This window comes from Polypterus senegalus, chromosome 4, assembly GCF_016835505.1.
Source record: "Polypterus senegalus isolate Bchr_013 chromosome 4, ASM1683550v1, whole genome shotgun sequence".
In the NCBI taxonomy this organism is placed as follows: domain Eukaryota; kingdom Metazoa; phylum Chordata; class Cladistia; order Polypteriformes; family Polypteridae; genus Polypterus; species Polypterus senegalus.
Window position 1 is genome coordinate 65,853,010 of NC_053157.1, and position 288,358 is coordinate 66,141,367.

A 288,358-nucleotide genomic window follows, 5' to 3' on the forward strand; every position below is an offset into this window, starting at 1 on the left:
AAATATGGCATATGCCTTAATTGCTTAGCATTCCTGTTTTGTGTAAAGTTAACACTAAGTTTAATTCTCAAAAAAGTTCATATTAAGTTTACATCTACTTGTGCTAATACATGACTTTTTATTTTCCATAAGAACACAATCCCTCCCCACAAGAAATGTCCACTCACACATAAGAACAATGCAGCTGCACTGTAAAGGCGAAAGATGGCACCGCATGTCCTTCAAAGAAAAAGCAGTGCTTGCAAAGCTTGCCAAGGTATCGTGCAAAGTCCTGTTTTTGATTATGTTTTCTGATGGTCTTTATATGAAAAAATGTACATGTTACTTATATAAAAGCCAGATCAAATGTTATTTACATATTTACCTTGATTTATTTATTTATCTTCCTACAACGTAAAGTCACAAGTTTACTACAGAGCTTCCTGTGTTTGATCGACACAGACATACTCACAAAGTACATGTGTAATGCCACAAAAAGTGCATGCTTACACTTCAGTACGCGTGCAATGGTATGAGAATGCACGTACACTTTTGCTGTTGCTGTACTTTGTATATAAAAGCCAGATGAAATGTTATTTACCCACATATAATAATACTAGCCATTAATATTCTCTGTAGATATAGTCTTTTTAAAGTCTTGACCTCAAATCAAATAGTCCAGAAATAGTCTGCCTTCTTACTGATTACCAGTGAAAATTATGTGGAATGTATAACTGACTAGTGTGTTTCCACAGTGACCCACACCTTTCCTCAAGGTACTGAAGATCCAATCAGTTCTGTTTTGTCACAATATACAGTGGTGTGAAAAACTATTTGCCCCCTTCCTGATTTCTTATTCTTTTGCATGTTTGTCACACAAAATGTTTCTGATTATCAAACACATTTAACCATTAGTCAAATATCAAGTGATTTCTTGATTAAAACAGGTGTGGCAGTAATCAGGCCTGGGGGTGGCTACGGAAATTGAACTCAGGTGTGATACACCACAGTTAGGTTATATTTAACAAGGGGGCAATTACTTTTTCACACAGGGCCATGTAGGTTTGGATTTTTTTCTCCCTAAATAATAAAAACCATCATTTAAAAACTGCATTTTGTGTTTACTTGTGTTATATTTGACTAATGGTTAAATGTGTTTGATGATCAGAAACATTTTGTGTGACAAACATGCAAAAGAATAAGAAATCAGGAAGGGGGCAAATAGTTTTTCACACCACTGTATGCACATTTGCTACAGCCTATTTATAGAAATATTTTACTTGCAAGCAAAACAGTATAGAAGTGTGTAATAAATAAAACCTGAAGGATCATAAGAAAACATGCTGTAGTCTGTGGCCGGCCAGTCATCCCGGCCAATACCCTCAGGGCGCCAGGTGGAGCCCTCCCTGCAACAACAACAACAACAACATTTATTTATATAGCACATTTTCATACAAACAGTAGCTCAAAGTGCTTTACATAATAAAGAATAGAAAAATAAAAGACACAATAAAAAAAACAAAAATAAATCAACATTAATTAACATCGAATAAGAGTAAGGTCCAATGGCCAGGGGGGACAGAAAAAACAAAAAAAAACTCCAGACGGCTGGAGAAAAAAATAAAATCTGTAGAGATTCCAGACCATAAGACCGCCCAGTCCCCTCTGGGCATTCTACCTAACATAAATGAAACAGTCCTCTTTGGATTTAGGGTTCTTACGGAAGGGCTTGATGATGATGGTCATGTAGACTTCTGCCTTTAAATCCATCCATCATTGTTGGAGCATCATGAAGCTTTGAGTAGGTGGAGGTGGCGCAGGCCACCACCACAAAGAAAACGGAAAAGAAACAGAAAAGAGAGTAGGGGTCAGTACGGATTTTAGAGCCACCATGAGTAATTATTATGAGGAAATTGAAAATACAGAGTATCAGGATTAAGTTAAATTAAGTTAGATTGAAGTTATAAAAAGGCCATGTTAAAGTAATGTGTTTTCAGCAGTGTTTTAAAGTGCTCCATTGTATTAGCCTGGCGAATTCCTATTGGCAGGCTATTCCAGATTTTAGGTGCATAGCAGCAGAAGGCCGCCTCACCACTTCTTTTAAGTTTAGCTTTTGGAATTATAAGGAGACACTCATTTGAGGATCTGAGGTTACGATTTGGAATATAAGGTGTCAGACATTCCGATATATAAAATGGGGCGAGATTATTTAAGGCTTTATAAACCATAAGCAGAATTTTAAAGTCAATCCTGAATGACACAGGTAACCAGTGTAGTGACATCAAAACTCGAGTAATGTGTTCAGATTTTCTTTTCCTAGTTAGGATTCTAGCAGCTGCATTCTGCACTAGTTGCAAACGATTTATGTCTTTCTTGGGTAGTCCTGAGAGGAGTGCGTTACAGTAATCTAGTCGACTGAAAACAAATGTGTGAACTAATTTCTCAGCATCTTTCAGTGATATAAGAGGTCTAACTTTAGCTATGTTTCTTAAGTGAAAAAATGCTGTCCTAGTGATCGGATTAATATGCAATTTAAAATTCAGATTACAGTCAACAATTACCCCTAAACTTTTTACCTCCGTCTTGACTTTTAATCCTAATGTATCCAGTTTATTTCTAATAGCCTCATTGTATCCATTATTGCTAATCACTAAGATTTCAGTTTTCTCTTTATTTAACTTGAGAAAGTTACTATTCATCCATTCTGAGATACCAGTCAGACATTGTGTTAGTGAATCAAGAGAGTCGGAGTCATCAGGTGCTATTGATAAGTACAGCTGTGTGTCATCAGCATAGCTGTGGTGGCTCACGTTGTAACCTGAGATAATCTGACCCAACGGAAGCATGTAGATTGAGAAGAGCAGCGGACCCAGGATAGAGCCTTGTGGAACACCATATCGGATATCATGTGTCTTCGAGTTGTAATTACCACAACTAACAAAATATTTTCTCCCTGTCAGGTAGGATTCAAACCCTTTAAGACACTTCCAGAGAGGCCCACCCATTGACTAAGGCAATTTCTAAGAATATTATGATCAATGGTGTCAAATGCAGCATTCAGATCTAAGAGAATGAGAACAGATAAATGGCCTCTGTCTGCGTTCACTTGCAAATCATTTACTACTTTAACAAGTGCAGTTTCTGTGCTGTGATTTGTTCTAAAACCCGACTGAAATTTATCAAGAATAGCATGTTTATTGAGATGGTCATTTAACTGCATAATGGCTGCCTTCTCCAGAACTTTACCTAAGAAAGGCAGGTTAGAGATGGGTCTAAAATTTTCAAGAGCCGAGTGGTCAAGATTATGTTTCTTAAGAAGGGGTTTAACTACAGCAGTCTTAAGACAGTCTGGGAAGACCCCCGTATCTAGTGACGAATTTACTATGTCCAGAACATTATCAATTGGCACGCCTGATACTTCTTTGAAAAACCTTGTTGGTATTGGGTCAAGGACGCAGGTGGAGGATTTTAATTGAGATATTATTTTTTGTAAATCAGGTAAATCTATCCTAGTGAGTTTATTTTGTTTATAACAGGATGCTGGGGTTTAGGAGGATCCTTAGTGTTGGAGGGATATATTATGTTATTTCTAATATTTTCTGCAGCATGGAGGTGCCCCGAATACCAGCAGGGTATTATGGACAATGGAGTTTTCATCCACAGCCCTGCTGGATACCACAGGGGCCACTAGAAGGAGCTGCAGGGAGGAGAAATGAGTATTTTTCCTACAACCCGGAAGTGCGCCCTAGTCACACGGACAAAGGGAATGACGTGCTTCCGGGTTGAAGAAGAGGAGTTTTCATCTGACCTGGAAGTGCTACGAAGTCACATGGACTGCGGGTTCAGAAGCACTTCCAAGTCACGGACTATAAAAGAACTATGGGAGATCCCAGACGTGGAGCTGAGCTGGGTGGAAGGGTGGCAACGCGTCTGGGAAGTGGAGAAATTGTTATTGTGAATTATTGTTATTATATGAGTATTGTGGAGAGGAGAGTGCATTGTGCACTGTATTTCTGTAATAAAGTCAACTTTTGGACTTTTATCTGGTGTCTGGCGTCTGATCTGAGGGTTCAAGGGGACAACAGCGCCCCCTATCTGTCACAGTGTTTAAACCTAGATAAATTAATTCCAAATGAAAACTTAAAATAAATGAAAACACTCATTGAATGTATGGGTCACAAAGTCTCCCGAATATAAGGTTCACTGGTTGGGCCCAAAGGTTATGGAGATCCTTATAAAAATTAAACAGACTAAGTCTCAGAAGCTGAACCCCAAGGTGGTGGCAAGGATTTTAAACCCTTCCTTCTCAAGTCATGTTTTCTAATTTATTTTTTCATGATGGTAGGTTTTGGCTGACATTGGTTGGATAAATTAGAATGTCAAACAGAAATAATGTTCATGAATATGTTATTGTTTTTAGCTCTACAGAGTCCATCAGGTAGGCCTCACTGGCAGGTGCAGAGCTGAATGTTTGTAATTTGTGTGTATCGGCATCTGTATTTTGTCCATCAGCAAAATGCAGCACTGCACCATTTATCTGTCTATAAAAATTTTAGTCTATGTTTGAACAAACTAGTAACTTGGACTTTTTTGATTATTTCTAATGAATAAAGGCAGCCAAAAGATGATCATGTTATTTCCCAATTCACGATATTGTGGAGTTTTACCATAGTAGTGTTTAATTATTGAATGCAAAGCATGTATAACCTATTGCGGTTTTTCCCAGTTGCCAGCTGTTCATGTAAAGCATATCAATCCCAACTTAAATTATTGTTTCAATTAAATAGTGTCTGATGCCTACTTAGATAGCATAGTGAAGTTATTAGATTGTATTGGATGTATTGTTGATACAAGTAAACATTTGAATTTGCTTGAATAATGCACTATTATTCAATGTGTTTGAACTGTAGGTTGGATCTAGCTAGCAGTATGGGACTTGTCATTTTTCCCTGGTTTCCAGTGTAATACCAAAGTAATGAAAATGTATGATTATAACATAACATGCTCGAACCTGTTTAGTCTAGTTCAGTTCCATGAGGACTGAAACCTATTCAGCAGCTTCAGGAGAAAGACAAGACAGGCCGCCACCATATCACAGGGGCCAATAATATACACACCAACTAACTGTAAATTGGCACACACAGGACTAATAAACAATTTCCAGTTATCTTAACGCATACATCTTTTGAAATTTGGAGAAAAAGCAAAGTATCCAGAGAATATGAAAGCTTCACACAAACAGCAAATAGGTGTAAGTCTTAAGTAATAATGCTGGAACCACTGACAACTTCCCAACCGTATGAATGTATCAATCATAAATTACAAAAAATACAAGTTAGGTAAGTTTAATTTAAACCAATTTACATGGTTTAGCTTCAAAGTCTACAATACCTTTTTCTAGAGTACATTTGATTAATGCTTCTGAGTTGATAGTCTCTGGCAGTCTGAGACACAGACGTTAAATAAGGGCATTTAGAAAATGGATTGGTGATTAAAAGCATTTTTTCAGCAGCATGACAAATTTTAGAATGATAAAACTTTGTAGACAAAATTGCTGAAGTTGAATCTTTATTTAAGATTTTTTTAATTAATATTAAAGCATTTTTGAAGGTTTATTCTTGGGAAACCTTAGAGTTCTATATGGAGTTTAAATGTAGCACTTATTGAACTTTCATGTCTCAAAGAATGTAATTATTGGAATTATTTTGTATATACTTTATTTATAGTATATCCTGTATATTGTATTGTATTTTATGGAAGAAAATAGTTCACAGTATTTATTTTTGTGTTCATATTTTTAAAACTCATATCTTGCTTTTTTGTTCTGTTTGTTTGTTTGGTTCCACTATGCTCTTGTTATATAAAATGGAAGTGACAGTGACTAATGTAGAAAGGAAGTGAAAATAAGGAATTAGTAATGAATATTAAGCTGATTTATTGTGTAATAATATAATAACATACAATATAATTGTGTAATGGTATAATGAATAATGTAATAATGTATAGTATGGAAAAAAAGCATAGTGGATGCTCATGACGGAACGGAGAGAAGCTGGTGTATATGTTGTGCCCCTTTCTATTTTCATATAAAGGAATAAACAGGTTACTGTTCATGATCCTGGATGTCCATTGCTCTCCATTCCAATGAATTTCGATCACTGCAAAATGAAGTCGGCTACACCTGCACTCTGTGAAGAGCACCACACAAGTGGTGAATGGAATTGAATCTCCCTGATAATATTGGCCTCATTGTTTTCATTATCCAACTTAAAGTTGAAAGCACATTTTATTAACTGTAAAAGTCAGTTTGAATGTTTATTAAAAAGTGTTTTATCTTTTTTTCTCTTCTTGGTGTCTAGTAGTTCCACTTTATGTTATTGCCATTTTAATCAAGTTATCCTGCTTGATCCTAGAATAGAACCTTGGAGTGGATGTGTTGTCACAAATGATGGTCAGTAATTCCACCAGTGTTGCCAACATTTATCGGTACTGTAATGCATCATGGAGATTCGTTGGTTGAGCTGGATGGTAAAATGACCTAGTGAAGTTCAGATCTGACAGAATTCTAATTTCCTCTTCTTTGTTATTTGGATGCTTTAAACCAGTGTAAATAAATAATCGAAAGGAATCACTGCAGATAAGTTAAATATTTCTGTTTTTATAGAACATGATGGTTTCTGTGTTCAGTAAACTGTGTTTTGGCCGCATACTATTTTGGGTAGTAATAGTACTGTCACATATACAGATTACAGTGAAACTCTTGCTTGCTTGGTATCCAACATATAAAACATGGATACTCTCTGACACATTCATAAATAGTGACAAGTGATCCCTGTGTAGATTGTTTTTCCATGAGTTTGGTGAAATCACGGAAATGTTTGAGACCTTTGTCAAACTCCACAAAATGCAATGAAGTCAAAGAGGAAGGAGGAGCTGAGTTAGTGGTTTATAATGGTGTATTGGCATTTTAATTGTTCCTGAGGGCAAGTGAAGCATCTGCCAACTGTGCTGGACTGATTATTGTGACCAAAAATGTGACCTAAGCTGTGAGAAAGCAGTGCTAGCTGCTGCACCACTGTGCCTCAAAGAACAAAAGATGCAGATGGAACAATAACCCTAAACAAAATAAAACAAATGGCTCCAATCTTGGGACACACATTAGCCATATGATAAAGTCTCATTCCATTGTTTGAAGATACAATGCTGAGAGCAGCTTGAAAGTCTTTTTTGTTTACAATTTCTGTGCATATGCTTTGCACTTTTTCCTTAATAAAGAAGAAGATAGAAACACCTTATAAACAGTACTAAATCTTTTATTATTATTATCATTTCACAGGGTCTCATGTTTTCTTTCATATGGAGAGGGAGTGGAAGGTTCCTTTAAGGATTCTTTTGGATCATAGTTCCAGTACATGAGTTCAAGCATGTGCAGAAGGAACTCTGAGTCCAGCTCAGGGCGGCGAAGGAGCAGTACAGAAGAAAGCTGGAACAGAAGTTGCAAAATAACAGCATGAAGGAAGTGTGGGATGGGATGAAGATCATCACTGGCTGCAGCTTGAAGCGGGGTACCACCATCGAGAGCGACGTGGAGAGAGCGAACCAAATGAACAACTTCTTTAACAGGTTTGACCACCCTAACCCAATCTCACCTCGGAGTACTGCACCTTCCACCCATCCTTGTGCTGATACCAGCACAGGGGAGACATCCCAACCCACAATTACAGCAGCCCAGGTGAGCAGAGAGCTGAGGAGACTTCGTGCCAGCAACGCAGTGGGTCCAGATGGAGTATCGCCACGACTGCTGAAGGCCTGTGCGCTGGAGCTGGGGGAAAGTCCTGAGGCTTTGGAAAACATCTTGCACCACCCCAGTCCCAAAGGTATCACGTCCTAGTGAGCTGAATGACTTCTGGCCTGTCGCTCTGATGTCACATGTGATGAAGACCATGGAGTGGCTGCTGCTTCACCATCTGAGGTCACAGGTCCACCACGCCCTCAACCCTCTGCAGTTCGCTTACCAGAAGAAGGTGGGAGCGGAGGATGCCATCATTTATATGCTACACCGATCCCTGTCCCAATTGGACAGAGGCAGTGGTGCTGAAAGAATTATGTTTTTGGACTTCTCTAGTGCCTTCAACACCATCCAACCTCTGCTCCTTAGGGACAAGCAGACAGAGATGGGAGAAGATTCATACCTGGTGGCATGGTTCATGGACTATCTTACAAACAGACCTCAGTATGTGCATCTTGGGAACTGCAGGTGTGACATTGTATTATTATAGTGGTTTTGTTTGGTTTTAATTTTTAGATTTTCTGATGTTTTAAGTTGTTTATAATTGTGTTTTGTATTTATTTATCTGTTTGTTCGGTGTCCTTGAGTTCTCTGAAAGGCGCCTTGTATAAATAAAATGTATTATTATTATTATTATTATTGTGGTGAGCAACACAGGAGTGCCGCAGGGGACTGTACTTTCTCTGGTCCTGTTCAGCCTATATACATCGGACTTCCGATACAACTTGGAGTCCTGCCACGTGCAAATGTTCGCTGACGACACTGCTATTGTGGGCTGCATCAGGAGTGGGCAGGAGGAGGAGTATAGGAACCTAATCAAGGACTTTGTTAAATGGTGTGACTCAAACCATTTACACCTGAACACCAGCAAAACCAAGGAGCTGGTGGTAGATTTTAGGAGACCCAGGCCCCTCCTGGACCCCCTGATTATCAGAGGTGACTGTCTGCAGAGGGTACAGACCTATAAATACATGGGAGTGCAGCTGGATGATAAATTGGACCGGACTGCCAATACTGATGCTCTGTGCAAGAGAGGACAGAGCCGACTATACTTCCTTAGAAGGCTGGTGTCTTTCAAAATCTGCAATAAGATGCTGCAGATGTTCTATCAGACGGTTATGGCGAGTGCCCTTTTCTACGTGGTGGTGTGCTTAGGATGCAGCATAAAGAAGAAGAACGCCTCACGCCTCGAAAAAACTGGTGAGGAAGGCAGGCTGTATTGTAGGCATGGAGCTGGACAGTTTGACATCCGTGCCAGAGTGACGGGCGCTGAGCAGGCTCCTGTCAATCATGGAGAATCCACTGTATCCACTGAACAGTATCATCTCCAGACAGAGGAGCAGCTTCAGCGACAGATTGCTGTCACTGTCCTGCTCCACTGACAGATTGAGGAGATCATTCCTCCCCCACACTATGTGACTTTTCAATTCCACCCGGGGGGGTAAACGTTAACATTATACAAAGTTATTGTCTGTTTTTCCTGCATTTTTATAAATCTTCAATTTAATATTGTTTTTTATCAGTATGCTGCTGCTGGAGTATGTGAATTTCCCCTTGGGATTAATAAAGTATCTATCTATCTAATTATGGTCAGCTAATGTAACCATCAAAAGAATTCTTTTTTCAACTCATGCAGAGTGGAAGGCTGGGTTGTGACATTGCTCATGCCCAAAGCAGCTCAAAAACAATCTTACAGTTCCAATATGAGAAACTTCTGCACATGACTGACAGCCGTGTGATGTTGTGCTGGCCTTGCAAAGCATTATGGGATTTTGGGGAAAAAATGTTAGTCAAAGCTGGCCGCATGGTGAATTTACAGAAAAATATTCAGCGAACAAGGTCACCAGTGAATACAGCATAATCACAGTGAAAAACAGTTTGGTTATCTTTGCCGATTAACAATATTGATGAACAAAAATATATTATAACTCATAACATTGTTGTAAACATACTGTATTTGCAACGGTTTATGTCATGTGGGGCTTTAAATGCTACTTTCTTTATAATTACACCAGCAAGTGTGGAGGTCAGTCTTGGTACTGCTTTCACCTAGTGGGTGTACTCCTTAAAGCATAACAACAGAAGTTAGAACATTAATTATACATTATACACTGCATACTTACATGAAAATTATGACTAGATGTATAGCTTTAGGATAGCTTTAGGATAAGGATTGTTCCTGTCTTATACCCAATGCTTGTTGGAATAGGCTTCAGCTTCCCCACAAACCTTGCTCTCGATTTGTGGGTATAGCAAATGGATGGATAGGTAGCTCTTTGTCTGTTTTATCACTCTATTAACTTCAGCACATTTATTAATAAAGTGTAATAGTGTTCCCATATAAAATACAATAGTTTTGAAGTTGTGCTTAAACAAAGAAAAATTCCTAGTTGGCTTAGTACACTCAAACTGAATAGCTTTAATATTCAAACATTTTTTCCTCAGACTTCATGCCATTCTGACATCTGCTTCACAGTTATACTGCATATCCTGCTTTCTTCTGATTTCTAAGTAACTCTTCCAGGAACCATTGTGTGACTGTGGGCTCAAAACTGTTCATTACTGATCTTCAACTCCTCTCTGATACTCATGGTCAGCCCACCTTTGAGAGGGAGGTTGTTTGTAAAAATAAATAGAACGAAGACAAGAATTAAATAAAATACGGTATGCTGGAGGTATAACTAAAGGGGAAGCAATGAAAATATCCAAGCATGTGGCAGGCATCTGTCAGCTCACAGTCTAAACCATTTACACTGTACGTGTGTTTTAAAAAATGAACTACAGCTGAGCATACATAAATGGCATGGAGCTTGCATTTATTACAAATATGACAATGATATGTTTGTACAACTACTGTGTCCCATCAGCTGCTGATAAAATATCGTGGAGTTTAAAGTCGTTGAAGGAGGTTGCTTATTCTACAGTAGACCCTGTTGTGACGGGTGATCTTCAGAAATCCTTAGAGAGATCTAGGGGAGCTATGTTGATAGGTTTTTGTTTTGCCCCATATAGTGGCACTGTTGAACAATTTCAGGTACTGGGCTGGAGTTGTATCCAAATGACCGGGGGATGGGAGGATTAAGACACAGACAATAATGTCTCTTAAAATAAAAAAATTTGTTTTATTTCAGTGGTGGCAATAATTATTTACTGCAGTGTCTTGCAAATACAGCAACATTTATTTATATAGCACATTTTCATACAAATGATGTAGCTCAAAGTGCTTTACAGGATAAAGAAAGAGAAAAAAGACAAATATATATTAAAAATAAAATTAGGCAATATTAATTAACATAGGATAAAAGTAAGGTTTGATGGGCAGCAAGGACAGAAAAAACAAAAAAATCCAGACGGCTAGAGAAAAAAATAAAATAAAATCTGCAGGGGTTCCGAGGCCACAAGACCGCCCAGCTCCCTCTAGGCATTCTACCTAACATAAATGACCTCAATCAGTACTCATGGTATTCAGGATTTACATGGAAGAACTTGACTTCTGGCCTACATACACAGTTCAATGCGAGAACATTAAAAAAAAAAACTAGAAAAAAGTGCAGGTGCTAATACAATAATTACAATGACTCCAAAGCAAGAAGTCGTAAGAAATTCCAAGAAAATAGACAAAAAGCCTTTTCCTCCTCCTTCTTCAAAATACAGTTTACGAGAGAGAGAGAGAAAAATAATTAAAAACAAAAAGTGAAAAGTTATGTATAAAGACAACCACAAATTACTTCTACTCAAAAATATATACAAATCGAAAATAAACTGCCCTCTCTAATACTGTATATACAAGCTTAAGCACTCTGATCCACCAACTCAGAAGACAAGCTCTCTCTTTCTCACTCTCTAGCCCAAAGTCTAGTCAAAATAAGACCCCTATTGTTCTGGATTTTTATACAGCTAGTCCTCTTGTCTAGCCAATTATTACTCAAGTCTTCTGGGATACTTTGATGGTAAACAAAATTGAGTCACATATCCTACATTCTCCTCTGATCAGCTGCAGATTCGCCTATTTCAAACCTCCACCTTTCCATGTACACCGTGGTTTTAGTGATGCACTTTGCCATCAGGGCTGCTTCAACTTAGAAGATTGTGCCTGAATGTAATATAGTGGCATCAGACACATTTTCTTTGGCATAGTGCCAGTTTGTGCCTGGAGAAGCCCTCTGAGTTGTATACCTCCAAATCAGTTGTGCAACTCATAAGGAGACATCAAAAACCGGTGTGACTTTCCCCATCCACGCATTCTCCCTGCCTGGAGTGCTAAAAGAACAGGTAAACAACTTTTATCTCAGCTGTAACTGTTTATCTGAATGTGATATGCCATAAATAGCTGTACAAAAAACTGTTTTTAAATTGCCTGAGGACTTACCAAGGCAGATTGGTCTAAGAGGAAGAACCAAACAAAGAACAATTAAGTTATTTCCATATAAATCAAACAGAACTTCACCCAGAACGAACAGACACACTCCTGGAGCCAGGCCTGGGAGGGATATTTAGTGGTAAATCTAATAGTGGAGTGAATTAGCTCTAAAGAAAATAAGTAATTCTTGTCTTCTTTTGAAAATACTTATCTTACAATATTAAACATTACTAATATATCCAATTTTTAAAATTATTTATGTCAAATACAAAGTCAGTTTGTTATTACTTAAAAAAAAGGAATATATCTATTAATTTGTTTAATAGTTTACCATTTAGTCCCTGTAATTTGCAGAACCAGAGCTGTGTTCATATACTTGATATTAAGTTAGGATGGCGTATTGTTGCCAGTCGAAAGAAAATGATAATGATGATTATATGTTGGTATAGCAATATTATCCATCCATCCATCCATTTTCCAACCCACTGAATCCATACACAAGGTCATGGGGGTCTGCTGGAGCCAATCCCAGCCAACACAGGGCACAAGGCAAGAACCAATCCTGGGCAGGGTGCCAACCCACCGCAGGACACACACAAACACACCCACACACCAAGCACACACTAGGGCCAGTTTAGAATCGCCAATCCACCTAACCTGCATGTCTCCTAACTGCGAGGCAGCAGCACTACCACTGCGCCACCGTGCCATCTTAGAGATATTATATCTGTTGAAAATAAATACAAAAGCACAATTTGTTAAATCAGAAACATAATTCTGTTAAAGAAATGTTTAAGTTATTTCTTTAAAAGGTTAAAATATTTTTATATTTTTCTCTAAATAGTCCAGGCATTAGAAATCCATGTGACATTTTAGATAATATAGATTGATATATGAGAGTGTATTATCCACCTTCATTTAATACATTGTGGACAAATCACAATATAAAATATTTACACATAACGTCATTAAATTAAGAATATAAAATATGTCCTACAACTAAATATTTCTGTTAAGGGGATTTCAGACATTACATAACATAAAATGTTACATGACCCCTCAATGGGGTTATTTTATTGTATCCCACATATACAGTATCGCATTCCATGTAATCTATACCTACTTGTATTCTGTAATTTTTAAAAGCAGGAAAGGTCTGCTCAGTATCTTTTATCATATCCCTTAATAATTCATCTCATAACTCAGATATAATGGAAAACTGCATTTAGGTGACGGCATTTTAGATTAATTTGACTATATCGAGAAAGGAAAAAATATCTCGTTAAAGTGAACTTTGCCAGTTTTCCTAACCTACTGTATGCTTTCTTTTATATTTTCATATTGCAATTTTTTGCAAAAAAAAGTTCAAATATAGAAAGAGGCTCTAGGGGGAAAAGGCCAGGGATTAGGTAAAAGAAAATGTATCATTAAGGGCTGATACTTAAATATAGTGCACAAGGGAGAATGGATTAACACTTGTTCTCACAGTGTGCTTTAGACATTAAGGATATAAAAGATAAACTTGTTTTTTTATCTCAAGTTGAGGTTATTTCTTCACAATCCTGGTATATAATGATTTGCCACATAAAGTTGTGATCAAAAGTGAAGCATTTATCTTTTATAAATTTAAAAGATACCTAATCTCTTCTTACATTTTCAAATGGGTGTGATGAGTCTGGGTTCCAAACATGAAGACATAAAGATTAAAATTGCTGAATTTGTCAATTTTTTAGCATTATCAAATACTGATTTGCATCTTAAGATTGCACATGTATTTCAAAACAGCGTATGTATGTCATTTTAGAAAGGGGAAAAGCAAGATAAAATTATTTTTATAGTATTCAGCCATTTTAAAAGGTGCCAGGCTTTGTGCTTTACCTTTGCTGATCATTTTTCTTTGCAGCCAGGGGCACCAATAGGGGGAATGCAGAGTATGCATTGCACAGGGGTCGCAAGAATGTCCTAATAAATGGGAACTGTATATCAATCCTAGAAAAATTTGCTATGGTAAAAAGTAGTTGAAAGGTGTGTTCAAGTCTTTCTGATGCTACAGGCCCAAAAGGCTACATTCAGACAAAAGATAAAAGTGATTCGATTCCAATTTTTGGCTCATATCTAATTTTTGTGATTGACTATTAAAATTTACTTTGCAAGTGATCCAAATCTGATATTATTTTGTATCACTGTCTACCCTGAATCTGCAAAGCTAATAAAAAAATAATTAATCAGACAGAAGCAACCTAATAGACACCAAAAAATACCAGCTAAATGTTGATTGCTGACATGTTGACTTCAGATTGTTTACAGGGCAGGACATCTGTGATGTTGTCAGCTCGTAAATACCAAAAGATACTTTGAGTGGAATCATCTTTGTGAAATCTGTATCTAGACAGTGAAAGACTTGCGAAAGGAGCCATTACATAATGTGTACAAATTTAATGAAAAATAGCAGATTGATAATATCAGAATGTTGAGGGGTGGCATTCGATTACAGAAACTTCTGACTATAAGACTCGTTTAGAAATAAAAAAAACATACTTGAGGCATTACAGAAAGCACATAGCAAACAGGCTATACTGGTAGAGGTTTTTTTACATTTCTCCAAAATGAGTGAAAAGTGAATTTGCGCTTTAAAAGCCATCTACAGAGAAAAGCCAAGCAAAATGACACCTTTTATTGGCTAACTAAAAAGATTACAATATGCAAGCTTTCGAGGCAACTCAGGCCCCTTCTTCAGGCAGTTAGCCAATAAAAGGTGTCATTTTGCTTGGCTTTTTTCTACATTCGTAATGGCTAACACGGTACAACAACCTAGTACTAAAGCCATCTACACAAATTTAAGCATGGAGGACTGTCTATGCTTATTGTGATGGCAGCAGTAAAATTATAATATTATTATTCAACCCCATAAATCATAAAGATATAAATTGTCTCTTAACAAAACTGACTGTACTAATTTAATTATAAAATTCAACAAAATCAAAATATAATCAGTATCTTTAAACATTCACTCTGGAATCCTGGTTACATATCCTCTTCACAATATGCAAAGAATTCAATATCAGCAACCAATCAGTGCACAGCCTCATAGTTGTTTTTTCTAGCAAGTGACTATGGATAAATTTTTTTGGCGTGCCAGTAGCAAAGAGCGTAATCGTTCAAGTCATAAATGGTAATGCACAATGGAGTACAATTTTTTTGGAGTTTTAATGTATGTTTTATTGTAAATGCATTTAAAAGATGCTTATGCTTTGAATTAAATCAATGTTTAGCAATGGATTGAAGGCCTAGTGTTGCAGTCATACTGCTATATTGATCATTTAAGGTTATGTTGTCACATCTGTGTGATAATAATTATTGTTGTTGTTATTGTAGGATTATTGTCTATGTTGTAGACTATATTTTTGCTACAAGTCAAGGCAGAATATAACTGTTGCAGAAACAGAACCACAGAGACAAGATTAGGGTAATATGTGGCCTGATGCTACATAAATTTGCACTCGGTGTAAATGTCAAAACTGTACATACAACGGCTGATGTAAGAAGACAAGTAAAATGCATCCTTACCTCATAAAATAGTACCAAGAATCTATACTAATAAAAGGCAAAGCCCTCACTGACTCACTGACTCACTCATCACTAATTCTCCAACTTCCCGTGTAGGTAGAAGGCTGAAATTTGGCAGGCTCATTCCTTACAGGTTACTTACAAAAGTTAAGCAGGTTTCATTTCGAAATTCTACGTGTAACAGTCATAACTGAATCCTATTTACATACATATATACGTCCATAGTCTGCAGCTCGGTTGCCGTGTGAGGCGGCATTGCGTCCCCCATCCCCACGCCTCCCACGTAGTTGGCTGCCTGCCTATATTGCGTCCCCCATCATCCCCATGCCTCCCACGTAATTGGCTGCCTGCCCATATAAGGCCGTCCGTCGCTCCGGTCTCTTCATTCCCTTCCTTGCTTCGCCATGGTATTCATGTCTCCCTGCTGATAACTGCAGCCTTTTTATTTAATTCACGGCTTCTTCGCAGTTTTATCGTTCGTTTATTACGATTATAGTTATTGTGTAGGTATTTTAGACTTAGTTTACTGTTCAGGTACCCATTTCCTTTACCGTTCCAACCATACTCCCATTAACATGTCTATCGAGGTGATCACCATCGATCAAAGAACTGTCACTTACCGAGTAGTTTCAATGCCACCTGCCTTTTCCATTCTCTGTGTTACATATTGCACGGCCATATCAGGCTCACTCTTGATATCCAGTGGAACATTGTGTCTTATGTATTGAATAACTGGGACAGGTTCAAGATGTGGACTGATGACGGTACAGGAGATAATTATACTACACAGAAGCACTATAAGAGTGAAATGCTTAAGCCCTTCACCTATGGTTCTGCATGTGAGTTGATGGCTGCCGCTGAATTGTTCGGTTGTCGCTTTCAAGTGTACCGAAATGGCCAAATATTTTACACCTTTGGAGAACCGCCAATGCCTCTTAAACATCTTAGATTCACAGGTGACGATTTGAGTAGTGGACACTTTGATGTTTATGATATGTTTCAACTCTCAAAAGCTGGATGCGACGTAATCGATGAAACCGGTTGTATGCTTACAACGCTTGACAGATGCCGAATGTCACTTCAACACAACAAGTCCTGCAAATACTAACGTAATTGAAACAAACCAGAGAAAACAGTAAAAAGGAGGCGTGTCAGAGGTCGTGGTACATTTTCTGATGCAGTTAGACGGAAACAACTTCATGACGCTGCCGCCAAATACTCGCAGAAAAATCCACAAATTCATAGACACGCTGTCGCTAAATACTCGCAGGCAAATCTACATCTTCAGAGACGCTGTCGCTAAATACTCGCAGGCAGATCCACAGGTTAATAGAGACGTTGTCGCTAAATACTCGCAGGCAATTCCACAAGTTCATAGACACGCTGCCGCTAAATATTCAATGCCTGTTAAACATCTTAGATTCACGAGTACCGATTTGGGTAGTGAACACTTCGATGAATGAAACCTGTTATCTTTACAACGGTTGACAAACACGGAATGTATTTTGAACACAACACATCCTCCAAATACGAACCTGATTGAAAGAAATAATGATAATCAAATCCTTGATGACAGCAACACTCATAACAGTGACAAAACAATTACATTGACAATCATGTTATGTTATTTTTAAAATGTTTCCTTTTCTTTTTCATAACTTCTTTAACACACTACTTCTCCGCTGCGAGGCATGGGTATTTTGCTAGTCAGTAAGTTTTATGTTTTTGTTTTTTTATATTTGGACCCCGGTTGAATTGTCTCCATTATAAAACAAAAGAACAGACAAGGTATTTTTTTTTTAATTTATAAAAAATGCTTCCCTTTAGAACACACTTTTATAGTATGTGGCAAATTAGTACTGCATATGCCATGATTGTGAACAAATAAGGTTGATTTTAAAAATACGGAACTTATTTGAAGTTGGAGCTTGGTCTTTTCCAGATCAAGATAGTACAAGGTATCGATAATTCATTGTACACTTAAAGGTGAATGTGAACTTTCAGGTGAACAGATTACTTGTTCTCTTGATAGTACGATAAGTGGCATTGTATGAGTTAAAAATTGGGTTTCATTTAGAATACTTCTGAAGGGAGCTGTAAGTTGCAAGACATCTTTAGAGACATTAATGAGCAGGAAAGTAAAAACAGCGGGCTAGGTGGTAAAATACATGCAATATTGTGGAAAAACTACGGTGTACCCTTGTAGGTCAGGATGCAGTGTGCTGCAATATTTCTGTTCAAAAAGCCCAAACCAATCCCTCATGGATACAGCATAGAGGAGGTGGATATTCATGACATTATTTCTTTTCACCTGTTCTTAATCTGTGCAGTGCTTAAAATATTTAGTTTATCAAATGGGTCATGTAAATGTTCAGCCTGTAAACATAAATGCTGTTTGTAATACAGTAATTCCTCACTATATCACGCTTCGACTTTACGCAGTTTCACTCTATCACGGATTTTATATGTAAGCATATCTAAATATATAACGCAGATTTTTCACTGCTTCACAGGTTTCCACAGACAATGGGTCTTTTTACTTCTGGTACATGCTTCCTTAGTTGGTTTGCCCAGTTGATTTCATACATGGGACGCTATTGGCAGATGGCAGAGTAGCTACCCAATCAGAGCATGCAGTTAAGTTCCTGTGTGCTGCTTGGCTTAGCTGCGGAGCACTGAATTTGATTCTACTGCGTTAACCAGGAAGTCTTGTCTCGCTCATTCAGAATCAACGTGTTTCGCTGTGTAAAGAGTTAACTTTTGTGCTCTTTTGTGTTTATCTTTGTGCATAGTCAAGCCCTTCGTTATGGCTCCAAAACGATCTGCTCCTGCTACTGCTTCAGGGGCCGTGCCCAAGCGCCAACGGAAGATGCTAACGATTGCCGTAAAGGTAAAAGTTTCGGATATCTTGAAGGAAGGGAATAGCTACACCGCTGCAGGACGCAATTACGGCATCAATGAGTCCACACTTTTTTAATTTTATTTAGAAAGGAGGAAAAAAATATAAGACCTACAGTCGCAGTGTCCTTTAACCAGGGCGCAAAACGAGTTGTAAGTGGATGTAATAAGGTTGTAGTCCAGATGGAATCTGCTTTAGGGATTTGAAGACTACCAGAAGAACAATGGCAGTGCTACACAATCACCTGAAGATGCTCCTTTAGAAGAGTTGTAACGCTGTCCTTTGTTGTGCAGTAAAATTAAACTCATCGTTATCGGACAAGTCGTCATGTCATTGTTGGTGAATAACTATAATTAATTTTCTACGTACAGTACTTATTACATGTACATAGTTTAGTGTCACTGTACACACATTTTACTGTATGCAATTTTTCTTGCATTGTACGTATTTATTGCAGGTGGCCTGTCTATCGTAATGGCTGTAACATATGTGATATCAGAGACGCTCGATATCTTTAAAATAATATTTAGGTTTTACCGTATATAAACAGTGTGTTTACATAAATAATTTAAACGAATCTTACCCAATATCTAAGAGAATATAAAGGGTTTATGCTGTACTAGCAGAATACCCGCGCTTCGCAGCGGAGAAGTAGTGTGTTAAAGAAGTTATGAAAAAGAAAAGCAAACATTTTAAAAATAACGTAACATGATTGTTAATGTAATTGTTTTGTCATTGATATGAGTGTTGCTGGCATATATATATATATATATATATATATATATATATATATATATATATATATATATATATATATACACATATATATATATATATACACACACACACACATCTATACACATACATATATACAGTTATATATATATATACTAGCAGAATACCAGCATGTGAGAAGTAGTGTGTTAAAGAAGTTATGAAAAAGAAAAGCAAACATTTTAAAAATAACGTAACATGATTGTTAATGTAATTGTTTTGTCATTGATATGAGTGTTGTTGTCATATCTATCTATTTATATATATATATATATATATATATATATATATATAGCAAAATAGCTGCGATTGGCAGCGGAGAAGTAAAAAGAAAAGGAAACATTTTAATAATAACGTAACATGATTGACAATGTAATTGTTTTGTAATTGTCATGAGTGTTGCTGGCATATATATATATATACACACACACAGACACATATATAAACATATATATACATATAAACATATATATATATATACACATATATATATATTATACAGTTATATATATATACATATACACACACACATATATACATACTGTATATACAACATATACATATCTACATATATATATTAGGGGTGGGACTCGATTAAAAAAATTAATCCAATTAATTAGAGGCTGTGTAAGAATTAATCTTGATTAATCGTATGTAATCGACACGTAAATTTGCCCCAAATCGCAAATTTTTTTTTTATTTAAAACGGTTTTAGTGGGCGACAGAATCAAATAATAGACATGGACATGAATATTGTAAACTGAAGCTGTTTTAATTTCTGAAAAAAAGCCTGCATTTGAATTCAAAATAGAAACAAAAATATCATCCTTGGTTAAAATTGGGCAGACTTAAAAATAAAGTGGTAGTTTAAGTACTTTAAGTACATTTTCAGAATAGTATTGTCTTTAAATAATAATAACCAAAATTTCACCATAAAGTGCAGTTTTTCTTCTTAAAAAAATAAGTCAGAAACATAAAAGGTAATTTGACCAGCTTACTCTTTAAACTCTGAGTAACATTAGCCAAAATTATTTTGTACATTAGGCTAAAACAGTGTGATCATTGAACATTTTGTAATTAGATGTATTTAGAATTACTAACGGTCACAGAAGTCCAATGATCCCCAGTAAGAGCCACAAAGTCCGCTTTCTGTAATGCATCTAATTTTGCTTGCTTTTCAGTGTGCACAAAACCATGCTTTTATCAAGGCTTTTCGGAAGTCGAAATGATCAGTCGTAGGAACGCGCTTTATTCCGACTCTAACATTTTTGTAGCTGTGATGTGTGCATCAGTGTAATGGATGTACCAGGAAATCATGCATTGACAAAAGTTCCCGTTTGCTTGGAATTGAAAGTGTGATTAAATGCGTTATTTTTTAACGCGTTATGGAGTACATGCATCAAAGCTTCTCAACTGTGCTTGTGCTAAGAAAGGGAAAATTTTAAAAATAACGTAACATGATTCTGCGTTAACCTAATATTTTTCATACGTCCCAAACCAAGGAGATGGGAAGGTAAAATGAATCAGGTAGCGTACATACTCAGTACATCCCCTCTCGGGAATCGAACCTCGAATGTCGGCGTTAGAGGCGAAGACTCTACAATTGCGCCACCGCTTATCCATGCTAAAGTATGTATTGTAGATCGGGCTATAGATATACATTTATATATATACCCGTGTATCGCAGTGGAGAAGTAGAAGTTATGAAAAAGAAAAGGGAACATTTTAAAAATAACGTAACATGATTGTCAATATACAGTAATTGTTTTGTGAGTGTTATTGAATGTTGCTGTCATCAAGGATTTGATTATCATTATTTCTTTCAATCAGGCTCGTATTTGTACGATGTGTTCAAGTTACATTCCGTGTTTGTCAATCGTTGTAAAGATAAGAGGTTTCATTCATCGATTAGTTCCTTACTGCATCAATAAACAGCTCGTCTTCCTTTTTATCTGTGATGTGACAAACTGCATGCACGGGTTTTTTTTTTTTTACGCTGTCTTCCTTTAGTGGGACATTGACTTTTCCACCGTGTGCTTTGTTTCCACAGTAGCTGCATTTATGAATATGCTTATCAGACGCTTCATATTTTTGCTGCCTTTTCAATTGTGTAATTCGGTTTTGTTCAGCTCTTTGGAACTGTTGCTTTTTATCTGTGCACTGCGTCAGTTCACGTGAGCCACTCGGTGTACTTGCATCGAAGGTTCCCAGCTGTGCTGGTGCCATCTCGTGCTATGTACATGGCTGTATTTAATGTTACCTTAGTCCTGGCACTTAAAACTTTCTCTGGCAGTTTCGCTGAGTTTGTGTCAAACACCACCCTGACCATCTCATATTCCTCTCCATAAGCACAGTCCTTCACCCGTGAATATTTACCCGTGGCAGTTTGCTATTGGATTGCCGCTGACGGATGGCCTTATATGGGCAGGCACTAAATTACAAACGCCAGCGCAGCCTGTCTATGAACTTAATTTAAAGTGTAGGTTTACATCGTGCTTTGTTTCCGAAGTAGCAGAACTCGCTTCTTATTGTTTCGCTGCCTTCTCAATTATATAATGCATGTTTTCTTGAGCGCTTTTTTGAGGTCTTCCTGGTTTTCTATGTACTGCGTGATTACGTGGGAGGCATGATGATGTCACACGAAACTCCGCCCCCACGGCGTTGAAGCTCATCTCCATTACAGTAAATGGAGAAAAACTGCTTCCAGTTATGACCATTACGCGTAGAATTTCGATATAAAACCTGTCCAACTTTTGTAAGGAAGCTGTAAGGAATCAACCTGCCAAATTTCAGCCTTCCACCCACACGGAAAGTTGGAGAATTAGTGATGAGTCAGTGAGTGAGTGAGTGAGTGAGTGAGTGAGTGAGTGAGTGAGGGCTTTGCCTTTTATTAGTATAGATATCTGCGCGGGAAATGTTTATAATAGTGTAGGAGAGTTTAGGGCTTAAAATATATAAAAATAACCATATGAACAAATGGTTTTTTACTTTCCGTGATCGAGGAGGGATTACTGTAAGTTAAAAGAAACGACAATTTAGTGTATATTGCTTTTAATTTAAACTTTCCAAAAATTTGCAACACACAAGATTACAGATCAAATGCTACATTCAAATATGTTTGAAGCTACAATTTATACATGAACTTCTACAGGGTAAAGCTATATTTGTACACAAAATTCCCATTATTTTTAATAATTACCTATTTGAATTCAAAATAGTACAGTTTCTGCTAAAATGTTTACTGTCAGCAAAAGCCAAGTCAATAAAACAAGCAAGAACTAATCTATCACAGAAATTTCTTTACAAATGTGCAAATGTATTTAGCATGTTGAAGACTATGAAGCTCCAGTGAACTAATAACATTAGTCTCTTTGTGAATATACTGTTAACCCTTGGCATTATAACTGAGACCAATTTATAACATTATAACTGAGAAATTTCCTGGGCAAAGCTGGGTAACACAGTTGGTATGTAGATAAATGACCAGCAGCATGACAAACTGATTTTAAAACTATTCGCACTTTCTCAGTGTTCTGTTTATTTCATTTAGCTAAAAAACATATAAACTCAATTGGAATTGCATTGCAATGTCTTTACACACTTGGAATACAAAGTACACCGCCAGCATCAATTTGATGTGTGGAAAGGGAGAACACACGAGATGGCACATAGTGAATGTGAATGAAGTGGTTTGCTTTCAGAGTTTTCACTGATCTGACAATATTTGAAAATGTGTGAAAAAACAGTTGGTTTTCTTTGTGAAAATGGAATGATCATTGCAAAGTGATACTTGCCTATAAATCAGGTTTATTTTAAGAAACACATATGATTTGAGTATGGATAATTGAAATGCTGGAACATGTACTGAATCACACACCTGCATGCAGTGTATGTTCCTGCCCAAATGTGAAATGGTGTCTTACTTGCCTCTAGACAACTCTACAATAATCACAAAAAAACTATTACTTACAAATACTTGTATTTTTTCAGTACAGGGAATGAAAATATAATGTATTAATCTGAAAAGTAGTGCCTCAGTTATTTCAGTTAGGTACAAAAAAGTATATAAGACTTACCTGAAATTGCACTGGAGTGTTTTCACAGAACTTGGAATACAAAGTATGCTGCCAGCATCAATTTGATGTGGGGAAAGGAGAATATGTATAATGTATTTGTAATGGTGCAAGCTTGGAGTGAGGAGCATATGTACTGGAAGGAAGCTCACCCTTAGATTCTCCTCAGTCAACTTCTCTGCTTTAGTCAGCCTATTTTCCATCTCTTATCTAGTTTTTGTACTCTTTGTTTTCTCTTAGATTTCCTAACTTTCAACATTTTTAGATATGCTATTGATACTTCATGTTTGTGTTATTACTCCTTCAAAAGGCAAGGTTGCACAGTTTCTAAGCTCTATTTTTGACTTCTTTTTCATCATAATGTAGTCAATCTGTGTTCTCCTCCCTCCACTACTATAGTATAGAAGTGGTTTTCTTGCTTTTTGGATTTAGTTTTTAAGATGTTTAGCTCATGAATCCCTATGAATTCTAGGATACTTTTATCTTTCTTGTTTATGTTTCTTAACTCATGTCCACCATATGCTTATTCAAAGCCTTCATTCATGTCTCCAATGTGCACATTCATACCTCATGCCAAAAAACATGCTCTTCCTCTTTAATCATCAGCAGGTCTAAATGTTCCCAAAACACTTCCTTCTTCTCTTTATTACATCCCACTTGCAGTGGATAGCAGGTGATAACAGTATATACCAGGCATTCCCATTTTCCATCCATCCATTTTCTAACCCGCTGAATCTGAATACAGGGTCACGGGGGTCTGCTGGAGCCAATCCCAGCCAACACAGGGCACAAGGCAGGAGCCAATCCAGGGCAGGTGCCAACCCACCACAGGACACACACAAACACACCAAGCACACACCAAGCACACACTAGGGCCAATTTAGAATCACCAATCCACCTAACCTGCATGTCTTTGGATTGTGGGAGGAAACCGGAGTGCCCGGAGGAAACCCACGCAGACACGGGGAGAACATGCAAACTCCACGCAGGGAGGACCTGGGAAGCGAACCCGGGTCGCCTAACTGCGAGGCAGCAGCGCTACCACTGTGCCACCGTGCCGCCCCCATTCCCATTTTACACACTTTTAATCTTATCAATCAATCAATCCTTCTGTTCATTTCAACAATTGCCTTCTTCAATTCTTGATAAAGAATAATTCCTATTCCAGTTTTTTAGTATCCATTCAGTGGTAGAGCAATTTATATGCCATGTGTAGCTCTTTCAGTTTGCCATCTTTCCAATTAGTGTCTTGTAAACACAATTAATTGTAAATGTAATTATTTGTAGTATTCATTTTTTTTCTATCCATCATTTCCACAAGTTCATGGCTTCTTTCTATCGGACTCCTGACATTCAGTGTTGCTGCTCTTAAACACATCTCCTTATTGTCTTCCATTATTCTGTTAAGGCCTTGCTTCTTTAGCTAATTTCTGAACTGAAGATGTTAGCCCTTGCCCATTTTCCAAAAGGTTCAGGCAAGAACATCATGTGTCTCCAATGTACACTTTTACATAATATCTCTATAATAAAGCTGTGGCTTAGGGTTTTATATCCACATGCCCTTAGTTAGCCCAAATTGCAGGAGCTGTGTTCATATACTTGATATTAAGGACAGCAAGTGGTTTCTCCAAGCCTTTACTTGAAAAACACTTAACTTGCAAGGCAGCAGGTGGTTTGAATATAGAGTTTTCATTCTCCTGGATTTATCAGTGTAAGGCTTTACTCATAAGCTGGATGTGGACTAAGTTATATTGTTGAGTACTTAGTTCCTTAGCTTGTGTTAGTTATGTTACACCCTCCTTGCCACATCAAAAGTCACAAGCTAGATCTCACTTCCCTTGTGCCATAGACCCTTTTAGATGTTTCCTATAAATCTCCAAATCTTAGGAAGGTTCTTTTACACCAAATGTGTGTCTGAAATGTGGCACTTCATTTATTTGGCTTTGTGCAGTTTTTGTTTTTTGTGTTTCAGTCACCAATAGATCTGAAGCTGCCCTATCCTGTTTGCCTCCTACTCTTACCCTAGGTGAACACACTAGGCTAAGGATGTTCCTGTCATATTTATATAGCTGCCCAATCCAACAGAATATGCTTCCTTGTGTAGCTTTTGTCTACCCACTACTTCCTTTGGATGGCAGCATATGATGTTTGTAGTCTGTAGTACCATTTAACCAGCTGCATGAAGAAAAAGTCTTATTATATTTGGAAGAATTTCCTGTTTTTGCCCCCTGCTTGTGTTTTTGACAGTGATTCTGTCTAGTATCTACTTATATACTTTATATTTGTCACTCAGAAAAATGATAGATGTCAATGGCTCACCTGATTTCTGATAGACTGAAATATTTTAGGTAAAATAGCCAACTATCGTTAAGTGATATATACTGTATAATTCTAAATTATGTACTGTATAATTAGAAATCTTATGTTGTGAAGTAATTCCTAATTTGTTATAATTTTATTCCCCACTATGGAATACAGTAATCCCTCCTCGATCGCGGGAGTTGCGTTCCAGAACCCCCCGCGATAGGTGAAAATCCGCGAAGTAGAAACCATATGTTTGTATGGTTATTTTATTTATTTTAAGGCCTTATAAACTCTCCCACACTGTTAACATTATTAGAACCCTCTAGACATGAAATAACACCCTTTAGTCAAAAGTTTAAACTGTGCTCCATGACAAGACAGAGATGACAGTTCTTTCTCACAATTAAAAGAATGCAAACATATCTTCTCTTCAAAGGAGCGCTGTCAGGATTAGAGAATGTCAGTGAGAGAGAGCGCGCGACAGAAAAGCAAACAAATCAAAAAATCAATAGGGCTGTTGGGGTTTTAAGTATACGCACCGCGATAAAGCAGTCGCAAAGAAGGGAGCAATGTGAAGGTAGCCTTTCAGCATTTTTTAGAGTAGCCTCCGTATTTTTAGGCGCAGAGCATGTCAGAGAGAGTGAGAGAGAATGAGAAAAGCAAACAATCAAGCACTGCTCGGGAAGCACATCGTATATCATTGAGGAGTTTTATTTAATACGTAAACATGCTCTGATTGGGTAGCTTCTAAGCTATCTGACAATAGCGTCCCTTGTATGAAATCAACTGGGCAAACAAACTGAGGAAGCATGTACCATAAATTGAAAGACCTATTGTCCGCAGAAATCCGCGAACCAGCAAAAAATCCGTGATATATATTTAGATATGCTTACGTTTAAAATCGCGATGGAGTGAAGCCGCGAAAGTCGAAGCGCGATATAGCGAGGGATCACTGTACATTAAAACTTATATAAATAATAAAAATGTATTTCATAGAATAATTATAAATACATTTTTGTGTGAATTATATCCCAAAATTATTCTTAACTATTGTTATCTGCAACATTTATTTGAACTTTATCATAAGTCTGCTTCATTTGGTGAATCTTTGCAAATTGTTTAACCACTAAAAACTTCATACCCAGAAACCTCAAATTGCCATAATAGATATAACATGTTTACTTACCAGCACCTTTTTTTTCATTTCTTGTTTGTGTAATCTTTTGATCTAAATTTAAAAATAGTCGACATGAACCAGGCTAAAATAACTTTTGGTTAAGACAGATGCTTTTTATATCATAACAGGCAAGGTCAGTAATTTTGTTTTAGAGTCAATTTAACTGTCTAAAACTAAGAATGCTTTCTTCTTCTGGATGATATTAATTTTTGACAGCCCCATGTGCATATTCCACATACTGTGGGTTTTAGAAATGATTTGCTGGTGCAGAGGTGCTTTGTCACAGCTTACACCATTAATTTGATTAATTTCAACTTTAATTTATGTGCAATCAATTGAACAGAACCAGACATTTTAATTTGTTATAATATTTAATGAAAGCCATAAAGCAAAATAAGCATGACAATAGAAAACAACAAAAACATGTCAGTTTTAAAAAATCCAAAATTATCATGACAATGGAAAAGAAAAAGGACATGTCAGTGTTTAGAAAAAAGAAATATTCATCAGTGTAGTCTACAAAACAATGATTTGTAATTTAGATATATTCATGAATTTTAGTCCTGCACATTGATTTCTTTATTTTACTATCCCTGGTTAATGTATGTCCCTCACATTAGTAGAGCCTTCCTTCTGATTAAATATATACCATCACAAAATCATTTAAGAAGAACACCTGCACACCAGTCTGCGGTGGGCTGGCACCCTGTGTAGGCTGGGATTGGCTCCAGCAGGTTGGACAATGACTGACTGACTGACCTACACACCAGTAATTCTTATTTTCTTGATTGCACTGCAAACACTTTCATTCATTGAATATAGGAAAGAGGGATATTTCATTCCATGAAAACATAAAGAATCTTTTAAATAAAATGTAAATATAATAACAATTAGATGCACATTTGCAGTAAGTGTACCAGTACTATGCATTTATAACAGAAAGAGGGAGGTGCAAAAATGTATGTAAAATTTCACCATACACTTATGCAGTAACTGAAAGCAGAACAACTTGGACAATCTTACTTTAGGCACATGGTGACATCTCCAGTCCTTTGAAGATTTAGCTTGTTTATGCAACCACTTTTTCAGGGTTGTGGTGCTCAGCCTCAGCACCTCTCTCCTGACAAATGAAGCCCCCTTCCTCTGAAATATTAAAATCTGCACAAAACAGCTCATCTTCTCTATCACATTCTAAAACTGACACGCTTATATTAAATTGTAAGTTGTAATTTTATCCCTCTTTGATTCTTAATTTTATCTCTGTTTTATTCTTGATTATTTAGCTTGCTCTCCTGTTCACATTTATCTGTTTATATTCGCATATTCATCTCATTGTATGAGTAAAGTATAGGGGGAGTCAAAATTATGTTAACACTAATTATTTTTATCTCGACCACACCGTTCCAGATCGATGGATAGGTTGTGGTGGACCCTTGCCATGGCCTCTACACTCCCCCTGATTTGACACCCTGTGATTCCTGGTTATGGGGTATGGTGAAGGAGCGATTGTATAGCAAGAAAGTTTGTGATATCAATGACCTGAAGGACAGAATATGGACTGTGATATCATCTGTTCCCTGCAAAATGTTTGTTTGGGCTTTAAAGGGTACTGTTGCTCGTTGGTTTTTGTGTGTTGAACATGATGGCGAACAGGTTGAGACATTCCTGTAAATTATCTTGCACATATGAAACATGTGTTGTGAATAAATTGTTTCTGCCGTTCAAATGTTAACATAATTTTCTAACAGTGCTCAGTCTGAAAGGTGCTACTGTATATAAAATAAAAACTGATTAAATGCATCAGATACACGGAAAAGCGTGCAGAAGAATGTATTTTTCAAAGTCTGTACAGGTTTCTGCCCAGGGAATTACACTTTGCTTTTACACAATATTTACAATAAATACTCCTTATTAGCATTTTTTATTAGTATTTATTTATAGTGGTTTACAAGTTAAATCAAGAAAAACATTGATGTAAATATATATTTTAAGAATTTTCATTTAATAATATTCAATAAAGTCAGAATACTAGAAGGTTTTTAGGAATCACACAGTGTTAAACTACTCCCATTTCTAATTTCTGTTAAATATTTGCTATTTCGGGGCATCACGGTGGTGCAGTGGTTCATACTACTGACTCATGAATCCAGCACACTTGGTATGAATGCTGAACTGTTAGTTGTATGCAGTTGCAGGTTCCCATTATGTCCGGGTGGATTTTCTTCAGACTTTTCTGACACATCTCCGGATCTCATATTTATCATGTTACTTCTGCATTGATGTAATTCTACAAAAGTATATTAGTGGTGCAAAATATTACTGTACATGCTGTTTGTTCTACTTTCTACGTACTTCTTGTATTTATTGTGTAGTGTGTACTGTGTTTTTGTTATTTTTCAGTTTTACTTGATATTAATCTCCTGATACTTTTTAAAAAATTCCAAGATGAAGTAAGGATACTTTATCCTTTACAGACTACTAACTACTTGATACTTTGCAATGGTGAATTGAAAACTATACTATCTATTTTCTGTAAATATGAACATTTCCAAAGTATAAAGGTCTATTAAGATCAAGGACAAATTGAGGCATCTTCTACAGTATAGCTCTGTCTTCAGCATGATAGAATATTATGTAAAATAATCCTTTATTGTATAATGTAATACACTGCAAATATATGTGTAACAGAATGACTGAAGCAATTTCTTGTAATATGATACTTAAAACTAAGCATTCTGGAAAATGAAGCAATTCATACAGTTAGATGATACGCTATTTACCAGACCAAGTAAAGCGGGGGAAAAGTAATGATTGGTAATAGAAATTTGTGTCCACTGCTGATGTTGACAGCTTATAGAATGTGGCAAAAGATAAATGTAAACTGTGTAGGATGCCCATTTAAGTGTTATAAAAAATAACTTTTATGCATTTCCCAACTGAACCTTCTATTACATTCCCTGTACTAGTACATTTATGCTTGAATAAATTCTTGTGGTTGGAGCAATTGGTTAGAGAAAAGAAGGTGAATAGGTTTGTTGCATGTGGTTGGAACAGAGAGACTTAGTAACTTTTTCAATAATTTACTAGAATCTGGGTCTTTACAAGCATTTTTTAATCCAAACAGTTAATTTATTTGCTCAATGTTATATATTTTTATAGCATAACACAAAGAACTGACAAGTGTATTCCTTGGTTTACAGTATTGAATGAGCGTGGTGTAATATAGAAGAAAATGGCCCATGAAATGCTTATGAATCACACTTTTAATTCAAGAATATATGACTGACTGCTGCCTGAGTTGCACTTTACTTTAGATAAAGGCACATCTTCGATTATGTAAAATGTAATAGTATTAAACAATGCTGATATTCTTTCTAACATCATCTCTGTCATACATATGATTTATATATTTATAGGTTGTATCATTCATGTTAAAATACTGAAAGGATAATTTACTATCACCCTTGTACTTTCCAATTGGTATGTATTACATGTGTACATGTGTTTAGAGAGTAGTTTAAAGTTAAAGAAATTATTGATGTGATTATTTTTTTCTGGGTAAAATTTGAAAGAAGTAAAGGAATACTTTCTTAGAGTAACTACCTCAATTCTCTGTATAATTACCCCTAAATACTTTTTCTCTAATACATACAGTAGGTTAGTCTGTAAGCATGATATAGAAAAATATGGAGTCTTATCTCATCCTCAAACTAACTTAAGGTAATTTAGGGTTGGCAGGGTCACAGCTTATTCTAGCAGCACTGAGCCGAAGGCAGGAAACAGTCCTGGATGGAATGCTAGTCTATCATGGGCCCACCCATGCACACAGCTGCACTAAAAAGCATTTGGGGGGGGATTTGACATCACCAAACAACTGAATCTGTATATCTTTTGGAACATTAGAGGAAAAATGGAGTACCATAAGGAAACCCCACCAAACACAAGAAGAACACCATGTGGACAACATCTTGGCACATGATTTACACCAAAGATAATGGATCTATTAAGTAGCAGCACTGCCCACTGCAACACCTTCATACATGAATATCTTATAATCATTTCAACTTTTTTCTTTCTTTACTATATAGGCAGATCTACAAGTATTATAAATAAGAGAATATGGAATATTTTATGTGACTCTTAGAATTAGGCATTTTCCATGTTAGATCCAGTTGCATTTTGCCCCATAACTGTTTTCGATATAACTAGGGTGCTCTGCACCCTGCTCGCATCGCTTGCCAACCCCCGGGCAGGCACTACGCGCTAGCTATTTCGTGGCTTTGCCAGTCATGTATGGGGAAGCGAATGTACAATTTAAACAGATTGTTATTTTCATGGGATTTTTTACATAACCCTTTTATATTACAGCGAGTAATTAACCATAGTAAAAAATAGTAAACCATGATAAATTGAAGGAAAATTATGTGTTATGTTGCGTTAGAGGTATTTGTTGCATTATTTGTTTTCGTTCTGTCTGGCTTTGAAATTGACACAGAAATATTTTTAAACTTACACTTTTACTGTAAAACTTCAGTAAAAACAATATTTGGAATTAAATTTTTGTCAATATCACTTTGAATTTTGATTCCGTGTTTGGACATTGTGACAATGCAACGTATAACCTGTCCATGAGTGAATATTGTTTCTTTCTCTCTAATAAATTAACTGACTTTTCAAATGTATGTCTCTGTGATTTGTTAATTGTCATAGCAAAAGCTATTCTAATGAGAAAGTGTAAACGTTTTAATACAAATGGCATATGAAGATCTCCTTTGGGGTCTAATGTTTTCTGTGGAAGATATACTACATTACCTTTCTTGTCGCCGGTTAAAATTTTACATGTCAGAATTGTTCGCCCAATTTTAAATTCAACTAATCCTGTCCAGTTTTGATGTCACTACACTGGTTACCTGTGTCATTCAGAATTGACTTTAAAATTCTGCTTATGGTTTATAAAGCCTTAAATAATCTCGCCCCATCTTATATATCGGAATGTCTGACACCTTATATTCCAAATCGTAACCTCAGATCCTCAAATGAGTGTCTCCTTAGAATTCCAAGAACAAAACTTAAAAGAAGTGGTGAGGCGGCCTTCTGCTGTTATGCACCTAAAATCTGGAATAGCCTGCCAATAGGAATTCGCCAGGCTGATACAGTAGAGCACTTTAAAACACTGCTGAAAACACATTACTTTAACATGGCCTTTTATAACTTCATTTTAATCGTAATTTAACTTAATCCTGATACTCTGTATGTTCAATTCATCATAACAACTATTCATGGTGGCTCTAAAATCGGTACTGACCCCTACTCTCTTTTCTGTTTCTTTTTCCGGTTTCTTTGTGGTGGTGGCCTGCGCCACCTCCACCTACTCAAAGCTTCATGATGCTCCAACAATGATGGACGGATTAAAAGGAAGAAGTCTACGTGACCATCATCATCATCAAGCCCTTCCGTGAGAACCCTAAATCCAAAGAGGACTGTTTCATTTATGTTAGGTAGAATGCCCAGAGGGACTGGGCGGTATCATGGTCTGGAATCCCTACAGATTTTATTTTTCTCCAGCCGTCTGGAGTTTTTGTTTTTCTGTCCCCTGGCCATTGAACCTTACTCTTACTCGATGTTAATGTTGATTTATTTTTTATAATTATGTCTTTCATTTTCTATTCTTTAATATGTAAAGCACTTTGAGCTACTGTTTGTATGAAAATGTGCTATATAAATAAATGTTGTTGTTGTTGTTGTTGTTGTCCTACTGCATAGCCCAGCACTTATACATCAATTACGCAATAACATTACAATACATTCTTCTTTCAACAGTAATTCAGCCAGTGGAAGACCAGACAGTGTTAATGGTTGTAGATATTCTATGGGATATTGTAAGTTGATGTTTTCATCTTCCACACAATCACCACAAACTGTTTCAGCACAGTCTATTGATACGCATTTAACCAATTTCCCATGTAACCGATCAACTATTTTCATGCTAATTTGACTTCATCGTTTCTCAGTGCTAGGATTGCCTGTGTACTCATTTCTTCTGTTGATAAATCTTCAGGATGAAATTCTTCATTAAGATGTGGACATAATAAGTCTTCTTTTATTGGCAACATAAAGTGAGGAAAACATAGAAATTTATAAAAGCTGAGAGTGTAGGAACTGTTTCTGACAAAAGCATTCACATGAATGAGAGGTGAGAGGACCGTGGGCATGGGCTGTTAACTGTAAATGGTTGAGAGGAGGGCAAGACTTGAAATAATCTCTTGGAAATAGTCTTTTCTCATGGAACTTGAAAAAATCTCTTGAAAATAGTCTTGTCTCATCTCAAGATTTTCTTTTATAATAGAGAGATATGCAAATAACATTTCAATGTTTTAGGAAAAAAATCACAGAATATAAATAATCACTATTCCCATAACAATTATAAAGCAATAAGCATACTGCTGAATCAGTACACCTAGAATAAAAATAGCAAAAAATATTTCTAGTATCTGTCAGGAAGAAGTTAAATTCAGTGACATCTGTGCAGCCTATAGTAACAGGCGTAGAAAAGTGAAAATGCACAGTATAAGGGAAGGCCTGTAGAGTTATTTGCTAGAAAATGTGCACTTACAAAGCTACATGATTTTGTTTTATTGTTGATGAACAATTACATTTGTGACCTTTTGACTATTCTTAAGGCATTGCCAGAATATCCTTGAAAAGAAATTACTGCTCACCACTCCAGAAAGTTTTAGCTTCCTGTACATGGCACTCTGGCCAGCATAGTGTCAGATTCACAAAGCACTGCAACAGAACTAAACTAAGAGATGGCTAATAAACAATACCAATATACCTAAAACATGGTAAATGCACAGGGATTTTTTTACTTCTTTGCATATACTCACTGAGAACTGTGACTTCAAAAAGATACTTGGACACATTAGATGTAAAAGTGTAGTGGGATTTTGAGATAAGATAAGTAGTAGATGTTACACAGAAAATTACCCAAGAGGTTAACCAAAAGTGAGAAAATGCAGAAAAAACACCACAAAAAGAACGACATTACTCAGCTGCCAGTTTGGAATGCAGGAAATGCAAGAAAAAGGTCACTGGGAAAAGTGACACTACATCAAATCTGTCACACAGGTGAACTGATTGTTAACCTTGTGCAGAAATGGCTATCATGTTTAAAGGAATGACTAGGAGATGAAACATAAACAGAAAGTCAAAAAAAAGACCAGTTTTATAGAACATCACACAAAGATATATTTTCTTTGATAACCGCCATCTTGGATGTGCCAGGTCTTGTAGTGGCACATTGATGATGTCAACCATGTAACCTCTGGAACCACATATCATACCAACAATTATGGCATCATGATAAGGGTGATACAACAAGATAATAAGTTATGGAACCACACCAACAATGTCCACATATACAGTATAAGCCTGGAGGAAATTCCAGTGAGCAGAGTGATGAGGACATCCTTACCCACCCTTGGAAGTAGTTGGAAGCCAAAAGAGAAAAGTTATTTAGACAGAGAGAAAGAGAGATTGTAGACAGATAATTTAGATGCTACTTACTGCTGCTTCTTGACTTGCACCCAGTGGTCAAGGGAAAGAATCCAATTCCCATTGGAAAGTAAGTTAGGAAATCAACACAATTTGTATTTGAGTTGTAGGGTTTTTGATTGATTAATAATCAATAAGGCAGCCATCCTGGAGGATGTCGCAATAATGTGGGATTTCAAAAAGAAATTTTAACTTGGTTCTTTAATTATCAGTTTTGCGTTTGGCAATACTGATAATCGATCCAATAATTCAGTAATGTTCCTACCCTATTTACCTTACCTTTCTCAATTGTAGGAGACCTGTCTCTGGACTTTAGCCTTATATCAAGGTAACTGAAGTACATTTATTTTAAGAATCAGAATAATACAATTTATTTTATCTTGGCACAGAAAAGTGGTTTTACCAAGTGTTTATGGATGATGTCCAATGTTGTGTGGAGTTATTGCTTTGTTGTTGGTTTGGGTTCAAGTGGAAGTTTCTTCTTGCATTGAAGTGCACTATTTGTCATTTCTTCCTGATCCTTGTCAGTGGTGTACTGCTGCTTCCTCAGCTTGCCTTCTGCTGTCTTTTGCCACTTTAAAGACAAAGGCACTACTCATTCTGAGAGTATAGATGCTGAAGTTCCCTTTTTGAAATAATTGCTGCTTCTAAGCAGACAGGGCTCAGTGCTTTGCTTGACAGACTGGATCTCAGGCTCACAAAGAAGAAAGTTTGTTGGCTTTGTATCTCCAAGCAAGAAGCTCATAGCTTTTAGGTTCACAAATCAGGATTTAGATAGATAGAGATGTTTTCAGTCATTGTGGAGAGTTTCCCTTCCCAGTGAGAATCCTAGAAAGGGTACCCCATGACAATCCCCAGGGAATTCAGCGAGTTTCCATTTTCTACTCTTTTTTGCACTCATTTTGATTGATGACCCCATGTGGTTTTAATGGAAGGTTGACCCTTCTCCTCATTGGATTCCACTTACAAAATTGATGTCTCTTAATAGGTATGTTCTTCTGGTCATCTTAGTTGTCATCCCTTGAATTATATACGTGCTTGAGTCTATTTCACACTTTTTGGCTCAAGAGGTCTGCAGAGAGGGCTCTGGAGAAATGCCAGGTCACCACTGATTTACACCTTTTCATCACGTTTTCAGATGAAGTCAAGGCAGGTCCTGGTACAAGCTGGAATGCATTCATTTAGTTTGGAATGCAAGTGGAGGAAGGATGACTACATTCTTGCTTAATCTGCTTTTTTAACAGGCCTGGTGTGCCACAAAATCATAGCAGAATGGGCAATGCCCACTTTGTCCTGCAGTGTATTTCTGTTGTACTTATTTTCTGTACTGGATATGTACATTTATGTCCTTTATATATGTCCGTTCTATTTATGTCCTGTGTTTTAGGAATAAATGCATTCTAATTCTACAGCCTTGAGTGCTGGGGTGTGGTCGTTGAAGCCTAAGGTGCATTGAGTGTTCTTACATTATTTTACAGACATCACTACAAATTCCTATAACAATATATTGTACAAAATTTACAAGAAAATTTTAGCCACACAAAGCTGCTCTTTAGTATTATCATGAATGCATTAAAGTAAGAACTATAAATGTCATTTTTAAAACCAGGCAAGTAATATAAAAATCTCTTTGTTATTTGAGGGATTTGAAACTTGAAGATTAAAAAATCGGGAGTGGTATCCCTTAGACTTCCTTGTTTATTCAGATATGGGGATGGATATTTGAGGAGTAAACCGCAAGACAATAAATTATATTTTTATATGATTTATATTAAAGAACCATCAACAACAAATCAAATCAAATTAATAATATATTGAACAATTATTATGAAAGTAAAGTTGAATAAAGTGGACACTGCAGCTGCATGAATAAAAAATTACCACTTCTGGTTACCAGAAATAGTTTAAAAATTGATAGAAATCTACGTTTTGTACCTAATACATGTATGCAAAATTTGGTTGACCAAAGTGAAAACGTACTCAAGTTATCGTGTTTACATACACATACACACAGACCCAGACAGACACACAGACGTAATTCCAAAAATGGTCTAAAACTTCAAGATTCATCAAAATCAAATTTTTGGACAATTGCAATACTTTCCATATACTTCGTATACGAGAAAGGAAAAATTAAACCACTGGAGTCTCAAGATGGTGTGGTTAAGTGCAAATTCAATATGGAATAGGCCACTGACTTAATATTTTCACAAAAGACACAGAATAAAAATATTTACCTGTTCTGCAACAGGGGGCTCCAGTTCTTGTAAACCTGGACAGCTGAAAGAGGTTGAAAGGACATCTTTGGTCAGGAAATCTTAGCGAGAAGAGAAAGGAAGACTTGCCTACTTTTACAGTATGCAGTAGGTGTCACTGTTTTAAAAACTCTAATGATTTAGCAAAGCACAAACAAAAAGAGGCAGTAGAAAAGGAAAAATTGTATTCTGAAAAAAAACTGGAAAGCTACAACCTGCTGCAGACCAATCTCCAGATTTATTATAACTATGTCTAGTGAATTGTTGATTTAAATAAAACTGTTAACAGTAAAATTTGCTGTTGTTTAACAAATCCTGGCTTTCTTGGAGAGTGCAAAGTCTGTTTATAAAAGCTTATCTCCACATCCAAACTACTCTTTGCCAGAAGGTATATGGAGTGCTCTGAGACAAATGAAAGTGTGTTGCTCTCAGCTCTACTTGCGCTTTTGTCTTTTTGTTGCTCATTTGTGCTCATTTTTGTTGCTCATTGTGTGAATGGAGCCAGTTCTTTGCTTTGTTGTGATCATAGAGCACTCTTTGAAATTCAACATGCTGCTCAGGAACTGATGGGGTATGAGCTGGGTGAACAGAAAGTGACTGTTTCACCGCTTCTATTGGAAATACCCACACACCTCTGGCGCACTTAAGTTTGTCTGCCTGGTAGGTGACAGAAAGGATGTTGAATGCAGGGAAAGTGCAATGGTTTTTCTGGTGAGAATTGAATTTCTTCTGGCTTTGTTTTCTGGGATGGATGTGTTTTAACTGAGTGCGGATCTTAGGCTAAGGAACAGTTTTATACTGACTTTGAGATCATCAGAATCCGTTAAACTGTTTGGGTGTCAACTTGGGATACATTTTGTGGAGCCGACCCAGACACAGACAGGCGGACATGTTGTTCATCAAACCACCACACGTTTATTTACAATGCTATATATAATAATTGGTCACTCAGACCCAGTACAAATAGTGCACACAACCCCAATACTCAGTCCTGGCCACAAATGCCTTTCTTCGGGCCGCCTCCACACTCCTCACGCTTTGTCCTTCCGCCTCCCGACTCCAGCCCTGAATTGATGGAAACGGCCCCTTTTATATGGTTCCCGGATGAGCACCAGGTGTTCCCAGCATTCCTCCCTTGACCACGCCCCAACGTGGCGGAAGTGCCGGCTGTCCTCCCGGCAGCTCCCCGGGTGTCTCCCAAAGTCTTCCCCCAAGCACTTCCTGGTGTGGCGGAAGTGCTGGGGCAACAGGTCCCCAAGGCATTGGGGCACCTCCTGGCGGTGACCACGGGCCCCTACAGGGTGGAGCTTCCATGCCCTGTACCCGTGGCCCCCAAAGCAACCAGGAAGGCAGCCCCCACCTGGTCCCAGATGGGCGCACGCCCACTTCCGGTCTTCCAAGGCATCCCGGCCAGGTCATCGCCCCTGGCATCCATGACAATTTGTTCAGACTGGCATTTGGGAAGCATTGTTATCTATGGGTGTTTTTTGTGTTGTCATTGCTCTGTATTATTTTTTAATATTTCATTTTATTCAATGTTTTATTGTTTAGAGCTTTGTGACTTTTGTCTGTGTGATAGGTGCTTTATAAATACATTTTTACTAACTTTACTTATTATTGTCAAGCTTGGTATCTGGCATAGCAGGCAACATCCTATCAACAGCATTCCCATTGTGAAGCAAAGCATTGGCAGCTTGTGCCAAGGGGATTGCTCTCTTCATCAGTGTCATGAGAACACGTGAAGACAGAAGGCAAATCTGGTGCTGTACAATACAGTGAAATCAAAGAGGAAAAACTGCTGCATTCTACAAAACACAGAATGTTGAGTTAAGCTTCGTCTGTCATGAGGAATGTGAACAAAAAATGAAAAAAAAGACAACTGCAGTGGTTTAAATACAAAACTAGAATATTCTGGAGTGGATCATTCAATTGTCTTAACCTAAAGTTTTTTGAGAACATGTGGCTGGGCGTAAAAGTAGCTGATCATTGAATATGTATCAGCTTCAGCAATTTTGCAAAGAATATGAATACAAAAGGAAGGTAGAAATTTCACCTAAATCGTATGGATGGAGGTTCAACTAAGTTTTAAGTTAAAAAGGCTGAAGATTTTTTTTTCTGTTTGTATTATTATTTAATTTACAAGGCATTATTTCATTTTTTTTTTGCTTTGCACTAAATATTTAGTATTTGCCAAATGACAAAAAAGTCACGAATATAATTATTCTTTACTGAACAATAAAATATGAGAACAATATAGACATTTACAGTAAATACTTATTTTAACAATTAATACTTGCTTTTGAACTTGGTAAAACCAGAATCATTTTGCTAAGCATTCTACATGTTGACTTCTGTAAATACTCTTAGCTGAACTTTTCATTTTTTTTTTTACTTTTGCACCGGCTGTTCATCAGTTTTATGCCAATGGTTGTGTCTTGCTTATGTCTTAGAAGAAATAATTGGTGCATTAACCTTGCCAATACCCTTCACCATATTGAAAGATTCGATTTAATTTGCCTTTAAGCACATTCTCTTGAGACTATAGAGGTTCATTTTCTTCATTTTTAGTCTTTAAGTTCCAAGTCCCTAAAATAAGAAATTATTCTTTTACTATTTCTCTGCCTTTAAAAATGGCTTTTCCAGTTCTCAGTTTAATACTTTTCTGATATATCTAAACAGCAGCCTTCAGCAGCTGAAATTACACATTAAATTTAGTACAGTACTGTATATTGTTACAGGCATTTATAGTAATATCTATAAAATAATGTAACACCATCCCATACACTTCAAGATTCAACACTGACACTCAAAGTTGTAAAACCTGATTGCATTTATTTAACAAAACTCCATACATGTGATAAAATTACACAAGACTAGAACTGACGATAGAAATACACTAATACAGAAATACACAATAGACATCACAATAGAAATACACTAATACAGGTTGTGTTCATTTGTTATTTTGTTTTTCAATTAGAAGTGGATTCTACCTCTCGAACATTGGGTACAAGTCAAAAAGTTGCACTAAGAGGTGCCTGAGGTCATTACAGTGACCTGGGCTTGATCGTGCAAATTACCTTACTGGAAAATTAGACAAGTGCTCCATCTGCTTAGCATGCTAGAATTCTATGATGAAGCAACAAAACCATTTGATTAGAGTGGCATATGCTGTCATTTATGTTTATTTCCAAACAAAGTTTTAAAAAGGTACTGCTTGAAAGGGCATTGATGAAACTAAAAGAAATAGGAATGTAAGGTGCATTGTATAGATGGATGTAAAATCAAACACATTTTATAATTACATTCTCTCTAAACTGAATTTTATTTAAACTTGAAGCTCCCACTTACCTCCTGGAGACTGAAGATGTCACCTGGGTCAGAAAAGTCCCTTTCAGAAGTCTCCAGCCCTGAGAAAATTCTGTAAAGACTGCATCTTTGAAAACATCCAGCTGTTTATAGTCGACATGTTCATTGTCATGTGCAACTGGGTTCAAAGGAACATTCAAGGTTGAGATTAGTACTGTGCAAAGTGAAATGAAAGAAGCTGCAGCTGAGCAGAAGAAGAGCTTGCTGAAGTTCATAATACTGATTGAAAGAGTGGGTTATTATGTGCACGTTGGAGAGTTGGAGGACATTGTTGAGTGTGAAACCTACAGAGCTACTGTAAATAAATGTTGACATAATGTTTGTATTCAGCAACACCGATTTTCAAACTTTTGTGAGACAAAAAAGGCTCCTAATTTAGCCCTGTATGACCTGAAAATCCTCTACTTTCCTGATATTAGTTTGGCATTAGTTCAAACTAGCAAGCTAATGGCTCCAGTGGGAGTGAGATTGGCAACAATTTCTTTTGCATTTGGCTCAGCTCAAGATATCACACGCTTCAGGACATGTGAACCTGTACCTAAAAACAAGCAGTGTAAGCTGTTGATAATTTCAAACCTGCTGGCATGTTCCCTTTTGAATGGCTATATCTTTATTTTATATACAAGGTATATCTTTCCTTGCTGCTGTCCCTGGGAGATTGTTAATTCTCTGACAGGTTTAGAATTAACTTGTCGAGTCTTGAGCAGAAGAACCTGCATGGAGACCTAAACCAGGTCTTCAAAATTCTCAAAGCTAATGATAAAGTATAATAACCTCGATTTGGGACAGTGGCAACAAAAGGCTGGAAAAGTAAGTGGTAAGTGGAGAACATTTTGCAACTAATTAGGTTAATTGGCAACATGTAAGTAACATGATTAGGCATAAAAAGAGCACCTTAGAGATGCAGAGACTCTCAGAAGTAAAGATGGGCAGAAGTTCACCAATCTGCAAAAAACCACATCTACAATTTCAGAATAATGGTCTTCAATTTAAAATTGTGAAGACTTTGAATATCTCATCATCTACAGTACATTATATCATCAAAAGATTCAGAGAATCTGGAGAAATTACTGTGCACAAGGGACAAGGCTGAAACCCAATATTGGATACCCTGTTTTCCAGGCCCTCAGGCAGCACTGCATTAACAACAGGTATGATTTTGTTGTGGAAATCACTGCACGAGCTCAGGAACACTTACAGAAACCATTGTCTGTGAACACAGTTCGATTTGCCTTCCACGAATGCAGGTTAAACCTCGATCATGCAAAGAAGAAGCCATATGTGAATATGATCCAAAAACGCCACTACCTTCTCTGTGCCAAGACTCATTTAAAATGGTCTGAGACAAAGTGGAAAACTGCTCTATAGTGAGACAAATCAAAATGTGAAATTTTGAAATTTGTGAAATTTTTCGAAAACATGGACACTGCATCCTCCAGACTAAAGAGGAGAAGGGACCATCCGGCTTGTTACAAGCACTCAGTTCAAAAGCCTGCATCTCTAATGTTAGGTGAGTGCATTAGTACCCATGGAATTGGTAGCTTGCACATCTGGAAAGGCACTATCAATGCTGAAAGTTATTTACATGTTTTATAGCAATATATGCTCCCACGTAGACAATGTCTTTTTAAGGGAAGGTCCTACATATTTCAGCAAGACAAAACAGCATGGCTTTGTTGGCGTGCAGTTCAGACCTTTCACCAATTGAAAACATTTGGCGCATAATGAAATGAAACGTATGACTAAGAAGACCCTGGACGGTTGAGCAGCTAGAATTCCAATATCAGGCAAGAATTGGACAACATTCCTCTCCCCAAAGTCCAGCAACTGGTCTCCTGAGTTCCCAGACATTTACAGACTGGTGTTGAAAGAAGAGAGGATGATAAACATGGCCCTGTCCCAGTGTTTTTGAGACATGATACTGCCATTAAATTCAAAGTGACCCTATTCTTTTCTTAAATTCTCTGTTTAAACATGATCTGCTTTCTATGTTCTATTGTGAATAAAATATGGGTTTATTAGATTTGTAAATTATTGTCTTCTGTTTTTATTTACATTTTACAGTGTCCCAACGTTTTTCGAATTGGGGTTGTAGTTGTAAATGACAAATATGATTAATATTACATATACAAAAGCAATCAAATGAAACACTAAGCACAAAATGACAAATACAGTTCAGTTTCATAGATGTAGATGATGGTGGTGTAGTTATGAAATGAAATCCTATGCAAACCTACAAATAAGAGGATCCATGAATTATGAATCCACAAATCGCAAGAGCCAACCTGTACATCCAGCTGAATTCTTTTGAATAATTGGCTAATCATGTACTGTACACAAATACACAGGTAGAAATTAAGGGGAAGTGCATTTAAGGAATTAGCCAGGAAGCACTTCTTTACTCAAAGGGTTGTGGGACTCTGGCATTGACAACTTTTAAGAAGTATCTGGATGAGATACTGGGAAAGTTTAGGTATTAGCTAAAAAAACGAGCTTGGCATACTGAATATGCCCCTCTTGTTTGTCAGGTTTTTTGTGTTATTATGTAACTGTTTGAACTCCATTATTATCTACTGTTGTTTTAAAGTGATTTGAAAAAAAATAACTGTTGCTGGTGTTTTATTCTTTAGTCTCTTTGGTTTTGTTTCATTGTCGTGTTACACACGTGTGACTAGAAGGGAGCTGAATGGACCAAGTTATGGTAATTACCTGCCAGGCCAGGGGGTGGCGGGGTGCGCTAAACCTTATTCTGTTATCTCTACAGGCCAAATATGGGAAAACCTGCCTGATTTAACAACAACGTCACTTCTGGTTCTGGCACCAAGAAAGACGTCACATCTGGTTCCAGTGCCAAGAAAGATGTCACTTCCGGTTTCCTGCCTGAGATGACATCACTTCCGGCCTCACTCTTTAAAACCGCCGTCTTTTCCACCACCAGTTCAGCCTGGAGCTCAATCTGTGCACATCAGTGCTTACGTAAAAACCCTTTTGCAGCCAGAGGCAATATACAGGTGGCTGCCCCAAACCTTTCTAGTGTGTTGAGACTCATTCTTTCACAGTGGGTAGCCCCACTCTTGCTGCCTTGTGTGATGGATCTGCTGTTCAGTGTCAGTTGGGGTGGGCAGAGGTAGGCCCCACATCTGAATGTTTTCCCAATTAATTGTACATTAGTTCCACATTATGGGTAGCACTTTGGTACAGTGGGTAGTACTGCCGCCTTAACAGATCCTATTCCTGGTTTCTGTCTGTATGACGTTTGCACATTCCATCTGTGTCTTAATGGGTTTCCTTCTTGATACTTTGTTTTTTCTCTCACATCCCTCTGCTCAGATCAACTGTCGACTCTAAATGTGCTTTGTGTGAGTGTGAGGATGTGCAAGACAGGGGTCTGGCAATGAACTGGCATTTTCTCTAGGACTTTTAAATGACTTGCAGCTTGTGTTGGCAGAATAAACTCAGCTCCCTGTGGTCTTGACTTGAATTAAAGAATTTAAGAATGTTATATAATATTAATTTAGTGTTGGTACTGTGTATAATAATCCTCTGATAAAAAACTTTAACATTCATAAACTGAACTAAAATCAATGTCCCACAAATCTGGAATTTCATTTGATCAACATTTACTTTACATAAATGTTTAGTGCTTTAATATTTAGATTAACTTCTTGTACCACTTTAACGCAAGCAGAAGTAAGTCTGCAACACTCATGCCTCTGGGGAATTGCACTGAAAATTTGTCTGTCTGCCTTCTCTTTAGTTGTGAATTTGCTGAAAATTACAGTGACAACTGATCACAGTTCCATATTACTTGCTGTAGAAAAATGCCCCCTTCATCCATCAAAATTCAATTTCAGCTACTACTACACCTGATAATTTTGATGAAATGTGGGAAAATGTCCTGCTAAGGTGGACTAAAGGCAAGAGTACACGTATACATCCAGTCATCCATTTACCAAATCTATCCTTTCCATTTCTGGGTTGCTAGCTGTATTTTGTGTAGTGAAGAAACAAATCCTGAATGGGATGACAGAGCACACAAATCCGCAATCTCTTACTAAACATAAAGAACCTAAATGTAATTAGCAAAAATGTAGATTCGTCTATATGAAATAAAATAAGCATTAACAATGCAGTCACTATTAAAATCGCATGTCTCACATATCCATACTATTTGTATACTGTACTTCCTTTTTTTCAGTACATTGTTACAGAGCCTGTTCTGTCAGAATCAGAAGCAACATAATTGGGCATTAAGCCGTCCTACAGTATGGTACACTGACGCACACACCAATAGAAAAAAGTCTGGAATTGCTTATGTGTGGGATTTGCAAGGAAGGCAAAATATTGGAGAGGCTCACACAGGCACAAGTTATTTCATAATATAAACTAAAATAGAAGTTAAAAGGATCAAGATAAAATGCATCTTGCAATGCACAACAGATTATTAGGAATTAAATTTACTGTCAGCATAAGTAAGGATGAATTGATAGTATATAAGAATAGATTTACAATATAGATGCAAAGATAGTATTTTTTCCTCCAAGACGAAATTTAGCTTTTACAGAATCTCAAGAAATATAATAAACAACAACAGCAACCCCTCCACAATATACTCAAGAATCACAAAAAAGAAGAAAATTTGGCTATAGTTAAGAAAGCAGTCATAGTGAGACACTGTAAAGGCCAATTGCCAGTGTCACAAGAATGAGCCACCCTTATATTGTTTTCCTGGCTGCAAAGTTATTTAGTGGTTGATAAAGAGGTATTCATAGAACAGAGTCCAAAACAGAACTGATCATTAGAAGCAAAAATGGCAGCTTTAAAGGCCGGTGGAGGAAGTGACATCATCATATGTGCTGGGACCGGAAATAACGTCATCATAGGAGGCGGGGGCCAGAAGTGACATCATCAGAGGCACAGGAGGAGGAAGTGGTGTCCTCAGAGGAGCCAGAACCTGGTAGGATTTCCCGAGAATGTTGTGCAAGAAACTGAGAGAGACAGTCAGGGCACCTCGCCACCCCCGGTCTGGTGTAGAATCTAAATTACTTAAGCCCTTTAGCTGCCTCCTACTCACATGTGTGTGACACCAGGTATAAAGGAGTCCTGGTGGTGTTTATTTATATCCTTCTGTTGACTAATTTGTTGGATGAAAATACTTGAAAATACTAGTGTGTCTTAAAGAGCATGTGCAGGATTGTTAATAATGGCCTTCAGTTTTGCCTTCACACTCTCTCTGCTGCTACCTAAAGATGGTCGAGAGTCAATAATTGAGTCTGCCTTGTTAATCAGCTTGTTGATTTGGTAGGCTTCTCCTAAAGTGATGTTACTGGCCCAACACAATACAGCACAGAAAATTGCGCTGTCATGTTTTAATCTTATCCTTCTTGAACTTTCTGCATCTTGGATCAACAACTCTTCTGGCTCTACTATCCACAACTGGCTTCATGCTGTCCAATTACTAAAACGCTGGATCCGGGGTTGCTTCTTGATGCAGTTTTTCCTGTCCCCCTCTCCTTTGTATGTTTTTTTCTTTTTTTTTCTCTTTTCACTTACTTCGTCTTGCACTCCTTTGTGGTGTGTGTACCAGTTTACCCATAGACTCCTTTGTTAGCCTTATTTTGTGTTTATGTTTAAATAGCCATCTGAGATACGTTGGGATGGGCTAGGTGGGCAACGGTGGAGGGATATTTTTGTGTTTGTTCTTATTTAGCTCAAAAATCACTTATTTCTGTTGGATTTACTTGGCTGTACTCCTTTTCATGTTATCAATAAAAATTAGATCACAAAAAAGACAATTGTACTGACAATCACAGAATTTTAGAGTACGCACTGTATGTCACTACCAAACATTGAAGGACCGCGGTCTCCTAAGAAAAGAGTCCTAAGAAATGTAATTCCTCTGTATTACTAGACCAATCCAATTTGTCATTGATGTGGACCCCGAAGTACCCATTGCATTTCACTGTCTCCACATCCAGTCCCTGAACAGTGACAGGCCAGAGATACTCTTTGTTGTGGTGAAAACATAACCATTTCCTTGGTTTTGCTGATGTTAAGTTGCACACAATTCTCTTTGCACCAAGAAACCAGGTTCACCAACTGACTCCTATACTCTGTCTCACCAAATTTAGCTTATCAACACACCCCATTATTATGTAATCTTCCAAATATTTCTCCTGGTGTTATACGTATAGCCCAAGATACACAGAGTAAACAGAAACATTAGACAGGACCGTTCCTTGTGGTGCTCCAGTGTTGCTTATATACGTATCAGAAACACAGTCCTTGAGCCCTACAGCCTATGGCCTGCTAGACAGATAGTCCATTGTCCAAGACGTCATCGGCTCATCCACCTGCATCACCCTGAGATTTCCCCTTAAAAGGGATGGCTAGATGGTATTGAAGGCACAGGCGCAATCAGAAGACAATCTTTGCATTGCTGTCAGCATTGTCCAGTTGGGAATAATAAATCTTGTACAGCAGAGAGATAATTGCATCTTCCATTCCAGTATTTGTCCAGTAGGCAAAATGAAGTGGGTCCAAGTGGTCTTTCACAAGATTACTCATATAATCTAGGACCAATTTTTCAAAGGTCTTCATGATGTGAGATGTAAGCACGACTGGTCTGCAGTCATTAGGCGAAGAGATGCCTGCTTTCTTTGGAACTGAAACAATACTGGATATTATCCACAACTCCGGCAGTTTCTGGAGCCTTAGTTACAGACTGAAAAAATAACATAGGACACTGCAAAGGTGGAACAATGGTTAGTTAGCATTGGTACTTCACTGCTCTAGAAAGTGACATTTAAATCACACATTGGTCAGTGGGGTTTTCTCATTGTTCCAGTATCTGCATGTTATTTCCTATTTTCCTCCCATATTCTGAAAACAGACACATTGAGTTAAACAATAGCTCTAAATTAGTCCAGTATGGGTCAATGAGTGAGTCTGTGTTTGTTATAACTCAGTTGGCAAATAAGAAATTACAAATAATTTATTTTAAAAGAGGTTAACTAACTTAGGAAACCACATAATTAAAAAAACAATGTAATGATATAACCTGACATGTTATGGTAACTGCCAACTGGAAATTACTCTAGTATGATAGATGTTGTGAATTATTACGTGTCCTTTGATTAACTGTGTCATGCAGCGCATCCTGTAACCTCAAGAAAATGTCTGAATAAGCTTGAAAAAGAATAAAAAGCAGAAATGGCAAACTTCCAGAAAATAACACTTACTTCATAACACTCAGCCAGTTTTGCCAACTAGTGTTGAAACTTGTACTGTAAAAAAATGAGTATTGATGTACATATTTTGATATCATTTCTAATGTAGAGCAAATATCAGAAGCAGTCAGGTAACTTTATGTGACCTCAAAATGTTTTACTGGGTAAAGAATGGAATTAAAAGCATAAATTGGGATGTTGATTACCCATTTTGCTTCATGCCATTGCTATCCTGAATAGATAATCATCTTCTTTTCAAAAATATGCAAAAGATTTTAATGAGTATTCTCTGTGGAAAGTGCAAAGGCAGTCACACTTTTGTTAAAGTCTATCAAATGCAAATGACTTGAGTTTGACATTGAACCAGAAAAGAAATTTCTTCTGCCAAGACATCTTAAAGAACTACTTTACCAAAGAAAATACATTTTTGGTTAATGCTATCATTATTTATCGGAGAGACGTCTCTGGTAATAAAGAAACATTGTCAAATTGTAGCTCATTAACATCTTTTCCATATATCTGAATAGAATCTAAATTATCTCTGCAGGTCACCTAGCAATTCTGTAACTGAGGAGAAAATACTTTGATTTCAGCTTGTAATAGTATAATGTTCTACTTAAATACAACACATGGACTTATTTATAAAGGTTTTTCACTGCTGTACTATACCGTACTGTATATCACACCATTTACTGTTTTTAGAATTTGCAAGGACTACAGTGTAATGGGGTATGAATGTGGGTGTTAATTAAAATTTATTGCCTTACTTCAATTTCAGATGTGGTTAATTCTCTGTTAACAGATGTTTGTATATTTATCATTAAAATATTACACATAATCCTTCTGATTTAAAGACTGAAATGTGACATAGTGATTTAAAAATCACAGCCTGAATTGTTTTATATAAAATATCAGGTCAGTTTTAGGCTAAGTGCACACTGTTTCTCCTAATCTAGATGTCATGGGAAAACATTGAATGGCTTAGGAATAGAAAACCACAGGATGAACATAAAGAACATAAGAGTTTGATGTACTGTAGAAAGCTTGAAGCCAGTAATTCATTGTATACCTCAACTTTTTTTTAATAAGCTTTGCAAGGCAAAGATTAATTTCACAAAGTTTGCATGGTGAGAGATTCAATATCCCAGACAGGAGCTAGGCCTAGAGTATATCATGAAAAAGTCATTCCCATTTATGAACTATGCAGATTGCATCATTCAGAAGCATTTGCTGTCTGGCAGGCATGTATGGTTTTAGTTGACTTGTAGATATCTGTCCTGAGGTAAATTTGTGGAATCTAAATAGCTTGCAGGTCTGAGAAGAGACAAATTGAGCATTTCCATATCAGTAGTTTTTCCCATCTGACTATTTTTAACCCATAGGTGCCCTGAGGTGATGCTTGACAAGCAAAAGTTACGTCCTGCATCAGAAAACTTGGAAAGACTGAGAGAGAAACGACAGTGGCAATAGTAAAGATCCTGTGTATGCCAATATGGAATAGTAGTGCACAGTATGCCTAGGAAGGACATTAGACAGGGTTACTGGCATGAGTGTGAAATGCCAGACTGTCTATCTAAAATTAAAGCCAAAGTAAACATGTCAAAGGGCATTCCAAAACTAGTCAGGAAGTGACTTTGGAATGGGGGATTAATACCAACTCACAGCAAGGAGTATGTTGAATATAAGAGAAAAGTGTGGTGTATGCTCATCGTTGGAAAAATGGGAGCCTATAATCAGGACAGGGGATGTGGGAAGTTTAATGTGGTACTAATGTTTTCAATTGAATGCCCCACAACAGAGATGCAAGACCTGTTAATTCAGTCCAAGGATGCAGCAGGTTTTGTTTTATTATCTTTGTTTATTGATACTATGAGTTCTCCTTTCTGTGTATCCATCACTGTGGGTATTTTTGTTAATGAAGGTGCTTACCTTTTGCTTCCTGCACCCTCTTCTGGGATGGGAGACTTGCCATTGGGGATTCTGCTACCACTGAGCACACACTCTGATAAACACGTACATTGTACTGAATTTTTTAGTCTACGGTTGTCAATTGCCCTAATCCCAATGCAGGGATACAGGGGTATCTGTAACTCTTGCATAGGCAAAACATGAATATGCTTTTCACGGTAATAAATTTCTACTTAATTTGATTAACAAACATGTTTTGTGATGTAAAATGTTATGTAGTTTACCACACTTTCATAGCTTACTCTTCAAGGAAGCAAGTGATACCAAGAGATAGGATTCAGGATGAAGAATCAGATATGTTGCTAACATAGATTTCTGTCTAAGGAAGATAGGGTGGTCATCTTTATTTAGAAAAAATATGTTGATGCCAGCAACCATGTTTTGATCTACTAAATATAAAAATAAATGAAGCAATATCTCCACTAGAAGTAACAAAACAAAAAAGCCTAAATAAATTTATTTTCTATATATTCATTTACATATAACATACAGTATAGGTGTAAAATGAGAAGCCACCCAATGAGCTTCATCCAGCAGCACTTCCAAATGTGGAGGAAGTACTGCCAAATAGGGCCCTGTAAAAGTCTATGCACCCCCTGGTGGTGGCCACAGGCCCCAGTATGGTTGAGCTCCCATGCTCATGACCTGTGGCCCTGCTGGAAAGCAAGGCCCAGGGGAGAAACTGCCCTGAAAATACTCCCTCCCCGAGTCCTTCCATACACTGAGCGTCCTGGCCGGGTAAGGGCTCTTTGCCATCCACCACAGTATTTAAAAGGCATTTAAAAAAGGGATCAGAAGAAGAGACATTTATCTTAAATTGGCAGGATCAAAAAGCTGTCAAATCAGTTCTACACCAATACATCAAATCCTAATCATATATCAGAAACTTACTTATAGTTAACAGCAAGAAAACATAACTGTAATTCAGTGTTTCACAAACTTGAGAGAGTTATCCACAATATTGGGTAAGATTATCTAGAATGAAGCCAGGTTAAATAGCATAACAACTTCAGGGACACACAAACATATTAATGGGCACCCATGTTCTCAGAAAATGGCAGTGTCTACAAAAATCAAAGTGTCAGTACATAATTAACTAAAACATAATTGTAAACTATATTAATTTAGCCAGAACCGATATTATAGTTCAAAATTAAAGTGCAAGTTCCAAATGTCTTGCTAAATGAAATGTGCTAAAAAAATGATAAGGTCAGAAAAAAGTGTATTATGTCAATGTCAACGTCAATTTTATTTATATAGCACATTTAAAATAACATAGGAATGCTGTGACCAAAATGCTTTACAATAATAGAATAAAAGAAAAACATACAATTAACATGAATAACATAAATAGAAATAAAATAAATGAACATAAATAAAATAAATAATAAATAGAAGTAATGTTACATAATCACAATGAGGAAACCATCAGTATTACTCAAGGTCACGGAATGCAAGTGAATAGAAATGAGTCTTTAATCTTGTTTTGAACAGTTCAATTGTAGATGGCTCCTTTATGTGATGAGGTAAAGAGTTCCACAGGTGAGGAGCAGCAGCTGCAAAAACCCTGTCCTCCTTAGTTTTACACTTGGGACAACAAGGGACAACTGACCAGAAGATCTAAGCACTCTAGATTGCTGGTATAAAACAAACAATTCGGATAAATAGGCAGGAGCAAGCCCATGTAAAGATTTAGAAACAAGATTTTAAAATCACTTTGAAAACTGACAGGCAGCCAGTGTAAAGAAGCTAATATTGGAGAAATAGAATCAGACTTTCTTGCCCCAACCAGAAAGCGAGTGGCAGCATTACGGACCAACTGTAACCTGCATATCAGGGATTTGCTAATCCCAGAATACAGCGAGTTGCAGGCGAGAAAAGATAAAAGCATGAGTAGCTTTCTCAAGAGCCCTAGAAGATAAAAAAGGCTTGATCTTACCTAATAGACGAAGCTGGAAAAAGCAACTCTTGACAACAGAATTAACCTGTTTCTCAAAAGAGAGGTTTCTGTCAAAGATAACGGCAAGATTGTGGACTTGAGGTTTGCAAAAGACAGAGAAAGAGCTGAGAAGTCCAAGACCAATTTGGGCTTTAGCAGATGGACCCACTATAAGCACCTCCGTTTTATTTTGATTCAGATCAAGAAAATTATTAGGCATCCAGGATCTTAGTTGAGAAAGACAGTTGTGCAGTTGATTTATTGCAGAGTTGCAGACGAGAATATAAACCTGTGTATCATCAGCATAGCAGTGAAAAGAAATGTTAAATTTCCTAAAAATAGCTCCAATAGGGTGAAGGTATATAGCGAACAAAATAGGACCCAAAATGGATCCCTGAGGAACACTACATTTAAGAGGAGCAGTAGACGAAAAAGAGGAATTTAAAGTCACTGAAAAGTGTCTACCAGTTAAATATGACCTGAACCAGTTAAGAGCAGCCCCTTTAAGCCCAACAAGATGTTCCAGCCGCAACAGCAACATCTCATGGTCAATAGTGTCAAAGGCAGCGGACAGGTCCAGGAGGACAAGGACTGTAGTGCCACCTGAGTCAGTAATAATAGAGATGTCATTGAATACTTTAAAGAGGGTTGTCTCAACACCATGATAACGCCTAAAGCCAGATTGGTAGATCTCAAATAAATTATTGGAGTTAAGGTGATCAACCAATTGATTATAAATAATTCTTTCTAATATTTTAGCCAGAAATGGCAATTGGGAAATTGGGCGAAAATTGGTTAAAACTCCAGGATCTAATTCTGCCTTTTTTAGACAGGGACGTCCTGCAGCATGTTTAAAAAATGAGGGCACAATTCCCTCACTAATAGAACCATTGATAATGGCTAGTAAAGATGGACCCAAAACATCAAAGGCTTCCACTATGAGGCATGGTGGTACAATATCAAGACGACTGAGAGCTGGTTTAAGGGTGTCAATAGTTATTTTAACTGTGAAAGTGAGACAAGATCAAAAGATTCCAAGACAATACCATGATTAACAGTAGGAAGTTCATAGCCAGTTGGAACAATACCACAGCGATTATGTAGTTTCATTTAGCCAGGGAGCAGGTCTTCCCTTATTACAGCGTATCTTGAGCGGAGCAATTGAGTCTAAAACTGTTTTACAAGAAGAATTAAATTCTAAGGCAGAACCATCGATATCATCATATTGGACATGCACATTAAGACTAGAGAATATGGTTTTAAAATTGGAAATAATAGAAGAATTTAAAAAGCGAGAGCAGCGTGGAGCAGAATTAATAGTAAGGACATCTACAGCAATATTCAAATCCATCATTATAGAAAAGTGATCAGTAAAAGAAACATTGTGTAAATCAATATTATTAACTGAAATATCACTTGTAAGAACGAGATCAAGGGTGTGACCGAGAGAGTGAGTTGGCGTATTAATATGCTGGATAAAATCAAATGAGTCCAATAGCGATAAAAAGTCATTAGCCAAAGGTTTCGATTGACAACAAACGTGAATGTTAAAATCACCAACAATACTGTAAATACTTTGTCATGGGAGAGGGTGATATCAGCCAGTAGATCAGAGAAATCACAGCTCATGTAATCTAACAAATGAATCTTAAATGTCTGCAGTAATTTCCTCACACTCGTACAACTCCAAAGTATAATCAGCCACTGTCCTTTTCACTTTCTGTCTGTCTGTTGACACCGGCCTCTTCTTCCTCCCAGTTGTGCCATTACCCCAATGTCTTTTCCTTCAAGGCAGCTTTAACCACCTGCTCTGATACTTTCTGGCCAGGGTCTGAAATCACTGATTAAGAACTGATCTATTTTACCTAAGGGATGAGAGGCTACAACACTGTTTAGCAACTTTGGAACCTTGTGGCACTGACACACTGGCTAGCTTTAAAGGGTAAAGTCTCTCTGGCAGGCTTGCAGCTGTATGTCTTAAACTGGCTGCACAATGCCAAACTTTCTAGTGCTGAACCATGTGCTGACAACTAGCAGTTTGAGGAATCTTGACAAAGTTGTTGGCTATGTAACATGGGTTTACTTTTTTGGCATGGGATCATGTCCTTCCTTCTCTGAACCAATTTGTATTCTAACCTCTTGGGAATCTTTTGTGGTCTGGCTTACTGCAGTAGGAGAAGATGAGGTATCCCTGGCGTCTGCAGGGTAACCTGTCATCTAATGTTCTGTTTTGTAATACCTGCATGTGGTTCTCATTGTCTCATTTTAAGCTTTTCTTGGGGTTTCAGGCTCTCATTAAAAAAATAAAAACAAAAAAATCTACTTTTTTAAAAAAATATATTTGTAATGTTTCAAGAATAGCAAAGGTTTATATTCAAAACTGATCTACTTTCAAGTCTCTAATACTGTGAAAATACCTTGTTGAAAGCCATGTTTAGATGTAATGCCTTTTATGTTTATTTGGTGCGAGGCTCTTGAAAAGGAAAGATAAGATTCTGTATAAAAGAATAACATGCTTCTTCTTCTTTCGGCTGCTCCCTTTAGGGGTTGCCACAGTGGATCATCTTTTTCCATATCTTCCTGTCCTCTACATCTTGCTCTGTCACACCCATCACCTTCATGTCCTCTCTCACCACATCCATAAACCTTCTCTTAGGCCTTCCTCTTTTCCTGGAACCTCTATCCTTAGCATCCTTCTCCCAATATACTTGGCATTTCTCCTCTACACATGTACAAACCAATGCAATCTCGCCTCTCTGACTTTGTCTCTCAACCGTCCAACTTGAGCTGACTCTCTAATGTACTCATTTCTAATCCTATCCATCCTCGTCACACCCAGTGCAAATCTTAACATCTTCAAATCTGCCACCTTCAGCTCTCCTGCTTTCTGGTCACTGCCACCATCTCCAACCCATATAACATAGCTGTTCTCACTACCGTCCTGTAGACCTATCCTTTCAGCTTTAAAAAACACAAGTGAGGTACACAGGTTGCATTTTGACTTCGCCTGAGTAGGAACATTGTCTTGTGGAGGATAAAGTTGGCAGATACATTTTTTTAATGTCTCATTGATGCCCTTGTACTAATATTTGAAGATATCTGTTTAGATGGAATGCTTGCCAGTGCGTTCATATTTTGAGTTTCTTCCCAAATCTCACCTGTCATCGCCTTTCTTATCACTTTCTCTCGCTCTCTGTCTTGCTCTCTCTCTCTCTTACATAACCCTAGTCTTTCTTTCTTCTGCAGGTGTACCTTCAGCTCAGTTTCACTCCCGACTCTAAACTCAACTGCATCTCTGATATGAGTCAGCATATCTTCTGGTTCGGAGTGGACTCTTCATTAGCTCTATGGGCACCAGTCTAGAACAACAGTAACACTATTAGCAACTTGGTTTAAAATACAAATAAAACAAGAGAAAGAGTGAACATCTACTTTCAAAAATGATTTGCTCCATGAAACGTATAAACTTCCCATTCTTGTCATAATAAAATTAATTCATTGTTTGTACATGCTTTTTCAATAGGGAGCTTCAGGAGACAAGCCAATATTGCTTGCCCTGAGCACACAGAAGGAGCCAACACTGGAAGGGGTGCCAATGTGGTGAGGCAAGTCTGTGGGTATTTTATTGTGTTAATATACAGTGTCACGCACGCGCACATAGGGAGCCAGGTAAAGACACGAACTGCAGCGCGAAAACTCATGCCAAGAGGGAAAGGCAGGGTACTAATATTTCTCTCTTTGTTCCTACAGAAAGAAAGAAGCAGCAACGTCATGAATCTCATCAGACTCCCTGAGCAGGTACTGCCACTTCTGTGTTTTTTACCTTCCTTCTGTCTACCTCTGATGACGTCATAACTCCCAGCATCCACCTCGGTTCCTTCCCAGCATTCCTGTCTGTCAATTCCGGTCCCACCCCATAAATCTTCCCCACTCTGCCATCTTGACCGTCTGATACATGGAATATTGTCTGACCCATATTTTGCAAAACTGTACAGTATATGGGGCCAGAAAACCCCAAACCTTTATGCTGTATTGTGCTTTATTTACAACAGTCATGGACAAAAGTTTTGAGAATGACACAAGTTTGCTGCTTTGGTGCTTTTAGATCTTTTTCTCAGATGTTTCTATAGTATACTGAAACATAATTACAAGCATTTCATAAGTTTCAAAGGCTTTTATTGATAATTACATTAGATTACACAATTACATTAATAAATGTACCAAAACAACATCTGAGAGCAACTTCTCCCAACCATCCAAAAACAATGCCTTTTCCAGCATGATGGAGCACCGTGCCATAAGGCAAAAGTGATAACTAAGTGGTTCAGGGAACCAAACATTGAAATTTTGTGTCCATGGCCAGGAAACTCTCCAGACCCTTATCCCATCGAAAACTTGTGGTCAATCCTCAAGAGGTAGGTAGACAAACAAAAATCCACAAATTCTGACAAACACCAAGTATTGATTATGCAAGAATGGCCTGCCATCAGTCTGGATTTAGCCCAGAAGGTGATTGACAGCATGTCAGGGTGAATAGCTGAGATCTTGAAAAAGAAGGACCAACACTGCAAATATTGACTCTTTGCATAAACTTAATATAATTGTCAATAAAAGCCTCTGAAACTTATGAAATGCTTGTAATTATACATCAGTATACCATAGAAACATCTGACAAAAAGATCTAAAAACACTGAAGCAGCAAACTTTGTGAAAAGCAATACTTGTGTCATTCTCAGAACATTCGGCCATGACTGTATTTATGTTCTTAATGGTTTTCAACACAACCAAGCAGCTTAAGCTGCTAGGTTGTGCACTGGTGCAAGACATGTAAGTAAATGCTTGTGTTCACCTAATGGGTAATTACTGTTTAAGCAGCTGCTAGGCAGGTTAAAAGGAGGGTGGGTCAGTGCTAGAGAAGAAGGTCTTGCTGAGGAAAAATGAAAGAAAGGGAGAAAGCAATTGCTTGCTTTGACTTTCTGGACAGAAGTATTCCATAGTAGGTGTACAGTACAGGCAGCATTGACTCTGTGGAGCAAATAAAAGGATCAGAGGTTCCAGTGTATGGCATCAGGAATCTGGAGAATGGCAAGGCACCCTGAGAACTGCAGGTTCGGGTGTGCATGGTTGCATGTGCAGGCTGCATGCATGGATTTATTAAGGATGTCCTGAAGAGGGAATAATATCATGCAGGTGTGCTGTGATTTAAAAAGTATTTATTTATTTATTCACTATTTATTGAAACACCCAAGAGCAGTGGTTATTTTAAGGCATCAATTTCGAAGATATATTTACTGAACCATTAATTGAAATGCACTCTTTTGTACCTATTGAACACTTTAATTCTCACTGTTTAATAAACTCTGCTTTGCTTTGGGACAAAAGTCTTGCTTGTCTGTTCATTTGCCCTGGTCCATCTTGGTTATGACCACTGATATCCTGGGAATCAAAGGATGTACCCATGGCTGTTGGTACAGGACATCACAGCCAGTCACTTGTGTAGACAAACTCACACACACAAGGTCAACTAAAAGTTGATATTACAATAAGGCTGTAAATCTTTGCAAACTGAGCCACATACAAACTCCAAATAATTGCCCAGTCTGGGATTTTGTATTATTGTGGAAGGTCTGTCCCTCCTAAATCATTCCAACTACTTCAATCAAACAAATATCATATAACACACCCAGTGTTATGCTTCTGTTTATTGGAGTCAAGGATGGTTTAAGTAGGATGCTAACAAAGCAACTGGGGCTACAGACTCAAGCAATAGATATTCTACTTACAAAGCCACATTCCTATTACTCATTGGTGAGACAACACCTGGAAAAACTCTCTCTAGACACTACTCAGAGGCATTCCTCTGTTTTGTCCTTTACTGTCCAGAAACATAAGCATTTGGTTCTCTTACCTTCCCCCTGGAAAACTACACTAACTTATTCAATACTGCAGCCAATCACTTGTTCTTAATTGACAGCATGGTAAAGAAAGATGAGTAATACCATAAGCAGAAGCAAAAATGTAAACGTTATCATAAGCAGAATACAACCTGGACATTAGGCAGGGACCTGAGGTGATTTGTAAGTCATCTCAAAGATCAGATGTCATTCATGCAGGTGACACAGAGCTTACTTGCATTGGGTTAAATCTGGGATCTCAGTCACTCATTATAAGGGGCCGATTTGTGTCCTTCTGCAGGAGTATGTCTGAGTGAATCCACCTCTTTTCATCTCTACTTTGCTGCCCTCCCAGCTTATTGTCGGAGATTTTACTAACTACACCCAATACATTTAACTGGGTTTAGTAAATATAAAAACCTCTTTATCCAAAATCATTGCATTGCCTCCTTAATTTACTCCATGTTGTGAATATTAAGAGGAGGTGCTATCTATACAACCTATAAGGATGGGCTGATGAGACTAACTAGGGGCATTTCTGTACCAAGGCTTGAAGCGTTTCAGCTAATTACTGTACATCTTATCTGTTGGCTTTGTGGCATCAGTGCGTGTGACATCATGAGCGATGTATAGGTGAATAGCCCAGGCTTAAAATGTTTTTCTCTCAGATGTCCTCACACACAAACAGCTGCGTCACAGAAGGGCAGGGTCCTTGTCCAGCCGGGAGGCCTCTTCACTGAGGGGACTGGGGGAGCAAGCGTGGGCAGAACAATACCTCCCTCGGAACACTAGATGGCAGCCCTCCTGGGTTGCAGTGGTGCCTTAGACTCCCGCAGGGCTTCATGGGAGATGGAGTTGGATACAGCCCTGTTGGGATCCAGGGGCACTGCCAGGTGGTGCTGTAACTGCTGCTGAGCCTTGGAGAGCAGCTTTTCTGCCATACCTGGAAGTGCTGCCAGAATTAGGTCAACAAGCACTTGGAGCACTTCGAAGTGCCTTATAAAAGGAGCCAGCAGCCACTACTCCAGGAGCCAGAGTCGGGAGGAGGGAGATGAAGCTTGCCGAGGAGGAGTGGAGGAGAATAAGAAAGTAAAGTAAAGGATTGTGTGGGAGAGTGCTTTTGGACTGTGTTGTGTACTTGGGGGAACAGGGAAGATGTTCTCCATGATGGAAGAAAATAAAATAAAATGCTTGTGCTTTTATAAGTGTCCCTCCTGTGTCTGTCTGTGTCATGTTAAGTACTGGTATAGCGCCATCTACTGTCACAAGCTGATTAATCATAAATGAAAGTATGCTGAAGGCCTGCTCTACAGTGAGTAATGAGGCAGACTGATATAATGTCTGCCATGAACCTTGGACATACACATTATAACTTTAAAACCTCTGACAGAAGATAACCATGAACAATACTCTACACATGCATCAGTCAACAGTAAGTTGATATACAGTTGCTCCATGAATCAGCTTAATATGTTTTTGCAAAGTTTCTTTAATGCATGCAAGTTCTGTTGCTCTGTGAAAATTTTTACCAGAGTTTACCCTTTTGTCCTTCATATGACAGATTTGAATTTAGGTCTCAGGGCTGGTAAGACAACAACATAAACCACTACAAAAACATACCATCTTTTTCATTAAGTTTTATACAAATCATTCCATAAATTTAATTATCCTATGCTAATGTGAATTTTCAGATCTTCTTGGTGCTCCTTCAATGACCATGATGTAAAATCAAAAACATCGATCACCCAAATATTATGCAGATTTTCTAAAACATGGGAGGGAAAAGTAATAAGAATAAAACACACAGATGAAAAAAATTTAGCACAGAATGGTTTAGAAATGTAGTGCAGTGAACAATGGGAAATGTGAAAACATGTTACCCACATCATGCATGTCACCTACAACAACAACATTTATTTATATAGCACATTTTCATACAAATAATGTAACTCAAAGTGCTTTACATGATGAAGAAAGAGAAAAAAGACAAAGTAAGAATTGAAAATCAGAGAAAACTAATTAACATAGAATAAAAGTAAGGTCCTATGGCCAGGGAGGACAGAAAAAACAAAAAAAAAACTCCAGATGGCTGGAGAAAAAATAAAATCTGCAGGTCCATGAGACCGCCCAGCCCCATCTAGGCATTCTACCTAACATAAATGATCAGTCCTCTTTGTATTCAGGGTTCTCATGGAAGGACTTGATGATGACGGTCATATATACTTCTGGCCTTTAATCCATCAATGTAGGGACATCACGGTGCTTTGATCAGGTGGTGGTGGAGCAGGCCGTCACCACAGAAAACCGGAAAAAGAACAGAAGAGAAAGTAGGGGTTAGTATGGATTTTGGAGCCACCACGAATAGTAATGATAATTAATTGAATATGCAGAGCATCAGGATTAAATTAAAATGAAGTTATGAGAAAGCCAAGTTAAAGTAATGTGTTTTTAGCAGTTTAGCAGTACAGTAATCCCTCCTCGATCGCGGGGGTTGCGTTCCAGAACCCCCCGCGATAGACGAAAATCCGCGAAGTAGAAACCATATGTTTGTGTAGTTATTTTTATATATTTTAAGCCCTTATAAACTCTCCCACACTGTTAACATTATTAGAGCTCTCTAGACATGAAATAACACCTGTGGCAGTAGGGGCAGTAGTGCACCCTTGAACCCTCAGGTATGACTCCAAACACCAGGTAAAGTCCACAACCTTTATTTATTTTCCACAGTGCACCAAGCACCTTCCACACTACTCACAAATCACTATCCACACAATAACCTCTCCTCCTCGCCCAGACACTTTGCTCCTCTCCCACCCAGCACAGCTCAGTGTCTGGACTGAGGCACCGTCCTTTTATAGCCCCTGACCCGGAGGTGTTCCTGTCCCAGCAGTCCACAGTTCCCTATTCCTTCCGGGTCAGGGCAATCAGTCTTTACTTCACCCCGAGCACGCCATTCCTTCCCGCCACGTGACTGTGGCGTACTCCCGGTCATAGGGCACAACAGATCCCACAAGTCCTCCCACAGCGACTCCTGGTGGTCCCCAAGGTATCCAGCAGGGCTGTGTATAAACACTACAAAGTCCATAAGGCCCTGCTGGACCTCGGGCACGATCCTGGTGTCGGAGAGCTCCTCCTGTCGGCCTGGGGGTGCGGACCGGCCTGGGAAGCCGGCAGTCTTCCACAATTCCCCCTTAGCGACGACTTCTGGGGCGGGCGTCCGGCCCCGAGAGGGCGTCCTCCTCCAGGAGGACGCGTCGTCCTGGGCCTTGAGTGCGTTGCCCTGTCCTCGGCGAACCTTGGGGACGGTGTACCTCCTGTCTCTCCGGGGACAATGGCGCCTCGTGGCCGGTTGCCGGCAATTATAGCACCGACAAGCCCTCCTGGTTGCTTCCCTCTGCGGGACCAAAACACCTCGGGAACTCCGTCAGCGTCGCCTCCGCCTTCACCTGCCAGGGAGGGCATTACGGCCGCTTGGCTGCCCTCAAGCCTTCTCTCCATTATGTCGGGAGACCCACCTTTCCTTTTGGGGATCTCCCGCTTGATCTGGGGCTTGCGCTCAGCCTGAGGCTCTCCATGGAAAGAGGGGAGCCTCTTTACTGTCTGCACACCCGTTTCCTTACGTTTACTAGGAGCCGGCTTCATTAGCACCGTCTCGCTCCGATGAACAGCACCAGTCAGCTGCACCGCGGCGGCGCGCCCCGCACTCCCATCACCGGCGTTACCCGCATTTATGACCGGTCGGGTCCTCGAGGCTGTACTGCTCGGAAAGCCACGCCACGCCGCATGCCCGGGCTGTTTGCTCCAGTCCCGACCATTCGGTCATCATGCCCCAGTCTCTTGTCGGGCACACAGTGCTTTGACACGCGCTACTCATTCTCAGCGGTGCCCGATCGCACTGTGTCCCCTTACTCTACGACACGGGAGGGACTCACCTGTACTCCGCATCGATCCTCTCCGAGCTTCCGGCGCGCTGCACTGCAACTCCCTCAGTGCTTTCAACGGAGCTGCCGCCATCGCTCCCAATTCCAGTACACGTTCCTTTAGTTCAGCATATTCCTGTAAGAAACTGCTTAGGGCGAGGTATTCCTCGAGCCCCTGTAAATCAAACAGTTAATGTTTACGGCCGGAGTTGTTAGCGCTTCCGCATTTTGCTTACCCTCCGCCGGGAACCAATGAGCACGTCCCCTCCCGGCACGTATTTCGCTGGGTCGCGCAGAGGCTCCTGGGAGTTGGAGTCCTCAGAGGGACGGCTGGCTACTACAAGCCGGCTGCGATCTGCCTTTTCCTTTACGCGGCAGACTCGTCAGCCACAACCCATCCCTCTTTGTCGGTGGCTTCTTGTTTCGGGCGGCGCGCCTGCCTTCCCCCCCTTTCCAGGAGGCTCGGACCCGTTAGGGAACGACCGGCCTCGTCGGAGGACTCCGGGTACTCTCCACCGTCCCGACATCCACCGCGGGTGACCAGTCTGTTGACTGGAGCTGTCGGTAGCCGTCCAGCGTCCTGGCCTGCCTTCTGGGAGCGCGCCATTTTGCGAAGCACGAGGTAGTCAGTCGCGCACCGCTGCAAGTTTCTCGGCGGCGTCTGCAAAACATGATAAAACAAAGTCGAAGCGTCGGGCGTTTTACCTCCAGCTGCCTCGTAGCGGATGGCGGCACCCGGACTGTCTAGGGGTCCGGCGCTCGACAGCCGTCCGTGTCCGAGTTCTTCGCTACCGGGCTCGTTCGCCCGGATTAGCGCTTTGTCTTCCTCGCTCCCGGTCAGGAGGGTCCAGGACATCTCGGCGTCCGTCATGCCCTGCAGGTGGCTGGGACTGACCTTCTTTTCCCAGTTTTCTTTCCCATGGCCCTATAGAGCGGGATAGCACGCACTGTTGCCGCTTTCTTGGTAGCGGGTGGTGTTGTGCACCTCCGTGAACACGGGGAATCGACCGAGGGTTGTCTGCCCACACAAAATTTGTTTTTTATGCAGGTCCTCTGCCAACAGACGGCCAGAGAATCCTGCCGACTACGCCAGTGTGGCAGTAGGGGGCAGTAGTGCACCCTTGAACCCTCAGGTATGACTCCAAACACCAGGTAAAAGTCCACAACCTTTTATTTATTTTCCACAGTGCACCAAGCACCTTCCACACTACTCACAAATCACTATCCACACAATAACCTCTCCTCCTCGCCCAGACACTTTGCTCCTCTCCCACCCAGCACAGCTCAGTGTCTGGACTGAGGCACCGTCCTTTTATAGCCCCTGACCCGGAGGTGTTCCTGTCCCAGCAGTCCACAGTTCCCTATTCCTTCCGGGTCAGGGCAATCAGTCTTTACTTCACCCGGGAGCACGCCATTCCTTCCCGTCACGTGACTGTGACGTACTCCCGGGTCATAGGGCACAACAGATCCCACAAGTCCTCCCACAGCGACTCCTGGTGGTCCCCAAGGTATCCAGCAGGGCTGTGTATAAACACTACAAAGTCCATAAGGCCCTGCTGGACCTCGGGCACGATCCTGGTGTCGGGAGAGCTCCTCCTGTCGGCCTGGGGTGCGGACGGCCTGGGAAGCCGGCAGTCTTCCACACACCCTTTAGTCAAAAGTTTAAACTGTACTCCATGACAAGACAGAGATGACAGTTCTTTCTCACAATTAAAAGAATACAAATAGATCTTCTTCTCTTCAGGAGCAGAGAATTTCAGAGGGAGAGAGAGAGAGCCGCAAAGAAAAGCAAACAATCAAAAATCAATACTTGTGCTTTTAAGTTTGCTGCATTTTTAGAGGAGCGTTAGTATCTTCTAAGCAAACAGCCTCTGTGCAAACAACCCTCTGCTCACATCTCCTCCGTCAGGCGCAGAGAACGTCAGAGAGAGAGAGCGAGATTAAAGCAACAAAAAATCAATACGTGTGCTTTTGTGCTTTTAAATATGCCGAGCACCGCAATAAAGCGGCATTTTTTAGAGGAGCGTCAGTATCTTTTAAGCAAACAGCACCTCTGCTCACACCCCCTCCGTCAGGCGCAGAGAATGTCAGAGAGGGTGAGAAAGAGGCAGAGACAAGCAAACAATCAAGCTCCGCGCGGGATGCATATCTTATAGCACTGAGGAGTTTTAGTTAATATGTAATACATGCTCTGATTGGGTAGCTTCTAAGCCATCCGCCAATAGCGTCCCTTGTATGAAATCAACAGGGCAAACAAACTGAGGAAGTGTGTAGCATAAATTAAATGACCCACTGTCTGCAGAAATCTGCGAACCAGCGAAAAATCTGTGAGATATATTTAGATGTGCTTACATTTAAAATCCGCGATAGAGTGAAACTGCGAAAGTCGAAGCGTGATATAGCGAGGGATTACTGTACTCCACCGTATCAGCCTGGCGAATTCCTATTGGCAGGCTATTCCAGATTTTAGGTGCATAACAGCAGAAGGCCGCCTCACCACTTCTTTTAAGTTTAGCTTTTGGAATTGTAAGGAGACACTCATTTGAGGATCTAAGGTTACAATTTGGAATATAAGATGTCAGACACTCTGATATATAAGATAGAGCGAGATTATTTAAGGTTTTATAAACCATAAGCAGGATTTTAAAGTCAATTCTGAATGACACAGGTAACCAGTGTAGCGACATCAAAACTGGAGAGATGTGCTCGGATTTTCTTTTCCTAGTTAGGATTCGAGCAGCTGCATTCTGCACTAATTGCAAACGATTTATGTCTTTTTTGGGTTGTCCTGAGAGGAGTGCGTTACAGTAATCTAGTCGACTGAAAACAAAAGCGTGAACTAATTTCTCAGCATCTAAGGCACCATATCATCCTTCTTCAAAGAACAAACTATAGTGTTTTAAAATCTGTAACGCACATCTTCACCTTTCTTCTTTGAGAACTAAAAAAAGATATTTTTAAAAATGCAAACAGCTGGCTTGATTTTTTTTAACTTGTAATCAATCAACCTGCACACAACTACAATAGTATATTTTAACTCTTTTCGAAGCAAGTAGGTACAAGTCCAGCTTCGGATTTATAAAAAGGTTCCATATTTGGGCTATGCAATTGATGGATCTCTACCAAAAATAAAAAGTACAGCTGAATCCATTTTTACACTTACTGATGGATTGTAGACTCATATACTGTAACATAAAAACAATTTATCATTAAAATACCAATGAACACTAACTTGGCTTTCAATGAGTTAAAATATAAAAGAGAAAAAATGTAAATTAAATTTAATTTCAAATGTCTTTTTAAACAGTGCACATCCATCTTGCTATTTGTTCTAATAATTGTTCTTTACTTCTTCTCTGCTGGGTCTCTCTGAAAAGAGGACTTTTCACAAGGGCTTAATATTTTCTATCTGCAGTCCTGAGGGAAAACAAGAAATTCACTAGAGAAAACAATGTTTGAATGTATGAGTAAACACATTTTTCATCAAATGTTGCTTTTATTATTGGATGCAGGTACTAAAATGTAATAAATCAGAAACAGTATTTTTACCTACAGTAACCTAAATTAAATAAGTTTTTAGCTTTCAAAAGCAAATTATTAATGGCAAAAGCAACACTAACCATGCTCTTCTATCACAAAAGTCAGATCTAAGCCTTAATTAACTTTAGCATTGTTCAATATTTAATTAACAATGTTATTGTTTCTAATGAAATGTATCTTTTTATTTTCAAAAGAAATAATTTGGAAGGAATTATCTTTTAAGCTGTTCTCTGGAAAGCGGCTGTAGTTAAAGTAAAATGGTGTATTATGTGCATCACTAGAATTTGCCTGAAGAAAAATTTATTCAGAATGCTTTTCTATACTTTAGTAAAAAGTGACATTAGAAATAATAATCCCTCATCTCAATTCCCTAAGTAAACCTTTCTACAGTTAAAAGAAATTAATATAAACAAAGCATTGTCTACTACTTTACATAAACAGAATGCATTTATAAGGGGAATTAGGGTTAGTTTAAGTGTTCAGTATGAAGTAAGAACCACTTATCAACTTTATTACTGTCTAATGCACATAATGTCTATAAAATGAGTAATAACTTTTCAATTTAAAGTTTTGCTATTATTTGTCTTTATTCATCAAGAATAATCTCTATATTGCATATAATGTAACCTGTAATTATGGGTTCTAATATTAAATAACCCATTTTAATAAAAAGCAGGAAAGAAAGAGCAAATGCAAAACCTTCCATTAAGTCTTTTGGAACTGTTTAAACTCCAAGGACCACATAAGAAAATAAACAAATCAACACAAAATACAACAGTCACTTTTGTGATTTCCTTGACTCTCTGCTAATAAATTCATAGTTTCTCTCTAATTCTTAGACAATGAATTACTTCTTTCATTGCTTTCACTGTCACTGGTCTGCGTTTTCACTCTTAGGGTTAATCTGAACTCAATGTTCTTCCTATCTTCCTTCTAAAACAGGACCAGGCATTAGCACATACATTTCACTTCTTTTTTTCCATTTGGGAGTTTTGTTTTTATACTTAGCCAGAATCTAAAGTCAGTCACTCACATAGATATACACGGAGTATTAACTATATGCAAAGCGAAACTTAAAAAATAGAAAGCAAAAGAAGGCCCACGGCAAATATGAAGTTCACTTGACAAAGCGTGGCTTTAGTTCCTAATAAGTCTAGAAGTGTAGAAGAGGAGTTGGTGTGTGTGTTCTTTCATGTTTGATATGCTGTACTGTAAAGCACTGAAATTAACTGGTATTGATTGAGATGAAGAGGTTGTTCAGATGTTTCAAGAATATACTTATAATATTTGTTCTATCATCACAGTAACATACTGTCATTTTTTGTTAATAAGAAAAATACCACTATGTGCTATAAAATTTATATATATATAAATATATTTTAAATGTTTCAGTACGGGCAGCACGGTGGTGCAGTGATAGCGCTGCTGCCTCACTGTAAGGAGACCTGGGTTCGCTTCCCAAGTCCTCCCTGCATGGAGTTTACATGTTCTCCCTGTGTCTGTGTGGGTTTCCTCCGAGTACTCTGGTTTCCTCCCACAGTCCAAAGACATGCAGGTTAGGTGCATTGGCGATCCTAAATTGTCCCTAGTGTGTGCCCTGCAGTGGGCTGGCACCCTGCCCGAGATATGTTCCTGCCTTGTGCCCTCTGTTGGCTGAGATTGGCTCCAGCAGACCCCCATGCCCCTGTGTTAGGATATAGCGGGTCGAACAATGACTGACTGACTGTTTCAGTACAGTGATCCCATTCAGATACAAAGAAATACAAAAAAAAATGAAGCATGATGCTACTGTGGGGTCAGGCTTACAATGATTAGCTTGTAGCTTTGCCACTCCAGGAGGCTAAATTCAAATCCTTTCCTGACCAAAGTCTTTGCTGAAATTGGTACAAGGCAGTATCCAGTCCTAGATGGGATACCAGTCTGTAGCAGAAACCAATCATATGCAAAGATATATTCATGCATACAAAGTGAATTTAGACTTACCATCAGATTAAGTAAATTCAAAAAAACCATAAACTCCTCCAGCAGTGGCCAGATTAAACATTAACTGCAGATCTTTGTTAATCAGCTGTGATTCCAATGTGCAAAATCCTGCCCCAAAGTACCGTCCCTGTTTCAATTAACATATTTCATTTAGCATATTTTATCATTTAATCTAATCACATTTTACATTTAGAGAAAGCTTGTGTTTTGTCTTCATTTAAATCAAAACATTTTTCTCACCTAACAATTTTGAGAAGCCATCACTCTCTGAAGGTCACATACAGAAAATTGGAAGTGTTCAGTATCTTGATTTATTAGGCTTTATATAACAAAGCCATGTGACCAGAATGTTACATGGCAGGGGTTGGAATGGATACAAGGGAATTCAGTCTGTCTACTTTTAACATGAAATACACTGTTTTGATATCTTAACTACTGCAGGTCAATGTCAGAGTACTTGTGGGTCACGTTTGACTAATGGGGCCCAGCCTGGTTGAAATGGCTGTGCCATCTATCAACTGTCATTTACTAAGAATCATAGGTTGTACTTCAGCCAAATGTTTCACCTGATGGGATGGCTGTGAGTGATAAATATAGTATCATTTAAGTTTTATTTAATTAACTGGTTTATCATTTTATTATATATCTAAGTGAAGAAAATCATGTTTATACTACAAGCTACAAGCCACATATAATTAAAAAAATAAAAGTAAAGTGTTATATACAAAGTTGACTCAAAGCAAATGTGTTTCAATGATTTAATCAAGGCTGCTATCTAGATGAAGGTCATTCCTAGATGTACATTGGCTGTTTACAGGCTCACTGCTAATGTCAGGCCTACCTTCCTTCCAGCGTACTGGCTGATCACAAATACAACTGAATAACTTCTTATGTAATGGCTCTGTGGGCCAGTAACCTTGACCTCATCTCCCTGTATCTCCTTGTGTCACCACTTTGGAGCTGTACTCAGCAGTGCCCCATATTTGACTTTCACATGTTAGCCACAGTCAAATCTTTTTTCTGTTGCCTCGAAAACATAGCTGGTGAAAATTAACACTACCCATCAATCTATATATATATATAAAAGTCAATGTATGTGTGTGTATGTATGTATGTATGTTTCAGCATCACTTCTGAACGGCTGGATCGATTTTCATGAAACTTGGTACACATGTTTATCATTGGTTGACTAAAAATACTGTAGAGTGAAATGAACCCTAACCCAACGCCTTCTGAGTAGGGTTTCGGGGTGATTTTGCTGTCTTGTATACAAGCTATCATCCAGTAGACACTCGGTATGACCACCAGAGGGCAAATGGGAGGTGACTGCAAGCATTCTTTATGTTTGAGCCCACCGCGCCCCTGTCGCTTTTGAAATTAAATAGAGTTGGCCAGTTCCGAGCGTCAACTGGATGATAAATACAAGATCAGAAGACAAGCACATTAGTGAGTCTTCATTTCCATCCATCCATTATTCAACCCACTATATCATAACTGTGCTGTAGCCAATCCCAGCCAATACAGGGCGCAAGGCAAGAAACAAACCGCAGGGTGTGCACACACATACACACACACCAAGCACACACTAGGGTCAATTTAGAATTGCCAATGCACCTAACCTGCATGTCTTTGAACTATGGGAGGAAACCCACGCAGACACGGGGAGAACATGTAAACTCCACGCAGGAAGGACCCGGGAAACAAACCCGGGTCTCCTAACTGCGAGGCAGCAGCGCTACCCACTGTGCCACCGTGCCGTCCGTCTTCATTGTTTGTTAATTTATTTTTATTTTTAAAGTTGTGTTTTTTATTATATCTTTCTCAAACAATTAAAAAACTTTATTTTCCTCCCGGGCAACGTCGGGTATTTCAGCTAGTTATCTATAAACACTCATGCATCCCTTTATTATAGTTTGAATAAATTAGTGCAATTCTTTGTAAAAAAAAAATAAAACATTACAATGCGTTCATAAGTCTGAAACAGAGGGCAACAGGCTTGATAATGCTGGCAAATTTGCCCCTATGGCAAATCATTTTAATATCAGTCATCAGTAAGTCATTTTCCAACCCGCACACACACACACCAAGCACACCCTTATTAATTATGATAAATGTACACACTTGTGAAATTGCTTATCTATATTACTAAATGAAGGTTGTATATATACACGGATGCCAGAGGCCAGAAGAAAGCTGTGCACAATACAACCACCGCCCGAACGTGAACGCGCACACCACCGCATATACAACCTTCGTTTAGTATATGTAGATCTACAAGCCGGGATCTGCCTCCATGGTCACTTCAGCACGCAAATCTGCCACCGTTACCATCAGGGAACTAGGTGGCGCTGAAAGCGCACGCAGCAGCGCCTCAGCGCCCAGCGCCCAGAGTCAAACCCAGCGACTTCCCAGAGTCAGTAGGTGGTGCCCAAACAACACACCACAACCTGTAAAGTAAACTTGAGGTAAAGCATGCACGCCAAAAAGTTGCCATGGTGAGATATTTAAACTTGAGGTAGTAGTGACTACTGACAGTGCCAGCAGTCAGCTACTCCACAGTGCCAGCAGTCAGTGTTCTCCACTTCACAGTGCCAGCAGTCAGTGTTCTCCACTCCACAGTGCCAGCAGCTACTCCAATCCACAGTGCCAGCAGTCAGTGTGGTAGATGTCAGTGTGGCTTATTTGAATCACATTAGGGTAATTCAGTGTTAAAACTAAGTTCAATTAGGATTCCTAACAGCAAACGACTTCTAGCTAATTACACAGCCACAGAAAAACAAAAACGAGACCACATGGATAAAAACAGTGAACGAAGGAGCCTACAACATGCTTCTGAAACACCAGAAGCAAAAGAGACACGGCTCTAAAAAGAAACAGCTCAGGTATCGGATAGGCATGCAAATGAGACAACAGAACAACGAGAGAAGCGTTTGGAAGGCTTGCGCAATTGTTCATCACAAAGAATATCAGAGAAAACTCCAAGGACAAACCATGGACAAAGTAGGGATTTACCTATCTGACCCTGTATTTGGACAGGGACAACTTTATGTTGTCTTTTCAAAAGTCCGGCGTTCGTGTGACGTTAAAGTGAAGGTTTTAACTACTCCATACCAGGCAGAGCTGATTCAAGGACAGGAAACCATCTTTACCAAAAATGTTGTTTATAAAGAAATTTTTGCTTAACTATTTTTAAATTTACCATTTTATGAATTTTTTATTTCCTATTTACTTCATTTAAACCTTTGCACTCCAATATTTTTTTTACTTAGGAGTTCAGGAACTCAAAGACATTTTAGACTTAAATGATATAAAAATTAAATTTCAGTTTTACTTTTAATAAACTGGTTAATTTTAGTACATATATATGTATTCAATTAAATGAAAACTTTCCCAGGATGCTCCCGCCCTCCATGATTTTTCATCCCTCCAAAGATCGGAGGGAACAGAAAGTGATTGACATTCTTGGATTTGCGATTCTTTACAGAATTGGGGGTTTATTTTTGGCTTTATTGCTACAATGGATTCAGAAAGTATTCATATCTTTTCCTGCACACATTATTGTGTTGTAGATTTATTTTTAAATGGATAAATTTGGAGTTTCAATCTATATTCAATAACCAATAATGACAAACTGAAATAACGTTTCAGAAAGGTTGCATATTTATTAAAAATCAAAAACTGATTATGATCAATAAGTCTTCAGACCCTTTTCCGTGGCACTCCAAATTATTTTCAGGAGCCTCCTGTTTACTTTAAACATCCTTGGAATGTGTCTAAATGTTGATTGGAGTCCACCTGTGGCAAACTGAATTGTATGGACCCAGTTTAGAAAGTCACACACCTATGTATGTAAGGTCTCTCAATTCACACTGCATGTCAGGACAAGAACCAAACCATGAAGTGCAACATGCTCACATTAGACCACCGCAATCAAGCTGTGGTAAGGCATACATCAGGACAAGGTATAAAACAATTTCTAAAGCTATTTGTGTACCCAGGAGCACAGTGACCTCAATAATTATGAAATGGAAGAAGTTTGGAACCACCAGGATTCTTACTAGAGTTTGCCATCAGGCAAGAAAGGCCCCGATGGTGAAGAATCCAATGGCCAATCTAACAGACCTTCACAAGTCCTTTGCTAAGATGAGAAGGATGGCCATCTTAGCAATATTCCATCAGTCAGGTGCTTAAGGTGGAGAGTTGTAAGCCAAAGTGGGCATTGCCCATTCTGCTAGGCTTTAGTATCACATCAGGCCTGTTAAAAAAAAAGCAGGGACACAGGCATCCAGCTGCATCTTCTCCCACATACATTCTAAACTAAGTGAATGAATTTTAGCTTTTACCAGGTTCTGCCTGTTGAGCTGATATGTTTCCGAAGGCCCCTCTGGAAACTTTTTGTGCCAGAAGGCGTGAACTGGATTCAAGCAAGAACAAAGAACTATAATTCAAGGAACAACAACTTTAATGGGGAGAAGAACTCGCTTATGAGGATGCAGTGATTTTGTGATACAGTGATTTTGTAATATTAGTTGTACCTCCCTGGGAGGGTGTCTTACTGATTATTAAATATCAGTTACTACAGTGTCTAGATGGAAACCTCTGTTGAGTGAAAGGCATATGACAGTTATAAGGACTCCAAGAGCATGTGGAAAAAGATAGAATAATGAGACAAAAATGGAACTCTTTACGCAGAACTCCAAACACTTGCTTGGTGTACATCAGGAACTGCTCATCATCTCCTTAATACCATCTCTACAGTGAAACATGGTGGTTTCAACATCATGTTATTGGGGTACTTCTCAATAGCAGGGACAAGGAGATTGGTCAGAATTAAGGTGAGAAGGAATGCAGACAAACAGAGAAAGGCCCTTAAAGAAAACCTGCTCCAGAGTGTATGCAACCTCAGACTGGGGAAACGGTTCACCTTTCAGCACAACAATGACCCAAACCATACATCCAAAATAAAGCTGGAGAGACTTTGGGAATAGTCTCTGAATGCCCCTGAGTGGACCAGCTGAATCATAAATGCCATAGAACATCTGTGGAGAGACATGAAGATCCAATTTTAAGATACTTCCTATCCATTTTAGCACAGCCAGAGAGAGTCTGCCATATTAAATGGGGTAAGGCTTGGCCAAGAAGACTTAAAACTGTAATTGCTGCCAAAGGGTCTTGTAAAAAGTACTGAATTAAATTATCTAAACACTTATGTGAATGAGAGATTTCAGTTTTTCATTTTTAATAATTTTTGCAATCTGTTCTGAAACTATGTATTTTCTTTGTCATTATTGGTTTTTAAGTGTGAATTGATGGGCAAAAATGGCATATTTATCCATTTAAAATTAAACCTATAACACACTAAAGTGTGTAGAAAGTAAAGTGGCCAGAATACTTTGTGTATCTCGTATATCCCTGATTAAAACTACTGTATCTACCCAGTTGATTGATATGAGTAAATAAGTGATTGGTTTTAAACTTGACACTTCTGTTTCTAGAAAAACTAGGTCAGAAATGGATTGGTATTGTCTGTTGCTTTATATTTTATTACTATGTAGCTTATAAAGTGACCTGTGATTGTAAATGCTGTGTAAAACAAATGGGATTTGATCAAATGTAAAATAATTGGTTTCTTCTTTAAACTGGCAATAAATGTGACTTTATGCATGAGCATGACCTACGATAGACTAGCTTCCTTGCTGCTGCTGATTGGTCAGTGTTTGCCGCGCCATGATCTTAAACTTTAAGACATTTGTTTCCAAACTTGGTCCTGGGGACCCCCTGGGGTTGCAGGTTTTTGTTCCAACTAACTTCTGTTTTTAACTGGATTCCTAGCCTAATTAAATAAGCTGTTATTTCCCAGTTTCTATGGTTTGGGGTCAATGAAAAAAATACAAACATAAGTATACATTTTAATAAAAATTAAGCAGTTATATGTGGATAATGTATTTTTTTTATTTCTTTTTTTATGTTTATCCTGATTTCCATTTTGCCTTTACATTATTGACTAATTAGGTGGGTCTGACATTGAAACAGTTGCAACTTTTCATCATTTAGTGTTCGTTCTGGTTTTTAGTTGTCACTATTAGGACACAATGAAGGGAGCAGACAATACAGAATAAGGGAAAATAATAAGAAAACAAAAAAAGAGAGTTAAGCATTTAAAGCTATAACAAAAAACAGAAATATTTCTAAATGTCATATAATGTAAAAAGCATAATGCTGTGCTTTTCTGAATACAGAATAAGAGAAAAGAAAAAAAGGCCAATTAACTAAAACAGATCAGCTATTATCACTTATTGTAAATCTGGTTGGAACAAAAACCTGTAGCCACAGGGCGTCCCCAGGACCAAGTTTGGGAACCACTGCCTTAAGAAATGTGTTTGGAAAATTGATTGATGCATTATTGTTTGTTTGTTGACACAGCATGGATTTCAGTTCATTTGTGAAAGAAAAAGTCTGTCAGGCACTTCTTGTAGGCTAACCAGGCTCAGTAATTATTTAATAATCGGCATATTGACATAAGTCAATAGGGTAAAAAGAACAGATGGCTACGAGATGTTTTAACTGTGATTTAGTGGGAGAGTGCATTCCATGTAATTACCTGCTACAAAAAGAAAAGCAAAATCTTTGCAAGTATAATTTACCTGAGGCATCTAATAGTGCATCTTTTGTCACATCATAATTCACAATCACAGAAGAAAAATCTACTTTACATATTTTATTCCAGGGCTGCACTGCTGTGCTACAGATCCAGGTGTTCAGATTCTGCTTGTGTCTTTTAATCTTTTTCATTTTCATTACTTCTTGTTTGCTGTGTTGCATGCGATTTTGTCCCAATTCTGCAGAATTACTCTTTTTTACTCTTTACTCTGTGTTTCCTCAATAACTCTTGAAGCTTTGCTGTGGCATTAGCTGTTGTACTGTAGCTGTGTTTTTGGCTCCCCTTTTGTGCTTCTCCTTGTTGATATAATGAGTGTAAGAAAACGTTCGATAAACACACAAACCAGAAGAATGAAAATAACAGAAATAAGTAATAATTTAAATAGGCTAGGGTCTGAATCAGGAAGTCAAAAGACCAAACATCAACATTTAAATCACCAGTCAAAATGTCAGATGTCAAAATCTCAAAGCAAGAAGTCAGGAGTAACTGTAAATGCTTTCCCCATATAACTATACACAGAAAGCACTGTCTTTTTGAAAATTAACCACAAACATGGACAATGAAAGTAGCACACCGCTATCTTATATAGCTGTGGAGCGATGACAGAATATGTTACACGATCCCCAAAGCACATGATTGGCAACAGTTTGCAACCGCAAATAACTGCATGTTAAAACAAACAAAATGGCAGTACTAGCCATTAAGTGATTCAAAATAATGTTGTAAAGATGTCATAAAAACAACAATAAAATCTCAAGAGGATTGAGATATGTAAAAAATAAGTACAGAAATACAATTGACAAAACCCTAAAATCATGACAGCTGAAAGTTTTCTATCTCTTTGTTTTGGTTTTTGTAATTTTCTGTTAATAGTTTGTATCAATATTATTGGGTATTAGATTCTTTTAAATGTTAGGCTTACAGTTTTGAATTATTTTGATTATTTTAAAGTATTGCTTTCTTTTAAGGATTTTGAGTTTTGTATTTCACACTGTATTTATTTTATTTACCAGTAACGACGCACTGCACAATAACGTGCAGTGAATACACTTGACTTGAGCATTCCTAGTTTTCATCCTCTTTCTCTTTACATTTAGTATTCATTTGCTCAGAGGTTGATGCGCCTGCTGCTTCCTGAGCAGCTCTTCTTTTCTCCACACTAGCGGCCCGCTTCTTCTCTTCTTTCGTCTGCATCTTGCATTAAAACTGATTAAGTCAGTGTTTGTGTTGCAATTACTTTCATTTTTCACTTAAGCTGGCACTTAAGGCTTCAGTCTAACCTCAAGAATGATTTAAGATATGAAGAGGTAAGGGTAGTGACAGCGAATGTGGTAGGAATGGGAACGATGCCCAAAAGCATGCACCGCATGGCCACTGCCAAGAGTTGATTCTACAATAAAATGAAATAAAAAGAGGAATAACCTTGGTGGTCAATCATTACCCCGAAAGCAGACAGTAGACGTCACATAGTATATGTGTAGCAAATTTCAGGTCAATAGGTCAAACGGTTTATGAGCTACAGGTGATTTAAAATCTTGGACAGACAAATGGACAGCCACGGTAGCGTATTATATAAGAAGATTAAACTGTTTTCTTTGTGAATTATTTTTTCTGTTTGTTTTTTTTGTAATTTGTAACTTCATTTAAGTTTTTTTCTTATTGTATATACTTGTTTTTTGACAGTTGTTTAGAACATTTTGACTCATTGTCATTTTTGATTGTATAATTTTTATTTTTTTTATTTCTTTATTAATAGATTCAATCAAATATTGAAGTATGGTTGGGCAAGGTGTTTTTTATGATTTTGTTTTTCCCATTTGGTCATTAATCACAATATCTAGGTCCTAGGTTAAAGTTTTACTCCTGGATATTTCTTATTCGGAGTTTGCACATTTTCTCCATGTCTGATTCTCTTTTTCTCCAAGTATTCCAGTTTCCCTGCCACATTTTCCAAAGCTGTGCTGGTTAGGTTACATGGTGAATCCAGAGAGGCCCCCTTGTGAGAGTGGGTGCCCTGTGATGGACCGGTGCCCTGTCTAGGGCTCTTTCCAGTCTTGTGCCCAATGCTGATGGGAGCTCTGGCCTCTTTACTAACCTGAACTGTATCAAGTGAATTTTAGAATGACTGTCCAACTTTTTATTTCTTCTGGAAGGTAAATTCTGCATGATATCTGGTGTTATCTTAAATATGCTATATCTAAGCTTTATGAATTATGTAAGTGCCAATCTTATCCCCTGTACGTTAACATGAAATGAACTTTCTTTGCTATATCTGTAAAACTGAGTGTTAATTTAGCCAGTTAGGAAATACTCTCACTGCTATCATAGATTTTTAGATAAGCCTGCAAATAGGAGATTGGCATACAGTTTACTGACCGTGCTTAACATTCTTCAAAATGTAAAATGAAAATATTTGGTCTGCGGAATAATTTGAACATACGACACACGATTGCCTGAACTGTCCTATGAAGCAAACTTAAAGCTACAGAACTTTGGGTAACTTGGACAAATGCAGTGTGAGCGCTGAAGTCGGAAAACAACGGAAGAACTTAAACCCAATTTAAGTAAAAATAATTTCTTTATTCTTAATTCTTGGTGAGTAGAGAGAATGTGAGACTGCCTCTTTGCAACTCAGTCAACTGATTTGGATTTTGGCAGAATACCTAAAGTAAAAACGTTCTCTCTTTTATATCCTAGAAAAGAAAAAAAACCTCTAGCAGTTCATTCCGAGGTTATACATAGCTTAAGGTTAAATCTTAAATTATGACATACTGGAGTGTCCTAAAACATGAAACAAACAGCCATTTGCATTCCTAAGGAATACACCTTCTAATTATACACACTTAGAACCAATTTAAACATTCTTACAGTTCATTACATTAGTTATAAAGAGCTTACATTCTTCACAGGGTCTTCTGTTAGTATCAGAGGTCAGCATTTCATATAAATGATAAATGTTAGTCCCTTAGTGCTGTGCACACAGCCCAACTCCTTTTCTGCATAAATCAGGAACAAATCATATAGCTCTCTGCAGCATGATCAACTCAAAACACAGTCCTTGATATCTGTGAGTTAAATAATAATGTTTTCTCTTCCTCAGCAGTTACACCATTTTAATAACTAATTTGGATTTGTCTTAAACAATGTAAATTCCTTTATAAGACTGCAGTTCATACATATATAGTTAAAGATGTTTCCTTTCCAAACTTTTAATGCTCACATACTGACATTTTCTTTTTCCCCCAATGTAAACAATTTTGCCTTCACAGTAACGTTTCCCAAAAACAGTATTGGCAAATGACTAAGATATACAGAACATCTGCGCGCCTGCTTCTCATGAAGGGTCTGTTAAGTCAGCCATGCAAAACCTAATGGGAAACTTAATACTCCGCTGAAAATCAGCATATGAGTAACTATCTAGTATACAGTAAGTGATGTCAATAGATATGCGGATCACTGTCAGTGTTCTCATGCACTTAATTGATTAACTGAACCTTAATGGTAACTGAATGATTAAACAAGTATACTGACATAACATAACGATTTTAATTTGAAATATAAACTTCAATATCCCCCTGATACTGGAGGCACTGAAAAAGGCAAATATGGAGTTCATTTAATCTTGCTTGAATTATTATTTGTTATGCTTCCTTAAATGTTTAAATTTAAAGCAGCAATAGAATGATACAAAACCAAATGAAATTCCATATGTAAGCAAACATACTGTGCCTACTGTATTTAAAATGACAGAAATATGAAGATCAGTAATCTTTGTAGAAGCTATTCACAAAGGGAAAATGATAGCAAGTGACACACAATTTAGGGATTTAGAGAGATGATGTTAACAGAAGTACATAATTATTTCAAACTATTTTAAAAATGTATTTATAATATCTATCATTGGTGGGCAATATCGTTCCTCAAGGATCGTAGAGGCAGCAGGTTTTTATACCAACCCAATTGCTAAATGATAAGTCACTTATTGCTCAAGTGACCGTTTTCTGCTTCATTTTAGCTGTCTCACTCTTAACCACTTATTTTAGTCTTAAACAGCTATATTTACTGTAAGATGCATATTACAAAGCAATCACTGGTTCTTCATCTAACACATCTCCATTTACACCCGTGTGAATTCATTGTGTACTATTTGGTATAATAATGTACTCAGAAGGAAAGTGAAGAGAACAAAGTGAAGGACTGAGAATTATTCATCTGTTTTAGGTTTCAAATCATTTGGATGCTCTACTTACAGTATAAAGGACAAAATCCACAATATAAGAATGACCTGACCTTACAGAGTTACAACACTAACAAGCCGTGCAATTAAATAAGATATTCAATTAGTAAGGATTGTTTTCTAATTATGCAGCTGGGTTGGAGAAAAAACCTGCAACCACTACATCCCTCCAGGACCAACATTGCTCACCCATGATATATAAGACTCTTTCAGACTTCAGGTTTGTATATCAGAATTATTAGTTTTGTGTCTTCTTCCTCTTTGTGTTTAGATAATTCTTCATTGCTTTGTATTTTTCCACAACACCAAAACGTAGACAAAAAGTCTGCTTAATAAAAAGTGAATGTCTTTAAGTGAAGACAGGATGTCAGATCTTCAAGGCTGGGTTCCTAATGTACAATTTAAACATTGATAACCTATTGGAGTTTAGTGAGTTTTGTTGGCTGGAAGGAAAATAAAACTTGTTATCTAAAACTTATTTCAAAATGTTTTTTCTTCTGGGAGGAGGAAAATTATTATTTCTCAGAGTAGATTCTTACTTGACTGAGGTAATTGAATACCAACAATCAGTAATCAAATGACCTTTCTTTTTTCAGCTTAAAGTCTGACATAAAACTGTATTTCAGACATAAGACCCAAAGTCAATCCTATCGTATAGTATAAGAAATTTAAATTCAAGTTCAGTTTTATTCTCACACTAGCTGTCCCCCGCGGCTCCAACTGCGTCGTAGTGAAACAGGACAGACTTTAAAAATCAATAAACAAACAGGAAACGCTAGCTAAGCAGAGGCAAGTTACACTCCAACACGCCGCGAGAGGTAGACTGACTCAAACGGAGGCTGGCACATAAGAAAGGAGGGCCCTACCCAGCTCCCCACTCCTGACATCATGCTTCCCCCTCCCCTTTGCCCGCAGCATACTATCTCAGATTAGCGCAAATAAATTGCTCCTATAAGCAAACTATAATACTTAGTGCGATGACAGAATTAACAAAATCAACTGGAATGTTCAAGCAAATTACAGAAAAAATCTGATCTAAATCCATTAAGTAGTTCACTCGGGAAAAACAGACAGACAGACAGATGTTTGATTTTATATATATAGAGACGATTGCTACAATTAAATTCTTTACTCAGATAGTAGTATTACTGTAGAGCTATTGTAACTAAATAACAGTAACAATACTTACATCATTACATAACGTGGAATTAAAAATGTAAAAGACAATGTACTATACGATATCAAGCACAAGTGCACCGTTTCAGCGTTAGTATTTTGAAAGCAGTCCACTTGCAGGAAATCTGTAATGCAGGCCACTTGGTGCTTTATTATATTGCATGTAGCCTGCCACCTCATGTTACCTTTGGGAATCCAATATACTATAACTTACAATCTTCACTTTTGCAGACTGTAAAACTTTTCAAGGTTGCTGCTCATGTTTCTCTTCTTTGATGACACTCCGGTAGGGAGTGAATAAATCTCAGGAGTATCTCTACAGACCTCAGTCTCCTCCATTGTTGATCACGGTTTTTAGTGAACAGCAGTATTGCGCTCATGTCTGATTATGCTCTGAATCAGGCTGTTCCTGTGGATCTGAAAGAACCCCCATGATTCAGAGTACAAAGCACACTTCCTTTATCTTTAACAGCCTAACATCTGGATCAGCCTGAATTACTGGCACAGGCTACTGATTTTTGTTTCCTCTCATATATTCATTGAACTTCTTTCTTAATTAAATAGCTTATTTTTACTCTGTTTCTGTGAATTCAAGAATGCACAGCAGTATGTGTTTTATTTATCTAAGAAACATTGATAGCTGTAGAGTAGGTAAAGGGCATACAGGTCAAAAGAAAGTAATGCATTTTCCTCATTGACTATTCTGTTTCATCTCACTTTCCTTGATTGTTTAAATGTTTGCCTATTTCAAAACAGCAATTAATAAAACAACAAGTGACCCAGGTGGCAGCAACTATAAATCCAAATCCTACAGAGGATAACCAACATTTTGTCATTTGTACTTCAGTGTGCTTATCATCAATCTACTCCTTTAAAAAAACAAAATAAAATACTCATACTTCAGGAACATTGAAAAATGTGCCAGAAAATATTAAGCATGATATATTTCCAACTACAAAGTGACAGCAAAAAGGAACTGCTTAGTCAAAAGGAGAACTCATTGCAGTGGAAGGAATTTGGCTTTGATTAAAAACTGGTGAAACCAAAATTATCTAGTAGATTCATAAAGATCATGTATAAAAATTTGCTTAGATTTCCTGCTCAAATTTTGATTACGACTGAAAGGAAAAAACAGTGGGTGCACAAAAGTAATCAGATTTATGAAACTATATACACACCACGTGCCATGCTAAAGTCCTTTATAAATCTTAAATCAACTTAAAACTATGAATACTTGCACACACTTTTATTCACTCCCCATCACCTCCTGTCAGTAACCATAAACGGCATAAAAATATCTTTTTTTGAATATTCAAGATCTAATCCCCATATAAATTTGCCCATGTTCCTGAGCGACATCTTAAGTATAAACCATTGTAAGAGCCAATCTTAGAAAGTTAAAGTTTTGAGTTAATCTCATATTAATGTTTGCTTAACTTGAATAGAATATAAATTCCTTTCATAGTCATAACTTATGGTATAGTCTTTTCCCCCTATAAGTTAGCGAGAGATAGAACCTTCTTACTATAACTGAGTAACAGTGTGATAATAAGCTCAGTTTGTTTAGAATAGGTCCCAATAAAGAGGGACTTGAAAGACCCATTTTAAGCTTAGAAATGGGATAAGCATATAGTTTTCTGACCGTTTTGAAATGGTCCAGAAATGTTAAGTAGGAAGTAACGATTTGAGATGTAACAAGATTAAGCTTAGAACTGAACTTTTCATTAATTTTTCCCTTTTTTGTTATTTTAATTTTCCTTTTTTTTGTGTGAACTGTTTTTACTTCAAAACTTAACTAAACCTTCAAAAACCAAGATATTTTGTCTGTGGAATCATTTCTGCACATCAGGCTTTTGTTGAATCCCATTTTTTGAGTTGAAGCTGCAGAACTTTGGTAATTTTGGGAAAATGCAGCTACAACCATTGAAGGCAGAAAATTAAACTTATGTGAATGTGAACGTGACTTGTGGAAAATCGTAAAAACATTCTTATTATGGGTCTCTCTGTGGGTGTCACAAAAAAAAAGAAATAAAAAACTAAAGTGATAGCAGCTAAGTGGGGAGAGCAATAGCAATGTGCCATCATGCAGTGCCCAGACTGTGCACAGCTTAAATTAACACACGCTGTATTCTGCGAGAGAATAATTTAGAGGTAGCAGTAATTAAAAATTTTGATTTGCAATGCACATGGCAATATATGAGCATTTGTCATGAAGAGACTGCTGAAATGCTCAAGTAAACAAGCAGAATGTTCCAGGGGGCTGGTTCAAGAAAACTGGCTACATTTCTTTCATGCGCCTGGTAAGGCTTGCTACTTGGCTTATATGGAGTCTTCATAACAGAATAAGAGCTGAATTCAAGGGATATTGAAGAACAAAGTTATAATGGAGAAAGGACTTTTATTTTAGACTGGTTGTGCTCTATGCTAAAGCACTGCATGTCTTTTAAACAATCAGAGTATGATATGTAAGCATTAATTCAGCACTGTTGTGCAAATTAAGTTGTTTATAAATTAGACCTCTGCCCTTATTTCTCTGACCATTCGGATCATTCTGTAACAGACTGCTATGATGAATACTCCTTAGTCAAGCATTTGTTGAAGGGATAATAAACGATGTAGATGAACAATCTTTTTCCTGCCCAATTACTGACTCAAAAAGGCTTTTTCAAATTTGCCCTGGTAGAGGATAAGTTTCTTTCTTTAATTAATATGTTTGATTTCTACCAGAATGCACAGAACTGCAAGGTATTAAGAACATTCTTTTTGAACTTGAAATAAAATACTATTGGCAAGTAAATATCAATGTTGCAATACTAGTTTCTTTACATTCAATGTACAACATCCAAATGTCTTTGAATTGCCATTGTGTTGATAACCTGAGGGCATCAATGTTTCTGCACTATGCTATGTCGTGTTGCACAAACCATCAAAATATAGCAAACCTCTATGAGGCTGTGCAGCATTGTACCACACAACAACTCCAAACACCACCATCAACCTTTTAATAAACCAATGGTCCATTCTATCTCCGATCATGTGATTATATCTCCTCTATTGTTGTGTAATCAACATCACCTGAAAGAAAGATTATACAAGTACAAAGCTTAATTGCAATCCTGTCACTTAGGCTTGCCTACCAAGTAGACAACCATCACACAAAGCATGACCCTGAAGTCTGCTTCCCACACTACTATTTAAAATAAAGGAATTGTGGGTTGAGCTGGGACAACAATGTTAGTCAGACACATTTCAGCTTCACAAATTAGTTAATTGAATATATATTAATTGAATGGAAGTGCTTTCTGTTTAAAAAAGCAAATTCATTCTGTGATGGTACATATTGGGGGAAAAAAAGGCAGTAGCTGACTTCAAAGCGGTAAAGAGAATGGCACACAAGCATGCAGCTAGCACCGATTAGGCACAAGCGGCTCTAGGAGCAGGCAAGACAGCAAGAAATTAATTGCAGTGGATATTCATAAGAAAGTTGTTCAGTATTAAACAATTCTTAGCAGTCTGGAAAGCAGAGCAGTTAAGAGGGTGACAGCAGAAGGCTTCCTTAATATGAATTTCATAGTGTGAATGGAGAGCTTTTAAGTAAAGAATAAGAGGATAACAGAGAGGAGAGCAGCATGTAGTCAAGGGGGAGAATATAATAAGAAGCTTAAGGGGTCAGAAGGTTTAAAATAACTGTAGCAGTTCTTTAATTTTTTGCCTTAATTTGTTTAGTTTTTCCTTTTTCCCGTTAGGGGTCACCACAGCTGATTATCTTCTTCCATATCTTTCTGTCCTCTGAATCTTGTTCTGTTACACCCATCACCTGCATGTCCTCTCTCACCACATCCATAAACCTTCACTTAGGCCTTCCTCTTTTCCTCTTCCCTGGCAGCTCTATCCTTAGCATCCTTCTCCCAATATACCCAGCATCCCTCCTCTGCACCAAACCAACGCAATCTCGCTTCTCTGACTTTGTCTCCCAACTATCCAACTTGAGCTGACTCTCTAATGTACTCATTTCTAATCCTGTCCATCCTCGTCACACCCAATGGAAATCTTAGCATCTTTAACTCTGCCACGTCCAGCTCTGTCTCCTGCTTTCAGGTCAGTGCCACCGCCTCCAACCCACATAACATAGCTGGTCTCATTACCATCCTGTAGACCTTCCCTTTCACTCTTGCTGATACCCGTTGGTCACAAATCACTCCTGACATTCTTCTCCACCCATTCCACCCTGCCTGCACTCTCTTTTTCAACTCTCTTCCACAATCCTCATTACTCTGTATTGTTGATCCCAAGTACTGTATTTAAACTCATCCACCATTGCCAACTCTACTCCATGCATCCTCACCATTCTACTGACCTCCCCCTCATTTACACACATGTATTCTGTCTTGTTCCTACTGACCTTCATTCCTTTCCTCTCTAGAGCATATCTCCACCTCTAAAGGGTCTCCTCAACCTGCTCTCTACTATCGCTACAGATCACATGGTCATCAGCAAATAGCATAGTCCATGGGGACTCCATTCTAATCATCTAAATCAGCTAAATATTATATCTTGCAATTTTACATACAGTAAAATTTGCTGCTAAAGAAGTAGTTTATTATGCATATCAGGTAATGAATGGAAAAGTAATCCAGAAATCATGACCTTTCTAACAGACCCATAATCGTCACATTGACATAGAAGGACTTCTTTCCATAATGTTCTCAATGTTAGCAATAATTTCTGAAGTACTGATTATGAAACCAGTAGTATATTGTGATTTGGCAATTCATTTTCAAGTCCAGCTGTTGGTGTAAACATGCTTTGTTTCAGGTTGTGGTTGCTGCCATTTTGTGTTTCTTTCTAGCTGCAATGGCTGTTTTTGCTATAGCAACAATGCGTTACTGGCATTTGTTTGCTGCATGCAATACTGGGTGGCATCATTCAGCAGCAATGGGCACATGTTCTTTGTCTGAGCTTCTGGATTTCATAAACAAATGTGTTTCTATTGAGTTTAGATAACAGTTCTAAGGCTATCAGGACTTTTCATTGGTTGTCAATTTCAGGAAGTTCGTTTTGCATTTTGGAGTTAGTTGTAATGTTCTTTTGTCTTCCTAGTTCAGACTTTTGCTTGCTTCTTGACTGTTCTTTCATCTGGTGCTTTCATTTGCCTTTATCGATACTAGTGAGTTCACAGTCACATTTTTTCAACAACTGCCGAATTACTGTATGCATTCCACATGAGCAATCACAACAGGATAATGTTACACGAATCCCAGATTTATCAACTTGAGGTAGCCTGTTTGATCATACATACAGACGAAATACACTTTTCCAATGATGTTAGTGTGACTTGCATTCATTTAGTTTTTATTATTGTTATTACTGGGATAGCGGTATGGTGGCTAGTGCTAGTATCTCCATAGACAGATACACTTGGGTTCAAAACCTTGCTCAATCACAGTCTCTGTGGCATTTACATGTGTTGTTTCTGTTTTCCTCTCACATCCCAATGATGTGCCCATTACACTGATTGGTGGTTTTAAATTGGGCCTGCATGAGTGACTGCACTGTAGGTGTGAATTAAGGTGTTCTAAAAAGGGCAGATGGCTCCTACAGCAACATTTGATGCTTTGCACTCAATTGTGCCAGGATTGGGTCTGCCACCTGGTAATTATGTGGAGGAATTAATATTTACCATAACATAAAATAACATTCTGAAAACACTTAATTCCAATGCAAGATCAGTGGGCCTCAGAATCTGTCCTGGTAGTACTGGGTGCAAGGGAGGGAACAACCGTACACAGGTTACTAGTCCATCGACAACATTTAATATAATCCATGAAAATAATCATTTATTTTATAGCACTTCTGCTACAGGTAACTTACATAACTCAAGGTTAAGTTTTTAAGTGAAAATTTGTTTTCTTACAGCACTTCCTGTCTAGCATGTAAATGTTTATTTTCATCCATAATAAAATTAAAAAAGGAACACTTATATTTGCTCCTACTCAGAACACCAGATGATAAAACATTATACATAATTTTTTGAAATACCTGGTACTCTCTGAAGAAGTTGACATAGTCTGGTGAATTCTTTATGAGTCTGCATTCCTTTTTTCATCTGTAACACATAAAAATTCAATATCTTCTTTACCTTTAGATGTAAGCAGACGGAGGGGTTCAGATAACAGAGAGCATGTGTACTGAGTGGAGCTAACAGACAGGTCTGAGCTATTCTTATTTCAATTCTCAACCCTTCCCAAGGGGGCTAATCAAACCAATTTGGTCCCTGCAGTGCAGTGGACATTTTTGTGGGTTTATAGATTTTTTTTTTGTGCTCAGTTTACTGTATGTGAATACACCGGGATATGTCAGTGGAGCCAGAGTTTTTCAATTCTGTCTAGGTTTTTCTTTGAACTTTACAACTTACAGTAATACAATTTGGTCATTTGAGAAATTGGATAACACAACTGCTTTCTGTTGTTTTATGACTGCTTAGGTTCTCTTGTTGTGTCATTATAAGAAATAAAAAAACAGGGAAACTTAAAAGAAAACTTAAAGGCCTAAACTTGTTTCCAGTGACTATCACATTCCTTTTACAGAGAAAAAACCTTGCTACCATACCTTAACATTAAAATGTCAATATTTATAACTGACTCAATATAAAAAAAAGTACTATTAAATGTTTTGGATACATTTTCTCCTTGCCAGAATTATAATATACTTAAATATCCAAGGGTGAATTGTTTGAATATACGTAAACCAAGCAAACCAGATAAAATTCTGACCTTGACAGAAGGCAGCTTTGCAGAAGATGTCAAACTACCTAAAAGTACCTACCGTACACACCCAGACTCATCCAATCCAGCCCAGTTTAGGGTCACCACTTAACCTGCAAATCTTTTATCTAAGATGAAATGTCAGACCTCCAACTCAGAGCTTTGCCATGGCCTTGACAAGTTTGTGACTAAATTGAAAAACATATACCATGACTAGGACAGTTACCATCGTTGTTGTATGTGAGGAGAAGCACCATAACTGGGTGTGCACCCCATAATTACCTTTGCTGCCAAAACTCATCTCCTATTCACAGAATCAGAAAAGACTGGACATTGGCTGCTTAAATAGGTGAGTTACAAGAGAACTACTTTAGCCAGAACAATTTAAATGGTTGCTATTTCTAGAGTGGTGTACTAGTTACTGTCTCATCTGTTGAGCACTGTTAGTCATCCTCATACACATTCACTGTCCTCAATGAAGGGCATCTCCACTTTGAAAAAAGTGACCAATATCAGATTTAGCTTTAATATTTGCCATGTTTTTCTGGATCAAATACCAACTATTATATTCACAATGTCTTAAAAGACAAGAGATACAAGGAGCATAGGCAACTGAGATAAAGGACAATCTTATGCAGACAAGATAGCTAACATCATAGTTATCTGATGGTGTTGTCACTGTGGTGTATTAGGCTTGCATGTCATGCACTGTCATAATATGTTTTGGATAACATAACATTGGGAATTATAATCAGTAATTTTATTTTAATTCATCTAAAGAGGCTGGGCTAATATTAAAAATAAACTCCTTCATGAGATGTACTGTCCTAATCTTGCTTGATAAATATGCTATAGTGTATCTTATTGATTTTTGACTTTCAGAATCATAAATATCCCATATTCAAATTAATACACTATATTTTTTTATTACGCATAGGTGTTCTGGTTTAGCCATGGTTTTATCCTTGGCTCATGGATATTTTTATTTTATGTTACTTGTATGTTTTCGAATGCCTAGAGGGGGCTGGGCAGTCTCGTGGCCTTGGAACCCCTGCAGATTTTTTTTTCTCGAGCCGTCTGGAGTTTTTTTTTTTTTCTTCTGTCTTCCCTGGCCATCAGACCTAACTTTTATTCCATGTTAATTATTATTGCCTATTTTTATTTTCTTATATATTTTGTCTTTTTTTCCCTCTTTCTTCATCCTGTAAAGCACTTTGAGCTACGTACATCATTTGTTTTAAAATATGCTATATAAATAAATGTTGTTTTTGTTTTATGAGATATTATTTTGTATGTTATATTATTATTTATGTTTTTGTCATTATGTGTTGAATATTATTGTCTTTATTTATTAGGCTTTTGATATGTTCAATTGTGACCCCTGTGCCTTTAAAATATAGTTTCACGGGGTGGGGCCACCATGGTGTCAAAACTGACATACTGCACTAAAACTTCATATTCAGGAGATGTCTTTTCAGACATACATTGTTTCCTTATTTTTTGCCCTTTCATTTTTATTTATTAAAAAAAAAATACATTGGCCTTGTCTTTCCAAGCCTGATGTTTTACAATTCTCTCACCCTTGAAGGGCATTTTTGTAGACATGAGACATTTAAAATATTTGTGAAGTACTGTATATATATACTTTATTACTGTTCAGGAGAAAAATAGCTAGGCCAAGATAAATGTGACACCAACTATTACAACAGGATACCAAGATGCAAATTAAAATCAAAAGTAGGCAGTATCATTAGCAGAAGAATAACTACCATATATAACTGGAATATGAACAGCAAACTCAGCAGCTTTAATACAACTGGAGATTGTTTTTGAACCCTGACCCAATCATCATCTTATGCAATTGCATATTGACTCTATGCCCACATGGTTTTTCCTGTCATGCAGGTGAAGTTGACTAGGGATTCTAAACTGATCAGTCATTACTCTGTATAGGGTCCTGGATGTTAATTCAGGTTATCCATCTCGCTTGCCAAGGGCAAGGGGTGAGAGATGTGGAAGAAATAGTAATTGTAGAACCTTTAAGGTTCACCTGGCAGTTCCAAATGTCCTGAGATAAAGGACAGTCTTATGCAGTCTTATGGTGTTGAGACTTTAACAGGTTTGGTTACTTGATGTAGACCATTGTTTCACAGATCTCTATTTAACATCCCTAATCCTTCTTGGCCCTTCATTTAGCTGTGACAAGCCTCAACCCCAACCTGAACCTCTGAGAACAAAACAAAATAAGAATCTAGACCAGGGGGGTATTTTTCATACGTGGATTACTCGTTTAGCCGGATGTAATTGCTGACGATTTGGCATGATCCTGGATCTGTCGGTTTTTCGAAACTCTTGCTGGATGTGTTGTCATAGCAGCACATCCAAATCCTCAAACCTGCTCGGAGCAGGTTTGTTCTATGTAAACAAGGATTAGCTCACACACTTAATCAGTTTCCTTGCATGGAATTCATTCAGTCATGGCTTCACCGTTCATCAATGAGCAACCAATTGATATCGGTGCACAAATTATAAAATGAGAATTTCATATAGAGAGGGTTTTGCACGATCGGCAAGATCCTTTATTGCTCTTGGAGGAAATTCTTTTTGAAAGATAAAGCTTTAGCCAAGGGGGAATATTGTAACTAAAAGATTTATTAGCACCTTATATTTGAAATCAAACTAGGCGAAGTTGGGCTCTCACAACCACACAGACAGTATGCATTGCTTTGAGATTTTTTGCAAGCAGCACTTTTTTATATACAGTAGGTGATGCGGAAAATCTATCTAAAAGTGCAGTTTGCCAGGCAGTTCGTAAAGTCTGTTGGGCTCTGAAATATTTCCTTCGGGTTTTCATAGTGTTTCCTGGACACCTGCGTGTGCAGACAATAAAAGATGTGTTTCATGCCATTGCAGGTAGGTAATACACAGGCAAAAACACCCATAGTTCCATAAAGAATCTCACAATCAGCTTAACATTCTCATTACCCAGGATTTCCAAATGTGATTGTGGCACATGGGACTGATCAGAGTGGAGTTTGATCAAACATTATTTGGTACCTCTTCTCCTGACGAATATTCAGACACAGTTTTCTTCATCAAATATTTGACCTTCATCAATATCTCGTTGGTCAGACACAAGTTCTTGGGATATGACATTCCCTGCAACTGACCCAAATGATTTGGGCTGCTTTTGCAGTGTTACCCCTTGTGCATATTAAATCTTGGAATTTTTCATATCCTTCAAGTAAAAGATCCTGCTCCGCTTTTGTGAAAAAATGCGCCCGTTCTTATGTCATTTTGTTGCAGCCTATCAAAGATTTGCTGATCATGTTTTCTAGACTCAATATATACAGTATATTATATATATATATATATAAATATATATATATATATATATATATATATATATTTGCCCCTTCCTGATTTCTTATTCTTTTGCATGTTTGTCACACAAAATGTTTCTGATCATCAAACACATTTAACCATTAGTCAAATATAACACAAGTAAACACAAAATGCAGTTTTTAAATGATGGTTTTATTATTTAGGGAGAAAAAATCCAAACCTACATGGCCCTGTGTGAAAAAGTAATTGCCCCCTGAACCTAATAACTGGTTGGGCCACCCTTAGCAGCAATAACTGCCATCAAGCGTTTGCGATAACTTGCAATGAGTCTTTTACAGCGCTCTGGAGGAATTTTGGCCCACTCATCTTTGCAGAATTGTTGTAATTCAGCTTTATTTGAGGGTTTTCTAGCATGAACCGCCTTTTTAAGGTCATGCCATAGCATCTCAATTGGATTCAGGTCAGGACTTTGACTAGGCCAAGTCTTCATTTTGTTTTTCTTCAGCCATTCAGAGGTGGATTTGCTGGTGTGTTTTGGGTCATTGTCCTGTTGCAGCACCCAAGATCGCTTCAGCTTGAGTTGACGAACAGATGGCGGACATTCTCCTTCAGGATCTTTTGGTAGACAGTAGAATTCATGGTTCCATCTATCACAGCAAGCCTTCCAGGTCCTGAAGCAGCAAAACAATCCCAGACCATCACACTACCACCACCATATTTTACTGTTGGTATGATGTTCTTTTTCTGAAATGCTGTGCTTCTTTTACGCCAGATGTAACGGGACATTTGCCTTCCAAAAAGTTCAACTTTTGTCTCATCAGTCCACAAGGTATTTTCCCAAAAGTCTTGGCAATCATTGAGATATTTCTTAGCAAAATTGAGACGAGCCCTAATGTTCTTTTTGCTTAACAGTGCTTTGTGTCTTGGAAATCTGCCATGCAGGCCATTTTTGCCCAGTCTCTTTCTTATGGTGGAGTCGTGAACACTGACCTTACTTGAGGCAAGTGAGGCCTGCAGTTCTTTAGACGTTGTCCTGTAGTCTTTTGTGACCTCTCGGATGAGTCGTCTCTGCGCTCTTGGGGTAATTTTGGTCGGCCGGCCACTCCTGGGAAGGTTCACCACTGTTCCATGTTTTTGCCATTTGTGGATAATGGCACTCACTGTGGTTCGCTGGACTCCCAAAGCTTTAGAAATGGCTTTATAACCTTTACCAGACTGATAGATCTCAATTACTTCTGTTCTCATTTGTTCCTGAATTTCTTTGTATCTTGGCATGATGTCTAGCTTTTGAGGTGCTTTTGGTCTACTTCTCTGTGTCAGGCAGCTCCTATTTAAGTGATTTCTTGATTGAAACAGGTGTGGCAGTAATCAGGCCTGGGGGTGGCTACGGAAATTGAACTCAGGTGTGATACACCACAGTTAGGTTATTTTTGAACAAGGGGGCAATTACTTTTTCACACAGGGCCATGTAGGTTTGGATTTTTTTTCTCCCTAAATAATAAAAATCATCATTTAAAAACTGCATTTTGTGCTTACTTGTGTTATATTTGACTAATGGTTAAATGTGTTTGATGATCAGAAACATTTTGTGTGACAAACATGCAGAAGAATAAGAAATCACGAAGGGGGCAAATATTTTTTCACACCACTGTACAGGCTTTTCATTCAGCACGGGCGCGCGCAATCATCTCGGATGATTAGATCCAGCTAGACTAATCTACTACACAGCTGCATTTGAAAAACCGACTTATCCCGGATGAGTTTCACTGGCATTAACTCATCCAAGATGAGGCATCTGATCTTGGATGATTTAAGCGACGTACGAAAAATACCCCCGATTGATATTAAAATAGTTTAATTTGTCTTATTTGTTTTGGCATAAAAATAAAATATAACCATGAAAAATGAAATGCAAAATATAAGTAATAAAGATAATAATATTCTACAACCGCTCAGATTCAGACCTTCCCCTGTTTGAATTCTCCTACTTTTTAATCAACTTTTGTTCTAGCCTGGACCTTCCTTTCTGAAACTGAGTAATACTTCTTTTAAAATGAACACCTTCTTTTCATGTCTAATAACCCACAGCACACAGCTAAATATATATTTTTCTTTTCCAAAGTTATATTTCCTTATTTATAATTCTATTTTCACTTCCATTTCTCCTAAACTTCATATTTAATATTCTTTAAGCACATTATTGTGGGTGCTTAGTCATTTAATTATCTCAAAGCACCTCAACTCAAAGCTCTGCTTCCTGTGCCACATTTGACAGAGGATTTCTATGCCGTCTTTGGTTCAAAAGTTCAATTTTTGGAGCAGGACTTGACAGGAACTGTTTTTGTGGTCTTACACGAAAGGGTATCGTGTTCAGGTGATTTTCACACAATAGCCAGGTTTCCATCAAAGTAGTTTTTGCGAAAAAATATTTAGCACTTCAAATTTTAGCTGATGGAAATGCTAATTATCGGTTAAATGTTGTACATGTCGACATAATATTTTTCCGTTTAACTTTAGCGCATAAATTCCATATCGATATTTCAGATGTCGCAAAAACTACATTGGAAACATTTTTTGTCGGAAAAAAATGGCTTTAACGCAAATAAATGTGTCACATGATACATTTTCATCACGTGCAATCAAAACGAGAATAGCAGAGCTGTTTGCATGGTCTGATGAAGAGCCTCATTATTTCTCGTGATGAGCCAATGCAGTAGCGGATAGGCTGGGTCTCCTGCTACTAAAAGGGGTACCTGAACTCCCTCCACATCAACTGTAGCCTGGGGGTGTCTCTCAGGATGTCTAAATAATACAAAAACCGCAAAGGTAGTTTACTGTGCCAGTCAAAATATTTAATAAACCGTGTGTTTCATTATCTAAACATTTTTTTCTTATTATTAAATGGCAGATGTTTTAGCATATATGAGAAATTCTCTCATTAATATTAACTTTAGCTTTTTTTGATTAAACGTCGTTATTTTGTATTAATTCAAATTTCAGTTTTAATTAAAAACCTTAAGGGAAGCAGGTTACAGTACTAATTCAGTTGTCATCGCACTGAGAAGGGATGTTGAAAGGTAGGCTCACCTGTACAGATCCGATGCTGCAAACACAGCTGCATCATGGGCACTTCCAGGAGTGCAAACGCAAATGTCTCATATCATGCACCTGTCATCAACAAGGGCCTGGTGAACAATAGATGGCCACCCTTTGCGATTAATGTAATCACGGTAGCCTTCCGTCGGGGGAAGAATAGGCACATGCGTGCCATCCAGCGCACCGTAAATCTGTGGCACAAGATGCACCAAGGAATTGCGGTATGCAATTTCATTGGCCTCCGCTGCAGTCGGAAGTCTGATATAACGCCGCATTAATTTTTCTTTAATAGCGGTGCACACAGCATATACACATCGATGGACGGTAGTTTTACCAACCCCGAAAGTTTCTCCAACTACTCTATACTCGGCGCAGGTTGCCAGCTTGTAAAGGGCGATGGCAATCCGCTTTTGGGTTGGAACCGGTGGTCGATGGCAACCTGTGATTGGCGCAACATCAGGACTGATGAATCCACACAACATCTCAAACGTTGGCCGTGTCATTCTAAAATGTTGCAGCCAGAGATTTTCTGTAAAGTGTCTCTCCACCACCTCCTCCCAGAAGGTATTATTTCGTCGTTTCTCCCATACCCGTGGGTTTCGTCGCACTGGGGTACTTTCTTCAAGCTCTAGGGCTATCGGACAAGCAACTGCTTCATTCTGCTGTCGTCTTCGGATATTATGTACAATTCCAATTATTTGTGAAACTGAAATAACAGTAAACTGGCAAATTTCAAAAAACTGTCTAAATAATCTCTCCATTTCTTTGTTTCTTTGTTTAGTGGAGGGGGTGTAACGTGGAAAACAAAAGGTAGATAATTTGCGACACACAAAATTATGTATGGAAACGGCTCACGGGCAGATTTTTTTTCGCGATACAACAAAACTTATGCGACAGTTCGTTTTGGAGGGGATAACGTCATCACACACACCATTTTATCGATAAAAAGCCAGTTGGATGGAAACAGGCTGGAGACAGCAAATTTCGCACATTTTTTTTACGTATATTCTGTTTGTCGATAACAAAACGTCGCAAAAAACTGGAAGGAAACTTGGCTATTGGCCAATTCATGACCTGCCACTTTCAGTTTTTTATTACCTGATTCTCTCCAGTCGGATCCAGCCTTGTGCCCCATACCTTAACTCACATTAAATGCATTCAAAGTCAATCGATAGATTGATGAACCCTTCCTACAACTACCTGTACATTTTAATGTTCGCTTACTTCAGCTTATTTTCCTCTTACACAAGACCCTCAGAGCATTACTAACATGGGGGTGGCAAACTGTCACTTTGTTGTAACTGATGTTTAGCCTTTTTATGTATTCTGGCTTTTTTCCATCTATGGCAGTTTTCTTGGACTTGTTAATATGAGGATTTTGAAAATCTCCTAAAATATATGGTTTGTACTGTATTCTTAAATTATACACATTAGTTTAAAACAGACCATAGAGGGTGCACAATTTTCAAAACTAGCTCTAAACCATAATTACTCTGAAAGCAATTATTTATTTATAACTTATAAGAGACCTATATGGACAACTTTATTTTCTTGAAATATGAATTTATCTCCAGTAAATTTGCATTATTAGCATATTGCCTACAAATATTAAAGAACACAGATAAATTGTTTTACTCTTTATTTCATTTGGATAAACTTTTGACACTGTATTAAATATTTCAAATTTAACTTCATGAAAGATGTCTTACATTTTTCAGTATGCATTATAAAAATATATTAATAGGTGACAATTTTTAATCCTCTTCATAAAATGGTTTTTAAATAGTGATAGTGACTTAGACAGACTTTCGATACAATGTGACATTCTATCATATTCTACATTTCCTGATGTCACAAGTTTCCTTTCTTCAAAAACTGAATTCATTTTGGGTAGTGCTTTTCAACTAACATTCAGTTGTCCATTCAATTGTGAATACACTAAATTAGAATTGCTGATTTGCTACCTTTGTGTTATCTGTCATGTATACAACCCATCCAGGAGCAATTTGAAGTCACCCAGCATTTATTTTTGTTGTTTTACTTTTTTGCTTTTTATTTTAGAACAAAAAAATTATAACAGAACAGAGTTTATTCAAACCAATCAAATTAATGTATCAAATACAACAGTATGTTTTAAAATAAGCCAAAGAAAAGAACTCAGCATTCAACCCCACCTCAAAAAACAAAATACAGAGCAGTACAAATAGCAAGCCCTATCTATAATACTGTATTTCCTTACCTAGTAAATAATAAAACACCTAGGTCTGTGTGTCCAGTCCCACTGAGCAATCTGATTAGACAGTTTGGCTTGGGTGTTAAGACAAAAGAAGAAATGCAAGTGTGAGACACAGAAAGGACCATGCTGAGTGAGTCACTTTCAAAGACAGAAAGTATAAAACTGGACAGGAGATGAGACAGGCATCTCAAAAATAATATGGAGTTTGAGAAGCAGGCTTTATGGGAATGCGCTCGAGAAAGGTAGCTCTATTGATGAGAGGTTCAGACACATGGGAATTGTGAGGGAAAGGCACTGAAAGTACACATAGGGCAAGAGGTAGAATAATTAAAAACAGGTACTGTGGCTAGTATTTAATAAATCTAAAAGTTTAATTAAACTGAAAGTACTTGGATAAAACCTCACACAACTATTTACAGAACTTTAAGACTTAATGCAGACAAAATAACTGGAACAAGATTTGAACCCAGTCTCTTTCAACTGTAAGGCAGTAGAGATAACTGTTATACTTTTTTGAATTAAATGTGGTGGTTAATGTATTATAAATTGTCACCAAACACTATTAGTCGTTCTTGTTTTTTGTTTGTATAGTATGCACACCAAATGTGATTTATGCGGACATTGCTGCACAAGCACACTTACTATGGTTTTGTGTGGACTTTGTGCATTCTGCAACATCTTGTAAGGGTTTCTATGTTGGCTCAGATTTCTTAACACATCCCAAAAAAAAGACAGCAACTCTGTTAGTTAATTTGTAACTCTGAATTGGCCCAAAATGAGTAACTATCAGCGTTATTGTGCAGGGAAATGTGATTTTATTATTGTAGTAGGTGCTTGATGTTTAGCCTTTTTATGTATTCTGGCTTTTTTCCATCTATGGCAGTTTTCTTGGACTTGTTAATATGAGGATTTTGAAAATCTCCTAAAATATATGGTTTGTACTGTATTCTTAAATTATACACATTAGTTTAAAACAGACCATAGAGGGTGCACAATTTTCAAAACTAGCTCTAAACCATAATTACTCTGAAAGCAATTATTTATTTATAACTTATAAGAGACCTATATGGACAACTTTATTTTCTTGAAATATGAATTTATCTCCAGTAAATTTGCATTATTAGCATATTGCCTACAAATATTAAAGAACACAGATAAATTGTTTTACTCTTTATTTCATTTGGATAAACTTTTGACACTGTATTAAATATTTCAAATTTAACTTCATGAAAGATGTCTTACATTTTTCAGTATGCATTATAAAAATATATTAATAGGTGACAATTTTTAATCCTCTTCATAAAATGGTTTTTAAATAGTGATAGTGACTTAGACAGACTTTCGATACAATGTGACATTCTATCATATTCTACATTTCCTGATGTCACAAGTTTCCTTTCTTCAAAAACTGAATTCATTTTGGGTAGTGCTTTTCAACTAACATTCAGTTGTCCATTCAATTGTGAATACACTAAATTAGAATTGCTGATTTGCTACCTTTGTGTTATCTGTCATGTATACAACCCATCCGGGAGCAATTTGAAGTCACCCAGCATTTATTTTTGTTGTTTTACTTTTTTGCTTTTTATTTTAGAACAAAAAAATTATAACAGAACAGAGTTTATTCAAACAAATCAAATTAATGTATCAAATACAACAGTATGTTTTAAAATAAGCCAAAGAAAAGAACTCAGCATTCAACCCCACCTCAAAAAACAAAATACAGAGCAGTACAAATAGCAAGCCCTATCTATAATACTGTATTTCCTTACCTAGTAAATAATAAAACACCTAGGTCTGTGTGTCCAGTCCCACTGAGCAATCTGATTAGACAGTTTGGCTTGGGTGTTAAGACAAAAGAAGAAATGCAAGTGTGAGACACAGAAAGGACCATGCTGAGTGAGTCACTTTCAAAGACAGAAAGTATAAAACTGGACAGGAGATGAGACAGGCATCTCAAAAATAATATGGAGTTTCAGAAGCAGGCTTTATGGGAATGCGCTCGAGAAAGGTAGCTCTATTGATGAGAGGTTCAGACACATGGGAATTGTGAGGGAAAGGCACTGAAAGTACACATAGGGCAAGAGGTAGAATAATTAAAAATAGGTACTGTGGCTAGTATTTAATAAATCTAAAAGTTTAATTAAACTGAAAGTACTTGGATAAAACCTCACACAACTATTTACAGAACTTTAAGACTTAATGCAGACAAAATAACTGGAACAAGATTTGAACCCAGTCTCTTTCAACTGTAAGGCAGTAGAGATAACTGTTATACTTTTTTGAATTAAATGTGGTGGTTAATGTATTATAAATTGTCACCAAACACTATTAGTCGTTCTTGTTTTTTGTTTGTATAGTATGCACACCAAATGTGATTTATGCGGACATTGCTGCACAAGCACACTTACTATGGTTTTGTGTGGACTTTGTGCATTCTGCAACATCTTGTAAGGGTTTCTATGTTGGCTCAGATTTCTTAACACATCCCAAAAAAAAGACAGCAACTCTGTTAGTTAATTTGTAACTCTGAATTGGCCCAAAATGAGTAACTATCAGCGTTATTGTGCAGGGAAATGTGATTTTATTATTGTAGTAGGTGCTTTATTGTAATTAAAAGCAATAGAGATGATATTTTATGATGTTAAATTGTTAAATTTAGGCAAAACTATAAGTTAAGTCTTACTTGTGATCTCTGTGAAACCAGCCACTTTTAACCACAAAACACTGGAAGTGTGAGCAGGTTGGGAGCATGCACTAATAGCGGGTTGCCAGATGGAAGGCAAAGAAGTTAAATTGGTAAAAATTAGACTTTCCACTGTAAAGAAGAAAGGTCAAAACTTTAAGCATAGCATATTTTATGAAAGGTCAAGTTATAATTCCCATTTTCTAGACATTCCAGGGTGTAAATGTGAGGCCCTCAAAATACTGGGTATCTTTGAGCATGCACACCACAAGAAAATGTGCTTATATGGTCTATCAAAATGTATTTATCTTGGTCCTGACATACTTTAAAAAGTCAGCAGCTTTAATGAGAGGCAGGTAGAGGGAAGAACAAAGACCAGAAGGTTTGTGCCGTCCAGAAACACAGGAAAAGAACCACAATGAATGCTGCTACAAATTGGGTGTGCCAGACAGAGCTCTCTGTAACTCCTAAAATATCCAGGTTTTACGGTGTGACTTTGCCAGACTTATTCAATTTTCCCCCCTCTTTTGGCATTCTAATAATGTTAAATCTATCATGAGAAAGAAAAGTTTTTACCTGCTCCCCTTGCTTGCTATCTTGACGCCAGGAATTTACAGAATAGTAAGAGACGTCCTCTGATCGTGTAAATGAAGCACATTACCAGTCAATTCTAGAAGAAGGGGTAGTCGCAGGTGTAAGTGCATTTGGCAGAGCTGTGTCTCTATTTTAGACAGTTTTTTTGTGAGAAGAAGACAACAGATGATGTAGAGCACATACAGTATGTGTAGGTCTACATAAAGAATCTGGGTGTGGGAATAAAATAATCTGATTTAAAATATTGTCACCCCAAAACATTTCCATAATAAAGGAAACTGTGAGGGTCCTCTGTGATGTTCTAGTATTCCAAGCACAGCTAATTGCTGTCTTGCACCCATGATCAGTAAATCATCATTACTGTAATAATTTACGTTGTGGTAACTGTCAACTAGTATGAACTTGGAGTAAAAAAAAACTTCCAAAGACACCAAGCATGAAATTTCTTATAACATTAATTATTTTCAATCTCTGGGTTACCCTGCCATCTCACTAGCTGTGAGATACTGGTGAAGAGTAATTGATTAAAACTGTTTTTTACTTAAAGCTAAGAATATAAGGCACAATAAGCTGGTAAAACTAAAGAAGGACATTTAAATCATAAAAAGGTAATAGTAACCATTCTATTGCTTTAATGTATTTTCTCACTTAAAAATACTAATACAATCAACATAGGCATACATTTTAAAATGTATACATGCTGTTTTGCAGCCAAAGCTGCATACAGTAAGAGTGGACTGTAGGAAGATCAGGATTCAGGAATTTAACTGTTCTTTCTAAAAATATTATTATTATTATAGAATTTTATTTTTAAATTCACCAATTGCATCACTGCAGCAGTCACCACCTCAAAGTCTTTGTACAGTAGGAAAACATATTTCTTTTTCTACAGTGTCAGCAAGCATTTAAGTTCAGGATGGAGGCAATTACTGTCTTTTAAATTGTTTAAGGAATTTTGAAGTGGATTTAGCTTCAGTGAAGAAAATAATTTGGTATATTTTAAAATATCCATCATTTCTAAAAGTCTACTGTACATTTATTTACTAATGATCACATTTGTTATACTCTCAAGGCTCTTTCTGGGTTAGATGTAAAATTAAATGTCTACAGGTTGTTGCTCAGCTAGAAAATACTATTTAACACACAAATTTATTAATAATCAAACCATAAATAAAGTAATTTTTGATACAAAGCTCCTTAGGAAAGTTCATCAATAGTGAAGAGCAAAGCTGGCAGAGTTTGCTTTGTCGTGGGTTCAAAATCATAGAAATTGGCTGAGACACAAGAAACAGAGGGTGATGGTGCGAGACACCTTATCAGAATTGGGTGATGTTAAGAATGGTGTCCAAAAGGGGCAGGGTTGCTGTTATTTTTCAAATATATAAATAATTTGGATAGGAATATAAATAACAAGCTGGTTATGTTTGCAGATAATACCAAGCTACTTGGATTGGCAGATAATCTAGAAATGGTTGAATCATTACAGAGGTAATTAAACAGCATACAGGCTGGGGCAGATTAGTGGCAGATGAAATTTAATGTAAGTAAATGTAAAGTATTACATGTAGGAAGTACAAATGTGAGGTTTGAATATACAACTGGAGGATTGATAAGTGAAAGTACCCCTTATAAGAAGAATTTAGTATTCATAGTGGACTCATTACTATCAACTTCCAGACAAAATGTTATGTTATACAGCACGAGATGTAGAATACAAGTCAAAGGAGTTTATAAGCTTTATAACACACTGGTTAGACCTCACGTGGAATACTATGTCCAGTTTTGGTCTCCAGGCTATCAAACAGACATAGCAGTGCTAGAAAAAGTCCAGAGAAGAGCAAATAGGCTGATTCACAAGGAAAGTTATGTGGACAAAATATTACGCTTTTCTAGCAATCACCCCTCCTCGTATGAACAGAGTTGTGTTAAGACATTGTTCAGAAGGATGTACACCCATTGTAATACAAATTAAATAAAAAAGAATGAAAGAAGCTATCTATTCCATCTTTAAATATCAAATGGCTACCCCAAGACATTTATCAAACAATGCTTACACCACAGACCTCAGCAAACAATTAAATCCAATCTGATCCCCTCACCCATTCCACCTGGCATAGTCTTCCTTATCATCGTGGTGTATCAGAAAGTAAAGGGCATATCCTCTCCAGATCAGGCATCAAAATAGTGCATAAACTGGCAGATAATCTGAGATCAGTCCTTTTTTAAAGCCAAAAGCAGAAAATCAGCAGCTGAGACATGGAATGCAGCATACGGTATATCATGCGGTGCATGCCCAGCTGTATACGTGGAACAAACCTATAAAACACTTGCAACACGTATACAAAAACATCACAATGCTGTCAGAAGGAAGGACCCACGGTCTCTGATATATGCACATTCAAGTTCAACAAGAAACATGTTTTACTGGGACATCAACAACAACAACAACATTTATTTATATAGCACATTTTCATACAAACAGTAGCTCAAAGTGCTTTACATAATAAAGAATAGAAAAATAAAAGACACAATAGGAAAACAAAATAAATCAACATTAATTAACATCGAATAAGAGTAATTATCATGGTGCAAGTAAGTAAGTAAGACATGGTGCAAGTAAGGCTAATACTAAAAATGCCAGACAACTGGCGGAATCGTGGCTATCAACCAAAAATGCCATTAACAGACACTTGGTCATGAACCCTACATATACAGGCTTAAGTAGATGAACATCCACATATGACCAAAACCGTCCGAAGCCCACCTTATTAATCCTTTACCCTTACACCCATCTATCCGCCCTTCCTCATTTGCTATATATTGTCGTTGATTCCTGTATGTCTAATCATTTTCCTCTGATGATGACTCCTGGTGGGGGTTGAAAGCTTAGGAATAGAAGACTATTTTAAGATACGTGACCCATTTTCTCCCTTTGTGGATTTGCAGCTACAAATATATGTAATTATATATCATTGCACTCAAAGAGTTCCAATCTTGTGAAACACATTAGCTATGCAATGAAGCTGAGGCTCATTTCATGGTTTGAAGTCCCAACACCAGGTGTTGCTGGAATGTCTGTTTTGCTTCTGCCCAGACAATGTTTGGAGTTTTAAAATTTGACACTTTTCGATAACTCTCTTTTATGTATTGACTGGGAATGACATATTAAACGTAACTGAAAATAATACAATTTGCAGCTCCTTTGGCATGTTCTCAGTGCTGTTCTCTTGCACATTATCTTGTTTCTGAATAGTTAAAATATAAATCTAGATATTAAGCATAGATGTTTAAAAAACAAAGTAGAAAACCTTCACAACACAGCCAACATTCCCTTGACATACTGGTGCTGTTAACACTTAAGTCATTGAGATCTAGTTCTGGTCCAAATCTAAGTGTAACATATTAAATTATATTACAGCTCATTACATAATTAAAACAGAACACAGGAACCAAGCAACACATTCATGGAGGAACACCATAGACACATCTTATTGCATCTTATGAACATGATTTAATGTTTGGAAAAGAATACTTATGCTGTGTCTCATGTAGCCACATACAAATGTTAGAGGAGAGAGAGTTTAAAGTAATCATTTCTTATGAGAAAATGAGTCACATTCTTAGAAACTGTAGCTGAATGACAGGGTTGAATTTTAGATGAGGGAGCATTGGTGCCAGAAGGTATTAGGAGAGGCTCGTAAAAGAAGGAGAAGAAAGCAGGGGAGTATGAAGGAGATTGAAATCAGCAGAAGATTTCATTAAAATTGAAAAGAATGATCAATGTCATAAATAATCAGAATGATGCCTCAGACTTACTGGAAAAAGTTAACAGGAATTTATTTTATCAAAATGTAAGTGTAAAATGAAAGCGATTTACTGAAATTCAGAACAATATCAAGCTAATACTTTAAGTTAAATGTGTATCTACAAAGATCTGAGCTTTATAGCTCTGGGAATATGCAAAATTATATTTAAATAGTTTAGGATTTGTCCAAATAATGTACAACACCTTTTATATTTAAGTAAAAAATTAATGAAAAAACCTGCAGGTGTTTCATTGACTAATTTAATAGGTCCTGTTTTCCACTTCAGTGCTGTGGATTAATCCTTTCCCTAGCAAATGTATAGTTGTCCTATCAATATAGGAATCATTCACAAGTGGCTTAAAACATAGATAATTCTGTGGATAAAGGCGCTGGACTTCAAAAATTAAGGGTCCTAAGGAAAGGTAACCAGAATTCATTGATGCACTGCACTTTAGACAGCGGAGTGATTGTAGTAGGCATTATGTAATGCAGTCAAAGTGTTAACTCAAATGTATGCACTTATATATATAGAAAGTTGCGGAATTGTCACACTTACTTCAAGGGGAGTCCATACTCATGAAAAAGTTCTTGACATTCTGCTTTAACACAGAAATGCATTATGCAGCACACATAAATCGTGAAGAGCATTACAACACAGAAGTTTGAAAACACAGGAAACAATGACATTAACCAGTTGGACTGTTCTTCTATTTCCACCCAATAGCTCTGATGTGATTTTCTCCAGTTTCTGCTTCCTTGGAGCCCTCGATGATGTAATCCATTGGAAAATGTTTGGAGAATGATTAGTGTAGAGGTGGCTATAGAATTCATACTGGTACAAGGAGTGGATATGTTTCTGTTTCTTATTGATGTAACAACTTAATTTGAAATTATTTAGAAAATGAGGAATGTGGTAAAGTAAAAATGAGGAATCTGGTAAAGTAAATACATCTGGTAATTCTTTCATTATGTTTACAGTAATCCCTCCTCGATCGCGGGGGTTGCGTTCCAGACCCCCCCGCGATAGGTGAAAATCCGCGAAGTAGAAACCATATGTTTGTATGGTTATTTTTATATATTAAGCCCTTATAAACTCTCCCACCCTGTTAACATTATTAGAGCCCTCTAGACATGAAATAACACCCTTTAGTCAAACGTTTAAACTGTGCTCCATTACAAGACAGAGATGACAGTTCTTTCTCACAATTAAAAGAAAGCAAACATATCTTATCTTCAAAGGAGCGCCGTCATAAAGAAGCGCTCGCAAAGAAAAGCAAACAATCAAAAAATCAATACGTGCGTTTAAGTATACAGAAGCACCGCGATAAAGCGGCATTTTGTAGAGGAGCGTCCGTGTCCTCTGTGTAAACAGCCCCCTCTGCTCACACCACCTCCGTCAGGCAGAGAGAGTGAGAAAGATAGAGAGAAGCAAACAAGCACCACGCAGGAAGCATATCTTATAGCATTGAGGAGTTTTAGTTAATATGTAATACATGCTCTGATTGGGTAGCTTCTAAGCCAACCACCAATAGCATCCCTTGTATGAAATCAACTGGGCAATCAAACTGAGGAAGCATGTAACCTAAATTAAAAGACTCATTGTCCGCAGCACACCCTGACAGCCTCTTTTATTTATAGCATAAATTTATTAGATTTACCTTTATTAAGTTACATTGTCATTTGAACTTGTTTTCTCATGAATAATTGTAAATGATTTGTAACAGACTGAGAAATTGAAATATCTTATGTTTTACTCACAAATATAATTTTACAAAAAATTTGAATTTAGGCCCTGTGGTGTATGGCCGGCCGTTCATCCCAGCCAATACCCACAGGATGCCAGATGGAGCTCTCCCTGCAGCATAAAGGAACCCCAAAGACCAGCAGGGAATTCTGGACAATGGAGTTTTTATCCACAGCCCTGCTGGATACCATGGGGGCCACTAGGAGACGCTGCAGGGAGGAACGATGTTTATTTGCCATACACCCCAGAAGTACATCCGAGTCACATGGACAAGGGGAATGATGTGCTTCCGGGGTGAAGAAGAAGACTTTAAGTGATAGGAGATCACATGGACTGGGGATCGGAACACTTCCGGGTCAGGGAATATAAAAGGATTATGGGAGCTCCCAGACGACGAGCTAAGCTGGGTGGAAGGGTGGCAACGCGTCTGGGAGTGGAGGATTGATTAGTGATTCTATCGTGATTATTTAATTATTGTGGAGATGAGGGTGCTTGTGCACTGTATTTGTCCAAATAAAGAAGAATATTAGACTTTTACCTGGTGTCTGACGTCTTGGACAAGGATTCAAGGGAGCGATAGTGCCCCCTATCTGTCACAGCCCTAAATATATCTAAATTCTGCACATACACACACACATATATATTTTTTAATATATGTATATACAGTATATGTTTCCTCATAGCTGTAGAAAAAATAAAAAAAACTTTTCAAATGCACAATGGCAACACCACATACTTCTCTTAGTACTCGGCTAAAACAATTTTTTTTTTTTTTGGATAATGTACAGTATATAAGCAGACATAAACTGAATTTTAGGTATTCAGTAAAGATAAAAACTAATTGAATGTAAAACAAAAATGAATGGTAGCGCCTTGTGGAATGACCCATGCTCTGTGACCCTTACCGGAGGTTTAGATATGTTTGTTTAAGTACTATTTTGGAAAATCTGTTCTGTAATTGTTTATTGTATTGAGTGCAAACTATACCTTTCCATCTATCTATGTGTATTAAGGTGAAAAAAGTAATTGAAATTACAATTATTATAACCAACAGTGGGGAAAATAAAATTGGTCAAACTTGTAGGAAGGGGTTCATTCAGCATGTTATTTAATTTGAATTTACCCGTCTTGTTCTAATTGAATCTGTGCATATTTTGTGTCTTCATATTGTGTTATGTGTTTTTGTGAGTCTTTCAAGGCACAATCAAATAAAATGTCTTATTAAGGCTTCGAACAAGATGTTTTCCTAGTTTTGAGCATACTAACACAACGACATGAGGCTAATTTACAGAAGCCAATTGCCATAACATACATTTCTGGGAGGGAACTGGAATGCCTTGATATAGGATATACAGGAATAATGAGCAAACGGATTGTGATCTGAATCTATTTTATTGTAATGATCTGCAGCAGTTACATAATTTTACACTAATTTTTGATTCTATTCTTAAAACATTAATTCACCTTACATATTGTCGCCATGTAGTTAGTGCTTTTATCTCTATTTGAATTCTTTCTGAGAAACCAGGTTAGATTTCTAAAAGATATCTCTTTATTGCTTTACTGCTGTAATGTGCAACACCGAATTATAGACACGGAGGACAGACTTTAGAGTACAGGCTTGATATTAATTCATTGTTTTTCTAAAGCATACATCTTAAAATTTCAAAAACTGTGTGGGCATTTTCCCATGATCTCTCAACTAAAAACTACACTTTAGAAATATAATGAACCATAATTTTTTTTTATCATTCTTTGCAAATTTAGTTTTTGGTAATTTTATACTTTGCTGCCAACACAGCCTACAGTATCTTCAGCTTTTATTATAATACTAGCTGTATAAGCCCATGCTATAAAAAGCCCGGGGTCCTAGAAACTATTGAAATCATCAGAAAAAAACCTGAAATGTAGAGATGTCAGGTAATTGAAAGGAACTACTCTGGGCATATCTCTCCTAGGAGGATTCGTTTTGTCAACATGCTCGCCTTGCTTGTGTATTAATGGCGGGAGGAAAAGTAAAAGAGATACCGTTTTGCTGATGTTAGCAGCTTAAGCCACTTCGTCTTTCTTCTGAGGTTTCATTTTGCTGATGTGCTGGCCTCGCTTGTGTTATTAGCGGCTAAGTGAATTTTCTGCTTCCTTGCAGGTGGAGCCCTTACCGCGACACCACCTCTCACTTCCGGGCCGGACAGATACACACACTTAGACGTTTATATATAAGAAGTATGTTTATATTTATTTCATAATTATTAATACTAGCATACTTTCACAAACATACTGTACTGCTTCCATTGAATGTTAAATTTAGTCAATGAAATAGTGGAAAAGAATATCCCTTGAGCAAGACCCTTAACATGAAAATTGCTACAGTGACACTGTGCAATGGCTGACTCTGTGCGCTAACCCCTAAATACCATGCGAAAAGACAGTTTCCCTTTGGGGTTTAACAAAGTATATCAAAATCAAAAATATAGTGTATTATCTTTCTTTTTAACTGTTCAGATTACTTTAGCCATTATTTGTTAATAAGTCCACAAGTGGACAACACTAAAATAGCTGCTGCTCGTTAGCATTCAGTGTCTTCTCCACTCATTGTTATGTGTCAGCTTTCAGGAATAATTAAAACAGCAAACACACTGTAAAAATTAATTAAAGAGAAAATAGCAAAACAGAGTTAGACATTTAAAGGTAAAAACTTATTTTTTTTAAATGTAAATCTCACACTACTGTACTTTTTTGAATGCAAAATAAAGAAAAGGAAAAAAAAAAAACAGGCAATTATACAATGCAATCAATTAAAGATAAAACAAGTCACTAAGTATTAAATTGGTTCCAGAAAAACCTTCAGCCATATGCAGTGAACCTGAACTTGAAATCCTCAGTTTTAAGGGGTCACAAGTGAGTTATGCTACTGAAATCATACAGATATTCACTGCCAAAAACAGGGCAGCTAATTTGATCCAACCTTTATGAAACCAGCAGCTCAGCACTGCAGGTGACTGGAGTGTGTCCTTAGCAGCATGTGTCGCTTGGCAGGGACAAATCCTGTGACAAGTGGCAAACAGAAAACTGTTATCTCTGCTGATTGTTTTTGAGTTCAATCAGAATACTTTCGCACTTGACAAAACCCATCTGTATCCAGGGGTAGTGTGGTATGCCCTGCTATTTTTATTGCATATCAAATACATTTCTAATTATATCAAATAAAATAAGCTATAAATAGTTCTCAGCTGGACCTCTCTGATACCAATGGTGTATACATTAGGTAAGGAGTTCACCCTCAGCCTTAACAGTTGCATTACAGTTCTTAGTGGTTCTGTCCAACAGGCTCAACTTCTTAAGATTATTAGCTCTTCATCATTTTTTTTATATTTTCCAGCCATTCACATTTTGGGAAGTGGCCTCATAAACTTAGAAAGGGAGATTCAAAGAGTCTTCCTGACTGCCGAGGTTATTCCTTTCTGACCAAAAAGCTACCTGGTAAAGTTTATCATTATTACAGCCTCATATTCAAAGAATGTGTGCAGTTATTCAAATTTCTGTAATATTAAAGGTTTTTCCTCAGCTCTTTAACCTGACACTGAGATGGTTGTTTTTCTTTTTGATGTTTATGTAACAGTATGTCTGAATACAGATTACTATGTTGAGCTCCACTTTCAAAACCGTGTAACATCTGCATGTAGGTTCAAAGCCACAACATCATGCTTTTTCAGAGTGAAGAGTAAGTGCCATTAGCCTTTTTGAAAATTCCACTCAAAGCAGACCACCACATTTCATTTTTGAAGGCATTTTCTGAGCACTCTATATACAGAATATCTACTGTCATCATTCCATTTAAGATAACAATATTTTAGCTTCAGAGAGCACAGATTCAATTTTGAAACATATATTTAGCTTTAGATTATCTTTGTACTTCAAAGCTTCTGTGCAAAACATCAACAAAATCTCTTTTTCATGCCAACACTGAATTTATGCTGGACATTGTTTATTATTTATGGACAACATGCCATCTTTCTGGCAAAAAATAAATTTTCATCGCAACCGTTTAACTAAATATAAGCAGAAGTTTAGATGTGGAAAGGACACCTTCCCAAGGGTTGACCCCTGTTTTGCACTTACAAAGACCATGACTCCTGTACTTAAAATAGAGAAAAATGAGTTCTGAAAATGAACAAAGTAATGAATGATTTAAAATGTTATTGCCATGAAAATGTAAATATTCATGTATTTTTTGCAGTTTGGTTTAATTTGTATTGAATCTGATTCAATAATATTAAAAAATATGTCATATCAACATGTCATTACCCTGAATCATACCCTGGAACAGTGGAAACATTGGTGCTTCTCAGCTTCTTTAACAACAATTGTTTTGCTGGTTAAAATCTTTTGTGTTTTTTGTACATCATTGCATTATTCAGATTATTTTCATCAATCTGGTTTTATCCCATAGTCCAAAGTTATATTTCTTTGATTGGTGTCAATTCATCCATCACACACACCTACACACCCACACACAAACACACACACACAGACAGGATAATTCTTCAATGCTGATTTACCTAACTGGCATGTCTATGGACTGTTGAAGGAAACCAGAGAACCCAGAGGAAACCTTCATCAACATGGGGTAGAACATGCAGAATCTGTTCTTGATTTACAGTATAGCTTTTGATGCTGGATTAGGTGGTCACTCCCTGTGACCCTGTTTGTGAAACTCAAGGACTCTGTTTCTGATGTGGATGTGAGCAATACTGGAGCACCACAAGAAACAGTCCAGTCTCCTTTTCTCTTCACACTGTATGCCTCAAGAGTATTATATAACACCAGGTCATGTCACTTTCAGAAATCCTCAGATGATTCTGCACCAACAGGGTGTATTGATACAGAGGATGAGACAAAGTATAGGAGTTTTTTCATGGTGCAAAAAGAATTGTCTGCACCAACTGATTATTGAGTTTCACTGCACCAAAGAGCCTCTAGGCCAGGGCTGTTCATATATGTATAGGTGTGATGTCATAATGCCTGTGTTATATAAGTCTATTCGTCATGTGTATTATTTTTTCTGGAGTGGATCTAGGTATGGTGTAGTCATACAAGTACTTGGGGGTGCATACCAGTAACAGGTCGGACTGTTCCCATAACACAGAGGAACTATATAAGAAAGGGCAGATCAGGCTCTTTTTCCTTAGAAGACTGCATCCCATTAATGTGAGAAGTGGCATCCTTCACAAGTTGTATAACTCATTGATGGCCAGTGCAATTTCCTATGCTGTGATGTGCTGGGCTGGTTACATCAATTCAAGAGAGGCTCTCCGAATCAACAAGCTAATTAAAAAGGGCAGGCTCAGTTAAGGAGTGAACTCTGGACTCCCTGTAGGTCGTAGCAAAGGAATGAATTAAAACAAACTTTAACGCCATTATGAACAATGCTGCATATCCTCTCTCTGACACTTATACTTTCAGCTGATGAATTATTCAGAAGTGTATCAAGAAAAGCTACTGGGGCTCCTTTATACCAACAGCAATACACCTGTCAAATGCCTCACTGTGACTGGGACTGCCAAGTGAGAAGTTTTCTTTACTTTCTTTTTAAAAATGTCTTCCTTTTTTCTTTCTTTTGTGTGTGTGTGTGTATGAATATTTATTTATCTATTTATTTCTAATTTTTTTTATTTAAAAATTTTTTGTAAAAAGCCAAATCTCACACTGGGGACAAATAAAGTTCAATCTACTCAAGCAAGAATGAATGAGCCAAAGCAATTATTTTTCAATGTAATATTTCTGTATTTTGTCTTCATGATTTTTAGGGACTATATTTTTATGTAAAATGTTTAACATTAATATAATTGTTGAAAAAGAAAAGAGAAAGTAATACTAAAATAGCTGAGCAAAATGAGTCAGATATTACATACCTTGTCAAAGGATTGGTATTAAAAATGTTGAACACTGTGAGGCTGCTTTATTTTGTACATTTGCCCTTCATGTGCAATTGACTGCTCAGTCAATGAAAGCATCATTTACATTGATAGTGTTATTTAAAGCATTGAGACAGGTATCGATCGATCATCTATGTGCATGAAATATAATGGGAGAAAGAGCTAACGTAAAGATTTACTCTGTGGCAATATGGAAGGGGCACAAGATGTGTTGGAATTCATTATCAGTAAAAGCAATCCTGCTGGAATTTACATGTGCAAGGAATTAACGGGTGTAGAAAAATTAGTTCATTGCTCAAGATGTTAAAAAGAGAATGTTTGTGAGAAGAACCTATGGGTGCCAATTTACTTTATTCCAAGATGAGCTACTGTAAGGCAACTAAAAGAAGAATTCAACAGTGGGGCCAGTAGAGGAGTATTGGAATAAACAAATAAAATGGCCAATGATCAGATCATGTCAGTGAAATAAATATACAGTTGTGGTGGGCTAATAAAACCAAAAATAGGATTTTTTGGGGTGTAGAAAAAGATTAGGCTGTCTGGTGAATCCAAGTGTTTTTAGATAGCTGTTGATGAGAAGTCAAGGCTATTGTAAAAACTCAGTGAATCCATGCATACATCCTTGTGGGCATCAAAAATGACGGCTGTGTCTTACGGTGGCATGTAATGGGTATGAGTGGAGCAAAGTTTTAGTATTACAGAATATTTGAACAAAGTTACTAATTAGTAAATTCAGTTTAATCCTGATGACTAGATTTCAAGTGTTTAGCTGTCTGAGATGGGAGATCCATCTTGTTCTATTTTTGCAAGTTTGAGTATGTATCTATTTTTGTTTATAATTAGTGCTCCAAGAGTCTTGCATTAGTAACGTTATTGGGATCTAATATTGGTCTTCCTTGAGTTTCATTGTCACTAGGCATATGACAACTTCTGCTCTGCATACATGTATAGGTGTGACTTCATAATCCCTATGTTATGTAAGTCCATTTGCCATTTGTATTATTTTTTTCAGGATTTGTTTAAAAGAATGGCTCTTTTCTTATGATTTTGTGTAAAAAAAAGTAATTTAATCTAGTTTCCTATGAACTATTTTAGTCTGTAACTTGGTGTTTTTACCCTCTCTCTGGTGTTTAGTTCCGATGTTTGTTACTCCAGTATTTTCTGTGTATAGTTTTAAATATTGTTTATCGATTAGTCTCTGTGCTAAAACATTATCATACCTAGATCTAATGATTATAATTGTACTTATGTTTCAATCCATTAGGCTGCAGCATCAATCCTATTCAACACAGCAGCTTTTTCTGAGTAGTGTTTTGTCAGTCCAGCAATCCATAGTGCAATGCTGCTTAACCTAATTTTGAGGTCACAAATAGCCAAAGCCAGTCATTCAAAACACAGGAAGCAACCATGAATGGGAAATCTATGTCAAGCACAAACCTACAGGGTGGTCCAGATCTAATTATGCAGATCCAGATCGTCTGGATGACTTTGATTTATGCGGGGACGATTCCAGTTTGTCGCGAAGACGATTCTTCATGTCATCAGTTTGCACACTTCTTGATGATCCGGGATTTTTCGGGTGATTTTCTATGTAATAAACTTACTAAGTTATAGCGTAATGAAAATTGCATAATTAGATCACCCTATACTCACACAATGTTAGCTTATTACATTTTTGTGATTTTGTAGGAACACTGGAAGACTTGAAGAAAATGCAAACACATTGAGAATCTGTACTTTATACAGTGAGTGGCTGTATGCCATGTGTTGTCACTTAATGTATATTTGTCTCTCCACTGATTTACGGTATGAGTGCTCAAGTGAAATAAAGGAACAAACTTACAGCCTGATCCCACTCCATTACTGGCAATTTTTGTGTATACCTTGGAATAATTAGGATTAAAGTGAGAGGTACAGTTAGAAAGATGATCCGAAATAGACAAATAATCAGGGATCAGGCTGAATTATTGTCTAAGGGCAAGGTGGGTCACTTTATCAAAACACAAAGCAAAGTTAAAAAGGCTCAACAAAGAGTCAAAACTAAACTGACAATAATTATTCTTAGCCAAAAGAAATAAGTGTATAACCCAAGATGTTTTTTAGGATTATCAAAAATGCTGCTAAAACTGCTTTATCATCTTAAACGGCAATCATGTACCATCATAACATCAATAACAAGACCATGGCCATGCAAAACACACACAAAATGGCAGTGCCTACATAAAAACAAAGTTCTAAAATGACACTGGAATGATGTCATTGTCATAATAATAAAATAAAAACAACAAGAAGTATAACTCAATTTCACAGAAAAACATGCAAAAATGAATCTCAGCAGAAAAATGGGAATCATTACATCAATCCACATGGACAACGATCTATGAAAGGATCTCATACTTGATCAAAAATTTCAAATGAAAATAAAAAACTACCACATGCAATCATAGTTTTGTTTCTGTTTGATTTGTATTTTTCTACAATCTTGCCATTCATTATTAAAAATACATTATTGTTTTATAAGATTTACTTATTAATGCTTTGAAATCACTTCAGAATTTTTGTCCGGCACCTCCTGACTCACCAGTATGAGAAAACCCCCACGTAGGATATGCAGTTCAACTCTTCTCGACGTCTAATTATGCAAGACATCAAGCTTTTTAGGGTTCCCCCATGTTGCTGCATTTATCCAAAGTTACCAAAGTTCTTCAGCTTTTAGTTTGCATTATAGGAAGTATGAAGCACCAGTGTGACGCGTGATCAAATAATTCCACAGACAAAATATCCTTGTTTTTAAAGTTTAAACAAAAATTCAAGGCTAGACCATTCACACAAAAATAGAGAAAAAAGAAAGAAAATTTCTTCTTTTAGAAAGTTCTGTTTAAGGCTTATAAATATAATTTCATTTGTCTAAATTTGGTGATACAGTTGTACTTGAAGCACATTAGACACGGTCAGAAAACTGCCATCTCCTATTTGCAACATATCTAATGGTCCATGCTAGCTATTTCCTAACTAACTTAATTAGCACTCTGCTGTACAGTTATAACCGTTGTAATGGACAGCCGGGTCCCATGCCCGGTCGGGACGACCCTGCTGTATATGGTCCAGGGGAGCAGCCATGGACTTCTCAGTACCTCCCCCAGGACGCTTGGTGGCAGCCTCCCTGGTTGATGATGCCTCAGTTTCCTGCAGAGTTTCATGGGAAATGGAGTTCTCCCCTACCCTGCGGGGACCCAGGATGGCCGCCAGGGAATGAGACAGAGATAATTAAGCCCAGCTGGTTTAATCATCAGGCCCACATGGGAGTGCAATTGGGAACAGGTGAACAAGCAACAGGAGCACTCCCGGGAGGGCCATAAAGGAGCCAGCAACCACCACTCTGGGCCAGAATCGGGAGGAAGAGGACGAGGTTGCCTGAGAGGAGGAGTGGTGGTGCCAGCGGAAAGATTGTTGTGTGTGTAAAGTAAGGTGCTTTGGGACTGTGTTATACCTGTAGGGTTCATGGGGAAGACGTGCCCCACAGGGGAAGAGTGTTTAAGTGTTTGGGACTGTGTTGGGCCTGTGGGAAACGGGGAAGACGTGCGCCCACGGGTGAAGAGAAAAATAAAAAAGTTCTGTTTAATTTACACATGCCTCAGTGTGAATCTGTGCCGGGTCGGGCGCTTTAAATAGCACCTTATTCACACCAAGAGGTTCTATCTCATGTTAACTTACAGGGGGTAAAAGGCTATACCATATTGTAGGTAGCTATAAGAGACTAATGTTCTATAGGAATCAAGCAAACACTATACAAATTTAACATAAAGCATTAACTTTCTAAGACTGGCTCTTACACCCTATATTTTTGGCCGTGTAGATGGGAAAAACCCTCATATATAAGCCATTTTTGGACAATATTTTTTACCAGAAATTATACCCTTATGATAAAAAGTAAACCAAATACTGTAGGTGTATTCAGCAAAAATGATCAGAAGGACTTTGACACAAAGTTGTCCATGTCACATTTAACAACCCTAGGGATTCATCCCCTAATGAGATATGAGAGGTCAAAGTTACTGCTTTTCACTAAACTTCAAAAAATGGGAATCAGTTATATAGAAACGTGGAGTGTCATTTTATACTATTTTGAGGTTGCAGATCACAAATATAATAATATATATATATGGCTTCTTTAATGGGAGTCCTCTAAGAGCCACTGCCATAAGGTTAAAAATGACCAATTTCAAACAAGGATGTTGGGTATTGTTTTAGACTATTTCCAGGTAAATGATTGCATACATAACGATAATTTAGATTTTTTTTTTGGTATTTTCTGTTACAATTGACAATGTTTAGACTTTAAACATTTAAACTATTTAAAATGTTTTAATATTTTAATCAACTGACACAACTATTCTTGTTTATTATGTACTTCTACCTAATGAGGTAAATCATTATATTTCTTATGAACACCTTGAATTAGAGTTGCTTATGCCAATTCAAATGTATTATTTTGTTAGTGTTTTTACTAAATCATTTTGAGTGAAAGAAATATCCACTGTGGACTGTGCCGGGCAGTTTATCCCGGCCAAGTCCCCCAAGCCGCCAGATGGAGCCCTCCCTGCAGTATGGAGGTGCCCCTAAGACCAGCAGGGAGTCATGGACTATGTAGTTTTTATCCTCAGCCCTGCTGGATACCACAGGGGCCGCAAGAGGGAGCTGCAGGGAGGACCAAAGACTTATTTGTACACTATAACCCGGAAGTTCGTCATAGGAAGAGCGACGGACTTCCGGGATGAAGAAAAGTACTTTTTACCTGACCCGGAAGTGATACAAGATCACATGGACTGGGGACTGGGAACACTTCCGGGTCAGGGAATATAAAAGGACTGAGGGAACTCCCAGACGGCGAGCTGAGCTGGGTGGTAGGAGGGCAACGCGTCTGGGAGTGGAGAATTGTGATTATTATTGTTATTGTGGTTTATGAATAGTGTGGAGTGGAGGGTGCTTGGTGCACGTTGTTATAATAAAAAGAATAATTGTAGCACTTTTACCAGGTGTTTGGCGTGGTACCTGAGGGTTCAAGGGAGCACTACTGCCCCCTACTGCGACACCACCCATCCATTATCCAAACCACTATATCCTAACCACAGAGTCATGGGGGTCTGCTGGAGCCAATCCCAGCCAACACAGGGCGCAAGGCAGGAAACAAACCCCGGGCAGGACACCAGCCCACCGCAGGGCGCAAGGCAGGAAACAAACCCCGGGCAGGACGCCAGCCCACCGCAGGGCACGGACACACACCCACAGCTCACACTAGGGACAATTTAGAATCTCCATTGCACTTAACCTGCATGTCTTTGAACTGTGGGAGGAAACTGGAGCACCCTGAGGAAACCCATGCAGACACGGAGAGAACATGCAAACTCCACGCAGGGAGGACCCGGGAAGCACACCCGGATCTCCTAACTGCTTGGCAGCAGAGCTACCCACTGCACCACCTAGCCGCCCATTGAAAGAAATATATTTTAGGAAATGATAAATAGTGTTACCGAACCCATTAATTTATTAAGTAAACATTTATATGAATTGTCAGTTTTACACTTTATTAAATACTACTGTAGATCACATAGTATTTGGGTTAATGTCATATGGCAAATGTATTATTTTTTAGACTAACCTTTTTCCTGGAAATGTCGAGGAAAAAATTGCACAGTGCATAAAACTTGTAAACTTGTAATGTTATTTGCCAATTATTGTGCACATATCCTTTGATCTACCACAAGACTATTTACAAGTAACTAGAGACTCTGGGAGCAATCATTAACAATTAACTGCATAAACATGTGCATCCCTAAAAATAATGTTTTTTTTTTAAAAAAAACAAATTTAATGTATACACTTTGTTCAGAACATGTGGTAATATCAGTGGTTTTCAAAGACAATGCCTCTGGTGGTTTTATATGTTAGAAAAAGTGTGTCTGGTATTTTACTTTAATGTTAAAATAAAATACCACTTCAAAAACAGAGATTCATGAATTCAGCATATGACTTGAGAAACGCTTTTATTAAAGTGAGTCAAATCATTCCATCAATTTCCAAAAAAATGGAAATGACCTAGTGAGCAATGAATCCATCTATGACGATCATAAAACCACACAAACCTCTAGACCGTTGCTTCTACTTATCTCTATCCCTCCGACGCTGACACAGTGACTTTGTGTACCCAGAAGCTGCATTTTGCAGGTACTTACAGAAAATTACAGTACAACAGTGTATACTCATTGAGTTTGCAGAATTATGATCAAATCTGTTGTTTCAAGAAAGGTTATAGAAAAAACAAACTTTGAATAGATCTGCCCCTTATGCAGTTTTAACTAACATTCCAGTTTAATGTTGAAAAAGTATGCTAATTACAGTTAATTCTCTGATTTATTTTGTTTATTTGTTTTCAATGCCATTGTTAGACAATTTTGAATTGTGGGAGAACAATTAAGACTGGCATTTTTAAAGCATTAATTGAGACCAGCAGTTCTTTGCCTGGCTCCTGGCAGCACACTCTGTAAGCTGCTTTTCTTTTCCAAAAGCGCACTTAATGATGAAGAATTCCCTTCATTAAAATAAAAACAGGTTTGATCTCAATGGTTAAACAGTTTGATTATCTTCAAAGAGTAACAACTGCAATAGCAGCTGTGACCACGGTCTGCATTTGACTCAGCTACAATAACGTCACTTGATTAAGGAGATGCACAGAATAATATTTGTGCTCACCCAGACCATTTGAGATTCAATTAAAGTAGATGTCTGAAGCACCAGTATGACTTCCTCCCATTTTCACCCTTTTCCTTTTTTCCATTCAAAGTGTATATGTGGTCATGGACCAAAGTTCCTTAAAGGTTATTTTTTATACAATGACCTATAAATAAATGGAATACGCAATCTTGCAGTGCAACTAAATGTAACTGGAAACTTTAATAAAATCTGGTTTACGGCTAAATGGTACTATTACATCAAAATTTCTTATAGGGCCTATAAAAAGTATTCATGCTCTTGGAAGTTTTTAACATTGAATCACAGTGGATTTTATTTGGGTTTTTTGACACTGATCAACACAAAAAAATATTTTTTTTACATCAAAGTCTCATCAGATCTCTGCAAAAACGGTCCAAATGAATTTCACATATAAAACACAAATAACTGATTGCATAAATATCTGCTCCTTATATCCATCCATCCATTATCCAACCCGCTATATCCTAACACAGGGTCACGGGGGTCTGCTGGAGCCAATCCCAGCTAGCACAGGGCTCAAGGCAGGGACAAATACCCAGGCAGGGTGCCAGTCCACCACAGGACACACACACACACCAAGCACACTCTAGGGACAATTTAGGATCGCCCATCCACTTAACCTGCATGTCTTTGGACTGTGGGAGGAAACCGGAGCACCCGGAGGAAACCCACACAGACACATGCAAACTCCATGCAAGGAAGCAAACGCAGGTCTCCTTACGGCGAGGCAGCAGCACTACCCACTGCGCCACCGTGCCGCCTCTGCTCCTTATACGACATGCCTAAAACATTGCTGTCTCGGCCAATTGGTTCTAAAAGTCTTATAATGGATTGGAGATCACCTGTCAAAAACCAGGCAGAAGCACCTGAACTCAATAGTTTGGATGGGGTGTCCAGATACTTTTGGACATATAGTGCATATCATACACACACATAATCAATAACAATATTTATAGCACATCTACATGAGGCAGCATTGCAAACAATACATATACTTGAACATTCTCAAAAGTTAAGTTTATTTCTTATATTTTTAGACTTAAAATTTAAAAAAGATCTATTTTATGAGGTTTATATTTGCTGAAAGCTGATTAGGCATGGTGGTGGCTGGTTGGTGTTGCCACTTCTTAGGTAGAGAGGTAAAGGTTTTGAATGTTGATCCATTGTAGCGGTTACACTCCCATGACTTTGTGTGTTTTCCTCCCACATCCCAAAAACATGTATTATTGTAGATTAACTGGTAACTCTGAACTAAGTTGACTCTTCTATTGATTGGATCCACAGTCCATAGCTGGCTCCTACCTTGGACATGGTGCTGTCTTTGTAAAGTCGGGCCTCAATGACCCTGAATTAAACAAAAATTAATTTACAGTGAATCAGAGAAATGATATTGATAATGGACTTCATTGCTTTCACACTTATCCTGTCAGTCTTGTGAGGCTGCTACAGTACAAGTCTACAGTTTGATTCAGCATTTGAAGAAAAAGGGTAAATGGATAGATTAATGTATACTCATTGTTATGTGGATGACTTTCTCAAAAAGCAAAATACAAATATAAAAATTATGAAAGCAAGACTATTGCCACTAATCCCTGCCCTGAATTACTGAATATTTACTTATGGACTATCCATATTATCTGTCAAAGATAGGTACAGTAATAGAATACATGTAAAAAAGACTTAATACCTCTTGCCCTACACGTACTTTCAGCACCTTTCTTTAGTATCCTTGTGTATCCAAACGTCTCTTAACCAGCGTTTCCATTGTCAAGCAGCGTTCCTGTAAAGCCTGCTTCTCAAATTCTGTCATTTCAATGTGCCTTGCTCACCTCCTGTCTGCTATTATACACTATTTCCCATTTTTGAAGGCGAACATCAGCATGTCTCAGATTCCTTTACTTGTGTGTCTCACACAAAGATATATCCTAATATCTTTGCAAAAGGACGAAGGGCTAAGTCTTTAGAGCCCTAGTGCTTCCTATTTTGCTATATTTGTGTGAGACATGGACATCATGCAGTGACCTGAGGCCAAGACTAGACTCCTTTGGTACTGTGTCTCTTTAAAGAATCCTTGGGTACCGCTGGTTTGACTTAGAGGTGCGTTATCTGCATTGTGAAGCAGGGTCAGTTATGGCACTATGGCCATGTGGAGTGATTCCCTGAGGGTGATCCGGGTCAAAGGCTGGACCAGGCCAAGGTGACGCTCATGTAACACTTGGCTGTGGATGATAGATGGTATTGGGACTGGACTGTGTGTCTGCCTGAGTGACTGCCAACCAGGATCCCAAGCTGTTTCGTCATGTGGTGGGTGTGGCAATGCGCTGTACAAGTTCACGCTTCCCAACCTGACCTGTCCTGACCGCACTCTTGCACTTTCTCTTTCGCTTGAGCCACCTAAAGCCAAGCTGACAAACTGATCATCTGAATTACTTGGAGAGACTGAACACACATACAGACCTTAGCTTTCCATATCCCCACGCACATCTCCACCGCACTTGATCTTGAATATAATAAACAGATATTGAATATAAATGAATAAAGTCATAATTTAACAACTTTTGTTTTATCTTGTCAGAATGAATGGCAATTAGCCAGTCAGTCAGTCATTGTCCAGCCCGCTATATCCTAACACAGGGTCACAGGGGTCTGCTGGAGCCAATCCCAGCCAACACAGGGCGCAAGGCAGGAACAAACCCCGGACAGGCCGCCAGCCCACAGCAGGGCACACAAACACACACACACACAACAAGCACACACTAGGGATAATTTAGAATTGTCAATGCACTTAACTTGCACGTCTTTGGGCCGTGAGAGGAAACCCATGCAGACACGGGGAGAACATGCAAACTCCATGCAGGGAGGACCCGGGAAGCAAACCCAGGTCTCCTTACTGTGAGGCAGCAGCACTACCACTGTGCCACCCATGCCAATTATTATTTACAAATATTAATAAGTTACTTTTAACACAATTTATATGAAGAAATTGTCATTAAGTAACCGTTAGCAAACTATGTTTACACATAAAATGTATTTTATACAATAAATTGCACATACTAGTACCTGACAGACTTTATTCTGATTGAATTTCTCAGATAATTATATTTCTGTTTTCCTTTTTTAATTGTTGAACTAAAAAGACGGCTATACTCTAGCAGTGTAAATCTTGATTATGACCAATTAAGCCAAAATAAAGATTTAAAATATCCACATTTTCATTATTTAAAATGTTTTATTAAAATAAAAACTAGCTGAGAGTTAAAATGTGAGTGTGAAATGCATATTTTAACACCTTCACAGAATTTCACAATGGTTGCAAAGTTCTTTTTATTGAAAGTAAATTCAAATCTGAAAAATACTTTTGAAATATTGTTAAAAAAGGTTATTTAATAGAGGTTTTCATCTGTATTTAATAACTGAAAGTACCTAACCTTTAGACTGTTTTGCTCAGATTTTATCTATAGATATAATAGCCATGTGGAGAAATAGAAAAGAAAGTGGCATGCTTATTGATTGTTGTAAAAACTATAAAATCATATAATCCTCTGGAAAAGGACATAAGAGGAATATGTAGGCCATGGTAAAGGTGCAATTTTTCATTTTACATTTCTTTCTTCTGTAAAATGTGACATTTTTGTTATGTGGGAAATAGCACACAGTAGGGTGCAGAATGTGTAAATTAACCTCTGGAAGCAAAGATTTTGTCATAGCAGCAAGTACTCTGGAAATAGATACTGCAAATACACAACTGATTTTTTTATTTTAATACTTGCTGCCATGCAGGGGATGCATCATTTAAATTATTAAGTAATTACTATCACTTGCAATTATGTTCTTGCTTTATAATATGACCCTCCTAAGATTGTGACCTAGGTGAGGTGGTGGAGCCTGCATACCTCAGGAGCAATGTTGTCTTGAGATAATGTGTTCTTGGTAGGGTTGCACATGAAAAAAAAAATGAGTTAGGTAAGAATAATTCATTAATGGCCATCATGATAGTCTCAATTCAATCAAAGACACCTTCTCCTGGAAATCACATACCAGACCCCACTCCTGGAACCAGACCTGTGAATGTTGTTCGCCAGTAAATGCCTGATAGTCAGATGTACCTCAGATGTAGCTAATGTACTGTACCTTAGTAACGATCGGTCTGAAAAAGGCAAACGGTGACAGCAAGGGGGCTTGTCATGCACAAAGTGACATGGAGAGTAACCTCTTTGCTGGAGAAGGAGCCACTGCACATACTGGACGTAATAAGATATCAGGCTCACCACTATGAATGGTATTGGCTCCGGAACCAGACTTCTTGATTGGCGTGATCTCTCAGCTTTTATGAAGTGTCCCTATGGGAAAGGGCCCCAGGTGTAGAGTGTGTGTATACAAAATCCCTGGCTGAATGCTATGACATTTGTAGTTGGGTGAGTGGATTGTAATAAATATGACATTTAAAGACACACATGCAAACTATTAGAGTATCAGGTCTTTTTTGAAACATCAGATTCAGTGCTTAAAAGGGTACCATCTAGTGACTCTGTAGTCCAACTGAGAGACTACAGTGCTAAAAAACATAAGCAATTACAAGCAGTGGTGTAGCTGGCTTGCTGAAGACCCCTGTGCAGTGCCCTGAGGTGGGCTCCTCCTGTCTTGCATAACTGTTAGTAATTTATTCGCAATTAGATCCTAGGGGCCAGCTGGGAAGTGGCATCCGCGACCGCATCACTATCAGACCACACACTGGTGACAAACAAACCAGATCTCTAAATGGAGTTTGTAATAACTTTTTAAATTGCTTTATTACAGCCACTGTAAGTTAGCAAAAATAAAATAAATTGTGGAAATGAAATGTGGGAGGTGTGAGTAGTAGTAGTAGTACATAAATATTTGTAAAATGTGGACCTGCTTACTTTTCCAAGACAACTTTATGAAGGAAGATGATTAAAATGTAACGTAACCTAGAAAGCAGAAACTGTTCTGTGCTATAAAATGAAGCAATTTCAATTTGTAACAAATTAAAATGACAACACCGGCTGACAGGATACTACTAAACAATCGACCTGTTTTACACAAGTTCTGAGAAAATGGCCATCATCAAGTGGTGACGTTCACAAATCCTCACAGTTTTGACACTAATGCACAGTAAGCCATACTAAGGTACATGATAAAACAGATTACATATATGTTAAACTGTTAAAGCTTACAAACATGGAACTGACTGACAAGTCACAAATCATATTACTTAATAATAATATCACTAGTACCTTTAAATACTTGCTTGCCGTCTGTCTCAACAATTTTTGACACGTCAGGTTGTCTGGCATGCTCATTTACGATTGAGAGTACAGCCAAGCCACTAAGTCTGTCTTGTAATGTGGTGCTTCTGATGTAATTTTTGATGAGTTTCAACTTGAAGAACGATTGTTAACATGCAGCAACAGTCATTGGCGTAGTCAGCAGTAACATGTAAGCTGTGCAAACGTCACTAAAAGTAGATGACAGTACACAGTGACCTATCAGCAATAGTGCAGCTACTTAGAAAACAGTCGACTTGGCTGATAGGATGGACTGAAAACATCCACGAAATGACAACAATTGAGCAGGAAATGCGGTGAAATGTTGGGGCTATAGCGTTCAACGAGAAGATCAGCAGCAGCATGCAATTCATCGTCAAGCATTGAGGTCAGAGTTGATGGTAGTAAGACATTGCACGTTGAATCCACTGCATCAAGACTATGAAACCGCTGTTTTAGTTAATTATTAAAGATTTTTTTTAAATCTATATGGTCCCAAGTGGGCCCCCAAGCTCATAGGCCCTTGTGCTTTGCACAATCTGCACAATCCATTGCTATGCCATATGATGCCTGGAGGAAGGAACATCTTATCTGATCTGAATCTGAGAGGTAGATTGCTATTTGAATTCTGTGATAGTGATGACATGCTGAAAGCAGTATTATTGCCCTCTCACTCCTCTACAGCATTGTATGGAAGGCAGTGACAGTTCTAGGTACTGATGGACTAGAAAGGTTGCCCCATTTTTAAAAAGAGGACAGGGGGGTGTATTCCATTTGCTGAAGGATCACACTTATCAGCCTCCCTAAGAAAGGCTATACAGAGGTCCTGAAATTAAAATTCTTTCTTATACTTAAACTTCAGAACCACAAGAAACAAGGCAGATTCTTCTCTGGCCATGGAACAGAAGACTAACTCTTTGACAGGCACAGATATCTGAGGGGATCCATGGTAATGTGCTAATATTATGCATTTACTGTAACTTCTCCAAATTTTAACAATCTTTTGGTTTCTAAATTAAGCTCATTTTCTAATTTAGACAGAGTATAATATTTTCAAATTTAGACCGACTTTATGTTAGATTGCGATTTTCCTGTCTACACAAGTGTGTCAAGTGTCTTACTTTCACGAATCATGATCAACACCTCATATGTAAGGTTTGCTGAGGTATAACATTCCCAGCCTACATTTAAATGGCTGTCACAAGTTGTCTGGGAACTGGGGACTGCACAGTTTGTACCAGGTGTCGGATATGGTATATGTAATTGCCTAATGATTTTTATTAGCCTTCTAAATATTTCAACAGAGGTTCATATGTTAATTTAGCACATAATATGTCAAGTGTGACACCAAAGAAATATATTGCACCCTCCAGCTGGTTAGAGAATTGTGCACACTTCTCATTTCTCATGAATATTTGGCACTTTATGGCACCCAATGGAGTTTATTCATTTTTTGAGTATTAACTTGTGCTGCAACTTGTGTGGTTTGAGTCTTATTTATCAAAATACTCAAAAACATAAATGGTTCAGTTTTAAATTAGAGTGAGAAGTAAAGAATGTTATATGCTGTTGTATATTTTTTTTTATTTTTAAAAGCTTGCATTTCTACCTCTGAGTTCATGATTACTACTTTCATTTTTTGAGCACAATCCCAAGAATGTATATACTAGCTCTCAGTACGTTTAACAAATATACAATAAACTACTAATTATTTATTGAAAAATTGAAATTGTTTAGCATCTGTTATTGTTAAATAATAGTGTAGACATTAATGCTGGATGGTATACCAGTCTATCACAGTGAACATTCAAGAATACTCCCACAAAAGCTGAATAACAAAATGCACACCTTTACAATTTAGAGGAGCCCACGGTATCCTCACATAATATACACAGCCTCAGTGACCAGGTAGGGATTCAGATAAAGATTTTGGAACTGTGAAGTAGTAGCACTAACCACTGTTACTCCAGTTCACCCTGCCATTAAAATCAGGCATTCTCAACCCTTTTTGTTAACGTTCCACTGCCAGGAGTTAAAGTGTTTCAAAGTACCACCATTATTTTTGGCCTAACATTGTTAACTCTTTTTAGGTAAGACTAAAGTTGATATTTCTTTATATCCCACCCTAATATCTCATTTAGGGATTTTAACAAGGTAATATGAATAGTTTGTTTGTGTTATGCATGCCTAATGCTTTTTTAATAAATATTTCAATCTATTTAAAAAACGTAGTTTGATATGGTATAAAAATTAGAAAGCCTAAAAGAAGAATTAAAAAAGGACATTGATTTTTTTGTATTTGTTAGTCTCCCTGCGTTCTTTGTAGTGATCACAGGGTATACTTTTTAATCTGATATTTTCATAGAGAAAGAAGATAACAAAATACAATGAGTTAGAATGGAAATGCATTTCAGCAACAGCAAACCATATTATGAAGAACTAGATAAATATACCATGCAGGTGCCCACCTTTCTGGTTGAGTTTGGAAGTACAAACTGCCATTGATTTCTAACGCTGCATACTGCTGGCCATTGTCTCGGTCACAGGAGCATCTCCAAAATAATAAAACAAGCCTGGCTTCGACCTCACAGCTTAACATAAACATAAGAAACATAAGGAATTTGACAAACGAAGAACATTCATTCCATCAAGCCCATCTTTTTACTACTACACTACTTCTTGCCTGTTCTTTTACTTCACTACCATGATTTATTACAGCTAGGGTTTCCATTTAAGTATTTTTAAAATGTGTTATAAATATTGTTATTGATAATATTTTTGTGTTCTTGTCTATGTATATTTTCTTACTTGATATTTTGTTTTAGTTATTGATTTATGTTTTCTTTATTATTTTATTTACCTTGTGCTCCCTAATGGTGGAGCTGAGAGACTGCACCTAGTGCTATTTAGTGCTAGTTCTGATTCTTGAGTGCACACACTAAGCTTCCTGTGAAATTATTTTCTTTCAAGATGGCAAACTGCCAACCCCAGCATCTGGTGGAAGAACGGGAATCCCTAGAGATACAGATTCAACAACTCCTTGCCAGACAAAAGCAACCTCTTAGAAACCTCTTAGACTTCATTGATGACTGGAATTGAGTCGGCCACTTCTACTCCACACCATGTCACTCATACCCCATGGCTTAGTCAACTTTACTGCAGCTTTTGCTCCAGACAATAATGGTGACAACTGAATGTGTGAACATCGATAATAAAAGCAGGGGCCCAACCCCAGGTCACCTCCACTTTCTCAAGCTATCATCGCCTCCCGCTACCAGTTAGACCATCTCTGCACTCCTGTTGTGATTGCGGACAGTGGTGATGTTGTTGTTTGGGGAAGCTCGATTGCGCACAACCTGAAATTTCAGTAACCAAACCGTAAAGCTTCTGTATTTTTTTTTTCTAGCGCATAAGTTAAAAATGTAGAAAGATGAGCGCCATCAGTGAGTAGCACAAGGGCAAAACTATTGAGCCATTGCATTGTACACTGTAAACAAACATATTCAACATCAACAGACAGGACTCTTGACGACAACTTTCACAATCGTTATTCATACCACAAAGTAGAGGACCCCAGCTGTCAGAATCGACTTGTCAGGTCTACTTCCCATGCTATGTAAATCAGATAAAAACTATACTCGACTCCTAAACACCTGAAAAGAGAGTCTTCTATGACAGATAAAATATTGGCTTCATTGACAATTGTGAATTTTCTGCAAGAGACCAGTTTTCTACAGACATGATGGCCTGCAATCAAATAGGTTTGGTGCTTGGGTTCTCTCCAACAATATCTCAAGAGTTATTTGTCTCTTTTGACAAAGTAGCTTTAGTTCTAATGTTAACATCAAATGTGTGTTAGGATGTGATAATTCTGCAGTTGGTTCACCAATAGATGTGTACTACATTAGCACTGTAATGGACCATAGTTTAATTAAAAAGTACAAAGTGTTATAAATTGGAATCACTTAATATCCATTTCAAGCATCCCTAACACTCCTATACAGTTGTGCTCTTCCGAGACCTTAAATGTGACTTTTACGTTGACAATCTTATCAGTGATAGGAAAATAGAGTTTCTTGCGTTAATTGAAATACGGCTCAATAGTGATGGTGTGGCAGTGTTAATTGATGTAGCACCTCCGAATTACAATTTAGTTAATTTGGTTCGCCAAAGTACAAAAGGCAGTGGTTTAGTGGGTATTTGCTCAAACTTTTTAAATAGTAAAGATGCCAGTTTTGGTACTTTAGTGTCTTTGCTGTATCTTGCTGTAGTTAATCAAGGAGCGTTACAGTCTCTCTTATTGACCATTTATAGACCTCCAATATTTTTTGTGTCTTTTATCAAGGAATTCTCAGTCTTAGAATGTACAGTCCTGGTAAAAAGTTTTGAGAATGACACAAGTATTGGTTTTTAGATCTTTTTGTCAAATGTTTCTTGGTAGACTGAAGTATAATTACAAGCATTTCATAAGTTTCAAAGGCTTTTATTGACAATTACATTAAGTTTATGCAAATAGTCAATATTTGCAGTGTTAGCCCTTCTTTTTCAAGAAATCTGCAATTCACCCTGGCATGCTGTCAATCAACTTCTGGGCCAAATCCTGACTGATGGCAGCCCGTTGTTGTATAATCAATGTTTGGAGTTTGTCAGAATTTGTAGGTTTTTGTTTGTCCATCTGCCTCTTGGGGATTGACCACAAATTCTGAATGGGATTAAGGTCTGGGGAGTTTCCTGACCATAGACTCAAAATTTCAATGTTTTGTTCCCTGAGCCACTTAGTTATCACTTTTGCCTTATGGCAGGGGGCTCCATCATGCTGGAAAATGCATTGTCACCAAACTATTCTTGGATGGTTGGGAGAGGTTGCTCTTGGATGATGTTTTGGTAGCATTCTTTAATTTACGCCTCGGGATCAGGGCACCACCAGCGCATTGCTTGTTCAGGAATGGCAGCAGGCAGGTGTGATTACATCTGCTTGAATGGTGATGTGAAGACTGTTGGAGGATGGCCTGGTGTCAAGAAGGGCAGAGAAGAAGCCACTTCTCTCCAAGTAAAACATCAGGGACAGATTGATATTCTGCAAAATGTGCTGGGACTGGACTGCTGATGACTGGGGTAAAGTCATTTTAACTGATGAATCCCCTTTCCAATTGTTTGGGGCATTTGGAAAAAAGAAAAAAGGTGAGTGCTACCATCAATCCTGTGTCATGACAACAGTACAGAATCCTGAGACCATTCATGTGTGAGGCTGCTTCTCAGCCAAGGGAGTGGGCTCACTCACAATTTTGCCTAAGAACATGCATAACCTAAAATCCATATCACTCTAAGATAGTCTACAATCTTTTCTTTATGTTACATTGGAAATACTACTTGTACCTTATACAGCATTTTCATTAAAATTTACAGAATTTAACTTACTATCCATTAAAATGATAAATCAATCTATGTATTTATTTATAGAAATATGTGTTTATCAGAAATAATATTTTAAAGTAAGACTTAGTAGATTTTTCATAAACTTACACTTTGTTTGATCTGTAAAACATTTAAACAAAAATGAGTGCTCTGTTCATATTCAATAATTAAAATTTCTCATGCAATATTTTTTTTAATAAATGAATATTTGTCATAGTATTTCTGTTCTCAGATGAGTCATTTAACTATAATTGCACTTAATAAATGGGGTATGGAATGCTGGGCCACACAGATCAGCCCTCTTCACCAGAGGCTTACATTATGAATTGTATTAATTAAGTGTAACTTTGGAACCCTACATCCAAATAGTGAGACCTAATTATGTAAATTAACATATACTTAGCATATCTACACTCTGCTGGGCTTCAGCACTTTGAAATTACATTAGGAATATGGAGAATTTTAAGGAGAGATTTATGCAAGTTGGCATTTTTGAAAGTTATATGTAGCAATTATTGTTTTACTGATAGCATACTGGATTATATTATTGGCATTCTCTTAACTTTCTGTCATTTAAATTTCTATTAAAACTGTATGAAGTATGCCAATCATGGACTGTAGATAGTCACTGCAAAACTAGCCACACTTTCTTCTCCTTTTGGGTGTATGGGAGATGCTGCTCAATTACTGAAATGCAGTAAAGGCAGCATTCCATAAAACCCAAACAGGCTGTGGTCAGACATGCCAGAGTTAAAAAAAATGAATCATTTCACAGATGTTTGCTATTTAGCCCAGGTAATCATATTATTTTACATTGCTGGAGCCAGGTTTATCTTTTTCAAAACATGAACAATACAATTAGACAGCATGTATATGTTTTTATTGTATTGTAGAAATAATAATAATAATGGCAGCTCACTACTCAAAATGCAGAGCACACGGTCTCAAACCCTCAGTCTTCAGGTTATAAGGCAGCAGTTCGTTCCTCTGCACCATTCAAGAATAAATGTAATCTTTCTGTCGATTGACATCTAAGCTTGAGTTTTTAACTCATTGACAGCCATATGTAATTTGAATGCTTTTTTTTCTTTGGTTATATTCTTGAAGAAAAAACAACATGTTTATTTGATATTTGGGCTAAAGTCTTCGCACATTATACAGGGTGGCCCAGATCTAATTATCCACATCATCTGGATGACTTTGATTTATGTGGGGACGATTCCAGTTTGATGATTCTTCATGTTGTCAATTCGCACTCTTCTTGATGGTCCGGGATTTTTTGGGTGATTTTCTAAGTAATAAACTTAATAAGTTATAGCGTAATGAAAATTGCGTAATTAGATCTGGAAAAATGGAAAAATTTCTCCTTTAGGTACATGTTCAGCATTTCTTGCATTTCTCACATTTATTTCCTTTCATCCTACGCGTACCCAGATCTTTGTAGACACAGAACACATATGAAATGCATGTATTCCAAATAACGATATACTGTATTATTTACCCTATACAACTCCAGGCACATCACACGCAGATAAGGAGCCTTGGCTTGAACTGGGAGAGCTTTTTGCACAAGCTGAGCTCCGTCAAGGCAGGGAATGGGACAGCAAGTTGCTTGCTGCTTGTGCTGATTGACACATTTACAAGACAAAAGACAGTGATGGAGAGGTGGGAAGGGATTTAAGGTGGGGCAGGATTATGAGTTTTGTCATAGGCTTCAGGAATTCTAGAGTTAAAGAAAAAACTGATTCCTGAGTGGAATGAATACCAAAGGGCAGCTTGTCCAGCAATTAAAAGGGTTATGTTACACTCTATTCATTTTAAGTATTTTGCCAAGAAGTGGTAGAAGGATCCCAGATTAAGTACTCCCATGGTGTTGATACAGAGGAAGATTGATGGAGGATGACAGGTCATTTATAGAGGTCCACCGGACTAATTCATAACAACAGAAATCCTTTTTTTGACCTTGGTGTCTTCTTTTTTATAAAGTTGCCTTACTATTTAACTGAGAGCTGGGGCACAAAATTTCAGGGACATATCAGGCCAAAAGGTGCATTACTGGAAGGATGACTGCAAGGTTTCCAGTGGACAATCCGGATTTTGGAGATAGCAGCCAGGATAATCCTCAGAATTGTATCTTGAGTGGGGACTTTAAAACTCTTTCAATACTGTCCCTACTGTAGAGTGTGAAGTTGGGAAGAGAATTGTGGATAAGCACTCATTTAGCAAGAGGAAAAAACATTAAAGCATTGAGATAGGTGGAATGTGTTAGCAAGAGGAGACCAAAAGAAATACATTGTGGCAGGTAAAAGGAGAAGCCATGGCATATTGGCAATGGAACATGATACAGAAGGCCAACAATGCCTGTGAGATTTTGTTTGGTCTTTTTATTTGTAATTTGCATTTTCCACATACCCTATTCCATTCTAATATATTCATTTGTCAATACATTTTTTTGTTTTCAAGGATTGTGGTCTATTTGGCATTATTGTGGATTGGGGAATGGCTCAAGAGCACCCCACTAATAATCAGAGCTTATATTTAAGTATAGAAAGTCAGGCAACGCTTGGTGATGGTAAAGCATTTAAGTGCCATTACGACCCAAGATTGAGCCTGAAGGATTGGCTGGTGGTCAGACATACCTTCCCAATATGACAGGTGGCTGCATAGACATCACAGTGGAAACAGATACTGTGATTTGGTTGCAACATAGGTTTTTTGCCTTGACATAGGATGTGTTTCTAAGGCTTTAATGGGAGTCACCCCAAGGTATATGTTAAAGGCAACTCCCTGCAATTAGTCAGGTGAGTCTATAGGTTGAAGGGAGACAATTATGACAGGAGATTAAGAGAGGAAAACAGAAAGGGAGAAAGACAGTTCGATATGACACATTCAATGCAGGTAGAAAGATAAGGGAACGCCACAGTGTGTATTCTTTAATAATTCTTTGCATTTTTATAGCACTTTTCTCACTACTGAAAGCGCACAGCAATTGCAGGTTTAGGGCCTTGCTCAAGGGCCAGCAGAGCAGAGTCCCTTTTGCATTAACGGGATTCAAGCCGGCAACCTTCCGATTGCCAGTGCAGATCCCTAGTCTTTGTGATCATTCCTCTTCTCTGCCTTTTACTGTGTGAGTAAATAATAATTTTTTTATATGTTGGACTCTTTGGAATATTTCTGCATGAGAACAGCTGCCAGAGGATTCCTCACATTTACATTATCTTAGAGTCATGGCTTTTGTCAAAAGCCTGCTTCTTTTCTTTACACTGTTTTTAAAGGGTGGAAGTGTCACATGAGCTACATTCTGCAGCTAATTAGCCCTAATTATCCTGGAGCAAATGTCCGTAGCTTTTAAAAAAATCTATATTATCCTTGGTAGGACCATTAAATCTGTACCATGTATTACTTGCATAAGTATGCACCGTAAGAGAACAATTTTAACATGCTTGTGGCACATAAAAAAATCTATGAATGGTAAATAATTTATTTGGCTCTCGTACATTACTTAAGCATTTAAGCAATGTAGAAATGCTAATATATATCACAGTAACATTAGAATTGTTCTCTGGTAGATAATATTCAAAGTGCCTTATTAGTTAAAATGCAAGGTGACTTTGAAAGAAGACATAAAATAAATTTAAAGGTTTTCCACATATAGTACATATTTTAAATGATCTATTAGTGTCAAACATGTTGCCATATTTACAGCAAACGTAATTGAGGTGGCAGAACACCAATTTGAAGGTGTTTTGTAGGGTGTTATACTGTATATATTCTTTTTTAACGGTACCCAAGGGCATGAATGCTCTGTGATATTAATACAAAATGCTATTCCATGGTTGCTTTCGTATAGGTAATGGGGGTCAACACTGCTGCAGGGTTTTATTAAGAGTAGACTGGATTATGATCATTCAACATAGAAAGCAAATTAAGAAAGTAATAGAGACACTGATGCATGTAAGGAGGTACCTCATAAATTTAGATATTCTGGTTGAACAATGGCATTTTTCATTATAAGAAAATGAGTTTTTACATTCAGGTTTAAATATATCACACAGAAATGGACAAGGAAATTTTACTTAGATATAATTATAAACTCTTTTTAAAATCACTTTAAAAAAGTATATTGACCTTATTGGTTCTGTGTTTATAGAATTATAAAAAATGTACATGATTTAACTCCTTTCCTTTAGCTAAAACTTCTTGTTTAATGACTGTAATATCCGTAATATGTCTCTCTTTATTATTCATTCATCAACACTTAGTGACAAAGGTCTTATTAAAGAGATGCAAATAACATTTTCAATTTATGAAATCAAATATATGTACTCAAAAATTTCTGAGAAAAAAATGTATGTTATCAGATAGACTCTTAGTGAATATGTTATAATAGCTCTTAATTTGTCATCAATTTATTATCATACAAACTATCTTTCACTCTCATTGCTTCATTGCACTGGCCCTCATTCCCATGGCATTCATTTTTGCAACCTCAGGATCAAGGCTGGTGTATTAAATAATGCAACCCAAGGCAAGGCACAACTTTGCTGCCAGTTTGCACCTTTTTTATCCTTATTAGGCATGAGTTAATACACTATTCCACATAAAAGATGTATTGCAATAAAGGGTTCGTGATACAATACCCCCATGATGCAGTGCATCCTCAGAACAACAGGCAAAAAAATAAACTGTTATTGTTTTTTTTTTATTTAATTTTGAAAAAATGTGAAAAAAATTAAAAGGACTATATTAAAATCAAGAAAAGGACACAAAATAGACAGCAAAAACAACACAAAATGTATGAATTCTTCTCCATTTCTGTTTTATTCAAATATATATTTTTGAGTTTTCCCATTTGCAAAACTGCTGCTTCACTCATTATTAATGCTTCTCTAAATACGGTGTCTGTTTTAAAACTCTATCTTGCAAGCTTAAAGTCACTTTAGTACACGTGTACTATGTGAGCATGCCCATGTCGATCAAACAGAGGAAGCTCTGCAATTTACTTGTGACTTTACGCTGTAGGAAGATATGTAAATAAACCAAGGTAAATAATATTCGATCTGACTTTTATGTAAGTAACATATAAATGTTTTATATAAAGACCATCACAAAACATAATCACAAACAGGATTTTGCACGATACCTTGATGAGCTCTGTAAGCCATGCTGCTTTGTTGGAGGACAGGTGTGGGGCACACTGACTGGCAGGATGATGCCGGACCTCTTGCTGCATTCAAACGGTGCCATCTTTCCCCTATACACCTGGTGCAGCTGCGTTGTTTTTATATTTGAGTAGTGTTTTCTTGCTGGGAGGGCTTCTGTTCTCTTTCTCCGGTGTAGAATCCTCATCCCATCTGAATTCAAACCTCTGTTATAGCACGTCTTTATTTGAAAACAGCAGTGTCAGATCGGGGTGAACATGAACGCGAGTTAGAGAATAAAACTGAATTAAAAGAAAAAAAAAAACCCTAACATACATATACACCAGCTGTTATTCAAGATTCAAATTAAATGTATGTTTTTATTGTATTAAAGTAACAATAAGAGCAGCTCACTGCTCAAAACGTTTATTTTGGGATGCGGCAAGGCTCAAACCCGCAAACTCTAGATTATGAGTCAGCAGTTCTTACCATTGTACTACCAAAGCAGTCGTGACAACGAAGTACCCTAATCCGATTTCTTGTTCTTCGGTTATAGTCTTGAATAAAAGTGCACTTGTTTTGTTTTACTTGTACCTTTTGTGAAAGCGCTTATTTGCTATTTGGACTTCAGGCTTCACACATTATACACTTCATGTCAAAAGATTTGTCGTTAATACTGTCAACCTACACTTATATCTTAGATCTTTGTCGACACTGAACACACATGAAATGCATATGTTCCAAATAGCGATATATTATTTAGCCTATACAGCTCTCGGTAACTCACTCCAAGATAAACAAGGCTTGAGCTGGGAGAGCTTTTAGCCCTTTCTGTGGTGGTAGGGGGATGGGATATCTGGCTGCTGGCTGCTTGCTGCTTGTGCTTAGTGACACACTTACAACACAAAAGATGTTGACGGAGAGGTGCAAATAGATTTAAGGTGGGCTGGGATTACGAGTTTTTTTGTAGGCTTTGGTAAATCCAGTGTTAAACAAATACTCTTGTATGAAAATGATGCCCTGACTGAAGTGCTGTCTAAGATGATACACCCTGCTGAGGACTGCTTTTTTTCATAAAGTGGTTTCTCAACTTTAACTTTTAAGGATAGAAATGGGCCCCACATTAATGTCACTACAGACGATAAATGTTAGAAAATTCATCATAGGGAAATATGGATACAGATAGGAAAACATTCAGACCCTAAACAGGCTATGACCAAACAAGGATTCATAGTCAGTCACCTGTAGCTGCAAGGCAGCAATGCTAACCACTGCATTGCTGTTCTGGACTAATATAATGTGATATTTAGGAATTGTTTGCTGTTCTCTGGGCGGTTTAATCATTTATCTTCAAACAAAGGCTTATATACTTATCAAAATTCATACTACATTTTCATGAGCATTGTGCACACCAAGCAACTTAAGAGAAATTTACACATATACATATTTCTTGTAGCAATGTCTTATGATTCTTATATTTATTATTAGATTCTTTTAATTTACTATGAAAAGAGAAAAACAACCTTAAATTGTACTTTACAAGCACTGCAAGAATTCTCCAGCTTGTTGACTCTACTAAGCAAAACCCTAAGTCCCTTTCAATTCAAACATATAAGCTCTAAAATAAAATAAAATAATTCAGAGTAACACTATATGAAAAATGTTTAACCAAAAAGTAGAAAAAAACAGTAGCAGAGTAGCTTCACGACTCAACATCCTAGGAGTGTCTAAGGAATCTTGCTAAGAAATTGATATTTCTTTTCAGTAAATAGCATAGACTAAGAATGAACTTGTCTGAGGAAAAATAGGAAGTTTAAAAATGGCATCTTTATAGTTAATTGTAGAACATTAATCATTAAAAGCTGTACTGAAAGAAAAAATATTTTGTTTTGTATGAGAACTTTAGAAAAGTTTATGCATGGTTTCCTCACCAGTTGAAGGGAGATCAATGGTTGGAAAGAGATTTTATACTTAACAGTTGTTGTAATACCAAACACAAAACAATTTTTGTGTTTATGCCTCATTAAAGAAAGAAAGAAACTATTATTACATTTCAAAAGAGTATAGTAAAATCTTGTGATTAAATGTGATTGCTGGGGGACACTTGACGAATCAAAACACATGACTCCATGTTTGACGTTTAATCACAGCCATTCTGACACCTTTTACTAATGCTTTGTAAGTCACCTCTGAACACTGTGTTGGGTCCTTGGAGAAGCCTCACAGAGTTTCTCCTGGTTCAAAGAGATGCTGTTTGGCAATTTAATATGGCAAAGAAAACTTTTTCTTTTGTGGTGGTTTCTGTTAATTCTCCTAATACATCATTTGTAATAGTCACAAAGATAACCTGCAATACTGTTTGCATCTGGAGCAGCAGCACAAACTCCATAATTATGGTATTACAGGAAAAACAGGAAAAAACATTTGACAACAGCACACATGGAATTCTCATCTACCATTTAATTGGTACTTTTTATATAAGAACTCTGAATGTACTGAGGACAGTGACAACCAACTAGCTACTACTTTAGCTAAATTACAAAGAAATGAATAAATGGTTTGACTTTTGATACAGTACATCTAGTTTTTTTAACATTAATTGTTTAGAAGTTCACCTCATTTATGATTCTTTATTTGAGGTATTTATAAATAATGTCATGAAGTTAAGGTACTGTATATGCCAATACACCAAATCATCAACCTGTCCATTTTCAAATCTGCTGAATCCAGTTCCAAGTCCCAAAACCACACAGAACAAGGCATATAATTCTGAAAAATGACTGTAGCCAAAAAATTATATAGTTGTAGGGACACTAAATATGGGAATGATCTGCAATTATAAATGTCTAAAATGAGGCTGAAGAGTTACTATTTTGGTTGATTCTGCTCATAGTGGTGCATCCAGCAGTAGGTGAACAATCCTTGTGAATATTTAAATCTCTCTCTATCTCTCTGTATATATATATATACACTGCCTAGCCCAAAAAAAAAAAATTCACACACTGTACTATTTTGTTAAGCTTTGATTACGGCACAAATTTCACATGGTATTGTTTTAATAAGCTTATGCAATGTTACAATACTTATTTTCATCCAGAGTTGCATTTATTTTTTGTCAAGATCTTGTACTGATGATAGGAGAGTCGGACCGTGCAACTTTTCTACAGCACATCCCTATGATTCTCAATGGGGTTATGGTCTAAATCCTGTGGTGGTCATTCATGTTCATGTGTGAAAATAATGTCTTATGCACCCTGTACCACTCTTTCACAATTTGAGCCCGAGGAATCCTGGCAGTATCATCTTGGAATACAGTATGCCTATGTCATCAGGGAAGAACAAAATCCATTGATGGAAAAACCTGGTCATTCATTATATTCAGTAGTGAACTGAGCTAATTTTTAGGACATATAACATTGCTGAACCTAGACCTGACCAACAGAAGCAACCCCAGATCATAGCACTGTCCCTACAGATTTGTACGCTAGGTACTAGTCATGATGGATGCATCACTTTATCCACCTCCCTTTTCACCCCATCACTCTGGAACAGAGTAAATCTGGACTTACATATGCAGTCATAGATTGGGAAACCCTTTTAATTATTTGGATTTTTGTTTATCATTGGCTGAGCTTTCAAAGTAGCAACTTCCTTTTAATATATGACATGCCTTATGGAAACAATAGTATTTCAGCAGTGACATTAAGTTTCTTGGATTAACAGAAGATTTGCAATATGCATCATAACAAAACGGCATAAATTTGCGCACCCAGACAGAGACATCAATACTTAGTTGAGCCTCCTTTTGCAAATATAACAGCCTCTACACGCCTCCTATAGCCTTTGACGAGTGTCTGGATTCTGGATGGAGGTATTTTTGACCATTCTTCCATACAAAATCTCTCCAGTTCAGTTAAATTTGATGGCTGCTGAGCATGGACAGCCTGCTTCAAATCATCCCATAGATTTTCGATGATTTTCAAGTCAGGGGACTGTGATGGCCATTCCAGAACATTGTACTTCTCTCTCTGCGTGAGTGCCTTTGTAGATTTCGAACTGTGTTTTGGGTCATTGTCTTGTTGGAATGTCCAACCCCTGCGTAACTTTAACTTTGTGACTGATGCTTGAACAATATCCTGAAGAATTTGTTGATATTGGGTTGAATTCATCCAACCCTCGACTTTAACAAGGGCCCCAGATCCTGAACTAGCCACACAGCCACCACAGCATGATGGAACCTCCACCAAATTTGACAGGGAATGCAGTGTTCTTCTTCCACCATGCAAAGTGCTTTTTGTTATGACCATATAACTAAATTTTTGTCTCATCAGTCCAAAGCACTTTGTTCCAAAATGAATCCTGGCTTGTTTAAATGAGCATTTGCATACAACAAGTGACTCTGTTTGTGGCGTGAGTGCAGAAAGGGCTTCTTTCTCATCACCCTGCCATACAGATATTCTTTGTGGAAATTGTGCTGAATTGTAGAATGATGTACAGATACACCATCTGCAGCAAGATGTTTTTGCAGTTCTTTGGAGGTGATCTGTGGGTTGCCTGTAACCATTCTCACAATACTGCGTATATGCCGCTCTTGTATTTTCCATACCTTATAGTTGGAACTGACAGTTTAAACCTCTGAGATAGCTTTTTGTAGCCTTCCCCTAAACCATGATACTGGACAATCTTTGTTTTCAGATCTTTTGAGAGTTGCTTTGAGGATCCCATGCTGTCATTCTTCAGAGGAGAGTCAAAGGGAAGCACAACTTGCAATTGACCACCTTAAATACATTTTCTCTTAATTGGACACACCTGTCTATGAAGTTCAAGGCTTAACGAGCTAATCCAGCCAATTTGATGTTGCAAGTAATCAGTATTGAGCAGTTACATGCATTCAAATCAGCAAAATTACAAGGGCATCCCCATTTTTGTACAGCCAGTTTTTCACATTTGATTTAATTTCATACAACTCACTAAAAGTTTTTGTTCAGAAAACACCCCAGTACTCAGATGTTCCTAGGAAATGAAAGATATACCACTGTTATCGTTTTCTGTTGAAAGTAGAGTAAATTATTATGCAGGCTGAGAAGGGTTCCCAAACTTTTTCATATGACTGTAGATAGCCGTGAGTTCTACTGTTGATTTTTTACAATTTGGTTTCACCAAATGTTTAAGTGATCTGTGATCACAATCATACAAGATATTTTTCTGACCACGTTTCTTCCTTAATAATGATGGTTCACCACTATTCTTTAAGGTTTTAATAATGCGTTGGATAGTTCTTAACCCAATTTTAATAGTTTCAGCAATCTCCTTACTTGTTTTCTATGCTTGATGCAGGCCAATAGTTTGACCCTTCCGCAATAGCATAACATCTTTCCACACAGTGTTAAGTCTTCTGACGTGGTTGTTTAAGTAATGAGAAGCTGCATACTGCATCAGTTACAATTAAATAAATTGTTGCCAGCTGAAACATATTGAGCTAAAAAATATGCAGTGGACCCTTGACTTATGAACTCAATTCTTTCACGAGGGCTGGTTGTAACTCAAGTTGGTTGTAAGTCAAGACTATTTTTCCCATAAGAAATAAGAATAAGAAATACCCATAATGCATTCCAAACCTCCCACAGCAACACTTACTTAACCTTTTCATAATAAAAAAGGGTTGTATAATGTGCATAATTTACCAAAAACACCAATAATTTTTCTAATGTACTAACCAAAAAGATATAAAAAGTGCCTAGCCTGCCAAAAACAACAATTTCATACTGTACTTCCTTCCTTAGCTTCTTTTCTAGCTTTTTTGTGACCATTTTGATAGCAATTATCGAAATAAATTATATAAATCACTGCACTTACCGAAATTACGTCCACAAGCACATGTATGTGACTGACGCTTACGAATGCTCTCGGCTGTTTGTTTACAAAGAAACGGATACATGTGACTGCATTCGGGTCGTACCGCAAGACAATGGTCGTAATTCAAAACAAAAATTTTGGTCGTAAACCAAGTTGTTCGCATGTCAGGCTGGTCGTATATCGAGGGTCGACTGTATATTCTTCCCTTGTGTGTTCCTAGGATTAAGAAAGGGAAAATAACACTAATGAAAGTATACAGTTAGCTTTGGGAATTTTACAATAATACAATTTTTGAAGGAAAGCTCCTGAAAAAAGTATGCAGTTGTGAGGTTCCTGCAGTTAACTCTGGCCACATTGAGAGTGCAGGAGGCATGATTCCTAGGTTTGGGCAAGAGTAATGTCTTCCATTTGTCTTTAGGTGAGTTTTATTGTTCATGCAGTTGCCAAGAGCTTTATGCTTTTTTTGGGTTCCAAAATAAGAACATGCACTTGCCAAAGATGGGCTACAATCTTTTGTCGGCATAAGCTAAATGGAATTAGCATAAACAGACTGTCAGAGCACGGAGTTTACCTGTTCTCTTTTAATAGCCTGCCTGAGTTGTCTCCACTTGTTTTTTCCCATCTCTCTGTCAGGTTGCTAATATGGCAGCAACACTTTCTCACTGTTAGCTGGTTTGCATAATTTAGATGTTTTCAGCTGTGTCAATTCATGATCTTAGTTATCAGTTTTGATTAAAATAACGTACTGTGGAATAGATCTTACAAATGCCAATGACAGACTTCAAACCTCTGGCCACCAGTGGTTGTGATGTACATTTTTTAAAATGACAATATTGCTCACAACTATAACATATTGTTCTTCTATTTTGTTTCCTGGCTACTGCTTCCAGTCTGAGTCTTTATTATGCCAGGAATCCTTTTTAAGTTTCCCTTTAGGTTTATGCATTTCCTTGTATAAATGCTATTTGCTAATTTCTAACATGACTAACATCCTTTATTGGCTGGTTTCAGTTATTACTGATCTGTGTATAATGGTCTGCACCAACCTACACGACTACATTTTTAATAGCTATAGTATGTGAAAAAGTGTACAGATGGCTGATTTCTTGCTGTTAAATTAAGACTTGATTTTAATTTTTACTTATAGTAGATTTTATGTTTTGGAACCCCATGAGTATACACATCATCTCTTTGACACTCCCAAAGAAGAAACCCCTTTGCACATTTTAAATTTCGTGACATGATTGATTATTTAAATCTCTTAAAATATGATGGACAGTACCTGCAGCAGATTGTCACATTCAATCAGAGGTAATTTGGTCGTTATGTCATTTTCCTCCAGGATAAGCAAGGTCCTTTATAATCCTGGCCAGAAGAAAGGAGGTTTCAGAAATGAATGGTTGGTTGGACATCAGTTGGGAGACTTATTATTATATTATTTACAATCTATCTTTAAAAGGGCAGACAATTTAAATTACAGTGTGTACCTGTTATGTTACAATGGACATATGCATGCTAACATTAACCTTAAACTTCTGTGATTCTTTTCATTGTTATACAGCCCTTGACCAACCAAGTGCATTACCACAATTCCAATTTGTGTAATTTTATTTATATAGTAATAGCCAGTTCGGTAACACATAACTAAGGGTATTATGGGAAAGGCGCTATATAAATAAAATATATTATTATTATTATTATTATCTACAAAGCACACATGAGTGAAATCATGCATATTTTTTATATAGGAGAAAATAATGGAAAAAAAATCACAAAATTTGATATAACTATACACAATATCATTACATTTTGCTGATGAGCTATTAAGTTGCTGCTCTGGATATTAAACTGCAGCTAAAAACAAAAGAAATGAGATCTAAGAAGTACAGTACTGGTTGGGTGTAAAATTGAAATGATGAGTGCTCTCAAATGAGTTCCTAATGCTGCATTTATTTGATGGAAATTTTTAAATTGTTGAAGGGTATTAGCAAGGTTAAGCTTTGAGCTAACCTAATGAAACAACAGCGGTAAGGATCAGAAGGCCCTCTTCCTACTGGAAAACATCTGTGATTCATTGAGGGCATCATCGCTTCACCTAATTGTTTAAAATAACCCCGGCTGTTTTCACTAGCTTGATGAGAAGGCAGTACTTACAAATCAGACTTTCATTAAATGTTATCAAAACGTTTATTAATAAACTCCCATAATTTGTTACACATGGAAAGAATATCTATCTGAAGTCATTCCAACTCTCAGGGGATAATTAATTTTTCAAAAATGAGAGAAAGTTCCCTGTGGCTAGGAAGAAAAGCTATGCTTTGTGTGCACATGCATAAAGGAACTCTAGTCCTGTTTTACTGATTTTGTTTTTAAAGAAATGTGTTTCATTGTAACAAATGCTTGATTGCATGATTGATTTGGTTTTACAATGATGCTACATGACATCATGATGACATCTTCTAAAAATAATGTTTCCTTGAGCAGAGTCTTTCACACTTGCTTGATTGCTGTTTAATTTTAAGGCTTTTAATTTTGAAAGTATGTTATAATAAACATATTTGTCATACCTAGTTGTAGTATAAAGGTTTATGGTTTGTAATTTGGAGGGGGTGAATGCACTCTTTTATTATTTTTGAGGTTAAAGTTATTTTCTGCATGTAAATCTTTCTGAGAGGCTACATATCAAAGGCAAAAATATCATCCAGATGGCACAATGAAGGTTAGCATTCACATTACACCTCTAAAAGTCAGTATGTGTCTACAAAAATTAAAGGTAGGAGGAAAGACTGTGAAGTGAATATGAAGACTCCACCAGAGCATGACTGGAGGACTATCAGGAAGCCTGTAAAACACCTCCGGGTTGGTTGCTGGCAGCACAAAATTTTTGTTACATTGTTTGGGAACAGATATCCTAAAAACTGCCTTTGTGTTTCTGCCCATTTATGACTGAGTAGGTGATTCCATCCTTTTCCTCTTCTTTTTATATATACTCAGCAAAAAAAGAAAAGTCCTCTGACTTTCAACTGTTTTTACTTTCAGTAAACTTAATGTGTAAATATTTGTATGAACACTAAAAGAGTCAACACCATAAGACATAAACAAAAAATGTTTCACAATGTGTCCCTGAATGAAGGGAAGCTCAAAATCAAAAGTACCAGTCAGTATCTGGTGTGGCCACCAGCTGCTTGAAGTACTGCAGTGCATCTCCTCCTCATGGATTGGACCAGATTTGTCAGTTCTTGCTGTGAGATGTTACCCCACTCTTCCACCAAGGCACCTGCAAGTTTCTGGACATTTCTGGGGGGAATGGCCCTAGCCATCGATCCAAATCGATCCCGCTCCAGGGTACAGGCCTCGGTGTAACGCTCATTCCTTCGACGATAAACACGAATCCGTCCATCACCCCTAGTGAGACAAAACCGTGACTCATCAGTGAAGAGCACTTTTTGCCACTCCTGTCTGGTCCAGCGAAGGTGGGTTTGTGCCCATAGGCGGCGTTGTTGCTGGTGATGTCTGGTAAGGACCTGCCTTACAACAGGCCTACAAGCCCTCAGTCCAGCCTCTCTCAGCTTATTGCGGACAGTCTGAGCACTGATGGAGGGATTGTGTGTTCCTGGTGTGACTCGGGCAGTTGTTGTGGCCATCCTATACCTGTCACGCAGGTGTGATATTCGAATGTACCGATCCTGTGCAGGTGTTGTTACACGTGGTCTTCCACTGCGAGGATGATCAGCTGTCCTTCCTGTCTCCCTGTAGCGCTGTCTTAGGCGTCTCACAGTGCGGACATGGCAATTTATTGCCCTAGCCACATCAGCAGTCCTCATGCCTCCCTGCAGCATGCCTAATGCACGTTCACGCAGATGAGCAGGGACCCTGGGCATCTTTCTTTGGGTGTTTTTCACAGTCGGTAGACAAGTCTCTTTAGTGTCCTGCGTTTTTAGAACTGTGACCTTAAATGCCTACTTTCTGTAAGCTGTTAAGGTCTTAACGACCATTCCACAGGTGCATGTTAATTAATTGATTATGGTTAATTGAACATGCATGGAAAACATTGTTTAAACCCTTTACAATGAAGATCTGTAAAGTTATTTGGATTTTTAAAACATTATTGTTGAAATACACAGTCCTGAAAAAGGGACGTTTCTGTTTTTGCTGAGTATATACATAAAATCCAACAACTGACTGTCTGTAGATCTGTCCGCTTTTCAAGAGAGAACTATTTAATTTGCTTGAACATTGATTTTGTGACTCCTTTCATTGTGCTAAGTATCATAGTTTGCTTGCTGTAACGATTTATTCGCGTGAATCTGAGAGACATGCAGTGGGCTGAGGGGAGGCGGACAGGGCCCTCCTCACTCATGTGCCAACCTCGGGGCGTTCCTTACCTCCACTTAGCTAGCGAATGAGAGAATTGCTTAACAGGTTTAGATCTGTTTTTTTTTTCTATAATTTGCTTGAACATTCCAGGTGATTTTTTTCGCGCTAAGAAACATTGTTCACTTCCAGGAGCAATATATTCACACTAATCCGAGACAGAGGCTGCAGGCCAAAGGGAGGGCCCTACTCAATGTCCTATTTCACTACTACACAGGGATGGATAGTTTAGCTGTATAGTTCTCCCTTGAATCCTTAGCATTTGGTGTGAGAGATACGTTGGGATGTTATTTTTAAACTGATAATTTATATAGCAAAGGCTCACCAGTGGGATGAAGACAAGCTAAGAAAAAACAATGCTTGGTGGGTGGAGAAGCACTGAAACAAGAAATGTTTTGAGACGTAGCAACATATATTTTTTTATTTTGTATTTTGATTTCTCCATTTGTTCATTCAACTATAATGTTGTTTGAGCTAGTTTAAATTAAAGTCTTATAAGATTCAATTAGATTGATTTTTTTTTTTTACAAAATGCATCTATTTTTAAAAACATTTTGATTTTCTTGGTACCACTTTGGTTTTGGAGAAACAACAAGTGACTCTCCTCTGTTGAATATAATTATTCATAAAAAGTTTGAGCTTGAAGTACAAATGTAGAAGTTTTAAGTGTGTGCTATTCCAGGCTCTGCAGCTCCTGTATGTAGAGGCTTTAACACCTATATTGGATTTGTTAAAATATCTATATCTTATGACTACAGTGCATTTTCTTACTTATAGATATTAATTATCTCTGCAAGGTAAACAGGTGCAATCCAATAAGAAGTCTTTCAAAATTCACTGGAGTAATTTGGTTATGCTAATTGTGCCAGATGTGAAAAAATGGCTTTCCCTGGAAAGCAGTTCAGAGTTGAAGTTCTGTTAAGCTTATGTGAAGAGCCAAAAATACCAAGCATCAAGGCCAACATAAAGTGTAGAAATTGGAGTAAAAAAAATTAACATACATTGCATCTGGAAAGTATTCACAGCGCATCCCTTTTTCCACAATTTGTTATGTTACAGCCTTATTCCAAAATTATTTAAATTCATTTTATTCCTCATAATTCTACACACAACACCCCATGATGACAACGTGAAAAAAATTTACTTGAGGTTTTTTGCAAATTTATTAAAAATAAAAAAATTGAGAAAGCACATGTACATAAGTATTCACAGCCTTTGCCATGAAGTTCAAAATTGAGCTCAGGTGCATCCTGTTTCCTCTGATCATCCTTGAGATGTTTCTGCAGCTTAATTGGAGTCCACCTGTGGTAAATTCAATTGATTGGACATGATTTGGAAAGGCACACACCTGTCTATATAAGGTCCCACAGTTGACAGTTCATGTCAGAGCACAAACCAAGCATGAAGTCAAAGGAATTGTCTGTAGACCTTCGAGACAGGATTGTCTTGAGGCACAAATCTGGGGAAGGTTACAGAAAAATTTCTGCTGCTTTAAAGGTCCCAATTAGCACAGTGGCCTCCATCATCCGTAAGTCGAAGAAGTTCAAAACCACCAGGACTCTTCCTAGAGCTGGCCAGCCATCTAAACTGAGCGATTGGGGGAGAAGGGCCTTAGTCAGGGAAGTGACCAAGAACCCGATGGTCACTCTGTCAGAGCTCCAGAGGTCCTCTGTGGAGAGAGGGGAACCTTCCAGAAGGACAACCATCTCTGCAGCAATCTACCAATCAGGCCTGTATGGTAGAGTGGCCAGACGGAAGCCACTACTTAGTAAATGGCACATGGCAGCCCGCCTGGAGTTTGCCAAAAGGCACCTGAAGGACTCTCAGACCATGCGAAACAAAATTCTCTGGTCTGATGAGACAAAGATTGAACTCTTTGGTGTGAATGCCAGGCGTCACGTTTGGAGGAAACCAGGCACCGCTCATCACCAGGCCAATACCATCCCTACAGTGAAGCATGGTGGTGGCAGCATCATGCTGTGGGCATGTTTTTCAGTGGCAGGAACTGGGAGACTAGTCAGGATAAAGGGAAAGATGACTGCAGCAATGTACAGAGACATCCTGGATGAAAACCTGCTCCAAAGCGCACTTGACCGCAGGACAACGACCCTAAGCACACAGCCAAGATATCAAAGGAGTGGCTTCAGGACAACTCTGTGAATGTCCTTGAGTGGCCCAGCCAGAGCCCAGACCTGAATCCGATTTAACATCTCTGGAGAGATCTTAAAATGGCTGTGCACTGACACATCCAATCCCATCCAACCTGATGGAGCTTGAGAGGTGCTGCAAAGAGGAATGGGCGAAACTGGCCAAGGATAGGTGTGCCAAGCTTGTGGCATCATATTCAAGAAGACTTGAGGCTGTAATTGCTGCCAAAGGTGCATCGACAAAGTATTGAGCAAAGGCTGTGAATACTTATGTACATGTGATTTCTCAGTTTTTTTATTTTTAATACATTTTCAAAAACCTCAAGTAAACTTTTTTCACGTTGTCATTATGGGGTGGTGTGTGTAGAATTCTGAGGAAAAAAATGAATTTAATCCATTTTGGAATAAGGCTGTAACATAACAAAATGTGGAAAAAGTGATGCGCTGTGAATACTTCCGGATGCACTGTAGTTCCTAACTATACCTGAAATGTCTGTATCTAACTACACTATGCAAACATTTTTATTACAAATATTTTGATACTGAGGGATCCCGCTTTTCCCACCTTTATAGTGTATATGGGTTGATAAAAGATGTCATGCAGCTGATTAAACATAGGGCTGGAAATGACACGTGTGTTACGGAAAATAAAGAGGAGTCTTGATCGATTGTTATATGCGAAATTCCAACATGGCAGTCATTTATTTGCCCCAGAAATGTCTTGTTGAAAGTATTACGGCAGACTGAAGAAATCTAACAAAAAGGTTCCTTTTATTAGTTAACTTTATTTACATAACACATTTCAATATATTTTAATTTTTACCAATCAACTTTAGATAAGTGGAATGCTCCAGAAACACACCTGTGAATTAAGTATTATGTTATGTCCCAAAGTAGTTAAACATATTAAAAGTCCAATGTATAAGAAATAAGACTTCTCATATATATAAACTGTTATCACAGAACAAAGCACAAGAGGGCTCAACATATTGGTGCAAATAATGGATGGTCATGTTGGAATTTTATATACAACGTTGGCTCAAGACGCTTCTTTATTTAGTACTTCCCACAACAATGTGCTATACTGGTCATTAAAATCAAGAAACACTTTGAAAACCTGCAACATAGATACCCACATTCTTTCCCAAACCAGCTGCCCTAAGTTTCCCAAAGGCACAATGTTTTAGGGAGCTGATAGGGAGAGGCACATATATTTCAGAAAAAAAAATGTTATTTTTTGAATGCTGAGAAATAAACATCAAAACCCAAGATTAAATTTTCAGCGTACAAAAACTAATGTTTCTAACCAGAGGGCTTAACCATAATTGTAGTCATAATAGGCCGGAAAAAATCATTCACCAAGAAAATCTAAACCAAGTTGATAAAAAGGAGTGAGAGTGAAAACCAGAGTAAAGAATACAAAACTTTTAACAAGCACTAGTTAACTGGTTGAATATGTATCGTGGACAAAGATGCTAGCGCCACTGCATCATAATATCTGAACTTGCATCAGGAGAGTGGCCCATGGCAAGCAGATAAGATCCAATAGCATCTCACTGTCTACTTGCAGCAACTTGCAGCACTACGATGTGACACAGTTAGAAATAAGATGGAAAAGAATTAAAAACGTTTTCAAACAAAGAAACTAAGTTTCACTACTTCTTGAGATAAATGTTTGAAAATTAAACTTTCAAAATATAAAACATTTACAGGCACTTCCTGTCCAATCAAATCAAGCTTGAGAGGATCTGCCAGAAAGACTGGGAAAAACGGCCAAAATCCAGTTGTGTAGAGACTTACCCAAGAAGACTCGAAGCTATAGTTGCTGCCAAAGGCACTTCTACAAAAAACTAAATTAAGGGTCTGAATATTTATATGAATGAGAAATTTCAGTTTTTGATTTGTAATGAATTTGCAAACTTTTCTAATTTGTTTCTCACTATACAGTAATAATAATAATAATACATTTTATTTATACAAGGCGCCTTTCAGAGAACTCAAGGACACCGAACAAACAAATAAATAAATAAATACAAAACACAATTATAAACAACTTAAAACATCAGAAAATCTAAAAATTAAAACCAAACAGAACCACTATAATTAGGAGGAAGAAGAAAAAGCCATTTTAAACAAATGTGTTTTAAGTTTACATTTGAAAGATGAATATGATTTGATATTTCGGAGATCCGCAGGTAATGAGTTCCAGTGCTTGGGAGCAGAACGGCTGAAAGCTCTGCTCCCCATGGTGGTTAGACGGGAGGGAGGAACGGTCAGATGGGTGGAGGAAGAGGATCTAAGGTTACGGGATGGAATGGCAACATGTAGAAGGTCAGACACATATGGAGGTGCGAGGTTATGGATGGCCTTAAAAGTTAGTAGCAGAATCTTAAAATCAATACGAAAGTTGATCGGGAGCCAATGAAGCTGCTGCAAGACCGGAGTAATATGGTGAAAAGATGGGATTCCAGTGATGATACGTGCTGCAGAATTCTGGACTAACTGAAGCTTGTGAAGAGATTTATTAGGGAGACCAAAGAGGAGTGAATTGCAGTAGTCCAGCCGAGAAGTGACAAGACTATGAACAAGAATGGCAGTAGTATGAGGAGTGAGGGAGGGACGAATGCGATTAATATTACGTAAGTGGAAGTAGGCAGACCGGGTGATGTTATTAATGTGACATTGGAAAGATAGAGTACTGTCGAGGATGACACCCAGACTCTTGACCTGAGATGATGGGGAAACAACAGAGTTATCAATAATAAAAGAAAGATTATTGGTTTTGGATAATGATGATTTTGAACCAATGAGGAGAACCTCAGTTTTGTCACTGTTTAATTTAAGAAAATTTGAAGAGAACCAGGATTTAATTTCAGAAATGCAATCAATAAGTGAGGGTGGTGGAAAAGAGGAGGTGGGTTTACCAGCAAGGTAGAGCTGGGTGTCATCAGCATAACAGTGAAAATTAATGTTATATTTGCGAAAAGTATTGCCAAGGGGAAGAAGGTAAATAATAAAAAGAAGAGGCCCCAGGACAGAGCCTTGGGGCACACCAGAAGTAACAGCGGTGGGTTGGGATGTGAAAGTTTTAAGCTGTATGAACTGAGTGTAGTAGTTTCTATACATTTGTGTAAAAGTAAAATTTATTGGTCAGTAACTACCAGGATCCATTTTGTCTCCTTTCTTAAGACTGGTGTCACATTTGCTACTTTCCAGTTCTCAATTACTTCTCCATTCTGAAGTGACTGCTCAAAAAGGCCTAAAATGAGTTTATTAATGGTGTATTTTATTTCTTTCAGTACAGCTAGCAAAATCCTCAAGTCGCAGTTTTAGTGTTCAGTGTTTCAAGAATTAAAGTACTGCTGACTCTTCAGTCTTAAAAATCTGTAAAACTCAGAGCTTGTTTTTATTTCTACATTGGGAATTTCATTTGCTTTTTTCCTTTATTACTATGTTAATGAAATATTGTTTCAGTTCATTTGCTATCTCCTTCTGAGTTTCATTGATCGATCCTTTTGTCTTTTTACTGGAGTAGACTCAACAATTGCTTGCCATTTGTTTTAGCTTTAGTAGCAAAATTTGTTTACTTTCTTTTTTGACCATTCACGTTTTTTTGTTCTCTTTTAATTCCTCTCAGTTAGAATTATGCAGTGATCTTTTCAGTTTTACTTTTTCATAATGACTTTTATTTTATCAGTTTCTGATGATTTTTTAGTCTTTTTGTTTTAGTGGTTTCAGCAATAAACTTATTTTGAGCCTAGATTACAATGTTTCTGTAGTGACTCCATCTCTCAGAGTTTTTACTTTCCCATTCTCTGTTTTCTAGATACTTCTTCATCCATGTAAATCTTTCCACAAATTTTGTCTTCATTTTGGTATATATTTACGTGTTTTCAAAGATGATCTCAAATTTTACCATGTTGTGATCATTTCTGCAGTATCTGTTACAATCAATTAAAATTAGGCATTGTGTAGAATGCCTAGGAAATCTATAGAATGTCAAAAATAGGACATCAAAATATGAAACGATTAAAATTTAGAACATTTCCTAAGCATTCTATGCAATGCCGAAAGGCAAACCGACAAATCATTCTGCATAATGCCGAGGTATTACAGTGAACCCTCGTTTATCACGGTTAAACCGTTCCAGACTCTACCGTGATAAATGAATTTTCGTGAAGTAGGATTCTTTATTTATAAATCGAATATTTTCGCAGTTAGAGTATAGAAAACCTGTTTACGACCTTCTAAGTACGTTTTTTAACATTATTAGAGCCCTCTATTCATGAAATAACACCCTTTAGTCACCATTACACTCGTATTACCCAATATATTAGACAAAATAAGAGAAACTAAGACATATTAGATGTTACAAATATCATATTACTAGGCGCACTCGCCTTTTAAGGCGACCGACTTTTATCCTCAATTTTTGTGCGCTCCATGTGTACATCAGGCATGTAAGTGTAGGGAATGAGAACATCAAAGTGCCCATTCATAACATCTCACGAAAGTTTTTTTTTTATCCCCTCAAGTGCCTGTACAAAGTCGTACAATGTCAGCCCGAATTTGTACCGCTAAAGACGGAGTTTCATGCACTAAATAAGCTATAGATGAGAATAAGCAAGCACCATCTCCCCTGATATTTACTACGCAGTGAGGCATTTGTACTCCATCAACATTAATTATTTCCAGAGACATAATTTTGTCTATTTTTCCAGCGCATCGCGCACAAAAGCAAGGGAACGATGAGAGCACCAGAACTCTGCTCACATTGTGTCGCTTCGTACCGACTTTTATTCTCAATTTTTGTGTGCTCCATGTGTACATCAGGCATATAAGTGCAGGAAATGAGAACATTAAAGTGCCTATTCATAACATTTCCCGAAAACCTACGTTTTTTTTTTTTCTCCTCAAGTGCCTGTCCAAAGTTGTACAATGTCAGCCCGAATCTGTACCGCTAAAGACGGAGTTTCATGCACTAAATAAGCTATAGATGAGAATAAGCAAGCACCATCTCCCCTGATATTTACTACGCGGTGAGGCATTTGTACTCCATCAACATTAATTATTTCCAGAGACATAATTTTGTCTATTTTTCCTGCGCATCGCGCACAAAAGCAAGGGAACGATGAGAGCACCAGAACTCTGCTCACATCGCGTCGCTTCATACCTCAATCCACAAGTAGTAAGTCTGTAATAAGCGGAATACCGCTACGCTTTGCACTCACGGGATGGAAAAACAATCCCGAAAGCTTTTATATAGTAGATTATTGTACTGTACATTTAATTACACACAACCACTAACCTATGAAGGCACGACCTCAGTAGGAGAGTCTTCAGAGATGGTGCAGTATCTTCAGCAGGTGCGTTGTTGTCTTCAGTGAAGAAGTACTAGGAGTAGGCAGTGGGTGTCTGGGTGCGCGGCTGAAGAACATCTTGATAGGCAGTTGCTGGCACTGTCTTTTCATATGCGTGAGGAGGCTTTTGTAGGGTATTGCCATCTTTAATCATATCCAAGAGTTTCACCTTCTTCTGGATAGTAAGCATCTTTCTCTGGTGCTTAGTTTTATTGTCAGAAGGCTTAGAAAAAGCAGCACGTTTAGGAGCCATCGTAGGGCTTAGATAAAAGTTCTCAGAAAGCGCATGCGTAGTGACGTAAGCGTGTATGAGAAAAAAAATCACGATAGAGTGAAGCCGCGAAAGTCGAAGCGTCATATAGCGAGGGATCATTGTATATACAATGTCTCGGGAAAGTATATAGCATATTAAAGTAATACAGACATTTCATGCTTTGCCTTAAAATTTCACGCTTTTTATACAAAACCTGGTTTTCACACATTGCCAGTAACATATTTACAATGTCTGTTTTATTATATTCTGTCCTTACTGTCCCAAAAGATGAGATCTAAGCAGGTGTTGTTAAGTGTTTTGCATGAAACAAATGGAGAAAACAATCCTTTGCCATCAGTATAATTTTGGTTTCCTCTTTTCAATAGGGGCTTCACAATCAAAGTTTGGAAAATTTAAAATCACCCATGATATTTGTTTAAAGAATACACTATTGCCAACAATATCAGAATTTGGTGGCCTGTAGCAAACTCCAACCATGAAATCTCATGCTTTCTTTATTACTAGCTTAACCTACAGTGATTCTCATTTGTTCCTTTTTTTGCATCTTGAATTTGTAGGACTGGATACTATTGTTAACTTATAATGCAACACCTCCACCTTCTCTCTTTCCTTGTATGCCTTTCCAAGGCATGTATAGAGACTAATGTTGTGTTTCTCTCCATCACTCTCATTTAGCCATGAGTCTATAATTCCAATAATGTCTTAGTCCTAAGTCCACACTGTTACCTCTACATTGTGCATTTTCTTTCTAATGCCTCTCACACCAAGGCTCCAAGCATTATAAACAAGTTCAAGGTTTCTCTAGTTTGGGTTGGCTATTTATCTGCACTCCTCAGTCATGTGACATCTACTTTAAATGTTTTGTACAATTCCCTGAAGACCCTAAATCCAAGATTATGGTCCATTTCTCTTGTAGATGTAGTCCATCTCATCAGTAAAGTAAATGTTTATGATAAAAGGCAGTCCATTTGCTGAAGAAAATAAAACCTTGTTCACACCATGCCTTCATCCATGCAGTATTAATGAATATTAAATTCTGTTCATGTAATTTTGTTCTGGTGCTTGGAGTAGTTAAGAGAAAATAAATGATTTTTAAAACTTTCTGCAAGTAATATACACTGGTCTTTCCAATGTACTTTCTTACAACATTAACTACAATCCCTTCACATGCCCGCACCAGTAACTGGTCCACTCTTTGGGTTTTGTGGGAAGCTATTACTCCTGGTAAACAGCTCACTGTTATTCACTCCCGATCTCTGCTACATATTGAGTTGGCGGTATTTCAACGGAAAGAACCTCCTGCAACTATTAGTCTTTATAACAATTCTTGTCTTTAATTTGGACAAGAATATCAGAAACTATTGGTTTGCCTGGGTCTTCAGTCTTATGGAGATCAGTTAGTCACTGGAGCTGTCTTGGCTATTTTTTCAAAAGAGTTTGGTTTGCTTTTTTCATGCACCCTAATCTAATTTAGTGGAATATTGGGTAACAATCTACATATTACACATATTGCAGGTAATGGGCTAAAGAAGCATTATTTTATAGTTTTCTTCTTTGCAGAGCTTTCTTTTATGTCAGTTATCAATTTTTATTTAAGAGAGTTTTTTTTGTTTTTTTGGGTTCAGTTGTAGTTCAGGCTATTAGTCTGTTTTTTGTGGACAGCTCCTTAAATACATTGCTAGTTCTCAGATTCACAGAAGTAGCAGTTGGTTGTAGTAGTCGTTAAATAATATTAAAAAAAAATCCTCAGGCATATTAGCAAAGTGGTTCAATAAAGTTTACTTGGACTCCTGCTGCATTTTATAAAGGAAATAACACCTTGGGGCTAGCAGAAGTACCTGGCCTTTTAAGTGGGACCTTTGGCTCAGTGATGCAGGGATACCGGACTCCTTTAAAGCAAAGACTGGTAAAGAGTCTCCAAGGAAATTGCAGAAGGTCTTTATTACTTGGTAGCAGTTCTGTATGTTGCACTGGAAGTGATCCCTTTATCGAGTTTAAAAACATTGTTTAATATAAAGCTCTTTAAATATGGGAAGAACTGAGACCAGGATTTAGAGAGCAAGAGAGAAAGAGATAGGAGGTGAAACATGGACACTTTGTTGTAATACTTTATTGTTAGTTAGAAGGCAAATCTACACGACCTGTCTGCCAAGGCAGTAAGTAAGAAATTTATAGAGTGAGAGCAAAAAAAAAGTCAATAAAAGAAATCAATGGTCAAAACTGGATTAAAAATAATAGTCAAAGGAATATGCAAGGATTGGAAACTAAAATAATCAGAGAGAGAGTCACAGTGTAAAGTAGAATACTATCTAAATCACAGATAGATGAACTTTAAATAGTTGAGATAGTGATATCCTACACCTTCCTAATGCATTCTGGGAAACAATATCATGGAAATGCCTGACACAAAGCCCACAACATAGCAGTGCCTAAAAACAAAACAACATGGCATCAACAAGACAAGAAATACTGTGACCCGACATTTGCGCAATAGACATATGAGCGCCGACAAAATAGCGCCAATTAAAATGCGGTGTCAAAATCGCGCCGACAAAATCACGAAAATTTCATTAAATATGAATTACTAGTTTCAGGCATATATAATAATGTTTATTTTAGAAGACAATATTATGAGACACGGCATGCCATCAGCATGGCACGCAGATAGTCCTTAAGATCACGCCCTGCATATGAAGGAAGAATTGCAGCAAGACGTCTTGATAGTTGAGCGTATTTAGACTTGCTGGCTGCCTGACTGCTGGTAATTCCGCTTTGCATATGACGCGTTATGCCAACCCTTGACTGAGTTATTTGTTCGTGGCATACCATCAGCAGTTATTACAGTTATAACCTAGCACATAATGTGTACATAATGTGCACGTACGCGTCAAACTCTTTTGGCCTCTCTCGCGATTTTATCGTTTTTTTATTGTCGAAAACCAGTTAATGGGTTTGTCGGCGCTCATTTGTCCGTTGCGGTTTTGTCGGTGCTCATATGTCTATCGCGCTTTTGCCGGTGAACCTGAAATACAGGTAAACTTTTAAATGGAGGCTCCAATCTTGGATAAAAAAAAGAGAATTAGAATTCCTAAATATAAAAACCCAACAAAAAACACTAAGAACTTTTTTATAAATCAGGCAATATTCCAGAAATATTAATAATAACCTCCAACCTCAGCACCACCAAATTATGGGGAAGCAAGGTTTGGTTTATTTTATAAATTCCCCTTCTTCATTGTTCACTTTATTTTTTATCAGTTTAAGAGAAGAGAACATTCAAAATACACAATTTAGTCAAAGATACGTTTACATAAACAATGCAGCACTTACAGACATTCTGTTCAAAAAACCACAGGTGATACTCACACATACATCTGCATGCACTAATACCAGACAAACACTTATATTTGTCAATTAACTTTACATGAACACCTTTGGGATGTTGAAGAGGAACAAAAAAAAAATGGCACATGTACATAGTAAGACGATACAAATTCCACATAAACACCTAATAAAGGAATCAAACCTGGGCCTAGAGCTGGGAGAAAGAAGCTGTAATTACTGCACTGAGGTGAGCACTTGTAAAACTTCTGAGTTTTAGGTATGCAGTATCTTGTTATGCCTGTCTTGTGAAGGCAATCATTTGTGCACCTTATGTTTCCTGAAGTAAAGGAATAATGATGTTAAATGGAAAATAACTGTATTCTTTATTATTCGATAGAGCACAACAGTATTAGCAAAATTTGATATCATGTTTCTGAACTGTATCTGTTAAAGTAAATATGTCAAGTAAAATAAGCCAAAGTAGTTCTTAGTCTTAGCTATCCAATTTCAGGCAAGAGAGGGTAATTACTTTTCTCATACTTGTGCAATTACTGAAAAACCTGATAATTAGGAAGTAAACCATCCAAAAAAAGTTAACTGCCCTGCAATAGGGTCAATTGATACGGCATAGACAACGTCAAGTCCTTCTTATCATTTTTGCTCCAGACACCTATTGATTTACTATTTATCATTAAGATGTAATTTTCTGCAAAAAATATGGTCCAAAAATGGCTTAATTTTTTTTTTTGTTTGGTCTAGAAGGCCAAAAATAGGGGAGGAAGGTCTAAAATGTTTGATAGCATAACTAACATCAAGATGAGTCAAATGATATGACATATGTGGAGGCTTTCTTGTCCCAGTGAATCAGGAGATGCCAGACAAAAACAAACTGAAGTAATTTTAAAGCATTCATACAGTAAGTAATTCTCATGAACATGATAATATAATAAGTATTCAAATACATACCTCTTTTTCTGTATAATTAGAATTTGATTGGTTGTATTTATGCTTGTTGCACAAAATCCAAAGTGGATTAAGACAAAAAGCAATTGAGAATCACTGTTGAGTGTGAGCTAAATAAAAATAGCTGCTTAATGAACAAAAACAAGCCTTGTATGTTACACAGTAAAGCTCACATTATGATTTAAACTAGACAAAGCCTGTCTTATGTTCAATATGGAGGTATATGCACCTTTTCTCTACCAGTGAGAAGTGACCATCCATAAGTAGTCAGCTAACCAAAAAAAGAGTCAGACTGTTATGGAAACCCTGCCAGTTCTAACATTATTTTCTTTTTTAAAGACTTGGAGACATTTGACTTTAACCAGTCATTGGGTGTGAAGAATACTATGCAGTTAACTTTCCAAGAAGACCACAATATGTTGTGCCATAGTATAAATGATATTAAAAAAGCAGCTGAGATTCCAAAAGTCATGGTCTGCTTCGCCAAGATATAAATGAGATTGAAGATCAAAAGAAAATTATAAAAGAGACTGCTGTGCTGGACATGGTAGACTCTCATAAAAAAGAGATTAAGGAGCTGGAGAGCTATTCCTAAATCTAAGTTAAACAATTTACAGGATAGGAACAAAAGCAAAATAAAAAATTCGGAGATTAGGAGAAAATGTAGAGAATGGTGAACTTATTCAACTCCTTAAACAGCTGTGGCTGGTCATGCTTCCTTAACTCTGTGATTTTTCTAATGTGGTCGTGAGATACCATAGGGTGCATCATAGAAGCTTCTGGTGTCAGTGCTCATGGATAATCAAGTATACAGAAGGTCTGGAGAAATCTCAAATTACCCTTTCAGGGCCAGCCTATATATTCCATTGATTTTAGCCTATTAACAGCTTGAGCTAAGGAAGCAATTTCCCCAGTGGGGTGAAAATACCATGGGAGGTGAGGATTCATGTTTTTCTACTCTATCCTGCTCAATTTAAACTTTTTCATACCTCAGAAAATTGGACCAAGGATTACGTGAATCTAGCTCTTAAAGTCATTTATGGTTAATTGATACTTCCATTTGCCTCTTCCTTCATAGCACTTGAGTCTTTCAGTCAGCAATGGGAGTGTTTTTCTTCTGGTGGTTGACGTTTGATGATTTGCTTCATTTTATGTTTTTCTGTACTCCTTCATTCACTTATTGTTGCAAATCTCTTTTTTCTTTTTTTTACTTTTGCTACTTCATGTTTAGCAGCACTTTTTTCTAGATAACTACTGTACCTTCTTGTATGTCCAAACTATTTCTTTGGCAGCTTTGGTTCTGCTGCCCCTTTCCAATAATAATAATAATAAAAATAATACATTTTATTTAATAGGCGCTTTTCTTAACACTGAAGGTCACCTTACAATGAAATTAAACCACATTAATAAAATATAAAAACAAACAGGATGATAAAATCAAATAGCAATAAGGTACGGAGGTAGTAGCAGACATCCAAAGATAACAGGCAGCAACAGTGTTAAATGTATAATTGGTATGCCAGTTTGAATAGATAAGTTTTGAGGGCAGTTTTAAAATGTGTTATTGAATCGAGTTGACAGATAGGAGAGAGAAGAGAATTCCAAAGTTGAGGAGCACTATGAGAGAATGCTTGAGCTCCCATAGAATAGAGTTTGATGTGTGGTACAGAAAGTAAAGCTGCAGATGAGGATCTGAGTAAGCGAGATGGAATGTAAGTCTGTAGGAGATCAGTGAGGTAGGGAAGAGCAATGTTGTGGAGTGCTTTGAATGTTAAGAGCAGTATTTTGTATTGTATTCAGTAGTAAACAGGGAGTTAGTGAAGTTGAGAGAAAATAGGTGTAATATTTTCAGTGGATTTAGAACAGGTTATTATCCTAGCAGCAGAATTTTGAATAAGTCATAAGCGATGGATACGTTTTTGTGAGATGCCAGATAACAACAGCATTTATTTATATAGCACATTTTCATATAAAAATGTAGCTCAAAGTGCTTTACATAAAGAAGAATAGAAAAATACAAGACACAGTAAGAAAATAAAATAACTCAACATTAATTAACATAAAATAAGAGTAAGGTCCGATGGAATATATATATACTGCTCAAAAGAATTAAAGGAACACTTTTTAATCAGAGTATAGCATAAAGTCAATGAAACTTATGGGATATTAATCTGGTCAGTTAAGTAGCAGAGGGGGTTGTTAATCAGTTTCAGCTGCTGTGGTGTTAATGAAATTAACAACAGATGCACTAGAGGGGCAACAATGAGATGACCCCCAAAACAGTAATGGTTTGACAGGTGGAGGCCACTGACATTTTTCCCTCCTCATCTTTTCTGACTGTTTCTTCACTAGTTTTGCATTTGGCTACAGTCAGTGTCACTACTGGTAGCATGAGGCGATACCTGGACCCTACAGAGGTTGCACAGGTAGTCCAACTTCTCCAGGATGGCACATCAATACGTGTCATTGCCAGAAGGTTTGCTGTGTCTCCCTGCACAGTCTCAAGGGCATGGAGGAGATTTTAGGAGACAAGCAGTTACTCTAGGAGAGCTGGAGAGGGCCATAGAAGGTCCATAACCCATCAGCAGGACCAGTATCTGCTCCTTTGGGCAAGGAGGAACAGGATGAGCACTGCCAGAGCCCTACAAAATGACCTCCAGCAGGCCACTGGTCTCTGACCAAACAACCAGAAAGACTTCATGAGGGTGACCCAAGGGCCCCATGTCATCTAATGGGCCCTGAGCTCACTGCCCAGCAGCATGCAGCTCGATTGGCATTCGCCATAGAATACCAGAATTGGCAGATGCACCACTGGTGCCCTGTGCTTTTACAGATGAGAGCAGGTTCACCCTGAGCACGTGACAGAAGTGAAAGGGTCGTGAGAAGCCATGGAGAACATTATGCTGCCTGTAACATCATTCAGCATGAGCAGTTTGGTGGTGGGTTAATGATTGTCTGGGGAGGCATATCCATGGAGGGTCACACAGACCGCTACAGGCTTGACAAAGGCACCTTGGCTGCCATTAGGTATCAGAATGAAATCCTTGGACCCATTGTCAGACCCTATGCTGGTACAGTGGCTCCTGGTGCACGACAATTCCTGGCCTCATGTGGTGAGAGTATGCAGGCAGTTCCTGGAGGATGAAGGAATTGATACCATTGACTGGCCACCACACTTTCCTGACCTAAATCCAATAGAACACCTCTGGGACATTATGTTTTGGTCCATCCAATGCCACCAGGTTGCACCTCAGACTGTCCAGGAGCTCAGTGATGCCCTGGTCCAGATCTGGGAGGAGATCCCCCACAACACCATCTGTCATCTCATTAGAAGCATGCACCGATGTTGTCAGGCATGTATACAAGAACACAGGGGCCATACAAAGTGCTGCATACAATTTTGAGTTGCTGCAATGAAATTTTGGCAAAATGGACTAGCCTGCCACATAATTTTTCACTCTGATTTTTGGGGCGTCTTTGAATTCAGGGCTCTGTAGGTTGATCATTTTCATTTCCATCAAACGATGTGGCATCCTTTCGTTCCTAACACATTACCCAGTCTATATCAGTATAGATATCCAGGAGGATTTCTTTTTCCCATTGAGATCTGATGTGTTTTCAAAGTGTTCCTTTAATTTTTTTGAGCAGTTTATATTATTGATACAATAATATTATATTATTAATATAATATAGAATAGCATTACAGTAATCTATATGTGAGGGGACTAGGGCATTAACCTATACTTCAGTACTGTGTTGTGTAAGAACAGGATGAAGTCTAGAAATGACTCAGAGATGGAAGAAGGCTGTCCGGGAAACATCTATATATATAATTCACTAAGTCCATGGCAAGCAAGACGCACGCAAGTCATGACAAGCAAGACACAAGCAAGACAGAGCCATGCCCGCCAACTCACAGAGCCCCGCCCACTAACAATTCACTAAGCGGCCAACCATGGCACGCAAGACAGACTATGGGATATACGCGACAGAGCCCTGTCCACCAACAATTCGAGCGAGAGTATTTGCCAAGAATGTTTTCATTAATTAAGACACACACACACACACACAGGCGCGCCAAGCCATGGCAAGCAAGACGCACACAAGACAGAGCCACGCCCACCAACTCACAGAGCCCTGCCCACTAACAATTCACTAAGCGGCCAACCATGGCACGCAAGACAGACCATGGGATATGCACAACAGAGCCCCGTCCACCAACAATTTGAGCGAGAGCGAAAGCATTTGCCAAGAATGTTTTCATTAATTAAGACGCGAGAGACAGACACACACACACACACACACGAGAAACACACACACACACCCACAGGCGCGTACGAGAGACAGACAGACACACACAAACACATACACACGAGGCACACACACACACACACGTGAGACACACACACACAGAGACAGACTTGAGACGTTGATAATTATGCGGCGTATGCTATGCCACGGGTTGGCTAGTTACTTATATGAGAAGAAAAATAGAGGGTACTGTCAAGAATGACACCCAGGCTCTTAACCTGGGAAAAGATGTTTGTGTTAATGTTGTTAATTAAAATAGAAGAATGGTTAACCGTAATGTAGATTTAGAACCAATGAGGGAGGAGCGCCTCAGTTTTATTGCTATTTAATTGGAGAAAGTTGTGAGTCATCCATGACTTTATGTCTTGGTGACATGCCATAAGAGTATTTGGAGGGAAAACAGAAGTGTATAGATATGGATAGATATATAGCTGTGTGTCATCAGTGTAACAATGAAATTTAATACCATGGTGGCGAAAGATATTACCTATTGGGAAGATATAAATGAGAAAAAGAAGTGGCCCCAAAACAGAACCCTGTGGAACACCATGAGTAACCCCTGCATTCTCAGATTTAAAGTCCTTTACTTGAACAAATTGCATCCTATCAGCGAGGTAGGAAGAAAACCATTGGAGGACAAGGCCACAGACTCCAAAACTAGCTAGTCGTTTCAAAAGTATCTGATGAGATATGGTGTCAAATGCGGAGCTGAGGTCAAGAACTGACCTTTTGAGGCAACTATCTTTTACAGAACTTTAGTTATGAATGGAACATTTCAAATAGGCTGATAATTTGTTAAACATATTAGGGTCTAAGCCAGATTTTTTTCAGAACTAGAGTAATTGAGGCCATTTTTAGTGAGAGGGGGACCGTGCCTATAGTAATGGAAGAGTTAACTATAATTGTTATCAAAGGGGAAATCTGTGACAGACAGGACTTAACAAAGCTTGTTTGTATTGGATCTAATTGGCATGTGGAAGCATTAGATTTTGTTATAAGCTCCAAGAATGTCATTTTCAGCTGGTAAACTGAAATCTGAGAATAAAGTGGTTGGTAAAGGAATATGGATGATAGTGGAAAGTATGTAATTTTTTGCACAAATAGAGGAAGTTGCTAGTGGATTTTTTCAATTTTTGAGTTGAAGAAATCCAAAAAAGAGCGGCAGTATTTAACAGAGAGGTTTATATTTAGACTAAACTGTTTTTATTCTATTCCAATTTTGCTTAACATTGAAAATATTAACATTGGATGACTTTGTTTCCTCCCTGGTATTGCTCAAGGCATTAAGGCCTTACAGTTAGAAGGTTGCAGAGCTTCATACCTGCATATGCTTTCAGTTACTTCAATTGATGGATTGACCACCAGAAGTCATATGCTGCAAACTGCTCCCATCCCTTCTGTGTTGCACACCTCTTGGAATCACATTTAACTGCCTCCAATTTGAAATTTGTTAAATTCTTAGCTGTTGTCATTCCGGACTATACACTTTAAGTTAAAATTCAACTTTATTGTCATGATGATTATTATTTTATGTCACTGTTATTTATGGTTATGTAGGCTTGTGCAATGATGTACTGCAAAAATAGTATATTTATTAGTTTTGTTGTGGTATTGTTGTTGTACATCTATATTGGGGGTTTTGTGGAGAGCCCTGTGAATATCTTATTGGTAGTCTCTCTAGCATTCTCTTCTATTCAAGCGTTTCTGAATCACTGGGTCATGGTCATGGTGGATGAGAAGCTGCAACTGCGTTGGGTGGCGAAATGGGGGATGATCCCCAGCTCTGACATTGTGTTTGAGTCACCCAGAACCCCCACTACAGCCTGCTCTTAAGATCACACTTGATTTGCTTGGTGGTGGATCCTTGACGGGTTGCAGAGAAATTTATTTGGAAAAAAGTGGGTTCGGACAACAAAAAGGTTGAGAAACACTGCTCAATTTAATTTTATTTTACATCTCTCTCTTGTTGTGTTTAAGTTTTATGAAGTGTTCTTGATTAGTGTTGGGCCACTTTAATCTGATTAAGTATCAGGAGCACAATTTGTGATTTTGCTCATTTGAAATGATGGAAAATTTAAGAACATGCTGCTAATAAATCTCACAGATGTGACTCACTTGCTAATATTCAAAAATAAATTTGGTCTCTCTACTAGCATATTTGATGAAATAAATAACTGTTATACTCTGAGCTATTTACTGAGGAGTCCAATGCCTGTTTTTTATTTTGTTTTTATTTTACACTAGCAAAATACCTGCGCTTCACAACGAAGCCGTGTGTTAAAGAAGTTATGAAAAAGAAAAGGAAACATTTTACAAATAACGTGACATGATTGTCAAAGTAATTGTTTTGTGTATTTGGCGGCAGTGTCACAAAGTTGTTTTCGTCAGCTGCATCAGAAAATGTACCACGACGTCTGACACGCCTCATTTTTACTGTTTTCTCACAGCTTGGATTGCTGCTGTCATTATCGGTTTGAGTCTACATATGTATGTATATATATATATATATATATATATATATATATATAGCAAAATATAGTAATGAAGTAATGAAGTAATGAAAAGAAAAGGAAACATTTTAATAATAACGTAACATGATTGACAATGTAATTGTGTTGTCATTGTTATGAGTGTTGCTGGCATATATATATATATATATATATATATATATATATATATATATATATATACACACACACACACACACACATATATAAACATATACAGTATATACACATCATATATATATATACATACAGTATACATACATATATACATATATACACTGTGACAGATTAGGGTTTTCTCGCACCCTTGTACCCTCAGACACCACGTCAGACACCAGGTAAAAGTCAAATAATGATATTTATTATATCAATAATGTGCACAAAGCACCACCACTCCACTATTCTTCAATAAACCAATAATAAACAATACTCAATCACAATCCTCCACTCCCAGACGCTTAGCCACCCTGCCTCCCAACTCAGCTCATTGTCTGGGAGTTCCCATGATCCTTTTATACTCCCTGACCCGGAGGTGTTCCTGCCCAACAGTCCACAAGTCCTTATTCCTTCCGGGTCAGGGTAAATAGTCTTTTTCTCACCCTGGAAGCCCGTCGCTCTTCCTATGACGAACTTCCGGGTCATAGGGCACGAAGAACTCTTCGGTCCTCCCTGCAGCTCCCTCTCGTGGCCCCATGGCATCCAGCAGGGCAGTGCATAAAAACTCCATTGTCCATGATGCCCTGCTGGTCTTCTGGGGACCTCCATGCTGCAAGGAGGGCTCCACCTGGCGGCTTGGGGGTATTGGCCGGGATAAACAGCCGGCCATTCTCCACAACACATATACAAATATATATATACACACATACATATATATACATATACATATATACAGTATACATATACATATCTACATATATATATTAGGGGTGGGACTCGATTAAAAAAATTAATCTAATTAATTAGAGGCTGTGTAATAATTAATCTTGATTAATCGTATATAATCACACATGAAATTTTGCCCCAAATCGCAAATGTTTTTTTTTAATTTAAAAGGGTTTTAGTGGGCGACAGAATAAAATAATAGACATGGACATGAATATTGTAAACTCAAGCTCTTGTAATTTCTGAAAAAAAAATGCTTTTAAACTGCATTTCAATTCAAAACAAAACAAAAATATCATCCCTGCCTAAAATTGGGCAGACTTAAAAATAAAGTGGTATTTTAAGTACTTTAAGTACATTTTCAGAATGGTATTGTCTTTAAATAATATTAACCAAAATTTCAACATAAAGTGCAGTTTTTCTTCTTAAAAAATAAGTCAGAAACATAAAAGATAATTTGACCAACTTAATCTTTAAACTCTGAGTAACCTTAGCCAAAATTATTTTGTACATTAGGCTAAAACAGTGTGATCATTGAACATTTTGTAATTAGATGTAATTAGAATTACTAACGGTCACGGAAGTCCAATGATCCCCAGTAAGAGCCACAAAGTCCACTTTCTGTAATGCATCTAATTTTGCTTGCTTTTCAGTGTGCACAAAACCATGCCTTTATCAAGGCTTCTGTCGGGTAGTCTTTTGAAATGAAATTTGGCTCATATCAGTCTAAGGAACGCGCTTTATTCAGACTCTAACATTTTTGTAACTCTGATGTGTGCATCAATGTAATCGATGTACCAGGAAATCATGCATTGACAAAAGTTCCCCTTTGCTTGGAATTGAAAGTGTGATTAAATGCATTATTTTTTTTTTACGCGTTATGGAGTACATGCATCGAAGCTTCTCAGCTGTGCTTGTGCTAAGAAAAGAAAACATTTTAAAAATAACGTAACATTAACCGCATATTTTTTCATACGTCTCAAACCAAGGGGATGCGAAGATAAAATGAATCGGCAAGCGCACATACATACTCAGTGCATCCCCTCTCGGGAATCGAACCTTAGATGTCAGCACTAGAGGCAAAGCCTCTACCATTGCTCCATGGCATGTGGCTTGTCTATTTGAGAGTATGTAGATCGGGGTATATATATACATATATATATATATATATATACCTGTGTTTCGCAGCGGAGAAGTAGTGTGTTAAAGAAGTTATGAAAAAGAAAAGGGAACATTTTAAAAATAACGTAACATGATTGTCAATATACAGTGATTGTTTTGTAAGTGGTATGAGTGTTGCTGTCATCAAGGATTTGATTATCATTATTTCTTTCAATCAGGTTCGTATTTGTAGGATGTGTTGTGTTCAAGTTACATTCTGTGTTTGTCAATCGTTGTAAAGATAACAGGTTTCATTCATCGATTCGTTTCTTACTGCATCAATAAACAGCTCGTCTTCCTCTTTATCTGAGACGTGACACACTGCATGCACGGGTTTTTTTTACACTGTCTTCCTTTAGCGGGACATTGACTTTTTCCACTGTGTGCTTTGTTTCCGCAGTAGCTGCACTTATGAATATGCTTGTATGTATCAGACGCTTCATATTTTTTTGCTGCCTTCTCAATTGTGTAATTCGGTTTTTGTTCAGCACTCTTTTGAACTGTTGCTTTTTACCTGTGCACTGCGTCAGTTCACGTGAGCCGCTCGGTGTACATGCATCGAAGTTTCCCAGCCATGCAGGTGCCATCTCATGCGATGTCCACGGCTGTATTTAATGTTAGCTAAGACCCGGCACTTAAAAGTTTCTCTCGCAGTTTTGCTGAGTTTGTGCCAAACACCTCCCTGACCATCTCATCTTCTTCTGCATAAGCACAGTCCTTTACCCGTGAATATTTAGCGGCAGTGTTTCTATTGGATTGCCGCTGACGGACGGCCTTATATGGGGAGGCACTAAATTACGTGGGAGGCGTAACTCTGCCTCCCACGGGCATCGAGCAGAAGTCTATTATAGTACTGTATATGGACGAAAAAATAGGTTTCAGTTATGACCATTACGCGTAGAATTTCGAAATGAAACCTGCCCAACTTTTGTAAGTAAGCTGTAAGGAATGAGCCTGCCAAATTTCAGCCTTCTACCTATACGGGAAGTTGGAGAATTAGTGATGAGTCAGTGAGTGAGTGAGTCAGTCAGTCAGTCAGTCAGTGAGGGCTTTGCCTTTTATTAGTATAGATTTTAACCTTTTGAAGATCACCTGGCACTTTTCTGGCTCTGAAGAAGCCTCCCTGTTGAGATGCCTTTCTCTCTTTTTCTAAGACACCTTGCCCTTCTCTTTTTCTTTGAATTCTATAAGGACTGGCAAGTCCCTGGACCAAGATGTCCTCCACCAGGAATTTATTTCTACCCTTAGAAATCTACTATATTGTTCACGGTTTCAAAAGCTAAAAACTTCTTTCGTCTGCTAAAATGAATTGTTCAATTTTGCCATGATTACACTTCATCTTAAACAAGACAATTAACTCTCTGACGATTCAAATTATCTCCATGTCTAACTCTCATGCCCAGTATCGCCTGTCATGCATACATTAATGCACCCTGATCAGGAAGTTTTTATATCTTTATACTATGCTGTGGGAAATATATTTTTCCTTATTCACATTACTGATTCAACACCAGCTTTGTCTGGTTCCACTATCCTTATCTCAGTGAAGGTGTAGTGGGTGAATTTTTCATGCTTTGGGTATAGTGAAGCTAAGCTAAAACTTGTCAATATGGCCAAGTTTCTTTACTCTATTTGGAGTTTTCTGACCCAAGGATTTTTTTTTTTTTTTGCTGGAGAGCTTCCTTTGTGGTGTGTCTCTTGTCGCCATTTCCTTTTTATTGGCCATTGTGACATTCTGGGGCTTTCTGCATAGTATATTGTTATAACAATGTGTCCCTTCACTGAGAATGTGTGATGGGAGACATCATCAGCGCAACTGTATAAAGGTCACATTGTGCATATGAGGATAATATAGACTAGATAAAAGATAGAAATAATGTGCAATTATCTTTGTAACTCTTGGTATTAGAATTTTGCATTAAAACTTTGATTTTCAGTTTAGTGTTAGTGGCAAATGTGACTAATACATTTTTGATTCCTAGAATGATCTTTCATTTTTTTTTGTTTTTTTTGAACCAGGAATTTTCTGTTGGTCCTTGTTACTGAGACTATTTTTCAGTCATTACACTCAGCAATGTTACTTACAAACTCATGCATCTCTCAGCTTTTCTATATTTATGATGGTACCAGGCAGAGAAGTTTTTTTTTATCCTTTATTTTTTGGTTTCCTTCTCAAAATTAAATTTAATTAAAACCTATTTAATTGCTGCTATAACTATATATATTACTCAAAAGAAAATGTCATGTGCTAATCATTTTTTGCATTTCTTGGGAAATGTCCCTTCTGATCTCTGCTAATTTGAATAAAAAATTTGAGATCCTGTCCAGCTAAAAATCATCTGAGGCCTCATATATAAATGGTGCTTACGCACAAAAATGTTGCATACGCTTGTTTCCATGCTCACTTCGAGATGTATAAAAACTAAACTCGGCGTAAAGCCAAGCACATTGTCACGCCAGCCCTACCCCGTGCATACACAAGTTTTCACTTGGTTTTGCTAACTGGCAGCACCCAGCGTCAAAGAAGCGCTACTGTTCCTGTGTGGTTTGCCATTCTTTTTTAGATTCACATCCCTGATGCAGCTATATCAAATGTACTGAAATTAACCACATATTGTTTATAGATTTAAGGCATCTGATTGTAAACAACCTGTAACAATATAATGGTCCTCGGAATAGCCAAACTATTCTAAATATGACAGCTGCTTTAGCATTGTTACTCTCAGTGCACCATTCAGAGTATTTTAACCCACTGTATCTAAGTGTGGAATCACAACTGTACAGCAGCAGATTGGAAAGCTCTATGGTGGGCTATGTCGAGAGCGCATGGGATTATTGAGTTATAGTATCTAGCACACACTGCCTCAGCCATGTGCAAAGTCTGTTTCAACTTCTCCCATTCTGCAACCGCTTCAGAGCTTTTCCTGCATGAACCTCGAGGTTCAGAAACAGTTTCATCCCAACAGCTATAAACGCACTTAATCAGTCCATCTAGTGCTCCTTGTAGAACTGTTTGTACTTTATGGAGGATTTACGTATTGAATCTCATTGTACTATACAACAACAATAAAGGAATTCAATTCAGTAGAAGAGAGAGCATATTTACAGATGATGACAACTGGCTAAGTCAATTTAGATTCCAAAAGCTACCTTCTTGGAGCTCTTGACATCATTTTTTTTAAAATGAAATGCATTAAAGTATGTATATTACTTTATACAGATACATTTTTAACTTGATTTAAATAATGTATACTGTTAATAATTAAATGTGTGGGCACGGTGGCACAGCAGTAGCAATGAGCTGGCACCCCGTCAAAGGACTGGTCCTGCCTCGTGCTGTGTGCTTGCTGGGACTGGGTGGATAGATGGATGGAATAATTAAACATGTACTACGAAGATATTTCAATGTTCCTTAAAAGTTTTGAAGAATTGGCATTCTAAGCTTACAGATGGCCTAACATTTATGAAAGAGCTTATTGTGTGGCAATTAATTACATGGAGAAAGAAAAGGAAGGACAGGAATTGCGGATTAGTATGCTTGAAAGAGACAGTGGTGCTGCATTAAATTATTGGGTCACTCACGTCCCAGAAAACATCTTGCAGGAGGCAGGAACAATCTCTGGACCGGGCGCTAGCTCATCGCTACCACTGTGCCACCATAACCCCATGTTTAATACATGCTTTAATTCATTTCATCATGGAGATGATAATGAAGTGTACATCTTAGTATTTTAACTGTTTAGAGAGCTGTATTATCACAAATTTAATGTATTCTGTGTCCTGTCAGTGTAAGAGAAAGGCTGTTTAAGAGGCACGTTGTGAATCACACAGAGCACATAGAAGAACACATAGAATACAAAGCATTTAACATACTACTTTAGTTACAATGGGATCTGATTTTAAGATTAAGTTTATGATGTTCTACTTTCATAACAAAATAAACTACGAGGTTAAAGTGGACATTTCAACCTATTTTTTAACTTGTGTCCCTATTTTTTTTTTTATTTTCTTTGTACCATAATATGCTTCTGTATAGTACTCAGACAGTGGGCTACATCTCGCCTTTTCGAGACTTTGATATTTGACCACTTCTTTTTATTATGGGCACTGTGTGACTTTTCTGAACTTCTCCACCTCTCTGTATCACTCAATCAACTTCCTTTTGTTGTTTATAACACTGCTTAAGCCAACAAATGGTGCGTTTTTCCTTGCCTCCACTTTGCATTCTCAGAGATTCTGTTTTTTCATGTGCTTTTGCCATTGTCTTTTAACCAAACACTGAATGGGGAAGGTGATAGTTATATCGATTTGCATATTAAAATATTGAAAATTATGGGAGGGGGAGGGGTGGGGCGACAGGCGAGTGCACGTGTATTGCTTTTTGTGCTGACCATAATTTATGAAGCTGAAGTTGGCTTACGCACGATTTTCTGCATCTCAATTTGTCTGTACGCCATGTTTTAGTTTGAGGTCTACACACTGTGTTATGCATGAGGCCCTGGTCTAACTTTTTTCTTCTTTTCCCAAACAGTGTTCTTTAATGGATATCTCTTACCCCATCAATTCCGTTAGCTGTCTCTTTTAGACACCTATCTCTAATTTAGTACAGAATCTTTGTCTCCAATATATATATATATATATGTCTCCAATTACAGTCCTGACCTGGGTGTTAAAGACTTCTTTATCTTCTGGGGGTACATTCCATTAGTTTTTTTTTTTTCAACTGGCTATCATTCAAAGTAATATTATTCACTTTTACTCTCGGATTTTGGGCTAAGATTTAAGATTTTCTTTTCTTGCTTTTTCTGGAACTCGGAAATATTCTGCTTTGAACATTGTACCTTAGTTGGTAATAGATTTGATACAGGCTTGTTTCTGACAGATTTAGAGCTGTAATATTGGAAAGTTACATTTTGAATGATGTACTGCTGGGTAGTCACTCCTTCAGTTAGAATTCTAGCTCCTCATTGAACACATTTTCTATTCCTGAATTTTATTTTTTTTATTTCTAAATACCAACTGTGAATGGTACTATCCCAAGAGACATCTAGGTTCTCTCAGACTCCTATTTTTCACAACAAAACTCTGAGAATAGGTAGATGCTCCATAGTTTTTTCTTTGTGGGTAGATTTGGATATTAGTAAACTTGGTAACAAGTTTGAAAGTTTAGTAGAATGATTATCTTCAGCTGAGATCAGTCCTTAAGTCATCTGTAGTTTAACTATTATTCCCTCTCTGTATGTTTTAAAAGCTTTATTTTAAGCTTTATTTTATCATATTGGCTTCATTAAATAATGTATCGCAGTTAGGAGACCTGGGTTTGCTTCCCAGGTCCACCCTGCGTGGAGTTTGCATGTTCTCCCCTTGTTTGCGTGGGTTTCCTCCGGGTGCTCCGGTTTCCTCTCACAGTCCAAAGACATGCAGGTTAGGTGCATTGGCGATCCTAAATTGCCCATAGTGTGTGCTTAGTGTGTGGGTGTATGTGTGTGTGTGTGCCCTGCGGTGGGCTGAAGCCCTGTCCAGGGTTTGTTTCCTGCCTTGCACCCTGTGTTGGCTGGGATTGGCTTCAGCAGACCCCCGCGACCCTGTAGTTAGGATATAGCAGGTTGGATAATGGATGGATAGATGGTTCAACACAAAGTGTAAATGTGTCTATTTCATAAAAATATTGTTTTATGCAAAAAAAGAATATACAGTGATCCCTCGCTATATCACGCTTCGACTTTCGCGGCTTCAGTCTATCGCGATTTTTTCTCATACACGCTTACATCACTACGCATGCGCTTTCTGAGAACTTTTATCTAAGCCCCACAATGACTCCTAAACGTGCTGCTTTTTCTAAGCCTTTTGACAATAAAACTAAGCGCCAGAGGAAGATGCTTACTATCCAGGAGAAGGTGAAACTCTTGGATATGATCAGAGATGGCAATACCCTACAAAAGACTCCTCACACATATGAAAAGACAGCGCCAGCAACTTCCTATCAAGATGTTCTTCAGCCGCGCACCCAGACACCCACTGCCTACTCCTAGTACTGCTTCAGCAGAAAAAGATAACGATGCACCTGCTGAAGATACTGCACCACCTGAAGACTCTCCTACTGACGTTGTGCCTTCATAGGTTAGTGGTTGTGTGTAAGAACTGTTGTTTGTGTGTAATTAAATGTACAGTACAATAATCTATTATATAAAAGCGGTCGGGATTGTCCTTCTGTCCCGTGAGTGCAAAGCGTAGCGGTATCACAGACTTATTACTTGCGGCTTGCGATACGAAGTTACGCGATGTGACAAGAGTTCTGGTGCTCTCATCATTCCCTTGCTTTTGTGCGCAATGCGCTGGAAAAATAGACAAAATTATCTCTCTGGAAATAATTAATGTTGATGGAGTACAAATGCCTCACTGCGTAGTAAATATCAGGGGAGATGGTGCTTGCTTATTCTCATCTATAGCTTATATAGTGCATGAAACTCCGTCTTTAGCGGTACAGATTCGGGCTGACATTGTACGACTTTAGACAGGCACTCGAGGGGATAAAAAAAACGTAGGTTTTCAGGAGATGTTATGAATGGGCACTTTGATGTTCTCCTTCCCTACACTTACATGCCTGATGTACACATGGAGCACGCACAAATTTAGGATAAAAGTCGGTCGCCTTAAAAGGCGTGTGAGCCTAGTAATATGATATTTGTAACGTCTAATATGTCTTATGTTCTCTTATTTTGTCTAATATATTGGGTAATATGAGTGTAATCGTGACTAAAGGGTGTTATTTCATGTCTAGAGGGCTCTAATAATGTTAAAAAACGTATTTAGAAGGTCGTGAACAGGTTTTCTATAATCTAACTGCGAAAATAATAAATAAAGAATCTAATTAACCGTGATAAACGAGGGTTCACTGTACAGTATTCTCCCAGGAAAGCCCTGAATGGCATTGTTGTACAAATGTTGTAAAATAAATTTGCCTCAGATGCAGAGAAAGGTTTGGGGCAGCCACCCATATATTGTACCTGGTTGCAAAAGGTTTTAGTCGCATTGAGTTCTCAGTCTGAACTGATTTGTTAGGGCAAAATGGTGTCTTTATAGACCAGGTCCTGGAAATTATGTCATCTTGGATGTGATGCTCAAGATGGCACCAGAACAGGAAGTGACGTCTTTCGAGGTGCCGGAACTGGAAGTGACATCTTTGAAGAGAAATTAGGCAGGTTTTCCCTATCTGGTCTGCGGGGAAAACAGAGGAAAGTTTAGGTCACCCTGCCACCCCCTGGCCTGGCGTGGAATTACCTTCTTTCGGTCCACTCAGCTTCCTCACTTTTCGCATGTGTGTAACACGGTGTTGCGCACAAAAGTCTAATATTTCATCAGCACATCTCACAAGGAGAATTCCTCTTGTCGATGATTTCACAAGTTTCACTTTTTTATACTGAATGTTTTCAATGTTGCTGCTGTGATTGAAGGCATTGAACTGAATTATGTAATCTGTCTGGGGGGGGCAAAAAATCTTTTTTTAGGAAACTACCGCTGGACTGTGCAGCTGTAAATTGTTTACACTATGTCTAATCAAACTTATTTATTCAGGACAAATTATACATGTTTGAGTTAAATACTTTTTGGCAGCTTCTATTCATGGTTATTAATTTCAACAAATTATCCCTAATTGATTATATTTGCAAATTAATACCATTAACATTAATATCTATGTTACTGAACATGTTGTGTGCAAAATATAATTTGTTTTGAATTCAATATCCCTATAATAAGCATTAACTATTAAATGCACACCATTAATTACATATAGCTGTTGGTATCATTTTCTGCACATTGTCATTATACTAAAATACCTATTTTAAATAAGATTTTATGAATTGTATTATTATTGCCGTAAATCCCTTATAAAACTGTCAATAATTTTATGTTTTACCAGTTATTAATATGATGTATTAATTGTTCTTTCTATATCTTAATGTGATGCTGTGTAATGTAATGTAACTTCAGCAAAAGTTCCTCACGCTGGCTGCACACTAAATTAATTTTGCACATTTCTGTCCATATCCATCATCTTTATGAACTGTGAGTTCAAATTCTTTGTGTTACTTCTCTTGTTTTTCACTGTCTGCAATATGATGTTGCCTATTCAAGGATGTTCCCGTTATTTTTATCTGCTTGCTGTTACTTGCTTACGATCACATTGCTAATTATCTGGCTGGCTGTTTCTTCTGCTCAGTGTCACTTTGACCCAAGAATATTTTCACTCTTTGTTGAAAAGAGCTAAGTCTCACACTTTGTAACATATACTAAATTAATATCTGGGTGCAAACGTGCACACATAGAAGCTGTAAATTGCATTTTTGGGAAATTAGCAGTAAAGCCTTTCAATCCCTTGAGTTTTGTGATGGGTTTTATCCACAAAATAATTACATCTCTATATTTTTACAGCATCATTTCTGTTTGTTTGTTCTTCATGTACTGCTTTGTGTTTTCAAGCTACAGACTTGAAATTTGGCAGATGGGTACTTTTCCCCATAAGGCAGGCTTTTGATATATAATTTAAGCTTTGCAGGGCTAAAGGACATAAGTAGTGGCATGAAATACTATGGTGTGGTCTATCAACAGATAAAGAGAGAATAACAGGTTGTAATGGTAATGTATGCTATATTAACTTTCCCCCACTCAACACACCGCTTAACCGGAAACTTCCTCTGTGGACTGACAGGCAAACCTTGTCACCAATCAATGTCTTCCTTTTGTTTTGCCAATGTACCTACCCTTTCCATACACTTTTACATGTCGTCACCCCTCTGATTGTCAGCGCGTCATATCTAATTTTGCGCAGCACTACATTTAATTTTGTGCTTCACCTTTTTAGAATGTGCATGTTACCTTTTTTTCATACTAATACTGGACTGCTAGTATACACCGTGTAGCATTTTATTATTTACTTATTTTATACTGACATATCTAAATGTACTTATTTAAATTAAAAATAAAGCTACTTCACTAAAAATATGGTAGGTTTATTAACTCTTACACTGAATACAAGCAATGCAGTAGGATTTCACATGCATCCCATGAAGGTATATGTAGAGTAAAATGGTTATGTTAATATTTTATCCAGTTGCAGTCAAAAAGGTTTGCATGTCTTTCATTATTAAAATCTGACTTATAAAGACACTCCTTACCAGTTTTCTTCATTGACAGTGGCTCAATTTCGAGGAATGGTCTGATCTACAATAGGCAGGATTTCAGTGTTATGACACTCATTCAGTTTTGTAAATATAATCTTATTTGAATTCCAAAGAATTAACAGCAATTCTGAAATTACATATTTTGAATCTTTCTACACACTTTGACTAAATTAAACTTAATGTTATTTGTTTTGTACACCAAGGCTGTATCCCACTTTAATGGGTTGGATCAAATTGATGGATTATACAACAAATATGATGGTCACCAGGTGACACTGCTAAAATGGTAGGTTTTGTGTAAGACACCTTTGCTTCTGAGTGCCTTTTTTGTTGCTGCCTAATTGAAATCTGGGAAAAGGCCCTGTGTATCTCTTCCTGCCATTAGCATCTACAAAGGCAAACTAAAATTATTATTGACTATTGCATTTTTTCCCTTCATTAGTAAATAAACTAGCAACCTTTGCAATTAGCTTAGTTGTCTTCACAAGAAACAGCAAATTCAATGGATGATAGATTTTTACCAACTGTGAATACCAAGGTACTTAAATAAAAATAAAGTTTAATAATAATGAACTAATTGAGAGAGACCTATAATATAATATAATATAATATAATATAATATAATATAATATAATATAATATAATATAGAGGGTGGATGCACTGATTAAACTATCCTCACAAAGTACCATACCACTCACCATTTTATGAATATTTAACATTATTTATTAATAGCTTCTAGGTCATCATTCACAAGAAAGAAAAGACAAGAGAAATTACAAAAATTTCAAAATTTTCCAATCATTTATTTTTTCCTTACACTACAGGTCAGGTCAGGTCAGGTTGGAGAGTATCCACTGGTACAGCATGTTGCCGCACCCACCACGTGACGAAACAGCTCAGGATCCTGGTTGGTAACCACCCAGGCAGACATGCAGTCCAGTCCCACTGTCCGGAAATGCCCCTCTACCTGCTGCAGCCAGGTGTTATGTGGGTGTCACTTTTGCCTGGTATAGCCACTTGGGTCCTCAACAATGAGGATCATGCGAGCCAGATAACCCTCGGAGAATCGCACCACATGGCCATAGTGCTGTAATTTACACTCCCTCACAATGCAGGTAATGTGCCTCATTCGGGACTCTGTGAGTGACCGCTTAATTGATACAAAGTCAAACCAGCGGTACCCAAGGATTCTCTGAAGAGAGATTACACCACATTAAGCATAAAACTGAAATCTAACTTTTCACAGTGACCAAATCTATCAATATAATTGTCATGTCTAGGCCCCACATGTCTTTAATCACTGTGAAATGATATGCCTTGATACAACAAAAAGGTTTGGGGCAGCCACCTGGTATACTTGAAAGTTTGTCTGAAAAAAGGCAAAATTGAGCAATAGGTATTTACAGACAAGAGTGTAAAACAGAACTAAGGTAACAGAAAGAATATTGCAGTTTCATAGCTGGACAGAGGTGATGACATCATCTGGAGAGGAGCCAGAAGTGATGTCATTGGGCCTGGAACTGGAAGTGACTTCATCATGCCTGGAACCGGAAGTGACGTCAAAGTGCCCTCAGCTGGAAGTGACATCATTGGTCCTAGGTGGATTTTCCCGCAATTGGTCTTCAGGGAAAAAGCAGAAAGGTTTAGTGCACTCTGCCACTCCCTGCACCAGCATGGAATTACCATGTTTTGAGCCCTTTAGCAGCCTTCTATGTGTGACACGGCCCCCCATCAGCCCAGATCCGTCGGGTTGGGTGTTCCTGACCAAGAGATCGTGAACCCAAGAAAGAGCATCGTCAATGGCCTGAACTGAAAACTTGTAAGGCTGCAGGTCTAAAAACCACCTCATGACCTGCGAGTTCAACTCCTTGTGTAAAGCCATTCACTGTAAAGGTACATGATCTGAAAACTGGGTGAACTTGCAGCCCAAGACATAATACATCAGCTGAGTAATCGACCATTTGATTGCCAAGGTCTCCTGTTAAACTTCCGCATGCCTGGTTTCACACTTCAGCAGTTTCCAGCTGAGAAACATGACGGGGTGTTCAACATCGTCAATGCTTTGGCTCAGCATGGCACCAAGACCTGTGCCTGAAGCGTCTCTCTGAAGAATAAAAAGTTAAAGAAAAGTTAGGAGTGAGTGAAATTCTACGCCTTGACACAACAAAAAGGTTTGGGGCAGCCATCCTGTATACTAAGTTTGGCTGAAAAAAAGGCAAAATGGAGCAATAGGTCTTTACAGACAAGAGTCCACAACAGAACTGAGGTAACAGAAGGAATATGGCAGTTTTAAAGATGGACAGGGGAGATTAGGTCATCTGGGGCCTCATGTATAAACAGTGCGTACGCACAGAAATGTTGTGTAAGAACGTTTCCACGTTCAAATCACGATGTATAAAACCTAAACTTGGCGTAAAACCATGCGCATTTCCACGGTACCTCATACCCTGTCGTACGCAAGTTCTGCGCTCGGTTTTGCAGACTGGCAGCACCCAGCGTCAAAGCAGTGGTACTGTTCCTGTGTGGTTATCCTTTCTTTTTTAGATCAACATCCCTGAGGTGGCTTTATAAGTACACTGAAATTAACCGCATATTGTTTATTAGTTTAATGCATCTGATTGTAATAAACCAGTAACAATATAATGGTTCACAGAATGGCCAAACTATTCTAAATACAATAGCTGCTTTAGCGTTGTTGCTTTCACTGCACCTTCTTCTTCTGCTTGTAGCTGCTCCTGTTAGGGGTTGCCACAGTGGATCCTCTTTTTCCATACTACTCTCACTGCACCACTCAGAGTATTTATATCACTGTATCTGAGTGGAGAATCAAAGATCTACAGAAGCTGAGAAAGAGAATTATCAGTATACAGCATCAAGCACACGCTGCCTCAGCCATGCTGTCACTGCTTACACACGACAAACGTTTCAAAGCCTGTACGGACTTTGCAGTTCAGAAAGAGTTTCATCCCAAGAACTATAAACGCACTCAATCAAGTGCTCCTTGTAGAACAGTCTGTACTTATAAGTAGAATTACCTCACTGTAAACTTGCAATACAGTTATAATATTGCGCAACCTGAGCCACTTCATAAAGCGCATATTTACATATGATGACAATATCATTTTTAAGATGAAGAACAGCAAAATATGTTTATTATATTATGCAGATAAAACTTTAACTTTATTTAAATAATCTATATTGTCAATAATTAAACATGCCAGGACATGGTGCCGTAGCGCTAGCTATTAGTTTGCGCTCCGTTCACGGATTGTGCCTGCCTCACGCTGTAATCCTTCTGGGACTGGTGTGACACTGGAAGGATAGATGGATAGAATAATTAAATGCGTACTACGAAGATATTTCAATGCTCCTTAAAAGTTTTGAAGAATTGGCATTCAAAGATTACAGATGGCTTAATGTCTATTACAAAGCTGATTGTGTGGTGATTGGGTATTTGGAGAAAGTAAAGTAAGGACAGGAATTGGAGGTTAGTATGTTTGAAAAATACAGTACTTCTGTACTAAAGCATTTCATCGAAGGTCGTGCATGGTGCAGCAAGCATCTAAGACATGAACAATCACTGCGCCACCGTGTTCCCATGTTTAATAACATGATTTAACTCCTATCATCTTCAAAATTATATCACGTATACATCTCAGTATTCTAATTATTCAGAGTGCTGTAATATCATGAATGTAAAGGATTCTGTGTCCTGTCGGAGGAAGAGAAAGCCGGTTTAAGAAGCACATGTTGATTCACACACATAGAGCACATAGAAGATTAAATACATAACAAAGCATTTAACTTGCTACTTTAGTTACAATGGGATTTGAGGAACTAATAAATTAAACAATTTTAATATGAAGTTTATGATGTTCTACTTTAATGACAAAATAAACTACGCGATTAAAGTGGAAAGTTCGAGATTAAAGTTGACGTTTTGTGCTTTTTTCCCACCGTGTGCCTATTTTTTTTTCTCTGTATCCTAATAAGCTTTCATATGACACTCAGCTGGTGGGCTACGACTCGCCGTTTCATGGCAACTTTGATATATGACAACTTCTTTTTTATTTCGGGCACTGTGCGACTTTGTGAACTTGTGCTTTCGAGTTTCTTCGACACGCTATGTAACTCGATCGACTTCCTTTTGTTGTTTATAGCACTGTTTAAACCAACAAATAGTAAGTTTTTCCTTGCCTCCACTTGGTATTCGCTGAAATTCTCCTCTGTGATTTTCCCATTGTTTTTTCACAGAAGGCTGATCTTAATGGCTATTTATATTGATTTGCATATTCAAAGAGGCGTAATTCTGGGAGGAGTTGTGGAGGGACAGCAGGCATGTGCACGAGTGTTACTTTCATCTACCTTCAGTTGAGCCCTTTAGCTGCCTCCCATGCATGCATGTATGACACCACGTATTGCTTTCAAATTTAGTTTATTTCATGAACATGTAGACATGTACATGGATCTCTTTCAGTTTACTCTTTAAATTGCACTTCTGTGACTTTCTTTCTTTCTTTCTTTCTTTCTTTCTTTCTTTCTTTCTTTCTTTCTTTCTTTCTTTCTTCTTATCTCTTGGAGTGCTCTACATGTTGTGGAAACGAGGCAGAAGACTTCTCCCATAGTCTGTCATTGTTTACTTAAGCATATCCAGACAAATGGGCATTAGACATAGCAAGTTTTCCATTTGACCTATTTTGCAATATGCCAGCTTTTGATAATTTTGTACATGAAAGAAGAGACTCAATTGTTTTGCTGCAGAAATAACAACGTGTTGCTGCACCTCCTTTTGGATAACTTAAAGTTTAGCTTTGACTAATGTGGACGCGGCCCGGACACAGACAGGCGGACATGTTGTTAATCACCACCACACGTTTATTTTACAATAAGATAGATAGATAGATAGATAGATAGATAGTATTTACAATACTAAAGTCCATGCACACACACAAACCCCACACAGTCCTGGCCACACAAAGCCTTCTCTTCGGGCCGCCTCCACTCTCCTCTCTTGCTTTGCCCTGCTTCCACCCGACTCCAGCCTCGAATGAAGGGAGACGGCCCATTTTATTTCATCCCGGATGGGCTCCAGGTGTTTCCCGGCACTCCTCCCTGGACACTCCCCAGTGTGGCAGAAGTGCTGGCTGTACTCCCGGAAGCTCTCCGGGTGTCTCTTCTTCTCTTCCCCCCAGCACTTCCTGGTGTGGCAGAAGTGCTGAGGTCCAGGGTTCCAAAGGCATCGGGGCGCCTCCTGTCGGTGACCACGGGCCCCTACAGGGTTGGGCTTCCAAGCCCTCAACCCGTGGCCCCCAAAGCAACCAGGGTGGCAGCCCCCATGTGATCCCAGATGGGCGCACGCCCACTTCCAGTCCCTCAAGGCGTCCCGGCCGGGTCATCGCCCCTGGCATCCCTGACACTAATTAACATAATGTCCAACACACAGACATAATACACATATGGAAAAATTTCAAAATAGCAAGAAAACAAAGTGCAATGCATTATCACTCAAATAATGATACATACGATAAACAAGCAATAGGATGTTCACAAAAAAGTTAAAATGAGCAGATTATGCACAGTGCCTGGGTGGACCAGTAAATGTATAATCAGTACAGCTTCTACAAATGTGTCACTTAATAATTACAATAAGTGTTAAGAATAGTTGATGTAAAATGCAAAAGTGGTAAGGTTCGGCCTCATAGACAGATGCAGGGAAACTATCTCGCGTTTGAACTCCAGGTTGAACAGGGGTACCTAAATACTGTATGTAATAAGACCCACCATCCCTTCTGCTGCATCTGATAAGAATTCTTAAAAGTAAGTTGAAATTGATTATGAGATTTTTCCTTCTCGTTTTTAAAATAATGGTTAAATGTTCCATATTTAATGTGGAGACTAGGCTTCCATTTCACAAGATGAAAACAGCTGCATTTAATAAAAGTCTTTAAAATCCATAACAATGCACATACTTCAAAATGTTTATATGAATAAAAATAACTAAAGTTTAACTTTCAGCTAGCTGTAACAGTGTGATAATTATTCACACAGTCAAGTCACATTTATTTAGCTCAATACTAAAATATTGTTTTGTATGTGTATGTTTGAGTGTGTGTGTGTGACTAAAACATCAAGTGCTATTAAAATAAAGTAATTTACCAAAGCTATCACTGGCTGCATGGTGATTGTTCTCCACGCTGTGCACTGTAGAGTGACAGACGATTCATCTTGTTCCAACCTTATCCCTCAAGACTGGCCAGTATGTAGTTACTTCATAATCCAAATAGGAAGCCAGATGTGATGGGGTCATCCCCCGCCTGCGGTGAAGCCGCAGAGGTTAATTATGATTGATGTCAAATCACTTTTCATGACACGCCTGCTTGTCACTTGAAGTTGTACAATTATTGCCTGCATTCTAATGGAAGCTCAATTATTTTATTTTCACCTCCAGGGTTTATATTCAAGAATGACTATATGGGTTGAAAAAGTCAAGCACATTGGTTCTGGAGAATGTATTTCTTCACAAAAATAAAGCAAATAAAAAAAATCCTTTACTATGATATAAAACAGTAGAAAATTTGTAGTTGCATGCTCCAACAGCATTACATACAAAGTAGAAAAAATGTAAAGGTAGTGGAACATTGAATTGAAATTAATCCAAACAAGAAATACAGGTACATCTAAATAACTGTGTAGTTGAAGATGCTATTTAATTAACCTGAGCTATTTTATATTTTAAAACTTACTATACGTTATGACTACATTCACAAAGCAATTCAAATAATAAGCTTCATTTAGGAAGTAAAATAGCTCACTGGTTAGAGCTTTTATCTTATTGCTCCTGGGACCTGAGCCCCACTTCCAGTGCTGTCCTTGTTTGTTGGAAATTCGCAGTTTCTTTAATATTTGCACAGTGCTTTCTGGGCATACACTCCACTCATATCCTAAGGACACATAATTAGATTGATTGGCTATTCAACATCAGCCTTTTTCTAAGCATATTTTCCATATTCTCTGCATGGTGGCACAGTTTTTGTCAACATATTACATAATAGGAGAGCATATTTCTGTAATGTGTGATGATAGTTTAGTTCATTATCAACAAGAGCATGTTTTGTGTGTGTATGTATGAGGGAGTTTATGAGTGTACCGTTTAATGGAATGGCATCCTTCCACGTTTGGTTATTCTTTGTGACTAACTTTACAAGGATAGTCTCAAGCTCAGTAGTCGATTGACAAATTAATCAATGAGCAAATGTGTGCTCTGCAATGGAAAGATCTCCTGTTTCGGCCCACCTTGCACCTAAGGTAGGAAAAACATGATCCAGGTTACTACAATCTGGAGAAATCGAGTTCATAAAAGGGTAACAGGATAAATTAATACACTGGACAAGAAATTGCTTTCTGAATACCTTTGTGGTTATATCATGGATCCTGATCACATACCGTTTAATTTTAAACACCTATTTTTGCTGTTTCCTTACATGATATAACTATTCATATACACTGCAAGAACTATAACTAGAGCATCTGTGGTAATCTAAAAGTAGTAGCACTGCTTCTAGGAATGCAGCTCTGTTTGAGTCAAATCATATTATGTGATATCATCTACTGTTCAATTCTGCACTGTACTTGTAATATTTTTATTTTACTGTAATACTGTATTGAGGATGACTGTTTTGTTCTGTGTATTGTATTGTATTGAGACTCTACTTTTTGACTCCCACTGCACGCCCATCCCACCTGGAAAGGGGTCTCTCTTTCAACTGCCTTTCCCAAGGTTTCTTCCATTTTTTCCCCTACAAGGGTTTTTTTCTGAGAGTTTTTCCTTGTCTCCTTAGAGAGTCAAGGCTGTGGGGCTGTCAAGAGGCAGGGCTTGTTAAAGCCCATTGCAGTACTTCTTGTGTGATTTTGGGCTATACAAAAAATAAATTGTATTGTATTGTATTGTTGTTTTATTTGCAAATGAGACAGTTGTATCATGACATTAAAAAGAAGTAACTGCTCATTACGCATTTGGTTCCAGTGCAGTAAAGTGTAGCACATAAACCATTTGTTGAGACAATAATGATACTTTGCCTCCTTTTCAAACAAAACTTGGACTGTTGAAAAATGAATGGAAGTGAAGAAAAAGGAAGGTGAAGGATTTTGAAATCTGAGACAGATGTTTCCATGAATAACTGATGCCAAAATTAAGGAAGGCATTTGTAGCAGTATTACTTAAATTGCTTACAATATGTGTTCCTATGTATAATACACATTACTGGATTACAACTACAATCAAATTGGATTTCAGTTTCTTCTGGATAAATCTGCTGTTCTATGTCTGACTTGTCAGTGTGATTTTGTCTTATTTGGATACATCTTTGTCTGGAAAGTGCTCCCAATCATGGCAAATCTCCACGCTAAAACTGGAACCTGGTAGGACAAAACTTTACATTTCATTTAGAGGTTTGTTCACTGTTTTTTTCACTCCACACATCATCGTCACCTCCACCCGCTATGCTCAACTGTGTTGGAGTTTATTGTTAGTGTTGAGTCGTGTCTGTTGTTTCGTTTGGGTTCATGTATGTAGTGTATGTAAATAATTATTGTTCTCTTTTTATTTAATATTGTTTTTTTCTCATCAATATTTGATTAATATATAATTTATTATCTTTAGTTTTGATCAAGTCATTGAGCCACTTATCAGTGTCTCTGTGTGTTGATGTGTGTGTGCTGGGTCAAGTAATCATATTCAGACAGTGTAAATTTTAGTGTTCTCACAACCACTACACATTTTCTTGGTCCACAAATCAGAAAAATAATTAATGATAAGTACTTCAAAGATCTGCTAATGGGGCTAGAGGGAATAATGTGGAAGATTTTAATGAAGAAAGACAGTCGCTTAGCTGCTAATGCAAAAACAATGCAAGCACGTCTGCAACACGAATCCTCCTAGGAGAGAGATGTCCAGAGTAGTTCTGACTATTTCAATACTTTCTAGGAAAAAGATGTGCAAACTTGTGCTCAGAAATTATTATTTACGTCCCATCGGAAGATTTGTATGATGAAGTATGGTAGAATCATCACAATAAAGTGAAAAGGACAACTGGGCCAAAATCTTCAGCCACCTCCTTGTACACAATCATGTTAAACAGACTTGTCAGCCATACATGACTTTTATCCATAATGGAAGCAATTTGTTTCTGCTGGTGGGAGCTGGACAAAAGCGTTAGGGTGAGGGCGGGAGTGGGCCAAATGAGGCCAAGTAGGCAGTAGTGGTCCTGCACAGGATAGAGTACATCGGGAGCAGCCAGGTGTGTGTTTAAAAAATCAGTCCCACACAGACCTCTGGTTTGTGGTACTTCAGTCAGCTTCAATGTGGTTTGACTGCTTTTTTGCACACTTTGCAGTTTTCATTTTATCACTTTTTTTATTGTCTGTGTGCATGATACACCACTGGAAGTAAAGCTGAAAGTTGATTGACCCTCTTACCTTAAGACGGTATTGACATGCAGGAAGACTGCAGGTGGCTTGGCTCTTTTAAAAATCTAAGGCTTTTACAAAAAATGCACTGCAGAGTAAAGAGTTCAGTTCAGATTTATTGTTATGAATACAAAGTACAAAGAAACTCTTATGTGCAGTCTTCACCACCATGCTGCCATCGACATGAATTTCACTGCATAAGGTTTAAAAGCTAACAACACAGACTGTATCAGGCAAAAAGTAGGCACTATTTATAAAAAAATAATTATATGATTTGAGTGAGCATCTGTTGGTTGTTATAAGTCATGGTAGTAAATAGCACAAAGTATAATAGTTCAAAGAATTTTAGCCAGCAGCCACAGCACTTGTACTTCAGAACAGGTAACCTGCCTGAAGCTAAGCATGTTTGGGTCCAGCCATTACTTGGAGACTAGAGACCATCTAGGAAAAGCTTGGGCTGCTGCTGGAAGAGATTTTGGAGAGGCCAACAGGGGGTACTTAACCCTGTAGTCGACATGTTAATCCCAATGCTCCAGTGCAGTTATGGAGACACTTTGATGCAAAAGTGGTGCCAACCTTCAGATGAGATGTAAAAACTGACGTCCAGACTTTCTGTGGTCATTAAAGATCATTGGGCATTCACTGTAAACAGCAGGATATATGCTGATGTCCAGGCTAAACAGCCCTCCATGGCCTAGTCATTCTGGCCCCTTAAACATCCCTCATCTATAATTGTCTCTCTCTCTTATTCCATAACCACCTAGTAGCTAATGTGTGGTGAGCATAATGGCATATAAAATGGCTACCATTGCATCATTCAGGTGGATGCTGCGCACTGGTGGTGTTTGAAGTGGCTCCCCATTGTTTATGTAAAGTACTTTGAGTAGTGAGAAAAGCTCTGCATTAACAGAAAGAATTATATTATTAATCTGTAATAAAATTAATTATTTCCAGTTTATTTTTGTTGTCACCGGCATTTCTCAGAAATGTAGAAGGCACATTGTTTTAAATGGAAACTTTTGCTGCTTCAAAGTGTATGTAATCAGTAAGTTTAAAGGCTTTTGCTTTCACGTTGGACTCTGTGTCTTTTACCTCCATTATAAAGTACTAGCTGTGTAAGCCTGTGCTGTAAAAAGCCTACAAAACTATTGAAATCTTCAGAAAAAATAATTGAAATGTTATGAGATGTCAGGTGATTGAAACTACTCTGGGCGTCTCTCTCCTAGGAGGTTTTGTTTTACTGACGTATTTGCCTCGCTTGTGTATTAGGGATGGGAGGAAAAGTAAAGGGAATAACGTTTTGCATAAGTGTGCTTGTGTGCCGACATGCTAGCCTCGCTTGTGTTATTAGCGGCTAAGCAAGTTTCTGTTTCCTCGGAGGTGGAGCCTTTATCCCGACTCCACCTCTCACTTCTGGACCAGACAAACAGACAGACAGACACACACTTCCACTCGTAGATTTTAATATTGTGGAAAGCGTACCCCCAGACACAGACAGACTGACACCAGAACGTCCAAAACACACTTCTTTTTATTAACTGTTCGAACACCACAATGTCTTCAAGCACCAACTCTTCTTCTTTTTTCTTCTTCTTTCTCTTTCTCTTTCCTTGACCTCCTGTCCTCCTCACAAGCTTTGTCTCCTTCCTTCAAACTCTGGCTCGTCTGCTGGAGGGAGGCTTCCCCTTTTATCATGACCCAGGTGAGCCCCAGGTGCTCCCCTTGACGTCACTTCTTGGTGTGGCGGAAGTGTCAGGAAAGCACCTGGAAGCACTCCGAGTGTCCTCGGAATTACTTCCAGCAGCACTTCCTGGGCTGGCGGAAGTGCTGCCATCCAGGCTTCTCTAATTGTCCGGGCGCCCCCTGGTGGTGGCCACGTCCTCTCATACAGAGCATCCCAGCTCCGCTCCTGTGGCCCCCAAATAGCCCTGGGCGGCTGCCCTCTCGTGGCCGAGGAGAAGTATTGTCCAACTCGGGGACTATCCAGGCGTCCTGGCCGGGCAGTGTCCCCGGTCATCTGTGACAATATATAAGATGAGAACAGGACAGTGTAGCGCCCTGTGAGGAAAGAAAACACGCCAGACAATGTATTCTTAATGCAGGCAAAAACTACTGACTGTTTATTGAACGTGCTTTAACTATATACAACTGTTTCCAATTCCTTCACCACTCCGCCTCCTCCCACACTGCAGTGAGTGTGAATTGTGTTTTTAGAGGCACAGCGCTTCCAGCTGCTACACCAGGTATTTCTTAAAATTTGTAAAAAAAATGGTTCACTTTTGAACACAGTTTCATATGGCAAATTAATATGTACTATGATTGCAAAGAAAGAGCATTGACTTGAAAAATATATAAACTTATTCCTTAATATAAATACCTTAACTTGATTAAGGTAGATGTGAGAAACCAAGACTGAACCATTAACAAGAATCTCATTTGTTGAACTGTCAAACAAGTTTAGCGTTAATAGCCATCATTATTCAGTACTATGTAATCACTGATTAATGGCCATTTGTATAGCCAAGATATGATCTCATGATCTTTATAGTGCTGTCTGATTCACTAAAGTTAACGTTTCAGTGACAATAAGCCACACTGACTAAATAACATTTTCACTATAGCAGATATTTAAGTGAAAGAGGTCTTCAGTTGAACTCTAACTGTAGTCATTTATTGCTTTTGCTTATGGAAATCAGGCTTTTAATGAGGTCCTGCGGACCAGACCTACTCATTAAAACAGCACATAAACTTTTTTTCTATTTCAACTGCAATATACAGGTCCCTAGTGCATCACCTGAAGTAAATGTGAAATGCAGGGTAGATCATTATGGGGTACTTACCAGAGTTGGAAACAGTCCTCCTAGCATGTAGTTAGAGCTCTTGTCACTTTAGGAACAGCAGCATTTTGAAAAAGGTGAACACGGCATGCTCAGTGTGCATTCCGAGGCCAAATTTCATCTTCCACAGTTCATTTGCAATGGAACAGTTCACACTTTAGATTCAAGAGGATGAAAAATGGTGATCTGCAGGTGCAAGCACAAGATGCATAATTAAGAATAACCATAATACACTGACACATAAGAAATAATTGATCCCCTGGCCCACAAGGAAATTTGCATTTAAAGTTTTTTTTCAGTTTAAAAAATAGATTCACAAGCATAGTAAGTTATGTTTCTTTCTCAGAGTTTCATTAGGTTCCAATATTTTTTGAAAGATTGAAAAATGTTCTAACTAATTAAATATAAAAATATAGATAGAAAGTGTTTTACGTAAATAGATAGATAGAAAGATAGTTATACGTATAGATAGATAGATAATACTTCATTTGTCATAAGATAAAATGTACTATATGTAAATATAATAAAATATATTTATAAGTTATAACCAGCAATCAAAAAAGAATGTAATCTTGATCTTGGTTAAATGTCAATATTACAGAGAACTGTAATGGAATGTTACTAATTAATTTAATTATACAATAAAACCTCGATTATCTGTCAGGGGTCGGGATTGAGGCCATGATGGATAGCTACTTTAAACATTATTTGCAGTAGATTAGTTCAGCAATTAGTCATATTTTTTTTACAAAAAAAAAATATTAACAAAATATATAGTATTAACAAAATTAATAATGTATATAATATTGTAATGACCAGTATAATAAACAAATACAACTCAGAGGTACTGGAGTTTTCTACATTTTACTTGAAGTCTTTTTTCCGTAACAAACAGTGCCATGTTATGGAGTACATCTCCATAACAATAAAAGAAAGGTTTCACTACCAATAATTATCTGCTACCGCTCATGTTCTGCCTTTTTCTATACTGCAAACATTCCTGCTTTTTGTCTCCTGACCCCCTACTCAAAACTTCTTTCTTCTGCGCATTCCTTTTTCTCCCAACTTCTCCTGTCACTCATCTCCCAAGAGTCGTGTCCGCACCTTACAGAACAGAAGCCCTTCACTCACACCCATCACTAACACAGCATTCCGCCCTTGCTGCTCCTGCACAGCACATCACAAGCTGCCTGCACATCACAATATATTACCAAAACATAATACAGTATAACAGAGTTTAAAAGGAAAATTACAATGCAGAAGATCATTAACATTAAAACAGAATAACATTGCCATCAGTGGTTTCCATTTTGATGCATTTTTCAATTTGTCGGCATCACACTTTATATCATTCAATGTTGTTCTTCCTACTCCGTAAATTGAAGCAATACTTGAAGCGCTTTTGCCGTTTTATAAACGTTTAATAATTTCAATTTTCTGAGACAAAACCAGCACCACACACATATGTTTATAGGCCTTAACAATGTATAGTAGTTTAATTATAACAAAAGGGAAAAGCAACCGGAATGCTATTAAAGCTTAGGGTATGTAAATGGCACTGTGATTTCAAAATGCAGCATGACACATGCTGTTGGGGAAAAACACTACATGCTAGCAAAAAAGAGAGTTGTTCCAATATGCAGAACTTGCAGCGTATCATATGACAGTAGTAATAGGTAGATGCTGGGTGCAATATTTTTTTGGCCCTGATGGTTAATTGAAACTATTGGTTAATTGAATGACGAATAATCGAGGTTTCACTGCATTTACAGTCCAAAATGGCAATGACTAAATAAAAATTACTTAAAATGCTCTTGCATAGTATATTCTTTAATAGTAATTTCTCATTCACATATTGCATTGTTTTTAATCTACACAGTTTTAGCTTATGACAATAAGTTAATAATTCTATTAAATATAAAGTGGCTCCAAATGATACAAGCTTTTTTTACTTAAGAATAAATCTTTGACTTTTTAAAATAAAGAGGCTTGGGCTTTAAAGATGTTTTTAGTTTACAGGGTTAGATAAAATATTGACTGCAGTGGGTTGGCACCCTGCCCGGGATTGGTTCCTACCTTGTGCCCTGTGTTGGCTAGGATTGGCTCCAGCAGACCCCTGTGACCCTGTGTTCGGATTCAGCGGGTTGGAAAATGGATGGATAGAATATTGAGCCCAGCTAGCAAATAAAAACGAACCCATTTTATTTTTTTATATTCTTCAGATTGCAAATTATTAGGAAAGATATAATGTACAGTCCTAAATAATGCTTAATAAATGCACTGGTCACATAATTTATTGTGACACAATAGAACTTGCACAGAGAAGTTTGGAGTGAAGAAGGTCCACCTGAGAAATACATTATTTAAAAAAAAATCATTTTATTCTTGAGATACATTTTTAGATATTGAAAAAGGTTTAAAACAATATTCTATTTGCAGTTATTTAACGAGAGCTAATCTGTCTATCCATTTTTTATACACCACACACTTTTTCACTGAAGGATCATGGTGAGCCATACTCTATGCAAGAAGAATCCTTCACAATCTAAGAACCAGTCTTAGATAGGATGTCCCTATTCATTCACACCAGGTCTAACTCATAGTTTGCACTTAATCCAACAAAAGTCATTAAAGAAACCATGCAACAGCACATGCTAACCGCATGCCGACAGTGACCAGGGAGTATATAACACCTACATACCTTGAACGCTAATGCTGAAGAAGTATTAAGTGTGCTACCACAGTCATCCTAATTACCAAAGACTGTTTATAATAACTGTTCTATTCTTTAGCATTATTCATTGTTTTCAAATGCAGCTGTTTTATTGAATCAAAAAGTATGTAATTTTCCAAAACTATATTCCCCACTTTTATAAATTAAGTAGCCTTATGTTTTCTAAGTGCTAATATATATTTTTTCTTAAGCAGTAGATTTTTCTTCTTTTTGCTTTATTTTAAAAGTCCTAAACTGTAGATTTTTTCATTTTTATCAGCTCTAAAAAGAACAGAATGTTTAATTGGTCTAAATTCAGACAGACCATGAGCTAATGCACCGTTACATCCTCATGATGCATCATCTATTCTTGTTCTGAACCTGCTTATCTAACCCAGGTTCACAGGAAACAGGAGGATATTCCAGCAGGATGGAGTGAAAGGCAGGAGCCAAACTTAGATAAGTTAATGATTAAAAAATATAAAAAGGAGGCGCTAATGATCAATAACGTAATTAGTTGATGATCCAAAACAGAAATCGGTGTAGAAGGAGTTGAAATGGTTGATTGACAACCAATCTAAAAGGAATGGGTGTTGACAGATTGGACAGTGTAACTTTCAAGTCATCAAATCTAAGCATAGCAACAAGAAACAAACCAACAAATACACAAAAACACAAGAACTGGCATGCTGAACAGTGGCAGCAATTGTTCTAAAATTTGAATTTTTTTTACTCAAACAGGTGGCAGTTTTGCTTTAGAAGAAAGGGAGTGTGCCACATGGACGAATGTTTCCAGGCAACAGTGAACATGACAGAGGTTCCCTACGGGCTTCGGTCTGCATTTCTGCAAACTGGTCTGGTCTGAATGAATGGAATCCTCAGTGCTAAGAAATATAAGATACAAGATATGCCCAATCAGTCCCAGCTTCATTCTGCAGCCCAAGAATGGCCCCAAATACACAGTTAAGGAACTGTCTTTATCAGAAAAAGAATATAAACTTCTGCAACAAGTGACATGAATTCTGCAGAGCCTGAATCCCAGTATCATCAAGACTGTGCGGGATTACTTGAAGAGACAGCTAAATTCTACAGAAGAACAGCAGAGCTACACACACACACTAACACATTATGGCAAGAAAACAACAATTACCAAATTAAAAGAGATAGAGCATTATTAGCCTTAGAAGAGTAGGGTTTTCATTTAGAGAAATTGCAAAAAAGAAAAATTAAAGTGCTGGTGAGTACAGTGTCGTACACAATCCAAAGACAATTGGAAAGAAACTCCGACAGGTAAAGACCTAAAGTCACAACCCAATCAGAAGACAAGTTTCTGAGGGTCAAAAGCTTGCATGATAGGCCAACTCACAGCACAAAAGCCTCAAGCACAGTATTGTGAAAGTGAGACTTTGTACTGCAGGTTTGACAGAGCAAGTGGCAGTAAGAAGGCCATTACTTAAACAATAAAATAGTGTCTTAGAATACCGGCTGTGGACTACTGCAGAATGGAAGAAAGTCGTATGGACTGTTGAATTGAAATTTGAAATCTTTTGGTTCATCATACAGGGTGTTTGTACATCATCGAGTTTGTGAATGGATGGTGTGTGACACCAATTGTCAAACAAGAAGGAGAAGGAAGTGTGATGGTCTGGGGTTCTTTTGCTGGAGGCAGAGTTGGTGTCTGAGTGGCTGGCATTCTGAGTTAAAAGGATTACCACAGTTTGGCTACTTTGATAAATCTTTTGCAAGAACCAGATAGGGTCATTTTTGTGACATGTATAGAATACAATGGAATTTTTACTTGCATGTGCAAATCAACATTCAATAGTTTGTACATCCAACTCCATTATAGAAGGTGTCCTGCTGTTAGTGCCCAGCACTAGTTGGTCAATATATGATAGCCACATCCCAGAAAACAGGGGTCTTTCTGTAGAGAAGAAGTTAAGGCCAGGCATAGAGAGTGGAGAAAGCACAGAGCTTATGCTTGCAGTAGGTTATAAAGGAAGGAGTGGACAGTTTCCTATTGGTTTCTTGGGTACATGTCTTGGTTGATAATTGGGGCTACATTTTCTCCATCAAGGATGCTAGTCCTTATGGGTCTTTTTTCAAGCAGTGCCATGCTAAAACCTCTCTGGGTGGCATTAGCCAGTGAATGATTAATCTTATCAGATGAGATCCAGAAAGCCCCATGAGAAAAAGTGACACTTTATCTGAAGTTAAGTATCAGTGAAAGAGGGCTTAGCAGCTGTTGATTAAGTTGTAGACTTCCGTGGCAAAGCAAAGGGGGCAATGCCATTTTTTTCCTACAGTACTGCTAATATATAGAAAAAAACATTTATACTGGCATGAAATGTGAAAGATAAACCACACAAAAGTACCTGAAAACTAATCAGGGAACTCTTACACAAGTCTAGACACTTCCAGAAGTAATATGCAAATTGTATTAAAGAAAAATGACATAAGGTTACCTTGGGTAAGGATCATGAAGATCAGTTAAATGAGAACGAAGAAATAAAAGAGACCATAGGAAGCAGAAACAATAAACTGTTAAAATAGACACCAGAACAGAAGTACAGAAATAATGATATAGAAAAATAATGCAGAAGAAGTGCAGTGAAACAGAATGGAAGCAGGAGTTAAAAGTAATTTAGACTACAAATACAACTCAGGAAGAAAGTGTCCTTTTGAGTTTAATGAAATGGAAGACCTGCTAATGAGGAACCAGTAGGATCCAGCAGTAAGAAAATAGAGATGACTTAACATGAGAAGTACATTAAAATCAGAAAAACAGAATAGATAGGCAGCATGCTCTCCACAAACTCCCCCACATCAAAAATATGCTTGTCTTGTTACTTGTTTACTGAGATGATCTGGTATGAGTAATAGTGTAACCTAACAAGGAAGCATAAATCCCCTAAAGTCCCAGAATTATCCACCCCATAGAGAAGTGTGATTTATTTATCTAATTCAGGGTAGAAAAGACAATATAAATACCCAAGGAAACCATCCATCTATCCATTATCCAACCCGCTATATCCTAACTACAGGGTCACGTGGATCTGCTGGAGCCAATCCCACCCAACACAGGGCGCAAGGCAGGAAACAAACATGGAAAACATTCATGTTTCTATTCTCCCAGACAGTAAAGCACCACATGTATAAAGATTAAGGAAATTAAAATGTATATTAATCAAATAATGAACCCATTAATCCCATCACAACATCCAATCACTTGTCCTCAACATTGCACTGATATAAAATTTCAATCATAAGAGACAAAGTGTCGGAGTGTGCATGAATGTGTCCAGTAATGGAATAGTACCCCGTCCAAGACTGGTTTCTGACTCGTTTTCAGTGGTGAAGTTTTGCTGTTTTAAATAATTTATAAAGCAAACAAAATCCTCTAAGGGGCATTAAAATCTTTAGTGTTGTATATTATAAGCAGAAACATTAAGGAATGTACAAAGATTAATAAAGCACAGGCCAGATGAACAGTTCTGAACTATTCCATAAAAAGCAACAAACCAAAGAATTAAAAATAGTGCTATGTTATGTTCTTCCTGAGTGGTTTCTGTGACAGCATAATGTAAACCTTGGTGTGTTTCAACAGAACAATTCTGATGTTCCTTAATGGTAAAATATACTTCAGTTATATATTTTGAAGGAGAAACTGCTCTGAGTAAAACAAAGTGAAATATGACACAATAGTTTGCTGTCATAGATCTATGAAAACATACAGATACAGTTCATTTTCTTTAAAGAAATACTACCTATAGAAGGTCAGCAGATATATTTGATTATTTGTCATCTGTGCAACTAGGACGCAATTTTGTTTTTGGCATGACTTACTTTGGATAGCAATTTTTCATGGTTTTTCTAAGTCAGCATAGGCCAGCTTTTCATTGTGGGAGATAAGGTTTTTTGCTTTGAGAGACATGAGAGATGCCTTTCTCCTTCAGTCCATTCTAAGAACTGCACTCATAATTACATTAAGTGTAAAAAGACAAATATACGCAGGAGACAACAGACATACGTTACTTGCTATTTGTATACTTTCCAAAGACTCTTTTCCTATTAAAAAAAAAAACATTCTCTCTTGCTTTCAGCTCTTTCCTTTAGCTGCCAAGCCATGCCTCAAAATAAATTGTCAGACAGCACAAATTATGCTGTCATGCAATGTGCAATTAACAGATCATGCGACAATCCCAGTTTCTTGTCTAAGTCAAGCAAAGAGATGTAATAGTTTGGCAGTTAATTAAATGCAAATGAAATTATGTGAAATTTTACAACAGCTGCAGCGAAGAATACTTTATTTTTTGTATTGTAGCAAATGATATATTGCTTAATACTGTACAGCTATAATGTTTTTTTTTTCCTGAGCTGTAACTTAACATGGATCCTCCAGCCTAGCAAACATTCCTTATTTTCCTGTTGCGGCAAGAAATTAAAACAGACTGTAATAATGAATAAAAATGCTCCTTTGCAGAAAGCTAGTGATTTGGAAACCTAGCAGTAGGGGAGTCAACTTAGAGATTTTAAGCCTTCAAAGCTGTGCATCATTATCTACATTCTCATTATCTCAACTTGATTCACCTCAACAAAATATGTCCAGATTTCAGGCAAAAATATCTATAAGTGAGTCATTTTTACATATCTGAATAAAAGTAAGCAAATAAACAGGAAAGAAAGAACACATTAAATAGAAATAAGTAATCCAGGGCTGGAATCACATGTGGTGAGAATCACACATAAATTTCTTGATAAGCTATTTCTCTATTTGCTTAAAGACTTGTGGGAAGGTTGGTGACAAGTCAGAAACTTGCATATATAAACTGAAACCATATGCAAAATATGTTATTGCTGATGTATTTTGTAACTCGAAATATGGACCCCATAATATTCAATACAAAATAAATGATGAAATAATGAGGGCATGTGAAATATCATTATAAGAAATATTGTAATAAATGACATATGCATGAAATTCACACTGAAATTAAAGTATAATCACTAATTTTTTTTGGAATGCTATCCCAATGCATGAAATGTTTTGTATTACCACCATTTATTTAATCCTAAATTATTAAATATTAAACTCTTAGCATGTAAAACGGGCGGCACGGCAGCGCAGTGGTAGTGCTGCTGCCTTGCAGTAAGGAGAGCTGGGTTCACTTCAGGGGTCCTCCCTGCAAGGAGTTTGCATGTTCTCCCCATGTTTGCGTGGGTTTCCTCCCCTAGTCCAAAGACATGCAGATTAGGTACATTGGCAATCCTAAATTGTCCTTGGTGTGTGTGTGTGTGCACTGGCGCCCTGCCCGAGGTTTGTTCCTGCCTTGCGCCCTGTGCTGGCTGGGATTGGCTCCAGCAGGCCGCCGTGACACTGTGTTAGGATATAGCGGGTTGGACAATGACTGACTGACTGACTAATGTAAAACTACAGGTTATACTTCTTTATTGTATTGTATTGGTAACACGGTATTAAGACAGTTTTATGTGGGTGTATTTTATACTTTTTAAATATGCCTATATCCACCAAGGGATAACCTTCCTCCTTATTGCTTATTGGTTCATCACATCACGACTTCATGGGGGAACCAATTGCTTCTGAACTGATGTGGTACCAGTACTGAGATCCAAAAGCTGGTATTGATTTCAAAGTCAAATTTTAGTACCGATCCAGCACTAATACCAGCTTGGCAAAGGGACCAGATTTATTGGGAGGCAGATTAGTGAAGGTCTATCTGTATGTCAAAAATAATGTCTTCAAAACATTCTATAAAAAAATAGATAATCTAATTCCTTGACCTATAAAACTCCAAAAACAATATCTCGATTATTTTTAAAGGCCAAGAAGGCCTGAATGAAAAACTGCAAAACAAAGTCCATACCATGACAACTACCATAAAAAGGTGAGGAAAATGCCTAAACAATTAGAAAAGAACCAGATCATAACAATTGTCTTGTCATTGAACAAATCAGCTGTCAGAAAAATGACTGGCCTGCTTAACTTTTCAGAATGGGGCAGTCACTGTTCAGTGAAATGGTGGGTGCTCCGTTTAGGCTATGCTCAGATCACTCAGTAAAGATACTGGCCTTGGTAAGAAACACCAACAAAACATGCTGTAGTCATTGCTTACAAAAGTGGATGGCCCAGTGGAACAACACAGTTGCCTCTCAGCAAAACACAACAGAATGCTTTACAGTCTACCATTGCGATCTCCTACACAATCCAGGGTACTTGGTCCTGTGCTAAAATTCAAACGAAATAAAGCAAAAAGCCTTTTATTTTGATCATGAAAAAAACAAAATTCTTTTTTCTTTTTCTACAAACAAACTAATTAATAAACAAATAAATGGGCTTTTGTTTGTTGCAGAGCAAGTGTACTGAGATGGTGGCATAATTTTTAACAAGTACTTTACATTGTCACAATAAGAGACAGGAAAAAATCAAAGGTTTAGGGCAAAATGGGTATTTTTTCGTGAGTTGTGAATGGTACGACGTCCAAAACAGAAGTGACTTTAGTTTGGAAAAATGGCAGCTTTAACCGGAAGTGACATCATCTGAACTGGAGGAAGTAGTGATGTCTTCGAGACCGGACGTGACATCAGCCATAACACTGGTACCAGAAGTGACGTCACTAGTAGCCCTGACACCTAGTAGGATTTCCCGAGGATAGTCTGCAGAGGACGGAGAGAGAAAGTTAGTGCGGCTCGCCACCCCCTAGTCTGGCATGGTACAACTATTATTTAAGCCCTCTCGCTGCCTCCCATGCGCATGTGTGTGACAACATGTATACGTATAGGCGTGGCAATGACTTCCAAGGCACACTATAACAATGTCCTGAAAAACGTGACAGCATAAATAGCAAAAATATAGTCAAAATAGTGCAAATAAACTAAGTAAGTCCCAAAACAAAATGATAACACAAATAGTGAAAGAAACAGCTTGCAAATTCTCATAAAATCCCACCAGTGGCTGACAAAGCTAGTTAACTGAGTATGCTAAATTGCTCCATAATGTCAGTTGCCCTGCTTACACTATTATGTAGAAAGAAAGGCTAAAATGCTAGTAACAGGTGTCCATATGCATCATGTTTTATCTTCAGAGGAAGTCAAACAATTATTACATTTTGCTGATTTCTCCATATTTTACAAATTAGAAGATATCACTCTGTTTAGTAAGGCTGAGGGTAATTTATTCAATATAATGCACTTTACCTGTCCTTGATTGTCCAAAATACATCAAGGATGTGCAGAATTAGACTGCTGCTCTCTTAAAGCTATGAAAAGCTAGAAGGGGTTTACAATTCAACCACAGAAAATCTGTACTTTTACATGGTAATATAGTGACGTGACTCTGGCCACCTCTATTTCTTCTCATTTCAGATACATTGTTTGCCACATACAAGTTATTCATACAGTACAACATGTAGTGAAATGCTTAGCTGCTTAACTCCAATGAATGTTCAATTAAGAATAATATAAAAAGACATTATCGATAATAACATGACTTTACATTATCAAAAATCATTAATGAAATTATAAATATGTAACAATAATAAACAATATCTAAATAAATAACTTTATTACTTAAATAACTTAATGTAAGAGAGCTAACAATAGGGCACAATGCGTTTCTAGTCATTTTGCTTATTAAGATACAGATGGACTCTAGACAGAAGCTCCTTCTCAGTCCCTCGCTGAACCAAACTTTAGGCAGCGTTAGTCTTTACCTTACCAAGATACAGAAAAGAGGCCATTGTTGGGATGTCACAGATAATTTTCTTTGCCCTAGTCTGACATTGTTTGGTGTAGATGTCCTGGAAATTTGACAGTACGCACCCAGTGATGTGTTCAGCTGATCATACCATTTTCAAACCAGGCAGAACACTTTCAGTGGTGGATTTCAAGAGGTTCTTTAGTAATTAGAAGGGGAGCCTGAAATCCCTGAGGTATCTGAGGTGGTAAAGATGTTTCCATGACTTCTTTAAACAAGGTGTTGGGGTGTTTGGACCAGGTCAGGTCCTTTGTGATGTGAACTCCTAGGTATCTTAAACTCTCTACCTGAGTGTTTGTAGCTGCGTTTTCCCAAAATGACCAAAGTTCAGCAGCTCTAGCATAAAAAATGGGATTCAACAAAAGCCTGATGCGTTGAAAAGTTTTAGTTAAAATTCAAAGTAAAACAGTTCACACAAAAAATGAAAAATTAAAATAGTAAAAATTAGAAAAGTTCTGGTTTAAGAGAAGTTCTGTTCAAATCTTATAAATCTTGTTACATTTTTAATCATTACAAATCTCTTTCTGAACCATTTCAAAACAGTCAAAAAACTGAATGCCGATCCCATTTCTATGCTGAAAATGGGTCTTTTAAGTCCCTGTGTACTGGGACCTATACTAAACAACAACTGACACAATTAACATAATGTATCTTAGTTATAGCAAGAAAGTTCTATCTTTTATAAAATTACAGGGGGTAAAAGGCTATAGCATGGCTACGACTAAGCAAACATTAATTTGAATTTAACTTAAAGCATTATTTTCTAAGATTGGCTCTTACAGTGCTGTTAATATTAGGGTGGCAGTTGTACCTCTGCTGTTGTCTCCCAAAGCCCACGATGAGCTCCTTTGTCCTGGCGACATTCAGGTGTAAACTGTTGTCCTGACTGCAATGTGACAGACTCTGCACTTCATCCAGGTAAACCTGATCATTGTTTTTAGAGATAAGTTCAAACACAGTTGTGACGTCAACAAAATATTGTACTTATAAATGGCTTAAAATAATAATGTCTGCTTATCTATTCATAATTTTAACAGTGCATTGCTTAATTACTACTCAGATGCTTTTACTGATTATGTTGTAGTTGAAACTTTTTAATGATGATTTATGGTTAACCCCATTATGAAGCACTTAGGCTATATTCTTTCTACCTAATATTTTATAAGTAGTAGTAGCTTAAACACTTGAGAATGTTCATCTTTATCATATTTAGTACTACATGTCCTATCTCTTTCTAACCATTCCATTTTGTACATTTTTTTTACATTCATATTTAATTTGTTGGGGTAAAAATGACATACTGTTGTTTAATGATACTGCAACGAGCAGCTATTTCTAGTCAATAAATGTAGTCATTTACCTAGAAGTATTATTCCATGGAGATGAATCTGTTATCTGCAAAAAATATTTATCAGCTTACTCACCTTCAGACCCAGTGTTTCTCCATTCTTGGCATACAGTAAGTAATGAAGAGTTTGTTTTACAGTCCAGGATACAGTCTTTGGTTTAGTGCTCAAATGGTTCCCTTGTGTTTCCTTTCATGCAATTACGAGGTGATCACAAAAATAATATGTTAAACATTTGTTAAGCCTGTTAGTATATTCCTGAATTGAAGTACTGTATACTCAAACAGGCATATTAAAAATAGATGCACTTTAAATTGTACTGTATGTATGGAAGTAAGGAAACATATTTAGTGTTATGTTCTATATGTATTATTACTGTATATTTGTTGATTCTATAACACTTGTTTTTTTCTGTTTTAGAAAATACAGAATATAATAAATACAGACTGAAAATGTAGTAAATATTCACAATTTTTGTAATCTAGGAAAGATTATAATGAAATAGCTGACTGTGAGTCAGTCTATAATTCCCATTATTAAGACATTCTGAGCTACAGCAACAATCCAGCACAAACTTGGGAGACATACTCATTTTCCACTGTCAATTAGCATTCCTCTCACCTACTAGTGCAGCAGAACACTTAGCCCACTGACAGAATTGCTATAATGTTATTTTTCTCTATGTAAATGTGAGATGCATGGTTTAATTGAACATGACAATTTTATTTTCTGCCTGATACAGAGAATACACGTTTCAGACATTCAGATCTTAGGAAAGAATAATTTCCCCATATTTGAAAATGAATAGCCTTAAGTGTATGTATCACCTGTGATCATAAAGCAGGACACAAGACAGCAAAGACAGAGCCATAAAATGAAAGGAGTTGAGTATAGTAAACATGAGATACCATCTCTAACACAAAATGATTATCACTGTTTGAATGTAATAACTTACTTTTCCATCATTGTTATGCATGGTTTGAATTTCTGTTTAAAATAAGAACACATTTTCTATTAAGCACATATTTATTTGTATATGAGGGTAAATCAAAAAGTCAAGGCAGTTTGAAAATTATGTTGTAACCACAACAGATAGGAGCTGACACACTATAACACATTCACGATGGCTTATGGGTGGCTGTCTTCCATTAGTCTAGTTAAAGCCAAAGTCAGATGAACAAAGGCACTCCAGTGCGGGACTGCAATATTGTTGAACAACATGCTGTAGTGAGATTTATTTAGGCAGAGGAAGTAAAACCTGGGCATTTAAAACCATAGCCTGGAAGCACTTCTCTATGCAAAGAGTTGTGGGACTATGAAACAAACTACTGAGACATGGAGATGAAGAATAAACCTTGACAAGAAGAATTTGGATGAGGTGTTGGGACAGTGTAGCCATTAGCTAAACAAACAGGCTTGATGGGCTGAATGGTCTCCTGTTGGGTGTCAAATTTCTTATATTTCTTATGTAACACTACTAGATTGCTTATTTATCCCTAGTGGCCTTATTGTCTTAGTTGAATTTATTATGGCACCTCCCTGTCCTGTGCCTTTACTGGAAATAGTTATTATGGAAAAATGACTCATAGTATCCACAAATATTTACTAGAAACAGTTTCCACATTTTCTGCAGTATTGAGTATATAAACATTTTCACAGTGCTCATGTACCTTATTTATGTTACCTTACTATCTCAGAAAAATAAGTCTTTAAATGTATCTTTCTAGTTGCAGAACTCTCGTACAATTCTTGTGCAGACAGTTTAAGGTTAAATGTTAAGGTTTAGGGTTTTTATTCAGTCATGTTTATGTGAAAAAACATGAGATTTGCTTTTTGAGAGTTATTCATATAAATCAGAGCAAAAAGCACTTCAAGTTCAAGAATAATTACATGTTTAAAAATAACCACTTCTAACAATTTTACAATATATTTTACTTTAACATATTCACCTAAATATGAAGAGACACTCTATCCCTGTAAGTTTACTAACTTTTTTTTGCTCATAAAAAACCATAGGTTACTAGGGATAAAAACATTTCAGAAGGGATCAGTGTGGTTTTTAAGGCGACTTACCTCTCTGATTTTCTGATGGTAAGTGCTGCATGTAATGGGTGTTTGGTGTCAACTAAGATGATTTCGAGTTTTTTCATCAATGCCCTCTGGCACAACTGTTATCAAGTCATCCACATTGGCTCCAATAAGTTTGGCTGCATGTATGGAACTTTTTAAAAAAATTTTGACTTGTCAGATAACTAAATAAAGCAATGGAGCTCAAAGTGATAACAAACTGGATCACACTGCATGGCATGATATCCCTGTCTACTTTATACTGTATGAGTTTACAGAGGAGAAATAAGCAGCGATTGCATTCATAATATTTCTATGCCTACATAGTTTATTATCAATAATATCAGTCACTTGATACTTTTCTTCGGTCACTGTTTCTGCCTACTGTCATAAAAATAGGGGGCAAACATATTGACTTCTTCCTGTTCCTGTTGGTTTAATTTTCTTTTGTTATCCTAAGTTGGCCATTCACCCCATAAATTTTATGGGTGTTGGAATAGAAGTTTTTGTGGTTGGATGCCCTTCCTGGTACCAACCTCCGTTAGTCGCCTTTTATGATAAACAAGAGGGACAGTGATGTTATTCTGAACACAGCTCACCAACCTCTACCTCCTAATGTTAAATAATATACCATATTTTTTGCTCCATAAGCCGCAATTTTTTTTCCCCAAAAGTGGGTGGAAATGTCTGTGTCTTATGGAGCATATATTGAATCACAGACTGTGATGTGTATTACCTGACCTGTCAGCAGTAGCGACAGCTGTTAGAAGAGGAAGTGGTAGGCCCAGGAGAAACCCCTGGGGAGACTTAACACTAGAATTACCAAAGCCTACAAAAAAAACTCATAAATCTGTCCCACCTTGCACCTCTCCGTGAGCGTCTTTTGTCTTGTAAATGTGTCGATAAGCAGCAAGCTTATGCTATCACATCCCCCAAACACCGCACAGTTTTTTCAGCTCAAGTCTGTTTACCTGCGTGTCAGTTGCTTAGAGTTGTATAGAGTAAAAAGTAAACTGAGGTGAACTCTATCAGAGGGTTCTATATCAGAGAAAGAATTCATGTTGCACTTTTGCCGTCGCTGTACTTTGTATATGTACTGTGCATGGGAAGCTCTGCAGTCTACTTGTGACTTTACGCTGTAGGAAGATGAGTAAATAAATCAAGGTAAATAGGTAAATAATATTTGATCTGACTCTTATATACAAAGTACAGTGACGGCAGCTTCCACCTGCAGCTATAGACTCTTTAGCATGTGAGCAACTCTCCACTCTAGTGTTTAGATCTAGACGGTGTATGTGCCAAAAAAAAGAAGTCTGACTGCATTCTCGTACCATTCCTTACGAACTGAAGTGTCAGCGTGCACTTTTCGTGGCATTACATGTGTATTTTTTGAGCATGCTCGTGTGATCAAATACAGGAAGCTCTGCACTCTACTTGTGACTTTACGCTGTAGGAAGAAAAGTAAATGAATCAAGTTAAAAAAAAAGTCGATGTGGCTTTTATGTAAGTAACATATAAATGTTAATGTTTTGGGCACATGCACCGTCCAAATCTAAACAATAACGTGGAGAGTCGCTCACGTACTGAAGAGTCTATAGCAGGTGGATGTTGCCGTTAGCAATGCCTTAGATGGAACTGAAGATAGTATCATATATGACGATAGCGAAGAAAGTGATATCAGTGATTGTGAGCAACTGAGCTTCATAAATTCTGAAACTAGTGATGACGAGTTCTTGGGGTTTCCAGAAAACTAGGAGTGCTTGAACCTTAAAGTCTCTCCACATTTGTTAATGACAGTGGTGATGGTTCTTAATACTGCTGTTGACTTTGCATGGTTGAAATATTATTCTGCTATATTTTATTAAATATATTAGTACACCATTTGGTTCAGAATTTTTTTTTCTTGTTTTAATCCTCTAAACCTAGGTGCGTCTTATGGTAAGGTGTGTCTTATGGAGCGAAAAATACAGTACTTTAAGTCTTTCTGACATTTAGAGAAAAACAGTTATTATTGTCAAATAGTTATTAAATATTCCATTTGATTGAAGTAATGACTTTCATTCTTCCCTGAAAGCCCCTGCACACTTTATTGTAATGTGGAATTACCTTTAAATGGATACATTTATAATTTTTGTCCATCAATTTACACTCAATAACCTATACATTTTCAGAAAGGTTTACAAATTTATTAAAACTCAAAAAAATTTAAATCTCTCATTTATATACAGTATGTTTTCAGAACCTTTGGTGTGGTACTCTAAATTGTGGTCAGGTACATCCTGTTTGCCTTAATTATCCTTTAGATGTATCTAGAACTTCATTGGAGTCCACCTGTAGCAAACTAAATTGATTGAAAATTGTTTAGAAAAGTACAGACCTACAGTATGTATACAGTAAAGGTCACACAGTTCACATTGCATGTCAGGTCAAAAAACAAGCCATGAAGTCCAACGGACTCTCTGTAGACCTCCATTAATGAATTGTGGTGAGGCACAGATCAGGCAAGGGAATAAAACCATTTCTAAAGCTTTGAGTGTACCCATGAGTACAGTGGCAACAATAACTGTGAAATGGAAGATGTTTGGAACCATAAGGACTATTCCTTTTGTCAGAGATGTGACCAAAATTGCAGTGGTCACTCTGCTGTTGGAAGGACAACCATCTCAGCAGCACTCCATCGATCAGGCGTTTATGATAAAGGGGTGAGACAGAAGCCACTGTCAAGTAAAAGGAATATGACATCTCACGTGGACTCTGAGTACACAAGGAAATAGATTTTCTGGTCTGATGAGACAAAAATTAAACTCCTCTTCTTCTACTCAGGTAGGGGTTGAATTCTGCTTTGTTGCTTTCCTTTTTAATGTTCTGATATATTTTTTCGTTTAATTTTTTTTTCCTATTTTTATGAACTCTGTTGTTGTATAACATTTACTTGATTGTATGCAATGTTATTTTGTTCAAATTAAATAAAATAATAAAAATTAAACTCTTTGGGCAGAGCTCCAAGCACTATGTCTGGCAAAGACCAGGCACTGGTCATCACCTGCCTAATAGCATCTCTACGGTGAAGCGTGGTTGTGGCAGCATCATGTTATGGGGGTGCTTCTCAGAGGCAGAGACAGAGAAATGGGTCAAAATTAAGGAAGACTCAATACAGTCAAATACAAAGAGGTACTTGAAGAAAACCTGCTCCAGAGTGCAAATGACTTCAGAGTGCAAATGACTTCAGCCAAGGTGAAAGTTCACATTTCATCAAAACACTGACATGAAGCATACATCCAAGACAGCTCTACAGTGGCTTTGGAACAAGTGTGTGACAGTCTCTGAGCGGTTATCCAAAGCAGTCTTAAATCCCACAGAACATCTGTGTAGAGACCTGAAGATGTCAGTTTACAGACACTTCTCATGCACTCCAAAAGAGCTTGAGAGGATCTGCATGGAAAGATGGGATAAACTGTCCAAATCCAAGTGTGCAAAGGTTGTAGAGACTTCCTTAAGAAGAATTTAAACTGAAATTGCTGCCAAAAGGGCTTCTACAAAGTTCTGAATTAAGGGTCTGAATATGTATATGAATGAGAGATTGTAGTTTTTGTTTTGTGATAATGTTGGAAACTTTTTCTGAAAACATGGTATCACTTTGCTATTTTGGGTTGGTGAGTGTAGACCAGGGGTCTCTAACTCCAGTCCTGGAGAGCTACTGTGGCTGCAAGTTTTCATTCTAATTAGTGACCAGTTTTTGCTGCTAATTAACTATTTCTCTTTATTTTAATTGACTTTTCTTGAGTCTCTGACAGCTGAATTAATTATTTTTTTCATTAAACAGCACCTAAACATAAATTTGATGTGAAGTGAGCCAACAGATGACCAGCTAAATTGGGGCCTCAAACTCCAACCTTCATTCAGTTTCTTAACTTGAAGCCAATTCTCATTGCTAATTAAACCCGTTATTTAATTCCAAAAAAAAAAGTAACGAAATGTCATACTTTAATCTCGAAATTTCCACTTTAATCACGCAGTCTATTTTGTCATTAAAATAGAACATCATAAACTTCATCTTAAAATCATTTAATTTATTAGTTTCTCAAATCCCATCGTAACTAAGTAGCAAACTAAATGCTTTGTTTTGTATTTGATCTTCAATGTGCTCTATGTGTGTGAATCACTACGTGCTTCCGTTCTTTCTCTTTCTCCGACAGGACACAGAATCTATTACATTCGTGATATTACAGCTCTCTGAATAATTAAAATACTGAGATGTATACATGACATCATTTTCATGATGATTGGAATGAAAGCATGTTATTAAACATGGAAACACGATGGCGCAGTGATTGTTCATGTCTCACACAAGATGCTGCCGCGCCATGCACGACCTCTGATGAAATAATTTATTGTAGCAGTACTGCCTCTTTCAAACGTACTAACCTCCAATTCCTGTTGTTACTTTTCTTTCCCCAAATACCCAATCAGCACACAATCAACTCTTTAATAGACGTTGAGCCATCTGTAAGCTTACAACGACGATTCTTCAAAACTTTTAAGGAACATTGAAATATCTTCATAGTATGAGTTTAATTATTCTATCCTTTCAGTGTCGCGCCGGCCTCAGTAAATATACAGTGCGAGGCAGGAACAATACATGAACTTGCTAGTGCTGCGGCACTTTGTCCTCACATGTTTAATTATTAACAATATAGATTATTTAAATGAATTTAAAGTTTTATCTGTATAATATAATCAACATATTTTGATGCATTTCATCTTAAAAATGATATTGTCATCATATGTAAATACGCACTTTATAAAGTGGCGCAGGTTGTGCAATATTATAACTGTAGTGCAAGTTTACAGTGAAGTAATTGTATTTATATGTACAAACAGTTCTACAAGGAGCACTTGATTGAGTGCGTTTAAAGTTCTTGGGATGAAACTGTTTCTGAACCGCGAGGTCCATACAGGAAAGGCTTTGAAATGTTTTGCCGTGGCTGAGGCAGCGTGTGCTTGATGTTGTATACCGATAATTCTCTTTCCGATCAGCTGCTGCTGTGATTCCCCACTCAGATACAGTGATAAAAATACTCTGAGTGGTACAGTGAGAGTAATATGAAAAAAGATGATCCGCTCTGGCAACCACTAACGGGACCAGCTGAAAGAAGAAGAAGAAAAAGGTGCAGTGAGAGTAACAACGCTAAAGCAATTATGGTATTTGGAATACTATGGCTATTCCCTGGACCACTATATTGTTACCGGTTAATTACAATCGGATGCATTACACTAATAAACAATATGTGGTTAATTTCAGTGTATTTATAAAGACGCGTCAGGAAAAGAAAGAATAACCACACAGAAACAGTAGCACTGCTTTGACGCTGGGTGCCGCCAGTCTGCAAAACCAAGCGGAGAACTTGCGTACGACAGAGTATGAGATACCGTGGAAATGTGCGTGGCTTTACGCCAAGTGTAGGTTTTATACATCGCGATTTGAACGTGGATAAGTTCTTACGCAACATTTCTGTGTGTACACACCGTTTATACATGAGGCCCCAGGACTGGAGTTGGAGACCCCCTGGTGTAGAATGATGTGCAAAAATGGCAAAATTATCCATTTAAAATTAAATCTACAACACAAAATGTGCAGAATGTGAAGGGGACTGGATACTTTCGGAATCCACTGTAAACTACTATTAAAGTAAAACAGAATAAGTCCACAATCATTTTTTTAAGTATGTGCACTGCGTGTGTGCATTCAGTCTGAAAATAAGTAGAATGTGCATGCTGAATGGACACACAAATCACTTCCTTTTTTCTAGCTAATTTTAGAGCTGCTTTTCACTTGAAATGAGCAGTGGAGTTAGGCTAAATGCATCTTTAATTCTGAATGCAGAACTTCTTCATACTGAAAATACACACCAATATTCATGACCATGCCACAAGGAAGTTATTGCTTCCACATTACTGTGTCCCTTTAATGGTCATGCAGCACAAGGATTCTTTCTAAGCATACATTTTCATAACTGCCATGCATCACTACATGTCAGTTATGGAAGTTGATGTATCAAACGTTCAAACACACATACACAGGCTTCAAAATGGCATGCTTTTTAAACCACTGTTTAAGCCAGATGTGCAGCAGTGTATGTGGGTTTTAGGAAAATGTGTAGTATCTGGTTTTCATGTTTTGGCAAAAATACAAAAATGAATAAATAAAAGTACATAAAACTAAAAAGTGTACCAATTTTAAGTCAGTAAAATATTAAAAATTATATAAAATTCAAGCCAGTTGAGCTGGAGCCACAAGGTTACCAAAACATCATGTGCGTTATAGTAAATTTTACAAATAAACTATAGATCATAAATGAATAACAAGAAAACACAATAAAGTTTATTTACTGCAACATAATCCCAGGGCTATAACTTCAGCCAAACACTATGGACCTGTGTGAGAAGTCAGGGACAGATCCCAGGTCCACAGACCCCTGAAGTTAATAAAGTCCTGGGCCACTTTCCCCAAACCCCTACAGACACGTTGAATAAAAGTGCATTACTCATATGTATACTGGTATTTATAGGACACCAAACACAATCTAATAACTTCATCATTCAAGCATAGTACATCATTTACATATGCGTTGGGATTAATGTGCGTTATATAAAGAACTGGTGATTAATTAAAAGCATAATAATGTATACATGCTTTGCATTCAATAATAAAATCCAGATTAAGCACAGCTCATTAAGGACATATTCTACAATAACACAAACTGGGAAACAATGTGATCATTTGGCTGCCTCCCTCCCCCACAAGTGTTTACAAAAATTATAGTTTGCTTGAACTGATGCTTTTATGAACTGAACAAATGGTGCGGCAGTGGAATTTGCCAATGTGAAGCATACAGCACTGCAGCTGCTGTCACTCACAAGGTAAGCTCTAAACCTCCAGCACTGCAGTTGGCAGTGAAATGCACCTGAGTGATTTCATAGAGTTACAAGCAATATAATGTTATAGCCTTTATCATTTTCTCTGCTTAATATCTCAACTCTAACCAATATACTTTAAACACCATTAAAAACACCAAGAAAACACCATTAGAGAAGAAATATAGAATAATCCATTAATCAGTTGTCCTTTGCATAGAGGTTTCAGTCTTGTTTTTGTGCTTGCAAACTATTAAACAACTAGCTGTGTAAGCCCGTACTGTAAAAAGCCTGGGGTCCTAGAAACTATTGAAATGGTCAGAAAAAAAATGAAATGTAGAGATATCAGGTAATTGAAAGGAACTACTCTGAGCATCTCTCTCTCCTGGGAGGATTTGTTTTGCCAACGTGCTTGCATCTCTTGTGCATTAGCGGCAGGAGGAAAAGTAAAAAGATGTTAGATGTTTGCCGATGTTAGCAGCTAAGCGACGTTGTCTTTCTTCTGAGGTTTCATTTTGCTGACGTGCTGGCCTCGCTTGTGTATTAGTGGCTAAGCGAGTTTTCTGTTTCCTCGAAGGCAGAACTCTTACTATGACTCCACCTCAAACTTCCAGGCCGGACAGACACACACACTTCCACGCATAGAGGTTTATATATAAGATATCATCAAAGTCCAAGTTCTATACCATTACACTCGGGTTCAATTTTTGAGATTCACCTGGTTTAGATTTCCCTGACTTTTAGGCTCCAGGGATCCATGTATTTGTGAAGCACCAGAGGAATATTATCTCACTTTCACCTTTGCATGAGTGCATACTGCTCTGTGAGTTTGCAGAAAACAGTGGCTGTGACTCTGACCAGCAGATATAGTTGTGTGTACCGCTAGATATCAGAGGCGGCCTTAGGGATGTGCAGGGCCTCACAGTAAGAAGACTCGTGTCTCGGGTTCGTGTCCCGAGTCCCCCCTGCGTGGTGTTTGCATGTATTCTCCATATCTATGTGGGTTTCCTCCAGGCACTTAAGTTTCCTCCCACACTGCGATGGACTAGTGCCTTGCATCCTTTGCTAGCTGGGTTATGTGCTAATCCCCCCTGCAACCCTGGTCTGGATTAACTGGGTTAGAAAATCACATGACGTGAGTTTTTTTTAATTTAGTTTACTGTTTTATGTGCTATTTTCCACCCTTTTTTAAAGATTTATACACTAATTTTCATAATTGTGAAATTGTATACAAAACAAACTGTGTGGGAAAGGAAGCTCTGCTGTTTCACTCATCACTATCCACTGTGTGATTCTTAAAGGGATAAATTAAACTAAACATTGCAGACTGCAGGTGGCATGGCCATGTACGTTTTCATTTGTTCAGGCAGGAGTTTCTTTTAATTAAGAAACATTCAAGTACTTTGATGAAATAAACACAAATCTTTCTTATACTCACATAGAGTGCTATTCATTTCACAGAAACAAAAGCCATAAAATAGAAAGCACAGTGTGATGTGCTACACTATTTGGGTGGGGGTTGTGTGCATGCATCTTTCGTACGTGTTCAGAGCGGAAGTGTTTTTAATTAGTGGACTATGGTGTCTGGCACATGCCGACTCCAATATATATCATATAGCTGCAAAACTGGTTAGGGTAGATATCTACACATATGCAAGTAAGATGTTTATTGTATTCTGCACTTGTGACTGTCAACTTTGTAAATAGTTTTCTCCATTCTGTTGGGTCCAATGCTTAAGTCCATTAGTACACTGCAAATGCTCTTTAACGTATTTCCTGTCGATAGCTGAATTTAGATGAGTCATAAGCGGTCATGTCCTATCCATGACAAAAGGTTCTGTTTTTTAATCTTTTGTCATCACTGCCATTTGCAGCCATTAGATGACTGATTGATTGGCTGATGTTTATGTAATACTCTGAACAAGTCATGTGATTGCCCATGTCTACCAATGGTCCTTTTTTAAGGGATGGGACATTCCCAGGAAGACCATGAAACTGCCCTCTGTGAAAACCTCCATTTTGCATTCTAAACCACTTAGTTACTTAGTTTTACTTTTTCCATATGCACATACAGTACCTATAAAAATTATCCATCCCTGGGATGTTTTCATGTTTTATTATTATTATACTACAGTTATCCCTCCTCGAACATTTGGTTTCTACTTCGCGGATTTTCACCTATCGCGGGGGTTCTGGAATGCAACCCCCGCGATAGGTGAAAATCCGCGAAGTAGAAACCATATGTTTGTATGGTTATTTTTATATATTTTAAGCCCTTATAAACTCTCCCACACTGTTTATAAATATTCTCGGCACAGTTATACAGTAAACCCTTGTTTGTCACGGTTAATCCATTCCAGACTCTACCACGATAAATGAATATCCACGAAGTAGGATTCTTTATTTATAAATCTAATATTTTCGCAGTTAGAGCATGGAAAACTTGTTTACCTTCTAAATAAGTTTTTTAACATTATTAGAGCCCTCTAGACATGAAAGAACACCCTTTAGTCAAAAGTTTAAACTGTGCTCCATGACAAGACAGAGTTGACAGTTCTTTCTCACAATTAAAAGAATGCAAGCATATCTTCTTCTTCAAAGAAGTGTGCATCAGGAGCAGAGAATGTCAGAGAGAGAGAGACAGAGAGACAGAGACAGAAAGAGAAAAGCAAACAATCAAAAATCAATACGAGCTGTTGGGCTTTTAAGTATGCGAAGCACCACGATAAAGCGGCTGCAAGAAAAAGGGTGCAATGTGAAAGTAGTCTTTCAGCATTTTTGAGAGGAGCGTCCATATCCTCTAGGCAAACAGCTTCTGTGCAAACAACCCCTCTGCTCACACCCCATCCATCAGGAGCAGAGAATGTTAGAGAGAGTGAAAGAAACAGAGAAAAGTAGACAATCAAAAATCAATACGTGTTGCTAGAGCTTTTAAGTGTGCAAAGCACTGCACAGGAAGCATATCGTATATCATTGAGGAGTTTTATTTAATACATAATACGTGCTCTGATTGGGTAGCTTCTCAGCCATCCACCAATTGCGTCCCTTGTATGAAATCAACTGGGCAAACAAACTGAGGAAGCATGTACCATAAATTAAAAGACCCATTGTCCGCAGAAATCTGCGAACCAGCAAAAAATCTGTGATATATATTTAGATATGCTTACATTTAAAATCTGCAATGGAAGCCGCGAAAGTTGAAGCGCGATATACCAAGTGATCACTGTACTTCAAATCATAGATTTAATTTGACTTTTTGACACTGATCATTTGAAATTGATACTTTAATGTCAACATGAAAACAAATCTCTACAAAGTAACCTAAATTAATTACAAATATAAAATACAACATAATTGAACACATAAGTATTAGTCAATGCCGAGTTTGTGTCCACATGTTCCAATCAGCTTTGTACATTCTTCTTTGTAAAACTGCTGAAGCTCTTTTAGCTTGCATGTGGGTGAACAGTGAAGCCATAAATTCTTAGTTGGACTGAGATCTGGACTCTGGCTGCATGGCCACTCCAGAATATTAGCATTGATGTCTTTAAGCCATTCCTGTTTGGCTTTGGCTTTTTGCTTGGGATCGTCATACTGGAAAACAAATATCAAAAGTCACAGGTTTCTTGCAGATTGAATCAGGTTCTCCCCCTGGACTTCTTTGGATTTTGCTCCATTCGTTTCACCCACTACCCTCACAAGCCTATCAGGGTCTGCTGCAGTGAAGGATCCCCACAGCATGATGCTGTCACCACCATGCTTCATGGTAGTGTGGTAATTCGACTACCAGGCAATACCACTTTAAAGGAAAGCCCTATGAATAGGGTGAAGTCAAAAGTCAGAGTCAAAAGTCAAAGCGAACTTTATTGTCATCTCAACCATATACAAGTTGTCAGGGATGCCAGGGGCCATGACCCGGCCGGGACGCCAGGAGGGACCGGAAGAGGGTCAGAGCCCTGCCTGGACCACGTGGGGTTCGCCTTCCGGGTTGCTTTGGGAGCCACGGGTCAAGGGCTTGGAAGCTCTTCCCTGTAGGGGCCCGTGGCCACCGCCAGGAGGCGCCCCAATGCCTTGGGGACTTGTTTCCCCAGCACTCCCGCCACACCAGGAAGTGCTGGGGGGAAGATTTATGACGGCGCCCGGAGAGCAGCCGGGAGGACAGCCGGCATTTCCGCCACACTTGGGCGTGGCCAGAAGATTGCCGGGAACACCTGGGGCTCATCCGGGTCCTCCATAAAAGGGGCCGTCTCCCTTCATTCAGAGCTGGAGTCGGGTGGAAGGAGGACGAAGCAGTGGAGAGTGGAGGCGGCCCGAAGAAAGGCATTGTGGCCAGGACATTGAGTATTTGGGGTTTTGTGCACGTGACTAGGTCTTTGTGACCAGTGAACTGGGGTCTTTGTGACCAATGGACTGGGGTCTTGGTGACCATAATAATTGTAAATATTTTGTAAATAAACGTGTGGTGGTGTGATAACAACATGTCCGCCTGTCTGTGCCCGGGTGCCGTTCACATCTGGCGTAGTCGGCAGGATGCTCCGCCTGTTTCAAGGCGGAGACCTGTTATTAAACAATTTGTTGTGGACGACCCGGTGCAGCAGGGGACCCCACCCACGTACCGCGGGTGCTGCGTGCACACAGTCCCGCGGGGTAAAGGAACCCCACGGACCGCCAGGGGTCCGCAGGAGGGCCGTTATTCCCTGAAGCGGGCGGGCGGCGTGCATTGGAGGAGTGCAGCGGGCTCCACGATCGCGCCGTTGCTGGAGGCGCCGGGACGGCATGGCGCCCAGAGAGGCCACGCCGAGGACGTTTCCTCGGTTTGACGGGACCTGGGAGGTGAGTTCTCTGCCTATCGGCAGCGGCCCTTGGGGCCGGGCGTGTGTTTTGTTTTCCAGGCTGGGACCTCCCGGATCCGCGCCAGTGGCGGGCGATGCTGGTCTGCGGGCCTCCGGCAGCGTGGCGCCAGCCGCGAGGGCTGCGGAGGAAGAGACGCTGCAGCTCGAAAGGTGCTGGCAACAGCAAGGCTGCCGGCAAGCACGCCGCCGCAGAAGGAGAGCCAAGATGGCGCGGACCAGAAGTCCCTCCCCTGACAGGCACGCGATTGACGGTGTGTCTTGTGTGCCCGCCGATGACTGCAGAGAGGCGGGACCAAGGAATGTCCATCACGGGCAGGGGGGAGACCCGATTGGGCGGAGGAGAAGGCCCACAGGAAGTGGCGGCGCCGGAGGCCGACAGTCAGGTAGGCTCCGCGTCGGTTAACTTCCTGTCTTTGCCGGCTGCTTTGGCGGAGCTGGAGGCGTCCCTTCAGCCCGCCGGGCAGCGTGTGTTGCAGGTGCTATGTGCCCTCCGGGCTGAGGTGCTGGTACTGGAGAGGAAGCGCCGCGGCGCTGAGAACGCTTCAATCGACAACGGACGGCGCGACGCTGGAATCTCCAGCGGAGAGGTACGGCGGAGACGGTGAGTACAGCCGACTCCGTAAAGCATATGGGAGGGCTGCTGAAAAAGGCTGTGATGACAATGATCAGTTCGAGTAAGCAGCCCTCCGACAGGAGTGCGGCGCCGCGGACTGTACGCGCTGGCGAGGGGGGAGTCCGAGAGGACGCGGAATGGACACGGGCTGCTAAGTGCCCCGGGTCCTAGCGCCCTCCGCCCGAGTCGGCTGCGGTCTTGCGCCGCACTATAGGGACGCAGACGGGACAGAGGCGCCTTTTATTCCATAAGGAGTCTCAAACCGTCATGGCGTCCCAGAGTGAAGGGAGGAATAAGAGGCTGGGTGCCGATTCCTCCGATATGTTACGGACGCAGACGGAAAGGGGCTCGTGTTGATTAATACGGAGCCGCATATCGTCAAGGCGTCCGAAAGTAAAGGGAGGATTAAGAGGCTGGGTGCCGATTCCTCCAATAAGGTGAGACGCGTTGCTGGGTGCACGCGTGCGGCTGGCTGCCCTCTGGGAGAGCAGAGGGAATCCCTGAGGCCGGCGGAGAGAGAGCGGGCGGTGCCGACGATTCCATCATCGAGGGACACGGAAGCCGCGGAGAGGGTGCCGATCAGGCAAGTGCCGGGTGCCGGTTGAGGGGAACGCTGCCCGCATGCGTGGCACGAGCTGGGTGCTTTGGCAGCGGTTCTGCCCCTGTATTCTCTTTGTAGGGACGGACCCGGCGAGCTGAAGGAACCCTTCGTGGCGGAACAGCCCTCTGATGTCGGGCCGCCTGCAGAATGATCTCTGTCGGTGCGCAGGTGCGCTCACAGCTGGAGGAGCCAACGGGGGAACGAGTGCCTCAGAACAAAGGGGCGTGGAGGTCTCGGAGGGGGTGCCGACCGAGGAGGCCCCGGGGTGCCGGTAAAAGGGGGGAGCACAACCTGTGCGAGGCACAGGGATGCACCATGGGTTGGTGCTCAGATTGTGTCTCCGCCCCTGTCCCTGCTAGGAGTGCGGGCGGACCCGCTATCCTCGAGTGGGACCCGTTTCGGGGCTCTGCTGCCCTCGCGGGACGGGTCGCTCTTACCCACGAGTGGTCTTCGCTGGCTGTGGGGCACTGTCAGGGATGCCAGGGGCCATGACCCGGCCGGGACGCCAGGAGGGACCGGAAGAGGGTCAGAGCCCTGCCTGGACCACGGGGTTCGCCTTCGGGTTGCTTTGGGAGCCACGGGTCAAGGGCTTGGAAGCTCTTCCCTGTAGGGGCCCGTGGCCACCGCCAGGAGGCGCCCCAATGCCTTGGGGACTTGTTTCCCCAGCACTCCCGCCACACCAGGAAGTGCTGGGGGGAAGATTTATGACGGCGCCCGGAGAGCAGCCGGGAGGACAGCCGGCATTTCCGCCACACTTGGGCGTGGCCAGAAGATTGCCGGGAACACCTGGGGCTCATCCGGGTCCTCCATAAAAGGGGCCGTCTCCCTTCATTCAGAGCTGGAGTCGGGTGGAAGGAGGACGAAGCAGTGGAGAGTGGAGGCGTCCAAGAAAGGCATTGTGGCCAGGACATTGAGTATTTGGGGTTTTGTGCACGTGACTAGGTCTTTGTGACCAGTGAACTGGGGTCTTTGTGACCAATGGACTGGGGTCTTGGTGACCATAATAATTGTAAATATTTTGTAAATAAACGTGTGGTGGTGTGATAACAACATGTCCGCCTGTCTGTGCCCGGGTGCCGTTCACAAAGTATACAGATAGACGAAATTGCGAAGCTCAGGGTCCACAGTGTAATAATATGAAGTGCAAATAATAAATTAAAAATACAATTAAAATTAAAATTTTAAATTAAAACACAAACAAGACAAGACATTGTGCAAAGACAAGACAAAGAAGTAGCAGCAATATTGACGTGTAGTAAGCAATATGAACATTGATGCAATGTATAGTATTTGCAATCTAGATACATAAATATAGTCAATAGATATGTAATATAATAAATAAATAAATAAATAATAGACATAGATAATACAGAAATTATCAGTGTATGATAATAGTTATTTAAGACGTGTAAACAATGACAGGTCAGAATGTTTCACAGCAGAAGGATATCAAGAGTGTCAAAATACTTAAAGGTCAGTATGAGATTTTCAGTCCTTTTCTACATGCACACTAGTCTTTGCAGGAAAGTGTTTTTAGAGGTGGTTGAGGCAGTGTGGAAGATCCCAGGGGGCAGCATGGTGTTAAGGAGTCTGATAGCTTGGGGGTAGAAACTTTCCTGCAGCCTGTCAGATCTGGCTTTGATGCTGCAGTATCTTCTCTTGGATGGCAGAAGTGTGAAAAGTCCATGTGAGGGGTGAAAGGGGTCCTGCACAATGCTGCAGGGCTTGCGGACACTGCGTTTGTAAAATATGTCCTGTAGTGAAGGGAGAGGCACCCCAATACTGTTCTCTGCTGTCTTCACTATCCTTTGCAGGCGCTTGCGGTCGGATATGTTGCAGTTGCCATATCAGAAAGTGATGCAGCTGGCCAGAACACTCTCAATGGTGCCTTTGTAAAACATGGTGAGGATGGAAGGGGGAAAACTTGCTCACTTCAGCCGCCTCAGAAAGTGTAATCTCTGCTGGACTTTCTTGATTAGTGATGAGGTGTTATGCGTCCACGTAAGTTCCTCAGTTATGTTCACACCAAGGAACTTGGTACTCCTAACAGTCTCCACATCTAAACCGTTGCTGCTGAGTGGGGTGTGGGCAGGATGTGATTTCTGAAGTCCACGATTATCTCTTTTGTCTTGTCGACATTGAGAGATAGATTGTTGTCTTCACACCATGCAGACAGTCATTCCACCTCATCTCTGTATGCTGTTGCATCATCCCTGCTTATCAGTCCCAGCACCGTCGAATCATCCGCAAACTTGATGATGTGGTTGGTGTTGTGCATTAAAGCACATACCTGTTCTTCATCTAGGAAGACTATCAATTTTTTTGTGTATATACATTTTTGGGGACTGGAAATTTCACCTTATATATTGCTCACTATTTTTGATTGGGACATTATTTTTGTTGTTGTGTTGCACCTGTAAATAAACCCACTCTTGTTTGAAAATACCAGCTTCTTGTGTATGTGTCTCTATGGCTGACTTCTCACAAATCTGATCCTGTTGGTCCTGCACTACAAGACAGTGTGAAACAGGCGCAGTAGGTATGGAGTATTTTTCATAATGTTACAATTTTTGGATTACAACTATGGCATTTAGTCTGATTACCAAAAGGCTCAATTTTGGTCACATCAGTCCACAGAACCTTCTATTAGCTGACTTCAGAGTGTTCCATGTTCATTCTGGCAAACTTTAGTGTCATGACGTTGTGTGCTTTGGCTTTGTTTTTTTAACAGTGGCTTTCTCTTTGCCACACTCCCATAAAGCTGTGAGTTGTAAAGCACCTGGGCAACACATGTTGTATGCAAAAATCTCCTTCATAATTATCCTAGGCCTCTTGATGGCCCCCCTCACTATTCTTTTTGAATGATCGATCAAATTATGTGGACAGCCTGGTCTAGGCAGATTTACAGCTTTTATTTCCACTTTTTATGTTTATTATTGATCGATATAAATGGATTCAAAAGCATATTTAGTGACTTGTATTTTCTTCTATCTATCCAATGATTTGTGCTGTTCAATCACCTTTTCATGAAGTTTTGCTGGAGTGTTCTTTTTGTCTTCATTGTGTACGTTAGGCCACAATACTGACTCAACACAAGTTGGATCTTCCAGATAAGGTGCATTTAGACTGAAATCCCTAGAAACTTAGAGTGGTGATCTCCATGAACTACTTAGGTGACATTTGACTGCATCACTGATGCTTTAGGTGTCTGCTATTAAAGGGGTGAATACTTATGTGATCAGTTATTTTGAACTTTATATTTGCAATTAATTTAGACCACTTTGTTGAGATCTTTTTCACTTTGACATTAAAGAATCTTTTTCCATTTTCAAAACAGCCCAATTTAATCCACTGAGATTCATTGTTGTATAACAATAAAATGTAAAAACTGTAATCTTATGGTACCTGCCTAGCTGCTATAAATAGCCTTGCCTGCATATATACTGTTGCTTTTGACTGAACTTTTAATTACGGAGAAAGGATTTTTTATTTAATAAAGTGGGTACTCTGAGTATCTGTATAACCACAGTAGACATTTTCTTTGTTCTGTTTTGGGATGTGAATGCTTCAAGTTTCATATGCTGATAGAATTGTGTTGTTCAAACAATGTTCCTCCAAGCTGCTCTGAGCAAAATGGTTGTAAAACATGTGGCAAACATTTTATCACTAGGGAAACAAGCCAGGGACTTTCATTTTGTAGTGCTTCAAATAGATCTGTCAAAACAGAGTGAAATGACAATAAAACTATAGTACTTAGGGAACCACTGAAATGACAGTCATTGACCTCATGTCATTCATAGTTGAAACGAGAGGTGACAAAAAATAAGCACAGAAAGTAGAAAGACTCAGAAACAGATTTTTCAGTTACTTTGCTACATTTTTATTTTAGGTAATATAAAGATATGTTTGTAAAGTTTACATAAAAATACAAAAGTATTTTATATAACAGCCTTAATGTTCTAGTAAAATATAATGTTATGATCACATTTGGACTTATACAGCAGTGAAAACACACTAGTCTTAAAATATACCTAAGGACACCTCCAGGGGCTGCATTGTGTTTTCTAGAAATGCTTTTTTGAATGTCTTGTTCTATTAGAAATAATCAAAGCTGCAGCAGCAGTTATTAAATTAAGTCAAAGATCTTAAATATGAGTGTACACAAAAATAATCATTTCTCTCTTATTTTTGCCACTTGTCACCTGTATATACTATAGCACTGCAAACTACATAAATATCAATGTTTAGCTGTAATCCAATACCATAAAATGTGTGATGTTCATAAGTAAAACATATCAAGTTACTCAAAATACATACTAAAGTGAGATATTTTATATTAAAAATACAAAAAATGTGCTACAGAACATAAATTATCCAATATTCTATACCTTTTTCCTGTTGGCACTTGGCAAAAAAAGAACCAGCTCTGGAATGACCACCAGTCCATTACAGAGCCACCTCAAGCACGTGGGGCAAATTTAGACTCACCGTTTAGCTTAAGCAGAATATGTCTGTGGATATAGGAAGAAAAACCACTGAGACACCATTCAGACAATAACGGAGTATTAGATTTGATTTAAAGGAGATGGCATTTGGAAGGAAGCAACTGTGTTACTGGTCCCCAAAAGTGACTAAAAGAAAAGATGGCCAATTAAAGGAAGCATTATATGCAGGGTGGCTCACGATAATTGGGGATCAGGGTACGGACCAAATATTTCCCATTGTAGAACTCAACTTTTAAAACACTACATAAACATATAGAACCATAAAAAGATAAAAAAATTGCTAAAAAAAATTAAACTGTCTAGAGGCAGTTAAGGAAGACAAATGGTCCACTCAAAAATCGAAGGGCTAGCAGAATAGCTATTTTAGTATTGTACACAGAACTACAATAATTAAATATGCGACACTTGAAGCCTTGAACCACCCAAATAATCCCATAGCTCCTCGGGCAATGCTTATGTCAATACCACAGGTCAGTTTTTAGCTACTGCACAATTTATAATCTGCCACTGAAATAACTGCAGCTTCTCAGGCATGGCTGTCAATGCTGTCACTCAGTCTTTAGCTAGTATTCAGTGTATAAGTTCACAGTTCACATCTATGTCTTCACCCATTGTTAAGGCGCTCTGTGATGATGCAGGTTCTGACTCCACGCTCCCATTGCTGTTTGGGAACCCTTGAACCCAACACTGTCGATAATGAAACCGAGTGAGCTAGTCAGTGAAGGCAATAATTGAGCATCTGAGCAAGGGGATGGTTAAAAGTGAAACAGTGCTTTTATTAAAAACAGTCCATCAAAACAAAAGTGTCCACAAATAAATAGTGCAGTGCTTTAAAGTTCAAATAAATAAATAAATAATCCTTAAAATGAAAACGTGGAGGTTAAAACACTAGAAAAAAACACAATCCTTTAAAGCCAGAGGTAAAATCTTCTTTAGGAAGCAGCCTTTAAAAAAACCAACAAGTCCGGTACTCTTCTATGTTAGCGTCTCACCTGCTTCTCCCAATTGGGCTTTGCAGCAGGCAAGACACTCTCTGCAGCTGCCCTCCTGTAACACTCACACAAGACTGGAGACCTCCTGATCCCTGGCTTCAGTTGGCACTCATCCCAGTCTCGGAGAACTTGGTTTCCCACAACGGCCAGGTCGCCCACGTTGGGGATTCCAGCACCAAGTCTCCCGACTTCCGTTGCCTTTCCATGGCCTCTCTGCGGCCAGTCGCGTTCCCTTGGTCACTCCCGCTACATAATCGATAAGCGGGAGCAACATCCAACTCACACGCCTGGGTGTAGGCCCAATACCCCAGGGCCTCGCAGCTGCCCATAAGCGCTCATTCGCTCTTCGCGGCTCTCTCTCTCTCTCTCTCTCTCTCTCTCTCTCTCACCGACTTGCTTCCTCTCCTGCTCCCGGTAACCTCCGTCCTCTTTCTTTTCATTCTTTCCCATCTCCTCCTATCCATAACCGACTCGCACTTCTTTTAAATAACATGAGGGGCCATCGCAGCTGCAGCATTAGCCACGGGAGCAATCACGGATGTGGGCAGTTCCTCACCTGTGTACTCGGTGAGAAACGCCCACATCGCCAACTGACTCGCGGCTTGCTACAACAACGCCCCCCTCATGAAGCCGACTCGGGTGCGGTGATTATTTATTTAAAATGGCCTTTGCTCAACGAGCTGTGGACCCATAACACCACACGCTCTAAAATACAAAGCCTTTTGCTTGTCTCTTGGCAGACACACACCTACAAAATCCCTTGGCCATTTTCATTATATACTTTCCTTTTTACTGTAAGTGGCCTCAAATTGAATGAATTAAGTGCAAAGCCAAGGCATATCTCCGAGTTTTCAGAATCTTGAGGCAATCGTTTACTAATTAGCATCGTGTCATAAAAGCTGCATGTAGGTAAATGGCAAAGATTCTACTGTGGCTAGCATAGCAGCAAAATAATGTCACTTCATGTATGGTGCTAATGTCTACCAGCAAATAATGCTATCTGGATAGCACATTGGCCAATATGTGGAAACTGTATGCTTGTTCTTCGGCACTAAATTGGTTTTTGACACAGGGTATGATAAAATCATTTTGCCTTCTATGTACTTCATTTTTGTTCAGAAATCTTTTATGTTATGTTACACTGCAGATGAATTTCACCTGGCAATGGAGCTCTCTTTGAAAGAGAGAGAGCGCTATATAAAATGTGCTGTTAATAAGAGACATTTGGCGTAAATTTTTTAATAAGACACTTAAGAGAAAATAAATTGCAGACCTGATACACAAATTCTAGTTTTAGGACTATTCTGTAAAAAAAATCTTGCTTACAATAAACTTTGTCAGAGCCATCCATCCATCCGTTATCCAACCCGCTATATCCTAACTACAGGATTACGGGGATCTGCTGGAGCCAATCCCAGCCAACACAGGGTGCAAGGCAGGAAGCAAACCCCGGGCAGGGTGCACACACACACACCAAGCACACACTAGGGACAATTTAGAATCGCCATTGTACCTAAACTGCATGTCTTTGGACTGTGGGAGGAAACCGGAGTACCCGGAGGAACATGCAGACATGGAGAGAACATGCAAACTCCACGCAGGGAGGACCCGGGAAGCGAACCTGGGTCTTCTAACTGCGAGGCAGCAGCGCTACCCACTGTGCTACCCCTATTTTAGAATATTTAATGTTAATGCTAGAATTGCTTAATTTCAATAATAGAATGTCAGCTTCTTATTGTTACTTAGATTAAGGTATTGTAACACCTCCGGGGGCGTGCCAGTCACCCAGCCTGATGCAGACAGACGCTAGAGGCACACTGATAAAAACAAAGATGTGTTTTTTATTTTTTCTTCACCACGTGGGAAACGCATTCCCCATTTCCCACGGGCACAACTCAGTCCCACCAACACAAAAGCACACAATACAATAAACTCTCTTCTCTTTCTCCTCCACTCCTCCTCAGCACGCTTCGTTCACCTTCTACCTGACTCTGCCTCCCGGAGTGGTGGCTGCTGGCTCCTTTTAAAGCCCACCTGGAAGTGCTCCAGGTGTTTGATAACCTATTTCCAGCTGCACTTCCGGATGTGGTGGAAGAACCCTTCACACGGGCTCAGGAACAACTGCAGCACCCCCTGGCGGCACCGCTGGATCTCAACAGGGTTGTAGAGAACTCCATCTCCCATGGAGCCCTTCACGAATCCGAGGCACCACTGCCACCCATGGGGCTGCCATCCAGCATCCACAGAGAGGTACTGTTCTGTCCATGCTTGTTCCCCTGGACCATACAAAGAAGAGGGCCCCGGCCATCTGCCACATACAGTATAGTCTTTACCCCTTGTATGTAATATGAAATAGAACTTTCGTAGATAGATCTGTATATACAGTGTTAATCAAATTAGTTATGAAATAGTCTTACTGCTAGCATGGACTGTTAGATAAGTTTACAAATAGCAGACTGGCATACAATTTTCTGACTATTTTGATATGAACATTTGAAAATACGACTGCATGGCCAAACTTAGAGAACCATGAAGCAAGATAAGTTAGCCTTAAACGGAACTTTCTTTAATCAAAAAATTTTCTTTTCTTTAAAATTATTTTTTTCCCTATTTTTGTGAATTGTTTTGCTTTGATATTTTCCTAAAACTTTTAAAATGAAGATATTTCGTCTGAGGAATTATTTGAAAACGCATATGAAGCAAACTAAAAGCTGCAGAACTTTGGTAATTTGGGAAAAATGCAGCTACAACCTTTATGAAAAAAATGTCAGTTTCATCCCTGACAATTTTGTAGTCTAAATCCTGGATCAAGGATAGTGTTTGCCAAGTTAAAGTCTGAGGGACCCCTGTGGCTGTAGGTTCCCACCAGAGTTAGTTTACGAATCTTCTAACTGATCTCTTTTCTTACAGTTTAATGAGCTTTTTTTTCTCTAATCTGCATTCAGAAAAGTAAAGCAATTTGAGATTTACATTTGTAATAATTTGACAAATATATGTATTGTTACCATAGTATTTGACTTTTTTTTGTCATTTTGCTATTAATTCAACTCTTCTGCTACCTTGAGTGTATCCTGATAATGGCGATTAATGTCAATCAGAGCAAACACTTGAATAAATGGCACAGAATGTGAAAGATTACAGCTCCCTCATTGTCAGACACATTAGCACCTGTAAAAAAAGGAATAAAAATCACTATGATGACAACAAGAAATTTTAGACAATGTAAAACAGGAATGCTCCACATATTTCAAGAAACATTTCAAAACCTTTTAAAAAGCTTTTCAGATATAAGAAGATAGATACCTAACAATACTTTCCTCTACATTTGTAAATATCTACAATCAGGTATATTTTGAGATCTATCTAATTAACCTATTCAGGTATCTGAAATTCATTTAGAGATAGCAGAAGCCATTAGCAATGGGATCAACACACTGCACCATCTGGTTAAGTAGGCAATTACCTGATGCCAAATGAGCTTCTTATTACCACATGAGACTGACAGCAGAAGGGTGACCTTTTGCAGCAACTCCCAGATTCCATTGCAGCAACCACACTTAGATCAGATATGCTACTTATGTTCTATTGGAATGGATGATTCTCTGGAAAGACTTACTGGAGAAGGCATATAAGAGAAAGAGTGTCATATATGAAGAACTAGTAGATAAGTGCAAAAGGAATGGGTAGCATGCACATCTAATGTCATCCAATGCAGGCCTAGTGCTCTACAGAGACCTTAAGCTCTTTGGCATTAGTGGTCAGCATTTCTCAGTAGTCAGCAGAGTAGGAAATGCTTCTGGAATATCACAGTGACCGTGGAGAGAATCTCAAGGTGAATATGGAACAAGAGGGCAATCTGTAAACAAAGTTTAAGAAACACGTGGCATGATCTCTGCAATATATACTTCTAAAATAACTTCATTTTGGAATGGTCTGAGGTGGCTTAAATGAGGAATACTGTTCTGGATATTATATACTTCAGTATAAGACATGTGAATCCTTCACATTCACAAGTAATTTTTTCAGCGTATCAAAGTCTCTTAATACAGAATGCCAGACTGCACAGAGATGAATAACAACTTTACTAATGCTTTAAAGTTATATTAAGATCAAAAGAAGCCTTTGTTAAGGTTTTCTTACATAATAATTAATAATAAATGGAGTTTTGCAGTACCTAAACTACAGTGTACTCAACCTAAATATTCATGTTTTACACCTGGTTTAGTTATTATGTTTCCCAACACTCACAAAACTACCCGGTAATGCATCTGAGAAACACTATTTATTAACCTTACTTCTTCGTCTCCTCTTAGGCCTTCTACTTTTTCTCTTGCCTGGCAGCTCTATCCACAGCATCCTTCCCTCAATATACACATCATCTCTCCTCTGCACATGTCCAAACCAATGCAATCTCACCTCTCTGGCTTTGTCCCCAAACCATCCAACCTGAGCTGACCCTCTAATATACATGTACCTAATCCTGTTCATCCTCGTCACTCCCAATGCAAACCTTATCTTTAACTCTGCCATATAAGTGGTCTCACTACCATCTTGCAGACCTTCCCTTTCACTCATGCTGGAGTCCACCAACTCCACCCTGCCTGCACTCTCTTCTTCACCTCTCTTTGACATTCCCCATTACACTTTACTATTAATCCCAAGTATATAAACTCATCTAACTTCACCAGCTCTATTCCCTGCGTCCTCACTGTTCATTTAAATCCCCCTCTCCTTCACACACATGTATTCTGTCTTGATCCTACTGATCTTCATTCCTCTCCCCTCTAGGGCATATCTCCATTTCTCCAGGGCCTCCTCAACTTGCTCCCTACTCTCGCTACAGATCACAATGTCATCTTTAAACATTATAGTCCATGGGGACACCTGTCTATTCTCATCTCTCAACCTGTCCATTACCATTGCAAATAAGAAAGGGCTTAGAGACGATCCCTGATGTAATCTCACCTCAATCTTAAATGCATCTGTCATATGCTTTCTCCAAGTCAACAAAGACACAATACAACTCCTTTTGGCTTTCTCTATACTTCTGCATCTTCACCCTCAGAGCAATCATCACATCTGTGGTCTCTGTCTTAACATGAAGCCATACTGCTGCTCACTAATCATCACCTCCTTTCTTAGGTTAGCTTACACTACTCTTTCCCATAACTTCACGTTGTAGCTGATCAGTTTTACCCTCTGAAGTTACTACAAGTTCTGCACATCACCCTTATTATTAAAATCAGTACCAGTACACTCCTTTCCAACTCTCAGGCATCCACTCCATTTCCAAGATTGCATTAAACAATCTGGTTAAAAACTGCCATCTATCCTAAACTCCTCCATGCTTTCACAGGTATGTCATTTGAACCAGCAGTCTTCCCATTCTTCATCCTCTTCATAGCTGTCCTTGCTTCCTCTTTGCTAATCCGTTGCACTTCCTGATTCACTATCTCCCCATCATCCAACTTTCTCTCTCTCTCATTCTCTTCATTCACGAACCTCTCAAAGTACTCTTTTCATCTGGTTAAGTACTTCCAGTAAAACCTGTGAGGCTTTTGCTGTATTTTTCAACCAAAAAATTAATGATATTAGAAATAACATAGTATATCTCCCCAACACTAAGGATCCTCCTAAACCCCAGCATTCCGTTATAAATAAATTAAACTCTTTCACTAGGATAGATTTACCTGATTTACAAAAAATAATATCTCAATTAAAACCCTCCACCTGCATCCTTGACCCAATACCAAGAAATTATTTAAAAGAAGTATCGGGCGTGCTAATTGATAATGTTCTTGACATAGTAAATTCGTCATTAGATACGGGGGTCTTCCCAGACTGTCTTAAGATTGCTGTGGTTAAACCCCTACTTAAGAAACATAATCTCGACCCCTCGGCTTTTGAAAATTTTAGACCCATCTCTAACCTGCCTTTCTTAAGTAAAATTCTGGAGAAGGCAGTCATTATGCAGTTGAATGAAACCTAAATAAACATGCTATTCTTGATAAATTTCAGTCGGGTTTTAGAACAAATCACAGCACAGAAACTGATTTGCAGGTGAATGCAGACAGAGGCCATTTATCTGTTCTCATCCTCTTAGATCTGAGTGCTGCATTTGACACCATTGATCACAATATTCTTAGAAATATCCTTAGTCAATGGGTGGGCCTCTCTGGCAGTGTCTTAAATTGGTTTGAATCCTACCTGGCAGAGAGAAAATTCTTCGTTAGTTGTGGTAATTACAACTCAAAGACACATGATATCCAATATGGTGTTCCACAAGGCTCTGTCCTGGGTCCGCTTGTATTCTCAATTTATATGCTTCCGTTAGGTCAGATTATCTCAGGGCACAACGTGAGCTACCACAGCTATGCTGATGACACACAGCTGTATTTATCAATAGCACCTGATGACCCCGATTCTCTTGATTCACTAACACAATGTCCGACTTGTATCTCAGAATGGATGAATAGTAACTTTCTCAAGTTAAATAAAGAGAAAACTGAAATCTTAGTGATTGGCAATAATGGATACAATGAGGCTATTAGAAATACTGTAAACTTGATGCATTAGGATTAAAAGTCAAGACGGAGGTAAAAAGCTTAGGGGTATTTGTTGACTGTAATCTGAATTTTAAATCGCATATTAATCAGATCACTTGGACAGCATTTTTTCACTTAACAAACATAGCCAAAGTTAGACCTCTTATATCACTGAAAGATGCTGAGAAATTAGTTTACGCATTTGTTTTCAGCCGACTAGATTAACGCACTCCTCTCAGGACTACCCAAAAAAGACATAAATTGTTTGCAACTAGTGCAGAATGTAGCTGCTAGAATCCTAACTAGAAAAAGAAAATCTGAGCACATTTCTCGAGTTTTGATATCGCTACACTGGTTACCTGTGTCATTCAGGATTGACTTTAAAATTCTGCTTATGGTTTTTAAAGCCTTAAATAATCTCGCCCCATCTTATATATCGGAATGTCTGACACCTTATATTCCAAATCGTAACCTCAGATCCTCAAATGAGTGTCTCCTTAGAATTCCAAGAACAAATCTTAAAAGTGGTGAGGCGGTCTTCTGCTGCTATGCATCTAAAATCTGGAATAGCCTACCAATAGGAATTCGCCAGGCTAATACAGTAGAGCACTTTAAAACACTGCTGAAAACACATTATTTTAACATTGCTTCTCATAATTTCACTGTAATCAAAATCCTGATACTCTATATCTCCAACTCAATAATAACTATTCATGGTGGCTCTAAAATCTGTATTAACCCCTACTCTCTCTTCTGTTTCCTTTTCCGGTATCCTACTCAAAGCACCGTGATGTTCCAACAATGATGGATGGATTAAAAGCCAAAAGTCTGTATGACCATCAACATCAAGTGAGTCCGTGAGAACCCTAACTACAAAGAGGACTATTTCATTTATGTTAGGCAGAATGCCCAGATTTTTTTTTTTTTTCTCCAGCCATCTGGAGTTTTTTTCTGTCCATCCTGGCCATCGGACCTTACTCCTTTTCTATGTTAACTAATGTTGTCTTATTTTAATTTCTTATTTTGTCTTTATTTTTCTTTTCTTCAGTATGTAAAGCACTTTGAGCTACTTTTTGTATGAAAATGTGCTATATAAATAAATGTTGTTGTTGTTGTTATCACAGTCTCCTCACTTGTGAGTATGTTTACATCACTATCCTTTATCACCCTAACCTTCTGCTCATCTGTCCCAGCTCAGTACCTCTGTCTAGCCAATTGTCCAACCTCTCATACAACTCATCATACGCCTTTTCTTTAGCCTTTGCCACCTCTCTCTTCACCTTACGCCTTGTCTCCTTGTATTTGTGTCTACTTTCTTCATCTCTCTGACTATCTCACTTCTTATTTGCCAACCTCTTGGTCTGTATACCTCCTGTAATTCCCCATTCCACCACCAATATATGAACACCAATACAGGTTTACTACACTTGCTGTACATCTTGAAATTAACTTTTTACATGCTCAATCTGAAAAAATCTTATTTTTTAAAATGGGTTTATTTCATTTTAATATGCTATAAAACAGTGCCTTCAATACCTAGTTTTAGTCATTTCTCCTTTTCAGTGAGTTACTGTATCTCTCTTAAATTCCTAGAATAATCAAATTATTAATTTTGTTCATTTCTCATGACCCTGGCCTGGATTAAAGGGGGTTCAATAATAGATGGAAGGATGGATAGATCTTGGTCATTGATTCTCTGCATTATTTTGAAGATGAGAAAGCTATTGTAGTATTATCTTTGTAATCCTTTTGAGAATTTTTTATTACAGATCAACACCACCATCTATTAAAATTTTCCTTCACATTGTTTGCTCTATTTTTTTAATATTGTCAAGGCTTTATTATTTGCAGCTCATCAATGTATTGTCTCAATATTTTAGAACTCCCTGCACTCAGTTTGCACACCTTAGGTGTTCATAATATCTAAATAATATAAAAATGCAAATTATACATTAAAATGTATGTATAATAAAGGTAGGATGTGAACAATGGGGACTTAATATCAAGCAGAGAAACCATCGGCAGCATCTATATGCTTCATTTGTAAGTAATGTGTTCAGTAATGTGTGTAAACATTTTAAGTAACCCTCTGTATAATTGTAATATAAATCAGGAAATAGTTCTAACACAAAAACATAACAGACATCATTAACAGCCATAGCCGAGAGTGTTATCCTCGTATGTGTGTTTTATTTCCTGCCCATTAACAAGCTTTCAATCAAGTCACTCATGTAACTATTATGCTTAGACTAGAACTTCTGCTCCGAGGGTTAACCTTTTGTGGGGAGCCCACTATATATACTCTGCTATTGTGTTATTTCCTTCACTTTTGTCAGCTGTCTTTGTTTTGCAAAATGAATGGCTGTACTTCTGTGAAGGCATGATATCATTCACGTCATTTTCATGCCCGAACTTGTCAAAATATTATGGTAGCACGCCCATGAATATTGTGTCCATAGGGACTTTTGAAAACTGCTTACTTTACTCCATTTAATGTATTAAAGTCACGTCCGTGATATGTGATACTTCACAAGACAGGGGTATTCTTTTGTAATGTGTCATTTTGTACATTAATAATGGGCAAATACTGTATTTAAATTAATTTATCCAATATTGTCAGCATGAAAGCTTCAGTACGATACCACTTTGAATACTTACTATGAAAGAGCATTTTCTTTGAGCAGTAGACATCAGATCAATAAACGGTTAAGATTTCCTCTCAGGGATTTTGCCCTTGCCAGTTTTTAATCATAACTGTTTTTCTATGCTTTTGTCTCATCCTTTCTGCTCCATTTTGATTTCCCAGTCCAAAATGTTTTGCAAACTCCAGGCACTTGTCTGTAGCACTTAATGTTCTTAAATTCATTCCAAGCCCTTTCTTTCATTTCTAACAGATTGCAGAATTACCCACTAGAAAACGAAACACAACAGATATCAAAACATACCAAAAGCTGAATTACAGAAAAAAAGGCATTACACAATATATTAAAAACACTGTGCTACTATCATTGCTTTTTGGATAATATCCAACAGTTCTTGTTTATTTATTAATTAAAAAATAACTGATAATTTGTACTTATAGCATTATACATGCCCAGCCGGGACGCTTGGAGGCAATATTAACCTTGGGATGCAAGAGAGCAGCCCCCCTACATTACATCAGGGTTACGGACTTGGAACATGGAAGCTCAAGACAGGGGGCTCCTGGACAATCCCCGAACACGCCTGGAATGTTTCTGCGTGCGCATGCAGCACTTCCATCACATCAGAAAGTGCTGCAGGAAGTTCATCAGGGCACACCTGGAGCACATCCAGGTATAACATAAAAGGGGCCGCCTCACTCCATTCTGAGAGACGGAATCGGGAGGCAGATGACAGAGCTTGCATGGAGAGGAGTGGAGAGAGTGGAAGAGTAAGAAAAAAGAGAGAAAATAAAGAAAAGGACTGTGAGCAATAGTGCTGGTGGGTTGTGCTGTACAAAGGACTGTAAAAGGGAAAATAAACATGTACTGTATGATATTGGACTTCTGTGGCCTGTCTGTCTGTAGCTGTGCTGATCTTTCCACACAGTATAAATACACATAAATATATAAATACATTTATATATCCTTATATAGAATTTGATACTATCTGTATGTATGTATGGTGTTCGCATCAATACCTCGACTGAATACAAGTTAGAACCATGCAATTGGACTCTGCCTCTGTAGTTAGAACATAATGTGGCAAACGTGAACGCAGTATAGCATGATTGGCGAAGAATGTTCGAATGCTTCAGTGACGCCGCTGGATGGCCGAGTATAGTAAGTCGGTGTTGGTTTGAGCAGATAACAGTAAGTTCAGTTGGTTTTTGGAATGTTGGTTTGGTGGGGCATACATTTGACTGACTTAAACCCTTCGACAGCTCCGGAACCATAAGTAATTTAGAACGTATCGCCATTTGCTTGGTACGTCTAAATATATGTTTGGGCAGTTCGGTTTTGGCATCCATCCTTCTGACATCTATTGGCAAACTGAGTAATGACAGCTGGGTATTAACAACGGTCATTGTTAAAAATTTTAGCCGATCTCAGATCTAAAATGACCACGGCAAAATAATTATTACTCCGACTCTGATTGGAGTTGTAACATGATAACAAAATAATTTCAAGGACTTAAAAAAACAAACAATTCTTTGCAGAGAAAGTATGGATTTTCACAAACGTAGAATTTGTAGCCCGATTCGATCGGCTCCCAGTCGCTAGTATATATATATATTGTGGCCAGGTACAAAAATGACAGGTCATGCAAAAATAAAAGTTGGGATGCCAACTGAAAATGTCCAACAAAAATAATGCTTCTTGCTTTTGCCCTCAGGCTCAACTTAAACAAATGGTTTCGGATTTAGCCTCAAATTCAGGGTCTATCTGATAGGATCTCCATCTGGTGGGTCGCTCTGGTAGCAAAAGATGCCTCATTACATTTCTTATACCTGGGGAACTGGAAAGGGTGGGGTAAAGTGACCCTCACTGGGCAGTGTCTCTGTGCTGTAGGCAGAGAAGGAGAACAGAATGTTAGCAACAGCTCCCCCTCTCGTCCCGGAAGGTAATTACATACCTCAATCAAGCTTGTGAGGAAATCCTCCGATGTGAATGTATGACAATAAATATATACATTAATACATATACACACACACACATATGACTTTTAATATATTAGATTCTGGTGTAATGGTGTGATTGTCTGTTCATGATACCTCAGAATTGTGTGGACTTCTGTTCAATTTCTAACCTACTGCCGGATCTTCTCCTATTCAAATTGGGGATGCAACAATCTTTAAGACAAAGACAATATTTTGAGAAGAAAGGATCATTCCAGGGTGCAAATTAATATCAGCACTTTTTAACCAGTTGAGCTTAATAAATATTGTGAGTCCATACAGTCTGCCATCTGAGGAAAAGACAAAGGACCCCAACAAGCTAACTCTGCTGACATACAGTATGTTGACATCATGAACTACTTTTTTGAATGCGGTGCATATGATATATTCAAGTTTAAAAGTTAAAAATTATTGGAAATGGCTGGGTTTATGATCTTCAGATTTACAAGCCAGCAAACTGCAAGAGTACAATGATTCAAGACAAGATAAGATGGCCAAGCTGTCAGTGCTCCTTCACCTACCCTCTTGCAGCATGGCTGTGTTAAGGTTTTTTTTCCATTTGTCAGCATGGCAGGAAAGTGTACATTGGCTGATGGCTAACTATATAGGCCATAAGGTGAACCAAGAAAAAGTGGCTAGAAATCACTTTTCGTTCCCACGTCTGGGCACTACTTTTTTAATGAATTTCTGGATAGACAACAGTCTTATGGATTCTATGTTAAAAGTTCTCCATAAAAAATACTGCAGTTTTTTGTCAGGATGCAAAAATGTGTATAATTGGGAATTTACAAAAAGTGAAAATCTCATGCTGCTAATTTGGCCTGTAACTTTATTAATACGCATTTAATCAACACAACATATATGTCAAATCCACATTTATACATGTAGCTACATATCTGAGACAAGTATTGGTGCATTAATCAACTCAATTTTGAAGGAAGACCATGAAATAATGCAATTTGTTTTTATAACGCACTTCAATTTCACAGATTGGCACCAAATAAAACTGAAGAACAAATTGAAACTTAAACATTTTTGTTATGTTTTATTCATCAAAATGTTCAGTAGGCACTTAGGAATCACACAAAATTAAAGATAAAAACAGTTTTTGGTCCAAGTTGGCTAAAATGACTTGAAATGCTGGACTGCTGCACTAATTTTTCAATAACGACAAATATTAAACATTTTACAGCAGCTTCATTACAGCTCAAATCCAACTAACCTGTGACACAGATCACCTTTACTCATCACTACTATCCTTATCACTATCATCAGAACCATCTTCACATGTAGCTCTTTCCTCTGTTTCCTGGAAAACATTTGTGCAATTGAGACAGCAGCATAAATCTGTACAGGACAGATTTGCAGACATACAGGAACATCTTCCAGTCTCACATTTGCCTTGCTTGCAACTGCAGTGGACAACCTGGAACATCAACTATCAGGGGCTTAATTTCTAGTCATCCACGTCACTGTTAACTCCCCATCCTCGAGGTGCCATCCATTGCCAACAGGTGAAGGGGCGCACATTTTACCTTTAAGAGAATGTCTCATTATGGCTGCTTGGTAGTTTGCACTTTTGCAGTGTTGGTACAAAGCATCACTTGTCAGAGGCATGGATCGTTCTGGCAAAGCTGATGATGCCATGCAGAATGCTTTGTATCGTGCATCGTTCAGACTTTTAGCACATGATTGGCCATATAGGTGACAGACATATTTGCAAAGCACTTCAAAAGGTAGACTGGTCCAAATTAAAACTGCTACCCAGATTTCTAAATGCAGTCAGGTATTCCGCTGTCTCGCAAGCAACAGAAAATGACTTTTTTTCCCCTTGCCATAAAAGGCACTTGTAGAGTCACAGCCTGAGAAGGTATGGATCCCAATAAGTGCCAAACATACACTGTTGCCGAGAGCTGATGACACCTTACAGAAGTCAATGATCCTCGTTTTGTTGCCAACCCCAGTGAAAAAATACAATCTGCATGGTAAATCTGGCTGCAGACTTAATGCAATCACTGCCACATCAGTATCAGTATCAGTATCAGGGCTCTTGATGAACAGTTTGGTGTTCCTGTGCAGCATGTTTTGCATGAAAAAACAACCTGGTGTCACATTCCTCATGATCACATGTCAGATTTTCAACAGCACTGACAGTTTGTAAACCCTCTGTTACAGCCATGCAGTGACACAGGTCTCCATGTGTTATGTATAAATGTAAGTTCTTACCTAAAATGGTAAGATCAGCGTCTCGACACATTACATAGAGGAATTCTGCCAGTGCTTCTTTGTTTTTCCCATCCGACAGAAACTTCTTCCATTGTGTTGGTGTCTTTTGATCCCGTCCATAAATTTTTACCTGTTGTGTGCCACCAACAGCTCTGCGTGATCGTTTTACATTTTTAATACTAATTTCTGGATACTTGTCTATCACAAAATTGTTTCTGTACCTGATGGATGGGGTATTCTGTCTACCACCTTATCTGCAGAAAGTGTCTCAACAAAAACCAATTCACTGATGTTGCGCTTGTTGGGAGAGTGAAACACAAGCTGGGGGAAATCACGGGAAAGCCTCCTCTTCAATTTATCCTGCCTGAAATACAATAAATTATGATCACAAGCACAAAATATAAATCTCACACACAAAAAACATTGTCAGCTTATTATGATAAAATAGGATTATGTGAATATTATTATTTATTAAATTTTTCTGAGAAAAAAAGTTTGCATAAATGTTTATTCCAAATCTGCAAAATAAACTTATGGTATTTAAATTACCTGTAGTTTGAAGCATCAAGATCTTCATGGCTTTTTACAAGATTTAAAACATTCTTCTTAGCCGTGTCATTGTCATCACCTCTTGGTTTACAATTATTCGATGGCGGATGATTCTCTCAGAGAAGATCTTGTAGCTGACATCATAGGTTGGCTCATTTCTATTAAAAGTATCAAATATTTTATGTTCTGTAACTATTACACTGGCTTCTATATTTGGAATGCATATATTGTGTGCATGTACAAACTAAAAGCAACTGACAAACCAATTGAGTTTTTTTTTTATTCTTCAGAAAGAAAATACAATAAATTATTTTAAATATTCTTTTGCCCTCACAAATGACTAGACATTTTATTATGCTGAATTATTGTAACCAGCGGTCCATGTAGATTAATGATTAATTTCTTTTCAAATTAGCAATTATTCAAATCAATTATGAATTATTTTAAAACGCAATATAACAACTTACTGTTCTTCTGAGGCCTGTGTATTTGTTCCAGTAGACTTTGTCAAGAACCTGGTGTACTGTCTGTAACAGGACTTGTGATATCATACTTCCAGAGACACACAGTCTTTGTCTTTAATATGCACAAGAATGCTAGTGTCTTCCTTCATCTCAGCTGCTTTGAGCAACTGGCCTGTAAAAAAACAAACATTTAATTAAATGAAATTGTAAATAAATATGTATTTAAAAAAACATAACAGTTCTGACTGTTCATGCATATGTGTATGCAAAAACTGACTGCACTATAAACATTATAATGTTCATGTAATGTAAATATTGATGTATTTGAAAGTTAGTTATGGTTCTCAGCATATGGCATATAACTTTAAGTTCAAACGTGTGCTTGTGTTGTGCACAAAGCAGGAAGTACAGAACCCGAACAAGCTATCGGCAGTCCAGTACTGGACCTAAGTTTTTTTGTTGGGCAATACATTGACGAAATACTAGACTGGTCTGTGTTATGATCATCACCAGCTTCAGGGCGCCGTGAAACTCATTTCTCGGTCGCATCCAAGCGCTTTTTGTCAATAAAACGCCGGTAGCAAGTGGAGTGAAACCCTGCGTCTTCGGGCACACGGTCAAACTCGATTTCTAGACAATGTTTGTATAATTCTGCTATTTTCTGACTCTCACCCTGCAAGTCAAGCCACCGTTTGATGCAGTTTCTAAATGTATCCCACCGTGTGCGTGTAAAATCCTTCGATTCTTTTTTTATGGACGTGAGATGCATATAGCATTGTTTATAAACCCTTTTACTGACTTTTGGTGGAGGTCTGACCAATAATTTCATCCTCTTCGCTACTCGATAGTGACGACAAGGGCGCTGCCATCTTGGACCATGTTTACATGTCGTTCCGACGTTATGCCATCTCATTGGTCTAGCGGCAAGCACATGACGCGAAGCCGCATCTCTCACCTTTAAAAAATGATTACGCGAGGATGGGACTATTGCCAAATTTATACACTTGTAAAAAAATAACTGCTGGATTATACATGGAGAACTTTTATTTATTCATTCTATACCAATTGATCCTTTTATTGGAATAAAAAGAATGTAGTGCCCCATATATGGGAACGGAATGAAACGAAAAGCTGCTTCACCTTACGGCCTAATATACTGTACTGTAAGTCATCCTTTATTATTTACAAATCCAAATATTGTCACTTTTTATCTATTTATGAATATATTTTTTTCTAATACATTCAGTTTTATTTAAAAGCAGACTAATAATGCAATTGATTCATTTTAGGCATTATCAAATGGCACAAAAAATGGGCAAACAATAAATGAGAAAAAGGTACTCAGCATTCTGCCCAGCGTTTTCTAAAATTTGACTTCAGCTTCCACCGAGAACTTTCCTTTCGGTTCAACAGTGGTCTGAATGGTCTTTTTCTCTGAGCAAACACATTTTCTTCTCACATTTGAAAACCATACGTGTCCATTGATGACTCTCAAAACTGACTGATGTCTGATGTCACCAAAGCACAGCAGCCCAATTTACTACAGCTCATGGCTCTTTTAACTTTACGAGTAAGACATGTCATTTAGTGTATACATGAGCACAGAAAGTCACAATTATGAGTTTGTTACAAGGTTTGTTTTTCACAAAATTTCAGGTTGGGCAAAAATTAAATCTAAAGGCTAATTGATTTGAAGGCACAAACTCATCCACAGCTCATTGTGAGTACCGTGTTAAAATAATGAAATATAAGAATATTGCAGGTTGTGGGTTACCTTTTTACTTGTACTTGGAAAAATATTGTATTTATTTTTTGTTTTGGGCAACAAGGTGGCGCAGTGGTAGTGCTGCTGCCTCGCAGTAAGAAGACCTGGGTTCTCTTCCTGGGTGCTCCCTGCATGGAGTTTGCATGTTCTCCCCATGTCTGCGTGGGTTTCCTCCGGGTGCACCGGTTTTCTCCCACAGTCCAAAGACATGCAGGTTAGGTACACTGGTGACCTTAAATTGTCCCGCTTGTGTGCACTGCAGTGGGCTGGTGCCCTGCCCAGGGATTTGTTCCTGAGTTGGCTGGGATTGGCTCCAGCAGACCCCTGTGTTAGGATTTAGCAGGTTGGAAAATGACTGACTGTTTTTTTCTTTTTCTGTGATGTGCCATCTTACACTTCAGTTGACAAGAAGGTGGAACATGTCCAGGAGGAAGATTAGTTCTTTTTATAAGTCAGGTTTGATCCTAGACAGGACCTTTTTGGTGAGGGACAAGCAAATTTGAGAAGACAGGGGGTGGAATACCGGGTGCTCATGATAGGGTTTAGTATCTAGCTTTGTTTGTGTTTTTTGGCTCATGCAAACCTTTTTCTATTAGAAAGTTAGAGAAATATGGAATAAAGAAACTCATTCCAACTGTGCTTCTTTCCCCACTTCATGTGACGCAGAGGTTTAGACTGTTGCAGAACAAGCTATACTGAGCTGAATCCTTGTGTTACTTAAGCAATGTACAATGTTTAAAGAAACTGTAAACGTTTTTACATTTTGATTTATAGCCATCAAACATTCCATTACATTTTGATGGATATCCACATTATTAAATGGCCTTTAATTGTAAAGAGAAACATAAAACTGAAAATGGTTGAAACCATGTCTCAATTGGAAAGACTTTTCTGGAATCTTAATGCTAGAAGCTGTAAAAAAAGAGTATTCAAAGCAATCATTTCTTCTAGTCATTTAATCTTTCTCTCTTATGCCTTAATTATTTTCTGTTAAAAAATGATAATTTTGGTATTAAGATCCTTTCTTGGGTCATGTGTCCTAAACCATGCCTCAATTTTCAAATATCACTGAACAGCCACCCAGTACTGTAATTGTGTGTATACCATCAGTAGACACTCTATCCAGCTTTGGTGTTTTTTACTTTGTGGTAAATTATCAAGTCTTGACACAACAAAGAGGTTTGGGGCAGCCTCCCATATACCTGAGAATTGGCTGCAAATGCAAAGAGGATGAGAAAAAATGGTCTTTACAAACAAGAGTCCAAAACAAAGGGTTAATAAACATGGTGGATGTAAAGTTGAAAAGCAGGAAGAGGAGGGATCTTGGGACCAGAACTGGAAATGAAGTCATTAGGAGGTGGGCTCTTCTGTTGGCATGGAAGTGATGTCTTCTGGGGCGGAACTGGAAGTGACGTCATGGGAACCTGGTGGAATTTCCTGCATTTGGTCTGCCGAGAAATAAGAGAAAGGATTAATGCACTCTGCCAGCCCCTGGTCTGACTAGGAATTACCTTCTTTCGAGCCCTTTAGCTGCCTCTCATGCGCATGTGTGTGACACCTTGTATTCAAAGCTTCCAGTGTAGGATCCAGCACCCTATACCAACTTTAGTTACTAAATGCATGGCCATTTTTATTTTATGGTGTTTGCTTAATGGAATGGTGGCATAGTGGTTAGAGGCACTGCCACAATGACCTGGGAAGGTGGACACAACACTCAGTTCAATCTTGCTCCTGTGATGTTTTGAATATTTTCCTGTCTGTATATAAGACTTTAAATATTGTGCCTGAAGGTGCCTGTGATGGAAGGTTTATGCCCTGCACCAGATGCTCCTGGGATAGTCTGCAACTCTTAGAAACCCTTTACTGAAAACAGGACTTTATAAAATAAATGGAAGTATATAGTTTGTTCTTCTATAGTTCTGTTTTACATATGCAATTCAGTTGTATTATTTTTTTTCACTTGGAATCATACCATCATGTGTCTTTACTCTCCTTAAGTACCTTTTTTAGAATTGTACATGCTGGTAAGCACTTTTTTTATTTAATCCAATACTAAATTAGTACTCTGCAGATCACTTGACTGCTCAGATTAATGGCTTCCTCATTCCAGAATCAATGCTGCATCATTTTGAATTTATGTGTTTTAGTCCTTGTAAAATATTACCAGTCCTAATGATTATTATAGCCATGTAACTTGCAAAGATGTCACAGAAGAAGAATTTCAGTACATTAGTACATTAAAGGTTTTCATTAAGTAGATGGAAAAAATCATCAATGAAAGTCTCCAAGGGTTTTTCCCGTGTGTATAGGCAGAGGCTGCAAGACTGAAATCAGCTACATCTACCAAAAATGTCATTTTAGTGTCACTAAAATCATGATCCCCTCCTGGATTATGCTACAGGCTGCGAAGCATCGTTTAATTGTTCATTTTCTATACCAGAGTTTCATAGCCAGGGTTTAGTGGGAATCAGACTTTGTTAAAGCAATAATAAATACAAATTCTGCCTTAGTTTATTAATGAAGACGTAAACTTATGAACATTTATACGGAATGTGCTAATTTTAAACAGACTTGGAAGGTTCCAGTAGTAAGATTAGTATATAAGTTTTAAAATGCAATAAGAATTTACTTTATTTTAAGCAATGCACTCATCAATTTTCTAAATGCAAGCACTTCTCTCTATTATATAAAAAAATCCTTCCACGAGACGAGACATTTGGGAAGACATTTTTTCAAGTCCTGCGAGACGAAACTTTTGCCTTGAGATTTTTTCAAGTCACTCCGTCCTCTCAATCATTTTCAAACAAGACCACGCTCCTCTCAACTCTCATTTGTGTGAATGCTTTTGTCAGACACAGTTCCTGCACTCTCAGCTCTTGTAAATTTTAATGTTTTCCTCACTTTAAGTTCACAATTAAAGAAGACATATTATGTCCAAATCTTATTGAAGAATTTCATCATGAAGGGTTATCAACAGAAAAAATGAGTACACGGGCAATCCTAGCACCGAGAAGCAAGGAGCTCAAACAAACTAAGGCCAAAAATGTCAATCGGTTACACAACAAATTGGTTAAATGTGTTTCAATAGACTATGCTGAAACAGTGTTGATCATGCAGATGAAAACAACAACTTACAATATCCATAAGAATATCTACAACAGTTAACACCATCCGGTCTTCCACAGCATGAATTACTGTACAAGGGCCTTTGCTCTGTGAGTGCTTTAAGTAGTGAGAAAAGTGCTATATAAATGCAAATAATTATTATTATTATTAGAAAGAAGGATGTATCCAAGAAAGTTAATGTAGTACATCTTCTGTGGATAACATTAGACAACAAAGGAGATCTTGATATGCCATTTGTATTAAAACGTTAACAGTTTCCCATTAGAGTAGCTTTTGCAAAAACAATTAACAAATCTCAGAGCCAAACATTTGAAAAAGTTTTATTTAATAGACTCAATCTCGGGCAGTTATAGATTGCGCTGATGCATATGTAACAATTCCCATGAAAATAAAAATCTGTTCAAATTGTACATCTGCATCCCCATAGAACCGCAAAGAGGCTAGCGCATAGCGGATGCCCTAGGATGGCGAGCAAAGCGAGCAGGAGAAAAGCCCCCTAGTTTATATTAATTAAATTTACTTTATCATACTTCTGGGCAGTTTTTGTAATTTAAACTTAGCAATCCTTTAAATTATTTTGTTTAGTCATTTATGTGTAGATATGCTGAAGTGTGACAGAAAAGTTAAATAATTTACTGCAAAGCCTTTTGAGGTATAAGGTGAGAGGGTAGAGTCCATTGCAATGCCTCTCAGCCTTATTATTATTTATTAAAATATTAACCACATTTCTGGCATGACGGTCCTATTTCTATGGTGTGGTCTCTTATCAGAGTTCAACACATATATCCTTTGATTTTCCATTGTACCTGGAATGATTTTGTTATGCAGTAATTGTGTTCAATAAAATTCAGAGTTCAGATTATAAAATTAATGTCTCAGTACATGCGCATAGCGGACATCTTCAGAGCACACAGAAGGTAAATGATACCACCCCGGCTAGGGTTGGGGAGCTGTCACTAATTACCTATCCTGTTTCGACCCTCAGTTCTGAGGCTTGGCAGCCAAAGGACATGTGACCCAGTTCTGTTTCAGGTAAGAAGCCACTGGAACCTGGTATTACTCTAGGACCCCTGGCTGGAGAAGACACGGAGCTCCTTCAGCTGCTACAACTTTGTTTTGGCTTGATGCCAGTTTTGCATTTACAAGTGCTATTTATTTGACCTTTTTTGAACACCACGATTAAACAGGGTTACTGACTGATTCCCCAACCCTTCATTTGGCTAACGTTTCCTCCGTTTGTATATTTGCAATGGATATTAAATACTTAAGTAACACTTAAGTTATGTTGAAGATCTTATGTTGAAGATACAGTCAAAAAGAATTATGCCTTTCAAAACCCATTACTGACAAAGATACAAAAACTCAAGAACAATGACTAAATCTGAGTTTTGTAAACTATTAAATTAGTATATACAATATTTAAAGAGAATTTACTATTTCCAAAAATCAACCATTTGTATTATAAATAATATTACCCATTTAAAAAAATATATATATATATATATATATATATATATATCATTTATTTTCTTCCAATAAAATTGGTGTAGGCAAATAGAAGACACCATTCTTTAGAGGGATCTTATTGCTGACTATTCAATATCCTTAGCCATTCAACAGAGTCCATAATGATTTGCCATTAGCCAGGCAGCTTTTGCAACAATGATAAATAACATTGTGAATTACAGTACATGCAAAATTCTAACATATTTCCTTTAATTTAAATTTACTGTGTTTGTATTATTATTATCAGCCAGGAAATTGTAAGAACTAATAAATAATACAAAATTTTAATTTTCTTATTTTGTCTAAATCCTGAACTCTCGGTAGTGAGACTAGCTATGTTATATGGGCTGGCGATGGAGGCACTGACCAGAAAGCAGGAGACAGAGCTGGAGGTGACAGTTAAAGATGCTAAGATTTGCACTGGGTGTGACGAGGATGGACAGGATTAGAAATGAGTACATTAGAGGGTCAGCTTAAGTTGGACGGTTGGGAGACAAACTCAGAGAGGCGAGATTGCATTGGTTTAGACATGTGCAGAGGAGAGATGCTGAGTATATTGGGAGAAGGATGTTAAGGATAGAGCTGCCAGGGAAGAGAAAAAGAGGAAGGCCTAAGAGAAGGTTTATGGATTTACCTTATGGAAGACTCCAAAGTGGAGACTAGTTGCTAGGATGTGATGTCCCATTGCTGGGATGCATCCAATATTAGACTCCTGAAAGAAAAAAAAAACCCTTTGCATTATTTCATAATATGTGTTTTGAATTTACTGGTGTTTGTTAGTTAGATAGGTTATGTTAAATTGATAGAACAATCCTATTAGTTATGTTAAAATGTTTGTCTATACTGTATATTAGTGTATAGTCAATGGGAAGTTTGATTATAATGCCCACAAACTAATTATAAATGGTATACTCTAATTTTGTTTTGTCCCTCTGACTACAGACTTGTTGCAGTTTATGCATGATCTGCCTTTGTGGTAAAGTGAAGTCTGTGGCTGGTGCGTGCATTTTAAATAAATAATTGTTGCTCTCAACTCTTTGGGTGTATGGTAATGTGGCAAGAGTGCCCGAGCTAAATGGAGTGAGGCAGGTGGTCAGCAGTGAGCCACAGGGTCATGGGAGCCGGAAGCTACGGAGCGCTTTCTTGGAAGTAGGAGCAGCCTGACTGAAAACGTCTCCACGCAAGGTTAGCGGCGAGAGAGGCATATGGAGTTGCCTTGCATACACCGAAGGAAGGGCAACAGGGAATAGAGCCTAGATATGAAGGCTGACTGCACCTGTTAGTGGGCATCTCCTGCAAGCTCCGGACCGGTTTTAATAAAAGCACTGCACACCTTATTCACCTACTCCTTGCTGTGTGTGTGTTTTGTCCTCATCTGCCTGGCTCATCCGGTTAAGTTATCAACGATGTCAGGTTCAAGTGTCTCCCAGAATGGAAGTGGAAAGGTGAAGCTGACCCGCACTGTCACCACCATGCAGTTGGTAAGGCATGGAAGGAAAACAGTTTCAAACAATACTAAAGGTATTGAATGTACTGAGCATACTGAATGTGCTGATGTATTAAAGTGAAGCCTATGCAAGTTTGCCATGGAAAAGTAACTACTTTTAAGTATAAAAAGTAACTGAAGCTTAACAAGAGAAAGCTATGAATGTAATGAAAGAGAGAATAAACCTTTATTCTTTTATTGCCTTTTATTGTGCATGTGCAATAACTGTTTTCTGAGTTTTTGTGATTTGTTCCTTTTAAAATTTTCACTGAAATTTTAAAACAAACTTCTTGGACTGAGAGAACTCTTTGTTATGCGTTTGACTCATGTTGGATCCTGCCTTGCAAACTCAGTAGCTGATTGACTTTGGGAATCCAGAAAAGGTGCAGCTACAACTAGTTATGACCACTTTCACCCTCCAACTACATTTTAAGTCTTGTGTTTCTTGGCTTTGGTTGTGGTTTTTTTTTGGCTAACAGCTTACTGCTCTGTACTTTGCATATGATTCTGGCTACACGTCCTATGCTTTTTTAATTTATTATTGTCTTCCTGATTACAACTTTTATATGTCACCTTTTGATTCCATTCGCTCCCAAAACTGCTGTCATCTTGTGCAAGCAGTACATGTTCTAAGTATTAAATTTTACTCTGTTGTGGAAGACAGCTATGAGTAAGGAAATGCTTGTGTACATTTCATGCTCACATACATCAAAACCAGATAAGTAATTATATAATTACTAACTTTTAGATGTCTGGTCTGCCCATTCAGGTAACTTGTAAAGAGGCCAAATGGTATAGAGTGTGCCCAAAACTCACATAATGCTATAATATTCAATTATATTATATGTAGAATTACTTTGAATGATTGTGATTTTGTAAGGTGGAGGGCCTTGCATAACCCAGAGTTCCGTAGTGCTATTGCAAAAGTGGTCTAAGGGGAGGAGCTTGGGCAAAGAGTGATCAAAAAATGGAATCCCATTTGGAAGCTCTTTTTCCAAAATACTAAACAAGGGTTTGCTAGTGGATGGGATTCCAGAAGATCACTCAACACTATATCAGGGAGTGGTGATCACCAGCAAGTGCCTGGTGTACTGTTGATTCACTTAACTCAATCAAACTAAGCTTACAAAGCCTATTTGGAACAAATGGTAAAATCATGTTAAAGAAAGCTGGTGCTTGAGACGTTGAAAGTCACTTCCAGAGCAGGGAAAAAGCTGAGAGTAATGTGGGAGATTAAAAAGAAGATTCTTCATATAGAGAGACTCTGATCTTTGTACAGCACTGATTCACTGGAGGTGATGTCTCTCTCTCTCTCCTGCTCTACAGTTTCTATCCAGGAAATGACCATATAGTATTCACAACTTAATGGCTGGATTTTGCATTGTTGTACAAAAGAAACCGTCTCACTGAAGCACCCTATGCAAACATATCAACTGTTTAAGCTCTGAGTTTACTAGGAGACCTCAGCACTTACTTACTTATGAGAAAAACCACACACAAAGTATTTCTGGAGAAATATTTTTTTGTTTACCTTCAATCCAATAATCGGATAAGAAGGTGGACTGCGATGACATATCACATCAGAACACCTCCTTGTGAGGAGAATATCAAAAAGCCAGATGACTGCACCCATAAAACTACAGGTGCTGATGTCAAGGTGGCAAAAAAAATTAACAGTGGGAAAAACAAGTTCAAAAATTCAAAAAGTGAGAAAAAACAATCCTATATATGCCCAAAGAAGACTTGAGCCTCCACGTTAGGAGACTCAAATTTGAAAAAAGTTAAAGAATGTCTGCCTTCTAGTAGTACATTTTGGCATTTTATAATGTATAGTGTTAAAGTGATGAGATTATTTTTAGACTTGGAATGTATGGAGGTTTGTACAGAATGCATTTTACTTTTAACAAATGAAGAGAGGAGATATTAAGTCTCAAAGCTAAGTATTGTTTTCTTTTAATGCATGCTCTTTTGCTCTCCACAGAGATTGCTTTTTCATTGTATTGTCCTGGTTAGGGGAAAAAATAAACTTACGCAAGTGGTTACTCAATCATGCTATCATGGTAATTAGGTATGTTTTCATATGGAAATGACCTACATCATCGCACTTTTATAAAAATTAAAAAAAAAAAAAAAGTTTTTATTTATGCAGTTTTCCACTGTTATTTTAAATGTGGAAAGCAGTGTATATTTATTATACTTATCAGTTTTGTGTCTGATTACACAAAAAATAAAATAATTTTTGAAAAAAAAAATACAATTAGCTACTCATGTTTGATGGATTACTAATTACCAAATGTTGTATGTGAAACTCAACAATTCAGACATTCAGATGTCTAGATGGGGTCTCTAAATTTGCTTATTTCTATGGAGAAGCTAAAAAACAGGAACACATTGTGCTACATTGACTACACTTACACCTGCTCCACTTCCTCATGCCGACAGTTAGAAAAAAGTAGAATTCTAATTTAAAGTTCCCACATTTAATTTAATGTTTTCTCTGAATACAATTGTTTTTTTGACATAAAAAACCTGTTGTCTGAACATGTGCAAGTCTTTTAAGGCTATATTCACATATCACCTAAAAATGACTCTATTCTCATTTTGCCTAATATCTCATTTGTAGTTTTCTATTTTTTTGAGTGATATAAATCTAATCCGAGAGTGTATAGATATTTGTTCTGAATGTGTCCGACATGCAGAAGATGAATAAAAATAATTTTGTCAGACAGATGCTGATTTTTGTGCTATTTCACATCGCCTTAGTGCAGGACATCTGCAAATTCCCTAGCTCATGACTGTAGGGAATAGTAATAGAAAAACAATAATTATAGCTGTTGCTCTTAGTGCAGTTATCATTGCCATATCTGTATGTTGAGGCCTATGAATATAACAGAGAAGCCAGAGAGCAAGATGTTGAGGTTTTGGACATACAGCATTGGTTAGATGAATAGCGTAAATCTTTCTAAAAGTTGTGGTTTCCTATTTTTGTTTCTGATCACACATCTCTAAAGTGATCAGATCTGCATCACATACGAGTTAAAAAATATGAATTGAACTGCAGTGTGAGCATAGCATTATTTTGTTTTCAAAGTCAAATGCAAGGTTGCATGTGCCAAACTGCAATTGGACTTTAGGTTCTTGTTGTTTAGTGACAGTGAAGTTGATATACTGTATATAACATGGAGGACTTCGTGGAAAGGAAAAACTATCTGAAACAACAAAAGAACAACAATAATTCCTCAAATTAAACAGAACAGGACATGTTTAAACTGGATCATTACTAGTAATCTCTTATATATATTTCTCTTCTGGTTCGTCCTGCTTCAAGTTCAAAACCGGTCCCTCCCACACGCAGCCGACACGGCATTTCTCGATTCCCATTCGTCGTCTTCCATGTCATGCACTATACTGGCCTGCTGAGCATAATACATCCAACAAGTACTCGAAGTGCTGCCACCACGGTAAAGTAGCTTTACCACCTTTGCGGGAGCCACCTGTGTCTTTACAACAACTTCTTACACAACAAACATCAGAAGCTAAAAATGATTGTAAACACATTTGAGAATACAACTCTTCTCTAGCGTTTGCTTCCATGGGTGCATAGATAACTCACCCTCCTGGCCACGGATCATACTGTTTTAAAATACATGGGTAAATTTATCACCAAATCTCTCCACTAAACGCTTACACTTCTACCTCTCCAGGATATGGACAGTTGTATGTTTTTGACACAGCGCAAGTTACTGCAGTACGCTTACAAAATAAAGCATGCAGCGAAAATTTACAACTCCAGCTAGATTTCATGCTCAGAACTATCAACCTCTTTGCTAAATCATACAAACAAATGCATGAAATCGCTCAGTCCAATCAACAGCATCTGTACAAATGGTTTTCAAGGAAAACCCTAGACAGGATTTACAATGATACAATGCCCCGACATTGCAGCGATTTTCGTCGGAGAAGATGACGAAACGCCTGCCGAAAGGGACATTTGCATCTATCCCATACGCAATTCCTGTAAACAGATTTTCACACTCAATATGAATTGCGATCCTATGGTTTACCCACTTTTATTCCCTTACAGAGACATTGGCTGGCACAAAGATTTACAACATGTTCTCCGATAAAAGCGAATAAGGCTTACTCAATGCCAATTTTACGAGTACAGATTAGGAATGAGGAATACATTTAGTATTTTGCACTCCAGCGGCAAACTATTCCAGCAATACATGTTGGATGCATATGTTAAAACAGAGGGCGTGCGTCTCAACTATCTCAGATTACATCAGCAAGATCTGTGCGTGGAACAATACAATGTTTGAATACCGACGCACTGCAAGCAAGCGCTGAAAATAACAACGTACGTGTAGGCAAAATGATCATATTACCGTCCACATTTCCAGGAAGTCCAAGATACATGCAACAAAACTATCAGGATGCCATGGCCATACTACTTAAATTTGGAAAGCCTGATTTATTTATCACTTTCACATGTAATCCTACTTGGCCGGAAATTCTACATGCACACTGCATCTTTCAAGAAGTATTTATTTCTTCCTGATTTCTGAATTCCTTTCTCACCGTTTTCCGTTCCCATTCTTACACGGCTGTATGTTACGGTGGGCGCTGGCTTTCTCTGAGAAAGAGAGCATGGGCAGCAGAATAAAACTTAAACCTAGTAAAAATAAGTAAATAGATACATTAATAAGTGAATATAGATAAATAGAGAAGAAAAAGAAAATGGGGAGAGAATCTCCTTCCTCAGTGATTCAAAAGCATATTCTACAGTGTTATTGATTAGATCCTGCCAGATTTTGAAAAAAATTCTGCACAGATCCTCTAAGTGAGAATTTAATTAATAAAACCCCTGTGTGCGTCCAGGTGTCCGTGTGTGTGTCTTCTGGTGAAGTGCGCATGCGCGGGGCCGCACATGTTCAGTCTCTCCCTGTGCAGAGAGAGAGACACACACACAGGCGCGCTAGAGAGAAACACACAGGCGTGCAAGAGAGACACACACACACAGGCGCGCAAGAGAGAGAGACACACACACACAGAGGCGCGCACGAGAGACACACATACACACACACACAGGCGCGAGAGAGAGACACACACACACACAGGCGCACACGTGCATTGTTGCAATGTTACTTTTCTTGGTTGTTTATTAAATTACGGATTTTTCAAATATTCATTTTTTTTCCCTGCGCTTAAAACTCATTAAAAAAGTGTTTTTAGTGAGCGGTTCTTGCAGTGTTACTTCTCTCTGTTGTTCAAAGTTTTCTCAGTGTTATTCAATGTTTTCACATTTAGTTTACTATTACGCTTTACATTCTATGGTATAGTTAACTATATTTGTGCTTAAAAACTTAAAAAATATATTTACATACAGTTCGTACGGTCTGGAACGGATTAATTGTATTTACATACAATCCTATAGGGGAAATTACTTCGGTTCACTGTATTACTGTCAGAGAAAACTAAAGGCATTTTACGGAAATACAAACCAGTATTACTGTGAGAGAAAATTAAAGGCAAAAATACAGGGGCGCATATTACAGCCACATACAAGGTCCCTTGCCATTTTATATAGACTGTTCCTATTAATGTTTATGCACTACTGTTCTAGCGCCCATTATTGTAACGGGATTAATGTCTAGTAGTATATAACATCAGTTACCCACTGACTTAAAAGAGGAGAGTTAGGATTCTTCCAGTTTAGCAATTCCCTTTGTTTAATGCACCTTCTTCATTTAACACTTTCTTTAGTTGGTCCTGAGGAAGGGGTGGGGGGTTCTACTATATAGACTATATACAGTAAAAATGTTTATTATTTTTAATGTGGTAGAGAACAATATTAAAACATTAAAAAAGTGTAATCATGCAATTTGAATTATTAAATTAAATGCCTTGGTTGATTACTCAATTAAGAGTCAGGGATGCCAGACACTTAGACAGCATCCCTGCCACATCCATACCTTCATGGATTTCTGTAATTCAATACATTTTAAAATGCTGTGAAAAAATAAACCGTTTACAACATAAATATTCGTAATATATGCAACATGGAACTTTTTAAATAGCTTTTAAAAAAGATCAACACACTTTTAAAAAATTATATTTCAAAGATGATAGCCACAGTATTTTTATCTTTTTTACCGAGTTGTGTTCTTTTTCAAACCATTGAGAGGTCATTTTTTGACAGCATAATAAACTACTACTGTAGATCAACATTGGATTAGTATAAATGATTTTACGCATTATGTGAAATTAAATGTTTAATCATTCCAAAAAAAAAAACCTTTGTGGAAGCAATTGCTTTCAATATTATTTCTATCCCTCATTTTATCAAATGATAATTTTTTTAGTAGGTGCTTTACCATTTAATTTACTTACACTGTATTAATGTGCTGTTTGAAACGAAAATTCAGATTTTATCAAAGTAGATTGTAATTAATTAGCAGACACCAACTACCGGAACATACAGAAATTCCCCTCCCACTCATATTTATTTCATATTTATTCTGCATGTAATTCTATTGTTAACAAAAATTAATATTAAAGAAAAACGAAACAAATCTAATGAAGAGAGGTTAAATTGAGGATATGCTGCTGTCATCAAAGACCTGAGCTTTGGCTCCTCTGAAAGTGAACTTGAGAGAAGTCACAGAGTGAGCACTGAGGATCTGAAGGCAACCTTCCATTTACAACATCAGAATATAGGAGACTATGGGGAATGTTACATGGGTTATATATTAAATATTCCTGTACTTGGCTGGTGTCAATGTGATCACTACTGCCTGAGGAGCTGTTTCACACTTTATCAGAGGAGCAGCTCATCCAAGGATGACAAGGGTAAAGATCTAGGGCCTCATGTATAACGTCGTGCGTAAAATTCGTACTATAACATGACGTAAGCACAAAAGCCGAAATGTGCTTACGCACAGAAAATTCCAGATGCAGGAATCTGTGTGTTCTCTAACTTCCACGTTCTTCCGCTACATAAATCCCGATCAGCTCGTGCACGCGCATTATGTAACGCCCCAAATCCTCCCAGAATTACGCCTATTTGAATATGCAAATCAATATAAATCGCCCTTAAGCGCAGCCTTCTGTGAAAAGACAATGGGAAAAGCAAGAGGGAAAATATAAGAATTTCAGCAAATACCAAGTGGAGGCAAAGAAAAACATACTATTTGTTGGTTTATACAGTGGTATAATCAACAAAAGGAAGTTGATCGAGTGACATAGCGTGTTGGAGAAAAAAGCTCAAGTTCACAAATTTGCACAGTGCCCATAATAAAAAAGAAGTTGTCACATATCAAAGTCGCCGTGAAAAGGCGAGACGTAGCCCACCGTCTCAGTGTCATATGGAAGCTTATTAGAGTGCAGTGAGAAAAAAAGGCACAGAGTAGGAAAAAAGCATTTTGTCATTAAAGTAGAACATAAACTTCATCTTAAAATCATTTAATTTACTAGTTTCTCAAATCCCATCGTAACTAAAGTAGCACGTTAAATGCTTTGTTTTGTATTTGATCTTCAATGTGCTCTGTGTGTGAATCACTACGTGCTTCCATTCTTTCTCATTCTCTGTGTGGACACAGAATCCATTACATTCGTGATATAACAGCTCTCTGAATAATTAAAATACTGAGATGTATACGTGATATCATTTTCATGATGATTGGAATGAAAGCACATTATTAAGAACACAATGGCGCAGTGATTGTTCATGTCTCATACAAGATGCTGCTGCACCATGCGTGACCTTCGATGAAATAATTTATTGTAGCAGTCCTCTCTTTCAAACGTACTCACCTTCAATTCTTGTCCTTACTTTTCTTTCCCCAAATACCCAATCGCCACACAATCAGCTCTGTAATAGATGTTAAGCCATCTGTAAGTTTCCAACTACGATTCTTCAAAACTTTTAAGGAATATTAAAATATCTTCATAGTACGTCTTTAATTATTCTATTCATCTATCCTTCCAGTGTCGCGCCACTCTCAGCAAATATACAGCGCGAGGCAGGAACAATATGTGAACTAGCTAGCGCTGCGGCACAGTGTCCTCACATGTTTAATTATTAACAATACAGATTATTTAAATGAAGTTAAAGTTTTATCTGTATAATATAATCAACATATTTTGCTGCATTTCATCTTACAAATGATACTGTCATCATATGTAAATACACACTTTATAAAGTGGCGCAGGTTGTGCAATATTATAACTGTAGTGCAAGTTTACTGTGAGGTAATTCTACTTATAAGTACAATTAGTTCTACAAGGAGCAATTGACTGAGTGCGTTTATAGTTCTTGGGATGAAACTGTTTCTGAACCGCGAGGTCCGTACAGGAAAGGCTTTGAAACATTTTGCCGTGGCTGAAGCAGCGTAGGCTTGATGCTGTATACTGATAATTCTCTTTCCAATCAGCTGCTGCTGTGATTCCCCATTCAGATACAGTGATATAAATACTCAGAGTGGTGCAGTGAGAGTAATATGAAAAAGATGATCCACTGTGGCAACCCTTAAAGGGAGCAGCTGAAAGAAGAAGAAGGTGCAGTGAGAGTAACAACGCTAAAGCAGTTATGGTATTTGGAATACTATGGCTGTTCCCTGGACCATTATATTGTTACAAGTTAATTACAATCAGATGCATTACACTAATAAACAATATGTGGTTAGTTTCAGTGTATTTATAAAGCCGCATCAGAAAAATAAAGAGTAACCACACAGTAACAGTAGCACTGCTTTGATGCTGGGTGCTGCCAGTCTGCAAAACCGAGCAGAGAACTTGCATACGACAAGGTATGAGGTACCGTGGAAAATTGCGTGGCTTTATGCCAACTGTAGGTTTTATAAATCGCAATCTGAATGTGGAACAGTTCTTTCACAACATTTCTGTGCGTACGCACCATTCATACATGAGGCCCCTAGAGCTAGAATTTAAGCTAAGGGAGAACAGGATTCAAAACTGGCTAGCCTCGATTAAAGTTGAAAGATCTATCACACTTCAGAGTGAATTGCGTCAAGTATTGTAGCAGTTTGGGTATTCTGGAGAATTAGCTTAATCATCCTGTTTTAAATGCTATTAAATACTGATCAGATTACATCTGATGCTATTGGTTCAAGCAGACAAAGCAGGAAGGGTCTGGGGACTTGTTGGAATATAATTAACTAAAAAGCAAGCACATCACAACTAAAGTTGGAATATGTGAATCAAACTGAAATGCAGCCTGAATTTGTCCATGTTACTGATTACGAGTGAGTTGTTTTATGCTGTTTATTTTTAAACTTGGCAATAAAAATGATTCACTGAATTATGAGCACCCTAAAGATTAGAGTGATTCTAAATAATAGTGTCTTCAACCAGGCAACTTTGGATGGAACAAGCTTTTAACAGCAAGCTCCTTTTATGGACAAGGCCAGCTAGATCTGCTATATTCAACTATGAATGTCTTTAAATGATTTTATGGACACAGTGAGCTGGATCTGCTATATTCCAATATTGATGATTTTAAATCTAAACCAGTGGTACATCTGAACAGGTCTCACCATTGTACTACTACCTACAAGCCCATCATTGACAGCAGTAGCTCTTCATTATCCAAGACAGAAGATCTTGGGGACACAAAGTCTATCTATCTGTCTATCATATGTGGAAATAAATGGTAAATAGGATATTTCTTATGGATATGGAAGAAAAAATGTTTCAATGTGGTATTATTTGAATGACAGGGAAAAGAACAAAGTCACTGAAGTTTTGGGACAGAAGAGGTAGAGTATGGATGGAAAGAACACGGACATCACTGACCAAAGGTCGTAATAAAAGTCTAGAGAAGAGCAGGGGCTAATAATGTTTGAAAATGGCATAATTAGAGAGTTAATAATACAGGACATGGCAGGAAGAGCAAGTCATGAGCAGAATGAGGATCAGTAGAGGACCTTGTGGCCCTGGAGTCAGAGATAATACCAGAGTCATTTCATGTGTAACAGTTTGGAGAGAAGGGAGAGTAAGCAACAGTTGTGGCATAACAGACTTATAAAATGAGAGACATCGAAAAGACAGAACAAGATAACATTAATCTTGACTGAAAGAAGTAGGCAGCGTAATGGCAGGTGGTATCTTTCAGAATGGTTTGAAATCAGTTTTGTACTTGGAAACTTAAACAAAATAAAACAATTACGTCTCAACTGTCACCTATCCAAATGTGTTAAAATGATAGATTTTCCATAATTATTGATGAATAGTTGTTGCCTATAAATTCAGTCATTTACTAGCCAATATTCCTACACTAAGGAATATGGACATGAAAGCGATATTATCTAAACAGTTATTTTTCTTAGCAGACATCCTGTTCCTAATTAAGAAGCCAGTCAACCATCTAATTAAAATGATTTAATGAAAACAAAGCACAGCCCACTTGTTCTGTGCAGGTTTCCTGCCTGAGGTTGTTGTTGAAAGCATTTACTTCATCTCATGTGAATTACTAGGGAAATGGTAACCATTACTCTACCTGTCACAATCACGTCATGATTTTCTAGATGATATATGATAGAATAGACTTGGCAATACTTTAGCTTGGCTCACTATGGTTCTATAGAGGCTCTAGCATCTCCAAGTCAAGTATAATTCCAGCTCTTTTCAGCTGCTCCAATGCCACAATAACCTTGAATCTGCAACTTATATATTTCACAGTCACACTTCTGTTGATTTTCCATGATTTTACATTTGTCTTCCACTGTTATAAAGTGATATTGCTCTATTTACTTATTTTACAATACACATGAATATTCCAAACCTTGATGATTTTAATTGTTCTCATTCTTAAGCAGAAATAATGCAATAAAAGATATTAAACTCAACTGTATGTTGTGTTGTTCAAGCTTCTACTCATTAAACATTTTAAGGATAATAAATCAAATACAATGAAATCCTGAGAGAACCATTTATTTATTGTAATTCATTGGATGCATTTAAATATAGCATTTTTCTAATCCATATAATGAAAGTTAGAGCTCCATTCACTTGTTAAAGAAAGACTTGTTTATACTGTATAATAAATAATGCTAAATAAGGTTTAGGAATTTGAGTGAAATGTTCATTCTAATGAAGTTAACTATGTGGATGTAAAGGTGGTGTACTGCTGCAGGTATCTGGGTGTCCACAAGTTGGACTGGTCTAGTAAATATAGAACAGAATTTGTTTTGTTAGGAAATTGCACTTCTTTAATGTGGGTAGTGACATACTTTACATTTTCTACCACTTTAGGGTTCCCAGTGTGATTTTATATGTTTGGAAAGGGGTTCATAAAAGATGAGGTTATGTGAAGGGTAGTCTGTAGGTGCCAAGTGTGACTTTTGTTTGCAGAAAAAGCTTACTTATTGATAATGTGTAAAGAATTGGACATCCGTTACTTATAACATTGGACTCTACGGAGCCTACAAAGTGAGTTCTCTATGCAGACTGACAATTGAGCAGGTGCATCAATTTTACATATCTATCTGTCTATCTATCTATCTATAAACTAGAATCATTTTCATAGTAGAGTTAAGAAGTGCATCAGTCTGAAACACAATGTTTGCATTATTTTCAAATCAGAAATTTTGCCAAAAGAAACCTACGTTTCACACCTCCCACCAAATTCTATTCCACAAGAAATACTGAACAGCCTTGATGATTCAGACATATCTCAGCTATATACAGTATAAGAACATCTTAAAGTCTCTTCCTTTGAAAGATTCTAGGGTATGCTGGGATAAGGATCTTTCAATTAATATCTCAGAAAAGGAGTAGAGGTCAGCCTTGCATAAAATACACTCTACCTCTATATATGAGAAGCATTCAAAAATTCTACCTAAAATCTTTCATTAATCACATTAATCTTGTTTAAAATTAGCCAAAATGTATCCAGAGCAAGATCCAACCTGTAAACGTAATCAAACTCCAGCCTCATTAGGCTACATGTTTTGGGAGTGTACCACATTAACATCATTTTGGACAAAAATCTTTGAATACTTATGAGACAGCCTTGGTGTCACAATCACTCCAAAGCCATTAACAGGTGTGTGTAGTGTATTCTCAGATGGTCTTGAAATAAATGAAAACAATACCACCCCTGCATCCCTATGGCGAAATCACATTAAACACATAAACACAAACAACCCCCAACAGCAAAGTCCATGGAAAAGAGCACCAGATGTAATGAAATGATGACAATAGTAAGTCCAGAGATCTGTACGTTGAAATGGAATGAAAAAACAGTCCTACCGGTAAACACAGTAAAGGTAAAGACGGGTGGATGGTTCAGGAGCGCTCCTTTTCTTGTGGGAAAGCCATGAATCCAGTATCGGTCCTCAGCACACAAGTAGACAGAAGACGATCCAGAACCCAACAACGAAACAATCCACGACACAACGACTAAACAGGGTTAATCAACAGAAGGCAGCCAGACAGGTACACAGAACACAGAATACAATAAAAAACACTTTTTTTCTTCTTTGGACACCTGGCCTCTTTTTAAGCCATTCTGACCACCTTTGACCCCAACAGCCCCTGCAGGGACTGCTGAGAGATGCGGTTTTAACTAATAGTAGCACTGCTACGATTGTATGCAATTTTATTTTCCTCAAATAAAACAAAAATAAAAAAAATAAACAAACACATCAGTCTCCACCAATCAGCATACAGATAAAAGGTATAATATATAGCATACCCTGTATCTTTGTATATCTAGAGGCAAATATCTGGGACCTCATGTATAAACAGTGCATATGCACAAAAATGTTGCAAACACCCGTTTCCATGCACACTTTGGGATGTTTAAAAACTAAACTTGGCATAAAGCCACTAGCATTATCACGGCAGCCTTCCCCCTTAAGTACACAAGTTTCTTCATGGTTTTGCAAACTGGCGGCACCCAGCGTCATAGCAGCACTACTGTTTCTGTATAGTCTCCCTTTTTTCAGATTCACATCAATGACGCAGGATTTATCAAATATGTTGAAATTAATTGCATATCATTTACAAATTTAAGGCACTTGATTGTAATCATTCTGTAACAATATAATACACTGTGGATACACTGTGTCAAAATCTTGTATCCATTGTTGTTCCCTCTTCACATGGCGAGTCTTATTCCAGTTCTTATTATTTTGTTCGATGCTGAAACTTAATCAGAATATGTTCTGTTTCTGCAAAATGAAGATAAAGTACAGTCGGTTTGGTTTGATTCTCTATGAGATGAAGATGCTGTATAAACTTAGACTTTAACACTTTTCATAAGCTTTATGACCTTAGTCTTGGAAAGTCTATCTCCTGTGAGGTGACTGGGATCTTTTCCTGAATAAGGAGTGGCATTGCACATATAGCTTATGAAACTGTTTCTGGACAAAGGCAGAACCATAACAACAGTTGCGACAGGAGCTTCCACCTGAAGCTAAAGTCATTCACGTACTGAAGTAACAACAACAACATTTATTTATATAGCACATTTTCATACAAAAAGTAGCTCAAAGTGCTTTACATAATGAAGAATAGAAAAATAAAAGACACAGTAAGAAAATAAAATAAGTCAACATTAATTAACATAGAATAAGAGTAAGGTCCAATGGCCAGGGTGGACAGAAAAAACAAAAAAAAAACTCCAGATGGCTGGAAAAAGAAATAAAATCTGTAGGAATTCCAGACCATTAGACTGCCCAGTCCCCTCTGTAAAGTAGCTTTACATGTGTACTTTGTCAGCATGCCCAAGTAAATAAACATAAGTAAACAAAATTTGATGTGGCTTTTATGTAAGTACACTATCATACACGTTTTTCATATAAAGACCATCACAAAACATAATCACAAACAGAACTTTGCATAATATCTTGGCGAGCTCTGTAAGCCATGCTGTTTCATTGAAGAACATGGTGGGGCAGACTGACTGGCAGGATGACGCTCGAACTCTTGCTACATCCAAATGGTGCCATCTTTCACCTTTACGCCTGGTGCAGCTGCATTGTTCTTATGTGTGAGTGGACGTTTCTTGCGTGGAGGGCTTCTGTTCTCTTTCTCCGATGTAGAACCCTCGTCCTCATCTGAGTTCACCTCTGTTATAGCACTTTATTTGAAAACAGGGGTGTCAGATTGGGGGGAACGTGAGCGTGACTGAGAGAATAAAACTGAATAAAAAAAAAAAGCTAACTTTTACAGGTACCATAAATTTACACCAGGCTGTTACAGACTCAAATCAAATGTATGTTTTTATTGTACAATAGTAACAATAACAGCAGCTCACTATTCAAAACTGTAACTCTAGAGAGCGCTCAGAATCAATTCCGCAACCTCTTGATTATGAGTCAGCAGTTCTTACCTCTGCACCACCCAAGCGGTTGTATCATCATTGTATCCTAAGATTTCTTTTTCTTTGGTTATATTCTTGATTAATAGTGCACTTGTTTTGTTATATGTGTACCTTTTGTGAAAGTGTTTGATATTTGAACTTCACACATTATACACTTCATGTCAAAATTTTATCGTTAGTACCTGAACATGAAAAAGTTTCTATTTTAGTTATTTGTTCAATATTTCTTGCGTTTCTCAGATTTCCTGTCATCCTGCATTTACACAGATCATTGTACACATGGAACACACATGAAATGTATGTATTCCAAATAATGATACAGTAATCCCTCGCTATATCGCGCTTCGACTTTCGAGGCTTCACTCTATCGCGGATTTTATATATAAGCATATCTAAATATATAACACGGATTTTTCGCTGCTTCGCAGGTTCTGCGGACAATGGGTCTTTTTATTTCCTGTAAGTGCTTCCTTAGTTGGTTTGCCCAGTTGATGTCATACAAGGGACACTATTGGTGGATGTCTGAGAAGCTAACCAATCAGAGCACGCAGTTAAGTTCCTGTGTGCTGAATTGTCGAATAGGTAAAAGTTTTGGATATGTTGAAAGAGGTGAAAAGCTATACCGCTGTAGGACGCCATAATGGCATCAATGAGACAACGATTCTTTTTATTTAAAAAGTAGGAAAGGAATATAAGATCTACGGCCGCAGTGTCCTTTTAACCAGGGTGCAAAACGAGTTGTAAGTGGATGTAATAAGGCAGTAGTCTGGATGGAATCTGCTTTAGGGATTTGGATTGAAGACTGCCAGAAGAAGAACAATGGCGGTGTAACACAGTCTCCTGAAGAGGGTCCTTTAGAAGTGCCATAACACTCTCCTTTGCTGTGCAGTAAAACTAAACTCATCGTTATCGGACAAGTCATTGTGTCATTGTTGGTGAGTAACCATGATTAATTTTCTACATACAGTATTTAGTACATGTACGCATGTTTAGTGTCACTGTACACACATTTACTGTATACAATTTTCTTGCATTGTACGTATTTATTGCTGGTGGCCTGTCTATTGTAATGGCTGTAACATATGTGATATCAGAGACACTCGATATCTTTAAAATAATATTTAGGTTTTACTGTATATAAACAGTGTGTTTACATACATAATTTTAATGAATCTTACCTAATATCTAAGAGAATACAAAGGGTTTATGCTGTATAATTGTGTGGGGAATATTTATAAACAGTGTGGGAGAGTTCATAAGAGCTTAAAATATATAAAAATAATGATACAAACATATGGTTTCTACTTCATGGATTTTCACCAATCGTGGGGGTTGCCTTCCAGAGGAGGGATTACTGTATATTATTTACCCTATACAACTCCAGGCACCTCACACCAAGATAAACAAGGCTTTAGCTGGGAGAACTTTTTGCCCGAGTTATGCTCCAGCGGTGGGGGGATGGGATAGCAACCTGCTTGCTACTCGTGTTGATTGACACATTTACAAAACAAAAGACTGTGATGGAGAGGTGAGAAGGAATTTAAGGTGGCCCGGGATTACAAGTTTTTTCATAGTCTTGAGGGATTCTAGTGTTAATTAAGTTTTTGTTTCTCCGATATATATCATCCCACAAGTCAGACATTGGATGCCATAAATCCAACTTGTATTATTCAGTTATCATTTTTGTAAAATAGGCATTTCTTTTTGTGTATACTTATTGCAAATCACTTTTTTTATTTTTAAATGGAACATGCCATGCAAATTGGTTCTGTGGCTTGATGCTGCACGAAGCATGGACCAATACATCTTTTAAAATTTAATTGCGTAGCTATACTGGAATAATTTTTATGGATTTTAACGGTTCAAATGTCTGTTGGGCTTTTTGTAAATTTAATTTGAGAACCCAGATAGTTTGTCAGGCTTGAACTGAAAAAGTAAAAATGACAGGAAGTTTAATAACATCATCCACAGAGTTAGTCAATAATCTAGGAGATGAGATTGCCTCCTCATGTAAAGGCTCCATAACTGTCTGTCCTATGAAATTATTAGATGTAATTGGTGATTTTGAATAGTCTAACCAATAATTCCAAGTGCGTTCAAGTCCATCCATCCCCTGGGCCAGTATAGATCCAAACATATGTAGTTTCGATTTTAGTATAAAATATATGTTCCTCCCACTGACTTTAAGGTTAGTTGGTACTTAATCCATAATAATCCGATATTATAGAAATCCCTCACATAGGGACAGAGAAGAGGCAGAGTTCCACAACACAACAGGCACATTATTAAAAGAAGAATCAAAGAAAGGTAAGTTAAAGTTAAGAGAAGGAAAATAACCTGACCTGAACAAACCCAAAGACAGGTAAAGTCCATCCAGTTTCACCCAAGATTGATCAGACAGATGGTCTAGGTATAGACGTCCAGGATGTTGTATGCTGTTCAATTCAATGATGAACACAAGTCATGTGTCGTGAGAAAAGAAAACCGAGAATAAGAGTCAGAAAAATAATCTCTAACTGGCAACGATGGTATACCCGATGGTATATCTATAATTAATATTAGAATTACTGTAGAGATACTGGGAATAGGTTTGTCGAACTTCATCATATACCCCTCAAAAACGTGTGGGAATACCCCTCTTTTAAAGTGCCTGGAACAGAACATGAGTAGTGTGCTGAACATCCCCTATATTAGTACTGATCCTATAAAACCGAATTAGCTATAATTGCATTATGCCCCAGAAGGTATATTAAGGGTGATGACTTAAAGAGCAGAGCATATGTGTCTGTTGGTTTGAAACGTACTTTGGCATGTAGTTGTTTATGAATAGAGGAATACGATCAAAAGGAGATTTCCGTTTCAAGAAAAGTAACTGAATGCACATCTAATTTAGTTTGCAATTATATCGTAGGATGGTGATGATTAAGAGATGTAAATATTGATTGATTGCATCCCTTGTATGGGTCCATATTCAAAAAATACATCAAGATACCTGAATTATAAGGATGTGAGGTGGGAGCACTTCTCCCACTCTGCCATATAGATATTGGCATAGGAGGGCGCAAACCTCTTGCCGATTGCGGTACTATAAATCTGTAGGTAAGTTTTGTTAATAAACTCAAAATCATTACATGCCATGCTAATCTTCAGGAGTTCTAAAAGTAACACATCTGATCTTTCTGGATGTGGAAATCGCTCAAAAATATTTGCTACTGCCTGTAGGCCCAAAGAAATATGAATATTGGTGTAAAGGGTTAGGGTTAGTGACTTCTCATATACAGTATAACAGCACAGTTAAAAAGTTAAAATATTATGGGATGTCTTCTCCATAGTAAATGTGCTCAATACAAATGGTACAGATTGTGTTAGTTTCATGGGCAGGCACTTTACAAATTAACACAGAAGGTTTTTTTGTTACACAGTGCAAAATATTACCCATGATTTCAATTAGCTGTGGAGGTAATAATAATAATAGCATACTTAATGTATAGATGCTATGCATCCTATACAGATTAATAATTTAAATATTCATCCATCAATTATCCAACCCGTTATATCCTAACACAATACAGTAAATTGTTTCATTTATGCTATTTGGTAAGGATTGTGGAAAAAACAGAAACAATCTCTGAAAATGCCTTTTGACATAAAGCTATTATGTAAAAGTAAATAAATAAAATCTGGCACTGATAACTCTTGCTTCTCATTAAATGTAAAAACAAATTGTTAACATCTTGTGAAGTAAAATAATAATGTTTGGCCATAAACAATAAAATTGACAGCTCTGTATTACAAAAAATGGTAGTAATGTAAGTTGCTGTCTGATGTTAGATAATCAGTATATGGAACTTTAATATTAGTTAGTGTGTCATGTTTCATTTTTCTGAAATAGATATGTAATATTTCACCTTACATTATTACTTTTTGCCTCCTTTAATTTTCTAGAGTGTTGTAAATGTCTAGTGAAGTAAACAGGTAGATGTGATACTAATCACATAAATAGTAAATTATGCTCATGGACAGAATTTTAAATGCATCTGTAATATTTAATTTTAAAACAGATCCTTTCCAAACCAAGCCAGGTTAACTGCTTCTCAGTTTTTATTAAAATACATTTTGAGTCTATGATTGTCCCAACATAATACTTTAAACAATTTCAATTGCCTAGTCTTTGGTAACTGAATTGTTACTTGGAGGTGAATAGTATTTCTTCTAAAATCAATTATTAGTTCTTCTGGTTTTGTAACATTACATTGTAGAAATGACTCATCACACCATTTAACAAATTAATGTAACATTGGGCCATGGCTTATTTCATTCTCATTAAGTAGGGTTACAATCACGGAGTCATCAGCAAGTTTAAAATTAACTGAACTTCAAATTTGCTGTGACAACCATTAGTGTATAGAATGTACAATACAAAAGAACTGAAAGAACACTCCACTTAGGGGGCCGTGTTGGTGAGGAGGGCATGTCAGGGAGACAACCATTTACTTCAACTCTTTTAGTCCTATTAGTCAAAACATCAATCAGCCACCCTACCAAGATAAAGTCCAAATTAAAACCTTTAATAAGCCTCTCAGCAAGGAGGTGAGGTTGGGTGGTGTTAAAAGCCAATGGTAAGTCAAGCAACTCCTTCAGTCATTTCTCTGACACTCAAAATCAGTCCAGCAACTATTCTAAACTTTCTCTCTATAATATTCTTTTTGTGGAGAGCAGCACTATGTGAAGATTGGACCCCAGAAGTACTGTACATTTTACATTTTAACTAATTAGTGCTAAACACTTTCTGTACTGTATGATAATAGTTTTTTTTTTCTTCCATTACATATGTATGATTATAGTAAACTTTATTTCTCACATGCCCATCTGAATTTTGTCAAGAACGTAAAATATTAATTAAGCTGAACCTAGGATATTTGATCTGCCACGATAACTAACGTTTTTATATAAATAAAAAAGTGCAGAGGTATCAACACTGGTCAATGTGGACCTTACCTTGTACATATTTTAATTCATAAGCCATTACTGTTTTCACTTTATAACCAATCCATTTGCACTAATGATTGAGTGTTACTGTTTGCAGCTTAGTTACTTTTTGTCTGGCTGTTGCTTGTTTATATCTGAAACTTATTTTTGATATGATACTTCTGCTTGTTTATGTATTGCAATTGATTTATTTAGTAATTTGTGCTCGCTGTATTTCTGTACCAAATAATGTATTGTCACAGCATTTTTTTTTTCTCCTGCACCACTAGGTCTAGCAACAAACGTGTTATTTAATTTAAAATTAATCAACAGTAAATTGAACTGATTTGAATTTACTGTGTTTAAACTAACATATTTACTCTGCCCCCAAATCTTTCCTATATATATTTTGAAGAATGGCTTCTCATAAAGATTTTTTAATAAAATGTTTATTAGAATCAAGATAGATTATACTATATTCTGTTATACATTCCTAATAAATATCAATAATGTCTGACAGCATTTACAATAGTCTGTTACAAAAGGACTTTCATGTCACAGCTATTATGGCTGTCATAATTTCCAGAGTGCTGGGCATGTTTCTGTTTTTTATGTGGTGTATTGTTTACTGTCTTGTTGCATTTAGTTTGATTCCTGTTGTCTTTTACTGTTTGCTTCCTAATTTCTCTTTTATGTTGCTTGCCAGTAGCTATATTTTGTCTAGATTATGGACTTACAATGCCCTGTCTTACAAAGATTGTCAAGAACATTTCATTAACATTCTAACTGATTACTACTAAGAAGAGTGGTGGAGATCCTTTGTTTATTTTTTAAGGCATATCAGAAGAATTGTTTTTCGGCAGAGATGTTTTGTTTATTTTTTTCGAAAGGCGTATCAGAGGAATCAACAGTCATTGCTGAGGTTGTTACATAAGAAACTGATTTTGACAGTCAAAGTTTATGAACATGGGCAAAGGTAAAGTAAAAGCTGTTAAATAAAGCTAAGTCAAAAAACAATTTCTAAATTGAAGTTAATGTCCTCAGGACCAAAGTCTGTTATAAAGTCATCCTTTTGTGAATGTGAGGCTCTCTTACACAAAATGGCCTCCTTAATATCACACCACCCATGCACCTTGCACCGAGCAACCTTTGCAGTGACTAAGCTTTTCAACACGGTCACTATTAAGATGGAAGAAAAATAAATATAAGGTAAAAATAAAACACATTCGCTCATATCAAATCTGATATACCGCCAGTGCTACTGTCTAGAACATTTATGAACACCATGTTTATGACTCTGGCTTGAAAGTGTCATGCTCCCACTAGCATATTTTTCCTAGAAAAACAAAGAAAGACAAATCTGTTCTATCAGTAGCAAATAACAGTACTTACCTTAGTTGACAGAAACCCAAATAGCATTTATCTCTTGCCATCACCTTACCCCTCTGTCAATAAAAACTCTTGAATGTCATACTTTGTATACTTGTTTTTGTTAGTGCCTTTTGTTTCTATTGTATTGTCTACCGTTCTGAGCAGTCATGCAAGTAATTGTACTATTTACACTTGGTATTCTAACTTGACTGAATGAACATAAATATCCCCAACTGTGACCTCAAAATGTTCTCACCTTTCCAAGATTCCATTAAAGAATCTGATTAAAAACCCACTGCCATCTCTCCTAAACACCTCCATGCTTCCACAGGTATGTCATCTGGACCAACAGCCTTTCCATTCTTCACCCTCTTCATTGCTGTCCTTACTTCCTCCTTGCTAATCTGTTGCACTTCCTGATTCAAATGCTGACCACAACTATGAATAAACTGGATCTGAAGCTTTTCAATTATTACATCTCTCTATTATATAAAAAAATCCTGGGATGAGATGAGACTTTTTTCAAGTCACGGCCCTCCTCTCAACCATAGTCAAATATACACCCAGTGCTTTCACTTCTCACTTGTGTGAATGCTTTTGACAGACAGAGTCCCTGCTCTCTCAGTTCTTAAAGAAGACATATTATGTCCAAGTCTTATTGAATAATTTCATCACAAAGGGTTATCAACAGAAAAAATTAGTATATGGGCAATCCTATCACCCAGAAACGAGGAAGTCAAATGAATTTACGCACAAAATGTTGATCGGTTACACGGCAAATTGGTTAAATGCGTATCAATAGACTATGCTGAAACAGTTGGTGGTGATTGTGCGGAAGATGAAAACAACAATTTACAATATCCTGAAGAATATCTACAACCGTTAACAATGTCTGGTCTTACAATGCACGAATTACTGTAGAAAAAAGGATGTATCTAAGAAAGGTAATGTACTGTAGTATATCTTCCACGAATAACATTAGACAACATAGGAGATCTTGATATGCCATTTGTATTAAAACATTAACAGTTTCCCTTTAGAATAGCTTTTACAAAGACAATTAACAAAGCTCAGAGCCAAGCATTTGAAAAAGTTTTCTTTTTAATAGAGAGAAAGAAACAAAATTCAGTCATGGGCATTGTCACGATAAAAGTCCAAACACAGAATCAAACTTCAATGTGATACTGACAGAAATTTAATTCAAAAAATAGTTTTTACTGAGGTTTTACAGTAAAAGTGTAAGTTTAAAAAGTATTTAAGTATGTTAATTTCAAAGCCAAACAGAACAAAATTGTATTACGCAATGAATAACTCTAACGCAACATGAAACATAATTTACTTTCAAATTATTATGTTTTACTATTTTTAATATGGTTAATTACTTCCTGTAATATAAAATAGTTTGTTCTATTATGCATATGTAACAATTCTCATGAAAATAACAATGTTTAAATTGTACATCCACATCCCCATACGCAAGCGGCAGAACCACAAAGATGCTAGCGTGAAGTAAAGGCCCGGGGGTTTGGCGAGTAAAGCAAGCAGGGGGCAAAGCCCCCTAGTGTATATAAAGGAAAACAATAAGTTAAAAATCCCAATTTTTTATTGAACATTTTATTCCGTTTTATGAATGGAAATGTCATCAATATATTAGTTACCATCACTTTTTGTAATTTGGTGCTTTTTCCTCTTCTGGATCTGTGGCTACCCATGAGTTGTCCACATATTTATTTATGGAACAAAGATAAGAACAGAAACAGCATATATTTGTATTGAAGAGATGCACCTTGCATACAATACATGAAACATGAAAGAGAATGGCCGTCTCAATCATTGCAAATTGTTCTGATACATGCAGCATTTCAATCCGGTTATCAAAATTTCAAAATGCCTAATTACACATTGCTAATGCAATGTCGTTCTGGGGATACTTTAGATCTTAAAATAAGTCTTTAATTCAGCCGTAAAATGAAGCGTCTATTACTGCACTGAGCAGATTCATGAGACAATTCATGTATTATGCTTTGGTCTCCTGTTCCTGAAGAAGTGAGAATGTTGGCAGTCTTGTTCATGCAGCTAAATGGAAACTTAAAACTAGGAAACTGTGGAATTTGTATGCTTTTTATCTCAGTGACAGAGATGGTTAAATAAAAACATATGTTTGAGCTGCCATATGTTTGTGCAGCTTTTCTTTGTGAAAAATCAAGAAAACAAGACATTAATTGTTTAAATTTGCTGCAGTCTAACTTATGTGCAGAACTTTAATTCTGTCTCTAAGATATCATGAAAACACGGGGCAAGGTCGTTAGTCCATAAAAATAGAGACTAGTTCTCCATTCTGTGTTCAGGTTTTGCCACAAGTATCCACTGACAGAAGCACAGGGTTTCTTGGCATTTTTACTCTCAAGTCCCCCCTGAAAGTAAACGTAGTGTTTACACCTTCCTTCTTCAGATTAAGGACCTCAGGACTATGAGGTGGCTATTACTACTTTTAGTCATTAAAGGTAGAATTTTAACGAACAGCCTTGCTAGGCACATGCTATGGCACACTGGCATCAAACCAATTTCTAACATTTGTCTTTACACTAACGCAGTGAGAAGTCGAGCAAAATTACACCTTTTATTGGCTAACTAAAAAGATTACAATATACAAGCTTTCGAGGCAATTCACGCCCCTTCTTCAGACAAGATGTGATCAAGCAGGACATTCCCTAAACCTTTATCTTTGTTTTTGTCTTTTGATTTCTTGACAGCTTACAAGTCTGCTTGTGTTCAAATGTGTATTTGTTATGTAAAATCAATGAATAGCACCGAAACACAATTAATAATTCAGAAGTTAGAGTCGGATCAAGTGTGTTATTCTCCCAGTTATACCTGTCTACTGTAGATTCTTCATCACTACCCATTTGGGCACTGAAGTTTCCCAGTAATTCTGGAGAATCAGAAACTGGTGCACTATCAAGCACTAAATTCAGTTTCTTTGAAATGGTTGTATACTCTGAATAGTTGTTCTGAGTATACAGTACAGGCCAAAAGTTTGGACACACCTCCTCATTCAATGTGTTTTCTTTATTTTCATGACCATTTACATTGGTAGATTCTCACTGAAGGCATCAAAACTATGAATGAACACATGTGGAGTTATGTACTTAACAAAAAAAGGTGAAATAACTGAAAACCATTTCAGGTGACTGCCTGTTGAAGCTCATCGAGAGAATGCCAAGAGTGTGCAAAGCAGTAATCGGAGCAAAGGGTGACTATTTTGAAGAAACTAGAATATAAAACATGTTTTCAGTTCAGGTCATGAAAATAAAGAAAACACATTGAATGAGGAGGTGTGTCCAAACTTTTGGCCTGTACTGTATACACAAGCAAATGTCAACGTATGTCTCTTTGCAACTTGGAAGTTGCATTGAGGCGACCATGTCGTCCACCAGAACAATATTAACTGTATGATCATCCTTCTATCTATCCATTTTCCTAACCTGCTTATTCTGTATGACAATACCCACTAAATATTTCTACTGAATATTAATACTGATTCCTCATTAATCTTACAACTAAGCTCTTCTTCTTCTTGAAGGAATATATTCACACATATAATAAATCTAACAAGAAATACAATTTTTTCACCTGGCTACCTTTGTAGAGCTCATTTACATTTTAATCAACTCACAATCAAAATGCAGAGACTTCTCTATTACAATTAAAATAAACATATTGGAAATTCTAAAAATAGCAGTGTTTCTGCAAGAAAAATACCTGTTAAAAATGAATTAATCATGATATTCAGAATCTCAATGGCATATGCAGTAATAAACCTCCTTAATCCCCTTAATCTTAGTTATTAATTAAAAGGTCAGCTAATGCATCTTTGTTGAAAGCCCAATTTTGTCTGTGCTTTTCCCACATAAAAATAGTAATAAATCTCCTGTATATGTATGTTTTGAATTACAGAAATTCTTCTGTTGCTGTCCACGTTCGATCAAGAAGAAGGCATCTGTAAATTATTTGTAATAACAGATCTGGAAACTTTGAAATTGTCCAATTGCAGTTGTGTTTGAAATTCTATCGCTCTCTGCTTTTTTTTCTTTCTTTTTTGGATTCCCCATCTAATGTGCAGATACGTCTCTTGTTACAAAATGAAACAATTTCTCACAGAGAGAAATGTATAAAATAAATATAGCAATTCAAGTCAAGGTTTTTCATTAACTCGACATATATCATGAATTTTTTTTAACAACTTTCCAAAAAATTATCGTCTTAGTATAACATAACTCATAAATGCTGACAGAAAAAGGTTTGGCACACTGTTTTCATTACTGCACCATTTGTTTGAGTTTAACTGTATGTGAAACTGAAAGAGCAGACAATGTTCATAAATAACCTTCAGATCAGCACTTTGAGAGATTTAACAAGTAAGGGATTGTCTACTTCACCAAATACAGATCTGTTTACATTATATTCATTAAATTTTTCCACCATATTTTTTATGGTGTGTCCTGTCCTTAGAGTATAAAAAGAACTGAGAGGATGGGATTTCTTAAAGAAGATGAAAACAACCTTTTAGTTGAAGGAAGGTAAGATGCCAGAAAAAAGGAGAAGGTTCTGGCTGCAGACCCCTCTGTGGCTGCTTCAAAGAGGTCCCAAGTAACTGATGTGCACCAAGGAAAATGTCACCAGACGTTCACTAGTGCTGTGTGTCAGGACAAGCTTATTTGATCTGCAATATTTACCCTAATGGGTGCAGGGATCATTGTCTATAGTTCATGCCCCATAAATCTTATTTTAGGTGACACGGCACAATGACTTAAAAATTGATAACCAGGTATTTCTTTCCAGGTTTGTAGGACAGGACAAAAGTATTTGGGTCCTGCTTTAGTGTCTCCAAGTTGTTTCTGTAGGGTAGCCTTCAAACCTTGAAGTGATTTCAGCGATGCCTTGGTAGTGCACTCTGGGATGAAAGATAAATAACCCCACCCAGCAATTGGCAATTGGATGGAGGATCACAAGGATAGAGCTTCAGATGGGAGGAGGACATCCAAGTGTGGCACACAATGAGATAAGGAGATAGCATAAGCATGAGAAAACAATCACATACACTTCAGTGACCTCAACATAGAAGCACATATTAATTAATTTCTTAACCTTCATTGTTTTTTTATTTTTTTGATGATGTATTCATCCAAGGCAACTTACAACATTTAAGTCACAATTGGTTACGTTTCTTTTGTTTTTCAATTGGAGCTGTGAACTTTGACCCGGACACAGACAGACGGACATCATATTTTTCATCACCACACACTATTTATTTACAATATATACAAGGATCACGCGCACCACAAACCCCAGTGCCTTCTGCACCGATTCCCCAAAGTCCAGGGCTCACAGTTCCTGTGCCTTTCTTTCCTGCCCGCCTCCAGTCCTCTCTCCAGCTCTGTCCACTTCCACCCGACATCCACTGCTCACTGAAGGGAGGCGGCCCCTTATATATGCTTCCCGGACGAGCACCAGGTGATCCCGGCATTCTTCCCTTGGCCACGCCCCAGCGTGGCGGAAGTGCCGGCTGTCCTCCCGGCAGCTCTCCGGGTGTCCTCCAAAGTCTTCCCCCCCGGCACTTCGTGGTGTGGCGGAACTGCCGGGCTCCCGGGATAATCAGGCACTGGGGCGCCGCCTGGCGGTGGCCACGGGTCCTTACAGGGCTGGGCTTCCAAGCCCTCTACCCAAAGCCCCCAACATAACCAGGACGGACGCCCCCTTTCGGTCTGGAGGAGGCACAAGCCCTCCTCTCGTCCTCCGGCCGGGGACCACAGAGCACAAGCATGTGAAGTGACTTGCTCAGGGTCATACAGTGTCAGTAGCAGGATCTGAAGTACAAAGACTTTAACCATGTTGCCAAAAGAAACTACTCACTAAATATACTTCATTTAAAATTTGTTAAAACAAATGCTAACATTCTGTTTTTCTACAGTGCTTCAGCTAGTGTAAAATTTCCTATAAAGCAATCAAAAATGTATCACATGCATTGAGTCTTTTTAATGTTAAAGATTTTATTTACTTTGGAGACAACCATATTCATTATTTAATGAGTGTACAATAAATTTATTATTTAGTTTATCTCCGAAAATTTATTATTTAACTCTTGATTTAATGAGTGCGCTGCAGATGTATTATTTAGTTTATGTCCCAAAATATATTATTTAATTTGTGATTAGATGAAAAAACTAAAGCCATTACATATTAATGGTGTAGTCTGTATTCATTCTTTACACATACACTTCTGATCTGTTTTGTCTAGAAGATTAAAGGGTTCTGCTTTCATTAGAGCATTTTAGAAAAGGTGTAACTTATGCACATATCTTTTTAATCCTTTTAAGAATGGAATGTCAAAAAAGCCATTCCCTTAAGCAATGGAATTATTTCCAAGAGAATTACCATTATACAAAATTTATTTGAATATAACTTTAGGCAATCATAAACATAAAAAGCAAGGATGAAGGTTTGATGCAAAGTCCACATGCTAATAATTCTACATAGCTTAGTGTTTATAGTTCATCACTTTTTTAAGTACATTTTTTTTTCTGAATTCTGGAACACTACAAACTACATAGTTAGAAAATATACCCATGGTGTCACATTAAGGTGCATTTGGGGGGGTTAGTTAACTGGTTTGAAAGCTGGAGAATTTTATATTTTTGTTATCAATGTATGTTATTAAAAACTAGTTGTGTTATTGTGTATATTGTGACTACAAGGGGGCACCAGAGAACCCCAAACCACAGACACAGCAATACAGAACATGTTGATGTGATAAAATAAAGAATATTTATTCACAACAAGCATCTTTAAACAACCCTTTCTCCAATAATCAGACACAATAAGAAATGAGCCACACAAATGTTCCCCCTCCACATTTGTTGAGTGTTGCCCGGCTGCCTCCTGACTCGTCCATGTGTGGCAGTGGATTCCTTTTTAAGCCGGCCTGGGGAATGATTCTAGGGCCATGTCATGTCTCCCTGGAAGCACTTCAGGGCCATAAATAAAGTAGGAAGGCCCTCTTCCAACTGTGCCCTCTATCGGCATAGGGACCCCATAGGGGCCACATTTCCGGACACCATCTCTCAAGCACACCTGTAGTTGTCCAGACTGGCTGCCATATGAGGAACACTGCCACCTGACGTATGGGGGATGGAACAGCTGGTTCATTTATTAAATCTTACCCGCCGGGTACAAAAGTATTTTCCTGGATCTTCAGAGTAGAGGTTCACATACTTTTGCCACTCACAAATATGTAATATTCGATCATTTTCCTCAATAAATAAATGACCAAGTATGATATTTTTGTCTCATTTGTTTAACTGGTTTCTCTTTATCTACTTTTAGGACTTGAGTGGCAATCTGATGATGTTTTAGGTCATATTTATGCAGAAATATAGAAAATTCTAAATATATATATATACACAACTGTGTATATATATATATATATATATATATATATATATATATATATATATATATATATATATATATATATATATATATATATATATATATATATATATATATATATATATATATAGTATATACAGTACACCCCCAAAATTTGCAGGGGTTACATTCCTAGAGCACCTGCGAATTGTGAAAAACCGCAAATTATGGATGTGGTTAAAAGAATAATATTTTTATAGTTTAAACCCTAAATATGACCCCAAAACACTTTAACTTCATTTTCAATCTCAGCTTAATACATTACCTAAAAAAAGAATTTAAAGGTAAATCCGAATACTGCACAGTACTGTACTGATATGTCACCCACAGTGCTAGAATGTAAAATACAGATGTTAGCGCTATATGTACTGTAATTCATGCAAGCCGTTTTCATTGCCAGAAGCCTTAGAAGGTGCAGGGTGTTTCGGCAGCATCTTGGGGCTTTAACCCTTAAACTGCTACATACTTGAAGGTTAATGCATCCTTGGACGCCAAATTCTTTTTTGCTGCACTTTTTAAGTAAACATCAAAATTCACAAAGAAATGGAACACATTTTTTTCATGCAAAGAGCATCACAATTAGGGCAACACTGATCATTTTACACACTGTCAATGAACTGTTAAAAACTATTTTAAAAACCACTGGAACAATATGTGCAAGGTACAACTGACGCCATAGATGAAATTCAGTAAATCACCAAGCCAACTGCTCTTGAACTGGCTGCACGCTAGCACACAGAGTTAAGCGCTGATACTTGCAGGCTGGTCTAGTGCAGTGGCTGAATCCCAAAGACAGTGAGGCTGCAGTGCTGCAGGGGCTGGCAGTGGTCATGAGCTGGCTGCTCAACGAATGTACGGCACTGACTGATCAGCTCCAGCATGCTGGGAAATTGCACTGGGAACCGACACTAGCCAGTTGCAACGTTCAATGAATGTACATTGCCGAATATACTTAGCTCTGACGTGCTGCAAATGGCACTGGGAAACGAGTAGAGCCGATTGCGGCGATTTAAGGATTAAAGAAGAACAAAATGGAAAACATGAGAACACTCAGCTGGAGATGCATCTGCAGGGCAGCAGTCAATCAGCAGCAAGGAGAAATGAATAAAGCTGTAGCGGTCCGGTACTGCTAAGATTCACACTGTCGAGAAGATGATGATTTATTTATTTTAATTGTGGAGATTCCAGGGACTCACCCAGCTTTGACCCGACCTGCACACACTCACAGAGACAAAAACAAAGCAAACCGGTAATCAAACAACAAATAAAGAATGTAATGAAAGCAAATGAAAACAATGATACCACCCCTATTCCCCTTACAGTGATTATACATTAAATACAACAAAGCACCAACAAAACACACACAGTAAAGTCCATGAAAAACGGCAATAGATGAAATGTAATGATGAACATAAGATAGTCCAGAGATCTGCATGTTGAATGGGAATGTAAAGATAGTCCTACTGGTAGTTCCTGAAATGGTGAAGACAGGTGGATGGGTTCAGGAGCACTCCATTCTTCATAGGATGGCAATGAATCGACTTACAGTCCTCATGTACACAGGCAGACGGCAGACAATCCAGACCCCAACCACGAAACGATCCAGGGCAAAACGAATAAGTACAGGTAACCCAACAGAAGGCAGGCAGAGTGACAGGAACTTGAAACACAAATTACAAAAACATTATTTTATTTTGGTCACCGACCCCCTTTTAAAATGCCACGCTGACACCCTTTGAACCCAACAGCCCCTGCACCCTCAGCAGAAGACCAATCAGAGCCACTGCATGGGCTGCTGGGAGTTACAGTTTCAAATTCTAGTAGAGTACAATGCTCTCAGATTAGCTACTTTCACCTTCCCAAGCCTCATTTTCCTCTACGGTTGCTTCCTGTTCTCTCTACAGTGCAGTATTGCCACGGAAAAAGCCATAAGAAATTGCAGAGGATATTTGCGGTTTCCACTAACAATTATTAGTTAGGTTCTAAGGAAAAATCTGCAAACGACTGAGGCCTCGAACCCTGATCCGTGTCTTCATGGGGGTCTACTGTATTAGCATCAGCACCCTCTCAGGTCTCAGGGTGGAATTGCTTACCTCGCCAGAACCAGTAAGGTGGTTCCCAATCGCACATGTGTGAGCCAGAGAGATGGTTTAATCTTGTCTATCAAATGAAAATGCCATTAACAGACACTTTCACTTGAACCTAGCATATGCAGACTTAAAAAGAAGAACTAATAATAACAAATAATAAGAAAGACTTTAAGACCAACACCCTATAAACTCCACCTTACTAATCCACCATTCTTACATCCACCTACCCCCCTCCTCATCTGCTATATATTGTCCTTTGGTTTGATGTACAGTACAAACTGTGTTAACTGATGTACTATTGTTAAGTTTGTGATGAGGATTGTCTATAGCTTTTTTAAGTTTTTAAACATAACAGTTTTTAAAGAATTACCCAATGAAGAGATAAAATATATGTTGAAATACACATACCTACTGTAAGCAATTAATGTAATTGCAAATGTCTACCCGCAGTGACAACTCTGCTGGCTTTTAATAAACTTTCAGAACAAGATTTGTTGTAAAGTCAGAGAAAGCTAGTGTACATATTATAGAGTAAAAATATACAAGTTATAGGGACCTCTGTCAAGGTAAATCTGGAAAAGTACTGTAAATCAGTAATTTAGGTGGCATAAAACTTAGAAAATTATTTTTAAATAGCAGTTATCAAAATTTCAAAAATTTATACAACACATTCTATTCAAGATACCACAGTTAAAATGTATTGTTTTCTGATCAATTTCCTTAACAAATATGTGTACCAGATTTCAGGGAAATTGGCTCAGCAGGAGTCATACAAAATGATGACAATAGCTGCTTTCCCATTTATCATGATGTGATTTTACATTTACCAGATCTCAACACACTCTAAAAAGTCATGTTATTTTCTAACTGGTTTAATCCAGATCAGGGTCATGGCGGTGGATCGTTTGCTGGAGCTTATGAGCTTATCCCAGGTAGCATATGGTGCAAGGCAGGAACAAACACTGAACATTTACTTGTAAGCCCTGAATATTTACTTGTAAATAGCAATGGTTACTATTAAAACTCATATTTATCCAAGAAAAGAAAAAAAACTAAAAGCACAAAAAGATATATATAAAGTTGAAGTACTGCAGATAAATGTACAGTATACTTTTGTCAGCATGGATGATAGCTTTCCTGCTTCATCATGTGTAGATTTTGTGTTTAATTCCCTAGTGAACTGACCATTGTTGTTCTCAATGTGTCTGCCTTGACTTTTTCCCCACAATCATTGTAGTAGCGGCACGTACACAGTCCCACAATTCATAAAAGCTACATTGACAAACAGAACAAAACAGGAACAATATGAGCGAATTTGAGCATGAGTATTTCCTATGACAGAGTGAAACCCCACCCAAGGTAGGCTCCTAACTAGTGTTCATTACTGTCATATATTAGCCCCAGCTCCCAAGAAGCCTGGGCAGAACTTCTCAACAGCAACACCTAGTAACCAATGTGATGAACATGACTTATTTAACTGCAATAAATTACTTAAAGACAAAGTAAATAGTTTTCTTATTTGTTTAAAGACCTGAAGAACATACATTAGCATATACTTGGTGAGAACATCTCAAAGATACAAGTGTGTTAATACTGCATAGTAAGAAATGTTAGCTCTCAGCAGTTAAGGAAAATACATTTTATGCAAAGTCAGACAGGCTGATAAATGTGTAGCTCTGGCAGTATTGAATACCACTCAATACAATAATGAGAAAATCAGACAAGCGAAAGATTTAAAATATTAAAAGTGTCTCCCACACAAACTCTACTTGGTAATTCCCACTTTATTGAAAAATGATGTTAAAACATTTCGATTTGGAATAGTCAATAGGGTAACCTGTTTTCTTTTGCAAAAGTGACCTTTCTTGATATGATTTTGACTTCTTAAAGTTGGAGACACAACATTATTGTTATAACTAATACTGAGAATGATAGCATGTTTGTATCACCCTGGACACTATGTTCAATTTTAAGTAAAAAGTGCACTTCTTTAGAAAACTCTGAATGGATTTGTTATTAATTCAATTCAGTATATTTTTGCATGAAATCTTTCCCATTGACAAGTTCAAAGGTCAGTAGTCGCGTAAAATATAACATAATATAAATACAACTAGTATTTTAATTCCTTAAGAAAATGCTAGTCAATCTGACCTACAGCAACTAGACACTCGGCCTCTTCTAGGGAATCCACGATTTGGTACAGTGTAGACTAGCATCCATGATTTTACAAACTGACAAGGCTCTAATGCTGTAATGTTTCCCATTCACTCTGTGGTCCTAGTCCAAGGTCAGGATGAATAATTTGCACAAAACAATGTTGCAGAATACCCAAGAGAATGAGAATGGTATCAGTTTCTGCTGCTATTTTTCAAAGACTAGCAGTAATCTTTATTTAGTGATACTTTTATTCCTCTTTTAAAAACTTGGTGGCATAGCCTTGAAGTGATATTTCTTGTTTTATTTTTCTCCTAATGATTCATTGTTGAACTATCCATCCATTCATCCATTTTCCAACCCGCTGAATCCAAACACAGGGTCACGGGGGTCTGCTGGAGCCAATCCCAGCCAACACAGGGCACTAGGGAACTATCCAGTTTCAAACCCGCTTTCACACAGACCCTACCTTTGTAGAACTGAACCCGCTCTGCACAAGTAGTCAACCCATTACAAGGCACACTCATGCAAGCACACACATTATACCACATTTTGCCAGTTTTAAGTCCCCAATCAGTCTAACACATGTAACTGTGGAATGAGGTAGCTGAAACAGAATGCCCAGAGGAAGAAAAACAACATGCAGACACAAGGGGGGACTAGTGGACTCCACAGAGACTTTTCAGCTCAATATCCTGAAACCATGAAACAGTCAAGATTACTACTGTGTTAAGTTTGCCCACCTAGTTTAAACACAATGTGGATCATAAGACATGTTATAACTTTAAATAAATTGGGTATTATTGTACTAATCCATCGCAAATTGCTGAATTGCTTACAATTCGTTTCGAGCTCACTAACATGGACAGGCCTGTGCGACCCCCCAGCAGCACCGCAAGACTCCAGCCTGAGGCTCTCCGAGGATGACGTGAAGAAGATTCAGCATCCGCAAAGCACCTGGCTCAGATGTTGTCTCAGGTCGCGTTTTAAAAACATGTTGCAACCAGCTAGCTGCTGTCTTTATGGATATTTTTAACACATCTCTGAGAGTTTCATTTGTCCCCATCTGCTTCAAGCACACAGCCATCATCCCTTTCCCAAAGAAAAATAGACTACCCTAATGATTACCACACAGTAGCACTTACTCCCATAGCCATGAAGTGCTTTGAGAGGCTGATGCTAGAACACATCAAGGACATCATCCCTGACTGTCTGGACCCCCTCCAGTTTGCCTACCATTGCAACAGGTCCACTGAGGATCTCCATAACACTTCACACCACGCTGTCTCATTTGGAGAACAAGAACTGTTATGTCAGGCTGCTTTTGTGGACTACAGCTCCGCATTTAACACTGTCATTCCAACCCAGCTCATCACTAAACTCCTGGATCTGGAGCTTAGGTCTTCACTGTGCAACTGGGTACTGGACTTCCTCACCGGCAGACCTCAGCAAGTGCATATTGGTAGAAAAACCTCCTCCATCATCACCATCAACACTGGCACCCCGCAGGGCAGAGTGCTGAGCCCCCTGCTTTACTCTCTCTACATCAATGACTGCGTAGCTAAGTATAGCACTAACACCATCCTCAAGTTTGCTGACGATACCAATGTAATAGGTCTAATCAGCGAGGATGATGAGATGGCCTACAGGGAGGAGGTCAGACTCCTGGCAAAATGGTGTCAGGACAACAACCTCACCCTCAATGTTAGCAAAACTAAGGAGATGATTGTGGATTTCTGCAAACTGGCAACAGAGCTCAGCCCCATATACATCAGAGGTGAGGCTGTGGAGCAGGTCAGCAGCTTTAGGTTCCTTGGAGTCACCCTCACTGATGACCTTAAATGGTCAAGTCACACTGCGTCAGTAGTCAAGAAAGCCCAACAATGCCTCTACTTCCTCAAGAGACTGAGTAAAGCCCGGATGTTCCCCACAACCCTGTGCAGATTCTACAGGTGTACTGTGGAATCCATCCTGACAGGATGCATCACATCCTGGTACAGCAACTGCTCAGTTCAGGACTGCAGAGCTCTGCAGCATGTGGCGAATACAGAACAGCAGATCACGGGCACACAGCTCCCTGCGATCCATGACATCCACACTATATGCTGTCTCAGGAAAGTGAACCGTACCAGACGGGACCCCAGCCACCCTGCACTGTCACTTATCACCCTCCTCCCATCTGTTAAGCGACTAAAGTCCATTCAGACGTACACCTCCAGGTTCAGGAACAGTTTCTACCCAACTGCAATCAGACTCATGAACAATCAGTAACCTTGTGTCACCTTCACTGCTACCTGCACATATACTTATACCAATGTCTCTATTTATTCCTAGGATTCTGGTTTTATTTATTTACTTATTGATATTCATTTATTTATTGTGTGTTTCATTTCATTGTACATGGTACTTGGACTTGTTCACATGACAATAAAGAATTGAAATTAAAATAAAATATTCTGTTTGTAACAAAATTAATTTTTAAGAAAAAAGTCAACTTTAGGTGTCTCTGCTAAAACCTGGAAGTGTGCCTTCTGTTAAATGCAGCAAGGGTTCAAATGTAAATTACTGAACTGCCTTGCTGCTGCCCAGTGTCCAGAGGAATTTCTGTCAATCTACTGTTTGTTACCCCTTGCCGTTCCCTCACCTTGTTGCCACTAGTTGTGAATGTTGTTGCGCCAGGAGATGGAAGGAGCTACAGGGATCGAGAGATAAATGTGAGTCAAAATAACTAGTGAGTGTCAAAAGTAGGACATTGACAGATTGATCATCTAAATCAAAACACAAATTTAAAAAATAGTTGAAAAGAACCTAGAAATTATAAGACTGGGAAAATCTAAAGAAAAGCACAATGAAACTTGTATAAGATTGATCACAATCTTCAATGCCACATAAGCTGTGGCTACAGTTTATAAATCATCATATAAGTGATTTAAAAACATGGAGCTTCCAGGAATAGCAGCATAAGCAACAGAATATGGTGTCCTGACAGCAAAGCCAGAAAATGTCAGTGCCTGCGATGAAACAAAACATAAAAAATAATATTGCTTCACATAAGAATCTCAATGAAAACAACAATAGATCTCCTCAGCAAGAACTTAGAGAACAGTAGTCATTCTGAATGGAAATGGAAACAGAATAATTATCTTAAAAAATAAGCAGTAGACAAGATTTAATAAAACAGCCTAGGGCCTGAGGTAAAATAATCATAAGTAATTATAGTGAGCATATCAGAAACCAAAAATGGTGAATAGAACCAAAACATTAGTTGTAAGTCGAATGACAAAAAAGAGTTCAAAACAAAGCATTCTTTCACATTTTTAGTCAGAAAAGCTAGCGATTAGGTTCTATCCATTAACTTGGACAATGAATTCTCCATGCTGCTGTTTTATGAGCCATCACACTAATGATGTCATTTTCAGAAGATGTCACCTGGCTACCCATGAACATGTCCCTACTTACAAGTAATTAAGATAGCAACGCTCATGATGAAAACAAGATTGTGCTGTGGGAGAATGTGTTTAGTTTGAATAACATCACTAAAAATGTGTTAGATTTAACAAACAGTGTGACACTTAGACTCCTTGATCTCTAAAACCCCAAAAAAACAAAATTATTTTTAGAGGCCAAGGAGAAACTGTAAAATAACAATATGACAATCAGTAGGAAACATTTTTTTTTTGCTTACAACAAAAATGATCAGTTTTCCAAATCATAACAAGTATGAGTTTTGGGCTTCCAGAATTCATTTTAAATGTTTATGAGCTGTGTTGATTTATTTTTCTTATCCTTATTTATTCTTATCAGTTTGATGGTGATGTCAGTGCCTGAAGTAGATACACATAATTGCTGGTACCCTATATAAATGTGAGCTTTGAGCTTCACAATTCTCAAAACTTCATTTGAAGAGTTCGTCGGGGGCCTTCAAGTTTCGAGTTCCGTGGTACACTGAGATTCGTTAAACAAAAATTGGGTTGGGACCCCATCAGAGTTTCAAGTGGCATGGTGTACTAAAATGCAATTGTAGAATTTTGGGGACGTTGGTACCCCTTGGAGTTTTGAATGGCAAAATATGCTGACATTCAAAGTACAGAAGAGTGTGGATTTTTATTATGCAAGATACAAGCGGTTATAAACAAAAACACTGCCGTTACACACCAATCAATGATGGTATGCACTGCTAAAAACTGAGTACCTGCACACATCAATACCCAGATATCATCATTTCTGTGGTGTCATTTTTGGCCATTATCAGTCTCATGATCATAATGTCATTAAGCTGGATGTCACAACACACATTGTGACACAATTTTCATAATTCTGGCTCTGAACCCCATCACACTCAATTTGAATGTGAATGAAATGTAGACTTTCGGCTTTAAGCATTTTGCCAAAAATATTGTATGAGCCGCTTAAGAATGACAGCCATTTCTCTATGTAGCCCCAGCCCCCCATTTCCAGAGGCTCAAACATTTTTCTATATTTGACTGACAAGCTGCTCCTTAGACAGGTGGGAGAAGTTCCCTCATTATTTCATTAACTATTAAGCACGTAAAAAGTCTGGAATTGATTCCAAGTGTGAAATTTGCATTTGGAAGATGTCAGTGTGAAATCTCAATGTGAGGTCCAAAGAGCTGTCCATGAAAGTAAGAACAGTCCATCATTAGGCTGAATAAATAAAACAAAACCCTTCACAGAGAAACATGAGGAGTGGTCAAATCAACCACTTTTAAAAAGAAGGAATCAGCAACTCCAGAAAGTCTAGATAATCATGGAATACATCTGTGCTGTGATTGCAGAATTCTTTTCTTGGCGAAGAAAAATTCCTTCACAACATTTAGCCAAACCAAGAACACTTTCCTGGAGGTAGATCTACCATTGCCAAAGTCTACAAACAAGAGAAAAGTTCATGAAAGTAAATACAGAGGGTTTACAGCAAGGTGCAAACCACTAGTAAACCTCAAGCATAGGAAGGGAAGATTAGACTTTGCCAGAAAACATTTTTTAAAAACCTGTCCAGTTCTGGAACACTTTTTTTTTTGACACAGGAAACTAAGTTAAATTTGTACCAGAATGATGGACAGAGAAGAGAAGAAACAGCTTATGATTCGATGCATACCACATCATCTGTGAAACATGGTGGAGGCAGTGTTTTAGCATGGGCATGTGTGACTGCCAATGGAAGTGGGTCACTAGTGTTTATTAATGATTTGACTGCTGGTAGAAGTAGCAGGAGGAATACTCAAGTGTAAAGGGCTTTATTATCTGGTCAGATTCAGCCAAATGCTGCAAAACTGATAGGACAACACTTCACAGTACAGATGGGTAATGAGCCAAAACATACTGTGAAAGCAAGCCAAGTGCTTTTCAAGGCAAAGTAGCAGCAGATTCTTTAAAGGCTAAGTCAATCAACTGACCTCAACCCAATTGGACATACATTTCACTTGCTGAAGACAAAACTGATGGCAGAAAGTCCAACGAACAAGCAGCAACTGAAGACAGCTGCAGTAAATGACTGGGGAGATGGCCATGAGTTCCAGACATCAAGCAGTCATTGACTATAAAGGATTTTCAATCAAATATTGAAAATGATCATTACATTTATGAGTATGTTAGTTTGTCCAAATAATTTTGAGACCCTGAAAACAGGGGGACCATGTATAAAAATGTCTTGTCATTCCTAAATGGCTTATACAATATTTTTTGAAAACCCTTTAAATTAAAGCTGAACGTCTGCACTTCAGTCACGTAATGATCTGACTGTATTTAAACTAAAACTCCTTTTGTTAATGCTAATTGAAATGGAAAGGTGTTTCCTATGAAGATGTTACTGCTTTAATACTTTGAAGACTTTATAACTTGTCGCTCTGTTCTTGTCAACTTCAATTTCTGTATTTTGTGTCTTTGCCTTTGGTAATTGTTTTACTCACTGACTTTCCTGTATGGGGTGCCATGATGGCACTGTAGTATTGGTGCTGCCTTGCAGTAAGGAGGCCAGGGTTCATGTCTACTCTGTATGGAGTTTGTATCTTCCCCCTGTGGGTTTCCTCCAGGTGCTCTGGTTTAATCCCTTAGTCCAGGGGTCCTCAATCCCAGTCCTGGAGAGCCGCAGTGTCTGCAGGTTTTTGTTCTGACCTGGTTGCTTAATTAGAAAGCAATTCTTGCCAATAAAGCACTAACAAGCTATGAAATTAAATTAACTCTGCTATGTCAGGTCATTCTCATATCCTAGATTTTCTTTCCCTTTCTATCATGCAAATGATTTGAAGGCTAAAATGGACGAGTAATTCTCAGTCCTTCACTTTTTTCTCTTCATTTTTCTTCCAAGTATTTAATTAAACCCAATAGTTAAGGTAAATACACACAGGTGTAAATGTAAATAAGCTAAATGGAGAAATGCTGCTCTCTCTTATCATTTGCATGTTATTGGTAATAAGGAGCAATTAAAATAGCTGTTTAAGACAAAATTAAGCAATAAGGGCTCAAAATCACTAAAGTGAAGCAGAAGTGTTACTTTAGCAATAAGTGCTTTTTATTAAGCAACTGGGTTGGAGCAAAAACCTGCAGCCACTGCGGCTCTCCAGGACCGTGATTGAGGACCCCTGCCTTAGTCCAATGATACGCAGGTTTGGTGAATTGGAGACTCTAAATTGACCCTAATGTGTTTCTGGTGTGTTGGTGGGTTTATGTGTTTACCCTGCAGTGGACTGGTGCCCTGTCCAGGGTTTCATCCTGCCTTGAACCCTATGCTAGCCACCCCTGTGACCCTAGTCCAGATTAAGTGGGTTAGACAATGACGTGACTTTCCAGTATTCCAGACTTCAGCCTATTTCATCGCCTGGTCATGCCAGCTCAGTTTTATACCATTTGAATCACGATACCCACTGAAGTAATTACTTCCAGGACACTTGCTTGCTAATTTTACTTTATCAACCACCGGAAAACAAATTACTTACAGTAACATGTTACATTCCTGCCAGTGCGCATTTCTTTATGTTCTCTGGGGGGTGTTGCTGAGCCATTCACTGGCTTACACAGCACCTCCTTCTATGCGATACTTCTCTTCACCTGAACATTCATGACTGAAGATCAGTCTGTTTACCCCACATGTAGATTAATAGTCCCCTCACTTGATTCTTTATGGGCCTTAAAAAAAAGAAAATTGATGAACAAGTCTAAAATAGCTACAACAGAACGTTACTGACAAATTGAATGTGCTGGATGATGTTAAGAATGAATATTAAAGATTAAGCTATCAACATGCATTACAACTTAAACATTTCTGTTTTTTGTGGAATCTGGTCCATTTGATTACATACTAACTCTAAAAATGATCCTCCTTTATCTGGAATACCACAGGCATCCAAAGGAAAAATAAAACTTAAGCTTTTATGTGTTACATTTTAGCTGAACCACTTGAGAAAATCGGGACATCCATCCAAGTTTGTGAGGCACTTTTAACTGCTCAATGTGAAAATGTCTGCTCTGATATCCTGCCAGGGTCTCTCATGCAATTACCAATGTTAGTCATTGTTCAGACCACCATCAGTGGTTACACATGGCCACATTTGTGCACCATTTGCTCCTTATTCCAAGCCATTGCTCACTTTTATGTACAATATATGAGTTGCAGAAGTTAATTCTGTTCTTACTTCTGCATTGGAAATATTTTATTTCATCTGACTATTCATTATGTTGATCCTTTAGGACAGCTTAGTTTATTTAACACTGATTTTGTTTTGAAAGACTATCCTGTTTGTTCAGTGTTTTTAAGCTCTCACTCATTTGTTTTTAGTTTGCTCTCTGGTTTGGTGGCATGTGCACAGTGGGCAAAAGGCAAAAAATTATCCCTTTATGGGAAACAGTAAATCTCAGTGTATGCACAATCACACTGGCAATTTTGCTAATCCCAACCCTAGTAAAACTGCAGCATGTATTGTCCTTATTCTGCCCTGAAATAATGGAAAGAAGGTAATAAAAATAACAAACTGATTAATATGTTTTGAGTGGTACTGCAGATTTAGTTGAACATGACTGGCATGATGGCACCATGACTAATTTTTCTTTACAGAGCTATGGTCTTCTCCTAACAAAATTAAACAAAACTGAGTATTGTCTCACTTTCTGCTAAGACGCACTAAAGCAAAATGGACCACCGCAGTTGTCAGTACTCACGCTCCCATTTGGATATAGCCATTGTGGAACGTGACCCGGACACAGACAGACAGACAACGGTTTAGCACCCAACACACTCATTTATTTACAGTATTTACAATAATATTCAGTGCACAACCCAGTGCTTCCAGCACCGATCCCCCAAAGTCCAGGCCTCACAGTCTCCAGTGCCTTCCTTCTGGCCGCCTCCACTCCTCTCTCTCAGCTCCGTCCTCTTCCACCCGACTCTCGCTCCCGAATGAAGGGAGGCAGCCCCTCATATACCAGCCCGGATGGGCTTCTGCTGCTTCCCGGCAGTCCTCCGCGGACACACCCAGTTCAAAGGAACAGTTAATATAAGGCCATCAACCTGCAATTGTTATGAAGTATTTGCTTAGTTAATTTTTGCTCCCTTATTACTAGGATTGTGCGCATCTAAGAATTCCTATTAGGGGATGTTACAGAATTAATTTCTTTCATTAATTTGAAGCTATATTGATTGCGGTTTGGGATTTTAAAAATTATTTTAAAGTTAGGGGTGGAGTCACAGGGGACATTACTCTGACCCTAACAATGTATCGGGTTCAACGGTTCAAAATTTTGTGCTTTCAGATCTGTTTGTTCTGATCTACTGGTATTAAACCTTTGCCTTCCATTTCTGACTGGATTTTGATTTTTTGTTTGGCTTTGTTACTTTGTGCTCTTGATCTTCTGGTTCTGGCCTTGCTTTCATTTTGACAATGCAAATATCTTGATCTGCCTCATTATTCTTTTTTGCCATCTTGCATAGCATAACAATTGTTTGTTGCCTCAGTCTTTGCTTATAGCCTCTAAAGTTTTACTTTGTTTCTAGTCATTTACCTCATCCGTGCTTTGACTTTCTGGAGATGCTCTAACTACATTTTCTTTTGCTGCCATATTTCTCCTTTTATCTGTCGCATCACAGATCTTCTCAAAAAACAACCATTTTATATGTTGTCATATTGTCTTAATTACTTCATTATATCTTCCACTACACAATACCACCTCTTGCTTCACTAGTGAAAGGCCTTTTTGCACATTTTCTTAAAAAGGAAAAACTAAAAGGAGAGTCTGCTGTGACATTAAATGTCTGACTGAATAGTTTCCAATCTTCCTAATTTTGGCAGAAAAAAACTTCTTCCAGTCCAGAATATGTGGGCCCAACCTTTCTTAGCCTAATTCACCAAGTTCCTGTTGTGACGGGCGACCTCAGCCATTACCAAACTGGGATGCCACCTTGATGGAAGGACCGGGGTAGAGTGCGTTGGTGAGGCAATATCTCCCATCGGATGCTAGAGGGCCATACCCTTGGGCGGCTGTGGCACAACGGATTCCCGCAGGTCATGCCAGGAGCTGGAGTTTGGTGCAGCCCTGTTGGGTTCCATGGAGGCCACCAGAGGGAGCTGCAGAGCCCTAAACTGGACCTCCAGCCCACCTGGGAGTGATTCCAGGTAATACTGATGAGCCACCTGGAACACTCCTGGGACTTGAATCAAAGGAGCTGCCTCACACCATTCAAGGACCCAGAGTCGGGGGGAAGGAAGAGGAAGCTTGCTGGGAGAGGAGTGGAGGCAGCTAAGAAGACGGATAAGGAGAAGGAGACGAAGAAGGAAAAGGGACTGTGTTGTACTTTTACCTGTGAGCTAAACCGTGTGCTGTGTAAATAAAAGGTGTGTTGTGTGGCAAACTCATGTCTGCCTCTCTGTGTTGGGTTAGGGTGGTTGTACGCGCCCTGGTGGTCAATACTGTTTAGACATGTAATACTTAAGCGTCTGGAGGTAGGTCATAAGCTGACAGTATATAAACTCTAAACTTCCAATTTGAACTGTAGGAGTCATGCCAGAATAGGCATAATAAGTAAGATAGTTGAATCTGTCAAAATGTATACATTTTATTTTAATTAATTATTTAAAATTCATATAGTTTAATGTATAAATTATGTTGTACATTTGTTGTAATAAAGAAGCAATTGTCAGGGGGTAAATTAGCTCCATGTATTTAGCATGCTAACATCGTCTGTTGCTTGCTCAATGAATATTTACTCACATGGTAATGGTCTCACTGCTGTACTGTATTACTATGTTACTGAAATTTAATATTGCTGAGAATATTTTCACTGTTGTGTGAGGGCTAATCTAAATGTAACACTTTGGGGAATTGCAGTTTCATTACTGGTTGTCATGACCTCAGAAATATCAACCTTATTTATTAAATTATTTAGTCGCATTCATTTTTAATCTATAATATGTTCAATAATAATTTGTCCTAAAGAAAAATAGATATTGAATTGTTGTAGTTGATTTTTGACTCCTTTGTAATTTTTTGGTAATGTAATAGCTTGATGTTATGCAAAATAGAATCAACACCTACTTAAAAAGGTATTAGGAGAGTGACTGGAACGTTCACACCACAGTCCATTACTTAGCCAGTGGGTCATATATCCACTTCTCCAGATGGCATTTAGACCTTTACTTTAAAGTGTCATTTGATATGCTTCTAACCACAATAAAGATGTATCAACTTACTTAGTAGGAGCCTCCTCTCCCTTGTGTTATATACTGTGCCAAAACAAAGCTGTTAAATCCTGTATGAGCTTTTGAGTTTTTGTTTCAGAGGTTTAGATTTCTATTTAGCTGCATATTGACGAGTTGGAAAGGATTTTCAAAGACAAGTGATTGCCCAATGTCAGATCTACTAAAGGTTTTTGTTAAAATTTTTGGTATACAAACCACACCTACTATGGATATTTACTTTAATGTACAATTCTGTTTTGAAAACAGACCTTTTCTTTACTCAGTATAATTCAACTTTGTAGGTGATGATGAGGAAAACAATTAGCATGAAATTAAATTTGCCAGGAAACTTGGAACTTTGCTTTGCAAAAAAAAAAATTAGCAAAGACAAATTTTACATGAAATTTGCACCATTACAGTATATTTTAATATTTTCTCCAATGTTTTCCTCCATGTACAAAAGCATGGCAACATTTATTCTGGTGCAGCTAGAGAACACAAACCAGCAAGTACTTTAAAGACACTTCTTGAAGGACTCTGTCTTGGATTGGCTTATAAAGTTGGGGAAGGTGAGGGCAGATGTTGATACGTCTAACACCAAATGAGCACCGTAAATGTGCAGGCAGGCGGCACACAAGACAGATGAGAGCCTGTGGAGTTGCAAAGAAGATCAGGATGGTGTTAGAGGGCAGCTGAGGAAGAAGAAGACACTGGTTTTGACTGCGTAATAACACTCAGAGAGCATTCAATTCCTTGTTTTCCATTCCAGAAAACTTTAAAACCCCTAAAAGTTTTGCATTTCACATTTACAAAATCACATTGAAAAACTAATTTTAGAGACAATTTCACAAAATTCTGCTGATTTGTTCATCAGTATTTACAGGTAAATATCCTATGCTTGTTAGATTTTAAACTGGAATGAATAGGCCAAGACGTGACAGTCATATAGATTCACATTTTTAACTGGAGTTTAATCAGTACTTTTGTTTTTTTGTTATTCTTTAGAAATCCTTCAGTGCTTCAGAGTCATTTCTTCATTCTCACATTTTATTGCAAAGTATTAACAGAAGAGGCAGGATAGTGGCACAAAGCAGGAGAATAACAAGTTTCAGATATTAACAGAATGAATAAACAAAAAACACATAGGCAAAATGCCTTACTATTTTATTTAGTTAAGAAGTAATTGTTCTGTGGATACTGAAGTAAAAAAGAAGCCCAAAGAGATTGTCGTAAGACAGCCAGGCAGTTAGTGGTCAGAAAGAAAGAAAGAAAGAAAGTAAAAGAATTGACTGAGAGCATTTTGTATGCACTGCTTCATGCACCATCCTTTTGGGATGAAAATGTGGTCTGTGAATTGTGTGGCAAAGCTGAATCAAAACTTCATAAAGATGTTGTGGAAAAAGTAAATGTAAAGAATAGTTGCCAGTCATTGTAAGCATCTTCAGTAGTAATGAGTTTGAACTAACTGGATCTGCATTCTTCATTATTGTGGTATGAATGCCAATCAACTATTTAGTCTGATAATAAAACGTCTAACCATCATTCTTTTGGGAAGCTAAAATATGTAAAGCTTTGTAGACTTCAGCAGACATTTCTTGAAAAAGAGGAGTGAGGGGTGCCTGTCATCAACCAGACAACTGAATATTAGTGAGGTATATGTTGAAACAGAAGGTCCAGATAAAATCTACAGCTACATGGAGAAACAGACTCTTCACCTTCTACACAGTAAACTCATACAACTAGTCAATGATGTGCTACTGAAAAAGAACTGGAGAAAAACATAAGACTTTAGGCTACAAAAGGTACTGAAACTACAGGCACAGTTCAATCTTAGTGCATCATCAATCTTCATTTTATATAATACAATTCAATTCAGTTTTATTGTCTCTATAAGAAAATTTTGTTTTGTCAACAACTTTTACGGAGACCACAATATCACATTAAAAACACATTAAGAACATAGCCAGAAAAGATAAAATTAGCACAAATCAATAAAATATAGCAATGATCATAATACCTACGGTATAACATTACAGCAGACAATTCATAATACATATAAAAATTAAACCAACTGTAAGATTTGGCTAACAATTGAGGCAAATGATATTTGTAAATCTAATGATTAAGGCTTGAATATGTTTATTAAGGTTGAACATATTTAGAAGATTAATAGCAACTGGGCTGAAGGAATATTTGAACGTGTGGCTTTTTAGCCTTGAAAACTTGAACATGTGACCTGATGGCAACAGCTGGAATTAAGAATGTAGTGGATGAGTCCTGTCTGAGACAATACACTCTGCTTTCTGTAATATTTATTTATTATACAGGTCTGTCAGATTTGACTGTTGAGACCTTGTTATTTTCATATAGGAGTCTTCTCATGCAACACTATCATACTGTAAATCACTTAACAAAGCAAACAAAAGTACAATTCAAAGGCCCCATTCACACAACTACATTTTTGTTCACACTACCCCGGCATTTTCAATCCCAGAAAAAGGAGACTTTTGAAAACGCTTGCCAGAGCTCCATACTGTGGATGGGTAAAAATGTAAACTTTTAACTGCACTCTGATTTGTTCTTGCTTAATACATGGCATTTCCCTGAGTGGATCCTGTTCATTACAATGTCTCAGTCCCTTACCGGTCACTCTTTATGGAAGAAAACAATATTCTGTTCTGGTACTTCTTGTGTTACTTATCTGTATGCATTTAAATTGCATTTTATGATGTTTAAATGCTGCATACATGCTCAAAAAGCAAATGATTTATGGATCATGACAAATCAATAAATCCTAGGGTCAGCGTTATTACCATTGTAAAAAATTGAGAAATCTGTGAAAATCAGATTGTAAATAACTCTGCTGAGGTTTTTTTTTATGAATACTTAGTAGTGTGGACATAGCCAAAGAAGTAAGATAAGCTAAATAAGCTTTCCATACATTAAAAAAATTCAGGAATGCAAACTTTGGAGAACCTGCACAAATAAACAAAATAGTAAACGAGAGTAGATAGACAGTATGAGCAGACAGCAGAGCAGAATCAGCATCAATTTATTTAGTAGAGCAGAATCATTTAAAGAAAAAATTACCAATTAAAATGCAACAGTGAAAATCTTAGTTTTCAGTTGTTACTGACATCTGATCACTGATTGAGCTTTGTAAAAAAGATAAATTACAGAGAATATGAAGCACAAAGTAAAATGGGGCATCATCGAGAGGACAAGGAGGCAAGCAACTCCTTAAAACCTTAAAAATACTTTGAGGTTAACATGTCCTATAGTTGGAGATAGTGGTCATTACCGAGATATTTAAATAAGAAGAGACACTGACACAAAAAGGGGTTTATTGGCAGAAAAGCAGATTTAGATTAAATGATTTTGTAAGGAGATAAATTCTCAAATGTACTGAATAATTAAAGCATATGGGGGAGATCAGTGGGGTTATTCCCAAGAAAGGGCAAGCTATCCTCTGTGTAAATAGAAATTTTATATTGATAGCCATAGGACACAATGGGAGAAATCAAATCTTGAGTGCTAAAGATAATGGATTGGGTTTCAAGAGCAACATTAAAGATGCACATTTGTTTTTTAATGCCTGGGTTGGACGTGAATGCTTCACATTGACTAAATTTTAATGCAAACAGTTTAGTAGGCTTAGCAATGGAGACATAATATCAGGTCCTAGTGTAGTAAATTTCAAATGTATCCTTTTGTAGATATACAGTTGTATATCAGATTGTAAAATTATATCTGGATCCTTTTATAGCCATCCATACAAATGCAGGATTCACAACAAGAATTTACTAATAAAAGCTCTTCCAACTTAGAGAACAGTTTTATTCGGAACTCTGGATTCTGAAACAATGAGGAATTAGATCATGAGCTATGGGAAAAGTGTTAGCATTAAGGAATAAGGGATCAGCAGATGAAACATAGTCTATTAATCGCCCAGAGTTTATAATCAAGAAAATTAATACTTGAAGTGTTGAAACCAAAATGCCAAATGAAACTGTCAGAAAATAAAAATAATGGAATCATTAGCCAGAATTTTAAAACAACAACATTAACAAACTGTAAACTCTGGTTATTCAATCTTGGTCAACCAGAAAGAGCTTGATGCTGATTTTCACACTGTTGCAACACTGACATCATAGCCATGCACCTCTAGTCATCCTCTCATATGCAACACAGTAGCAACCACAAACTAAAACCCACCACATGATTTCACAGGTGTTATGGAACATTAACATTTTTGTTGTCTTGTAAATATTACTTTGTAAATTCTACTTGTGATTTTGTCTTATTATTTTTCTAGAAGTATTATTTTGTTGATTTATTATCCCATGCTATTGTGTCACATTAATTATGTATTTATAATTTCTTTTAGATTTTCCTCTGCTTGCTTTATGCTGAGCCTTAGGGGAGGGGGCCAGCTGATGTTGCAGCTGGGAGACTAGCCCAGTTCTATTTAGAAGCTCAGCAGACCAACAAGATGGCTGCACTGGTATCTACTTCTGTCTTTTCTCTCCACTTTTTGAATTTTGAATTACTGCTATTGTAAGTGCATTTAAGATTTTATTTTTATTATTATGGTCTGTTCAATTCTTGGAACTGTAGACTGATTTTGTTTATTTTGTAATTTAGGTAAACCTTTTTACGTATCCAGTTTAACTTTTGTCTTTGTCTGTCTCTTTCTGGTCTTTAGTGACCTTTGAAGATATGAGAAGCCTATGCCTTTTTGTAAGGCCTCTTTGGGCCTGAAGCATATACAATACAGTACAATACAACATAATTTAGTTTTGTATGGTCCAAAATCACACAAAAAGTGCCGCAATGGGCTGTAACAGGCCCTGCCTTTTGACAACCCCCAGCCTTGACTCTCTAAGAAGACAACTCCCAAAAAAAAAAAAAACCTTGTAGGAAAGAAAAAAATGGAAGAAACCTTGGGAAAGGCAGTTCAAAGAGAGAGCTCTTTCCAGGTAGGTAGGGCATGCAATGGGTGTCAAAAAAAGTACGTAAATACCATACAATACACAGAACAGAACACAAGTAATCCTCAATCTAATATAAAAAGCAGAGTCGATGTGTGTATGTATTTTTGTTTGTCTGCCATACAAATCTGCATCGGGTTTCCGATTGGCACCAAACTAAGGAATGGGGCTCCTTTGTGATTTATCATTTATAAGATGGCCACAAATTGCAACAGAGGTTCACCGCGGCGCCATCTAGCAGCAGCTTTGGTCTCTGTACGTCACTCTTTACCCACGTTTCTTTACATTGCCAACAGATGGCGGAAGTGTCCAAGTATGAGAAGGCCGACTGCTTTGATCGGGTGAAGAGGAACTGCTGTATGGATGTAAAAGGTGAATGACCCAGTGCGTGTATGCAAGCATGTTTGAACAGAGACTCATCTTAAAAAGACAGGATTCTTCCCCCACCATTTTCCACAAACGCAGCACCACTCTGACTCACAATGCGATTTCAGTGTTGCTCTTTCTGACTGACTGGTGCTATTTGTGCGCTTTCCGACGTATTGTAAATAACGTAAATTCATCTCACTGTGGTGCTTATTCCTTACGTAATATCATGTAACACATTATAATTGTCCTTCTTTACACTAATATACCCATGCCACCGAAAAAAACACGTAGAATTGGAAGGTTTACTTCAGATGCCACAAGAAAGTCTATTTCAACGGTGTCTAAACGCCACAGCAGACAGGATCCAGAGTGGAGGAACTTACAATAAAATGTCAATCAGAAAACTGTTTTTTCTATTTCTATGTTCTGTTTGTTTCATTTGGGAAATTCACCAGTTATAGATTCCCGGGCAATGCCGGGTACTCCTGCTAGTATAATATAATAGTGCAATAGATATACTGTTTTACAAGTACAGAGCAGAATTCAACAGTAGATGATATTACTTAATATGATTTGGATTTGCTCAGAGTCCTGGAGACCTCAATTATCAAGCTGCCTCCCCCTTTTGGCCATTCCACAGCTGAGTCAGTGCTGGGCCAGCCAATCCGATGAAAGGACCCTTCTACCCAATGATTCCTGTGATCCTCCATCAGGGATTACTTTACTTTAGGTAGGCAAAACAACTTGGCAGATGGGCAGTGGTACCATGTGCCACATTTGAGTACTGAAAAGAGAAACAGAATAAGTAAGGATTAGTAACAAATTATAACTATCATATTACTTACAGTATGTTTTAGTGCTAATGACTAACTACAAAGATGCAGTTTGTACAATTAATCAGCAGCTTTACTCAGGATATACTAAACTGAAGTAGTGAGTCTTCAGCCGGGATTTGAAAGCTGAGGCTGAAGGGACATCTCTTATAGTAGCAGGCAGACCATTCCACAGTTTAGGGGCCCTGTAACTAAAAGCTTGACCTCCCACTGTTATTTTATTATTATTTTATTAATTCTTAATTCTAAACAGACTGGCATCTT

General features: G+C 37.8%; 1 long non-coding RNA gene across 1 annotated transcript; it reads right to left on the bottom strand.

The window, feature by feature from the left end:
* Positions 1-230,538: 230,538 nt before the first annotated feature.
* LOC120528573 lies at positions 230,539-231,799 on the bottom strand. Its single transcript, XR_005633547.1, has 3 exons — positions 231,712-231,799; positions 230,916-231,084; positions 230,539-230,606 (listed from the first exon to the last, which is right to left on the bottom strand). It is a non-coding gene; the product is annotated as an uncharacterized LOC120528573 (long non-coding RNA).
* Between the last annotated feature and the right edge of the window lie 56,559 nt (positions 231,800-288,358).